The sequence below is a fragment of the Podarcis erhardii genome, assembly GCF_964252035.2.
Source record: "Podarcis erhardii genome assembly, chromosome: 2".
Taxonomy (NCBI): Eukaryota; Metazoa; Chordata; class Lepidosauria; order Squamata; family Lacertidae; genus Podarcis; species Podarcis erhardii.
In genome coordinates, this window is record NC_138498.1 from 96555562 (window position 1) to 96843919 (window position 288358).

Consider the following 288358-nt stretch of genomic DNA (forward strand, 5'->3'; position numbering starts at 1 on the left):
GTTTTCCCCATACTTGCACCATATTTTGAAGCACACCTGAGAAATGAAGCAGGGAGACCCAAACCCATTTCAGTCTTGTAACAAAGAACAAAAATCAGTATTTGCATCTCCTAAGGAACTTGATCTTATTAACTTGAAAATATCAAATTACTTAAGGTTTGTTTTCCAATATTCATTAGAGAGGAGGAATCACAAACCATATTCAACAGTATGTGCAAAATAAAACAAAGTTTCTAATGCTACTTAAAGGAGTGCTTGGAGGAAGGTGTAGAGTATAAATCTGAGATATAACAAATAAATGTCTCTGGTTGATAACTAGATTTCCACACCCTCGGAAAGAGCATAGCAATCATCTTTGCTTCTACTGTAAATGCCTAACTTGTAAGAAAAATGTACAGTGTTCTTCCCAGGGTCTTTGCAAAACTATTATTAGATTAAGCTGTGCAGGAGAAAGAAAAGGAGATAATTGGATTCACATTACCAAAGATATGGAAAAACAAGTTGTGTGACTGTATGGTATATGAAATTTCTCCAAGTCACATTCTGTGACCTGGCAGAAAACAGAAAACAAACTTTGATGCATACTTGGATGTTGAAAGAGTCCCTTCACGGGGAAGAAAATAATGAAGGGGTAAGAAACAGCCATTCACTTTTGCTTGGCTTCCTGGGTCTGGTGCAATGAACTCAGCATTTATCACACAAGAACATTGTGAGGTAGTTTTAGGCTGATAGGTATGACCTGCGTGAACCTAGTGAAGCATGTTTACTCAATGGGAATTTAGAGCTGGGTTTGTAGTAAGTGCGAGTCTGCTCTAAATCTTCAAGAAAAATAAAAGGAATTACAAGGTGACTCAATTAAATTACATTAGAATTTTTGTTTTCTTATTTATTTATTTTTCCAGCCTGTTGTTATGACCTTTTAATACGCCACAGTTCTATACATTCTGCCATCCTGACAGGACTTAGATATGCTGAGAACAAGTATTTAAGAATAGACTTAAAGCAGTTATTTTGTTAATATTTATTTAACACGCTACACTGTAGAGTTAGAGTCTTGGACCAGGACCTGGGAGAGCAGTGTTCAAATCCCCACACAGTCATGAATCGCATTGGGTGACCTTGGGCCTATCACTGTCTCTCAGCCTAACCTACCTCACAGGGTTATTGTATGGATAAAATTGGGAGTGAATGGCGTGTGCTGCCTTGAGCCTCTTGGAGGAGAGGGAGGAAATAAATATTAAAATACAATACCACCATTCCAAGTTCAAGGGGATTGATACAAAAATGCAATAACAATTACAAAGCAATAACAAATTACAAATGCAATAATAATTACAAGAAGAATAAATAATAAAAACACTGTAAAGTGCAGCAGAATTGTCATATTCAGCACAAAGAAAACCTGGCACAATAATGCAGCTAAAGTTTTGAGCTGGACTGTGTGAAACTTAAATGCTTAAATGCAGATATTCTTTTCACTGTCATAACAAAGCTCTCTCCTCTGACCTCCTGAAAGTTTTCTGTTCATCACCGATAGTCTTTAGACCACACTTAGAGAAATGCTTGCATCGACTCTTACCATGAAAGGCCCTGCTGCAATCTAGAAGGATGTGGATCCTAGCTTGGTCCGAAGCCAACCTTCTGAGCGGTGCAGACAGCCTGCCAAGGACACCCAAGTAAAACCAGATGCTGTGTGCTGGAAATGCACAGAAGGGATAGGCAAAGAGAAGGAAAGGAAGGAAGGAAGAAGGACAGAAAGAAAGAACAGATGGAGAAATTTGGAGCATTTAAGAGTTTTGAAAACAGCCTTCTTGGCAAAAGTGATGGGAATTGAATTACATCAATAAAACGGGGGACGGTGCCCAGATAAAGGGATGTTGGCAGAAATAAATAGAAAAGCAGTGAAAAGAATTATGACTAGGATTTCACTGACCCGATAGGTTTCAACTAGGTATAAACTAGGTCTAATACGATTCTCAGAAAATGGTACAGCCATGTCTCTAGAAAACAAGGTTTCTGTGCTGACAGCTTAATAATAACAATAACAATAATAATGGGCCCACAAACTGTTTTATATAATATTTGAAGGAATATATCTCTTTTGCAGGTTGCAGTTTTCCAATGCCCATGACAGAATTCAGTGTATTTCAGAAATAGCTCCTATAAGTCCTGTAATTATAATATTCTACAAAGGAGCTAAACATCAGAATCTTACATTATAATGGCAGCTTGCAAGGGAAAGTAGCTTTGTAATTGCAAAATGATAGCCATGTGGAAATGAAAAGAGACATATTTGAGTTTGTTAGAAAGCAATTTCTCCTGTCCTCATCCAGCGCAATAACCTTTGCCTTTAAAAGAGCTATAATCAGGTAAACGATTCAGCTTTTACGCTGACACTGTTGCCTTTGGCTTCTTCCATCATTTTGACTCCTCTTATTCAGTGACTTTACTCAGTAACAAGGGCTCTCTCACACCTGGCAGTTTTCAAGCCTATTACTTCAAGCTCCCGAAATCTCTGGGAAAATACACGCTTCTACAGGCTCCTGATTTTTCAGTGTCAGTTCATGTAGTCTTTTTCACCCATGGACAGAGGCGGAGGAAGGAGGAAGCATAGCTCTGGTGCACATCAAGAGCAATGATGCCATCTTCCAGAGCAGCATTTGCCAGTGCTACAGGCTTGGGGGGTTGGAGGAAAGGTCTGGCCTGACACATGATCCCTTTTGATTTTGTGCAGACAATAACTGGCCCAAGGTTATACAGTCAGGTTCTCAGCTGACCAGGTATAGGAACTCAGGGCGTGAGAACGGGCCTTCTTAGTGGTGGCTCCCTGCTTGTGGAACACTCTCATAAGAACAAAAGAAGCCTAAAAGCAGGACCCGAGCACAGCAGCACTCACCCCACTTGCGATCCCCAGTGACTGGCATTCAGAGGCATATTGATCATAGCCTAGAGGCCCAGCAAGCTAAACCTGGCTCCATCGTTGTCTGTTTTGAAGTGCCAGGCAGAAATATTTTCATTTTCCCAGGGCTGTGGTACTTAATTGGGAAGGTAACTAGTTAGTAACCCCATTTTTTCACGCATCCTTTTAATTGAGGTGAATATGATTTGTTTGCTTCTTGAATGATTCTTGGACTAAAACAATGAAGGTATTGCTTTATTGCTGTTGTTGCATTTCATTTTAATGGAGGCAATTGTTTTGTTATTTCTCTCTTTACTGCATAAGTTGCATTGAGACACTTGGGTATAAAAAGTGACAAATAAATAGAATAAGTAATCATAGCAGAGAAGCAGAGAATTCTCAATGTGAGCATGGCTAACCTGGTCCAATTGCCCCAATAATGTTTAGCCAATGATTTTGGGGTGGGGAGGGGGTTATATATGGTTCCTGTCTACAGTCCTGTAGCATGAATGGCTCTCTGGGGTATATGGCTCTGTCAAGGCCCTCTCCAGGTCCACTGTACCACTCTGCACTTCTACACTCAATATCCTTTTGTGAGCACCAAAAGATTGCAAGCAGGGTATGGAAAAACCTAGTAATGGGTTGCATAAATGCTCTCTAATGGAAAACGAGTTGAACAGAACATGAACAAAAGCTGTGGAGACCAATCTGATCATATCTATTTTACTTATAGAAGGAGAAGAAGAGCATAAAGAGTCAACCAAGCAGCAATTTCCCCCTAAAGCAGAAAACTACTGCACTGCATGGAGAGAGAGAGAGAGAGAGAGAGAGAGAGAGAGAGAGAGAGAATGAGAATCCGGGAACAAGCATATGGTGCTTATTTGTTGATTCTGCCGGTCTTTGATGCTTAGTAGAAAGTTGTTATATAACCATATAAAGATTAGTTGACCTCCAGGCGCTTTCTTCAGGAGATAACTGGTAAGCCACCACTAGAATCTGGATGGGGAAGAAAAAAGTAGAAACAGACAGATTTTTATAAGAGTTGAAACTCGCCTTGCAGCTTAATCCTAAAAACATTGACATGGATGGAAGTGTCCTACGAATCGGTGAAATTTGCCACGAGCTGCCATCTTGCTTTGTATGTTATGGGCCCAATATCATTCAGTGAGTTTCTGAGTCAATTAGCTCAGTTCTTCCTGGCCCAAGTCCAACATGCTATTCACTACATCAGGGGTGGGAACCGTGTTCAGGTAGCATGGTAGGGTTGCCATATTCCAAAAAGTAGGGGTACTTGTGATTTTTTTGCATAATCCCCGGAACCACCTTAAGCCATCCAAGCCTTGCTCTGGGTCCCTTCTAGGGACTAGGAGCACCTTCCCTGTTACCTTCCCAAAGCCTGCATGATTTTGAGAAGGCATAAGGGTTCTTGCGATGCTGACGCAGCCCTGGCATTGCGTCCTGCACGTGCTTGACTAGTGACGGCAGGAAAGGAGGCAACTGCTTGCTTCCTCTTCCAGGGCACGGCTTTTTGTGCTCTGAAACCTCCAGACATTTTTGTGTTTTTAAACCCACCCACCCCGGATGCTGTTTTTGTAGTTTGAATCCCAGGCATGTCCAGGAAAATCCAAACGTATGGCAACCCTAGGCCTACAGTATCCAGTGTGGTATAGTGGTTAAGAGCAGTGGACTCATAATCTGGTGAACCGGGTTCGATTCCCTGCTCCTCCACATGCAGCTGCTGGGTGACCTTGGGCCAGTCACACTTCTCTGAAGTCTCTCAGCCCCACTCACCTCACAGAGTGTTTGTTGTGGGGGAGGAAGGGAAAGGAGATTGTTAGCCACTTTGAGACTCCTACAGGTAGTGATAAAGTGGGATATCAAATCCAAACTCTTCTTCTCTTCTTCCATTGTTCCTGTTCATTAGCCATGCTGTCTGAGAATGATGAGAGTTCGAATCCAACAACCGGCTCCCCATCCTTGCACTACGCTGTACTTCACCCCCTCCTGGACCTCTCCATCAATTGTTCTAGCAACTACATACCTCCTTCCTGCTAATTGCTTTAGCAACTATGTTACAAACCCCAGCAAATGCTTCACAGAGATACCGTAACTTTTCAGAAGTATAGGAGTGGGCCTATGATTTCAAAAGGGGGTAACTGGTTTTTATTTCGGCTTTTAATCTAGCCTTCTCACTGAAGGCTCCTATCTGCCATTAAAGTAACTTTTGTCATAAACCGAGGAGGAATCTGATGCCCTCCCCTATGAAATATGCATGGTAAATGTTGACGCAGCTAAATAATTGGTAGGCGCACCAGACAATGATGTAAAGTTGGGACGACAAAGGAGCATTTGGATTCATGAGTCCCCACATAAAGTATGCTGTTGGGAACAAGACATCATGGAAGTTGACAGTGGCAAGAAGCCAGAGGTCTCTGCTGGTTCTCCCAGCCTCTCAGCTGTCAAAACCTTCCTTGTAGATATTTTAGCTTGCAATCCCCATGCACATTTTCTTAGCAGGTTTGCACTTGGCTGCAGCTGATGGACCTCAGAGTTCCAGGAAAAGCCAAAGCAGTTTCCACAAGCTCAGAGTATGCCTATTGCTGGTATGGAACACAATAATATAAGCTGAAGTGTGTGAACACTTTCGTTTCACTGAGCTCAATGAGCTTTGGATGTATGAAAATGATTGAAATGAAATAAGTGAAGATGAGTTTCTGAGCACAATTCAAAGTGTTGGTGCTGACCTTTAAAGTCCTAAATGGTCTCGGCCCAGTATACCTGAAGGAGCGTCTCCACACACACACACACACACACACACACACACACACACCATCATTCAGCCCAGACACTGAGGTCCAGCCTTCTGGCAGTTTCCTCCCTGCAAGAAGTGAGATTACAGGAAACCAGGGAGAGGGCCTTCTCGGTAGTGGTGCCTGCCCTGTGGAACGCCCTCCCATCAGATGTCAAGGGAATAAACAACTATCTGACTTTTAGAAGACATCTGAAGGCAGCCCTGTTTAGGTGAAGTTTTTAATGTTTAAGGTTTATCGTGTTTTTAATATTCTATTGGGAGCCACCCAGAGTGGCTGGGGAAACCCAGCCAGATGGGTGGGGTATAAACAAATAAATTATTATTATTATTATTATTATTCATGACATGACATGACATGACATGACATGACATGACATGACATGACATGTTAACCCATAGCCTTCAATCATGATTTCCACCGAGAAGAATCCTTTGTGGATAAATAAAGCTTCAGTTTTGTGTGATCTAGATTTTTGTTGGAAACCTCTGACCCAAATCCACCCCCTATACATATAAACATCAGAATGCTATAAAATGGAATAGCAGTAGACCCCGTGAAATCATACTTTTAAATATCAGTCATTGTGTCACCAATAGAAGAGTCTCTGTGTGAAATTACACGTTAAGCAAAGCTGGGGGGTGGGGTGGGCTAAACGTTTCAAAAACAGAACAAATTCTGATTGTCATCATTCTATATTCTCTAATTATTTTCATCCTAGCTGAACTGCCTTGTCACTTAAGCAAAAAAAAAAAGTAGATTAATTTTGTTTCCAGGACATTTTTAATACTGTACATCTATAGAAAAGAAACGAAAGGAAATATCTTGGACGTGACTAAACCTGGAAAGGAAAAACAAGAACGGAATTGAAACATTAAGAAGTGCCGCAAGGAATGTTTCCAATTAAGGGACTATAGCGATGGATATCAGCATTTAACAACATAATTAAAATAGATCAGTTACAGCATGTTATGCAGAAAGGACAGAAATACAGTACATTGATATATTGATGGGGGGGGGGTTTCAAAATACAGTGAGTTCTGTGAATTGTGTTCCTGAATAATGAATATATGGTTTGCCCATTCTGTTTTCACCTTTACTCCTTTCAAGATATTGTGTAGCTGGCTGCTCATTTATACCTTTGATTTGTGTCCCCTCTTTCATTTCCCAAATTGCTAAGTATTGGTGGTGGTGGTGGTGGTGTTATTACAATTTGTATACTCACAGGTCTCAGGTTCTTTGGGCAAGTGCAACCTAATGGAAAGCCTCAGTCCAAAGATTGCTGTAGAATTGTACATTTAGAATAGGGACAAATGGTCCTGTCTGCAAATATTGGTCTTTGTCTGTAAACGTTTATTCTTATAACTCTCTTGGTGTCTGATAGCTACCGCTTACAATCAATCCATAGTGATTTCCAGCAGTAACAGTCTGCATGGTTGGCATGTGTATGCTGACATGCTAGGTACAACCTTACATGGATCTGATTTTTGTACTCTGGCACACTGATCTACATTGGTGATGCCATGCAAAAAGCTAACCTACATTGAAGTTTACTCCCCTTGCCCTGTAATGTAGTCCATCTAAAAATAAACATTCATAATAACACAGGCAGTTTGTTGTTTTAATGCATCATCTGGATTTCCATTTAATCTGGGGTGGATGATTCTGGAAAGCTTACTCTTTTCAGTTTTGCCTTTTCTTTTTGCCTTTTTTGAAAAGCAATTATCATTACATTTGTGGGCACGGAGACAAGGAAGTGGAGGCAAACACAAAGCCATCTATAGCTCTTTCATTTGAGGAAAACAGCAGCTGAATTTTGCCTTGGGGGTGGGGAGAGAGAGAGATTCTGAGGATTCAAAGAAACATTACATTAGAGCAAGTGCTTTTAAGAGATCCTTATATCTTCCCAGAACAAATCCATATACAGGCAGCCCCCTGTTTGCGCATGTTCAATATGTGCACAACCCTATATACATGCATCTTGCCAAACCCGGAAGTGACATGGAAACGTCATAAATATGTGACTAAAAGGGAGGAACGGGGTCAGGGCGGGACGAGGACAGAATGGGGTATTTGCAGGCTTTTCCAATGTGTTTCAATTATGCACAATTACACTGACGCATGCGGTGTCTCGGAACGTAATCCCTGCGTAAATGGAGGGTTGCCTGTAGATTACATTTTTTGAAAGGAAAAATAAGAAGAAGAGATTGTGGGAAGGAAAGAATCAAACAATGTGGATATTTATTCATCACTGCATGTCAGAACAACTGCAGCACTGCAGCACCTCGTCAGCTTGCTCCGCCTCTGATACAGGTTTATTCAGCCATCAGGTGGAAGGAGACTCCCCCATCCATCGTCAGTTCCATGTGGTTGTCTTTCTTTAATTTCTTCTGTAAGCCCCCTTCCTCTCTATTTCATCGCTGACAATTTTCCATTCACTTGGCCATCTGGTTTTCACTACAGATAGACACAGCTCAACAACTGGAGGCCCTTTCTCTTCATGTGGCAGGAAACCCACCGCAACTGAGCTGTTTCTGAAGACCTGACATCACCTCCAGAGTTCTTAAGGAACCATTTTGTAAGCCGTTTCTGGCAACAAAGCCCTAAAACCAGGTGTATCAATCACTGCACCGTGGCAACAGCCCAAACCATTCCATTATACTGGCAGCAACATGCGAGGTTGAAAGATCCATGGGCTGAGCACACTGCGTTGCACTGCGAAAAGCAGAAAGCACCACAAAAGACACACAGACACACCTGTTCTTGTGACTCAGAGAACAGTGCAAGGGGAATAAGAAGGCATTCTGCTTTCTAAACTTATCAACAAATATAAAAAAATGAATCAAGGGGTTAGGTGGGAGTTCTAGTCTCCTATAGCTACTGTGGTGAAATACACCCCAAAATTTGGATAAAGGTCATTTTATCCTGCCACTGGTGCATTAGACCTGCACATCCACCAAGTTCTTGTACAAGCTTGGAGTCCCTATGAATAGGTCAGGAACTGGTGGGCAACAAATCAGCCTCCCCACCCCTTCATAGTCAGGCCCCTCTTTCCCTTCTGTTCTCAAAATAAATTGGGGTGCTGGTGGATTGCCAAAAGGACATGAGAAAGCAGAAGATCCGTCTTTCATAACTCTGTTCCACCTTCTCCTTTTCTTCATGCACCCTGCCCTTCACTATTCACAGGAAAGAAGAAGCAGTCAGAGATTTGTGGAGGGTGAATAGCTGAGTTTGCCCACAAGCCACATCTTGGGAAAGGGGGAGGGTGCTTGTTCCTCAGTCCCTACTCAAGATGATCTGACTGCCATGAAAGAAGCTTCCAACCAACAATACAGTAGAATTTATAATAAAGATGCAGTGTATTAATGTGCGTGTTAGGGACATTACTACCTAAAATGTCAGTTTCAAATCGCTTTTTTAAAATAAAGATGTTCTTTTAATTGGCACCTGGAAATGAAGAGTGCACCTTCATTTCTAGAGACCTAGTGGGGTTAAGACCAAACCAAGCCAAAGCCAGCACATCTTTCATTTTTAGAAGCAAACGTTTCAGTTTTCCTATACATTTCTGCTCAATAAGCCTCAGTTTCAGAAAGAGGCCTACTTCTGCTCCTATCAATGGCAATAGGAATTATGTCAAGGACTTCAAAGGCAAAGGGGTTGAGCTCAAGGCCTTCAGAGGAAAATAAAAACCTACATTTAATCTGGGGTTTTTGACCTTTAAGGTACTTCCTATGTTTGCAGTGTAAGCAAAGTTCCTTGATAACACTTTCTGAAACAGATGCGCAGAAGGCAGCCCTGAGTGAGCACCACTGCTCTGTCTTCTGGGTTCTGTTCCGTTGCTAGCATATAGCATCCAAAACAAAGGCTTTACTTAAACACTGAGGACCAAAGTTAAGTGCCCTTCAATTTTGCTGATTTAAGGTGGGAGAGGCCCATTAATTCCTTGACCCTTTGATATGAATGGAACTTCAGTGGAACAAACTTCGGCTGGATCATGCCCAGAGTTAACTGTGCTTTGGGTTTGCGGCAGTAAACTTACTTGAAGGTACCATTGACATCAGAGGAAAATGCATCTGAGTAAACATTCTTATATCTGGCCTGATATGAGTCTCTTTTAAACTTTAAAGCAGCTACTTAGGCTGAAGGCAGGGAACAGTTTCCTGATTTCTATTAAAACAAAATAAAAAAATTCCTTCCAGTAGCACCTTAAAGACCAACTAAGTTAGTTCTAGGTATGAGCTTTCGTGTGCATGCACACTTCTTCAGATACACTGAAACAGAAGTCACCAGACCCTTCTATATAGTGAGAAGGTGGGGAGGGGTATTACTCAGAAGGGTGGTGGGAATGGGTGATTGGCAGATAGCTGTGATGAGCCTGTTGAGGACTCTTAACGACTGCAATAGGTCTTACAGGAAAAAGCAAGGGGTGAGAAGGTGAAAAATGGCTTTGTCATGTATAATGAGATAAGAATCCGATGTCTTTGTTCAGACCAGGTCTCTCCATGGTTTTAAGCTTGGTAATAAGTTGCAATTCAGCAGCTTCTCTTTCCAGTCTATTTCTGAAATTCCTTTGTAATAGAACAGCTACTTTGAGATCTTGTATAGAATGTCCTGGGAGATTGAAGTGTTCTCTTACTGGTTTCTCTGTCTTGTGATTCCTGATGTCAGATTTATGTCCGTTTATCCTTTGGCGTAAGGTTTGGCCTGTTTGTCCAATATAGAGAGCTGAAGGACACTGTTGGCATTTGATGGCATACACAATGTTAGACGATGAGCAATTAAATAGTCCCGAGATGGTATGTGTGATGTTGTTGGGGCCAGTAATGGTGTTGTCCGGGTGTATGTGGCAGCAAAGTTGGCATCTGGGTTTATTGCAGGCTCTGGTGCCAGTGTCCGTGTTAAGTCTGGTTGTAGTATTATTGTGGGTTAGGAGTTGTTTAAGATTGGGTGGCTGTCTGTAGGCAATGAAAGGTCTTCCTCCCAGAGCTTGAGAAAGAGAACTGTCATTGTCCAGGAGAGGTCTCTATATTGGACAAACAGGCCAAACCTTACGCCAAAGGATAAACGGACATAAATTTTTTCGTCTTGCGAAGCACGGACTTTGGAAAAGCTTCAAAAATCACCAAAGTCTTCAAAAACCTCAAAAAAGGCTACCACACCACGTGCTATGAGTTGCTCCTCAAAGTGAATGCACGGTTTTAAGAAAAAGGAAACAAACTTGCAAGACAAAGGAAACAAGACAAAGCAAGACCATAGCGAAATCCGTCTTGCAAAGCAACTCAAAATTCTTTCGTTTTGCGAGTTTTTCGTCTTTCGAGGCATTCATCTTGCGAGGTACCACTGTATATGTTTTGTCCACAGCAGTGAAAAGAGAAACTTTGGGGAGACTATTTAGAGAGAGGAGGTGCTGTTGTTGTTAATAGTGATGTTGATTTTTAGAATTCTTACCTGCCCTTCACCACAAGGTCCAGGTTGAATAGTAATTTAAAAATTCAAGGCAGCATTAAAAACAGTTTTAAAAGATTCTAATCAAGTAACTAGGATGGGTCCTAGATATCTTAGGTGCCAAGGCCTGGGTAAAAAGGTGCATCTTCAGCATCCAATGAAAACTACACAATGAAGATTCTAGACATCTTCATTGCCTAGAATTCCACAGCTTAGGGGCTACCACAAAGAATGCCCTCTTCTACCCTTCCCCTTCAAATTCTTGGATTGGTGGAACTACCTAGCAGGCCCCCTCTGATAATCATTAACACCTGATGTGCTTTTTATATCTCCCTGTACCCAGCACCATAGCTCTGAACAAACTCGGAGCTCCCTCTCCCTCTTACTTGAAAGTAACAAATAAATTGTCAGTCAGTTGACCCAGTTATACAGTAGATCTCCTGCATCATATGTGGTTTGACCTTAAGTATGGTTTGTATCCCTTTCTGGGATCTTCCCTCCAACACTCCAGACATCCTTCTTTTTAATGTAGCTGCAGTGAACACCTGCATATTTCTCCACAGTTGCTGCCATCCTGCATTCATTTCAGTGAGCTTGGGGGGGAAACAACATGGAAGGCAGACTCCTCAACTGTTCTGGTAAAACTGGGACATCCTGTTGTTTCTCACAAAACCATGGCAACAATTTTGGGTGCCATGATCTCACACAACTTCACACCACAATTCCACCCTAATAAAGCACTTTCGGGGTGGGCATGATCCTGCATGGTGCTCCAACATGCACATTTTTGGGTGCTGTGCCCCCCAAAGTGCTTTTCCAGGGGGGATCATGGTGCAAAATTGTGCAAGATCCCAGCGCCCAAAATAGGCACTGTGCTCTTGCAAGAAAAACAGGAAGATGTCATTCCGGAAGATGGCATCCTGGTTTTCCCTTCAGTCTGTTGGAGGGTATGATGGAAGGTAGCAGTTATACATGTACAGTGGTACCTCGGGTTAAGTACTTAATTCGTTCTGGAGGTCTGTTCTTAACCTGAAACTGTTCTTAACCTGAAGCACCACTTTAGCTAATGGGGCCTCCTGCTGCTGCCGCGCCGCTAGAGCACGATTTCTGTTCTCATCCTGAAGCACTATTTATGGGTTTCTGTTCTCATCCTGAAGTTCTTAACCTGAAGCACTATTTATGGGTTAGCGGAGTCTGTAACCTGAAGCATTTGTAACCTGAAGCGTATGTAACCCGAAGTACCACTGTATCTTATTCAATCATTCATTATTGCATTTGTATCCTGCTTTTCTTCTATCAAGGAAGCCAGGGTGACAGACAAATGGTCATCCACCCAGGCACTGAACAGACTGAGGCCTGCTGAGCTTCAGGAAGCTGGTGGCCTCATGTGCCATCAAACCATGCTTTGGGACCTTAAAGTACAAATTTTAAAATGCATTTTGATACATTTTTTAAAAGCTAAGAACTGCCTTGCAAAATTCAGAAAAGTTGAAGATCCAAAGGCGCAACCAAAGGGCAACTTTAGGAATAGGGAGATACACATGGATTCACCTTCAGCCACAGTGGACAAAGGCAGAAACAGGAAGCACTAGCCAGTGTTATCTCCTACTCTTGCTTCCTGTTGCATCCAAAAAGTTACACGGTCTTTCCCAATATCCAAGGCCTTCCTGATACTTGTGTCAAGACCATGCAAAGGAGGCATGCAGAGAGAGCCCTTCTTGGAGGTAGCTACACAATTACAGGGCTCCCTTTGTCTAGAGATTCAGCCCAAGCCTTGGCTTAAGTTTATTTGAGGAACATTGTAAGGAGCTGAATGGAGGAAGAGAACACTGGCTTTCAGTCACAGAGGTTAAAATAATAAGCGAACAGTGGTTCTTACCATAAATATTCATGCACAGCCAAGTGCGGAGCAGAGTGGAAATCTGCCTTAACCTTTTCTCCTCTGTTCTGGACCACTATATTCAGATTTTAAATGCTTATTCTGCAAAGAGGGTAATGCTATCTCTGTGTTACGGCTGGGCACTGAGCAATGTATCTCCCACTTCCTTAATGGCTGATGACTCCACAAATGTCCTCCAACACCAGCCCACTTTCTTGAAGTGCCAAGGTCCCTATGTGTTTTGCTCCTTGGGAAGGAGCTCACAGTACATATCTACTAGAAAAGGGTTAAGGCTCATGATTGCTGGATCAAAGAATGCAAGGGTGTGTGTGTGTGAGAGAGAGAGAGAGAGAGAGAGAGAGAGAGAGAGAGAGATCCAAATACTATAGAAGAGAAATTGTTTCCATGGTTGTGTGACTAGTTTTTCCTTAGGTGTCCTTTAACAACGATACAAGGGGGTAAAGAAAGGGAAGTGAAAATCTTGCTTAGATCGCTTTCACCAAAGATGCAGCAATACTTTTGTCTCAGAATTGTGTAGGTGGATATGAAAACTGGGCTGTTGTCCAGGAGTGGAAGGACTGAACAGGATGGCTGAATAGGATTTGCTCTACAGATTTTGCTGCAATAGGAGAGGTTTTTTTGGCTTCGTAGCAGCAGCGGTAGCAGCAGACTAAAACAGAGAGAGAGAGAGAGAGAGAGACCTGAAAGAGACTCAGTGTTAAAAAAAAGTTTCCTGCTGCAAAGAGCAGCAGCAGCAACAACAACAAAAAATCCCTGTGTTGGATTTCTGCCAGCTCTGAGTCTTGGTAGTATGACAAGGCCCCCTCACAGACACACTGCTTGAGGTTGTGACAGGAGATCAGCCTGGAATAAAACAGCCCTAACGGTTAGAAGAGCGACTCCACCCCAGTACGCTACCTCCAGTCAGGAGGGTCATTCAGACTTGATTTAATAGGACTCCTCCCTCTTCTTGGCTGCAGTTGCCCACTGCTGATGGCAATTAACGGAGAAAGCAGGGCTTCTATCCATTTCAAACCTCAGTCTGAAGAAAAACAACCCTGGAAAGGCAGTGTTAGGTGCCTCCTCCCTCCTGGACACCCAAGACCAAATGTTCTGAGAAAAGTTTCTTTCATGGGGTATCCTGCAGCCCCTCCCCCTTGCCGCCCCCAGCCCAGCCTCTATGTAACGGCTTTTCAACATGAGACGTGAGCTATGAGCCAGTAGCAGCTTTCCAAAATAACGCATAAGCTAAATACAAGGCACATAATGAGTGGGTGGCTTGGAAATCAGATTTTTCTCTCTCATTCATCAACAAAAGCCAAAGCCCATGCTGAGCTCATATCCAAAAGTGTATCTCACACACATTTAGCAGCGTCAGCTGCTGGGAGAGAAAAATCCTAATGAAAATACTATTCATAACGGTTGCTCATATTTTTCCAGCCTGGTATTTATGCAGGCTCTCAAATAAGAGACTTTGCTTATTGGGGTTGGATTCATTGCTATGCTTACGACAACTGCGCTGAAGTCTAGAAACTCCAACAGTGGGGATTATCTGGGTGACTTTTCTAGCATGGAATGTGTGTGCCCATATTATTCACTGTATAATTCTTCAGGAGCTCAGAAAGGGATGTTTCTTTCCCCTGTCACAGGGCAAAAAAAAGGAGGCCGATATGCTATGCTATGCATCCAGATAATGAACATTTGTCGGTGTGGCAGAACAGTAGAGCAGCAGAAAGTTAATATTCGGTGTACAGAGGAAATTTCGAAGGTGGTAGAGAGAAGTGTCCCTCTCTCAGACTCGAGGTAGAGAAAAATACACATGTGGAGAAAAATAGCTAGAGAAAAGGTTTTCCTCAGTTTCTTACTATACAGTGGTACCTCAGGTTACATAAGCTTCAGGTTACATACACTTCAGGTTACAGACTCCGCTAACCCATAAATAGTGCTTCAGGTTAAGAACTTTGCTTCAGGATGAGAACAGAAATCGTGCTTCAGCGGCAGCAGGAGGCCCCATTAGCTAAAGTGGTGCTTCAGATTAAGAACAGTTTCAGGTTAAGAACGGACCTCTGGAACGAATTAAGTACTTAATCCGAGATACCACTGTACTAGATCTCTGAGTTATCCAAGAAAGCATTAGGGTGCTGCACTCCTATAGCAAGTCCCACCTGCAAGAACAGCTTAGAACACAGCAGATCTCTGGCTCAGTGTGTGGCTTCCTGGCTTGGCCTCATGTTAAGTCCTCAACTCCAGTTCAGATGAAGATATTTGGCATAACTTGCGCATCCTGGTTCAACCAGAGCTCAGCTGGCTGAGCTGAGGCCGGTGCAAGTCCCCAAAATGGGGCATTGTGAGGATGTGGATGTCAGAGAGGGGAAGGAACATAGGTTGTCTACCAGCTAAGACCCTACCTGCCTACAGACTGTCTCGCCAGTGTGGTGCATGCTCTACAGTAGCTATCTCCCGCTTGGACAACTGCAATGCGCTCTACATAGGGCTACCTTTGAAGGTGACCTGGAAACTACAATTAATCCAGAATGCAGCAGCTAGACTGGTGACTGGGAGCAGCCGCCAAGACCATATAACACCAGTCCTGAAAGACTGACATTGGCTCCCAGTATGTTTCCGAGCAAAATTCAACGTGTTGGTCCTGACCTTTAAAGCTCTAAACAGCCTTGGCTCAGTATACCTGAAGGAGCGTCTCCACCACATTCTGGCGGTTTCCTCCCTGTGAGAAGTGAGGTTACCAGAGGGCCTTCTCGGTTGTGGCGCCCGCCCTGTGGAATGCCCTCCCATCAGATGTCAAGGAAATAAACAACTATCTGACTTTTAGAAGACATCTGAAGGCAGGCCTGTTTTGGAAAGTTTTTAATGTTTGATGTTTTATTGTGTTTTTAATATTCTGTTGGGAGCCGCCCAAAGTGGCTGGGGAAGCCCAGCCATATGGGCGGGGTATTAATAATAATAATAATAATAATAATAATAATAATAATCTGCATCCTAAACCAAATCAGTTCAATAATATGAGCTGGTTACTTGGCAAAGACCATTGCTTTAAAGGCTTGTTCTCCCTCTGCCAGGCTTAGGCAGAGCAGCATCTCTACTGCTGAATGGAGTTTGGATCTGGTTTCTTTTGCCTCCCCACACTGATCTTCCCTCCACTTTGGCTGCTGCCACCCACTGGAGAGGTTTGGAAAGTGTAGCATGGGGCTTCATTAGGGTCTAAGACCGGAGCTGAGCACTCGCCCTCCTTTGAGACAAAGCTGTTGGGTTTTCTTTAATAGCAAAAACATATTGGAATGGATATGTGAACTGCATGCTGCACTTCACCCTCCTCACTTTGGTAGAGGAAAGTATGTCTATTTTCCAGATCTTAGATATCCTTCTGGTGTGGTCTTACATAGCGGCTCTTGATTATACCTTCCGAATGCATGGAGATTATATATGTATGGAAACAGATTTTCCAAGAACCAAGCTTTCCTGGCCTTAACACACGCACATAATTCTCAATGACATTAATGGGACCGTAATAGACCACACAACACAGAAAACATATTTTACTATAAAGAGACGCAAGCTTGCATGAGAAGGCTCCATTACCTCCTTGCGACAGCTCAGAATCCAGCAGGGAAAGCTGAAGCCTTGTGAGTAATGGAAGTGGCTGCCCCATCTCCCTCCATCCAGAAATATATTTGCCTGGATGACTCGCTGATTTCAAGAGATAATATTTATGTGTTGTACTGGTCAACTAAGTGCTGTACAAGATACTCGAAACCAGATAGACTCTGCTTTACAGTGTAAAAGGGCAATTTTGTTATGTTTTATATTTTGTTGCAGATACACTGCATACAAAATATACCTCTTCTCCTGGGTCAATTATTAAGGATGTACACTTTTTTATATATATATAAAGTGCTTTATTTAGCAAGTTGGCTCTCAAGAGGATAAATGCTCTGGACCCAGAAAACAGTACCCCAAATGCCTCTCTCCTAGTGTTCCCCCGGTGTCTCATTCTTCTGTATCAAATATCAAATGCTCTCGGACCATCACTTCATTTGCTATTGTTCACTTAACTAGCAGTTTCCAGATGGAAAGCCTTGCTAGTTGGTTGCAGCAGAAACAACAGTGTGGCAACTTAAGTGCTTATATGTTCACAAAACTTTATAGTGCTATAATTATTATTATTCTTTATTGAATTTGTTAGTCGCTTTATCCTGCCCAAGGCAACCCAAAGTGACTTACCACAAGGCTCTTTGTTGTTAATGAACTCCTCCAAATGACCTATGTATTATTATTGAGCATTCATCCTGATTTGCTTGCACAAAGCTTTGGCGGGGGTTAGATTGTGTTTGATATTTATTCAGCATTTGTTCTCATTTGTTTGTGGAGTGGTTATACTACAAAGAGCATTTATTCTGATTTGCTTGCTGGGTGTTTATATGTCTTCCTGCTAGTCATTCCTATGTCCCCATCACTTTCCTAAGCACAAAAAGTCTATTTCTGGATTAAAGTGCATTTGCTGTGCTAGAGCAATGCAGCACATATTTTTTTGTAACCCACTTTTAATTGTGCAAATCTAAAGTTTTGAAATTGTTGTTATTGTTAATTAATTAATTAATTAAATTTCTATATCACCCTTCATCCAATATAAAAACACAAAACCACATAACATAATAACAAACAAAAAAGCAATTATCCTCCCAACCCGCACACAGTTTAAAAGTCCATGGATTGTTTTATTAGCCAAAGGCCTGGGAGAAAAGGAATGTTTTTGCCTGGCACCTAAAACTATGTAACAAAGACACCAGGCTAGCCTCCCTGGGGAGAGCTGTCCACAAGCAGAGAGCCCCCACCGAAAAGCCCCCTTGTTGTGTTGCTGCCCTCCAAACCTCTCACGGAGGAGGCACACAAAGAAGGGCCTCAGATGATGATTGGTCCAGGTTGGTTTGTATGGAGAGGTGGTCCTAGAGTAGGGGTCGGCAACCTAAAGCCCATGGGCCACAAGCAGCCCATGGGGGGTCGTTTAACCAGCCCATGGACCCCCACCACTCGCTTGAGAACCCCTGTCACCCACTCACTCAGCTCCCATGTGCAGCACTAAACTGGGACAGAGCAGAGTGGGGACCGCCTTCTGTGACGCTGGCTGGCTTCCCATTGGCTGCAGGAAGCTCCTGCAGCCAATGGGAAGCTGTGCACGCCTCCTCTGTGCCAGAAGGAGTGCAGGAAATAGTGTTTGTGTGTGCGTGCGTGCATGCATGTGCACACACACACACACTCCGGCCCACCGCAGCGTCTGTGGGACCGTGAACCGGCCCAAGCCACAAAATCTTTGCCAACCCCTGTCCTAGAGGTATTGCGGCCCTGAGCTAGTTATGTGCTTGAGCCCCTCCTGCAAGATACTGACAGTCTAGGGGTGTCATTTAACTAGCAGTGGCTGTCAATGATGTTAGTCCTTTCTCTGAGCTGATATCGAATATTACTTTCCTTAGAGGACACCAGCAACACATCCTGGTGCCTCCTGCATAGCGGATGTATGGTTGACCACTCTATCTGTACTCTCCACCCCCCTTCGGTGCAAAGCATCTAAAACTTAATGGGAGGAATTCAAGATCATGCTAAGGAACACATTTTGTCAGGACAAGCATTTCAGCTCACTAGACAGAACAATCTACCCTCTCTTCCCTGTGTGTGCTGTTCCAAGGGTTCTTCTGACCTCTGCAAACCAATTTGCAGGGGCACATCAGGGGAGGAGAGGGGGAACGACTGTTGCTTAACTAGAAGTCCTCGAACAGTGCTTTGGCTGACAGGACTTATTAGATGAATCCTGCCCTTCGCTTTCTGAAGCAGAACTGGAAATGGCATGGAAATCCCACAGTAACCTCCCCATCTCCCTGACACTTAAAAATATTAATACTTTGAATCAACTGACAATTTGCTGCCCTTTCTTGACACCCAAAATCAACTGTCTGAGGTGGCCACAGGACACAACCAAAACAATTGCGAGGGTATGTAGGGGAAGAGGCAGAATCTATAGTGTGTAGGGTTCAAGCTTGGTAGGCACTTTATAGGTCAAAGCCAGCCAGTTTCCATATAGGCAGGTAAGGACATTGAATAGCTTATTGGAGTGAAGCATTTTGACATTTTTTAAAAAAGACTTTGAATTTAAGAAAATTGGCATATGCCCTGAGCCCAAAGAGCAGGGCAAGTTGTGTACAAAATATATATTAATTTTGTCCATTTACTCTTGTTCAGTCCCCGCCTCTTTAAGATTCAGGCTGCAGTCCTATATAGTCTTTATTGGATGTTAGTCCCACTGAACTCAATGCTGCTTTGTTCCAAGTAGACATGTATAGAATCACACTGCACAGGAATTGCCCTCCCCAATATATCAGCCTGCATTGCGAATATAAAATATACATTAGTTAGAATGCCCATTCGCTTTTAAACCTGTTTTCTTCTGCTTCCTCTCTTACTGAACTGATGCATGGCACACAGAAAAAGCTAAAAAAAAAAAGTGCCTTTCAGTGTCTTGTGTGACTCTGGTCTGTGCGTCTTAAGAGACAATAGCCCTGTCAACTCAAAGTTTTACATTTGGAGTGATACAGGTAGGGAACAAGATCTGCAGTCCAAGTGGTAGGAGTCTCAGCTAAGTCATAGGAAATTTAGAGACTCCATGCTCATGTGAACCTGAGTTTGAATACAGGCTTAAAGTTCAGCTTGCCTCCAAATGTTTACCTGGGTCTATTCCACCCTTTTGCGAAATCCCGTTTGGCCAACTCTTTCTAAGACCTCATTTCAATACCCTATGGACAACAGTTATTCACATGTTATTCAAGAGGGTACAGGATGAGATACAACATTTATATCTCGCCCAGAGCCCCTTTTACAAAACCTCCTACCCCAGCCTTCATTACCTGTCTCACAAGTCTGCTAAGAACTGTTAAAAAAAATGCTGCAGACATTGTCCTTTGACCCTGTCTGCTGCCTTTCCCCCACCTCCACAGTCTGCTAAGAGTTGGAGAGGGCGAACAAAGACACTTTTGTCACCCTATATAAAACATGAGGGTATAGGATAGGTAGCCAGATGTCCTATATTTTCCAAGAACTGTGTTAGGGGGAAGGGCTGTGGCTCAGTGGCAGAGTACATATGTTGCATTCAGAAGGTCCCAGGTTCGATCCCTGGCAAGTAGGGCTGAGAAAGTCTCCTGCCTGAAACTCTGGAAAGGGATTGTCAGTCAGTGCCGAATAGTGGTTCCCAACATTTCCCCCCACAGACCACTTGAAATTTGCCAAGCAAGGATCTTGGTGGATCCCTTAATGATGTTTCTGACTGTTGCAGAAATTGTAATTCCACGGAATTCAAATTGTAATACAACCAAAGACAATGCATGAAATTAAAGAAGCAGTAAAGATCCAATATATTCGATACAATGGACAGCTTGTCTTGTCTTCAACCACAAACTAAAGGTAGACCCACAGCAGTTTCCTATGTTTAATTAAGCAATCTAATCTACCCCCCCCCCCGTGCAGTGTAGGAAATCCAGCCTCTCTGCCTAGCCTCTGCTTGAAGACCTCCAGCGATGGAGAGTCTACCATCTCCTTAAGCTATTGGTTCCATTGACAAACTGCTCATACCATCAAGAAGTGTCTCCTAGTGTTCCACCTGAATCCACCCCAGTCTGTTAGATCTAGCCCTGCCCTCTGGGATAGCAGAGAACAAGTTCTATGGGAAAGATATTTGAAGAACACTGTCATGTACCTCCCCGGTCTTCTTTTATCCAGGCTAAACATACCCAGTTCTTCCAATCTTTCCCCACAGAGCTTGTTCACCATACAGCAGACCATCTTCATTTTCCTACTCTGTTACAGTTTCCCAATGTCCTTTTTAAGCATGGTGCCTAAAACTGGATCTTGTACTCCATTGGCTGGACTAGTGCAAGATAAGGTAGAGCTATTGCTTCTTGTGAACTGGAAATCACAGTTCCATTTGTGCAGCCTGAAATGGCATTAGTCATTTCTGCAGTCACATCCCATAGGTCACTCGTGACCGGCTTGAGATGGACTTAAGTCCTGAGGTCCTTTTGACATATACTACTACCAAGCCATCCTATAGCAGCGCAGTTCATTTTATTTTCCTAAATGCATTTGTCTGATGAGTTTCATTTTGTTAATTTCAGTTTTCCATTCTGTCAAGGTCATTTTGAATGTTACCTCCATCTTCTGAAGTGTTAGCTATCTCTCCCGGTTCACCTGCAGATTTGACATCTCTAAGCTGGTATGATAAAAATGTTGATGGGTACCAACCTTAGGAAGGAACTTCAACAGAATTTAATTAAGCTCAACAGCCCTGAATAGCTCCACAAAACAGAACCAATCACGGTGCTCCAGAACTCCACAGCTTCCCAGAAACGACATTTCCCAGTTTCATGTATTGCTGAGGACGGAGGATCGAAAAGCATTTTGAGAGCTCCGACCCTCGTCGTGTATGGCAAGGCCTGCGACAAATTACAGGGCAAAATATTAAAAACGAACTGGCTAACAGCAATGCGCACCTGGCTGATCAGCTGAATCAATTCTTCAGTCGTTTTGAGGTGGGAACTGGAACCACCGTCACTACAGCATTGGCTACCAGCACATCATCAGAAACTATTACTGATAAACAACTACTTTTATTACAGACCTCCGACGTACAACGTGCTTTTCGGAGCATTAATATTAGGAAGGCAGCTGGACCGGATGGAATTATGGGACGAGTTATTAGGGACTGTGCTGCAGAATTAGCTGGTGTATTTACGGACATTTTTAATCTATCCCTGTTGCAGGGTTCTGTCCCTACCTGCCAGAAGACATCGATTATAGTGCCAGTCCCTAAACAGTCAGTGGTGGTATCTCTCAATGACTACAGACCAATAGCCCTAACATCTGTCATTATGAAATGCTTTGAGAGATTGGTGCTAGATTATATTAAGGCTGGTCTTCCATCCACTTTAGACCCGTTCCAGTTTGCATACAGAAGAAATAGATCTACTGATGATATTTCCATCGCTGTCCATACTGTACTGAGTCATCTAGAACGACAGGGAACCTACGCAAGGCTGTTGTTTGTGGACTACAGTTCTGCCTTTAATACAATTCTACCAGACAGGTTATTCCTTAAAATGACCAATTTGGGTATACATCAGAAGATCTGTTTGTGGGTAAGGAATTTCCTGACCGATAGGCCGCAGACAGTGAGAATGGGACCTTACTATTCTTCTACTCTAGTATTAAGCACAGGAGCCCCTCAGGGGTGTGTGTTAAGCCCCTTTCTCTATTCCCTGTACACATTTGACTGCACCCCACTGTATAAGTCCAACACAATCATCAAATTTGCGGATGATACAACAGTGGTGGGGCTCATTAGTGAGAATGATGAGGCTGCTTATAGGAAAGAGGTACAGGGGTTAATTCAATGGTGTAAAGAAAATAATCTTATGCTTAACACCAAAAAACCCAAAGAACTCATAATTGATTTTAGGAGAAAGAAAAGTGTATTTTTACCATTGCACATAAATGGCGAGGAGGTGGAGAGGGTTGGTAGTTTTAAATACCTGGGCACTTACATCTCTGAGGACCTCTCATGGACTGCAAATATTAATATGGTTGTGAGGAAGGTGCAGGGGAGGTTGTATTTCCTGAGAATGCTCAGAGGATTGAATCTATCTCAGCACCTACTTCTGTCCTATTATCATAGTACCATTGAGAGTGTCTTAACCTATAGTATATTATCGTGGTATGGGAACAGCTCTGGAATGGATAAAAAAGCTTTACAGAGAATAATTAAAATTGCCCAGAATGTTATTGGGCTCCAACTACCAACCCTGGATGAGATCTTCACGTCTCGCAGCTTGAAGAAGTCACACAATATCCTGAGAGATCCCACCCATCCTGCTCACAACCTCTTTGAACTGTTGCCTTCGGGCAGAAGATACAGGACAGTGAAAACACGAACCACACGCCTTCTGAATAGTTTCTATCCAAGAGCTCTGATTGCACTAAATAATGATCTCAGGGCCAGTTGTAAGAAATAGCAAGCAGTGAGTAGTAAGGAATGAGATAGGTTTTAGGTTATGCTATGCTTCTAATAGGTTGTGTTATATTCTGGATTATGTATGTTTTAATAGATTATGTCTGAATAGGATGAGAGTGTTGGAGATACGTGCAAATGTGTATGTGAATCCGGTCTTGGGTGTTTGATTTTCGTTGTTGTGTATACTGTGTATATACGGACAATGACAATAAATTTATCTAATCTAATCTAATCTGAATCTAATATCCTGCCATTCTGTGAGTGTCACAGAATGATCCCCTCCAATTTAACTGAAAATATGCACTCAGGGCTCCACTGTCACCACCTCCCGGTCCACAAAGAAAAACCCACAACTCTGTAGAACGGAGCACACGAGAACCAAATAAAACTGAAAAAAGACATGCCAGAAGCCAGATAACTCTGCAATAAGAAGGAAAGGCAGCTTGCAGAGAGAGGGAGAGACAAGAGTATGGTATGCCACAAATCCATTGCATAAACACCCCACAGCTCCCCTGAACGTCATAAGACCAGATGCCGCCCCAAGAGCATCTCAGAACACAGCCCCACAACAACTCGAGCAAACAGATGAACGCGCACAACTGTGCAAACAGATTCCCATAGCGCTATAACTAAGACCGCACAACCCCCTCCTTTTTCATATCGCCAGCATGCCTTCGCAGAGATGATTGTGCTCACGAATAAACAGCATTCTTAGCTGCGCTGGACAAAAAAGCGCGCGCGCACACACATGAAATTGAGCCAAAATCGGGGGAGAGAGAGGGCGAGTGCAGGAGGGGTTGGGAAAGGCTGCGTGAAGGAGGGGCGGAAGGAGAAGGGGTGGGATGGGGGGAAAGTGGAAGAAGGCAGTCCTGCGCTTTCACTAGAATCAATGCGGTAGAGGATTCCTCCCCAGCATTTTCGAGGAAGTCTGAGGCAATTAGTTCAGTCAGTAGACAGCCTGCAGCCAGCCAGTCTAGGCTGCTCCCTAGGACTAGCGGAGGAACCAAGAAAGGAGAGCGGCTGCAGTAATTCCCTAGGATCGCTGCAGTTTGGGGACTTCGAAAGAGAGAGAGACAGTTTGGGGGAGGCTGTGTGGTTTGCGGGTGGGCGATTTGAAATTTTGGAGGGAGGGGGAAGATAGTATTGCAACTCCCCCCCCCGCCCCCTCTTTCCCCAAGAGGAGTTTTTGAGCGAGCGCTTGCTTGGGCGCGCGCGTTTTCCTTGGGGGTTTCCGCTTGTTTGCTTGTTCCATATTTTTTTCCCCCCGTCGGTGGAGCGATGGGCTTCGAGCTGGACCGCTTCAGCGGCGAGGTGGACCCGGACCTGAAGTGCAACCTGTGCAACAAAGTGCTGGAGGACCCTCTGACCACCCCTTGCGGCCACGTGTTCTGCGCCGGCTGCGTGCTGCCGTGGGTGGTGCAGCAAGGCAGCTGCCCGGTGAAGTGCCGCCGCGTGTCGGCCAAGGAGCTCAACCACGTCCTGCCCCTGAAGAGCCTCATCCTCAAGCTGGACATCCAGTGCGCCAACCGGGCGCGCGGCTGCGGCGCCGTGGTCAAGCTGCAGCACCTGGCCCAGCACGCCGAGGCCTGCGGCTACTCGGCGGCCCGCTGCCGCCACCGGGGCTGCGGCGAGGTGCTCAACGCGCGCGACCTGGAGGCGCACATGCGCGAGGCCTGCGCGGCCCGCCCGGCCGGCTCCTGCGAGCGCGGCTGCGGCTTGGCGCTCACGCACGGCGAGCGCCAGGCCGGCTCGCACTGCTGCCTGCAGGCGCTCAAGGCGCACGGCGCCGCCCTGCAGGCGCAGCTGGCCGGCCTGGAGAAGGAGCTCAAGAAGGAGGCGCTGCGCGCCGGCAAGCGGGAAAAGGCGCTCCTGGCGCAGCTCTCGGCCGCCCAGCTCGAGCTCCAGGTGACGGCGCTGCGCTACCAGAAGAAGTTCACCGAGTACAGCGCCCGCCTCGACTCCCTCGGCCGCAGCCTCGCCGCCTCGACGCCCAACAAGGTGAATCCGCACGGCGGCCCGCCTTGGCCCCACCATCGCCCTTCCCGCCTGCTCCCCCCCCCCGCCCGCCCGCCATCCTCGCTCAGGCGCAGCAAAGAATCCCGCGGCATCCTGAACAGGCTGCGCCGGTTTCTTGGGGGCAAACCTCCCCCTGCGCTTCGGTGGCTGAAGCGCCCTCTCGCGCCTCTGAGCAAGCAAGTGGCCCAGGCAGGCTCCCCTCTCTCGCACGCAGCCCGGATGGGACAGCTGCATGTTCCTGCATTGCCATTGCAGGGAGTTGCGCTGGATGGTTCTCAGGGTCCCTTACGTGATGCAAATGCGTTAATCTGGAAAGGAGCTGGGATAGTCGTGGCTTCGAGCTCCGCGTTGGGCAAAAAAAAAAAAAGATTATTGCGTCGCGGGGGGGGGGGGATTGGGCTAGATGACCCCCTTTAGTCCCTTCCAACCCAGCCAAAACTTTGGCATCCCACAAAGGGGCAAAACTCAGAAGGGTAAATTACCTGCAACAACAATTAGGGGTCTTGTGACATCTTGATTTTATGTTTTAAGTTGCCACAAGCCCCCTGGTTGCTGCTGTTGTTGGTAGTCATCCTTCTGCCCCCCCCCTCAAATGACACAGTTTTTGGGTCACAGGACCCAGCATTTTCGCAGTAAGGCATGGGATCATCCTTCTAGTTTTGTCCCTTTTAAATACAGTAATTCCATAAACAGAATGCTGCAGGGTGTGTTTGCATCCTCCCTTCTTTACACCTCCCATATTCAGACCCCTGGCAAGGCAGTTCCAGGACCCCTACAGACCTCTGAGAATGTGTCATTCATCACATTCAGGCGAAAGCTAGAGGTTTGGCACTGATGTTTTAGTGAGAGTAAATACCCCTTTGGAACAAGCACAACAAAGGGAGAAGCAGCTCCTGGTCCCAAGTGCCAGACTTTTGGCATCCTGTGGTGAAAGTTGTGTGTGTGTGTAGATAGGTTCCGGGCAGACAGAAGGTAGCGGGGAGGAGACAGGATTTTTGTTGTTTATTTTCTTCTCTTTTCCTCATTAGTAAGGCTTGGGAGTCTGCTAAGTGGTCAAATCTGTCCCCCGCTTTCCCCTTTGAAATATATTTTTTTGCCTGCCTGCCCTCCCCCCATCTCCACCTCCCTCTCTCTCCCTTTGCTTACAGACATGTCTGTCAGCTGCAGCTTCAGCCAGCTGGAAGGCTCAACATGAAGGGCAAATATTTACAGCTAAGCTGCTCACCACTAACTTGGGAGAAACAGGACCTGCCTAGGAAAGGAGGGCTACAGGGAGAGGAGGGGGGAGGAGAGTACTATCAAAACATAAGAGAACTTATACCAAGTTCCCATGTTCACTGCGCTACATTTTAAAAATGAAACAGAATTCTTCTCATAACCGTGGCAACTGGCCTCTTGGGCAGTCTTTCAGGTGCTACATTGCGGAGTTTGTTTACTGCAACATCCGTGTGTGTTTAAACACTTTAGTATTTCCTCTCAAACATTGATGAGTGCTGTTTTTTCCCCTAGAAAGTGTTTTCATACTTTCCCAACACACTCTTCCCACTCATGGCTACATTTGATAGATTTAGTGTTTGAGTCTTGTTTGCATGTTTTGGTCAGAGAGAAAGAAAAACGTTAGAAGTTGTAAAGTGGGAGGCACAGAAAATAAGTCTGTTGAGGAAATCCAGGTCACAGTTTCTTTTCCACTCTCCCTCGCCCCTTAAAAGGGGACTTTTATGAACCCCAAATGGGTGGTTTTTTTCCTGAATTCAACGTTGATTTTGAATCTCTGTTAGTAACCAGGATCATAGAATAAGGATGCTCCCTAACCCAAAAGCTTTCTAAATGTGACCTGCTAAATAACATATTATTTCTAGAAGAGGCCTAGCTTGAGCACAAGGTTGCTAGGATCAGCCATTACAGAATATGCACAGAATTTAAAATCTTTAAAACTTGCTCTGATTTCCCAGAATAATAGAGCTCAATGACAGTGTACTTGCAGGATAGATGCAACACTCTACAGACTGATAGTTTTCCCACCTTTTCTTTAAAAGAAAAAAACCTCTACAGATTTTAGAGAATGGGTTTTTCACCTTTCATGGGCATCTTATGCCAATGGACAGCAGTTCTTTCAGTTAGAAAGTGTTTTCTGGTGTCCAACTTAAATCTCTTCTATCTCACCTTCAGAGAGGGTGGAAGTGGCTATCCACATCCATGGAAACAACCTGGGATAGCTCAGTTGGTAGAGCATGAGACTCTTTAAGTTCATGGTCATGGGTTTGAGCTTGATGTTGGGCAAAAGATTCCTGCATTGCAGGGGGATTGGACCAGATGACCCTAATGGCTCTTTCCAACTCTACGATTCCATGATTATTATTAGCTACTAAGCCCTATGTAGATGTTCCAAAACCAGCTGCAATCATTGTATGGGGAAGGGAGTAGGATTGCCCCCCCCCCAACCCCAATGTATTGATTACCCCTTGAGTACAAGCCTACAAGTTGTATACGCATATCTGTAGAAGTCTTTCTGTCTATCAGTATGTTCCTTCTGCCCTTTGTTCACATTGCTGGCCCTTATCCTATTATGCCTGTGATGCTGATAGGTAACATCACTTCTACACTTCTACAACCTGAGCTGGCCTTTTCTACATATTGTTGCTGACTTCACAGTCATTCAAAGCAGATCCTGAAACGGTTCTCTGCCAAAGTGTTCCTAGTTCCTTCTGCTAGTGCTGAGGTCTGCGCTCAGCCCCTACCACTGGTGCATGAATATTCATTGTTTATCCATCTGCTAATGGCTGTCTTGCAGAGGTGGTATGTCCCTGCCCTTACCCGCTGTGTTACAGCAACCGTTTCAAATGTCTTCCTTGTTTACTTGGAATAAGACTGTGTTTTATTTACATTGGTGCACACCATCACTGTAGATAAAGTTGACTCACATTGGGGTGCTGATTTCCACTGGGTTCCTGCTAGGATGCCCCTTCCTGATGTGAAACCAGTGTCTGGATACCCATGAGAGAGTGTGAAATGCACGCAGCTTCCTTAATTTCCCTGTGCCTTAAGCACTTGAAATTTTTCAAGCCTGATTCTGCAATTCACAGTTGCTAAGGAAGCAAGCTGTGTGCATCTCATAGTATGTTTTTGTGAGTGTCCAGACATGGAGTGATCTCATCACTGGAATATGTAATGTCTGAATCAACTTTTGGTCTTTGTAACTGTTCTGTGGCATTATTAGATTACTCAACTGGGTGTTTTAGTTGCTATTTAAAAAAAAAAAAAGCACATAGCCCCCCAGATAGTGTCTACAGTATGCAGTGCAATGTTTTCATCAGATTTATGGACACAGCTGGTTAACATGACTGTTTGTTTTCAGGCTGTCCACAAAAAGGCTGTTATGCACTTTTCAGAAAAAGGCAGCGTGTAATCTGCAGAAAGCCAAAAGGTGTCATGTCACCACAAAACTGTGGTGTAGTGCTCAATCAATTACATGTCTTTCACAGCCATTCGGGCAACTTTCCAAGATTAACAGTTTCAGCCAGAAGAAGTGCAATTAGAAAATATACATCTTTGTGCGCTGGAGAATTGTGAAGGAAGACCAGCACAGGGATTGTCCTGCCACATGGCTCGCTTCGCTGGCGTGTGTATGGGGAGGGAATGGCTTGCTTCCAGTATTTTGATCCCTGGATTATTTAATCAGACAGCGATGTCAACATAGTTGTGTGCTGCAAAGGGCAAAGGATATAAGCAAGTGGCCAGGCATGCACACTGGGCTCAGGGATTTTGTAGATTCCAAAATATTCAAGCTAGCTGTAGCACCTAATATAAAACAGTGTCATTCAATAGATTCAACCGCTATGGTCTTGTGACATCAAAACCCAACTTGGGAATGCTGCAATTTGTATTGGGAGAATTTTGCGAACATCTTAAGGTCCTTAGGTTCTTATCTCTAATCAGATGCCTAAATCCTGCAGATGATTTGGAGCTTCCACTTCCAGTAACCAGTGGCGTAGCGTGGGGGGTGCCAGGGGTGCCGGCCGCACCGGGCGCAACTTGGGCAGGGGCGCACTCGCACTAGCAGCTCTCTGCCCCTACTAAAATCCACTGGTTAGGGAGCCCGCGCTCGCTCGGCTTGGCGAGGAGGTCGCAGAAGGGGGAGAGCAAAGCCTTCTGCCGCTGGCAAAAAAAGGAGAGGAAGCCGGGCGGGCGGGCGGGCTGGCTGGCTCGCGGGGGTCTGGCTGCGCCTGCTGCTGCCGTTGCCGCTGCTGCCGGGCTTTGACAGCTTGGCGAAGCGGAGGGAGAGGTAATTGCGTCTCTCTTTCCACTGGCCGCCTGGGTAGTGAGCCGAGCGGAGCAGGGAGTCTGGCGAGGGGGCGGGAAGAGACTTTCCCCCCTTTTTCCCACCTCGCCTGGACAAAAAGGAGAGCGGAGTCTCCTCAGGGTGCCCTCAGGCAGGGCAGGGCAAGGCAAGCAGAGCGAGGAGGAGAGAGAGGGGAAGGGGGGGGAGCAGCCAGGAAACGACGCGGTGTGGAGGGGGAATCAATTAAGGAGAGAAGCCTCGCTGCTGCTGCTGCTTGGGAGAGTAAATTACTGTACTTGCCTTGCCCCGGGTTAGGGGGCGCAAATTATTTGCCTTGCCCCGGGTTGGGGGGCGCAAATTACTTGCCTTGCCCCGGGTGCTGATAACCCACGCTACGCCGCTGCCAGTAACTGTGGTTTCCTGCTCAAGACAAGCAGGACAAGACCATTTTACTGCTGCTTTGAAAACCTTTATACAGTGGTGCCCCGCAAGACGAATGCCTCGCAAGACGAAAAACCCGCTAGACGAAAGGGTTTTCCGTTTTTCGAGGTGCTTCGCAAGACGAATTTCCCTATGGGCTTGCTTCGCAAGACGAAAACGTCTTGCGAGTCTTGCGAGTTTTTTCCCTCCCCCCCCTTTTTCTAAGCTGCTAAGACGCTAATAGCCACTTAGCCGCTAAGCCGCTAATCTGCTAAGCCGCTAATAGGGATGCTTCGCAAGACGAAAAAAACGCTAGACGAAGAGACTCGCGGAACGGATTATTTTCGTCTTGCGAGGCACCACTGTACCAAATAGTTAGTTCAAGGCTTACTGAAAAGAGGCACATCTATAGTGCCATGCAATCGTGCTTTCTCGCTTTGTCTAAGACCAACAACTTGTACATTCTGCCATTTAATATCTAGCAGTGAGAAATATTAGTCCTACAATACATGGCTGTCCTGGCATGATTGGCGGTTCCAGTGCCATGCTCTATGCTAAGCCGTTGTGCTGGTACTGCAGTCATGTTGCTCCGTCTTGGGCACAGCATGACTTCTAGGGTTGAGCCACTTAGTTATTTCAGCTTTTAGTCTGTGTTAATGGTTTCTGGTACCATGTTCATGTGTCCCTTTTTTATTATCTAGAAGTATTTCTGCCTGTGCCATCAGTGCAATAAGAAACCCTCGCAAATTGAATTTTAGGGAGATGGTAGAATCAATGATATGAGGTACTTGGAGGAGGGAGTGCTAAGTGGACTTGGCGCGTGACGTGACAAGTGAATTTTAAGGAACAACAGAATCTAGAGGGTTCTTTGATTCATATATCTTTCAGGCACAACATCTAGCCAGGGGAAAAGTCTGATAGCTGAGGTGTTCCAAACTATTCTAAGTCTGCAATTCAATGACATGGAAGCAGTCTCCATTTAACTCAGTGGAGGTTACTTCAGGATTGCATTCTAAGGGCAGTATACTTATATAATCCTCTTCTTCTCTTCATAGTTTACCTAATGATCCCAACCATTTAATTGCAAGCAGAACTTTCCCACTTTCTGGGTACAGTGGGCCCTCTGGATACGAACTTAATTCATTCTGAGGGTCCGTCTGCAACCTGAAAAGTCTGTATCCAGAGGTGCCACTTCTGCACACACACGCGGTGTGATAGAGCGCTTCTGCGCATGCGTGTGTGGTGAAACCCGGAAGTATAAACTTCCAGGTTTGCCGCACTAGCAAGCTGAAGTTTACATATCTGGAAGGATACGTACCGTATTTTTCGCCCTATAGGACGCACCGTCCCATAAGGCGCACCTAGTTTTTTGGGGGGGAAATAAAGGGGAAAAAATTATTCCCCCCCCCCAGGTGCGGGGCTGGGGCAGGGGAAGCCCGAGCTTCCCCCGCCCCAGCCCCCAAACAGGCAGCTCTCTGCAAGCCGTGGGAGCCCAGCGCTGGCTCCCGCTGCTTGCGGAGAGGTCCGCGAAGCCTGGACGCGCTGAGCTCAGCGTGCGCAGGCTTCTGCATGCAGGCAACTCTCCGCAAGCAGCGGGAGCGCTCCCGCTGCTTGCAGAGAGGTCCGCTAAGCCTGGACGCGCTGACCCCTCTCGCTCTCCAGGCTTCAGCGAAAGCCTGCATTCGCCCCATAGGACGCACACACATTTCCCCTTCATTTTTGGAGGGGGAAAAGTGTGTCCTATAGGGCGAAAAATACGGTAAGTAGAGGTACAACTGTAATTAAATGGCACTGCCCCTGCCCCTCCCACTTCCTAAGCAGGTATTACTGGCAACTGGTAAATTACCCAGAAACCTTTTGTGACTCGGTGGTGAAACTGAACCCCTATTGTTTGAGAATCAGTGTGCTAACCTATTCTAATGGGATTGGCTGAGAAATGAGCAAAGTTACGTTTTTACTTAAGAAGTAAGAACACTCCCAGTGTTCAGAATCAAATGTAGAAGGTAGCTTCCTAGCTCCAAAATACTCAGCTGGGATCTGAAGCAATTTCCAGAATTATGTTTAAGAGCTTGACTCAGCTGTGGGTAAGCAGCATGCCAGAACGATCAGATTTGTTGTAGAATCAGATGATCTGAGCTGGGTGGGGTTAAGCATGACCATTTGCAATAAAATGCTTTAAAATAATAATAATAATAATTTAGAGTGATAGTGGTAAGTTGTAAAGGAGGTGACTCTTTTAAGAGCTGTTATTTAAAATGGCATTAATATCAAGATGTGAATTTCAAAAGGGCTGTTGGAGCAAAAAGTTGTTAGTCCTTTGTGTCGTGGTGCTTTAGAAGCACATCTGCTAGAATTATCACCCAGTTTCCTCCCTCGTATTACTGTGCTAAAATGCAAACAGCGGATCAATTATGGATATGCATGGCAAGCTAGCAGGAATCTTTTTAAATGCTTAGAACATTTGTTTGTTTTTAACTGCCAAATATTGTGATGATTTTTATTTTTATTTTTATTTTTTATTTTTATTTTTTTTATATAAATATTTATTAAAATTTTTGAATACAAATGCACAAATAATAAACAACCTTACTTATATCATAACGTGGTTTCATCACTTCTTTGGGCTCCCTCACGTCTCCCGCTCCCATTTACATCGTAAAAAGGTTTTTCCAAGCAAATTATCAACTTGTTTAGGATCTTATATCCACTCATTTAAATATAATCTAGCAGTTCTCCAAAAAATTTATGTTTTCTTTAATCTCACTTATCATCAAATTCAAATCTAATTTAGTGGTGGCCAATTTTTTATAATCTAGCATCCTTCTTAACATTCAACCAAACTGCAATGTTTTTGTAAATACGTCTTAAATTTCTTCCAGTCTTCCTCAATCCTCTCTTTTCCCAGGTCTCGGATTCTGCCAGTCATCTCGGCCAGTTGCATATAGTCCATCAGCTGCATCTGCCACTCTTCCAGTGTGGGTAGATCTTGAGTTTTCCAGTTTTTTGCGATGAGTATCCTTGCTGCCGTTGTTGCATACATAAAAAATGTTCGGTCCTTCTTTAGCACCTTCTGGCCGACAATACCCAGAAGGAAGGCCTCTGGTTTCTTAGTGAAGGTATACTTAAATACCTTTTTCAGCTCATTATATATCATTTCCCAGAAGGCCTTCACCTTAGGGCATGTCCACCAGAGGTGAAAGAATGTTCCTTCATTTTCTTTACATTTCCAACATTTATTATCAGACGAATGGTATATTTTGGCAAGTTTAACTGGGGTCATGTACCATCTATATATCATTTTCATTACATTTTCCTTCAGAGCATTACATGCGGTGAAGTTCAGCCCAGTGGTCCACAACCTTTCCCAGTCCTCAAACATAATGTTATGCCCAATGTCCTGTGCCCACTTTATCATAGCCGATTTAACCATTTCGTCTTGTGTATTCCATTTTAACAGCAAGTTATACATTCTAGATAGTACCTTAGTCTTTGGTTCTAACAATTCTGTTTCTAACTTCGATTTCTCCACCTGGAACCCTAACTTTTTGTCATTTTTAAAGACTTCTTTAATCTGAGCGTAATGTAACCAGTCTCGCATTTTATCCTTCATTTTCTCCAAACTCTGCAATTTCCAATTGTCTCCATCTTTTTCTAATATTTCCCAATATTTTGGCCATTTGGCCTCCATATTGGGTCTTTTTTGGGCCTTAGCTTCCAGAGGCGAAAGCCACCTCGGAGTCTTGTTTTCCAATAAGTCTTTGTATTTTGTCCAGACATTAAAAACTGCTTTCCTAACAATATGGTTCTTAAAGGCCTTATTGATCTTAACCTTGTCGTACCATAAGTATGCATGCCAACCAAAAGCATTGTTAAAACCTTCCAAATCCAGTACGTCAGTGTCTTCGAGAAGTAGCCAGTCTTTTAGCCAGCAGAAAGCTGCGGCTTCATAGTACAACTTTAAGTCTGGCAGGGCAAAGCCCCCTCTTTCTTTCGCGTCAGTTAATATCTTAAACTTAATTCTGGGCTTTTTGCCCTGCCAGACAAATTTAGAAATATCTTTCTGCCACTTCCGGAAGCACTCCGTCTTGTCCACAATCTGTAATGTTTGAAACAAAAATAGCATTTATTTTTATTTTTTAAACTAGCTGGTTGATGCATTGCAGATCTTTCTATTTTTCACTCGTCCCCACGATTCTTCTTTTGCTGAGAAACAATCCAAATCAAGAATAGTAATGGGAACCTTTTTCTTCAAACTTTAATTACAGCTACCATTCTGAGTGCAGTCACAGGGTTTTGTGACAATAACATTCTTATGTTTCCATTTCTGAACTTATTAGACCTTAAAAGTGGCCTCACAGGACTGGAAGTTTTTGCCTTGAAATATTATCTGACGTCTGGGCCAGGGGGTTTCCGGGAAAACAGTTTCACCTCTTATTCCACTGCTCTCCTTTTAGAAGAGTTCAGCATGCTAGAAAGCCAGTTAAAGGCAACAAGAGAAAAGGAAAGAACTGGGTATTTCTTGAGGCTGATTTTTGATGCACAATCCTGTATATGCCCACTCAGAAGTCTTAAGTCTCATTTAGTTCAACTGGGCTTACTACAACGTACAGTAAACTCGAAACTTATGTGGGGTTATGTTCCAGGGATAGAGCATAAAGCCCAAATATTTTATAGTCCAAACTCAGTGGATACAATTGTGGTTGGGATTGCCAAAATCTTATTTCCTGGATGCCTGACCCCTTTCTATTTTGTAAAAAATTAATTTAAAAAATTGCCAAGTTTGTAAAGCTGAATGTGCACAAGTTAAATGTGCATAAGTTGTGTGTCTACTGTCAATGGCTACAGGATTTCAGCTTCAGTGTTACAAATGAGACACAAATCAATCCGTTATGGGGGAAGGAATATGATTGAAATAAGTGAGACTTGCTTCTAAGTAAATAGGATTTGGGGGTAAGAATATGCTGTGCCTTGCTCTACCACTAAACAACATTATAGTCCGAAGTATAAACTGCTGTGCAGTTTTACAAGTTAATTTGGATCTCTAGATTTCTGTAATTTATACCAGCTGATACTAGCTCTGGGCTTTTTTCTTTCATAGGAGTGACAGGAAAATATATGATGGCTCAAGCAACTCAGCAGAATATTTCTCAATGTTAATATAGTTTGACTGACAGCTTCACACTGAAATGCCAAAACGGTGGAGGGGGTGGGGAGCCAAGCTAAAAACATCTGCATTGCGTTATTAGGCAACAATTGTAATTTATGCCATTAATTGGACATGGAAACCAGACATGTAAAATAACTTCCTCAAATTCGTGTGTTTGTTTATAACATTTTCATCTTTATAGAATCATAGAATTGTGGATTCTGAAGGGACCATGAGGGTCATATAGTTCAATCCCCTGCGATGCCAAAACCTTTGGCCCAATGTGGGGCTCAAACCCACAACCCTGAGATTAAGAGCCTCATGCACTGCCAACATGAGCTATGGTGTCTGGGATGATGCAAGGTTCATGTGGCTGCCTTTTTTCTGTTTGTTTTTTTTCCTAGCAGGGAGGTTGCAGAGGCTGCTGATGTGCACCTGATTATCATCACCCCAGATTAAATTTTAAGATGGATCAGACTGAAAATTTAAATAATCAAATTAAATATTTTGAATGGCTTTCGATCATAATTCTTCATTAATAATAATAATAATACAGTGGGTGCTTTACACCAGTGTTTCCCAACCTTTTTTGGGCAAAGGCACACTTGTTTCATGAAAAAAATCTCGAGGCACACCACCATTAGAAAATGTTTAAAAAATTAACTCTGTGCCTATATTGACTATATATAAAGTAACTCTCTTTAATAGGAATCAAATAAACACAAAGAAAGTATTTTATAATTACTTTATTATGAAATAGTAAGTACCGTATTTTTCGTCCCATAGGACGCTCCGTCCCATAGGACGCACCTACTTTTTTGAGGGGGGAAATAAAGGAAAAATTTTTTTCCTTTATTTCCCCCCAAAAAAACCAGGTCGGGGAACAGTGGGATGGCGGTGCTGCGCCTCCCCGCTGTCCCCCGAGCTTGTGGGGCTGGCCCATGTCTGCCTGGCGCGAGGGGCGCTCTGCTTCAGGGCGCCCCGCGCGTCCGGCGGCAGGCTACAGTCCGCAGCATGGGGAACCCTCTGTTTCAGGGCGCCCCATGCGCCCCCCGGGTGCGCAAGGCTTGCCAACACGAGCGCGGAGCACGGGGCGTCCTCCGAAGGGCGCCCCGTGCTCCGCGCTGCCAGCTGACGCCCGCAAGCCTTGCGCTCTCGGGGGGAGGTCCCCCGGGTGCGCAGGGCTGGCCTACAACAGCGCGGAGCACGGGGCGATGGGATGTGGGAGGGAGCTCGCTCCCCGCCCCGTGTGTGCTCGCCGCCGCCGCCCCGCCTCTCGCCACCCGACTCGCCCGCCTCCCTCCCACGGCACACCAGGCAACGTCTCGCGGCACATTAGTGTGCCGCGGAACACCGGTTGGGAAACACTGCTTTACACCACTATATACATAATACTTTACAAAGAACAGATATGGTTGGCTCCTGTGAGACAGCATTTTAAAAAATTAAGACCTTTACAAGTTGTAATATTTATGTTAAAAATGCACACTGCTTTAGTCCAAAACAATGTTTAACTCATGGTGGGATTGGAAATGTCTAAGTTGTAAAGATTCATGGTTGCCACAGTCAACCAGGCAGTTATCTGGTTGTGTGATTGTCTGTAGCAAATGCTAAAGATACTCACTTGCCATCATCTGTACATAATAATAATGTTGGTGGGGAGACAGCCCATTGAGAACTGAGCGTTCATAATGATAATTGAGTATCAGTTACAAAATAATAAAGGAAAACTGGGTTGAGCAGAATGAATTAGCTTTCTTATAGTATAAGTATAATCACTTAGTTTAAAACATAACATGCATTTTCTCTTCGGTATGCAGCAATGAATTGTGCTTTACTTTTTTATTATTTTCATTAAGAAGAGTTTGGATTTGATATCCCACTTTATCACTACCCGAAGGAGTCTCAAGGTGGCTAACAATCTCCTTTTGCCTTCCTCCCTCACAACAAACACTCTGTGAGGTGAGTGAGGCTGAGAGACTTCAGAGAAGTGTGGCTATCCCAAGGTCACCCAGCAGCTGCATGTGGAAGAGCGGGGAATCAAACCTGTTTCACCAGATTATGAGTCCACCGCTCTTAACCACTACACCACACGTGACTCTCACTATTAAATCCCACTATAGGGGCAAAAGCACCCAGGCAATCATGGCGTTTACCGTTGTGGTTAAATAATAACCAGAGAGCTTGCTTTTCCAGTGGCTTGAAGGATGCATGACTTCTTCAAGAACCCAAATAGTTGGAACATACAAACTACACATGGCTTGATTCAAAGCCACTTGAGGGGGACATCAGTGTTCTCCATGGTTCCAAAAAGCTTTATGATCAGGCTGATATGAATAATAGTTGGTGTTTTATTTTTAAAAAATGTATCTCTGGCTGGAGCCTTTGGGCATTGGAGTCCAACATCATTTGAAGGGTAACAGGTCCGCCTGCCCCCCCTATTCAAAGCACAGGTGGACCAGAACTAAAATTTGAGTGGGGGGGATAATGAATGCAGCGAGAATTTACAGTGGGGAAAATAGGATGGGAAGCAGGCTTTGGGGAAGCCATAGAGCCTGACGATATAGTTCGGCTCATTCTAAAAGAAATTTATATTTCATTGTATCAACTTTTTATATTTATGTAAAAACAGAGGTCGAAGTTACTGAGCTGCACCAGTTTACATTACCTTCTCCAGATATACAGGGCTTGGTCCTTTTTCATTTGTTTCTTTTCTTTTCTCTACTTTCTTAGTGTCATTTCATTCAAGTCAGTGAACTTTCTTTGGCACAGAAAGGGGTGGAGGGATACGTCAGTTGTTGTATTCTTTGGTATTATTGGTCAGAGATTAAAAAGTACTAGAAGAATCCTCCAACTCTCCCAGGAAATAAAATGCTGCCACTTAATGAATCAGATCAATTCCCCATCGAGCACAGTAACGCCAACCCTGAGTGGAGTGCGTCTTGAACTCTGCTCTCCAGGATCTCAAGTAGAAGTTGTTCCCAGCCCTGCTACCTGATACTCTATTAAGTGGAGCTGAAAGAGCTCAGACTTGAATCCTCATACATGCGAAGCATGCATTCTCCTTCTGAGCTATGGCCTCTCCCTTTCAGAATTGAGAAAGGGGGATGTTATGCTAGCACATGGCATTCCTATATTTGGGAACAAATTCTGCAGCAGACCAAGGCGACTTGGTCAGGAAACTGCTTCATAGCATGCATGCATGCATGCATTGTTATTTCTGTTATTGAATGTATTAAACATTAATGGAGAGTTTTCCCACAAAGTTTTCCTGTAGGATTCAAAATATTTACTGATGGATGCAGTACTGAGAAGGCATCTGCATACAAATGATTATTAAACTTAACTTTCTTGGTCTAATGGGAGGGGAAGTTGTCATTTACACGACCAACATTCCTACAGATTCTTTGTTAGTAATGCCATTCCACTTCCTGGAACTTTCTTTCATAGGCACACATTATTCAGTTGTAACAACTGAATGCAATCAAACCACTGTGAGTTTTTTGGTGCAGTGGCTAATCTTGTAGACACTGTGGTATGAGGTAGAATATCAAGCACAGCATCTATTTCAAATGGCCTCCAGGATTTGGTGAGGCTAATTGCCAGAATTGTGTAAAAATGGTTGTGTGCATCAGTCTTTGGTATGGAGAATGTCTACACAGTTTTTGTCTGCTATCACACTTGGTGCCTTCTTTATCAATTGCTTCCTAATTTATCTATTATTTTTTTTAATCCCTTCCCACATCCATAGAGATTTAGTGCAGGCATCCCCAACCTTCGGCCCTCCAGATGTTTTGGACTACAATTCCCATCATCCCTGACCACTGGTCCTGTTAGCTAGGGATCATGGTAGTTGTAGGCCAAAACATCTGGAGGGCTGCAGGTTGGGAATGCCTGATTTAGTGCAAATGTCATCTCAATAAATAAAATGCATGCAGTCAGGAAGCAGATGTGGAAGGACGGCAAGAGAGAGAACCATAAGAAGTCCTTGCATTGAGAGTATCTGTGATGGAGAACCCACCTGTATTCACCCAGTTACTGCTGAATGTGAACCTCCATCCATGTTTATCTCAGGGAGGTGAGCTTTGCTAAGAATCACAACCACTAACTTTGGCTTTTGTATCACCAGCATCCCAATCTATTCAGTAAGATTTTCAGGATAATAAAAACTAGCAACAGCTTCACCTTAACATGAGCTGATTTCCTTGATCCAGTACTGAACCTTCAGGAAAACTTGATCCTCAAACGATTTTCACTGGAATCTGTGGAGAAAATACAGCTCTATGTCCTCAAGTGTTTTTATGGGTAGAAGCCCTCATCAAACACCAGCTTTTAATGTCATTTTTATGAAGAAAAGCCTGCCCTAAGCTTGCCAGTGTTCAAAGAGTTAAATTGACTTTCCCTGTTCTTTATAGGGTGAAGAGACTAAAGCGCTGACGCTTGTTCTTCATCGTGATTCTGGGTCTCTTGGATTTAATATAATTGGTGGTCGGCCATGCATGGTATGTTAATCATTGATGTATATATGTGTTTCTTATTAGTATTGAGACCTTTTTTTGCAGTGGAGGGGATGCTGTTAGGCACATATTCTGCTCTAGAAAGTATTATTTACATGGACTATCTTCACTTGAACAAATGCTACCCCTATGGATTGTGGCACATTCGCGCCTCTCATGATGTGTTGCCATAGGCATGTGGTTGGCTGCTGTTGAGAGCAAGGATGCTGGACTAGGTGAGCCTTTGGTCTGTTCCATTAGAGCTTTTACTTTCATCTTAGGTAACAGCATAGGGGTGTTCCATCATACGCACTATGAGGCATGTTCTGTCTCTGCTGAACAAGATAATGTCTGCACATAATGCTAAGCCAAGCAATAGCTTAGTGTGAACACACAGGCTCCCAGAGGGGAGACTGCAGCCACTTTGCTCCTCTTCCAGTCCTGCTGCTGCTGTGAGCTTAGATATAGTTTGTCTTCACTTCCTGTCTGAACCCGAGTTTGACCACATGCTAAGCCAAACTGACTTAGCTCCCAGCTCCCAGAAGGACCAGAGGATGAGCAGAACGGCCTCAATCTTGTCCACGGTTCAAAATTCGCAGGGTGCCAGGCACATTTTGCGACGAATGATTCTCCCATTTACGAGCACCTCAAAAAGTCCGGGTGCCATTTTTTTGTGCCTGGCTGATATTCAAGGATTACTGAAATGTATTTTCTTTGAAGCCTCGAAGTATATGTTAAGGATAGACAATATATTAAGGAGTTTAACAATAAGGAGTAGAGTGTTTTGAAAACTGAAGTATCGTACCAGGATTTTTTTATTGTAAACACCAAATTAAACACGTATTAACAATTTCTGATATTAACAATCTGTCACGTGAATTGCATATTAGTTCATACTTATGAAAATAATAAATAAAAAGTGTTGCTGACACCCCCCCCCCGTGGCACCTAGATGTTCTGTTTTGGCACCCACAGCCCAGGTCCCAGAAGCCATTTGGCTCCTAGCTTTTCTATCCCAGTTTCTAACACTTGTCTCTGGGATACCATGCTTTCATCCTAACCTATGGTTTCTTAAACACTGTGTGCAATCTGTATGATGATATTTAGTTTGGGACTTCATGATTTCACCTCAGCTTTTGCTTGCCCTGGGCTTGGGCTTCTTGTAACTTAAAACAAACTTTTCATATTTATTGGTTGTTGTCATACTGTATGAACAAAATCAACAGACCTCCCAAGTCTGCCTTGTAATGTATGAAAGGAGGGAGGCTTATTTTCTTGTATAAAGGTTTCTTTGAAATAATTTGGCAAGCTTGTTGGCTAATGCACTTTAATTAAACCGTTTCCTTGTATTTAGCAGCATTTTAATGACACTTCTGTGCAATCTCATTGATGCTGCTAAAGATCCCTAAAGATGTTTACCCAATTAACAAAAGTCGCTTGATAGATTTATCGTTCACTGGTATATAGTTATAGATGGGATTGGGCTGGGAATTGTCACATACAGCGGAATCCTGTGTGTGTTTAATCAGAAGTAAGTTATGTTTCGGGCAATAGAGTTTATTCCCAGGTACATATGACTAGAATTGCAGCTTAAACCACATATTATTCTATTATATACTTAGCCGCTGAACTGTTACAGATTAGTCTTTCCATTTTACAGCCCAATGAAAGTATGGACTGTTCAGAATCTTTAGGGAATTGGATCAGCCGTAACGAACAACAATTATGTAACACTCTGCTGCCAGATTCATACTTCTCTCTTTTTTTTGCAGGGGGGAGTGACATTATGAGACCATCTCTCCACCCTGCATTGAAAAAGCTTAAAATATGCAAATATTATACTTATAAAACAACTTTTTTTTGTAAAGTCGCAGGGTTGAGCCAAATGCTCTCCTATTTTGCATTTTGCCATGTGTAGTAAGTTTTTTCCATAACTGTTTGCAGAACATTATTTGCCCTTTCTCTCTACTTCTTCACTGTCATTTCTCCACAAGTAATCCCAGCAAGTTAGGGATCCTGTTCTGGATACAATGATGACAAGCTCCTGCGCAGCCAGTCAGTTTTTACTATATCTGACCTTAGTTGATAAATGAAACCCATTTAGAGTGAAGGCAATATTCATGTATACGTTAGAGCAGTTTTTGCCAATAATTTTTTTGGGCAACAATGAAACACTTTTTCAGTCCTATTATAGAAGGGCGAACCCCTTTTTTCACCTATCAGTATTTCAGCTCAGTTCTACGCGGCAATGTTCTGAAACTACCTTGGAGAGTTCAGCTTACATGAGAAGCTGCCTTCTAATGAACGACACCACTCGTCCATCTGGCTCAGCTTTGTTTATACTAACTGGCAGCACCTGTCCAGGGTTTCAGACAGGAGCTTTTTTCCATACCTACCTGAGACATGCAAGGCAGATGCTCTGTGCATAGATCTGTGAGGTCTTGGAGCAACACAAACTTATTCTAAACTTTATAGTTTCCCTAACAGACAAGAGCTGTGTTACCAATGCTGAAATCTAAATGCTTTTCCTTAATAAGCATTCTTCCAAGCCTTACCTGGGCTGTGTGCCTTCCCCTCCTTTCACCACTATTCTTACGCAGTAGGGTTGGGTTGGGTTGGGTTGGGTTGCCCTGCAGGTCACGATAGAACTGCAAAAGGGGAATGGCCTATAGCTCAGTGGCAGAGACCATGCTTTGGGAGCAGAACATCTCAAGTTCAGCCTCTGGCATCTGTAGGTAGGGCTGGGGTAGATTCACATGGCTGATAAAAAGAACTGTCAGATATTTTTTAAAAAAAAACATCAAGGGAACAGATTACAGCAACAGATTAAACAACAACAACGACCCAGTAGCTGACTATTGGAAACAAAAACTGCAAATCTGTCAATTACAACAGTGGTGGGCAGGGTTCTGGTAGAAAACTACAGTTAAATGCTATAAAGGCATGGGAGAAGAGGACATCCCCTGGCACCCAACAGGAAAGGGAGCTGGTAAACAAGTCTGGAGAGTGAGTTCCACAGGTTAGGTGCTGCCAAAGAAATGGGACTTTCTTCCGGAAGACAGGGATCTTGGATCCAAAGGCAGGGGTACCTGGTGATCGGCCTCCAGTGAGTTTCATGTGGGGAAGAATGGCTCTCTCTTCTCTTCCACCTCTGCCTTTAGGTGAGACCACTGGTGGGCAGAGGAATGGAAGAACCTCACATTCCCTCACTTTCTATTTTATCTGGAAAATCCAAAACGGTGGCACCTTTGAATGATGGCAAGGTAAACACTTACCTGTCTGTGGTTGCGTTTGGCATTTACCCACAGAAAATGTGAGTGTGCTATACTGCTGGGGCACTGGGCAGCAGTGTACTGAAACATCCATATGTCGTGCGGTGCTTAAATGGTGACCGGTGCCATGAATTCAACATGCTTCAGTCTTAACCGGTGTTTACATTCTTCTTTCCTTCCCCTCCCCACCCCAATTTTCTTTCTCCTCAAAGGACAATCAAGACGGCTCATCTAGTGAAGGAATTTTTGTCTCTAAAATAGCAGACAGCGGGCCTGCTGCCAAAGAAGGAGGGCTGCAGATTCACGACAGGATTATTGAAGTAAGAATGCTATGTTGGATCATTCCTGATGGGCAGAATTCCCTCTCTATTCTTTTGTGTATGGGATACCTAAGGATCTCTGGCCTGGGAGAGTTGTGATGTGGGTAGCAGAGGCTAAAAGACCGGGCAGCTCAAATATGCTCAACTTGCTTCAATGTTGACCTTCCTAGCTTTAGGTACAGTTCTTATCTAAATATAGAGGCCAGATTATGGAAGGTATGTGCATGTCCTGGCATTTTGAGGAGCTAGCATGTACTTGGTATGCTGCAGTTATTTCTTTCTGAAGCTGTTGGAGACGTGAAGTTATTTAGTTAAAACCATATGTGAAGGCAAGTATCTGTTGTGAGAACTGTGACTTTATTTAGCTTGGTTTCTAAGGCATTTTTTTTTTCAAGAGGGCCAAAATGTTTTGAACAGATGATAAAGGACAGAAGCCCCTGTTAAGTGAGCTTTTAAAGCACATTGTGATGAGCTTTCCTGAGAAATTCCTTGAAGGGTTATTGAGCACTCTTTTTTTTTTTTTAAGTTCGTAGTCTGGAGTTCTTCCCATTTTCCTAACATTTTGACTGTTTGAAAAAGTTGTTCCTGTTGTCAAGATCATTACTTAAAATGATAGTTTGAGCTTAAGGGGAATGTGTTTGATTTATGGAACGGAAATCGGCTAACTGCAAATCAGATTCCATTGTTGTCTATATTAGAATTTGTTCATTTTCTTTCATTGTTGCAAAAGCGGGGAAGTTGGGGAACTACTTTTATTTTTATTTAAGGAAAAGTGCTGCTTTTGTAGCCAAAGATAGCATGGAACAGCCAGTTTCCCCAAGACATGGAATTCCTTTGCTCTTATGTTCTGCAAATGAGCAATAAACAGCTGTTAAAGATTTTCTGTTGGCAAAGTGTGATATATATATATTTGCTATATTCTGCGTGGATAAAGAAAACTGCATTCAACAGTGTTTTTTTGTAAGAGGAGAAAATATTATGGAGAACATTTTGTGCTAGAAAGCATGTTTAAAGGTGCAAATGGAGCAAGCCAACGCACATATTATTATTTTTAATTCAACTGATTTCAACTTATAATAAATTTTGGAGCAGACTATCTGCAAAAAACACCTAGTTGGTGGGCATTCATGCAATCCTTTCAGTGTAAAATGTTTTGAACTGTAGGACCTGAAAATATTTTTGTTCCCTTCAACCACTCCATTAGCGGTGGATCTTTGTCAACTTTGTAATACTTGGGGACATGCACAAAGAGAGTGCCATCTCTGATTATCTTGTTAATATTGTGCAATATGTAGAAGCAGGATGGAGGCTCAGGTGTGTGGCAAGAGAAGAAAGAGGGTAGAAAGGCTATATATGAAGCAAGGTAAAATGAGCACTAAATACCTCATCTTGCCCAGAATAGGAAGGCTCCTGACATTTGCCTTCTTGAGACTCTTCAAAATAAAGCTGAATGCAAACAATAGTTGAAGGTGGTATGATAAAGGCATTACTGCATGCAGTATAATCTGTGCAAATTTACTTGAAAGTAAGTCCCATCATGTTCATGTAGGAGCAGAGAGATGTTACTCTTCATTTTGAAGAAGTAAACCATACAGACAACCATTCATTGTCTTTGAATGTAGGTGCTTGTGAAAAATAAACTGGCTGTGAAAATAACAGTATAGGTGTGTGTTTCCTTCTACAAAGGAGCAGCTTGTAAACCACTACATAATTTTACATGTACCGATTAGCTTTTGGCTATGCATATCCACATGCACAGTGATGCATCTCACCTTAATAAGTTACTCTCCTGAAACAAAAACGGAATATCTGCAGTTTAAAGGTCGTTCATTTGTGCCATAATATTAACAGTTGATGATTCTCACTCCCCAAAGTGGGTTTGTAGTGACCAAAGAGTAGAATTTGAGTTCTGTACATGTACAGAAAAATGTTAAAAGAATAGTGGTACTAGAGGGGGGGAAATAAGCATGGCATTTTATTAGCATCATCATCAATTTCCTGTGTGTGTCCACTGAACAGAAATCTTCAGGCTTCAAAGGCTCATGATGCCTGCATAAGTTATCTTCAGTGCATTGCGATAGCCTTAGCAGGAAGAGGGAGCTTGTGATGGTTGAACGTTTGAACCATGTTTTATCTCTTTAATGTCCAAACACATTAACGCTATCTGGACTCCCTCACAGAATCCAATCTAATGTCTGAGGGCAAAGATACATTTCAAAGGTGACCTTGTCCAGCTGAATAAAAGAATGTGGAGCTAAGGAATAGTGATGTCACTGTAGTTATTAATCAGTCGACGAAGGTGTCTTCTGCTGAGCAATTGAAACATATTATATTAGATTTATTGATCTGGGTCCTAGTTTTATCATCCTGGCTAACTAGCAGAGTGGAGACAGCAATCCACTCTGTAGAACAGCAAGACGGAGTGCTGTCTTTTAAATAGCAAGTTACAGTGCAATTTACCCCATGCTGCTCTTCAGCAATATCCATTCATCCAGGTTCCACTGAATGAATGGAGCAGTTCTTTGCATGTGGCAATGATAACCTCTGAAGGTGCCTGTGCATATGAAATAAGACAGTTTAAAAATGTGTGGCAATGCCTTTGGCTTGTTTAATACTCTATACAGGCTCAGTTTATTGCCCTATACTGGTTTCCCATGAACATGCTAATCTGGGACACTGTGTTCCTTTTCCACTAGTGTACCTGTTATCTGAAGTGTGGATTGTTCAGGGTGAGCCCTTTAAAAGAGGCCCTGTGGATACAGAGTACACATGTTCCACAGGGCCTCTTTTAAAAGACTCACCCTGTAGTTGGCGTCACTAAAAATAAATAAAAAATCTACCGTCTGGTAACCAAGGGCAAGTCTTGACTATAGGACCTGGTTCATTTGGAATGAAACAGTCTACAAGACAGTTTGGATATAATGCTAAGCCAGGGAGGAGTAAAGTGGTGCCATTATGATTAACCATGATGTGCAAACAAGGCCAATGCCAGGATGATCCTGGAGCAATCTTCAAAATGTGAAAGAAGAAGAAGAATAAAACTTAATAGCAGAATTTGCAAGCTTTAATCTGTTTAATTGGTATGCTCCAGTTAGGGGGGGGGGGTTAGGACAACTAAGAACAAGTTGTGGTATTTGGGAAGATTTCAGAGCCTATGCATAGTGTGGAAATGGCATCCCACCTAGCCCACTTCCAGGCACTTCTAAGTTGCAAGTGCAAAATCTGCAAAATGATGGCTGTAATTTGGAGCTCGCCCTCTTCTAAAGCCATTCAAGTTGGTGGCCACCACTACATCTTGTTGGATTGAATTCCTTAGTTTAACTATGTGCGGGTGGATTCCCTATATCAAAACTCTCATTAATACAGTTTTATTAAGTGAATGACCTTTTCTATCAAGATCAAGTGCTTTCACACATTGCTGAGCCCGTGGAAAACCCTCCACGTCAACACTGATATGATTTGAGGGGTTTTTAGTGATCCGTAACATCAGCTAGGAAACTACACCTTATGGGCACTGTCAAACAGTGTTCATGTATTTGCAGAGATGGTCACTACCTCATAAATCTAAACATATTTTTAAACCCAGAGTAGCTAGCAACCTCTTAACTATTGTTTACATGGTCAAAGGGCAACTGAAGTGAACCAAGTTGAAAGATATAAAAGCAGGCTCTAATGACACAATCAAGCCATAATAAATAACTCTGAAGCCTGCTGATTTCTGTGGCAGAATAAGACACGTGCTTCCATCTTTTGCATTAAAATTAAAGGAGAGTTAAAAGTGCTTACCTTTGCTTGGATTGCACCTTAAATAATTCAGAACCTCACAGTTGTCTCCTGCTTTCAAGTTAAGTGATTAGCGTCTATTGTGGAATGAATCTGTCTTGATAGCCGATTCATAATTACACGTGTGTCTTGTTAACGGATATGTCATAATGATAATTAACAATGCTGTAAGTGAAAACACCCAGAGATTCCCTCCTTGCACAAAGAAAACCCAAGTCTACTGATGCCTAGACCACACGAGCAACTCATAAGGGACATGCTTAAAAATAACTTAAATATACAAGCCCAGAAACGGACGCGGGTGGTGCTGTGGGTAAAACCTCAGTGCCTAAGACTTGCTGATCGTAAGGTCGGCGGTTCGAATCCCCGCGGCAGGGTGAGCTCCCACCGTTCGGTCCCAGCTTCTGCCCACCTAGCAGTTTGAAAGCACCCCTAAGTGCAAGTAGATAAATAGGGACCGCTTACCTAGCGGGAAGGTAAACGGCGTTTCCGTGTGCGGCGCTGGTGCTGGCTCGCCAGCGCAGCTTCGTCACGCTGGCCACGTGACCCGGAAGTGTCTTCGGACAGCGCCGGCTCCCGGCCTCTAGAGCGAGATGAGCACGCAACCCCAGAGTCAGACACGACTGGCCCGTACGGGCAGGGGTACCTTTACCTTTACAAGCCCAGAAAGTACGAAGTTTGAAAATATGATGCACAACATCATTTCTCCCCCTCTATCCTTTATCCATAAGCTCACAAGTTTATCAGAGTTATTATTTTTAAACACTTGAAGGCATAGATTTCTTTTTATGGGAGAACTGGGGGAAGGCAATTTTCATTATTGCAGGTTAGTGAAGTGCTATAGCACTGCTTGAGTGAACAAATATTTTGTCTCTTCTTTCCCCTCCCCCCACCCCCTGTGTACAAAGTAACTATTTTTTGTTATTCTACCGGTACAGTTTCCAGGGAAGATCATTGCATTTCAACTATTAATAGTGTCTGAAAAAAGAATAGCGAATTCATATCTGAATTAAAGGCTGGATGTTGCAAACTGGCAGAAGATGAAACAGAGAAGTAATATATTTATAAAGAGAAAAATCTGTAGGCCAGAGTGAAAACAGGAGGTCCATTTTTTAACCCTAAAAACATTCTCTGGGATAAAGCACTCTTCGATATTGCCTCAGCCTGACTTGAAGAAGGCAGAAAGAAAAACCAAACTGAGCTAGACTTAAGAAAAGAATAGAACAATGGGGATATAATTAATCGCTGTTATTATATTTCCGTTCCTTTCTGATGCAAAAAGGGGGGCAAATCAACTTGAGTGGGGGAGGGAATTGGAAATAGAGATAATAATGTCTTCCATCAAAGCTGGTCATATTAAACATCTATTTTTTAAACGTACAACTAAAGGAGAGTGTCTGACTTGTAAGCCAAGCCTTAGACAAGGACCTTTCACAGATTAGCAGCATTCCATTGCATGCCCAATTTAATAGAAAATTCACAGCGTGTAGACACACTGTGTGCCAGTGGCATTTCATTTCCACCGGGGCCTGGAAATATCTCTTTAATGGATCTTATTTAAATAAGAATAGATGTAATTAGGCATCTACATAACTAAAAGGGGGGGGGGGACACAAGAGATAAACAAAAGGCACTTTAATGACCAGAATGTATAACTTTTTGTAACTTTGTGGGAATGTCCCCTCCTCCCCAAAAACCTGTAGAGCATTATCAATTGGAAATAATGCCATTTGAACAATAATGGTGGAAGATCTGTTATGTAAGAATCAAGTTGGCTTTCAAAACTGAAAGCAAAGTTGGCATTGGCTAGTTTCTCAGTTTTAAAGGTTCCATTTATTTATTATATACTTAGAGTGAAAACCATCTCTGATTGTCTATGATTTTGAAGCCAAGATAGCACCACCAAAGAATGAGAAAGGAGGTACCAGCATGTTTGGGGGAATCTTGAAAGTTGTAGAAAGACCCCTTCTAAAGAAGACCCAACCCCAAGAGGGCAACCCTCTCCAAAGCTCAATGAGGACTGAGCATGGTCAGTGAACATAGAATGGTCCAGGCTTCTTGTGGTGGGAGATTAAAAAGGAATATTCTGGGAGAAGGCACGAGTTCCAGGCTGGAAAACTGAACAGGATGAGTCCACATTGCAGCATTTTATTGCAGATCCCACTTGTTACAGTCAGCTTTTGTAATGAAAATACACAGGACATTTGCAGATGTGCAATTTCTGTGAAAAGAGTGAGTGTGATGTGGCTACCTTTGTATTTTTCTTGGTACTTGTTGGACACCAACAACATCAGTGTGTGGGGGGGGGGTATATGTAATCAGCATTGTGTGATCTTCATAATCAGGAAATAGCTGACTTATGATAAGCATAAGGCTGTCATGGGTAGTTGTCTCTCTAAATTTGTGTTATGCCCTGCTCTGCAAGGAAGCTGTTTTGTGCTGTGCCACACACACACCCTTGGCAGACATTTGATGGCTAGTGTCCCCACGGCTCTCCCAAAATTTGAAATGTACTGACTGGTTCAAAAAGGTTGGCGACCCCTAATGCGTTTAGCCCTTTTGTGCGAAACAGTCTCTTATTTTGTTACAGAGTCCACAATAACCTTTTCATACCAATCACAGTTTAAAATGTGAATATTGACTCTCCAGTTCACATATGTTCTGTTGAATTGATACTGAATATCATGGATTCTAAATATATGCATACAGAAATCCAACTTGGAGTCTAGACTATGGCGGAATGTGACTGCATAGGAAAATGCATGTACGACAGTATCCAAGGCATAGATTGAACTGAACAATGAACAGTCGTAGTTAGTTAATTTCACACCAGCCAACTGATTTTTTTTATAGTGGGAACTGAAATTCATAATAAAAGGAATCCAGTGACGTACAATGGATGTTTCCCATTCTGCTGGTCAGCACATGATAAAATATTTGTGAACAGTGCTAACAAATCACCATCTAAATTGTGCTAAGTGAAGTTGATAAACATATAACTGAGATACTGATGGTATAAAAATGTAAGAATTTGGAGGTTTTTTCACATCTGGATTAGTTCCTTCAGTTTTATGTAATCCCCTGTATAATTTTCCACATTTGAAGCCAAAGCCATCATGATTTAACTGTTGGATTTTAATTGGTGGGCTTGAACATTCTTTTTGAGACTCCACAGAGCAAACACTGCAGAGGTCTTTCCCTATCTGTAGTATTATTTCATGCATATCACAATAATTGGGCAATCAGGCACAATCATCCTTAATTTACTACATGTGCAGTAAATTACCATGTCAATTGTATGAAGTGATATGAATAAAATTGGCACAAATAAGCTAAAAAGCTATTAAATATTCAGAGCGCTGCTCTTCAAAATTATTTAAATATATCCAGTGTGGTTTCATTTTGTTTAAACACTTGGTCTTCAGGAATTGCAGTAAGATCACTATAAGTAGTAAAGATACTCCTGAGTTTTGTACAAACTTACTTAGGTTTCAGCAGAACTGGGTCTATACGAACCTTAAAATTTCAGTAGTTGATTCATAGCTTTTACAACAACAAAACCAAATGCTACTCCTAAGTCCAATACTTGGTTAATGATGTCTGAGAGGTATGTAATTAGGAGGGTCAGAAATAGGTAGATTGCATATTACATATTCAGTAATAATAATAATAATAATAATAATAATAAATTTTATTTATATCCCGCCCTCCCCAGCCGAAGCCGGGCTCAGGGCGGCTAACAATAATCAAATAATCAAATAATCACACATTCAAAATATTCATTATAAAAATTAAAATCAAATTAGTGGCAACCGATTAAGCAATATTCTGTGCAGGTTGCCAGAGGAGGGAGTCAGGCTGCGCCCTGACCAAAGGCCTGGTGGAACAACTCTGTCTTGCAGGCCCTGCGGAAAGATGTCAGGTCCCGCAGGGCCCTAGTCTCTTGTGACAGAGCGTTCCACCAGATTGGAGCCGCAGCCGAGAAGGCCCTGGCTCTAGTTGAGGCCAGCCTAACCTCTCTGAGGCCTGGGACCTTGAGGATGTTATTATTTGCAGACCGTAGGTTTCTCTGTGGGGCATACCAGGAGAGGCGGTCCCGTAGGTACGAGGGTCCTAGGCCGTATAGGGCTTTAAAGGTTAAAACCAGCACCTTAAACCTGATCCTGTACTCCACCGGGAGCCAGTGCAGCTGGTATAGTACTGGATGAATGTGATCTCGCAGCGAAGACCCCATAAGGAGTCTCGCCGCGGCATTCTGCACCCGCTGGAGTTTCTGGGTCAGTCTCAAGGGCAGCCCCACGTAGAGCGAGTTACAATAATCCAGTCTGGAGGTGACCGTCGCATGGATCACGGTGGCTAGGTCAGGGCGACAGAGATAAGGGGCCAACTGCTTAGCTTGGCGGAGATGAAAAAATGCCGCCTTTGTTATAGCTGTAATCTGCGCCTCCATAGAGAGGGAGGTATCGAAGATTACACCCAAACTCTTAACGGACGGTGCTGGCACTAATTGCACCCCCGCAAGAGATGGGAGTTGCCCCCTCAATCCCATATCGTCCCGGCCCAGCCAGAGGACCTCTGTCTTCGAAGGATTTAACTTCAACCGGATTTAACTTGAAGATTAACAGCTTCAAGTTTTTTCAGCTAAAGTTTCCATGCCCACACTTAACTGATGCCATACCAACAGCCCAAGACACATGTTCACATGTGCTGTGTGGATATTCACTAGGAGGCACTGGACATAGTTGTATCTGGGTGGAGTTGAGGAGTATTCAGTTGCTGTTCTTCTCTTGTGTAAGAGAGTTCTTGTCTAGCTTCTTATCTGGTGTGCCTCTCAAGATTTTTAGAAGTCAGATTCTCAGGTCTAAGAGCATTTAGCTTCCTGAGTCAAGATAGGTTAGCCCACACGTTGACACTTGAGGACCCCTAAGCCATTGGTCACCAAAAGGAACTATGATTCCTCTGCCAGTACAGGCTCAGTGTGAACTTAGTGCCGCCAATACAAGGTGGCTGCTCACCAGTTTCCTTCTTCAGAGACTATTTAGTATAAGCCTTCCATAGCTGAGGTTTATATCCACTAATGCCTGTGCCAAATGAAGGCTCTTTGATCCAACCAAATGTGGAGGGAATCTATTTTTGCTGATCCCTTGTTTCCTGTGTTGCTCCATGCACATCCCAGAAATCTGCTCCAGAACTTTGAGGGACCCTTTGGAACAGTGTAGGGGAATGTGGGCTGCAGGGGCTGGGGAATCAGCACAATTTGCCCTCCTTCTCTGCTCTGCTGATCAGAGCCTCCCCCAGACCAAAGAGTGTTCCATCTGCAGAAGAACAACAGTACCCACCTCAGTAACTACAAGGTCTGAACAGCACTTGGGTTTGTCTACATAACACCTATGAGTCTCTGAATTAGCGCTTTGAAAATTTGGAAATGGCAAAGGGCTTCCATGTTTGCACACTTGCCGATCGGAAGATCAGCGGTTCGAATCCCCGCGATGGGGTGAGCTCCCGTTGCTCGGTCCCTGCTCCTGCCAACCTAGCAGTTTGAAAGCATGTCGAAGTGCAAGTAGATAAATAGGTACTGCTCCGGCGGGAAGATAAATGGTGTTTCCATGCGCTGCTCTGGTTTCGCCAGAAGTGGCTTAGTCATGCTGGCCGCATGACCTGGAACATGTCTGCCGACAAATGCCGGCTCCCTCGGCCAGTAAAGCGAGATGAGCGCCACAACCCCAGAGTCGGTCACGACTGGACCTAATGGTCAGGGATCCCTTTACCTTTATCTCAACTGCAGTTTTATGTGCTGTGTTGAAACTGACCCCCAGCTTCAAGGGTGTGTGTGTGTGTGTGTGTTTTCATGGGAACTGCGTGCTGTAGAACAGAGATGGGCCAAATTCTACAGGTTTTCTATTTCTGGTTATCCCTTTTCCATTTGCGTTTGGTTATGACAACCTTAGCAAAACACTTACAAACAAAGAAGGGGAGGAAGCACAGCAGAGTGGTAAATTAATAACGGTCTTCTTCAAAACCATCTTGTTTCATTTTAAAGTATTTCCACACATGGATGGGAGGTTGCCCATTTCTCTGCATCCCCTATTGTTTCCCTGCACATTGGCTTTCCTTCTGCCGCTGAAAGCTTTGAAGGTACAGTCTGCTTTGCAGCAGGGGAGTTACTGGCTCCTTCTGTTGCAAACCTTTTCAATAACTGGAGCCGCCTTCCTTAACTCTTTACTAGTTTTAATGGTCTTGTGGACTATTACATTCGTTTCCCATTTTGTCCACTCTTTGAAGTGTGTTTCTTTGCTGCTATGGGGATGGTGCAGTTAATTGGTAAAGGACATTCTTTATAACACTCCGAAGCAGCAGACTCCAAAAATTGCTGGGGGGGGGGGGGGAGAAATGCATACAAAGATGTCAAAATCAGATAGATAAAATATTAGCCTCCTAGAGAGTCAAATAAATCTCTGGCTTTATAGACTATTAAAGTTGCTTTATCTTAGCTTGTGCATTGTGGTATTGTACATTCAGATTACAGTAGTCCCAGCACGCCGCCTCTTCTTTGCTTAGTTCTTTCTGCCTTTGGCTACATTAGGGCAGCTAACAATATCTTGGTAACTTAACACTCTGATAGCACATTGTTAAAAATCTGTGGATAAGCAAAAGCACTGTAGAAGCTTTTTGTTTAATGTATTTAGAGCGGAGCCTGAAGCTCCAGCCAATGACACTTATGTCCCTTTGATTTTGAATGTTGGTTGTGAGTTTTCCACAAGTCATATGATGTTGTTCTTTATTCCTTTCTGGTGAAGTGCCTTAAACCCTAATGTCCAATGGAACAGATGGAATCTAGAATCCTGTGTATGGGCAGGATTTTCACTGTGACAAGTGGATCCCCACAAGCATTACTATTTTCCCTTATTTCTAACAAGTTCCATGTTAGCAATCACTTCAATGGAGCAAGGCCAGCGGGTGGAAATAAGTAGCATTTATTTGATTGTAGCTTACTTCGACAATTTAATATTGAGATGTTTTTGCAAGCGGTGCCATTTAAAAATAAATACATTATTTACCACTTGGAAGTATAATAGCATCTTTATGTTTGCTGGTTGTGGCCCACTTTCTAGAACTATTTCCTTCGTTTGATTAAAATGAAAACGCTAGGCTTCATTGCTATTGCTGTTAAACCACCATTCCCCTTATAAAAATTTCCCTACTGTCTTCAGGAAGTCTTGCCTTTATCACATATGCTTAATTAAACAGAGCTGTCAATGAGGCGATAAAACATAGCAGAATTCACTTGGGAGCAAAATGCAAATTTGGAGCTATAAACAGAGGTCTTGGGAAAGGTCTTGACTGCTTTTGCCAGTCCAATTATCACCCAAGGTCATTCATATTCTCAGCAAATTAGGTGAGGGAGATCATCTTCCAAGAGTGAAAGTAAACTGTGAAACAAATGCTAACAGGAAACAAAGGCTGTTGTGTTATATTTTTCAGCCCTACTGCTTAAAAATGTACCCCCCCATCAGTATTAACCAGCGCAATTTAAACTTGCAGCCTGCTAAGTTAATGCACATTGAAAATATCCTAGTGGCGTTGTTGTTTTTTAAATTGTGGTTCAAACAGTGAGAAAATACAGAGTAGGCTCCTGAATTATCTTGGGCCACATCATCAGCGTGTGAAATTCTAGGACTTTTAAAAACTTCACACACATACTGTGGCCTGGTTCACACAGTCATGGGTTGTTTCACTAAAGTGTGGCTTGTTTGAACATCCAGAGCAGCAAACTAGCTGTGTTGTGAACCCATGCTTTGTTGTTGGCTTATGAACCAAGTTTTGTTTTAACTATGGTTTGGTGTTATGTCCAAACCGTGCAGCCTTGTTAAGGGATGGTTGCTGTGGCCATCTCATCCTAAATGCTCACAAGTTACAGAGTCATGAGGCAATAGCAGCTTTGCAGATCCAAGATGTGGCTTGCTTACGTCTCTGTAAAAGGAGTCATTGTTTGTTGAGCAGACCCTGCTCAGCATTATGTGTGGAAATGTCACGTAAAATTTTGATTTGGCAGAATATTCCGTAGTTTTTCAGGGCTAAAAATTAGACACACCTGTTCACACAAGCCTTTTTTAAAAAAATATGATGCAGTCAACATGCTGTTTTCCGTGGTTTTGGCATGTCCTATGTATTTTGCAGTATGTGTTCACATTTACGTCACCATCGTGTGCAAAGTCCTGGGAAAGTTAACCAAAACAGAATGTGAGGGGAAGATGAGATGCAGCACTTTAATGGAAGTTCAACATTCACTGGAAAGTTCACTGTGTGAAATATGTTTGTATGAGTGGCTCACCGTCAAGAGCTCTGTCACATATCCATGGAGCTTGGTGTTCACTGTGGCCTTGGGCAAGCCAGGTATCTCTGTGGCTCATTCGAAAAGTATCAGGAGTATCAGGCCTTTTTATCGCTAGCCAGTGGAGGAACCAATGTCTTTCCTAGCACATTTTTTTGGCTCACACCTTAAGAAATGACATAATCCTCTCTGCATAATGGCAATGAACGTGCCTAGCTTTGATTCAGAGGATTCCAGTTGTGTGTAAAACTGTAAAAGATGTTCACATGAGCGTGCAGAAAGGTGATACATGGGTGCATATATGATACATTTAATGCTTATGTTCTCGGCCAGTAGAGCGAGATGAGCGCGCAACCGCAGAGTCGTCTGCGACTGGACCTTACGGTCAGGGATACCTTTACCTTTAATGAATATGTAATAATTCCCACTTTGAGAAACTTATTTTATTTGAAGGCAGACTATTCATGGCCTAAATAATTGTGAATTTAACATGCTATTCAAAATCATTAAGGGTGTCATGATAATTCAAATAGGAGTGCTGCCACCCTTGTTCAAATTCTTGTTGGCAGAATTGAGAGCTGTACCCTCTAGGATTCTGATGGAACCCTTCCTGTGTCTCCTTCCCTTGTCAGTCGCCCAAGAAGTTAACCTTGGGGGCAGGTGAAGTGGCAGAGACAGCAGCTGTCTATCCATATACCCGGTGGTATGTCTTCTTATACCAGTAAGTCCCTAAATCCCTGGAGGGAATGTTGCACAGAGCACCAGTTCCCTGCTGGGGGAGCTAGAACTTGTAGTTCCAGTCTCCTGAGACACTCAGGGGACGGGGAGTGCCTCACACCACTTCCCCCAAGGTATGTTTTGGGGCACTTGGGGCAAAGAAAGGAAAGGCAATATATTATATTATTATTATTATTATTATTATTATTATTATTATTATTATTATATTTTATTTATACCCCGCCCATCTGGCCAGCAAGGGCTTTTTGAAGTGTTTGATTGGAACACTCTTAATGCCTGTTGGGTCAAACAGGGGACTGATTGTCAATCCCTAGTACATATAGGTAGGAAGGGATGAGTAAGAAACCAAGGAATGATATTATGAACACCATCCCCTCCAGTAGATACCTGTGACTTATTACATATATGATCCTTACACTGGATGCATAGACCTGCACTCTAAAATACATTGTTTTACAAAAATAAGCCAGATGGACTATGGCTTTTAGATTGATTGAATATTGGCAGCTGGTGGTGGTGTTTGTAGTTGGGTGGACCTCTCTTGACCAAAGTAGAAGCTGGCCATATAATGTACTTTGATGGTGCGATGTCCTGTGTTTGCTGTTCTAAGAGTATACCCCGTTGAGATCAATTCACTCAAGTCCTTTGATTTCAGTAGGTGTACTCTGAGCATGGCTTAGCTGGATATCACCCAAGGTTTCCTGCTTAAAGCACTTTAAAATGGTGTTGAGTTTTTAGGGATTCATTTCAGTGGTTTGTAAAGGAGGAGTGTTTTGTGAGTTGTGATTCACGAAAGAAAGCTAGTTGCTGTGTAATTTGAACTGCTTGTTTGTTTATCATACATGATTTTTACGTGTGCAGTTTGCCTGTATTTCACTGCTATAAGATTTCAATTTTTATTTCTTCTACGAATATTTCTTAATAGAAGTTGAAATAGTTTATTTACAACCGTACGATCATATTATAATTCTGATCCTCTTAATTAGAAAGGTCTTTCTTTAAAAATGTTCTCTGTTGATCAATGAGGTGACACTGCTTTTATTGATGGATGCTGTTGATTCAGTACCATATATCTGCTCAGACAGAGTTCCAGTTATTGGAAACTGGGAGGTTTTGATCTTTCCTGCTCATGCCTTGTAGAGTTCCTCAAGGAGGTCTATAGCTTGGCATTGTACCTGTGTTCCTTATTTCCCCCTAATCAGTTTCCCCTCTGAATAGTGTAAATGGGTTCCCAAGTTTGGCTTTTTAATTCCATGGGAGTTAATGGCTAAGACCCATAGTTAAACATTTTCTTTTGGTTAGGTGAACAAAGTAGACAGTGTCTAGAGCCAAGGTCAGTAGTAATGCAAGAGTTTGGAGCACAACCTTGGTTTTAAATTTTATGTTGCTTGGCAAGTGTTTGTACCTGTCAATTCATAGTCCTTGCTCGACAATATATTGCCATATGCGTGTTTAACCATTAAAAGCATTGAAGTGCATCCATTAAAAGTGGCAAATGGGGTTGCTTTTTTGCTTTCTTTTATAATTTACAGTGCTAGACAGAGAGGATGCCTTACCCTTGTCAGTGAAAGGAGAACAAATCCTGTCACTAGAAAAGAAGGCATGAAGCTAATTGTTGATGGCTTAATGTTTCAGACCACCTAGTCTGAGAATACCAGGATTTTTTTTATTGTTTGTTTGAAATGCCAGATGACTTTGAAGCTTTTTGGAGAAGAAATTTGTCAAAGAGAAACTCAAAAAGGAAAAAAGAGCAATATACAAAGTTTCTAAAAAAAATACTGTTGGCATTTTTAAAAATAGAAGAGAGAGCTCTGTTTCCTCACCATTGGACTAGCTGATATTAAGGCAAGGCATGTGAATGATGCAGCTGAATCTTTCACGCATTTTATCAGCAGTCTTTGTAGAGCTGGCTCTGATGCATGGAAAACTTAATTCTTTCAACAACACAGAACAAACATTAGTGTGCAGAATTGATGTGGTGTGTTTTGTTAGTAGAGATTTCTTGCATTCATTCTGTGCACAGAAATTCAGCATCTGTGATAAATGTACTGTATTGTTAACATATTTTGTATGCTACACAAAGAGGTTTTTATTTTATATTGACTACATGTCTGGGTAGACGAAAAAATGAACTGTAATTCCAACAAATCCCTTTCTATCAGGCAAGCCATCAAACAGACAATTTATATGCTTTAGGAACTCTACCTGAGGACCCAAATAACCCTGGAAGTAATTAAGAGAAGCAGTGACATAATGACAGTAGTGAAAAGACTATCTCAAACCTTTAACCCACCTTTTTCTCTTACCTTCAGCTGCTTTTGCAAAGTTTTTTGCGGACTTATTTCAATAGATTATGCCCCCCTGTCCAAGTTTGCATCTTTGTAGTCTTTGATTTTTTGTGGTGTGTGCACACAGTGCATATCCACCTCTGATGCTGGGGTCATCCAGTGAAACTGATTGGCAGGAGAATCATGAGAGACAAGAGGATGACCTTCTTCACACAGGTGTATAATTAATTTACATAATGCTCACCGGAAGATACGGGGATGACCACTGGCTTAGATGGCTTTAAAAGGTTATTAGACACATATATGAACTGGTTGTCAGTAGCTGCTTGTTGTGGTGACTATCTGCAGAGTCCAGGGTTTAGGGGGAAGTATGTGTCTCAGTGGCAGTAACAACAGGAGAGGGCTATTGTGTTCATGCGATCTGGTTGGTCATTGCGTGACACGGGATGCTAGACTAGATTAACCTTTGGTCTGATCCACTGAGGCTCTTGCATTCTTATGTGAACCTAATCTACTGAAAAACGACAAAGAACAGTATCCACAACATGTCAGAACTGTTCTGGTTCTACAAGACACAACACCTTATGTGGTTTCATCTTTCTTGCCTCATTGCTGTGCCTTCTGAACGGATCTGATAATAAGTTTTAAGGGCTGCTGGATTCAGCGGAACAGAAGTGATAGTGACAGGTGTGTTAAGAAGCTTTTTAAAAACCTGGCCTCTTCATTTGACAATAACATCTCCATCTGTCTGATTTTCAGAGTCTATCAGTGCCAGGAATGTGTGTGTTTGTTTCACATACAATAGAGGAAGATTTGTCACAGAACTGGACTGTCTGCATATTTAAAAGTGCAGGCCTGTTAGGAAGCTCTGCTATTTCCAGGTGTGGCTGAGATTGTTATTCTATGGAATGCCTTTCCAGGAACCCCTTTATTGGCATCTATGGAAAGACCATTGCACTTATTTGTGATTCCTTGAAGCAGGTGGTAGGAATCAATCTACAGTTCATAAAACTTGCAGACTTTTCAGCGTTTCCCTTTCAGCTGTGCAAAATTTGTTTAATTTAGTTAGGCGGGAATTCTGGAAAGGTAGATGCCTAGTTGCTTATGCATTAACCAGTTGCAGATAATCTTTCCACTTACCTGAATTCCCTCGACAGTGTTTGTTGCCATTTTAGCCATGTAACCAAATATGGTCTTTGTCGTCTTAAGGCTCTGTCCTGTGCTACAATTGCAGGGCTGAGCTGAAATGAATTCCCTGACAGAGTAGTCCTGTTTGTGGTCAGTGAAAAGTGCTCCCTTTGGCAATTCTTGGGTAGGATGCAAATGGCAGCAAAGTCCATCTTACCTCCGGCTTTGATGAGCAAACTCCTTCCTTCCCCAGCATCAATTCAGAGTGAGAGAAACGCTTTCTGCATTTACAGTGCACCAGCTTTGAATTAATGCTGTCCCTCATAGATAAATCTGACTGGCTATATGACATTGTCTTAAAGCTAGTTCAGAATGAGCGCAAGAAATAGTCCTGACTTTGAACAGAAGAGTGGAGCTCAACTGCTCGTGAACATGTATCCAGACAGTTGGGAGGAAGAAGAAAAATAAAGAAACAATTGCAGAGAGAATTGGTGAACCAGAGCAAACGGTTAGATAACCCAAGTCGGTCAGTCAATTTATCCTCAAAACTGAACTGTCAGAGCAATAACACAAAAGTTTTATTTAATACCGTCTTCAAGAAGCAGTAATACAATGCAAAGTCAAGAAAGTGCCAGCTCTTGACTCACAGATTGTGTTTTTTTGCAACACAGTATTTCTTGCTATTTTGTTCACGTGCTTATGTTGTATCCTCTTATGGTTTTGCCACTAGCAGAAGCACCTTTGCTTGTGTGAGGCAGGACACCTGACTTTTGCCAATTACTCCTACCCACTGCAGCTGTATCTCCCCGCCCATGCCCACTCAGAGTTTCTCTAAAAGTTTGGAAGACCCTCTGTTGACTATTATGAATATGACACAGGGGACTGTAACTCATGGAGGGGGCAGGTGAAAGTGGTGTGCTTTACAAGCTTGCAACCTGTGGTCCATGTATGTCCTAGTCATGATTTAGCATAAATAGGTATAGTTGCAAGTGCAGTATTAGAGAGAAAGAAATGGTAGTAGTTAGGGTGGCCATATGTCCGGAATTTCACGGACATAGCTAGGATTCGGCCGTCAAAACAGCATCCAGGCGGAAACTGCTGAAATGTCAGGATGATCTGGACATATGGCAACTCATGTCAGAAGTGTGGATTTTGCCAATTTTTTAAAAAAAATCTCAGAAACTTCAATTCCCCCACAAAAAAAATTCTTTTTTTTTTTTTTAGATTTTGGAAAAAAAAAAACTTTGCCAAAACCAACTTGTGTCCAGAATTTTTTTCCGAAATTTGGCAACCCTATAGTAGTGTCCAAGAGCTTGCCAATGTTTACTTTAAAAATCAGTATTCCAATAAGATCTTAACTGTTAGGCATGAAGAGAAGTGAGTCGGAACAATGTGTGCATAGCAAAGACTGCAGCATCACACAGTAACCAACGCAAACTTTCTCTTGCTTATGTGGGAAGTGTCAAATGTCTGACAGCTCTGCAACTGGCTTGTTATTTCCAGCAACTGTGGCATTAGGATAAATAGCATTTGCTCATTCCATGTTGGGCTGTTTCACACATCCTCCACACCACTCACGGCTAGAGTATGTGCTAACAAAGTAGTGTATTTCCTTATTCGAGAAGTACAGATGTACTCTCTCTGGCACAATTCAAAATGTAAGATCTAGGTAAATTCAGACATCAAGCCAAATCCTGGTGAGGAATGTCTGAACTGGTACCATTCTACCTCTTAGAGAGAGCTCTTTAACATGGAGAGAGAAGTGAACTTGTGAAGCTGAATGCTAAGAGGATGGAAAATGAAAGTTGACTCCAAATTTTGATTGGCCTCTTACATTTCAAAGCTTGAATGTTTTTTGGGTTATGAACTCTGGTTAGCCAAGTCATACTTAGATGTAATATTGGAAAGGAGACACAATATTTGTAGATACTAGAGGATTTCATGAATGTAAAAATGTAAATTTTTAATTATGAAGAAGAAGAAAGTATAGATATGTTCTTGGGGCACAAGCCTCTTTCTAGCAAGGACTTTGTTTCTTTAAACCTCTAATGGGAGTGCTAACTTTTCATTCATACCATAATGTAAATTGGAGCCTTTGTAGTTTAAAGCTGCTAATGAATGCACACTTAATTGATGTTTTCCATGAATATTGTTATCAAGCTTGCAAAAGGACATATGAGTGTGGCCAATACTTCTGCTTGTTTACATGGGCTTTGCACAATCCTCTTTTTTTTTTTTATTACTTCATTTACAGAATTTGGCAGTTGCAAAAGAACAATACCTTAAGCAACATTTCATTAGTTACTCATTTCTTTTATATATGTGTATGTTTTTTAAGTGTCAGATTTAACAAAGAAGAAAAAAACTAATATTTTTACAGAAAAGCATTGTTATTGTTTTGCAGAAAAACTAACAATACGCACTGTAAACTCACATTGAGAATATAATAGCCACCAGTAATTCCATCCAAAATTAAACATATAAGTGGATATAAGCCCTCCAGTTGTCCACATGAATTTCTTGTTTATAAAAAGAAATACGTTCAAATATAGCAAAGGTGCTGAGGTTCTCACACTATTGCATAATGCAGCATTTCCTAACCTCTGGGTCTCAAGTTCCTGCAAGTACAGTGGAACCTCTACTCACGACCACAATCTGTTCCGGAGGGCCATCCTTATGGCAAAACGGGTCACTGGGAGAGGTGCTGTTGTGCACAGGTGTGGGCGGCGATTGCCCTCTTCTGCGCATGCGGCAGTGGTGATTGCCACTTCTGCGCAGGTGCGAACAGCGATCGCCGCTCCTGCTCGTGCGCGAATGGCGGCAAACCCGCCAGTTACTTCCAGGTTTGCCGCGGTCGAAACTTAGAACATCTGCAAGTGGAGGCGGTTGTAAGTAGAGGTTCTACTGTAGTTAATGAAGTCTATGTAGGCAGGTTGTGGGCTTTATAAGGAAGCCCCAAAAAATTATTGCTTGTAGTCCTTCATTGGTACAATGAATGCCATTTAACAACTTTTTGTTTTGTTGGCATAAGACTGTGTTGATATTTGTAATTGAACATCAGAGAGGCTCGAGGCTTACACTGTGAGAGCCAGTGTGGTGTAGTGGTTAAGAGCGGTGGACTCATAATCTGGTGAACCGGGTTCGCTTCCCTGCTCCTCCACATGCAGCTGCTGGGTGACCTTGGGCCAGTCACACTTCTCTGAAGTCTCTCAGCCCCACTCACCTCACAGTGTGTTTGTTGTGGGGGAGGAAGGGAAAGGAGAATGTTAGCCGCTTTGAGACTCCTTAGGGTAGTGATAAAGCGGGATATCAAATCCAAACTCCTCCTCCTCCTCCTCTTCTTCTTCTTCTTCTTCTATAACACTTAAGAATTGTTCTCTGGCAGCGGGTGGCAGCGAAGACCTAAGACCCAAAATTTATGTGACAATAAATGAATAGGTGACCATACCAAGTAAATTTGGATTCGTGGGCCGTTCCAAAAAGGTTGGGATTCACTAGCATAATGCATAGTGGGTATTTATCCTTTTATCTAAGGACAAATTACACCTCCAGCATCTTTCTGTACTAGACAGTGCCTTTCTGTACAAACACTGCAGAGTCCAATAAGTAACAAGTTTTGCTGGATCAGTCTCAGTTCAAATCTAGAGAAATATTCTATATACATTCACAATTTCTATTGCTTAGGTTAAATGGAAAATTCTATTTCACAACTCTCATAAGTTTCGGAACATCTGCCTTACAAAGATCCAATAAGCATTTATAAACAGTTGCAGCAGCTTTTCAGGAAGATCCATTGGGTGTTGCAATTGACAATACTGCCATTCTGCACTCACAAGTAAAATTAATTCATTTCACACATAGCAACCAATATTCACTTACGTTTTCTATTTTTCTGAGCAAAAAGGGGAAAATAATAAATAGAACCTTAGCGCACAATATATTACATATTCTCCAACATAATTTAAAACTCTCTTGCTCTTTATATTGTGTGTGTGAAAAAGTTTTCAGTGTCAGTAAGACAATATAAATATATCATTTCCATCACGAAGCCAGTTGAAATTTGGCCGCTGTTAACAAAAACACATTGTGTACTTGGAATGTTCCCTTTCCCTAAGTAGCACAATGAAACAGTAGATGGGTTCAAGGGGATAGATTGCATACCCTGCAATGGACGCTTTATAGCTAAGGATCCTTGCCCAGTATCAGATGAATTGTCCAATTTGTACTCTATCAGTTAGCTGTTGTGGTTTGTGTGGGTGTTCTAAACAGAAATACTAATGTGCTGGTGGTGATTTAATTAAATAGTGGTTTAATGTTGGTTTCAAATCCTGTTTAAATGAGAATCATGGTTAGCCATTACTGAGGTTATTGACTTTGTGGTAAGAGGGGGAAATTGTTCCCTAGAGGAACCGTGCGATCCTATAGCTCCTGCTTTTGATTAAATGGCAACCAGCATATTTCTATTCTGTCCCAATGATAGTAAGGTAAGGATATATTTCAGAAATAATAAGGAATGTCTTTTAACTGCTGGCCTTCATTTATTTCTGCTCCTGTTTATCCCCAGGAGTACTCAGAATAAGCTTCCTAAAAAGTATTGTTTTATAGCTCCCCTTCATTGCATTAAGGTTGATTAATGTTGAGTCACTTCATTTCTGATGCTTTCTGTAGTGTTTTGAGACTAAGACCTGTCCTCTTTTGAGATAAACCAGGGCATGTAACCATTCAAGCATTCTTGTTCTGGCTATATCAGTCTGGCAGCTGTTGCTTTGATTGAAAAGGTATGCTTGACAGCTCAGGACAAGTTTCATAACAAATGGCTGCAGCTTCTGAAGGGGAAAAATATATTTTCAATAGAATGAGCCCCAATGCTTGTTACACTTTTAAGGATTTGCCCCAGCTAACAAGTGCCTGGAAACAGGAAATTTATCAGTAGGAAGGGAAATAGCTTTCATTTTAACTTTCCAAAGCTGATGCTAAGATTTTAAGGCCTTAAAGATATATCTCATCTACTGGTACCACCTTACATTGCAGTTTGGATTATACGAAGATGGTACAGAGAGATATTGTGGCTTTTAGTCATTTGCACACCAGAGTTTCGCTTCAGTCTTAATCTGTAAACAAGCAACCCATTTTATTAAATCCTAACTTTGGAGTGCTTAAGTCTAGGACTGCATTTACAAAGAGGGCTGCTGGATAGTTTCAGTCCAGACTGGATGTTTAGAAATCTGTAGAGGTAAAGTTAGATCCAAGGTTTTTCTGCACGCTGGTGAATGTATGGCACATATCAGGTTGTCAGTGGTCTAAATAACACAAGGAAGAGTTGGAAAAGGTCATACATTCCATTGATTCATTCAGGTTCCCTGCCTCCAATCTTTTCTCTTTTTTTCCTTTCAAGATGTTGAAACATCTCTCCAGCCATTTCAACATAGTCTGGTGGAGGTAGCCCCCAAAGCCCAGCTAACATTGCATGAGTATCCACATCTTATTCTCAGTCTGTGTTAGTCATAATAGCTATTAAAATAGCTATAATATAACTTTGATAACATTGGGAAGCTTTTGTGCTACAAAGAGCAAAGAAAAGTCACCATGGGTCTTGTTTCAGTGTGCTGGTTTAGACTTAGCTTTGAAGGAGTCTTGTTGAAGGCTTATGTGTTGCCTCCCTTACACAGTATGATTCCCTCCATGATTTGTTGCAAATGAAGAAAGAGGAATCAAGATGTTCAGGATGAGGAGAGACCATGTGGATCCAGCAGGCCTTTGCCCAGGACCCTTGAGAGGAGATATGGAACACACCAAAGGGAGGGACATACAAGCCCCGCCCACCAGATGTCCAACATTCTTCTGATCAAATTAGCCCCCAGTGTTTTTCTTACAGCAACTAGGTTGTGTCATAGATTGAAAGAAGCCATGATTTCAGTCCCTATAGTCTGTTGAGATCTTGGGATGTGTCAAATCATGAGGATGGTCATATTTCCTCCCCACTCCTATTCACACTGTCCCCTCTCAAGCAAGAGATGGTGCTTGATTTTATCGTTGGCTGTGCTGGCCACTGGTGGCTGTTTGAAAATATGCCAGGGAAATGACAGAAACTGGAACGATGGATCTGCGTGACCCTGATGGTTCCAAATTTCACGTTGTAACCCGAGTTTTGGATTTTCACTCTTCTGTTTTCATGGTCCATAAAGGGGTCAGAGAGCAAATAGGTTATTTGATTTTCCAGCCAGGAGCTGACCTATAGCCTTTGCCTTCGTACTAAGCACCTGTTAGAACTAGATGTCCCATCTGGACTATGCAGTATAAATAGCAGGGCCTTGAGTTATGGGAACTCCTAACTATTTTACTTGATGACAGTCAGAACAGCTGAGGACAATAATTGAGAAAGGCACTCATTTCTCAGGATTTGGTTCATTCAGTGAATGGCATATAAGCATGCTAAATATACCTAACCATTTGTTAACCTTTACACCTTCATGGAGAAGGGAAGGATGTATCAATAAAGGCAGATAGGCATGGGTAGCATAGTTTGGCAAGCAAGGCATTAACAGTGTTCAAATTACAGATGAGGCTCTGGCCCCAGTCCAAGACCTCCTCCTGCTGCGCTTTTGGCACTGGTGCTCTGCTGGAGAAAGGAGGAAAGTAAGGTTTTCCTAATGGTTTCCTCATACTGTTGCTCTTGTTCCTGCTCCAGCTGCTGTAATGGCAGCCCAGTGTTGGCGATCCCAGGACTGGAAAACTTAGCTTGTTGATTCCCACACCCCTCATTACTGTGATTGATATCCTGTTGTGTGCAAATGCTTTGTAAGTTAGCATTAGCGTGTGAATTAGGCGCAGCAGTTTATAGGAAACCAGTGCAGGTCTCATAGAACTGATGTTATATGATTTTGATAAGCTGTACCTCTGGCGGCCGCATTCTCCACTAGTTGCAGCTTCTGGGCTTTCTTCAAGGGTAACTTCAGCTATAACTTATTACTGTAATCTAATCTGGAGTTTACCTATAAAAGAACCAAGTTCATATTATGTAGAAATTTTAGCCTACAAATCACTTTTCTATCTTAATTCACTTACCGTGTAATTAAACCCATGTTTAAACTCCCATATGTTTTTTTAAAAATAAAGTAGGATTATTTTACAGTTTTGTTTTGTTTTTGTTTGTTTTTTTGCAGCTTGTATGTTTTATTTTCGAATCTTGTGGACCAGCATCTTTTTTCATAGCGTTTGTCACCTTTTGGTAATTATGACTTGGAGAAAGATCACTGCAGGAGGTTGCTGAAAACGGGACTTGATGGGTTGCCAGCAGATTCCAAGCATACACCACATGTTGCCATATCAAATGATTCAGTCTGAATTTTTCAGTGCCTGAAGTGTGTGGGTGGTGTGAGAAAAAATGGACAGTACAAAAGCATAGACCATATTGTTTGGTTGTTATTGGCTCACTCAGGCGTTCTTTACAAACATTTGTGTGCGCGCACACACTGAGTTCCAAATAAGGCGAGTGGGAAATTTGGAAGCACAATACAGGATCAACTCCTGCAGGTTTTGGATTGAGGCATTCACTGGTTGATGCACAAGAGGGGATCCTGCATTATTCCACTATTATTCTCAATATAGGGCATCTATTCTGTTTTCTTTTAAAAAGGAGAGGGAGAAAGAGAGAGTCCTGTTCTATGTTAACAAAAAGCATTTTACAAGTGTACTGGATCAGGTAGGTACCTCAAAGGCACAGTTTATTCCTGATGTGCTTTGGTGTTATCTCCTTGCATATGCAGTGAAAAAGAGGCAGGCATCATTGGTCAAAAAAGTGAAAGCCACAAGCTCTTTAAGTTTACTCAGGGGGGAAAGAGGTTATGTTAGCAGGATATGAACAAGGAACCAAAAAAAGTGGTTGGCAGAATGGATAAGAAAAAGGTCACTATTGGATTTAGAATAACAACAACAGCAACGATTTACAACCCTCCTTTTTTTTTTTAATTATTATTTTTATTAAATTTTGCATAAGTATATTTCGCAGACATACAAAAGACAAAAGTAAATAAAACAAACATAAAAAAGAAAAAAGAAAAGAAAAAGAAAGACATACAATACATACTACATAAACAACACAACTTAACATTAATTTTACAACAACATTGATCAACAACCCTCCTTTTTACAACCCTCCTTTTTATGACTCAAGGTGGCTTACATATAAAAATAAGAACTGCTAAAAACATAGAAAAAGCAATCATTAAAAAACAATTAAACATTGTTAGAAATAAAACTATGTACATAAATAAAATTTATTAAACCATACAAACAATTACAATAAAGGCAGCCTGTATTACTGCAGTCACATCCACACCCTACATTTAAAGAGCTATGGTACCACTTTAGATAATCATGGCTGTCGTTTGTTAAAGGTGCTAAGAGTTAGGAGACCACTCACAGAACCACATACGTAATATTCCAAAACTGACTTTTGGAGGCACAGGCCATTTAGATATCATAGAGTTGCTTATTTCCATCAGACTTCCTAATGTATACAGGTGAGTCCAGGGTGGGAGGCTGGACATGATGCCCTCCGATCTGCTTGTCATCAGCATGTGGATAAATAGAACCACCATCTTTGCATTCAGCTTTCAGTCTCTCAGGATAATCTTGCACTTTGAAGGGTCTACGTGCTTTATTGCTTTGCTCTCTTGTTATCATGCCCTTTATTTCCTTTGTATTAGGCTAGCACTATGTGGTTTCTGAAGATGTTTAATGGTTTTTGGGGTACTGTGTTGCACTAAGAGTCTGTCTTGCGATCTGTTGATCCATTTGGCTTGATGCACTTAGTCACCTCGTTGCTCAGAAGAGCAGTTTGCTGCTTTTGCACAAGTTTGTGCCAATTAATTGTGAGATATTTTGGGATCATTCTTCCAACCAGCCTCGGTAGGATTATTAGACCATTGACACAATCAACATGCCCATGTAGGTGTCGCGGGTTGTGTGTCTAGAGCAAACTTGGCCCTCCAGCTGTTTTGGGACTACAGTTCCCATCATCCCTGACCACTGGTCCTGTTAGCTAGGGATGATGGGAGTTGTAATCCCAAAACAGCTGGAGGGCCAAGTTTGACCATGCCTGGTCTAGAGGATAATTATGGGGAGAGGATCAAATAAGGGGCTTTCATTCTGGTGGTAACAGACATTAGCCACTAAGACCGTTACGCAGCTGATAGAATTTGGATGTCCATGTCAGTAAGCTCTCTACTCTGGTGGTGCTATTAATAAGTCACAGGGAGCAATTAATGTATTGCTGTGGAAGGGGTTGTGCCACCAGCTTTGATGGAGGTGATGGTGCACCCACTCCTTAAGAGAGCCTCTGTGGACCCTGAAGTACTAGACCAGGCAGAGGCAGACCCGGCCCTCCAGATGTTTTGAGACTACAATTCCCATCATCCCTGACCACTGGTCCTGTTAGCTAGGGATGGTGGGAGTTGTAGTCCTAAAACATCTGGAGGGCCAAGTTTGCAGCCTGTGTTTTGCCTGTGCTAGACAACTATCACTCAGTTGCTTTTGTTCCTTTTTTTAGGCAAAGTTCAGGCATGCTTGGATGAAACTGAATTTCTAGACCAATTTAAATCCAACTTTGGACATAGTTTTGGGACTGAAACCCTGGCCCATGACCTGGGTTGGGAGAGGGACCGTGGGAGTGCAACCCTCCTTGACCTCTTGACTGCTTTTGGTACCATTAATCATGGTATCCTTCTGGACCACCTCAAGGACCTGTGATTGACGGCACCACGTTGCAGTCCCTTCCAACTCTACAATTCATTGTTGTTATGTTAAAGTAGCGGTTGTCAACCTGGTCCCTAGTGGGCGTTTCAGGATTCTAGGTGGGCGGTAGGGGGTTCTACGGCACAAGCTGAATCCTCCTTCCATCAAGCACTGGCGGGCAGTAAGGAAATTTCACCATCAAGAAAGATGCATTAGTGGGCGGCAGGTATAAAAAGATTGACTACCCCTGTATTAAAGTATGTATATCATAATTGTTATAGATATGAAATGTATGCTTAGATTGTTGACCATTAGTAAAAGATTTTTTTGTATCAATAAAAACTTTAATTTATAGGGATTTCACTGTTAAGGTTCAGTCTCATCACCCATGCTGCTTAACATCTGTATGAAGCTGTTGCAGGCTGTTAACAGATGGTTTGGGGGAGGATGTCTTTAATATGCTGATGACACCAAGCTCTACCTCTCTGTACCATTGATTTAAATAGTAAATAAAATAGTGCATGATGCAGGAAATTTGTGGAACCATCCTGTAATAGTTTAATTTCTGCCGTACGAAATTCATATTCAGCAATGATTTTCATCAAACAGATAGTTGGACAAGATGACTCAGAAGACTCTCTCAAACTGTAATTTTACTTTACCATCAGAGGAATTTTTGCTGACTGGCTGAGGACCTGCTGTGCTTTCACTTGCTTCAAAGGATTCTGGGGGCACCTTATAAAATGTGTTATAGTCACAGTGATGTCTAGGCTTACTGGACCAGGGTATTGGCCTGACTAAACTGAAAATACTCCCTCCCCCGTTTTGCATTTGTGGCTGCATGTCTATTGTCTATAGTACAATCTTAAGACTGTTACAACAGCACATAATTGCTCAGGGCAGAGTATATTTATCAACATGTATGCAATATAGCACCACAAGCTTTGGTTTTGTGCCAGTGTTGCAGTAGCACTATGCCAGCGCAAATATTTAGCAGAAGGTGTCACAACTGTTGTTTTCCAGAACTTTGTCGAGTGAAATTGCGGTCTCACAACTGGAGAGTCTCCATGTGACTCTAATATAAACACGATATGCATGACTAATGTACATGCGCATTTGCTTTTAAATACCAGAGTAGTTAACATGCCCCCCCCCCCCGCCTCACGTGCATTTGCAGTGCAAGCAATTATTTCTGTTGTGTTTCATTTTAGGACAAAAAATCACCCTACACCACCAGTTTAAACTTCCTAGCATACAACAAAACGAAGTTGCCCTCTAAATTGTTAGTGCACTTTTTCTCACATGCACAATAAAAAAAAATCTGCTGTAGCAGCAGCTGTCTGGTTTTGTGGATGTAAGCGTACGTTGCAGAATGTGCTTTTGTTTAAGGTTTAAATGGCTTTTGCAGTCAAGTGTTGTAATCCATTAGTGATAAGTAAAGGTATTTGTCTATCGGTTGCGGTTAACTGAATTCCTGCATTAGCAACAATTTAGTCTCTAACGTAAAATGGGCACAGGAAATTGTTTAGAGGGAGTCTGGCTGCAGAGATGGAAAATTGGAGGAGCTGGGGTTCCCCTCCCCCCATCAGTAATGGGATGTATAACGGAATGGTGACAGCTAACATCTTAACCTTTGGAAGTATCTTGCACAGAGTAACACTGCAAGCTTTTTTTCTTTTAGAGAATCAGAAGTTATAAGCAATCAATCTGGATAAGTAAACTAAAGATCCATGGCTTTATAAGTCTTCAGTGGCTGATTTTAGAGAATAGTTTTCTTTCTAGTATTCTCCTTTCTTTCTCTTCTAAAATCTTGCCAAACAGCACAGAGAAACTTACATTCTTTTAAGGCAGCACAGAGAAACTTACTTTCTTTAAGGCGCACTTCCAGATTTTCTGAGCATTGGATAAATTCAGATAAAACAAATATTTCTATTCAAAACTGTTTCCATAATGAAAATACAACTATTAATGCAACCATCTGGCACTGTGACGTGTTTCAAACCGTACAGATATGATGCTGAAGTCCCAGTTGGACATTCTCTGCTTCGACAGCTGATTTTCTAGAGAACCTTTGCAGGAAAAAGTAGTTCTTTATTATTCCCTTTCCCATCTCAGTCATTTCTCATATTGCTGTCCATTCTCCCAGCATGTGGTAGTGAGTTTCAGAGTTCAGCAGTGATTATTGTAGCTGTTGCATGCAGTACTAGTTGACTTTTTGCAAAGCATGTACATGTTTATGACAAATTTGTTTCCGTTCACGATTCTTTGGAAACCATAGTATGATTCTGAGTTTCAAAGAATTGCTGCTGGTAGTGGATAGTAACAGGGCTGGTCCAAGGCATGTTGCTGCCTGAAGCAAAGGGAGATAAATTGTCTCTTCCCAGTTGCATTCCAGGTACAATAGCTCAGCAGACCGTTCAATCTTATTTCAACATCCTCCACTGCACCCCAGGAGCAGTGACAGTGGCTTAGTTTAGTGGGTGATGGACAGGTTGCATACCACACACACAGAGATCCCTCCACTTGTTGCCCTTCAATATTTGCCACCCGAGGCACCTGCCTAACACTGCCTCATGGTAGGGCCGGCCCTGGATAGTAAGATATATGGTCACCCATCAGCCATTCTTTTAAACTTGGGATTATAGAGTTGAAACCAAGAAACAGGGAACGAAAGGAAAGTAGCCACCAGTGTAACTCCATCAATGCTTGCAGGAGAGTTCAAGTAGTGTTATATAAGGGCAATAGCCTAAAGCAGTTCTCAGCCTTAAGGAAGTGGAGGAGCATATTTGGATTTAGCACAAGATGTAAACCAGCTCTACCTTCTGCAATTGTAGCCTTTCCATAAATGGAAGTTTTTCAGGACTTATCACCATTTTTATTGTCTTTTCTTTGTATCTTTCTCTAGTTTTGTTGACTCTACTTTGAAAGTTGAGACTAGAACTGTCAAAAGTCTACTATTAGATGGGTCAGAGGCAAATGGAAAAGCAAATGTGTTGCCTGCAGAAGGTTCAATCCCTGGCATCTCTTGGGTTGTTCTTTTTTTAGGGATGAGGTTTTCTTTTTTTGAAAGGAAACAGAAAGAATGTGGTGAGGAAAATCCATCTGCCTGAGACCCCAGAGAGCTGCTTGAAGTCAGGGTGGACAACACAGGCTAGATACACAAATCTTCTGATTTGCTTTCACCTTGGATATAATGATTCTGTAATGATTCTTCAGTACTAGAGTGGCCAATTCATGGGAATTGTACCTGGGGGAGGTCTAGTTGCAGAGTCTATAAAAGATTTAAAAGTAAACCAAAGAAGGCAGAACCCAGGAATTTGAGGTGGTAGAAGGAGTGCTGCACAGCTGCCGAGAAATGGGTACAGAGGGTGCTGATGTACCAGAGTCACAGCCAGCATGGGGCCCAAACTCTGAGCATTCATTATTTTTTAAAAAAAGTCTCTTCCTCTTCTATTATTTATTTAGATGATTTATATGCAGACCTTTTCACAGTCCACAGGGATGTTTACTATAAAAATAAGTAGATGAGAATGCAAAGAATCTAACATTTCTATCAATCTAACATTTCTACCAAGATGACAGCTCCTGGTCTCTCTTCCTTCTAAAGAACTACTTACTGAAAAAGAAATGCAACCATTTCACAAATAAGGTAGAATAAATATAACTTAAAGAATGCCTTTTAAGCAGCTTAGACTTCATATACCGTGCATTGATTGCTAGAGTTCCTGCAAAAGGAATCCCTGATCCAGACCTTTGGAGAGTAGAAATGACTTGGCTCTCCACCACAAAACAACACAGTCATACCTTGGAAGCCGAACGGAATCCATTCCAGAAGTCCGTTCAACTTCCAAAATGTTCAAAAACCAAATCATGGCTTCTGATCGGCTGCAGGAAGGCCCATTAGACATTCGGGTTCCAAAAGAACGTTCGCAAACCGGAACACTCACTTCCAGGTTTGCGACATTGAGGAGCCAAAACGTCCACGTTCCAGGGCATTCAGTATCCAAGGTACGACTGTACAAAACAACACATTGCTCTTTAACAGCAAGCAATGCTGCCCCATCTCCTTTGAGTCCTGTCTCTGGTCCCAGAGAGAGATCCTATACAAGCAAGTTGCTTGTAGCAACATCGCTGAGCTGACGCGGCATCTCTTGTTTTCTGGGTGAGTCATCATTTAACCTGAACAGAAAGGTCCACCCTTTTCTTTGCTACATACAGCCAGAGACAAACCTCTCTTGCCTAATACAAACGTTTTACAGTGCATCCAAACATAGCATTTTATGCATACATATTAAACCTATGCCATTTTCTTTCTTGTATAACTTATCTATGTTGTCCAACATTATTAGCACAGCTTACTAGATGTCTGCCATATGAATCTTGTCATGTTTAGAAGCATTTGTTGTGAATCTGACTTCCTTTGCTTGATAGCAGGTAGAACCTGGCTACTTAAGTGAAGGAGAACAACTAGGAGGCTACTTAACTGAGGATACTTCACCAACTTGGTTATACGTGTTGTGACGTGGGGTTTGTGATTTCAGCTCTCTTGACATAATATGCTGGAGACAGTTCTCTAGTAACACTTCTTTATTAAAGCAACAAGACTGAGACCTGAGGAGGGGAGAGCTACATTTATAGGGACAGGGAACTAGCTAGAAAGGATACATTGTGGAGGGAACAATATCAGGCAATCACAGTCCTGCCTTTTGGAGGCAACCAATAAGACAGAGGATCCAAATACAGCAGCTTAATTGAACCAATAGTAGCTGTACCCTCTGGAACCAAAAGGCAGTTACTTTACCCTAATGCAAATACAGACAATAATAATACAGATATAAAATCCTTTGACTCAATACACAACAATATGTTTGTCCAGCATTCTGTCATTCTACGCAACATTGATGATGAACCTAAAGCTTGTCTGGTGGTAAGACAAGCTGCCGTGGGCTTCTTTGGGAGGAAGGGCAAGGTATAAATTGAATGAATAAATAAACCAAATAAGAAACTCTCTTGCAGCTAGCTTGGATACTTAATTTTTTTTATCATATCCGACTGCTCAGCAACAGGCTTACACTCTTTGCAAAAGTGTAAAAATAATGTGCAGATTAATTGCACACACATTTTTCTTTCTTGGTATTCTCATTCTACACACTTTCTGTCTGATTCCCTTTTTTCAAGTGTATGATCTTTTAAGAACTGTTCTTTTGTCACTCTTTACAAAAACTTCTCAGAGCAAGAAATGGATTATTGTTTTGGACTGTTTGTGTTTATATCTCTTCTGTGTAGATGTACTGTTGTTTAAAAGGCTAATCAGGGAAATAAATATTCTGCTCAGCATTCACTCAGTGAATGCATAATCCAGAAACCAACCATGAATAGGAAGTCAGATCTGTTGCAGGCCATAAATACAGTTGTATAAAACAGTAGCTATAGGAGGGCAGACTTCGGGCTCCAAATTGTAAACACAATCAGATTCATAAAGTAGTTTCTGGTTTTTATAAATGGTATTAGACTTTTGATATGTGATTACAAGAAGGTTTTTCTTTCTGGGAACCTACCTTTTTCAACCAGCACACTGCTTTCAATTCATGAAGCTCTTTCCCCTCTTTTATAGAAAGTGCAGTTTGGCAAGTTTTAGCATATATTTAACTAACTCTCGCCACATATACTGAAAGCATGGTTTCCATTTATAGCAAAATGAATTAAGCTGGTTTTAGAAATGCAGCATGTTGACAGTACTGGCCAAAAGCACATGTGTGACTTGCTCTTTTTCTGAATATCTTGTGGCAATAAATTGTGACCATGTAATCTCTGCCTATAATGCTTCTCTGAATTTTGCAGTGCAATTCTACTGACAAAAATGATACGTTCCACATTTATGCATATTATGGAAATCGTATAAAGATACATATTTTCTTGATAATAACATGCAAATGTGTGCTATATTAGGGGGAATTGTTTGGATGGGAGAATTGTTTGGATATTAGGCAGATTTGCATGCAAAAATTTGTATAGAGGGGAATGCATATTCAAATTCTCACCTGTGTGACAGTTTTTTAGAAAATAAATAAACAGTAAAAATCACAATTAGAAAGGGAGTGACACTGAAATGGACGGATTCATCCCACCAGGCAGGAGCATTAGAACTTCATGACTGCAGCACTGTTGAAGCACATTGGTTGTTGCCGACTGCTCCAGGTACTTATTTGTTTGCACCGAAATTCTTAGCATAAGAACATTGTGAAGAACACTGCTAAATTATGGTCTGTCCCCATGCTGTTTCCAGCAGTGACTAACTACATGTCTCTTGAAGCCAGCTGTGAAATTCAGTGTACACCTTTTAAGGGCTGAACTCCAGTGTTTTAAACACTTGCAAACACCTTGATTCAGGTTTTCCATTGCTTTTGTACCAGCAGCTCTTTGGGCCAAAAAATGAATCCCGGTCAGTTAGTTTATAGTACATTCACAGGTCTTCAGGTAGGCCTTCAATGAACTGGCATTCCACCTTAGTGTGCTGGAGCATTTTGGTGGTACGTTTACCCTAATTGTATGCATTACTGCAAGTAGTCCTTTGGGTTTATGGTGGATGCTTGTGGAAGAAGCCACTGTTCATCATTAATAAGAAGCCACAAATAAGGCGCTTCATGTCCTGCCATTAAATGAGTAGAGTTGTGCACTGCTGCATTTGTTGTTTATTAGGCTAGCATTGAAAACATACGCTCTTCGGTATTGAAACAAGCTAGATGCTGTTAAAGACTTAAAATCGCATTATTGTTTTGCGCAGAGGGATTTCACCACAAGAGAACTCTTGCTTCATAAACACTCAACCAATACTCTGGCACAAGTACAAAACAAATGATTAGTGGAGAAGCAACGGAAGAAGGTGCTACAGAGATGTGTTTGGAATAGATCCTGGAACTCTGCTGGCTCTACCAAGGGCCTCTTCATTTCAGTCATGACCACACTAGGAATTGTGTAATAAGCTTCACTGCATATTCCAGAGATTGTATTATAATGGTGTAGCAGAGGGGCGAGGAACCTGCAGTCTTCCAGAAGTTTTGGACTATACCTTCCATCACCCTGATTGTTGGCCATGCTGGCTAGAGCTCATGAGAGTAGGGCAGTGGGCAACATCTGGACAACCATAGGTTTCCCTCAACCCTCCGGTGTTGCATTTCAAGTTTAGCCTGCAGCAGTAATACATTTTATGCAAATCTGTGCCTTTTCCCTCTTTTTTGAGTGTGCTACATTTCCTTCTTTTTGTGATGCAGAGGTGCTCACTTTCTTGGAGACTGGTGTTAGAAATTATTCTTGAGTGACAGGAAGCTTCAGTTGCAGCTTCAAAATTATTTATTCTGTTAAAGCATTAAAGGTAAAGGTAAAGGGACAGTTAAGACAGTTAAGACCAGTCGCGAACGACTCTGGGGTTGCGGCGCTCATCTTGCTTTACAGGCCAAGGGAGCCAGCGTACAGCTTCCGGGTCATGTGGCCAGCATGACTAAGTCTCTTCTGGCACAGTGGAACACCGAAACCAGAGCAGCACATGGAAACGCCGTTTACCTTCCCGCCAGAGTGATACCTATTAATCTACTTGCACTTTTTGGCATGCTTTTGAACTGCTAGGTTGGCACGAGCTGGGAAGAGGAGCTCACCCCATCACACTGATTTGAACCACCGACCTTCTGACTGGCAAGCCCAAGAGGCTCAGTGGTTTAGACCACACATTAATACAAAAGCTGCATACAGCAATTAAAAAAATGAAAACAGATAAAAACTATTCTCAAAGAAGCATTAAAAATTCCCCTGAGTAAACTCACCCTTCTGAGAAAGCCTATAAAAATGAAAAAGTCCTTAGCATCTAGGGGAATGTGTTCAGGGTTCGAGCCTGTACAACATCTGTGGCCAGCACGTTCCACAGGGAAGGTGCCACTGTCCTGAAAGACTTAAGTCCGAGCTACTGTGGAACAAACCTCCAGTGAATGCAGAAGCTCAAGAAATTTCACAATATGTAAAATGGGACAATTTGTTTTATTTCTATACTCTTTTCTCCATGGCAGTAATGTATTGCAAACGGTAACAATCACCCTACCTTAATTTTTGTTTACCTCTTTCTAAGCTTCCTTTCCTGTAGCATTTGTAAAGCCTCGGCAGAGGAGTTTGGTTATATGGTTGGGAAGAAAGCGTACATAGTGAAAGAAGAAAGGTTTCCTTCAGATCTGGAACAGCCTGATATTTAAAACCCCCACCCTTGCCTTTCCTGTACAAATCCACCAGATCTATATACTTCTTTATATTTAAAACAAACATAGCTGTGTTCATTACCCTAGCCCGCATGAGATTCTTCTAAATAACTAACAAATGTGCATGCCTTTGGAAACAAAAACAGATTTTGGTTTCGGGCTGCCAGTGTTTATGACAGTAAACTTTAAATTTATAAAAACAACAACAAAAGAAGGAGAAGAAGAAAATGGGATTTTAAAAAACGTGCTTAGTGAAAAATGTCACTTTTTAAATGGCAGATCCTGCTGTAAACTCTTTAGAGTCCTGTGGTCAGACCTCAGAAAATCTGGCCTTCAGTTCCTCAGCAACAGAAGAGTTGCACAAAGATTTTTGCAATGGTCCCTTTTCCTGTTGCTCTCCAGAGGTGTTTAATGTTGATGCATGGTTTATCTTCTGACATGTGACAGTCTGCAGCGGGCATAGGCAAACTCCGGCCCTCCAGATGTTTGGGACTACAATTCCCATCATCCCTAGCTAACAGGACCAGTGGTGAGGGATGATGGGAATTGTAGTCCCAAACATCTGGAGGGCCGGAGTTAGCCTATGCCTGATCTGCAGGGATATTCCAACTTCATTCAGTTGAACACAGCTTGGAATTTTCCCTTTGCTGGGGAACCCTGCTTGTATGGGGTGCCTAACTGAACAGGGTTAAAAGGGGGGCAGGAGAGGGGAGCTGGTGTCTCTGGGGATATGCAGGAGGTGATTGTGAGTATATCCCCTCCACACTCTAAACCAAAGCACATAATTTTTTATTCCTGAAAATATTGGCAAGATTGAAGCAGATGGATAGAGAGTCCCAAATCTCTGTCAAATTAACCAAGTCGTTGAAAGAGTTTTATTTTTCACATAGGCGGCAATACCATTTTTGTACTCGCGTGTTGTACGGAACTGGGGGCGCTGTGTGCCAGTTGGCCACCTGAGGTGAAATGGGAATGTACTGCCCCCTGTATCAAACTGCAGCACTTCCCAGGTTTGCTGCAGAGGTGGTGCCCCACCTTCCCCTTTACCTGTGAAGAAGCAGTGCCGGGTTCCAGTGAGATCTTGTGAGATTTCAGTGAACTCTCGCGAGGTCTTGCTGGAAACCAGTGTTGCTGGTGATGGAGGCAATGTTGCACTGCCTCTTCAGCTTCCACCGCCCAAGGCGGCTGCTTCACCTTGCCTCATGGCTGGGCCAGCCCTGTTCAGAACAGAGAGGCAAAGGGCAAAGGACATCACCAGTTGGAAACGGTTTTGAATGTTCTCTTGGCAAGACTAGCCAAATCACAGAGTTTCCCACAGTATGGATCAAACCCGGAATGATGGTGCTGAAAAAGAGATTCAGGGTGGTAAGGGCCAGATTAGACATTACACTGAGGACATATGTACCATTCTCCTGATGTTTTTGAAAAATAAAAATAATGAAAAACAGCTGTGGAAGATAGCAAAATGGGAAGTGGAGGAAGGGCATCCAGAGGGGTGGGGGAAGGAAGGGGCTGCTTAATCCTTGTAGCTCTCACCATCTTCAGTTAAAAATCAACATACACACCCCCAGCTGTTTGTCCACTGATGGGGGAAAAGCCACATCTTTTCATTGAAAACAGTTTCCCTCCCGCCCATTGAACTTACATGTTTGTACTGTGTACGATCTAGCTTGGCCCCTCATTCTGTATGTAGGTCCATTTACATCAGGCTGCGTCCCACATAATATCTTCAAAGGAAAGATTGGCAGGACAGAAGTTAACAATCAGCTACAATAACAAATAGTAAAGAGATCAGTATTCAGTTATGGGCCTTTTAAGTTCAAAAGAATCTTAGAGGTGTTTACATTATCAAAACTAATTCCCTGGTTGTTGTTTTTCCTGCACCCCTTCAAAAAGCCCCACCCATTTTCTTTTCTTGCTAAGAAAGTAGAACCGGTAAGTTTCTTTCTGTTTTCACTTGATGGAAACCATAAAGTCCATCTGTGTGTGCTTATAGACGAAGATAATGCAGTAACTGGTAATAACTCTGCTGATAGCGAGGACCCTAAATCAGCGATATTGGATTGAGGGGATGGACGTGCCTTGCTTGTTTGGATAACCTTGAAACACAGAGATATCGTTAGCAAGGTCGGGTTTTAGAAACCTTTGGAGCTTCTGTTAGGTCTGCAGGGAATGAAAACTTCATAGGTAGTAACTTTTAAAAATGTGACAGACAGGTCTAGCATCTAACAGTAATGAAAGAAGAGGGAGAGGTGGGTTTGGGTTTTTTAAGACTTCTCAAAATGCTCATTGGGTGCTTGACTTGATGTTTGTAGTGATGTCACTAATTATAATTGGTAAGGAATGCTATTTCTCAGGCACACTAATAGAGGATTAATCTAGTCACCCTGCAGTTATTTTCATCCAACATTGAAAAGAAAGAATTTATGAAGGGGCTCTTGCACTTCACTGCTGTATGGAAAAAACATGAACACGTTTGATATGTGATCCCTCAGCTGCTTCATACATTGAATTTCCATTAGGCTCACAGAGAATCTGGCTCTTTTGAATGCTGTGTTCCAGAAGAATAACTAGATGTGTCTGCTGTAGGGTATAGCAGAAACACTGAAGTGTGCTGCTAAACATTTGGAGACGAGCATGCTTATTGTGCTATGAACTTTCATAGGCAAGTGCCTACTTCATCTGCTGCTTGTAATTGGATAGGGAATCAGCAAAATATGCTAGAGCTTTGGTCTGATTTCTTGATCAAGTTGATAATATCCGGCAATAATCATAGAATTGTAGAGTTGGAAGGGACCCCGGAGATCATCTAACCTTCTGCAATGCTGCACTCTCAACTAAAAGAGATGATCATCCAACCTCTGCTTATAAACCCTCCAGTGAAAGAGGATCCACCATCTTCCAAAATAGTTCATTCAAGCAGCTTTTACTGTCAGAAAGTTCTTCCTGAAGTCTCCTTTCTTATAAGTTTATTTGGGTCCGATCCTCCAGAGCAGGAGAAAAACAAGCTTGCTCCATCTTCCATGTGACAGCCCTTTAGAGATTTGAAAATGGCTATCATATCACCTCTCTGTCTTGTCTTATCCAGGCTGAACATACCCAACTCCCTCAACTGTTCCTCATAAGGCTTGGTTTCCAGATACTTGATCGCCCGCCTCTCCACACGTTCCAGCTTGTCAATATCCTCCTTAAATTGTGGTGCCCAAAACAGTTGTGGTGTGGTCTGACCAAGGCAGAATAGACCAGTACAATTACTTCCCATGATCTGGACACTATCCTTTTGTTGATGTTAATATCTGGGGAGAGAGGAGAAAACTGACGTTTCCTGTCTATATGCTCCTTTGTAGAGCAATATGGTATCATTCACCTTGCATTCCTTATACCTAAACTGTAGAATTTGATGCATTCTGACCTACTGTATTCCCTGATTCTTCAGTAGAAATACTTGTCAGCCAGATACCTATGTACAGGACGAGGAGAAATGAAATTGTGGGGTTTGTCTCTGAAAGACAAACAACTTTGTGTTTGTTCTTTCCATATATTTTCACTCCAGCCAGTCATTACAAGAACTTGGGAAACAAGAAAGAGGGTCTGAGCTTTCTTGTCCGCCTCCTGATACCCAATCTATTTCCCTTTTGAGCCATGTCCATTAAGTCTGGAAAGCTGGGGACAGAGACTGCCTTATCATTGATATTTGCAAATGGCTCAGGAAGGCTTTTTGGCTGAAATAAAACAGAGTAATGATTGGAACAAAAATGCTTCAAATAAGTAATAAAACTAAAGTTGTCTTCAGATTTATCATGTGATTTCGCTTAAACTTTTTGGGGCTGGATGCCGACAGAGTTAATTGCAGTTCCTCTTGAAATCAGTCGGATTTAAATGAGCTGCAGCAAATTCAGTTTGGATTGAACCCTATGTAAACATGCATAAATAAATTATCCTGAAACGTATTGGAGGGGTGTGTGATTTCGCGTTCTTCACAATTTAGCAGTGTAGGGAGATGGCAGTCTTGAATTCCACAGAGATTGCTTTCCTGCTGTGCAATCCTACTGCCCCTGAGTGTTTGTTATGGAGACATTCAAGTCTCCAAGTATATTGAATTTATTGTAATCCAGTTATGCTGAAATATTTTAGGAAGTTTGATTCTGCAAAAGCGGTTTGTTGGACTCTTAAGGAAAGGCTAGAAATGTCAATGGCTCTTGTCCAGCTCCCATTTCCATTAGGTGGAATTAAGTTTAATTTGGTCCAGTTTGACTATTTTACATCCGATAAAACAATTGCTCGTCAGATGTTAAACAAAGGGAGTCATTTATCACTGCAATAGTTAGTTATGTTCAAGTTCTGACCTAAGAAAGATGGATATGTCATTTTATTATGCAAACTCGTAACCATGTCTCCAGAACTAGAAATCTAATTATCAGCCATTGAGCCTTGAATTTTAGCTAATCTCAGGCTGATGTCTTTGAGTATGCTCACATGGCTCTAATTAGAGGGCCAGCCCACTCAGGCCAAGCGTTTCTGCCTGAGCTGATTCCCACCAGCTTCTACAGTTGACATGGATGACTGCAAGACCAGCCTGGGCTCTGCAGGTTGCATTGTTGGTGTCTCACTTCGAACAAGGGAGCCCTAAGGCTTCCTTCTTCGGCATTAAAAACCCTTTCAGTTAATATACAGTACAGGATAGAGGGAGCTTAACATATATTGCAATAGTTGTTTGTTTGCTTGTTTAAAAAATACATTTTATTTCATTGTTTCTGATCCTTAAATACTGCATGCACGGATATATATGATTGAGAGATCTAGTTGAATCTCATTTTGCTGCAATAAAAGTATTCTGTGATGTTTACAGAGATCAATAATTGTTTCCATTTCACATTAACGACATTTGAATGGCTCCACCCTCATGCGAAACAGTGAGTATTAAGGTTGCCACTGAATCACGTAATACATTTAAATGTGTCTTGTGATGTGCTTTGCTTCCTCTGTTCAGAAGTTGAATTCTTATTATTCTGAAAATCTTTATTGCTGAACAAATAGCTTCATTATTACACAAACCCAGAAGTGACTGAAAATGTTACAAAATGTGTCATCACAAGGGTACAACGGGACAGGGTGAACTAATATGCGCACTGCCAACATGCCTGGGGGCTGGGAATGGAACCCCTGTGTGAAATGGCCATCGACTGTAAGCGATCAGAACATGATTTATAATGGACTGGGTCACAGTGTCACAACCTGGAAATTTCTCTTGCACCTCTTTTTCCAGTCCTGAAGTCCCCCACCTGCCTGATTCATAGAATCACAGAATCGTAGAGTTGGAAGGGACCCTGAGGGGCCAGCTAGTCCAGCCCTCTGCAATGCAGGAATCTCAACGACATAGGTCATCCATGACAGATGGGCATCCAACCTCTGCTTAAATATCACCGATGAGGGCAAGTCCACCACCTTCCGAGGGAGTCCGTTCCACTGCCAGAACAGCTCTTAGCCTCACAAAGTTCTTCCTGATGTTTGGTTGGAATCTCCTTTCTTGTAACTTGAATCCATTAGTTTGCATCCTGTGAGCCGACAAAAGAATTCTGCTTGCTTCATAGGTGGGAGCAGAGGGAAGTCTATACAGTCATACCTCATGTTACGTCCGCTTCATGTTACGTTCTTTCAGGATATGTCCCGCAGCGACCCGGAAGTACTGGAAAGGGTTACTTCCAGGTTTCGCCGCATGTGCAGACATGCAAAATGACGGCATGCGCAGAAGCGGTGAATCGCAACCCGTGCGTGTGGAGATGTGCCACTGCGAGTTGCGTTCTTTTCATGTTGCGAATGGGCCTCCAGAATGGATCCCGTTCGCAACCAGAGGTACCACTGTAATGTGAATACTTGTGAGTATTCCTTTGTGTATAAAAGCTTTGATTGGAAGTTTTGGAAAAGTTCCTTTTCTATAGATCACGACGCTCATACCAATAGTTTGTCAAACGTTGTTAAGAGTTAAGTTAACTAGCAGTCTTTGCTTCACAAGTTACGTCAAGCATCCCCAAACTCAGCCTCCAGCTGTTTTGGGACTACAACTCCCATGATCCCTAGCTAACAGGACCAGTGGTCAGGGATGATGGGAATTGTAATCCCAAAACCAGCTGGAGGGCCGAGTTTGGGGATGCCTGATTTACGTGTTCTCTGCTTGTATGAAGCATGCCTGCCTACTAGCAAAGTTTCTTGAATTGTTGTAGATTAGCAGCAAAAGTCTGCTTGGTTCACAACATCTACTGGGAGCTGAAGCATTAAGCCTCCTCCTCCTCCTTGCCTTCAAGCTCAGATGCTTTTTATTAGTCTATATAGTCACTTTTGCCAATAAAGAATAATCTTGGGACCGATGGTCTGGCTCTGTTGCGTGAAACGTTTAAGAAAAACAGGCTCAGTTTCAGCATTCCTGTGGTAGCAGAACAATGCATTCTGAAATTTAGATATAAGAAATACACATTCTAGGACACGCTTATACAGCAAGTCGTATCAGTGCATGTGGTATTCTCAGTGAATACATATACTTAGCATCACATTTAATGAGGTGGTCCTACGAAATTTATTCCCATACTTACCTAAAGTTGTTCATACTGGGTTTGTTGTAAAACTCATTGCTCTGGTTACAGGCAGTGGTTTTAGCGTGCTTAGTTCAGGTTTACTTACTGCACCCAGTAGGTGTCTTGAGTAAAACCATAACGCAAGGGCTGCTCTTCGGTGGGGCATTTTGATGGAATGCCAGGAACTCAAAAATGTAACTCTGCACACAGCAACCTATCTGTATAAGCAGCACTTGAATTTAATCATATGTTTTGCCTTTTAAAATACAGCAAGACAGAAACACCTTACCCTCATGCTAGACTGATTATACTAAGCCTTCAGGATGAGTCATAGAGTCATAGAATTGTAGAGTTGGAAGGGACCCCAAGGGTTATCTAGTCCAACCCCCTGCAATGCAGGAATCTCAACTAAAGCATCCATGACAGGTGGCCATCCAGTGTCTGCTTAAAAACCTCTGAAGGAGTCTGTTCCACTGTAGAACAGCTCTTACCATCCTGATGTTTAGTGGGAATCTCCTTTCTTGTAACTTGAATCCTTTCGTTCAGGTCCTAGCTTCTGGAGCAGGAGAAAACAAGCTTGCTCCATCTTCCATGTGACAGTGCTTTAGATACTGTATTTGAAGGTGGCTATTCTATCTCCTCTCATTCAGCTCTTATCCAGGCTAAACATACCCAATTCCCTCAACTGTTCCTCATAAGGCTTCCAGACTCTTGAATCACCCTCTGCACCCTCTGCACCCTTGATCACCCTCTGCACACATTCCAGATTGTCAATATCCTTCTTAAATTGTGGTGCCTGGAACTGGACATGGTACTTCAGGTGTGGTCTGACCAAGGCAGAATAGAGGGGTACTATTACTTCCAAAGTTGTACTATTTCCTACCCGTGCTTCTGCTTAGACTTTTCTATCTCATATTCAACACATCTTGTTTCTCTTCACACATTGAGTCTTCTAACTCTAGTAACCAAAGATAATTTATTATCTTCCTTATGTTTCATTCATTTATTATAGTAAGTCCTCTGTACAGAGGTCATTCTACTTCTTCCTTTTGTGTGGTACAGTACAGTCATACCTCGGGTTGAAGTAGCTTCGGGATGAGTATTTTCGGGTTGCGCTCCACGGCGACCCGGAAGTAATGGAGCGTGTTACTTCCGGGTTTCGCCACTTGTGCATGCGCAGACGCTCAAAATGACATCACGCGCATGCGCAGAAGCAGCAAATCGCGACCCGTGCACGCGCAGACATGGGTTGCGTTCGCTTCAGGATGCGAACAGGGCTCCGGAACAGTAAAGGGGTGGTGGGAGGTGGGAGGCCAACATCTGGAGTGCTACAGGTTCCACATCCTTATGGTACAGTATGAGGAATTAGTTCCATTGACCAGTCTTTTCTGATTGTTTCTTAAATACTTAAAGGTAGCAAGATTTATAGTTTGAAAATCCTGAAGGTAGCTAGATTTATAGTTTGAAAATCCTGCCTTGATCAAAGGCATAATGGGGAGATTGGGGTTGGTTTGCCCCAAATACCTTAATTTTGTCTTAATTTAATTTTTCATTTGGGAGCTAACAAGCCCTAATATGCTTCTTGCGAATTACTTTTGCTTCCCATTCCTGCTTAAGAGTTTACATCTGGTTCCTTACTAGATTTTGCAAGTCCTCCTCCCCTGACCTGCTACCCCCTCAACACTCAAAAGCTTGTTTGGGGAAATGATGGCAGACTTGCATTCTCAGCATAATGCCTGAATTTTTTATTTATTTTTAGTGAATCTATTGTGAGTAGGTTTTAAATGTGATTGTCAAGGTGTGCACAAACAATCACAGTATAGCAAAGGGAGAGTTTCCCTTTGGATACAGAAGTGAAACAAAACTCTAAAGTACATGTAAAACCCAAACTTTAAGATCTCCCTGCCCCAGAAACTGGAAGGAGCAGTTCAGTCCTAAAACTGCTAGATGGCCTTCCTACTTCTGAGTTTTAAATAAGAATGTGGAAAGGCATTTCCAAACAGCCTCTCTCACGTTGGCTTGTAAAATCCATGCGATATTGTCCAGTTGTGTAATATATTATGGTTACTGTTCTTTACATTGTCTGTCTGTGGAGAACTGGCTGGAGCTTAAGGTTGAAGGCGGGAGGACATTATAAAACGTAATGAAAAGTGGTTAGACAAGCATTAGCTGCATTCCCCTTTTAAGTATAAGATTGGTTGAAATAAAGAATTCCTGTGTGTGTAGGGGTTTTCAAACCCCTTCCAAGACATCTCTCTGTCTTCCCAACCATGATTAGGTTGCTGGATTTTTATAAAGACTACAATTCCAGCCAGCTTTTAGGACCTGAGAGCATGGGGACTGTCTGCAGTGAGGTGCCACTCATTGTTTGAGGATCCTGCCTTCATCGTGCATGGGCTGTGATAAGCCTACATCAATGTGTTTTCCTCTGTTATTCTACTTTCAAAAGAGCTCGGAAGCTTTGGAGTTCTAGTTTAGCGTATCATTCATTCTGTTGTCTTTTCTCTTAACAAAAATAAAATGTGGGTCATTTAATGCAAGCTGTGTAAGTGCTGATCTCAGGAGTGTCTGATACGTATTTTTATTGATACTGTCTAATGGTTCACATAGCTAAAGCTCAACAGTTCCAGAGTAGCTAAATACTGTATTTTTCGCTCTATAAGATGCACTTCTCCCCTCCTAAAAAGTAAGGGGAAATGTGTGTGCGTCTTATGCTGCGAATGCAGGCAGGAGGCTCTGTCAGCGCTCCCTTTAAAGAGCCACGTGGAGCGTGTGGGGGGGCTTTTCCCAAGGAGGGAATATTTCCCAAGGAGGGAAATATTCACAGCAAGAATATTTAGGCAGGTAAAACTGTGATGGGTCAAGGTCTCTCATGAACCATTTTCAGACTGAAAACTCTGGGGAATCATGCAAACAGATTAAAAATTTTCAGCACACAACTACTTTTATGTGGTTACATTAACTGTTCTCTCTGAGGCGGGGGAGGGGCGTGGTGGAGAAGGTGACTTGGAGTTGTCTGTGCTCAAAAACCCTTCTACCATTTCAGGTATTTGCAAGTTGTACCTTGAAGTTTGTCAGCTAAAGTCCTGGTTTCAGTATTCACCTCTGCTAATGGGAATTAAGGCCAAATTGTGACCACATGCTCAATTTTTATTACTGAAGTCAGAATCGGGAAACATGCTGGAGGAAATTGGATCAGAGCTGTGCAGTGAAATTCTTCCAGCTTTCTGATGATCAGGTTCCAAGGAAAGATAATTCAAGTTTCATAAACTCAGGCCAGCTGCATTTCTTTAAAACAGCATAATATTTTCCTTCAGAAACAGGGCAGTCTTCTTAACGTGGTGAAGAATAAGTTCTTGCATATTGTTTTTTGAACAGCTGTTCTTTATCTTCCCATTTCTTAGTTTGAGAAATCACTGGGGTAAAGCCTTCAATCAACTGACTTTACACTGTAAAGTTTCCCCCGAAATTGCTATTGTGCTATGCAATGCTCTTCTTTAACCATGAATATTCAAGGCCTACAAGACATTATGAGGGAGAGGAGAGAAGGAGATTCCTCCTCTTCCCTCTAGTATCAAAATGTCCACCCCCCACAAACCGGTGATATGTTATGCTTGGAACTGCTGCCCAGAACATTGTGCGATGCCAACTCTCTCACTTCGTTCAGCTATCTACCATAAATATAATAAAATTATTACTTATAGTAAATGCAGTTTCTCAAACACACTTCAGCCACAGTACTTGCATGCTCAGGTGCCCCCAGTGCTTTTTTTCCTAAGAAATGTTTAGGGGTACTCTAATTTTCCTACTCATATTGAAATACTGCTGCTCAATGAGGCCAAACTTAGATTCACAAAATGTTTAGGGGTATGCATCCCTCCAGAAAAAAGCACCGGGTGCCCCATAACTCCAGGCCATAGTAGCAGCTTATCTTGCAGTCTGGGAAATGGAGCAGTATGACATTCTCTAAGTGGGGGAATCCAAGGTGATTTGATGGATTTGGAAATAGATGCTGGCTGATAATGCTCAGGTGACCTTTGCTTCCTCCAGACCAGGCATATTACCAGTCAACAAGGTATTCCACATCTCACATTTAGCTCCCTATCTGGAAACCTGCTGGAAATGTGTCTGCATGGCAGAGCTTTCACATATCTGAAAACTGCTTGCCGTGCGGATGGCCCTAGCCATGTATAGGCCCAGTTCTGACATAACAGTAAGCTAGGCTTCCTCAAATTTGGCCCTCCAGATGTTTTGAGACTACAGTTCCCATCATCCCTGACCACTGGTCCTGCTAGCTAGGGATCATGGGAGTTGTAGACCAAAAACATCTGGCCTAGTTTGAGAAAGCCTGCACTAAGCCAAGCGTTGGTATGAACCAAGTAAGCGTGGGGGTTCCTAGAGTGAAAATTGTGATTGTGAAGTTGGGGTGAGGGAATATAAATTTATTTAGTATGGAAAAGCAAGAAGTAGGGAAACTGAGGATGGGTGTGGCCAGATAAGGGGTGAGAGGTGTGAGTAACCTTTGTTGTTGGCCTTTCTGTAACTCACCATCGTTTAGTCAACTTTGCCAGTTGTTGTGATGATGCTACTTGTGGACAGGTGGTACATCAAGAATTCTGAATGTTGGTTGGGAGGTCTGGATTTATCCAAAAGAAACTCGATCTCATCTCCTTTTATTGACTCTGCAAACAGCTGTGTGTACATGTGTCAGGCACTAATAACATCCTGTGCATTTTGCATAACATTATGGCTTCCGTGTACATCTGCGTCCTCGCAATTGAACAGGATAGTCAGCAGACTTTGCATTTTACAGTAACTGCTAGATGCTTGCATATTGGCTAAACATTTGTGTTGCCTGTGTATTTCAGTGCTACATCTCTAAACTCTAAACTGAGAGCCCAAGTCTGCCTAGGGAGTCACAGCACTTGACTCAATTCTGCTCTGATCACAGTTGTATGGTTTGTTGTTGCTCAGTGGTGTTGGAAATGTGCTCTGCACATGTTCAGAGGCACACACAAACATTCTGTTATTTTGCATATTCGTGGAATTCAAAGTAGGTTCTGGGGCTGAGTCCTGGCAAACCTTGGGAGTTCTATACAGTGTACCATGCTGTTATAATATAAATGTATGCTACTAGTACAGAATAAAAAAGGCAGTGAGGTTGGGTCCAAACTTAGTACAGACCAAGGGTTCCCAAACTGTGGTCAGTGGATCACCAGTAGTTCGTGAACTTCATTCAGGTGGTCCACAATGTGTCTGTGAAGAACCCATTGTAATAAAATAAAATAAAATAAAATAAAATAAAATAAAATAAAATAAAATAAAATAAAATAAAATAAAATAAAATACAAGATAAGATAAGAAATAAAAGAAGAAATGAAAGTACAATTAGAAATCATATAGCATCTAGCACAGCTCATTACATTTGCTACAAAGGGAATAATAATAATAATAATAATAATAATAATAATAATTAATAATATGGTCTGCCAAGATCCTCAGCAATTTTAAAGTGGTCTGGTGGGGTCACTGTAATAGACCCATTGAAATAAGTTGGATTTAGGTAAGGGTTTGGATCCAGAGTTAGTTATGCTTAGAATAGGCTAATTGAAATCAGTGAGACTTTAATTAGCCACTCAAGAGTAAGCACAGCTAAGTCTAGAACCAACCCAGTATTTACAAATATGTATATAGAGCAGGCAAAATGGTATGCCTACCCTTTTTGTGTTAATGTGTTAATGTTTTTATTTTGTTGATTTTTTAATAGGTTTTTTTTTGTTCTTTAGTATGGCACTTAGAGTCTGAAATGCAGCCTCTAAACGTTAATATAAATGTTCAGCTTGGGTCAGCAGCAGCATGGCAGGCATGTTTCAGACAATTCTCCAGGGCCTTAGGCAGGAGGCTTCCCAGCCCTGAAATCCGAATTTCTGTAACTGAAGATGCCATGGATTGGACAGAGTGCCATGTGCCTGCACATCATTAGCTCCGCCACTGCAAGTGTGATCTGGGTGATCTTACTGAAAACAACACTGCTGTTGTTTTCCCACCAACTACAGTGGGATGAGATCTCTCAGTTTTTTATCTGGTTAATACAACTGTGCATCTCTGGCTCAGGACCAAAATCCAACCTCTTTCATCAGATTGAAATGTGAAACCTCCCATTCAAGTTCCTGTCCATTACCAGTCCTCCTCTAATGAGCCGGCCCACAAGGCCACAATTAAGTTATGGGCACCGTGCCATAGCACACAAAGATAGTTAGCAAAGGAAAGCAGTACTTGACCCAGTGCAATTAAAAGATGACTTTGATGAGAAAAAGGGAAACACCAGGCAGCAGTAACCTGGGGGCCTTTACATAGCAATACCTGTACTCCTCTTAAGAGTGGGATATGCAGAAAGCAGCTTTGTTGAGTACTCACTTGCAGAATTCTCCGTATATCCACATCACGTACATTCACCATATCTCGTCAGATGAAGGTTCCTCCCAAACAGTAAAAGCACATGATGCAAAAAAGCATTATGCATGATTAAAGGATAGATTTGTATTGTTAATCTCAATGCCTATATTCCTGTTTGTCCAAGCAATTCACACCTTTTGCAGTTGGCTCAATTTCAGCAGCCTGGAGGTAATGTCACTAGCGTCACTAGGAAGTCATGGGCTGGGGGTAATGTCACTAGCATCACTAGGAAGTCATGGATGGAGCGGTGCAGAGATATTGCTGGCAATGTACATGCTAAGAGAACGTGAATTTTAATAGTGTAAGCTAGTGGGGCTATTAGGATGGGCAGGTACAAATGGGAACAGGGCACAATTAATAGTTGTGTAGAAGAGAGAATTGTGGCCACTGGCCTGATCCATCAGGGCTCTTTTTAAATTTCAGCAGGTGCACCTGGCTTGATAATTCCCTGCTTAAGTTCCCTCTTCTACATAACTATGGCAAGTGTAGGAGCTCTGTCCTCTGCATCTGGCTGCCCTAGGTTTCATGGGGCAAATTGTCTCTGTCAAACCAGGTCCCAGACTTTTGAGACTGATGGCACCCGAGGGCTACACGAGACTGATTGTTTTGACATGTATTTAATGATTTATGAAAACACTTCCCAGCCTGCTCTTCAGCCTAAACGAGTTTCCTGTGCTACCTTTCATAAAAATCATACAAGCAGTCCAAACCAATAAGCATTCTGTAAGCCACACTCCTAAGAAATGGGAAAAACTATGCAGATTTGACCAAAGGTTCATGAAGTCTGGTGTTCGGTTTCCAACAGTGGCCACTCCTTGTCCTGTGGAACTCATGAAAGCTACAGTCCAGAGCTGGCCCTGGCAATACTTAGGTGGTGGATTGGGAAGGGAAGTTGAATGAGCAACCCCACAGTCTGCCTGAGTTTGTGCAGCACCGCCTGAGTGCTGCTGTGCTGCAGTGAGTGTACTCCTTGGCATTGTGGAAGGGACGTGGGTGGTGCTGTGGTCTAAACCACTGAGCCTCTAGGGCTTGCTGATCAGAAGGTCGGCAGTTTGAATCCCCATGATGGGGTGAGCTCCCACTGCTCTGCCCCAGCTTCTGCCTACCCTAGTAGTTCGAAAGTATAGCAGTACAAGTAGATAAATATGTACTGCTTTGGCAGGAAGGTAAATGGCATTTCTGTGCTCTCTGGTACTCGTCACAGTGTCCCGTTGCGCCAGAAGCAGTTTAGTCATGTTGGCCACATGACCCGGAAAGCTGTCTGTGGACAAATGCTGGCTCCCTCAGCCTAAAAACGAGATGAGTGCCACACCCCACTGTCGCCTTTGACTGGACTTAACCATCCAGGGGTCATTTACCTTTACCTTTTACTCCTTGGCAGCAGCAGCATCTGAAAGCATCTGCCATACAAAGCCAAAAATAGGATCCATGACTTGGCAGCATGCTGTGAGCCACCACAACCTGTCAAGAGTGCTTCTCACTTGGTTCTACTAGTGGTACTCCAGCAGAGCATGAGCCTGACTGTGGAATGCTTGGTCACACAGCTGCCAGGAGCAGGGCTGTACAAGGCTTTGGGGTTTGTGCTGAGCAGATAGCGGTGCTTGGGATGTAGTGATGAGACTCGGGTGGTGAAATAACTTGGGCCAGCCCTGCAGTGGCCCTTCTTAGTTGCTGAGCCTAGCATCATGGAGCCTCTGATCATGGATGTTCCATTTCATTATCACTGCTAGTTTCCATAAATATCTGCTATGAATTTATCAAATCTTTCTTTAAGACCATCTGGGCTCCTGGCAGCGGCTACATTTTGTGAATTATTTATGTTGATCATGCATTGTGTCACCCAAGCCATCATACCTTCACATCCTAGCTTTCGACCTTGGTCCAGGAAGAAGAAAATGAGCCTGCCCCCTCCGTCACATAAATAATGGTGATTGTTGATTGCTCTTGTGCTGCTGTTGAATGTTATTTTGGGACCCATAGAGCTGGCCTTGAACAAAGGCTGCCCTGCTTCATGCATTTGCTCTCCGTCTACCTGGAGTGTGCCAGTTACTTCAGCATTGTTTAGCCATAATTGCATGCAGGAAGCTCATTACAGCAAACACAGAAAACCCCAGTTAACAGCAATGCAAATGAGATGTTTAAGGCCAGCCAGATACAGAAGCCTGCTATATCCCTGCTGTTCTTCCTGACAGCTGATGCAGAGGCCTTTCAAGGTATATATCAAGACACAAAGCTGCCTATGGCAAAACACCATGCTTGCCTTCGGGGATTATTATTATGCCGTCCTCCACAGAATGTGAGTGTTTGTTAAACCCATGGATTTTAGTGGGACTGAACACTGTAAGGATGTAGGGGTCTTTTAATAGTTAGATAATCGGCTATGTAGTTCCAAACCTACCCACCTTTAGAAAGGCATTATTCTGCAGCAGAAAACACAAGCTCACATGATTTCCCCTACCCAAGAACAGTTGCGGCCTGACTTTGGCCTTGGGTCTGCCTGCGATTTGTGTGAAGCCGCCTTTTAGCCAAAGATAATCAACTACCATCTCTGCCCTTGCTCTGTAATGTCTCCTCTAAAGGTAAAGGTAAAGGTAAAGGACCCCTGACAGTTAAGTCCAGTCACAAATGACTCTGGGGTTGCGGTGCTCATCTCGCTTTGTTGGCCGAGGAAGCCGATGTTTGTCCACAGACATTTTTTCCGGGTCATGTTGCCAGCATGGCTAAGTCGCTTCTGGCGGAACCAGAGCAGCGCACGGAAACGCCGTTTACCTTCCCGCCAGAGCGGTACCTGTTTATCTACTTGCACTTTGACATGCTTTTGAACTGCTAGGTTGGCAGGAAATGTCTCCTCTAGCAGCCGCCATCACAGGAAAGTGCCGCAGCTGCATCTGCGTACGGCCCGGTTCGTGCTAATGTTTCCTCACCCAAGCTGCCTTCTCAAGATGGACTGCAGCTGTTCTTGTGTAAGAGCAATTGACGGCATGAGCCAGCCCAAACAGTGGTGAGCGAAGGAAAGATTTCATAAATATAAACCTCATGGTCTCCCAGTGCATTCATTAAACCTACATCTTCCTTCTCGAGCAGCTGACAAGGGTATTATTGCCAGTAGAGAGTCCCTTTTGGATTTTTAACCATATCCTGCATTTCTGGAGTCTTTCCTTGCAACTTTCCCGATGCCTTGATGCCGTTTTAAAACTTCCCCACTTTTACAGAGTGACTTGTTCTGGGTTTCATTGGGGAGGAAAGAGCAGGTTCTGCCTTCCAGTCCTCGCTCGTGACCCCCGCTGCTTCCTTGTTCAGAACAAGAGCCTGCCCGAAACAGGGCTTTTGTTGCTGTTGAAGTGCATCTAAGAATGAAACTGTGTTAAGAGTACACTGGGCTGTGGTTCTGCTCTGTATCTCTCCTTCCCTCACCCCTCCCGGGGGCAGCAACCAGCATTTCTGGACGTGCTCAGCTGCTGTAATAAGATCCCCCCCCCCTTCTGCTTGCTGCTGTGGTCCATGTTTGTCTTGGCACTCCACTCGCTGAGGCAGTTTAAAACAGAGAGCCAGTCAGAGAACGCTTTGGGTTATTCCTTCGCCTCTTCTCCCTGCATGAAACAGGGTTGGGGTAGGGTGTGGGGTTTGCAAATAAAAAAATGTTGATGTTATCTTTGAGGTGCTTCCATTTACAACAGTGAATTGCGGATTTTGAGTTGAGCTTGTTGCGTTAAGCATGTTGATAGGGAAAGGGCCAGCTTTCACGCCTGGAATAAAAGTCTATTTTCCCTTTAGAAGTCTAAGAACTCTGCCCATTTCCCCTTTGCTGTCCCATATGGTTGGGGCTGCCTCCCAGAACACTTGCATGCTCTTTTGTTTCCTTTAAGTCTTCACCTTTTCTGGTCACCACCCACCCTCAGTACATGCCCATCCATGTCTCCATTTCCCCCCTTCCTCTGTTCTTTCTATGGGTCTGGTTAGGATAGGAGACCTACTACATCTATTCTTTGTAAAGCACTATGTATGTGGTGTTGTGAAGCACCACTGTATAAATTATTTATTTATTTATTTATTTATTTATTTCTGATAGCTATTCCAAATATTTAATTTGATTAGTTGAATTTTCAGTCTGAGCCCTCGTAAAATTTGATTTTGGGTGATGATAAGGAGCTGCATATCACCAGCCCATACAAACATAGCATCTAATGGTATAGCAACAGAAAGAAATAAACGAATCAAAGGTTGAGGAAGCTGTTGGCGTTCTCAAAGCCACTAAGCCACTTTACACAGGTCAATTGGCTGCATGGTTGTCTTGTCCACGTGGGGAAATTGTACATTTCCAAAATGAAGATCACACAAGTGTCTATCTTGGCACACACACATGCTGCAGAATTCACTGTGAAATGGGCACGATGTGTTTGGAAGCAGTAACCTCTGGCTCCTTACTTGACTCCTAGCTTTGTTAACCTGGTTTAAGCTTAGCCTGCTTGACAGTGAAAACAAATAGATGGAGGCTTTGATGGAATAAGTTCTTAACCTATTTTTCCTGGTAAACAGTTGTCTAAACTAAAAGTCTGCTAATACTTTTTAATGTCCCCCCCCCCCTTTTCTCAACATTTGTTCTTTTATTTTTCTTCTTTTCTGTTTCGTAAGCTGATTCAAACAGGTTTTGATCATATTTATTCAGTCAGTAGATTCTGTAGTCCTTGATCAATATACTGTATTTTTCGCTCTATAAGATGCATTTTTCCCCTCATAAAAAGTAAGGGGAAATGTGTGTGCGTCTTATGGAGCGAATGCAGGCTGCGCAGTGATCCCTCTTGCTATTCTGGCTTCTGGGATTCAGAATATTGTTTTTCTTGTTTTCATCCTCCAAAAACTAGATGCGTCTTATGGTCTGGTGTGTCTTACAGAGCGAAGAATACGGCAGTTGCCCTTAGTAGGTATCCTTTTCGTCCTCTTTATTTCTTTGGTGGCTTTCTAAGGTGCAAATTGATGGTGGCCATGCATGTATAGCCCCCGTAAGGCTCTAAGCAAGTACCATATCATAGTGTCTGCTAGGAGCCAAATAGGTTCCTCCCTCCTTAGGCACAGTTCAGCAGTGGCAGCAAGGAAATGCAGCTTTCATTGCTCCAGCCCTGTTGATAAAGAGCCTCATTAACTGGTGCCATCAAAATGAAATATTTTCTCGTAACAGAATTCTTAAGGTGTAAACATGGGGCAGCATCAGCCTAAAGGAGGACTCCACATTGATGAGTGATAATAAGAGTCAGATCAGAATGTTTGCAAATTCTAAGCTGCTGTATGCCAGGGTGAGTTTCAGCTTTACTGTACTGTACTGTTCGTGTGAATTTGGAGCCAGAGGAAGCAATAAATGCACAGATTTGTCTTGAATTATTATTAGACAATAATATTAATATTTTGCATCCCTGTTTAATAGAAAACAGAATGCTTTTGTATGGATGATTGTCATTGTGAAATATCTGTACAGTGGTACCTCAGGTTACGTACGTTTCAGGTTACAGACTTCGCTAACCCAGAAATAGTGCTTCAGGTTAAGAACTTTGCTTCAGGATGAGAACAGAAATCGTGCTCCAGTGGCGCGGCAGCAGCAGGAGGCCCCATTAGCTAAAGTGGTGCTTCAGGTTAAGAACAGTTTCAGGTTAAGTGCGGACCTCCAGAACGAATTAAGTACTTAACTTGAGGTACCACTGTATGTGCAAAGATAAATTAGAATGCCTTTCTGTGGGTTAAGGCCTAAGGTCCAGAGTGTAGTGTTGGTAACACTTACCTGTCTGTAGCAAACAGAATGAAACTGAAGCTACAACAATACATAATAAGTAAAATATAAGAAGAGCCTGCTGGATGAGGCCAGTGGCTCATCTAGTCAAGCATCCTGCTCTCACAGTGGCTGAAGCCAGCAAGCAGAATTTGAGCACAAGAGCACTCTTTCTCCTGTTGTTTCCAACAATTGGTATTCAGAAGTATTGCTGCCTCCAACTGCAAAAAGGGCTTCAACTACTGTGTATTCTAGCACAGCTTTAAAGAAATCATATTGATGGGATCGTATTGGCAGGACCATAGCAAATGTCATGACATGGCATAGTTCCTATTTTGGGCATTCCAGGGGACATATCATAGAAGGGGGCTGCACTTTACAGCTCTACCACCACTCATGTGTGAAAAGAAATATAAACTTTGCCCCTTCCTCCCTTTCTGAAATTTTACAGAATTCATCCTCTCTCCAAAAACGCAGCCGTCATTTGGCTGCCTTATTTATATACCCCATCCTGCCAAAAAGAACGTTCCTAATACTTTGCCCAACATTGCATGTGACTGCATTTGTCCATCAACTTCAGAAATAGCATCAGCCTCAGAAAGTGAGTCCGAGAATTTTGTTGATGAGCAAATGTGTGTGTGGATAGGTGATCACAGTCAATTAGGTCCTGAACAGTTTAGCACAGACAAGTGTTGAAGATGTTGCAATAGCTTTCTCAGTACGACTTGGAATGAGAAGTTGATTTAAAAGGTTAAAAACAGCTATTCAGGGTTGCAGCAGCTTCTGCTAGGTTGGGCCTTTGGCATGTGAAAGGTGAACAAAGCTGCTGTATACTTTTTTCACAGCGCAACAGGGTAGAATTATTGTAGGAAGGAAGTATTCTTTATTTCTTTTTCAGGATTCCTTTCACCTCCCCCACACCCCAAAAATGAGATGCATTGGAGTAGTCTTGTTTTGCTTGAAGTTGCTGAGATATTTCTGAGTTTATCATGCACCCCCACTGCGCAGTTCCAATTTGCGATGCTCCATTTGTGAACAGGGGCAGCCAACATTATCTGTATGTGGTTGCTGGGGGTTGGGGGTTGGGGGGAGAACTGCAGCTTAAGTGTTTATATAAACATGCAACCACGCTTGTGGAATGTTGACATATGCTTGCTCTGGAAGCTGTTAATTTGCACGGAAGACAGCAAGCTAAACTGAATTCCCAAGAAAGAAAAACCAAACTGGGCTTCACATTCCAAATATTCAACTGTGACCATGTCTCTGCTTTGGCCTGGGGATTCAAAATGATCAACAGCCCTTCTCTTGGCAGATGTCAGGGACAAGCCAGATGCTGCTGCTGCTGCAGAAACAGAAATATCCTCCAAAGGGACCTGCCCCAAATGAATGGAACAGCTAGTGGAGAGATGTCAGATTTCACGCTGCAGCTACCGTTTATAGCTCTGGTTACTTAAGGGAGGGAAGACATCGCTGTTAAGCCACACCTTTCCAAATAACATTGCTGTAGATTTGTGGAGCCTACAGGTTAGTTGGGTGAAACCCAATAAGTGGCTTTGAATGACAACATGGCACAAGGGATCGGGACAGGATTCCTCAACCTCAGCCCTCCAGATATTTTTGGCCTACAACTCCCATGATCAATAGCTAGCAGGACCAGTGGTCAGGGTTGATGGGAATTGTAGTCTCAAACCATTTGGAGGGCCGAGGTTGAGGAAGCCTGGACTGGGAGATGATGAAAGGGTGAGATGATGATTAAAGAGGCAGATCCTATAGAAAGCAAAGTGTGCATGTGTGAAACCCTGAAGAACATGGAAAATGCAGTGTGCTGTAGGAAAACGTGGTATAGTGAGTAGCATGTTGGATTTGGATGGGGGATATCCAGGTTCCCTGCTTTTCCAATTTCACCGGCTGGCCTTGAACTCTTATTTCAGCAGCATCTTCCTTATTTGGTTGTTGTGAGGTTGAACTGAGATGAGGACAGGCATCAGCTGAAACTTCTTAAAACAAGAAAGAAAGAAAGAAAGAGAAAGAAACTTCTGTTATTACAGCTTTTAAATAAACCTTTTAAGTAAAGTTGTGTGTTTTCCCTACGAGTACATCATGGCACATGGCGGGGGAAGTCTTAAATATGAGTTCATGTGACATTTGCCAGCAAAGAAAACACTTGAAAACTAGGAACAGGGGGAGAATCAGTATTACAAAGAACAGTAAAAATAGGCAGTCACTTCAGGAATTCATCCATCTGTGCAAAGCAGAGTTTCCCAAATTAGGCCTGTTTGGGAATTAAACAAACAAAAGCTGTCATGTAGACTCACTAATGTTTGGAAATTCTACTGAGCTGCAAAAGCCACCAGGAGAATTTTATGGCATGTTTCCAAGGCCATGGTATTATTCACAGAAGCAGAAGGACCATAACATGTGCTCTGCATACAGAGAGTTGCTGCCAGTCAGAGCAGGCAGTAGTGGACTAGATGGACAAATGAGCTGGTGGTATGGAAGCCTCTATGTTCAGGCAATGGGCTATTCCTTGATGGAACTTTGCAGCCCTTTGCTTCTTTCAGGAGCTGATCTGTTTGTCATCAAAAAGCATCAAAAGCTTTCCAAGAGGTAAAAGTCATGTGACATTCATGACTGCATGAAAAGCAGAAGCTGAAACAGAGAAAGCTTTCTCCCCCATTTATGTCACTGTCTCAGAAAAAGCTTTACCTGCATTTTACTTGTAAATGGAGAAACAAATCTTACGTCAATGATGAAGACATATCATGTCAAACAGGCAGAATACGACCAGCAAACCTCTGTTGTGATTTCTTTCCCTCCTTTTTCCTGTGACCAGAAAGCTCTTGACATTCTAGTCAACAGTGCTGGATTTACAGATTTTTCTCCAGGGGGCAAAGGTCTGCACTGCCACCCTTGCAGTTGCAACAGCCTCACTGTTGGGGGACCAGACTATGGGACAACAAAGGAAATGACATCTTTCTCCCTTTATGTTCCATGTGGCCTTCTGTAGAAAGGCCCACCTTTCTCACTTTCATCATCTTCATCCTGCCACTACTGGGCTGGCAAGGAGGCAGGTCTCTCTATGATCTAACCCTAGCCAGGCACTCTGCATCCATCATTAGGCCCTGTCTCTTCCTTTACGGTCCTGATGGAACCACCCACCCACCCTCTTTTATAATTGAAAACTGGCCGATACATAAGGAGTCACCAAGTGTGTGCTGGGGACACAGTGTGCCTCCCTCCTCCCTCCCATGCTCTTTTGCCGCCACCCCCAACTTGCTGACTGGGACTGTGTCCCGTCCCCCGTCCCTCGTCCCTCCCGCAATCCTGCCTGCCAATCAAAGGAAGAAATAAGAAGATAAAAAGAGCCTTGACTTACAATGTGCTAGTTCTACCTTAGGTCACTAAACCTTAAATCTTGCCAGAAGTGTTCAGCAAAATATAAGCTTAATTAAGACAGATGGGCTGATTGGGGGGTATTGGCCTGCCTTTTATAAATCCTTCATTGTTGCTTCATTTAACTTTGCCAATGAATCTCATCCCTTTGATGTTAACATAACAGGATTAAAATCAACTTGTTACGATGAAGAGTGAGGTCACAGAAAGATTCATTAAGACCAGGGTTTGGTTAACATGTCTGCTTTCCTGGAAAAGTAGCACTATTGCAGAGCTTATTAGTGCAATAAGCCTTCACTTCTTCTTTCATGCTTCACCAGCTTTTACTCAGCTGTACTGAACAGTATTTGCGAAGCCAGAAGACTGTGGATATGACAGTCCATTAATTCGATTTGACCTGAGACAAAGGTACAATTGGGATGGGACGTGCAATTCATTTGTTCATTCGTTTTAATGATTTACGTCCCCCCACCTTTAAAAACAAGTTGTCCCAAAGGCACAGCTTTGCTGGTTCATTATCCCTTCAAATATTATATTATGCCAATAACATAGCCCAACACACCAAAATAAATGTGCATGATGGGAATACTACTACTCTCTATCGCCCGCCCACCCCCCAAGAATGAAATCTAGATACCAGCATTTTTATATTCTATGTTTTTCATAAGTTTAGGGATATGCAGTTCTCTACTGCATTTCATGTAGCACAAATATGAAAGCGTTTTGACTTGCCTATTGGCAACATAACACAAATTTTAGATAAACATGTAAACATTTTGTTTTTGTTTCTCTAGGACATGCTCACTTACGGCTCTCATCTCTATGTCTCCATCCCCTTTCCCTCCATGGCTAAAGCAAGTTGTCTATGCTTTTCCCAACTCTTTGCACTGATCTTTTGCAAACAAAAAAATGTTGTGGGATCAATCAGTTCTTCCTCTGCTCCCCCCACCCCACTTCCTGACCTGTAGCATTAGCGCTGAAACATGTTCTTATACAAAAACATTTGTATTTTACCTGATTATGGCTAAGATGCTCATACTCAGCGTTCATAGTCAAGCTTTGTTCTCTAACCTTGTTCTGCTGGAAAAGGACAGCAAACAATGTAATGGGGGATGAGAGGAGAGAAAACGAAATGCACAATGGTGTGCAGGGTGAGCTAATGCTGATCAGAGGATATCATGTTCTGCATTAGTGCTTTGGAAAGGTTCCCATGCAATAAAATGATCAGAAGACTTTTGACGTAGAATCTGAAAACACTCACTGTAAACCAGTTGCAATCCTACAAACACATAGTTGGCAGTAATAAGCCTCACTGAACTCAATGGAGCTTGCTTCTGATTGCTCAGAATTTATTCATCCAGAAGCTTCATTTTGTAATCCATACCAAGCTGCAAATTTATTACGTCTTCGGGCATCTAACTTGCAATGAAATTTTATATTCAAACTGTTGGCTGCTTGCCTTGAGGTTTGTCTGTTTAATAACCTAATGTGATACGTACTGCTTTATAAGACTTAATCTATAATGGTCTCATTATTTGGGAATGGTCTTAAGTGACCATTTATGTATTTATAGGCATGGGTGCTAAACTGTAAAACCTGTTCTTGCTGTGAAGTATAAGAAGCAATGGGGTATAAGAAGCATGTAGCATTATCGATAATATGTATAATGCTGTGATGTAGTGAATTCTAAACACATTTCTGCATCTTAATAAAAATATTCTCCAAGCACTGCTTCTCACCTTACAATTTCGTGCTCGTGAGATCAGCGCTCCTAAATGATGATGTATCTGTTTTAGTGTGCAACAATAGCCTTGCTAAGCCTGCAAAACGTATCTTAAAACTTTATTTCTGCCTCCAGCATATTTCATCAAGCCAAAAAAGATATCTGTGCAACAATTCTTACATCATTGTTAAGAATCATTGTGTATGTTTGGAGTATGCTCTCACAACATGGCCAAAATAACAGTTGTCATTACAGACCCAAAATAACCAGGTCTGCGTGACCAAGCTGTTGTGCACAAATGGTTGCTTCCCATGTGGAACTGCCTTCCTAGTGCCACATTTTAAGCATCTTATTGCTCTGAAACTTGTCCGTGAGGTGCATCGGACCCTGATCATAGGCATGAGAGGCTTAAATGTAAACATGAAGCCAATACACTGAGTAAGAAAAGGGGTAAAACTTAGAGCTGGAGAGCATGCAACAGCTGTCATAGATCATGGGTGGGCAAACTAAGGCCCGGGGGCCGGATCCAGCCCAATCGCCTTCTAAATCTGGCCCACAGATGGTCCGGGAATCAGCGTGTTTTTACATGAGTAGAATGTGTCCTTTTATTTTAAATGCATCTCTGGGTTATTTGTGGGGCCTGCCTGGTGTTTTTACATTAGTAGAATGTGTCCTTTTATTTAACATGCATCTCTGGGTTATTTGTGGGGCATAGGAATTCGTTCTCCCCTCCCAAAAAAAGGTCTGAGGGACAGTGGACCGGCCCCCTGCTGAAAAAGTTTGCTGACCCCTGTCATGGATAGTCCAGGACCTGACCTCCTTTTGAGTAGTTATTCTTCTCTAAATTCCAGGCCACAAGTCTTTACCATGTGGATTGGCACCATGGGATGTAGATCAAAGTTTTGGGGACTCCTCAGTGCTCATGTAGAGATTGTAACATGAGCTTTGGCTCACAAAGAGAGGGATTTCAAATCGGATCCATTCCTTAGCAAGCTTTTGTGGGATGCTGTGTAACTGAGAGCTGAACTAATCATGTGCAGAAGTCAGCATGCACAGTTTTGTTACGGAAGGGGAAGTTTGAGTACCTTAGTACTGTGGACAGTGTCCTGTGCAGAGGGAGAATTTAACTCTCCATCTCCTCCTTCCACTGTCCCAACAAAAATAATAAAATCATAGAATTGTAGAGTTCAAATGGACCCTGAGGGTTATCTAGTCGACACCCCCTCCCCCGCAATGCAGGAATCTTAACACACAGTCCCCCGTCCATTTTGAAACCAGACCAGACTCTGCTTAACTTTCCAAATGTGCTAGCAGTTTTACTGCTGCACCAGCAGCAGCCTCTCTGAAGCTGCTACTTGCGTCATCTTGCACTGCCAGTTATCGAAACTGCTGGAAAAAGAGAAAGAAAATGCAAGTGGGTCCTGCAACAAAATATTGCAGCATAATTCCCAAGGGGAGTGTTCCTGTTCAGACAACATTATAATACTGTTTAGGCCTCTCTAGGGAGGGGATGTGTTTCAGGAGTGAGGAAGATATAAACAGCACCTTTTCTACCCTGTTCCCAGCCCTTCTTGCACCCCACATTTCCTTAGCTATACTATATAGCGCTAGAGAGGTGGAAACTCCAAACCTGAATATTTTATAGTTGTACATCAAGGGGGTATGGAGTAAAGGGAATGAAAAAAAAGCCATCCTTAACCTTGATCCCCCACCTTTCCCCTAACAAAAATTGTTAGGTGCAGGTCGATCTTTGCTCTTGCTCTGCCTTCCATTTCCCCCTTTTCTTCTTTCAGACTGACACATGAGCATTCTGTGTCTCAAACTGCTCTTAACAATAGACGTGATAGACAGACTCGCACAGTTAGCTTGACCTCTGGTTTCTTTAGCCCATTTCCCTTTATCTCTCTGTAGACTAAACTTTCATCAGCAGTCTGTAAGATCACAGGCTCCTGTCAGGTGGCTTTGGGTTTGTTTGTTTGTTTGTTTGTTTGTTTGTTTGTTTGTTTGTTTGTTAAAATTATATTTCCTTTTAATTCTGAAACATAATGAATTTTATGGGCACGTAGGGCATCTCCTCTAAGTATGTAGACACCACCACTTTATTTTCGGATGGTCATCTTTGCTCCCAAATTCATAGGCACTCAAGACACCCGAGTTTACTATTAAAAGGGAGTAACTGAAGCTTCCCCCCCCCCTTTCTTGCAGCAGTTGCTATTTTGCCAGAAAGTTACAAAACACACGCACATTAAAATCTTCAATTAATGATGATGTGGCAAGTTCTCAGCTGACTCAAGAGCGGTTGTGGGGATTCACACCAGCTGTGGGTGTTTCTGCTGCTTTTATTTATCCTAGCTGTTTGCTTTCTTTCCAACTCAAGAACTTAACAGCTTTGTTGTGGTGCTGTATCCATGCAAATATTAAAAGTGTGCAGTTTGCTTATATTGCTGATTATTTCAGTGCACTGTATACTTCCATCTCTCACACATCCAGAGCCTCTTGGAATGGGCAGAATTCTATGTGACAATTGTATACTATGGGTTCTTTGGTACAATGGACCCTTCAAATACATATAATTTCTCAACTGAAAGGAGATTCAAAAATAGGTGGGGAATAAACAATACTTTGCCCAAAATTTATGGTATTTAACAGTCACATACAATATTAAGCTAGAAGAGTGTGTGTGTGTGTGTGTGCGTGTGTGTGTGTGTCTATGAGAGAGCGAGGTGTCATTTTCCATATTGTAAACCCATACAGTGGTACCTCGGGTTACATACACTTCAGGTTACATACGCTTCAGGTTACAGACTCCGCTAACCCAGAAATAGTACCTCGGGTTAAGAACTTTGCTTCAGGATGAGAACAGAAATTGTGCGGCAGCAGCAGGAGCCCCATTAGCTAAAGTGGTACCTCAGGTTAAGAACAGTTTCAGGTTAAGAAGAGACTTCCAGAACGAATTACGTTCTTAACCCGAGGTACCACTGTATTTCCCTTGTCTGATTGGACAGCAGCTCACATAACCAACCTTTCCTTTCCACTCCTTCCCAGTGGAAAAGCTTCTCCTGAGAGTTGAGAGGACCTACGGAACTCAGAGGAGGAATCTTGCACAGGTCGTATAAAGTTCCCCAATGCCTGGAGATTCCACCCTTTCGCTGTGCTTCAGGTCCTTGCAGGCAGCCATGTTCATTAGGTCCCTGCAAACTTCTAGGGAGAGGTTTCCTTGGGGGAGGATGCAAAGGGAAGCAACAGTAGTGTGGACTGCCTTCTTCTTGTGCAAAACTGGATACAACCCTCTATATATTAGATGAAGCAGATCTGCTGTTCGTACATATGCTTCTACTCTTATCTTCTTATATACCTTTGACTGTGGGTTTGAAGTCCCCTGGAATTTTTGGTTTCAGTTAGAGTATTTTCTTCTTGAAAAAGCAATGCGACTATGTGCCAGATATTCCCTGTTAATCTGGTTAGGCATGCAGCTGCCCTAAAAACGCTTCGCTTAAAGCAGAGAAAGAGGCCTTGATAATCAGGCTACCTTTCTCACCCCTGTTGCAGACTGTAATAGAGATATTATCTATATTGATCTAATACTTTCTATAATCCCTGTTAAATAATCACTTGGTGTTTGCCTGAAACCATAAAAGCTATAAGGTCCCTGTATTTTGTTTCTCTTCAAGTCCCGCAAGCAATTACAGGCTTTGGGGGATAACTAGTTTCATCTGAACTTCAAAAAGAGCGTGAAGCCATTTTAATCTTTGTTCGGGATGGCATGAAAGCAGTAGCTGGGCTGTTTGAAGGATTAGCTGGCGGGCGCTTTAAGCTGGCCACTCCTGCAAGGTAGTGTCCCAAGTCAAGTTTCAGCCAAGCATGAACTGAAGAAGCCAAATTGGTAGCGAGCACGAAGCAAGCACTCCTACGCTGCATGCTTCCTTGGTTTTTAGTGGAAGGCCCTTGACTCAAAAAGGCTTGAACTCTGACCTTGACCCCAGCAATCTTGAATCAGCAAGAGTAATTTGCTAAGGGTTATTGTGTGTGCAGAATCTAGTCTACGGGGCATTAGCCGCTTCAAAAGCAAACAGCAAGGAGTTCTAATGCGCTGTAGCAGGGGACCCTGTCATTTATTTTGTCCGCGTCATTTGTACCGATCTAGTCCTTTTGTTGCATCAATTCCTTTCTTTCTCTTGGGTATTTCAGCGAAAAAATCATATGAAAATTATCCTGCCTCTCTTGTGTGTGCTGGTTACATTGTGCCTTCTGCTAATTTCAGATGCGTGCTGCGTAGTTCCAAGTTGACTGCAACGATATTCCCATAGATTGGCCAATGATTTCGTAGTTGCATATTCTGGTCCTTCAGCAGATGCGTGAATGGTTTTCAAAATGTTAAGACGACCTCCTATGCGGGCAATGGAAGTACAGTGGTACCTCTAGTTACGAACTTAATTCGTTCTGGAGGTCCGTTCTTAACCTGAAACTGTTCTTAACTAGAGGTGTGCTTTCTCTAATGGGGCTTCTTGCTGCCGCTGCACCGCCAGCACACAATTTCCGTTCTCATCCTGGGGCAAAGTTCTCAACTCGAGGTAACTCTTTCAGGTTAGCGGAGTTTGTAACCTGAAGCGTTTGTAATCTAAGGCATTTGTAACTCGAGGTACCACTCTATAAAGGTACAGTATTACTAAGAGGTACAAACTCATCCCTGAACCCTCCCTTCTGTGCATTGGTTATAAAACAGACCTGGTCTCTCACCTTGGCAAATGAGTAGAATAAGGAAAAATATTTACCTCCTTTCTGGCCTTGATGATCACTGGTAGAAGGGAGAGGAAGGAGAGCACAGCAGAGCACACTGATTAACTTTTGTATGTACTTAAGTCCCGTCCCCCTATGGTTAGGGGTGCATTTTTAAAAAACAACCTTGAAAGCCATCTCATGTTTCCTTGGAGCCTACTTGTAAGAAGACAGAGAGCCCAAATGGACACGGTTTAGAAGATCTGTTATTTTATCTCTCAACATCATCATTTTGCATGAAAGCAGTTGTGGGGGTGGGCGGAGGTAGTTGATCAGGGCTGGGAGCTTAACGCTTTCCTTGACATAAATATTCGCTTAAAACATCTATTGCACCTGAAAGCTCATACCAATAACAAACTTAGTTGGTCTCTAAGGTGCTACTGGAAGGAATTTTTTTATATTGTTAAGGCCATATCTTACTTGGCTACGAGTGATTGCTAAAGAGAGAGAAGAGAGACCCCTCAATTTCTACTTTCCAATTGTGAGTCTCATCCCACCAGGTTTCAGCAATGCCTATTAGATCATATTAGCCATCCCATATTAAGAGCTCAAATTCACCTTTGCTCCTAGGACTAGGGTGATTCCCTAAGTTGTGTTCTTCAGGCTACAGTGTTCATAGAAACATTAAAAACCACCCTTATCCATGGTTCCAGGTGTAAAATAGAGGAGGGGGCACTGAAATATGCAGCCAAAATACAGGAGCTTTTTGACAGTAGTGAAAGTGAAACTAAAACGAAATACGTAGTCTTGCCACAACTCTGCTTGGGGAATCCTTGTGGTTTTCTAATCTGTTTAATGTTGAAATAACAGTTGCTGCTCCCCACCAAAAAATTATTCATTCCAATTTGTTTTCCCAGTTGAGCATAGTACTGCTGAGAACTCTTACTTTTAGGCTGAATTAATTAAATTATGGAATGCCAATCAAAGCAACGCCTTTCGAAATAAAAGCTAGCTTGGTGGGTCTTACCCTTAGAAATCTATTTTAGGGGAAATACTGATCTTACATCAAAGCAGCCAGCGAGGACCAACTGCTCTTTCATTTTTTAATAAGAGATTTTCTGATCTTAAAGGAGCACACCTGACATTGTTTGCATCCATAGCAAGTGGTCTGTAATAAGTGGCCCTATGGAAGCTTAAGCCAGCTTTCAAGGGTCATTGACTTTCCTGACTGGTGCTTGATCTGTTGATCTGGCTAATTTGCCCATCAGAGGAGGACTTAAATCTTACCATGATTGCCTCCTGAATGCTGTTGCAGCACTATTTTGCATTTTAAAAGAGAATTAAGTATTAAAGTTTTCATACTGCTGACTAAAATTAAAAGTGTGTGGACATACTGTTTGCTTTAATGAATGCACACCTTTGTAAAAGCTATCCTTTGTAATAATTTGCAATATTATTTTTTTTAAGCCAAACACAGCACATCAGTTCACAGTACCGTTTAATTAATGTGGTTTATGCTTTTTATTAAATCAGTCTAGAACATTTCGTGCAGGAAAAAAGGTACTGTGCGTGGGGTGTATTTGAGATGTTTAACCCTGGCGTTTGCTTCAGTCCTCTAAACCATGGACTAGAAAACTGAAAATTGGCTGTGGGTTCACACAACCCCTTTTTCCTCTCTGGAGCGTGGTTTCCTCTCCATAGAAGTGTGCATGAACATGAAGAAGATATCTGAAGAAGTGTGCATGCACATGAAAGCTTATACCAAGAACAAACTTAGTTGGTCTCTAAGGTGCTACTGGAAGGAATTTTTTTATTTTGTTTTCATGAACATTTAGCAGACTATCAGATGGCACAGAACTAGTTAGGATTTTATATGTTTTGACTGTGTCGGACGAACACGGCTACATACCTGAGTCTAGAACCATGGAAGGCATCACTTTTTACAGGGAGCTCAGATCCCAGTGGTCCAACCCAGTGACATACTACTGTTTTTCCAGTTTGCTCCAGTTAGTGGGTCTTCAGCACTTCTTTGTCTTTCTTGAGACTCTTCCTGCTTCTGTCTAATTTATTATTTCCTCTTTCCTTCCCGCTGAGGCAAGTGACCAGTCATCCTTGCTCAGGTTGTGTGTATCCACATTTTAGAAATTGAGTGGCTGGAAGGTTGGTAACCAGGAATGCTTTGGACAATCTGATACGTCCTTTCTGCCTGGAGTTGCTACAAACTCACTCTCCTCAGCTCCTAGGCAACCGACTACAGAATATGGGAGGAGCCCTGCCACTTGCATTTCACACCCAGTCATGCTGGTACCCACTGACTTCCTTTTCATTGATGAACATTAGTGTACCTGTATAGCTACAGGGCAGTTTAATAGAGAGAGAGATCCTAGTTCACTTCCCCATTACCATTGCATGGGACTTACTCTTACATAAGCTTTCCAAGGCTCTGCCATTGGGATAGGCAATATAGTATGTTCATCATAAGGTCAGCAGTTCGAGTCCGTGCAACAGGGTGAGCTCCCATTGTTCTGTCCCAGCTCCTGCCAACCTAGCAATTTGAAAGCATACCAGTGCAAGTAGATAAATGGGTACCGCTTTGGCGGGAAGGTAAACCGTGTTTCTGTGCACTCGTCATGGTGTCCCTTTTTCACCAGAAGCGGTTTAGTCATGCTGGCCACATGACCCAGAAAGCTGTCTTTGGACAAACACTGGCTCCATCAGCCTGAAGCGAGATGAGCGCCGCACCCCATAGTCAAGTTTGACTGGACTTAACCATCCAGGAGTCATTTACCTCTCTTAAATGCCATGTGGAACCACATTTACATTTGTGCTTTCACTTCACTTGAAAGATCAATGCTTGATCAACAATAAATAGTGTGGAGCCTCTCATTGGCAATCCAAACTATGGAAAGGAGGGGGGGATGAAATGAAAGGAGGGACTGGAGGGAACATGTGACTTCACAGCACATTCCCACTACACCAAACTATGGTGTGGGAACATAACGTCTGAATGAGCCAGCATATATGTTTGGGCGGTAGTCATTTTTAGTTTGGGGAAATTACTATTTTTAGGCTGGAGAGTTACTTTGGAATACTATTTATGACTCCTGTCCAGGCTTGGCTTTTAGAAGAAAACAGCTTGACAAAACATCAGCTATAAAGCAGGATGTTCCAAGCTCGTTTCAAATGGCAGGTATATGTTTTAAGAGGCTCCTGAAAAAATAAAGTGCTATTTTGGAAAGCCTCTTGGAAAGACACTTGACCTCTGCTCAGCAGCATCTGGTTTCCAACTTAGTTTGCACCCCTCTGGGTACAATCCACGAAGCACTGTTCCAGCACAAGCCATATTTATTTCAGTCAGGCTTGCCTGAAACAGCATTTGGTGGATTGCATCCTTTGGTTTATAACTCTGAACCACCATGAATAGTACAGACTTGTCAGTAGCCACCTGTTCACCTGTGGCAAGTAAGTGTCACCCCTTGATGACCATATGGTGAAACCTCTGTAAAATCGTAGCAATTGATTCTTTCCCCTGCCCAGTCTCTGACTACAAGTGTGCTACAAATAGTATATACTTTTGTGGACAGGTGAGAAAAGTATTTTTGGGGTCAGGATTAGTACCTTTTGTGCACAATTGCAAGGCTGGAATAAAGTCTGAGTTCCAGTTCAGATATGGTTGCAAACAAGGTATGGTTGCCACTGAAAACTGCATTTGTACATACCACAATAATGATTTATCTTTTACCATAATCACATGTGATTTGGCCTGAATCACCTGGAAATGATCCACAACAGTGCCACTGGTTCCCAAGCAGAAGCAGAACTGATGTAGGCTCATACCACAACACACACTCTGACCAATACCTCTTTCAGAATACAGTGGTACCTCGGGTTACAGACACTTCAGGTTACAGATGCTTCAGGTTACAGACTCCGCTAACCCAGAAATAGTACCTCGGGTTAAGAACTTTGCTTCAGGATGAGAACAGAAATCGTGCAGTGGCCAAAAGGTTTGGCCCAGGAGAGAAATTATAATGATCCATACCCAATTACAGTGGTACCTTGGGTTACAAACACCTTGGGTTACAAACGCTTTGGGTTACAGACTCCGCTAACCTGGAAGTAGTACCTCAGGTTAAGAACTTTACCTCAGAATGAGAACAGAAATCGCGCAGCGGCAGTAGGAGGCCACATTAGCTAAACAGGTACCTCAGGTTAAGAACAGACCTCCAGAACGAATTAAGTTCTTAACCCGAGGTACCACTGTACTGCATTCCATCACCCCCTTCCTGGGGTTATTTTTATTTTTGGTCTCCTCTCCAGAATAGCTTTGCCTCATTCAGTTTCTTGGAGACCAAATACTGATTCTCAATCATTATCTTTTGAGGTTAGTCTCCACTTGATGAAATGAAGCATACCCCAGGCCATTAGCCTTTAATGGAATTACTACAGTTAAACAGTAACTGTATTTGAGTTCACGCTTCTGGGACCAGTTCAAGTAGCAGACATACAGGGTTATTCTTCTGAAGAACGTTGAGTAAGTAGAAATTAGCACAACAGGAGAAGCCTACTACTGTTGAAACCCAAGAGTCTTGTATGGGGATTGACAAATACCTTCTAGGTGGTAGTCCTCAAATACTCTCAAAGTCTCCTATCTAGAGGAACTTGAGGACACAAGAGAAACACCTCTGTTTGGATGAGACTGTAGTTCTTTAGTTTTTACAGCTCATGATGAGAATTGCATACACATATGGTCTTCTGAATCATGCTCATAGACTGTAAGATTTTACTGAATTTACTTTAAAACCAGGGTTCATTAGGAAAAAAAACACCTGAAATACCTTTGATTGACTCTTAACAAATTCCTGGCTTCAATAAATACATGGAAAAACTTAGCTGGGACATAGTACTCTAAGAAAAGTCTCTGAGGCAGATAATTTTTATGAAACATATAAAAAAAATTAAAAATTGTCCAGTAGCACCTTAGAGACCAACTAAGTTTGTTCTTGGTATGAGCTTTCGTGTTCATGCACACTTCTTCAGGAAAAGTCTTTTATGAAACATGGTATTGCTTTATTGCATATGTTTGTGAAAGAAAGAAAGAAAGAAAGAAAGAAAGAAAGAAAGAAAGATCCCAGTCATCTGGTACACATGGCCAAATGTGGTCAGGATATCTGGAAAACAAACCATTTTTTTTCTTTTTCATCACTCCAGACATAAGCCTTTATCATACCTGCTGAAACCAACTGTACCTCTTTTATTTGTTATTTATTTATTTATTTATTTATTTATTTATTTATTTATTTATTTATTTATTTATTTCTACCCCACCCATTATTTCCTCAGCCACTCTGGGTGGCTCTCAGCATATATCAGAACATACTAAAACACCAAACATTTAAAACCTCCCTAAACAGGGCTGCCTTCATATGTCTTCTAAAAGTTAGATAGTTGTTTATTTCCTTGACATCTGAAGGGAGGGCTTTCCACAGGAAGGTGCCACTACCAAAAAGGCCCTCTGCCTGGTTCCCTATAACCTGGTTCCCTATAAACTCCTTTTGTTGTCATTAGTGCTTTAGTTTTATTGATTGGCATGTGGGCTTTACATGGAGCAAACAAATTACCTTCATGACTGTGAAGATAATTCAAAATAACGGAAAGAAGTGAAAAGTGAGTTGCTGAATGTTCAGGTACCCAAAGGCAAATTCAGTCATCAATTTATCGATTTCTATGGAAGTTCACAGCAACCTGGGATAAGCTGAAAGCATGAATTATGGTCTACAACAGAGGCAAAAAACCCATAATTTATGGTGTTGACTGCTTAGATGCATATTAACAAATGTAGCAACTCAGTTTGGGGATTATTATTTTTTTGTTTACTTGTTTTTTTTAGGGGAGGACTAGATTGTTGTGTATGTGTTGGTTTCTCTATGTTATTTAATAAGTAGATAAGTAATTAACAACCAGCATCCTAATTACAGGAGGGAGAGACTAGGAGCTTGTTTGTGCAAAGCTCCCATTATCCTAAAGATTTTTGTCCTGATATACAACAATGCCTTGCCTAAATTTTAAATACACACCCTTGAATCGTTTGTAGGTTACTGTGTTTCTCTAGGGAACTTGAAAACATAACCTTGAGAATTCCCCTGCCAAAGATAAAAGTCCTATATTGTTTGAATTATCACATACAGAGGATAAGACAGTGAGTCCAACCCCCGTTCTGTATTTATATATTTTATCATTTGTACTTGGCCTTACCGCTTAGAGAATAGGCTGTCCATTCTCTTTCAACTCACTTAAATCCCTGGTAGCCTATCAGTGTAACTGGATGGTAGTGTCATGGCAATCACAAATGATTACCTGGAGGCTTTCTGCAATTATGTGTTGAAGGTCTCTATGGGCACAACCCAAGGAGAAGGCTTTCCACAGGCCAAATCTGTGGAATGCTTATCCCTCAAGACTATAGGCATTTTGCAGGAGTCATTCCATGCCAAACATGATATCCTAGGAGTGGGAGTGGCAGTGGTTTCACCCTGACACCGCATGGGGCTGGGGCTGATTCTGCTTGTTCCTCCTCCGCAGGCTGGGCACTAGCGGCAGAGGGAGTCAGGCACAGGCAAGCCCCCCACACAATATACTGCCAGATGAAGGCACCATCACGCTCTGCCCCTCAAATTGGTCCTGGGCCGATGTATTGATACATCGGCCAGGCATAGCACCAAACCGGGGTTCAAGCCAAATCTTCTGGTCAGTCTACACCCAAACCCAAACTTCCAACTAGTACAGGTATCTGCAACAGATCTTGCCAGTTGCCATGGAGAGCTTGCATTATGAAGAGAACTTAAAGAGTAGGAGGCTGTGGTAATCTTTAGGGGCCACTCCGACCACGCACACTTGTGAAATAAAAAGTATCTATGATGTTGAGTTTTTTCAGTCCTCTGCAACATTTGTGCATGCTTTCCTCAGATGTGCTTGTCAGTGGAGGAAATAATGTTAAATTGGAGCTGCCTTGCATTTTCTCACAGATTTAAATGTGCGCCAAAGGAGACTTTTGCCACGCTTGCTGTGTGCGTAAAGGCACAAGTTCAGGGGCATGGAACATTAGGAGCAGCTCTTTTACTTAGAGTCGGATGATGTTTAAAGATTAACTCACTCGGAAGAGTAGGAAGCAGGGGGCCCCCAACATGATTTGTTTATCATTACCCTTAATGGCAACATTTTATGATTCAGAACACACTCCTTGCTTATAGACTCAGTCGACCCATCACTGCCATTGCACAGGCTACATTAATTTCTGCTGAGCTTGCTCCAGACTGCTGTGCAAGCTCCAGTTACAGGAACTGAAGGGTTGTGAACACAGAGCCATACAAGATCACAGAATCATAAGATCAAAGAGAGGAGAATGTGGTTCCATGAAGGAAAAACATAACTCAAAATGAATGAAACATTTAATCTTTCTCAGGGAAACACCATATGCCTTTCACGGGATTTGCATGTCCAAAGTATTTGGGGGAGAAAGTTTAGTATCGGATTCAGGCTAGTTCACATTGCACACATTTTAGCCCCTATGCAGTTGTGCTTATGAAAACTGTGAAAGGACAAGAACTCGAGCCAATGTGTTCCAGAATGTACCGTGTGCTCACAGTGATGATACTTCATCACATGAGCCCAGGTGTTTCCTGTCTGAAGTTTGGAATGGCCGTTCAGCTTACAGTGGGCTTACTGAGACATGCTTTTTATATGTTGAATATGCAGCAAAGAAACATTTTACTTTGGGTCTACCTCAGCAAAACACAAATGGCTAAAAGGGCTGCACGAAGCCAAGTCATATAACAGTGCAGCTAATAAGCGCCTCAAAAAACTGGGTGTATTGTGCTTTTAACACCTTAAAGATCACTTCCTAGGGAATTGTGTTTTTAAAAAGGAGGCTAAATTGGTTGTGTTAGTGAATATGGGGATGCGGGTGGCACTGTGGTCTAAACTACTGAGCCTCTTGGGCTTGCCAGTCAGAAGGTCGGTGGTTCAAATCAGCATGATGAGGTGAGCTCCCAATGCTCTGTCCCAGCTTCTGCCAACATAGCAGTTCAAAAGCATACCGGTGCGAGTAGATAAATAGGTGCCACTTCGGCAGGAAGATAAATGGCATTTCTGTGCTCTGGCACTCGTCACAGTGTCCCATTGTGCCAGAAGTGGTTTAGTCATGCTGGGCACATGACCCGGAAAGCTGTCTGTGGACAAACTCCAGCTGCCTCAACCTGAAAAGCAAGATGAACACCACACCCCATAGTCGCCTTTGACTGGACTTAACCATCCAGGGGTCCTTTACCTTTACCTTTTTTACTTTAGTGAATATACTTGCTCATTGGAATCTAATCTATTGGTTCTGCACCTAATACCTCAGATTGGTGTCAGGCAAAAATATTAAAATTCCTTCCAGTAGCACCTTAAAGACCAACTGAGTTAGTTAACTCAGTTGGTCTTTAAGGTGCTACTGGAAGGAATTTTTTTATTTTGTTTTGACCATGGCAGACCAACACGGCTACCTATCTGTAACAGGCAAAAATATTAACATGCATAGATTTGCTGCTACAAACAGGTTGCTTTGACTGTCTGCTCCTAGGTTATGTGTTTTGGATTGTGGTACTCAGGATCACTTAGGGAGGAATAATAGCTCCTTGGTACTTGTTATCACTTAAAGCCTTCTTTAGGTGTTCTTAAACCTATTCTGTAAGGGGGTACAGTGGTACCTCGGGTTACATACGCTTCAGGTTAAATACGCTTCAGGTTACAGACCCAGAAATAGTGCTTCAGGTTAAGAACTTTGATTCAGGATGGGAACAGAAATCGTGCTCCGGCAGCGTGGCGGCGGCAGGAGGCCCCATTAGCTAAAGTGGTGCTTCAGGTTAAGAACAGTTTCAGGTTAAGAACGGACCTTCAAAACGAATTAAGTACTTAACCCGAGGTACCACTGTATGTGGCTGTGAACAAAATAATCATCCCTGGCCTTCCTGCATTGAGCAGCCCTCCTTATGTTACAGTCCTACCTGCAGACAGGAACCGTGACTGTTCAGAATTCATGAACGTGAGAGGACTGCCTGCACATTCAGCCAAATGTGCTTGCAGCCCCCTTCAGACCTCCCCACTCACAATTCAGGATGGTTGGAGTTGGAGGGTGCACAGACCCAAAGCAGTTCTTCCGTGGAAGGAGTTTAAGACTGCCCAAGGAGAGCTTTATGTTGTAATCATCATCAGGCTGGTAACAGCATTTATGGGGGTAGAGAGGTTTTGTTCTTAGTCAGTGCTTGTAAATGCAGATTGAGGGGAAGGCAATTGAGATAAATTCATCTTGAATCAACAGGTATGGTTCTATCATATAGCTTACCACAAAGGTATGGTTCTATCATATAGCTTACCTCCTGCATTTTACAGGAGGTACAGGATTTTCTATTCACTGAATGCCTGCTGCATTAGGAAAAAAGAGACTTTTTAATATATCCCTGCCTAGAAAACAACAGACCTCTGGTACACTTCAGATAGTTGGAAGAAGACACATGAAACCCGTGCCTTGAGACAGACTGTGAGGAATTGGGTTGCTATGTATATATGTGCTGAGGAGCTGTGACCAACTGCCTAAGCTGCAGCTGAAAGTGTCCTCCCTTGTTATCTTTTCTCATGACTGTCTACACAAGATTCCACACCTTTTCCTATCCTTGTAGGAAGATTTTCAGCATTGGAAGAGGTATTTAATGCATGGCCTGGTTTGCATGCAAATCTTTCTTCCGGTTCCTGCCAACCTAGCAGTTCGAAAGCACGTCAAAGTGCAAGTAGATAAATAGGTACAGCTCCAGCGGGAAGGTAAACGGTGTTTCCGTGCGCTGCTCTGCTTCGCCAGAAGTGGCTTAGTCAGGCTGGCCACATGACCCGGAAGTTGTATGCCAGCTCTCTCAGCCAGTAAAACGAGATGAGCGCCACAACTCCAGAGTCTTAGGGGTCCCTTTACCTTTACGTTTCTTCCAGTGCAAAGAATAAGCAACAATCGTATGCATTGGGCAGGAGGGTGCCAGGATATGTTTAATATTGTGGGGGAGAAATGATGGGGAAAGATGGCTCAGTAGGAGAGGATGGAGTGGATTTTATAGAGTTCAAATTCTGTGCTTTCTCTCACACAGGGTTTTGTTTTTTTATATGATTCTTCATAGTGCTGCAAATTAACATCCTTTGCCCTTATCGAAGACCGCTGTCTCTTTGTTGGTTTTAGCAACATTGCTTGCCATATTTGATAAGATTGCAAGCCTTTGGCCAAGGACATGGGGTTTTGTTAATCACATTCGTACCATATAATAAATTAAAAATATATTGCTTTAAGCCTAGAACTGGTGGTGTACATTTCCCCCCTTACTGGTTAATGTGGCCTCCCAGACGAGAGAAGCTTTTCTAAGAGTGAAGAATACACCTCCGATACAATAACATAAATTGCTCTTTTATTGTTAGGATAGCATCAGAGCTGAAAGCAGACCCTTACTGCTCCCGGTTCGTGAATCTTTTTTACTGCTCTAAATTCATTATTAGGAAGCCATCTAGTGGACATTTGTTTCCTGGTTTAAGCATTAATCTCAGGCATACGGCATCGGAGTTGAGTTTTGGGACTGAGTCTTGAACTGTATATTACTTCAAGTTCTGTGATTTTTCAAAGAAAAATGGGGAGGAAAGCAGCTTGGGAAGAGTGATATTTGAGGCATTTCCCTCCCCCCTCAAAAAATTTTTATATCCTGTATACTACGGATGCCAAACCTCTGAACCTACAGATGTTACTGGACTTCCATGAGCTTGATGTGGTCCAAAGGCTTGCCACCAGGGCATCTGGTTGATGAGGAAACCTCCCCTTACATACCGGTAATTAAAATTGTCCACACACACACACAGGGCACCATTGGATCCAAGCCCAAGTGTTCTTGGTTAGTGAAGAAATGTATAAGTATTTCAGTGAAATGCTAAAATACCTGTGTGCCTGATGAAATTGTGTAGCTGGTTGTCAATTGGAAGAGTTATGGCTGTGCTGTTAGCTCCCCCCCCCCCCAAATAGTACAGTGGTGCCTCGCAAGACGAAATTAATCCGTTCCGTGAGGCTCTTCGTATAGCGGTTTTTTTGTCTTGCGAAGCAAGCCCATTCACAGCTTAGCGGATTAGTGCTATTAGCGGTTTAGCGGCTTTTAGCAATCAGCTGTTAAGCGGCTTATCAGTGGAACAGCTGATAAGCGGCTTAGCGGCTTAGGAAAAGGGGGGGAAAGGGGGGAGAAACCCGCAGGAACTCGCAAGACATTTTCGTCTTGCGAAGCAAGCCCATAGGGAAATTCGTTTTGCAAAGCGCCTCCAAAATGGAAAACCCTTTCGTCTAGCGGGTTTTCCGTCTTGCGAGGCGTTCGTCTTGCGGGGCACCACTGTACAATATTAAGCGGTTCCAGTTGGCTTGTTCTAGTTAAGCCAATGGAAACAGTCTTGTTAAACTATCAAGTATGGCAAAGACATGAAACTATATTTTTTACTGTGGAGTTTCCCCCTCTGTTGAACGACTACACAAGTTTTGGCTTAATTATATATTGCAATGGCTTTTCAGAGGTTAAAGTCCAACATGACTTTTGTGATTTGAATTATTTGAAAGATAATGTGTTCTGCTTTTGTTTATTCTATTTCCTTTTTGCTTCTTTCCATATAGACCAAAGCAGAAATGTAATCAAATAATCACACAACAGCACACTTAATGAGTAACACATTGTATTTTTCAGGCCCCGGCTGGGAACAACTCCTTGTAAATATGGTGTATTTGCCCTCAGATTAAGAAACCAGTTTTTTTGAATAACATCATTAAATATTGTATGATGTGTATTCGTAATTACTTGCCAAAATATTAAATGCTGTGCAACACTTATATGACCTAAGTTAATATAATGTTATGCTCAATTAAATAAACTTTTATGCCACTTTTAAAACATTTGCTTAGCTTCCCCCTGGTGTCTACAGTGGTTACTCTGAGCCAAAGAACATTACAGCATTTGTTTAAAATGCCAGAAGTATTAGAAAAGGTCTAATAGACGTTAAGATGAAATCTTAAGTCACTAAATGGTCATAACTAGGCAGAAGCCATTATACTAAACAATTGATGGTTAATAAACATATTTTAAACACATTATTAAATCACATGTTAATGTGTTAGAATTAATGAAATGTTCACTGCAAGGGGGGGATGAAATAGTTGGGTTTTGTCCGGTGTGTGTTGCCATGGAAACAAAACCCTTTTCTGGGCAATAAAAAACAACCTTCCTGTCTGCCGAACTAGGCTGGCTCAACTATTTGCACAGGTGGTTTTCTTAACAGAGCACTCAAAGCAAATGCATTCTTCCTCACTGCTTTTGTTATGTATTCCCATAACACCGTGTTTCATTCCAGTGCCATTGTAATTAATGGGCCATTATCAACTAATTAAATTACGTTTATATTTTAGTTGGGTTCACATGTTGCACTGGATTGACTTGCCAAGCCTCTTTGCCTGGACATGTTTAGCTTCGTAACAGTTTTAATTAGCTGTGAGGTTGAGCGTAGCACTGCAGGCCAGCTCACTCCTCTGTACTTTTGTGAGTTGGTTTCTGCAAGATTCACATCCATGTAAAATGTTTGGGATTGAGGTCACAGACAGGTTATGTGTCTAGCAGTGTACGGCCCACTGACTGGAGTCATGCCATAAGCTGCAGAGAGAAACACCACAGCACCCGAATCAAAGATAAGGTGTTTGGGTTAATAAAAGTTGGATGGCTTTAAAAGAGGGTTGGACAATGCTTGCCATGAAGGCTGTGCTTTGCCTCATCAGCTGGAGGAAGTGATGTTTCTGAGTACCAGTTGCTGGAAACCACAGGAGAGAAGAGGGTTCTCATGCTCTGGTTTTGCTTGAGGGTTTCCCACAGGCATCTGGGTGGCTAATGTGGGAATGGGATACTGGAAAAGATTGGCCATTGGCTTGATCTTACTTTAAGTTCCCACTGTCTCCCCCTTATAGAGAATGTATTCACATGGACCCTGTATCTTTTATCTCAGCACTAAGCATCACAGTGCTGGGTGACTGTGTAATAGGGACATGGGGGCGCTGTCTGTTAAACCACAGAGCCTAGGACTTGCTGATCAGAAGGTTGGCGGTTCAAATCCCCGTCACAGTGTGAGCTCCCGTTTCTCGGACCCTGCTCCTGCCAACCTAGCAGTTCAAAAGCACGTCAAAGTGCAAGTAGATAAATAGGTACCGCTCCAGCGGGAAGGTAAACGGCATTTCCATGTTCTGCTCTGGTTTGCCAGAAGTGGCTTAGTCATGCTGGCCACATGGCCCGGAAGCTGTACGCTGGCTCCCTCGGCCAATAAAGCAAGATGAGCGCCGCAACCCCAGAGTCAGTCACGACTGGACCTAATGGTTAGGAGTCCCTTTACCTTTTAAGCATCACAGTGCTGAGCTTGATAAGGGTAAAAGACAGCATTTCTCTCACTCTCACTCTAGCACTGGGATAAGTGTTAGGGGCATGCTACCTTGTAATCTTTGTGCACAATGGTTTCATCCTAAGCTTTTTCTCCTTAGTTGAGGAAATCACTGTATTCCAAGTGATCTGCAGCATGTAAATTAGAAGCTGAAGCACTGGTTTTCTACAACAAGCAGAGATCTAATAGGGGATCTCCCTCTCCAGTGGTGGATCTCTGACTCTGATGTCAGCAGGGGAGATCCTATGGCTCCAAGGACCCCCCAGTCACTGAAAATCATCTTTAAAGTGTACCTAACCAGGCTTATGAAACTTGCTACTTACCTCTGGCCAAATATTCAATCTGCTTGAATTGTCTTACTAAGAGCTAGGTTCATAAGTGCACATACGTGTAAAATTCTGGCTTTTTAAGTATTCAGTGTTCCTTTGAACAATGACACGCAATGAAACAAAATAAAAAGGAGCAGCTGGAAGGTTCTAGAAAAGCACGTGTGCAGAGTGCTGTAGTGGCGTCTCTTTCGTGGATATGCAAAGATGTTTCTAGAAGTGTTGCGTTGTGCTTAATATTTTGCACTGAGCAATTCTATCAACTCTGAACTTCTTCCACATTAATGAACCTGAAATGATGTGTGTGCTGCTAAATGTGGTTGACATAACGAAGGGACCAGCCCTTTCAGGCGTCTGTTTGTACACAATAACTTGTAAAATGAAAGTGGCAGTTTCCGCACCAAGTTCAAAACTCCATCTTTAGCCCTGCACCCATGGCACTGTAATTCAGAATCTCATATAGCATGCCTGTATCTACTCTGACTGGCAACAGCTGTCTCTCAACTAGAGATCTTTCACATAACCTTTTACCTGACTCTCTTTCCTGGAAATATCAGGAGTTCATCTGCATGCAATACATGGGGTTTATGACTGAGATACTGGAATAGAATTTTGTATGTACAGCTGCATCATCATTCTGCACTTAAAGATCAAACACCTGCTCAACCCCTATGCCCGTTTTGGGAGGGAGAAAGATGCAAAAAAGGGTCTTTAGAGCAGTATTTGAAAGTGAAATTTTAAAAAGGAAACTTTTATTATCCCTGTGTGCTTTTTCTTTCCTTTTTTTAATTCACCTCAGCTCGGATTAATTCCTTTGATTGTATACACAAATCAGCAGTTGAATCACATGAATAGTTCCTTCTAAATTGCTTATCATATAAACAAGTCATGTAGTGTTTATATGAGCCAGTGCACTGGGGAACTAGGAAACCCAGGTTCAAATAAATGTTTAAGGATTCCTAGAGGGTTTATATTTTGCTTCTCTTTGGCTTTTTTTTTTTTTTTTTTAAAAAAAAGAATATTCATGAAATGGAAAATTCATACTGTTCAGTTCGCTTTGATAGCACCTATAACACTCATATAACTTTACAACAGGCATTCATTGTGACCATAATCTTTCACTAGATGGCACTAGAATGCCATAAACCTTGGAAGAAATTCTTAATATCTAAACTGCTCATCTATAAAATAAGATGTACCAGATGTCAGAAATTAAGCATTATAAACAGCTAAACAGAATACGGATTCTGGAATCATGTGAAGTTTTTTTCCTTCCCCTCAACTAAAATGTAGAAATAAGGTCTTATTTTTATTACCTTACATGCTTCTAATATTGCAAAGTTGTATGGCAATTTAAGTGAAGCATGGCTGAAGGGTTCAATATATCATAGAAATATGAAATATAGTAATAAAACTTTGTTACACAGGGAGATGCAGGCAAGCCAAGTAAATATAAAAACAAATTTCAGCGGGATAGGGGAAATGTGGGGGGAAATCACTCTAAAGGATGGTTTATCATAACAGACCCACAGAAGCAGGAATGCAAATGAGCCATTGAAAGTCACCCTGGTCTCAAATAACACATTGTAGGCATGAAGACATGCAACCCATTTGATCAGGAGAGACCTCAGTAGTCTTTGGTGCTTGTTGCAGATGTTTACCACAATCTGCATTGTGATGCTCATCAACACAAGAAGTATCTTTTTCTGCAAATGGCACTAAGCAGACCAGTGATTGTGCCAAATGGTGAACTGGAGCATGGTAGTGATTTATAGTACACTGGCGTGAATACCAACTGCTGGAAACCACAGAAGGAGAGAGTGCTCTTGAGCTTGGGTCCTCCTTGAGGGTTTCCCACAAGCGTCTGGTTGGCCTCTGTGAGAACAGGATGCTGGACTAGATGGTCCATTGGCCAGATCCAGCAGATTCTTCTAATGTTCCTGGGAACACGGTATCTTAAGAATTCAAATCAGGATTGACTAACCTTTTCCTCTCTCTTTTGGTCCCAAGGGCCACATGCATGCTTAGCCAACACTGAGCAATTGTCATACGCAGGCACACAGCCCTCTTACCCAGATGATCTGTCCAGGTTAATTGAGGAAGGGGGCTATTTGTGTCCATATCAGGGTTCTGGGTTGCACCCCAGTGCTGTGTCTTCTTTCTGTCTTTTTCTTCCTGCAGCCTAAATAGTTCTGGTTTGGGGAACCCCCAAATTTTTGCATGGTGGGCCACATTAGGCTCCCAGGCTGTGAATTAGCTGCCCCTGCTTTAAGTATTTCACAGCATGCTTTATGATTAGGTTTGGGTTTCCCCCCTTTAAATATATTCTGCAGTTATTAGCTGCTCAGTAACTTACACCTTTAAGCTAATGAAGATTCAGCAGGTTATAAGCTAGCCTCAATATCAGCCAGCAAGTGGTGGGGGGAGCAAATATTCCTTTAGGAAATACAGTGGTAACTCAGGTACCGTTCTTAACCTGAAACTGTTCTTAACTTGAAGCACCACTTTATCTAATGGGGCCTCCTGCTGCTGCCGCGCCGCCAGAGCACGATTTCTGTTCTCATCCTGAAGCAAAGTTCTTAACCCGAGGTACTATTCCTGGGTTAGCGGAGTCTGTAACCTGAAGCGTATGTAACCCGAGGTACCACTGTACATGCTGGTTACTGTCTACCAGACACTGACTGGCAGGAAAGAGGAAGTGGGAAACACAGTATTCCTTATTTATTTTTATTACAGTGGTACCTCTGGTTATGAACTTAATTCGTTCTGGAGGTCCATTCTTAACCTGAAACCATTCTTAACCTGAGGTACCACTTTAGCTAATGGAGCCTCCCACTGCCGCTGCCACACGATTTCTGTTCTCATCCTGGGGCAAAGTTCTTAACCTGAGGTACTACTTCCAGGTTAGCAGAGTCAGTAACCCAAAGCGTTTGTAACCCGAGGTGTTTGTAACCCGAGGTACCACTGTAATTGGGTATGGATCATTATAATTTCTCTCCTGGACCAAACCTTTTGGCTTCCATTTAATTTGAGGGGCTAGAACATGCTTGTTCATGATAGCAGAGTTACTGAAATGGAAACTCAACCCTTCTTAGTTTTGTTTTAATATTTAAATTTTGCTGTGAGCCACCTTCTTAACTAAGAGGCAGAGTATCAATAATTTCAATAAATAAACAAGTCTTACATAAACAGATGGGCCTTAAACTCCAATCCTAGATGCACACTCGACTGCTCAAAATTCCATTCTCTCAATGGGATGAACTTCTGAGTAGACTTGCAAAGGATTGAATCGTCTGTCGTGTGTTTGAGTCCTGAGGATTCCACCATGTTAAAAACAGCATTGTGGCCTACATAGTCTCAGTGCTGAGTTTCTTAAAGGGCATCACTGTACAAATGTTCACAGGATGGCACTATGCAGTCAACCTTTACTAAAAGTTGTGCCCGCCTTTTGAAAATGCATCTTGCTCCCCCTAATTTTTATATTGATTTTACCCGATAATCTCATTAAAAGCCGTGCAGTGAACACAAAACCATAATTTACCTGGTGTTACAGATTCGTTAAACATCAAAACGGAACTTGATGGAGTAGAATAATCCTATTTTGCACCCTTCATTGAACATCTTTTCAAAATAATTTTATTCATTTAATTTGAAGGTTTCTCTAAGTGGAGATTGCCCTGGCTTTTCCAGCCTAACAGAATTTGCATTTGTCATCCAAAGCATTCACTGTTTATCTCCACTTTAGTGTGAGAGATCACATACTGGAAAATATCTGAGCAAATTGGTACTTATTTTCAAAGTGATGTTACTTAATACTCATTCAAAAGTGAAGAACTGGAGAAGGTCCCATTAGGGCTTCCTATGTGGAATTTCCTCTTCAGTACCACGGATTAGTCATGGCAAACAATGACATTTACTCAACATTAAATGGGATTATTCAATATCTTTTTCACACTGGAAAGTCTCATACATAATACTTTGTATCAAGTAGCCAAGGACCGCAAATTAGTTCCATTTTTTCCTCTCTTTAAGCAATGACTTAATACCAAAGACATAGCTGCAGTCCTTAGAAGTGTCTAGATCAGCTCAGTATGAAGGTGACATTTTTCTGTGGCCACAAGTTGCAGTTCACACTCACAGTGTTGCCCATAAACATAGTGAACTGATGTGTTATAATTCTCTTTATGTATCTTGTATTTATAGAACTTTGTATATATACCCTGCACTTACACTGGGGAAGAATGTTGCAGTTTGTTGCTTTACTGTCCAAGTCATTATGAGAAACATTAAGAACGAACCAGAGTTCTTAGCTTCATTTTCAGAATGAATTCACAATAGGGCAGAGGAAAAGACTAACCTATCTTTCCCAAGCTGCCTTACTTCCTTTTGACTACCCGTTGGTTATTCTGGATCACTTTGGAGAATTCAGTCCTGTTCACAGATAGAAGGAAGGAAAGAAGCAAGATAAAACTAGGGTTCGGGGGCAGCATGGAAAAGTAGGAAGCAACAGAGTAGGTTAATAGCAGGGGAGCTTGAGCCCAGAGAGCAATAAGACAAAAGTTAAATAGGAAAGAGGCAAATGGCTGTGGGCAGGGAACTGAAAAATGGCCAACATGGCCTCTTTCCAAAAGATTTGTTCTTTTCTCAACCCTTTTCTCAACCACGTTGTGCTGCTGCTTTCTATACAGCAGTCATCTGTAATGTGGAGGGCAGAATTAAGAGCAGTAACAGTAATGGTGGCTTTATAGGAAAGAACATACCAAGCAGATTAGAAGGTATGATTAGTATATGATTAGTATGTTGGTAGTTGATTAGTATATGCACTGGGGGGTGGAGAGAGAGAGAGCAAATCAGGGGTGCACAAAAGGGATGGCAGAGTAAGATTGGTGCAAGCAGTTGGGTGGGGCAATGGATCGGTAGGCTGGCTCGGTAAATAGGGTATGGGGAGCTTGTACACCTTTTATTAGTGGTAAGGAAGGTATACCTGATGAAATCAACTCTCAGGTATACCTTCAGCTTGTTTTTGTTTTTATTTTGATTATGTATTTTGTGTTTTTATATTGTGATTTTATCCTATGAACCACCATGAGACCTGTGGGTATAGGGTGGTATATTTACTTACTTACTTAATAAGGATGGAAGGTGCAGAAACCCTCTCCTCTTTTTCATCTTGCCAGCCTAAGTCAGTCCTGTCATATATGAAATGGCAAATTAATTTACTTTAGACTTCATTTCCATTTACAGTCTGATCTACGAAACTTTTCAACTAGTGTTCAACAACAACTTTTAAAAAATATTCTGGTATACAGTTTAAATTAATCATGAAGTTTTATTGAAGAAGTAAAATGCAAGCATCCCACTGAGATTTGGGGAATATAATGTTTGGGAAATTAGGCCCAGTGTGTCTATTAGCCATGTCGTAACAACACAGGGTCTACATTAGTTTGCTTTTTATTCGCAAAGATGCACATGTGGATCTTAAAGCCCTGTCAATTGTATTATTTATTGACAATTTTGTTCAATGACATAAAAAAGTGAAATAATTGGACTTTGCTTGTGATGCCAGCATAGGCTTTAATGAGAGATTATTTCACATTTGAAACATGGTTTGACATAATTGGCAGCTCAACACATGACAGTGAGCTTGTACTTGTCACCTTCAGAAGCTGTACAAAAACATAACAGATAAATTGCAGGATTTTAGCCTGCTCTCCAAAGTTGTTTTACTTGCTATAATGCCATCCTTTCTCTAATACCTTTATCAGCACTAGCCATGATACATTAATATCCTGTCACAAACACTAGCCTTAATCAGTTGATTTTTTAATTAGGACTTGAGACGTGCAAACATCTGCATATTTTACATGGCTTTATTTAGAACAATCCGAGGTTGGGAGGAGGGGCAGTTGTGATTAAGTTGTGTTACTTATGAAAAGATTAAGCTTTTTTGTAGAATGGTTTATATATTAATATTCAGTTACAATTTCTTTTATTTCCCTTTGTTTCTTGTATTGACTTCAGATCAACCTGTTTTCTTTTTAACGGCATACTAGCAACAGAAAGGTATCCAGAGTGTGCTTTGTTACCTCATTGGCTGCAATAGGCCAGGGTGACTTGGTGCAGGCCAGGTCAGTGGGTAGCTTACATGGTACCCACCAGAAGTTGTAGACTAAAATTCCCATAAGCCCCAGCTACCATGGCAGTGGCCTCGGGTGATGGGTGTGTCCAAAACATCTGGAGAGTACCATGTTGTCTTCAGTGAAGGAGAAAATCCTTTGTACTATGTGAATTGTCTTAGAGTAGCGGGTGAGGGCCTGTGCAGGGCATGATGAAGAAATTTGGCTATCATTTCTGCTCTAGCCCATGTTTTAATATATTGAAACAATATGATCTTCTTCTGTCCAACTTGAGTAGCTGATAATGTAGTCATTACCAACACAAGCTAGTTTGTTTGGACTGATTTGTGTGTAAATAACTCAGAAATACAACTTTCAAGACTGTATTACCTCCTGATTGACATTTGAACTGGGTTGTATCTAGTTTCTGCTTTCCTGTCCAAGCAGAAAGATCAATTCCCTGTCTAGTATTGGATAGTGTGATACAAATAAGAGCTCTTGTAGGCTTTATGGTAATCAAATAGGAAAGATTGACGGAGTTGTGTTTCCAGTAATTAACACACATACAGCAATTGCAATAGCACAAGTTTGCAGCCTGAAGAAAGTTGTCCCATGTCCCTCTGGGCATGAGTGAATTAGAAGCCTGGTTATTATTAGGCACCACCATGGTCATATTTAGAACTGATTGAAAAATCTGATTGAAAAATCAAAAGATGTTATTCATCAAACATTCAGCTAAAGAATTGTTCTGTCGCACAACAGCTTTTAAACTTCTTTTCAATTCCACTAAATATAAGCCATGCTCATTTTGGCATAAAACTATATTATTTACCTCCACCCATCCCAAAATACTATTTCATAGGTTATAAATATTTCCTGCAATAAATGTTATATGAGGTGCTTTAGCATCTTTAATGGTGTTCTGTAGGAGAGCTAATGACCTTGCATGCTGCAGGCATAAATAATTTCTCTGCACCTTCCCCTGAGTAGCTTTATGTAAATACATATGGTGACTACTGCTCTGCAGTGAGCTATTCACTTAATGGAGAAAAAAACAAGATCCCATTTCATATAGTTGCCCTGTACAGTATTTGAGTTGATCCTATTCCACCAAATGAAATTGTATCCTAAGTATCATATGTAAGAAATATAGTAGATCTATATTCAGTTAATTTCATGTAACTATTTTGTGCTTTTGACATTGAAAACAACAACAATTTTATCATTTATACCCTTCCCATCTGGCTAACGTACTATAGATGAACATTTGAATCCTGCACATTTGCATCGGTATATTTATTTGTGTTCCTTACCAAATTATAATCAGCATCTTATATTGTTGGCGTATTGAGGGGCAATGGAGTGCACCTCTAGGTGTGAAGTCAAACTGCTGCATTTGCAGCACCAAAGTGCCTCAGGGCACAAGCCTGGGCAGTGTGTATAGCGGTCCTGGGCTGCCCAGATGAGTAGACCCTGCTCTCACCTTGCTGATGTCCAAAGGTAGAAGCTTTGGCATCAGCTTGGCTGCAGGAGTTGCTGAAAGGAAGAATACAAGGTCCCATCCAACCATCTTAGGGACTTCACTCCAGATTTGTGTAGGGTTTATTCCTTAGCCTTTTCTTACTGTGTCAGAAAGGTGTTTGACAGCACAAGGCGAAGCACTGGTTGCTTAATAGTCCTGCAAAATATCTCTTGATTTACATGAATACGTGCTTCTGTAAGGTAATCATTATGACGTCAACAGAATACCTAAGCTCTAACACAGGCAAAGAGAATCTGTGGCCCTCAGATGTTGTTGGACTCCAACTCCATTCAGTCCTAACCAACACAATCCAATGTTCAGAGATGATGGGGCCTAGTGTCCAACAATATCAGAAAGGTCACATGTTTGTTCCAACCAGTCAATATAGGAAGCCAAAACTTAAATTTATTGTTCATCTACAAGTAAATATAGCATAGTAGTGAAAAGATTGAGTTACAAATCTGGACTTTGAATTTCACTTTTGACATAAACTCATTAGGTAGCCTTAGGCAAGGCATTCTCTCAGCTTCACTCCCCATTTCCCCCTTTGCCTGCAAAATGGAGATAATAAATGCTAATCTACCTTACAGGATTACAATGAAATACATAAGGTACTTTGGGCATTCTAAAATGCTGTGTAAAAACTAAGTATTATTATTCCATTTTAAGACAGACAAATTAACTATCCACTCTAAAAACAATGGTTTTGGTTCCCAGTCTAGCATTATTACAGTAGAGACTCAATAATGAGTTTTAAGCCACTGAGTGTGCTAAAATTATTTTGTTTTCATTGGCTGTGGCTCTGGGTGGCTGTAGTGCAGGTGTGGCAGCTATAGATAAATTGGAAGCTTTTTCTATAGCCAGTCACTTGACTGAACAGGGAAACCTGTTTTATACTGAAATGTAGCTTGTTCTCACCAGGTGATTGGCTGCAATAAAAGCTACATGTTCTGGCTACATGCATATTTATGCCTTGGCTGTCTAGGATTGCAGCCAAGTCTTTCTGGAAAGTTGTATAGTATACATATAAAAAGTAATAAACTCAAAATAATGAATGTGGAAATTTCTATTTATTAATGGCATTTCATGGAACTTCTCATGCTGTTTTGTTTTTCGAATCTCCACGAATATAAATTTTGGAGAACCATGCTCCCTGCTATTTGAAAAAGTCATTATTTTCAATAGTTGAGGGCTTCCAGCACCATAGATTGGAATATGAAATAATGAGTTTTCAATTTCTTAAAACTGGGCATGTTTGAGGGTAGGGAAAACATTACTGCTTTAAAAATCCCAAATATTTAACCATATTTTCAGTAAAACTAATTTCAAAAGTAAGCAAAACTTCTTGCCCATGGTCTTCTATATTCCATTAAATAAGAAAAAAATGTACAATATTGATAAGTGTGTTTTCATGATTTCCCATCTTAAAAAGAGGCGGGGTGAAAATAAGAGGAACCTGCAGTTTTATCTTTTTAGTTTCTTTGTTTCAAAGGGTTTCATCCATTCTTCGTAATCAGGTGTTCACTCAAATTTTGTTGTGCTAAAATCTAATGCTTTGTTTTTTGCTACAAGGCACATCATATTGATGCATACAGATTATATTTCTAAGAATGCACATTGTTCTGCAAATCAGCGTAAAGATAAGAAATGTTTTGTGCATATGTGCTTACCAAGGTTCTCATTAAAGTAATGCTTCTTTGACCTATGCCATTATAAACCAGACTCAAAGGCAAGAAAGCTTGTACTAATGAGTAGCAAGCATATCTTTCCCTCTCACAATTAGGTTACAGTCAGTTCCAAAACCAGATGGGGCATCTATGTGATGCTTATGCAGAAGAGTCTGGGATCAGCAACAGTAGTTTTAAAAAAACAACCCTGGATCATTTTATGATGGTCTTTGTAGTTTTGTCTCATTTTTAAATCTGTGTGTGTGTGTGTGTGTGTGCGCGCGCGCGCACACACACACACACACACACACACACACACACACACACACATACAGGGGGGATACAAATTTAGATATTCATAATGTCCAGTTTCAAGATCTCTGGGCAGATAACAAAAAAAATTTAAATGCACATGAAATAACCAAATTCAGTGGTGCAATGAGGTGATTTTTACATATTGGACTTAATGGTCTTAGCCGGGTAGGGAATAGCTCTTTAGATTGTGATACACCATTTTATCCAGTATTACAGGATCGATTTCATCTACTGTGGTCTGAGTATGTGGGCAAGTGCTTACAGTGATTTTGCCAACTTTTAAGTCCCCCTGACTTTCTCCCATCATGGGAGTTAGCTAAGGAGTATTTGGTTGGGTGGATCCAGGGTGTGGTTAAGGAATATTTATACAAGGAGCAGTCCTTCTCTCTGTCACTCTGTTCAGATAAGGTTCCAATAAATTTGATCCTACCTCTCTTTGCTACCACAATGTCAAGGATAGCAAGTTCCCTCACCCTCACTTATATAAACACGTGAGAGGGACACCAGAACTAGAGACAAGATGAAGATAAGATTGCTGATTTATTAAAGGGATACATAGCTGTCAACCTTTCCCTTTTTTTAAGGGAAATTCCCTTATTCCGAATAGGATCCCTCACAAGAAAAGGGAAAAGTTGACAGCTTTAGGGATACTAAATGTATAATGGGAATACTAATAATTATACCGAGGTCTTAAGAGTGCTTGTTGACAGCTTCCAAAGACGCAAGAGACGCTGTTTCTGACACTAGCCTCTAAGTTGCCAAATTCCCTTAACCTCCACCCTAGCCAATTATCCTTACGGTGCAGTCTAGCTACTGGGGACAATCTGTCTCTGTAGTGCAAAGCTCCTCTGATTGCACCCTTTCTGCTTGGATAGTTTAGTCAATCTAATATCCTACTTCCTCTGGTAAGATATTTACATAGGGCAGCCTCTCCATCATCAACTCTTTCGTTCCTTGATCTTCACCAGAGAGGTATTAAAAACACAATAGATAAAAATATTCAGGCCCAACTTTTGCCTCAGCCTATATTTCTGGTCTTTCCCCTCACACTTCCCTCATCAATTCCCTTCTCCCTCCAACAGCCCAATTGTTCAGTTCCCAAATGTCAGTCCCTGACAGTTAAGTCCCAGCTGACTGGAACCTCCAGCCAATCAGAGTCTGCTGTCACACAGACCCATCAGCCTGAACATAACTGGATCCAGGCCCCATCTAATGAAAACTTAAAGTGATTGTCTCGCTCCTCCTCTGTCAGAACCTGTCACCAAGAACCGCTGCTACACAGGCTTGTAGCATCATAACTGCACACAGCCTCAAATCTTTAAAGCCACGGCCACAGAACAGTTTTTCTTCAAACCTGAACATAAACAGACATAGATATATCACTGCCCCACAATCATTGTCATGGACAACCTTTATCAGGAGAGGAACAGAAGCAGTTACTTTTCCTCAGTCTCCCAATGGCTTTTGATACCAACAACTCCTGGACCAACACCGTAGGATGGGAGTTGGGGCACCATATTGCTGTGGTTCTGCTTCTTCCTGTGGAACTGGTTGGGTTACTGCACCTCATAAATACCCCAGTGCCATTTAACATCTGCTTGAAGCTGTCAGGAGCAGTTGTAAGAAGATTTGAGGCAAGATGTCGTCAGTACGCTGATGTTCATTTCTACTTCTCTGCTACACCCGAGTCAGGGCTTGCTGTGCCTGACTTGGACTAGTGCTTCAATGCAGTAGTGAGCTGGATGAAGACCAATCAGCTGAAACTGAGTAAAACAGAGGCCCCATTGGTTAGCAGGTTCGTCCCTGTGTTTAGGAATTAGGAATTCACCAGTTCTTAATGGGATTGCACACTGACTGGAAGAATAGGTACACCGATCCATCGCTGTCATTGCAGACTCAAGTAACCACCATGGTAAAGGGACTCCTGACCATTAGGTCCAGTCGTGACCGACTCTGGGGTTGCGGCGCTCATCTCGCTTTATTGGCCGAGGGAGCCGGCGTACAGCTTCCGAGTCATGTGGCCAACATGACGAAGCCGCTTCTCGCGAACCAGAGCAGCGCACAGAAACGCTGTTTACCTTCCCGCTGGAGTGCTACCTATTTATCTACTTGATGTGCTTTCGAACTGCTAGGTTGGCAGGAGCAGGGACCGAGCAATGGGAGCTCACCCCGTCGCGGGGATTCGAACCGCCAACCTTCCAATCAGCAAGTCCTAGGCTCTGTGGTTTAACCCACAGCACCACCCGCGTCCCGTGTCTTTCATAGAATTACGGAGTTGAAAAGGGCCACAAGGCTCATCTAGTCCAACCCCCCATTCAAAGAAGGAATATTTTGCCCAGTGTGGGGCTTGAACCTACAGCCCTGAAATTAAGAGTCTCGTGCTCTACCAACTGAGCTATCCCAGCTGAGGAGTGCCTACTGCCATCTGACTGGTACACCCATTCCTAGACAAGGGTAGTCGGTCAGTGTGACCCATTTACTGATAATTTGACTATGCAGGGCTCTGCAAACAGCAACTAGTTTAAAACGCAGCTTCTTGGCATCTTACTCTGGCAGTGTATCATGTACATATTATACCACTACAGGCTGTTTGTAAACTAGTAGATGAGGTTTAAAGGTTTGGTATTGTCTTACAAAGCCCTAAACAACTTGGGGCAAAATTACCTGAAAGAGCACCTTTTCCACTATTGCCTAACAGAACCATTATCTTCAGCTAAGGAGGCCCTCCTGGTGGTGCCACAGCCTATTGAAGTCTAGTTAGCAGCCACTAGGAGGAGGTTTTTCTGTGGTGGCACCTGTACTGTGGAACCACCTTCCCTCAGAACTTAGGCTAGAGCCCAAAACAATAAAAATCAGGTGTCTTTTAAAAGCACATTTGTGCTCCCAGCAAAAAGTCCCTCCTAGATTTTCAGTTGCATTTTTGCCTTCTATTTCAGTGTTTTGATATGTGTTTTAATATTATTGTGCACTACTGTTGTACACCACCTCAAGACTTGCCATGGGAGGCACATGAAAATGCTCCTAGTAAATAAGTAAATAAATTATGTGCATCCAGCTAAGCCATTGAGCGAATGGAACAGCTATTGCTGATGTAAGAACATCCCCTACCTCTTCTCCCAACATGTGCTCCCCAAACCCCACACCCCAATCTGCTCTGAATTCCCCTCAACCCTCTGGAGCAGAGTTGGGGGTGGGAATGTTCCATTGTGTGAATAGAAGTCATTACACTCACTCCAAAATGTGGTGTGGTAGCCCTGCTGTGCTTGGGAGCTATGGTTGTCCATTTTGCTGAGTTGGGGTGCTGAACGTCTGCCCCAGACATGCACCATTGGCCATATTAAAAGTAAATACATATAAAACAATCCAGCAGCTACAAGCATTAACTTCCTCAGAAAATGCCAGCTCATATAAGAATATTTTATAGCTTATTTTAAAACATAGATTGGAAGCAGGTCTTGGGGTTGTACCAGTCAGATGGCAGTAGGCACATCTGAACCAAGAGACTCAATCATGCTTGTTTGTTTCAGTGTTAAGTTTCTTTTGGCACTGGATGTTGAATGCACTTTCCCACTTAGGAAGCACTCATGTTCAGTCTGACGCTTAGGCCCAGTGCCCATGTCAATGCACAGAGGTGAAAGAGGAGGCAAAACTTAACTCCTTAGCAACTACGAATGGAATACAAAGAGGAGACATTATTCTGGTTTATGAGTGTAGTCCTGTGAAAGTGACATTTTGTTCTGTTCTGTTCTGTTTGTAAATAATAATACTAGGAATAACTGTGAAGCATAATTGCAATAACCATTTTAATGCCACATAAAAGGTAAGTTTCATATCCCACTTAGAACTATTCCTTGATAAGCATGCTTTCATTTTTGCTCATCCACTTCTCTTATGAACTGTCTGAATCCCACTAATGAAGATAAAAAGTAGTGGGTAAGAACTGCTCATTGTAACCATTCTACCAGATTTGAAGTTAATTTCAGAAAATGCGAGAAATGAATCATACGTAATTATTTCTAAATATGTCAGCAGTTATTTAATAAAGGTCCTACACATTGCTGTGTCCAGCCCTCTTTGTTCTTGTTGCATCTTGGTGGGACTGCTCTTGCTTATCTCAGCTTGCCTTTCAGACCGTCTCGGCCTTTTACTATGAAATGTATGTAAATATTCCAGATTGAGATTGATAAATGTTGGTTTAACAAGGCTGTTGCTTTATTGGATTATAGGCTGGTCTATATTAGATATATTTGATTATATTGTGTTACAGCAGCATTATTTGCACCCAATGTAATTACAGTTGTGTCAGAACCTACATTGCAAAGTCCACCTTCCATGACTGTTGATATTCATTCTTGCCGGTGATGTGCCATGCCGTAGCGCTTTGCCAGGAAATGGTTCTTAAAAAAAGGAAATTGGTTTGGTGGATGTTAAAAGCAGCGCACAATGGATTTGCTTCATTGCTTTCTGTTCTCATTGGTGTTCTGTTAATTTGCTTTATTGAGAAAGGAGTAAACTAGCTTCAAATAATATGAAAAATAGAACTAATAGAAGCAAATGTATTAACTATTTCCTTTCCTCGGTAGTAATGTACTCTGCTGTAATCCTGGCACATTTATTTGAGGCTTGTACCACTGAACCTTGTGGAATTTAGTTCTGAATGAACGTTCAGAGACAGTAAGGCTATAGTCTTAAACTCACTCATTAGAGCTGCCTTCCACAACCTGGCATGGAGGCACCTGCTAGATATTATTGGACTACAACTCCCATCATCCATGTCCATTGGCCATTCTGATGGGAGTTGTAGTCTAACAGCTGCTGAAGTACACCAGGTTGATAAAGGCTGCACTTGAGAGTAGGACCCATTGGACTGTAATAGAGTTTACGTCTGAGCAAACATGGTTAGATGATGCTGCAGAGCTTCAATCCTAAATCTGATTACAGTTGTACCTCGGGTTACAGACGCTTCAGGTTACAGACTCCACTAACCCAGAAATAGTACCTCAGGTTAAGAACTTTGCTTCAGGATGAGAACAGAAACCGTGCTCGAGCGGCGCAGTGGCAGCGGGAGGCCCCATTAGCTAAAGTGGTGCTTCAGGTTAAGAACAGTTTCAGGTTAAGAATGGACCTCCGGAACAAATTAAGTTCTTAACCCAAGGTACCACTGTACTTGAAAATACATGACACTTTTTATAATAAGTTTACACATAAACCAACTGAAATAAATTGCAAATATTGCATGATTGTGATCTCAGCCTGGATGGACTCCGCTATAATATTACACATGCTTATCAACCAAGCACTAAAAACATTTGAGCCTTTGATGATTGGTGCAGTTCTGTGGGCATGAATTTTGGTTGCAGGCTTAGCTGAGGATCAGTATACAGAGCATTTTATTCCCCCCCCCCCCCGCCCAGTGAATGAATAGAGATGTATGCTGCCCCCTTATATTTGCATGATGGGCATAAGTAAGCAAGTACATTCTCTTGCAAAGGTAGAAACTCTGATGGGCAGTCATTATAGACAATTTGATGCTAGCTCACACCATTATAATCCCTGTATTCTGGTGTGCCCAAATGATTAACTGCTACCTTACTTACAACCCACCAGCAACAAATATCCAGAAGAAAGGGGTGGGGGTGGGGGCTTGAAATAGAATAGTGATAACTTGCTCAGTAGCATCTGGAGAACTATAGGAATAAATTTATCCGTGCTCCATAAACACTTAGACATTTATGGGCACAGAATGCATTTATTCCCTGATAACCTCTCTCTGGCATTGGGTGTATCACTTCACTATCTGCTTGCCAAACTACATCTTGCAGAAACATTTCATGTGAATCTTTACTGGAGCCCACATCTACCAAGTTTTTAAAACCTCATAAAATTAATTGCAAGGTGGCCACGATAGGGAACAGTGGAAAGCTGATCTTCAAATATCTCCATTGTCCTTTAAAGTTGAGCTGATGAGCCAAATGACTGCTGGTTTTTTCCCATAGAACGGTAAAATTACTTTTAGCATGAATGATACTGCTCTTGTAAAGCATCTGCTATCTTGCACACTGATAAAAGCCATGGTTCTTGCATTATTAGCCTGCATCTGGTCTCAATTATTATGTAGTTAATTGAGAAGCAGAACAAGTGGGGTTTACATCATTGTAAAGTCTTAAAACTATTCATGACAACTAACCAAGCTCATTGAAAGGTCTGCGAAGATGCACTGTTCCTTTCAGTGACACATTGGCAGGGGCTGTTGATTCAGGACTGCATGATTGTGAAATCCTCTGCGGTTGCTCCCATTCATCTCCAGCTATGTGACAGCCATGCCGATAAAAAGTACATGTAAAGTGGGGAGGTGGGCTCGGTTGTATTTTTTTTTAAGGGCTTGATTAAGATGATTCATGGAAATTCAGAATCATCTGTGGACCTTTCATGCTCAGGGATGTTATAACCTTTGAGTACCAGAGGCTGGGTATAAAGCAGAGGTCAGACCAGGGATCGGCAAACTAAGGCCCAGGGGCTGGATCTGGCCCAATTGCCTTCTGGATCCAGCCCACAGACGGTCCATGAATCGCCGCGTGAATTGGCATGGGGATTCTGATCATTCAGGCTGCACCATTCCCCCCCCCCCCATTCACACACACCATAGCGGGCCTCCTCCCTCCCTCCCTCCCTCCTCCTGGCTTCTCCCCGCCCTGCCTAGAGGAGGAAGGGGGCTGGGCTTTGTTGAGCCACAGTTGGCTGAGTGCCATTTTAAGCAGCCCCTCTCCGGAGCCAGCCCTTTCGCACCGCTCAATGTCCTACCGCCGCCGCCAGCCCCTGCCGCTTGCAAGGCACAGGTAAGCAGCCACCGGGGCTCATCCAGTGCTGTGGAGAAAGGAGGGGAGAGTCGTGGGGAGGGATATTTCCCCAAAATATTGTCTGGCCCCCCACAAGGTCTGAGGGACAGTGGACTGGCCCCCTGTAGAAAAAGTTTGCTGACCCCTGGGTTAGACTGTCATCATCATTTGGTATCCAAAGATAGCTTATCAAATACTGCTGGAAAGAAAATGTTGGAATGGGGTGGGCCTTTTGATCGAGTCCAGTAGCATCCGTTAATAAGGACAAGCAATTTGTAATGTTTGAAACATAAACTTTTCAAAAAGAAGGCTGCAATGTAGGGGGAAAAGACCTAGGGGTCAACTCCCATGATCCCTAGATAGCAGGACCAGTGGTCAGGGAAGCTGGGAATTGTAGTCTCAAAACATCTGGAGGGCCAAGGTTGAGGAAGCCTGGCTTAGTCTCTCCACACCTGTATCCATATGTTTCTGTATCACATATCAAGGCAATAAACACATGAAGCTCAGTTATAATGGGCCATTTTGTTTGTTTCTACCCATGAGCTTCAGCAGCTCTCCAAATCTCAGGTAAAGGTTTTTCCCAGCTCTGCTACCTGAGATCATAGCTGTCAACTTTTCCCTTTTCTTGCAAGGAATCCTATTCGAAATAAGGGAATTTACCTTTAAAAAGGGGAAAGTTGACAGCTATGCCTAAGATCCCTTTTTAGGTGGATATACCAGGTATTAAACCTGATACATTCAATATGTAAAACAATTGTTCTTCCACCAAGCTATGGGCCTTTCACTCTTCTACAGAGCTACAGGGAAGTCCAAAGAAGGACATGAGCACAAAAGAAGTCTTTCCCCAAACAGAGGAGTGTCTGGTGGTGTGCATGCTAGCTGCAATCCAAAACACAGTAAAGTGTATTTAAGTCCACAGAAATCAATGGGCATAAACTCATCTATCTTTGAATTGGATTGTGGCTTCCAGGCTCAGGGTGTTGTCTTTTTCATCAGACTTAGTAGCAAGTGTTTTACCTTCCACTTAACTAGACCATCTCTGAGTTGGGATAAATGTTTTGGTAGTTTGTTGCTCTGTGTATACTTTAGGTTTCAGCTTTTGCATTTCTCTATTACCAGCTCACTGATAAGCCTACAGTATCTATTTGTTACAATTTAATGATTTCTCCCAGCCCCCCCATATGTATTTATGTCAAAAATGTTGCCAAGTCCTGTTAATTTATTTTACACAGCCATGATGTAATCGTTAAGGGGCCATAATGAAGATTGAAGGTTTAATAATGCCAAGTGTTACAAATTTCTATTTAATCATTCCTAAATTGATTAGTTACTCTTTGCCCAAATGCCTAGCCATTGAAAGGCAGGGAGCTAAAGATACAAACTCCTGTGGTCGAGGTTTGATGAATGTGGCTTTGGTGCAGTGGTAATTGAGTTATTGAATTTACTCATCTTCCAAATGATGTTTGCATTGTCTCAGCCATATGTGTTTAGGGCCAAGGGAAGGTCATTAGGAGCTTCAGTCCGGGGGCATGTTTAGGTTAAAGTGATTTTGAACAGCCAGCATTGAGGTTAGTCAATTAAAAGAAATAGCACAGCAAGATGCTATGGGCAGTTGGGGGGAGTGTGGGGTGGGCATGTCACACACTGGTCAGTTCCCAGATCCCAAAGGTCTATTTAAAATAGTCTGAAGGTCCTTTAAGTAAATGTCTACTTCTAGCCTCAGGCTATTTAGCCATTGATAAATTGCTGCTGTAACTGAGAGGCAATTTTATGTGAAGGACACCTATAAACAAATCCCTCTGTTTTATAGCTAAAGATAGGGTGTACAGAGCCAAGGTAAAACATTAAGTAATAAGACCTACTGGATTTCGTGAAAGAGAAATGCTTCAAGAATGGGCCTGTTTTGATAACAATAATTTAGGGATATCCTTGTTGCCTTTGTTGAGATACACCCCATCAGAAGTGAATTGAAAATGGCATAACAATAAAGGTGAGCTCTACTGTTTTTAGTTATGTCTAAGGATAATTTAGGGCGGCTTTAGCCACAGTTATTTGGAAGAAAGTCATGACTGTTTTCACTAGAATTTGTACCTGGGATTTCAGCCTTAACAATAGCAAGACTATAGATATGAGTTCCTGGAATTGGAGACAGATAGGTTATCACAAATATTTAGGATAATAAGCCCAGTTCTAACATCTCCATATGCAAGGAGGCTGGATAATTCAGTTAAAACAGTATCTTGAAAATAGTCCAAGTGAGATTGAGGATTGATTTTAATTTGTAGGACTGTTGGGGGCTGAAACTCTGCAACTAGATTCTCAACACAACAGGCCCAACTCCTTAAATATGGTTACAGATAGGTAGCCGTGTTGGTCTGCCATAGTCAAAACAAAACAAATTCCTTCCAGTAGCACCTTAAAGACCAACTAAGTCAGTTCTTGGTATGAGCTTTCGTGTGCATGCACACGAAAGCTCATACCAAGAACTGACTTAGTTGGTCTTTAAGGTGCTACTGGAAGGAATTTGTTTCCTTAAATATGCTTCTTGAGAAATTTCATATGGTTCAGCTAATGCGATGGGTTGATCAGATGCAAATGAGGACAGAAGCTGACTCTGTCCTTCCATACTTGTTTAGAAAAGATAATGTGAAAACCTTGCTGAATTTGTCACTATTGTTCTACCCAATCTGTTAAAAGGTGCAGGAAAATTGCCTTCTATTGTTCATGTATTTATTCATTGTATGATGATGCTTATGATGTGGGGGGACACGCACTTTGCAGTGGTACCTTGGTTCCCGAACTCAATCCATTCTGGAAGTCCATTCGACTTCCAAAACATTCACAAACCAAGGCATGGCCTCTGCTTGGCTGATTGGCCCCGGAAACAATGCTGACAGCTGAAACAGACGTTCAGCTTCCAAAAAAAGTTTGCAAACCAGAACACTTACTTCCAGGTTTGGGAGCCAAGCTGTTCGGGAACCTGTGTGTGTGTGTGTGTGTGTGTGTGTGTGTGTGTGTGTGTGTGTATATTTCTCAGTGTGCTTGCGGTAGCTTATAACAATTGTATTTTTAAAGTAAACAGTTACAATTCCAAAAACACAAAGACACCTAAACAGGCTAGTAACATCTGGATTTTAAAAAGGGCTTTCAATCAGCATTAGCCACATTTGCTAATAAAGGGCAACCTAACACACCAAAAGGCTCTCAGAACAAGCAGGCCTTGAATTTCCCCCACCAGAAGGTAGGGTAAGAGACATAGATGCATACCTCTGGACTATCCTGCCATAAGGATAGTTATAAAGCCGCTTTCCCCAACCCTGCCCCCTCAGTCTTGGACTGCAACTTCCATTAGTCCCAGCCAGTATGGCCAGAGGTCAGGGATGATGGCAGTTCTAGTTGAACAATAACCAGAGGGTGCTAGGTTGGAGAAGCCTTTTGTAAAGGCTCTCCTCTTTACTATAGATGTTCTATAATTCTCCATGGAAGGAATTTGGAGCAGGGCCCTATCAGGGCTGTAGCTGGCAGGGGAGAAATTCCACCTGGTCACATCATTGCAGTTTTGTTTCTTTTCTTTCCTTTTAAGTATTTGGGTAATGCTGCTGAGGATTTTTCAGAGGCAGTGACAAACTTAGTGGCAGGATGTGTGCTCTGTTGCAGAGTGGGCAGAATATATGCTATATCACAGTGTGGGCATTCTTTCTGGATTGCTGCTTTACCTCTTAAGTATGATATACACCGAAAGATTTCAGGAAAGCCTCCTCCATTCCTGCTGTTTTACTCCGGCCACTCTTGAAAAAAAACTGATACTGCATAAATACTGCTTTGTATTTGATTTCTGTCTTCTAAATACTATTTAAATCACAAGTAATATTTCCCAGTCCTTTAGAGGAGTTTAAACCCAGCCTTTAATCAATAAACATTTGATGAATGCATAGCTCGGGGATACTGCACTGACTGATGGGTGATAATTGTGGGACAATATTGGTACTTCTGCAGTGAAATCTTTCCCACATGTTAGACACATTCATTGTTAGTGGCAATTGTATGTTCAATGTGCACGGTTAGTAGAGCTTGTCATGAGCAAGTGAAACAAAGAACCATGTCCCCGGTTTTAACATGGAAGCCTGATTAACAGCTAACATGTCTGTATCCTGAGTAAAGGATGGGGTGGGAAGATATCACCTAGCAGAACTTTGGCCCATCGCTGATCGTAACAAAAACTGTAACTTAAGTTAGTTGAAGAGGGATTTCCTATATATTACAACAGATGGAAATTGTACATCTGCAGTGTTCAAATAACTGCACTCCCTATGATTTGTGCATTCATATTTAAGAGTCATCATGTGAATGGGGACTGCATGCCAACTATTTACAATGGGAGGTAAACCCCACTCTTGATTTGGAATGTGACCACAGCAGCTGCAAAGGGTTAAAACCCCTCCTTCTCCATGCCATAGGCCCAGTCCGGATCAGCCCTTCCCAGGCTGGGTATTAAAAAACAAACAAACCATGAAAGGACTAAAGTCATGAAAATCATCTTTCTTTTTTTTACTTTATCTTATTTAACAAAAATAGTATACCGCTCAGCTGAAAAAATAATGAATAAACGTGCGCACAAACCTCTAAGCAGCTTACAAATATGAGGTCTAGTTTGGCCCATAGAATGATATCATCTGGCAAGTTGAATGTTTGTGGCCTACAGATGCTATAAATAGGTAAAAGGCCTTCCTTCCCTGGGTATCTTAGATAAAAAGCTATTTTGATCTTCCAGTTATTTATACAGTCCAATACAGTGGCATAGCGTGGGGGGTGCAGGGGGGGCCGGGCGCAACATCTGGGGGTTAGGGAAATCCACGGGTTAGGGGGCGCAAATCCATGGGTTAGGGGGCGCAAATTACTTGCCTTGCCCCGGGTGCTGATAACCCACGCTACGCCACTGGTCCAATACTATGGGTGTAATTGTCAATCGTTGATGGCATACAGTGGTACCTCGGTTTAAGAAAAGTCCTGTTTATGAACGATTCGGTTTACGAATGCCACAAAACCGGAAGTAGTGTCCCACTTTGCAAACTTTACTTCGGTCTAAGAATGGAATCTGAACGGTGGAAGGGCACCGGCGGCAGGAGGCCTCATTAGGGAAAGTGCACCTTGGTTTAAGAACAGTTTCGGTTTAAGAATGGACTTACAGAACGGATTAAGTTCATAAACCGAGGTGCCAGTGTATATGGAACCCATTGTCTTAACCTTTTGAAGCCCACTTAGCTGACTTGCTAAACCGACACTTTTCGTGTTTGTTTTGTTTAACGTGTTACAACAAACTTAGTATGAGTAACTTCTCTCTCCTCTTCGTAAAGCTTACTACATGTGTTTTAGTGAACTTTTATTCTCTGTTCCTCGTGTTTTATGATGCATCATTTTACTTGTTACTTTTATTGTTATGGTTATTGAATTCTTAATTTAGTTTGTGATCTAATCTGCCCCAAGAACGTTCTGTTTCAGGACAGCCTATTAATGCCATAAATAAATAAATAAAAACGATCAGGACAGTGCAACCTCTTGCCCTAAGAGATTGTCCTGGAACAGCCCATGAATGCCCCTTACTCATTTTGTAAGAAAAGCCACATTCATTAGAACAAATCATTCTTACCAGCCTCTTCGACGATTGCCAGAAAAAATTGCTTATGCCGCATGATATTTGTTAGATCCATCCTGCATAATTTTTTACTTGGCTTCTTCACACTTTGCTTAGGTTACCATATGCCATATTTGTTGAATCTTGTTAACAATGCATTTTTATGTCCCATTATGAAAGAATTTTAGCCCTTGCATGGAGAGGGGGGAAAGATCAGAAGGGTCCATTATATCACACCCTGCTGTGGGGAAAAAACACACCAGATCCTGCATTTGCCACAGTGAGGCTTTATAGTGTAACTTAGGAATTATCTCTAGCCATGACTCCCTTTGTAGGTACAGTATTACAAACTGTGGCATGGCCGCAGTTAGAAAGAAACAGAACAAAAAGAGAAATTAAACATTCAAGTGATCTTGCTTCTTTTCATTATTTCATACATGCGTTCTGTCATCAAATAATGGCCACTATTCAGCTGGTGATGAAAGAGACAAAGATTAATTGTTTGGATTCTTAACGAAGAGCGCCCCAAATATAGGTAACGTTTTGGGATTTTAATATATCGTATTCAGTAGATCCATTTTCTTTGTTGCTTCAGCTATAGAGGCACCCAGGGCTGTATCTGAGATGACAACTAGGCAATTAAGGAAAAATGTGTCCAGGCTATGCCCCTGTCAGACTGAATCATGACCCTCCTTTTGGCAGTCACACGCATGAATCCCTCCCGGGGGGTGGGGTGGGTTGGAGGAGTTGCTCTAGACAATAGCCAACTTGTCAGATGACATGATACGTACTTTTTCGTGCATGCATGTCATGTTAGTGATATTATGCTTCCATTGGAAGCAGAGCACGCCATGCCTGAGTAATAGGGTATTTTAATTAGCTCTTACTGGTCTGATTGTCTCATGAATCGTTAAAACCAAAAAACATGCATAGTGGGTGGTATGGACTTTTCCTTTGTAACTTGTATATATTCATAAGGGATGGTATCTAACCAAGTCATACTCAAGGCGAAACCTTTGAAATCCAGAACTTGCCACAGGTTGGCCATCTGCGTTCTAAATCATGTCAAAGTGTGTATGTCTTGCCACTTAACATTGCCATTCTTAACTTGTTCAAGAATCAAGACAGAAGGAAAATGTGCCTTCTGCTTTGAAGACAGGTAGGATACAAATGTTCAGAATAAATCAATAAATGTTACACATGCAGTTACTTTTAAGCAAAACATTGCCAATTTGCTTATAATTTTACCCCCAGGCACAGATTTTTCATATCAAGGGTCCTTCAGATATTTTTAGCTGGAGATTGAACCCAGGATCTTGAACATTCAAAGCTATGATTCCTCCCCTAAGGAGGCTTGAATGTATATGGGGATCCCCCTCCCCAATTTAGGACAATTTAAGGATCCCCTGGATATGGCTTGTACATATTTGCTGCAATTCTGCCTGTTGTTGGTTTGCTTGAATTCCCTTGAAGTCAGTGAGATTTAAGCAACCAGACTGAGATTGCGGCACTTAAGTTACAGGCCACTGATTGTCACTTCTTCCACAAATATGTGAGATTCAAGTTATACTGTTGCGCAATTCTGTCTCCGGCGGCCTTGATTTCTTCAGGAAAACTGGATCCCCTGAAAGTGAAAACATTCGAATGCTGACATGATTAGCAATGAATGAAACTTTCCCCAAAACGTCTAGCTATATATACATTATTTACACAATGGGTGTGATTGGCTAATTCCGGGCTGCTCCTATAGGCCAATCAGGTTGTGGATTCACCTCCTCCAGAAGCCTGATTGGCTGCCCCTGCAGGCCAATCAGGTTGCTGATTCACTTCTACCTGTAGCTGGATTGGGTGGCTTCTGCAGACCAATCAGACTGCTGCATTCTGGATCCTATTGTTCTAGGATTCAACTCAGTACATAACAGTCATTTAGACATTAAGACACAATGAGATGTTCATGGACTATAGTTGTCCTCTAGAAAGTGCAGAATTAGTTGGTAGCACTTTTTTTAGTACAGTCTGCGCACGTACACACACACACACACACACACACACACACAATTTAGTGATAGCATAGATTCATTATGAGTTGCATTATTTAGTAATTACATATAAAAAGAGTCAGGGAAATTTAACGCATTGGCTAAATATATGTATGTAACTCCTAGTTTTCACACGTTTGTGTGCCACAGCAGTCTTCCTGCTACCAAAGGCAGCTTATAATTTCATTGTCTTAATGACAACAACAGTCACTTTGCAACTTTCCTTCATTTCCAAAAATGAACAAATGGGCACTTTGTGGCAAGCAAGGTAAAATTACTTTCTTCCCCCTTCCCCTAGTCTTGAGAAAGTGTTAGTTTACAAGGCAAAGGTGGAAAGAACTTTGCCTCGCATTTCAAAGAGGTATACTGCAACTTAATTCTGCTAATGACAATTAACACAGATGGCTAAAAAAAGTAATTATCTCTTTTCGTTTTCTGCCACCTGTCACAAGTGAACTGTTTTCTTTAATTGCTCCAAATTACTCTTAATCACACAAAACAGCTATTTAAATCGGAGTTGCATCTTGAAGCCCAGGAGGAAGATTTAACACCTGAGTTGCGAGACTTTAAGAAACCACCATGGCGGCATAAGCTGAAATCCTTGAGACCAATCCCGGTTACACCAAAGTATAGCTTGAGCTGAGTAATTACAAAGTCAACCAGAAGGTTATCTCTATGTGCCAAGGATTTTATCTCCCTTCACTAAATTACAGCCACATCCTTAGGCGTGTGTAAATGCTTACATGACTATCGTTGTGAGGCAATGTTTTAGCCCTGGCATATGCGATCTAAAATGGGTTTGTCACATCACCTGTGCAGTTTGCTGAACTAAAACAGTTTATTTTTTTTAAAAAAAAAGAATCTGAACTCCTTTCACTGTATCTTGGAATTCTGACATAGAATCATAGAATCATAGAATCATAGAGTTGGAAGAGACCACAAGGGCCATCGAGTCCAACCCCCTGCCAAGCAGGAAACACCATCAGAGCACTCCTGACATATGGTTGTCAAGCCTCTGCTTAAAGACCTCCAAAGAAGGAGACTCCACCACACTCCTTGGCAGCAAATTCCACTGTCGAACAGCTCTTACTGTCAGGAAGTTCTTCCTAATGTTTAGGTGGAATCTTCTTTCTTGTAGTTTGGATCCATTGCTCCGTGTCCGCTTCTCTGGAGCAGCAGAAAACAACCTTTCTCCCTCCTCTATGTGACATCCTTTTATATATTTGAACATGGCTATCATATCACCCCTTAACCTCCTCTTCTCCAGGCTAAACATGCCCAGCTCCCTTAGCCGTTCCTCATAAGGCATCGTTTCCAGGCCTTTGACCATTTTGGTTGCCCTCCTCTGGACACGTTCCAGTTTGTCAGTGTCCTTCTTGAACTGTGGTGCCCAGAACTGGACACAGTACTCCAGGTGAGGTCTGACCAGAGCAGAATACAGTGGCACTATTACTTCCCTTGATCTAGATGCAATACTCCTATTGATGCAGCCCAGAATTGCATTGGCTTTTTTAGCTGCCACGTCACACTGTTGTGGTCAACCAAGTTTGTGGTCAACCAAGACTCTAGATCCTTTGACATGTACTGCTCTCAAGCCAGGTGTCACCCATCTTGTATTTGTGCCTCTCATTTTTTTTGCCCAAGTGCAATACTTTACATTTCTCCCTATTAAAATTCATCTTGTTTGTTTTTGCCCAGTTCTCTAATCTGTCAAGGTCGTTTTGAAGTGTGATCCTGTCCTCTGGGGTGTTAGCCACCCCTCCCAGTTTGGTGTCATCTGCAAATTTGATCAGGATGCCCTTGAGTCCATCATCCAAGTCGTTGATAAAGATGTTGAATAAGACGGGGCCCAAGACAGAACCCTGTGGCACCCCACTAGTCACTCTTCTCCAGGATGAAGAGGAACCATTGATGAGCACCCTTTGGGTGTGGTCAGACAGCCAGTTACAAATCCACTGAGTGGTAGCATAGTCAAGTCCGCATTTTACCAGCTTCTTTACAAGAATATCATGGGGACCTTGTCAAATGCCTTGCTGAAATCAAGGTAGGCTACATCCACTGCGTTCCCTTCATCTACCAGGCTTGTAATTCTGTCAAAAAACGAGATCAGGTTAGTCTGACATGACTTATTTTTCAGAAATCCATGCTGACATGGAACTCAGGGTGGGTCGATGAGTAGGGAGGAAGGATAGATTGGTTGCGGTAATGTGCAATTCTCCAAGCTAGCTTGTGCAAGGAGTTGAAAGTTACAGGGAATGTGAAATTCAGTATCCACCTCTTGCTACAAGCTTAGTACAGGGTCATCACTTAGAAGAAGTAGTAACAAATATAATTTATATAGTGCTTTAAATTGTTCAATGTGATGCCACATATATTATCTTGTTATCCCTACAGCAGCAGCACTTTAAGATAGGTCAGCAATATTATCTTTCTGTTGTGGAAGCTGAAGGAGAATGACACAGACAACACCACCTTATGAGTGCATATCAGAGCCAAGATTCAAACCAGCTCCTTGCTGATTCGTAGCTCAGTCTCTTCACCACTGTGCTACACGAGCTTTTGATATGTTGCCTAGGTATTTTACATTACCTTTTCCAAGTACAAACATAGTGCAATGTGGGGAAGAAGAAATACCACTGAAAATTCTACTATAACTGGAAATGTGAGCTACCCAAACCATCATAGAAATCCTATTGATCTAGAATCTAGGTGCTTCCATAACTCACGAATAAATAAAAAACAAACAAACACACCAGCTGATCTTGCCTCAGTTCTGATGTAATGAACAAGCACCATAGAATGTACTTTTTCTTTCCAGCTGATTTTCCATTGGCATTTGTTTTCCATTTATTCAATTCCTTAGTGAGACTATTGGGAAGCATCTTCCTGCCATGACCCAAAGTGACAGACTTTTCTCTCTGTAGGTTTAATCAGTGTGTCTTCTGACCCATAACGTATGCTCCCAGAAGACATTTGCAGTCAAAGTATTCAACATTTGTAGACTGACAGTTCATTATCTATTGTTAACCTAGTTGATAGATACATTATCCTTTTGATTTTTTTCAAAACACACATAAAACTTAAATTATTAAGTATGCCTGTATATAATAGAATAAGGTTTGTGGCTAAATACTGTTAAATTTTCACACAAGCCTTAAGTACAAATGAACAATGGACAAGGCCTTTTCTGAGCTTATCCCCCACTGCCCCCCAAAAAACCACTTCAAAGTACACAGTACACTTCCAGGCTGACTTCAGACATTGCTTATTAGGAAACACAAGGCTGCTTTGTCATTAACTCCAGTTATTCACTTTGGTGAAATATGTGTCTACCATTGTGACTATGGAAATATTTCGTGGTCACAACATTTCAGGTTTACAGTCTAGCACATGGGTGGCCAATGTGGTACCCTCCATGTGTTGTTGGACTACAGCTCCCATCTTCCTATTAGTCAAGGTGACTGAAACTAATGGGAGTTGTAGTCCAATTATATCTCAATGGCACCATGTGGTTATTCCTAGTCTTATACAATGCAGAAGTAAACTCTTGAAAGAAATAGCAAGGGCCAGGTTGGGAACCTTAACTGGTAGCAGAGGATTGCAGGCATTGTGGAGAATAGAGTGATACAGGAGAATTTCAGGGAAGTGAATGTGTCAGAAAGAGGAGAGCTGTTTAAGTGGTTTGAGAAGCAAAATATGGTGTTCTTTTGTAAAAACAGGTTTTCTGCCCTATGTAATTTTTGTAACAATTGATATTACAAATCTTTGAAATTTCTCGACTGTACTATCTGCTGCAGAGCACAATGCAATGTGGAGCTTTAAAGTGCAAGTGTGAAATGAGATTGACTTGCCTCATACACTGGGGGGTGGATGTTAAGCTCTTGCTGCGACTGAAGAGAAGATGGGAAAATCCCATTGGACAGTGTATGATCACTGACTGAGCACGTGCATCACTGCCATTCTGTGAATGATACGTAGTGACATAACAGGACCCGTATGCTACAAAAATGAAAGAGTAGGGAATTCATTTATGTATATATTCTTTCATATTTATGTAAATTCATATTTATGTAAATAGTAATGTGTCAGCAGTAACTTCAGAGGGCTTTTCCTTAAAAACAAAAACCCAAATCCAACATCTTACAAATGTTATCTGTTGATCTCAGTGACTATCAGATAAAAGAAATTTGTCTAGATCCCTGAAAAGGCCCAACAGTCTCAAATGTGAGGAGATAATTATATTATTGATCCTTAAAGATTATTGTTCTTGTGGGAATGACAATTTTGCAAAGACTGCCCTTGGATCGCAACTGATGAGGTAGAACAAATTCATCTCAACCTACTCATGACAGGGTTTTATTAAATTGCATATTCATCTCTTGTGTGAAATTAAAAGCAGGGGGATTGTGTTACAGAGAGTTACACACATCTTTTCCTAATTTAACATTGTAAGTCTTTGCACGATTAACAGTGTGGCAAGAAGAAAAATAATTGTGTGGGGTTTTTTCCATATGCAATCCCTCATAATAATTCAAAAATCAATATGCACCCTTTGAGAATTACACCCCACTCCTTCTTCATCCTAACAGTAAATTATGCAATTCAGGGTGGCCTTCTCTCATTTCCCTATGAATGGGAGAGGGGTAAACCAGGCATTATGTGTGTGTTTTTTTAAAGAAAATGTTTAACTATAACCACTGGGACTAGAATCATTGCTTCCAATGCCCTAATGTGAATATCAATAAGACACCGGTCCGTGGAGCTCCTTGCTTGATTTGACAGTTTAAAGGATCACTTAGTTAATTAGTTGCCTCTGCATCCTTTAGCTGCTCCCTGCCTTCTGCCTCCTCTTCTCATTTTCCTTTTTTTGACATGCTAGATTACATCATTACTGGTGGTTTCACTTGTTAACCACAACCGAAACTGAGAATATTTTAAGCGTTAATTATCTATGGTTTCTCATAAGACTTGTCTTTCACTCGGGTTCAAAAGGAAAACACCAGCTCCCATGTTTCAAGAGTGTCCTAGCACGTAATGCTACCTAGCCTTCATCTGGATGGTTTTGAAGAGTGTGTTATTGAAAAGAAACATTGAAGCCTTTGTAGACTGTACTAATGGCCTGTGACCTTAACTAAGAATCTGCCTTCTTTTTTCATTCTTGCACTTCAATACATTTCCTGATTATTTTCTTCTGTAATGTATACAAACAAGACTTCCTCTTGACAGATACATCTGTGATATGGTACATTTGCTGCACTGTACAATGTTCGTGCTACTGAAGCCCATCTTTGTAGGGCTTGTTGAAAAGCATTTGAGCTCATCACCATATGCCCTACAACAGCCTAATTGGTTTGTGGTTCAGTATCTTATACAGTGATACCTCGGCTTACAGATGCTTCAAGTTACAGACGCCTCAGGTTACAGACTCCGCTAACCCAACTCCGCTAACAACACTGTATTTATGGTTAACAGGTAGATAGCCGTGTTGGTCTGTCGTAGTCAAAACAAAATTTAAAAATTCCTTCCTTAGAGACCAACTAAGTTTGTTATTGGTATGAGCTTTCATGTGCATGCACACTTCTTCAGATACTGTGTATTTATGCACAGTACAAAAGCCATCTGAAGACGAATCATTTGTAATCTAGTATCCTGTGACATTGGGTTTTGTTTGCAATCCCTAAAGGCAGTTCACCTTAAAGACACTAAGGTCAAACACCAGAAGGATTTAGATATACTAAACAGATTGATAGCCCCATTGTATCTCCACAATATTACTGTTTTACTTCAGCAAACTAGCAAATATTAGATGCTTCTGTGGGTATCATGGTAAATCACCACAATTTCCCTTGCCTCTGAGCTATAGCCCTATAACTGTGATCTCAGATTACTAGATGTAATCTAGTTCCTTTGATGAGATTGAACAATTAGTTTTTGATAACATGCCTATTGGTATGAAAGACTGAAAATTATGTCAGTTGATCTCTACAACATTCATATTGATTAAACAGCTGCCTTAAAATTTTGCTTTAAAAACAACAACATTCATTCACCACATCACTGTATGAAGCATTATTTTAGATTAATAGGCTACAGAGCTAGAGTGTTGGCTTTTGTGTGTGTTCAAACCTTGTTCAGGTTAGTTTTTTTTCTTTTTCTAATAAGGCTGCTTCCCATACTATTTGATACCATTGGTCCATGCTTACTTCTGACAGGTCTCTCAACGAAAACAAAGTTCACTACAGCCAATCACAAACAAACAACCACACCCCTAGACCAAACATCTCTCACCACCAAAGGAATACAAGCAAATAGTAAAGAGAACCCGCACAAGCAATGCTGACACAAAACCCCACACATACACTAGGTAGAATAGAAGCATTGCCACCCCACCCCACCCCCACTCACCATAGCCCCCTCCAGCTCTTTCCCCTTTTTCCTCCTAATGTAACACTAATGTCTCAACATAGGAAACTGATCTGTAGAAAATGTAACTTGGGAAAAAGAGACATTGCACATACTTTTGCAAACCAAGAAATCCTTCAAAAATAATATGTTTTTAAAAATCCTTGTTCAGCTATCGTATAAAATTCACTGGGCTTGGAACTCTAAACCAGGGGTAGTCAACCTTTTTATACCTACCGCCCACTAATGCATCTTTCTTGATGGTAGAATTTCCTTACCGCCCATCGGATTTTACCTGGGCATATACCTGTTCAGTTCACTGGCTCAAGAATCAGAGTAAGGACTTCCAGCCAAACTTCCTCTCCCAGATGATTTCAGGGAAACCTGGGAGGGGGAGGATCAAGCAGTTGCTCTGTGACCTTGGATTGGGTGGTCCCGGGTGACATTTGAGAAGCCTTAGGATGAGAGCATCTATGCCCGCTTACTGCCAGGCAGCTGCTGGAAGTGAACGGATTCCTCTTGCCTCAGAAGCTAAGAGAGCCAAAGTATGCATGCTTTATTTGTTTATTTATAAATTTCTTCCTGCACTTCAGGACCATGCTATAGATGAGGCTCTGTAGAGAGTGCTGTGATAATAAATAAGTTGTAATGATCGCACTGCCAAATATTTCTGTTCGCTGTGGCCTAGCAACTCATGGCCTAATTCTTTCCAATAAAGGGCAGTGGTGTCATTTTAGCCTGTAATGGGAGCTGACAGACTTATTCCACTCACAACAGGAGTAGCTTGATTTTTTTGATTTTTTTTTAAAGGTAGTTTACTTCGTTCAACCTGGGAAATCACAGTATAACTGGCAGGGTTCATTTAAGCTAAATTGCACAAAGGCGGTTTGCTAGGTGTGGCCATATCACCAAATGCTGCTTTGTTCTCAACATTTGACGTTAGTAAACTAGTCCAAACCCATTGTGTTGCTACAAAATCGCACAAATAATTTCTAGTGTTTCTGTTCAAAATATCAAAGAAAAAAACTTTAATTAATAATTTCTAAATCATTTTTAGAATGCAGAGGCCTTCAGTGGTATTTCATCTTATTAGTCATCATAAGAGCCCGGTTAGCTCATTTATTTCTCACATATTGGGGAAACCAAGGCAAAGGCTTTCAAGAGCTTACCATTTAATTAACAGATGTGGAAGGATTTGAGCATGTACTGGAACAGCAAAAGCTGCCTCATACAGAATCGAGGTGATGGTCCATCGTGGTCTATTGACCAGCAGCAGCTTTGTGGGGTTTTAGACAGGAGCCTTTTCCAGCACTAACATGTTGCATTTACTGTACTACTATTTGACCCCTTTGGCTAGCTACAGCGCTTCTCCATTCTGAAAACTGTATCTGTATGATGTCACCAGTAATGCATTATCTTGCATGGCCATACAAGATTTTAACATGCAGTTCTGAGCTAGAATGATCACCACAAAATAATCTCTTTTAAAAATTCTTCTTTGTAACGTGGTATTATAAAAGCGGTCGCAAGACATGAAAACCTGGGGAGAAAGCTAATTTTCTAATACTTTTCTAGATATGGCAAATCACAGCTGTGCAATGCTGGTAAGTGTTCTTAGATTCACCATGTGATAAGATCTTTCAATCTTCATACTGTAAGTGTTGCATGATGGGAAGGAGTTACAGCCACAGTAGCTGCAAAAGGCATGAAAGCAGTGGATGAGCATAGAGGACAGCTATTGCTGGCAGCAGATATGGAAGAGGGACAGAGCTATTTATTTTAATCACAGAATTTAGGGTAATTCGCACTTTGTTTTGTTCATTTTGCGAACTTTATCATAGTGACAGGGTAAATAACCGACAGGAAAATCTGTCCTGCAAATTCATGGTAAAAAGATCTAATAGTGTTGGCTGGTCCTTGAACAACTAATATTAAAATGGCAGGAACAATGTGGTAAGTACAAAAGAACAAGGCAAAGGAAAGACCTGGAGGCAATGGCTGTTGGGACAAGGGAGGCACTTGGTAGGTGATTTGTGGCTAGGATATAAAATCACAGTCAACAGTGGAGGGCACCAAGGCCATGTCCTGGAAACGGATAAATGGGAATTAGAAATATATTAATAGAGTTTGTTCTTAAGAGACATTTTTCTTTTATTTTGGCACTGGCTCCAAGTATTCATAAGGTAAAAGCTCAGCCTGCACAAAACAACAAAGTCTGTAAGTCTCTAATTATTGAGAGCCAAAAACTTTTCATGGCCATAAGAGCTTTATGATATTGGGAAAGCCCTTATAAATAGCCCTATTGATAGTCGGATACATTCTCCGCATAGTCACTAAAAGGGCTGATTAAGCTGACCCAATTTTTGTACTTGGTTTTTTTCATATAAAATAAAATCTGAACACATACAGAAACAAACACCCCAGATTTCTTTTCTTCTGTAAAGTGCTAATGTTCCAAACAAATACCTCCCTTCCTTTCACCCTCTTTCCTACAATGGTCATCACCATCATCATAAACTCAGCTTACATGAAGTTATTACAAAGGAACAGCTGCTCTCTCTCTCTTTCCTCTTGCCCTCCTTCCGTATGAGAAAAACGTTGAAAATGAAAGAAAGTTAATTAGGCTATTGGTACGTTAAGCAAAATATTATTTCATTGCACCCAGCCTATACAAAGACAGTTTGCTTAAACAGTTGCTGATAAGAACACACAACTCAACCCAGGTCAATTTGAGACATTGAAATGTGTCAAAATTCAGAATTGGACTTACACACAAAAAGAAAAGCATCCTCAATTTAGAAAAGGCTCTTTGCTTGATAGTCACACTGACTCCACTTCCATCACACCACATGGATACCACAGGGGTTGTTGAATATTTGTCAACAAGAACATGGGAAGCCAACCCTCTTGGTTTATTCTTCCATTTGAGATTACAGAATATTTTAAAGGTATGTGGTGATATTCTTGTGTAGCTGTGTATTAACAGGGACTGCTTCTGAATTGCATCAGGGACCTGTCCTGTTATTTTGTTTCATTTAACTCGTACTGATGAAATAAACTACTGATTTATTTCACTTGCAGCTGAAGAGCTGTTATCCCAATCTTCCTGATTCTTATATTAGCTTAGCAGATGTTCCAGTTCCTGGTGCACCAAAGAACACACTGTACACATTATACGTACCATGCTGTTGATGTCACAAATGCAGAATGTGGCCAGTGGAGAGTCAGATTCCATTCACTCTTCATAAAGGACAATGGGATATGCTGGGAGAAGCTGGGGAGACAGAACCTCCAGATACAGGGAAATTTGAGACGTGAAACTCAAACCTATCTCCCACTGAGTACAATGTGGTTAACTTCCAAGTAAGCAAGCATAAGATTGCAGCCTGGGAATGTGAAACTCCAAGCAACTTCAGGGAACATTCAGTCTTCCCAAAGTTGTCTCCTGAATCATTTGCCCCAGAGATCCTGTGGTCTGTTCAGATTTTCTTTTCACTTCACTCTGTGTAAGGTTCTCCCACATTCAAACCCTTAGAGAAATACTTTTTCATGTTAACATATGGGCTGACCAAGACAAGGCATTGCAAATCCTCCCAAAGCTTTCAAAAAACCAATGCAGACTGTTTTGGTAAGAAGGGCAAAGGCAACAGAAGTTGTCATTAAGGGTAGACATGTTACAGAAAGAACCTGCCACCATATTTCCTTTCGTTCTTCAGCAGAGTCCTTACACTGTTATTGATCTTTCTTGTCCATTCCACAGCCATCTGATGAGGAACCTGTCTCTGCTGAGTGAACAGTGGTGTGGGTTGATGGCTGATTTATGCTTTCTTTGGCAATGTTTATACTTCACTTGAGAGGCTAACATCACACTTTGATAATCAAAATAATGTTCCTTGGTTTGAGGCAATACAGTTACTGTACATCCACCACACTGTGTCCAGTTGTGGGATAAGAAAAGAATTACTTCCAGAAATGAATAACAGGCTTCATCTGTTCACAGGACACTTTTTTGACTCTCAGACTGCACACATACTGCCAATGGGTGAGTTTAGCCAACAATCAGTGGATTCTACTGTGAACAAGTGCCTCCTAAGGCTCAGTCCACTGTTACCCATTGAGGCACAGTGGCTAAGAATGTTGTAATAGAACTCAGTTCTGATCTCCACTCAGCTACAAAGCCAGTCACCGCCTCCAAGCCTAACCTACTTCAAAAGGGACTCCTCCAGATAGCCTCTTTCTTGAGCATTCATTCTGATTTGCTTGTAGGGAGGTTATATGGTTATCCCACACTTTGTTGTGTATTTCCCATTACTTTCCTAACTGCAAGAAGCCAGGTAGCGGTGTGTTTTTTTTTTTTAGTGAATTTCTTGCACCAGAGTGACAGAGCACTTTAATGCACTTTAGTTGTACAAACCTCAATTTCCAGTAAGCAACTGAATTCCTCTGCAAAGCGGTATGCAACAACGGCAGCAAGGATACTCATCGCTAAGAACTGGAAAACTCAAGATCTACCCACACTGGAAGAGTGGCAGATGCAGCTGATGGACTATATGCAACTGGCCGAGATGACTGGCAGAATCCGAGACCTGGGAGAAGAGAGGGTTGAGGAAGACTGGAAGAAATTTAAGATTTATCTACAAAAATATTGTAATTTGGTTGAATGTTAAGAAGGATGCTAGATCATAAATAATTGTCCACCACTGAATTAGATTTGAATTTGACGATAAGTGAGATTAAGGAAAATAAAATTTTTTTGGAGAACTGCTAGATTTTATTTAAATGAGCGGATATAAGGTTCTAAACAAGATGATAATTTGCTTGAAAAAAATTTATACCGATGTAAGTGGGAGCGGGAGACGTGAGGGAGTCCAAAGAAGCGATGAAACTATGTTATGATATAAGTAATGTTGTTTATTATTTATGTATTGTATTCAAAAACTTTAATAAATATTTATTTAAAAAAAATATGAATTCCTCTGCAAAGTATTGAGTGTTTGGAGGTGACCAGAGGTGTTCCAGGGATAAAGGGGAGGGGGACAGTGTATGCTAGCTTGATTACATTGGCAAAAAGTTAGGATCTACATTTTATAAAGGGGGGGGGGCCTTGTTGCTTTCCTATAATGTATTCCCAACTAGAAACAGTGTTTGTGGGATTTCTGAACACAAAGAGACACCTGACCCTTCATATGCGTGTTACAATGGATGAAGCCAAAACTTGCAAATCATCACTAGGTAATGATTTCATTTGGTGAATGGGGAATAATTTCACTTAGAATTTACCAGCTGAAGGAAGTAAATATACAGAGGGTTTTTTAAATACACATCATAAAGCAACTATAGCAGTCACATTACCATGGAATGCACATGCTATATGGTATTTAGAGGACCTTGAAGTGTGCTCAGCTGATTATATAGCTCCTGTTTAGCATATGCATAAGCACAGAATCATCACATAAATACTATTAATGGGTGCTGTGATAATGTGTAACCATTCTGATGTCAGGTGGAATTTATAAAGAACTATATTATCGTGAGGTTTGCTGGCAATATTGTACTTTAATGAAAATAAGTTGCAGAATTTGTCCCATTCCTAGTTGCATCAGCTCCTTGAGCTGTTCCATTCTTCATTTTTCTTCCTTTCTTCTTTTTTGCTAAATGCATGCTTGTTCACTACAGACTTCCATTTAGTTGTGACCACGTTCTCTTAAATATTTTAAGGAGTGTTTTATTTAACTTTGCTGAACTGTTTAATGTTGCTTGTAATAGTTCTGTATCAGCAGCAGATTCGTTTTGGTTATGACTTACATTTAAAATGTATTTGTAAACTGCTTAAATATGCTAAGAATTATCCTTAGGGACCACAGTAAAATGCAGTCATGTTTATTTGTAATTGCTACAAAATGGTTTACAGAATTGTTAGTGTCTTTTATTATGCCCTGCTACTGAAGTGCTTGCTTGTTAATTAGAGAAATTTCAGCTGTCATAGGCAGCAATTATAGCTTCTGTATCACTGTCTGTTATGAATAGTCAATGAGAGCTGATTAATATGCATGAGCAGCAGTATATAGTGTGTGCATTGGACTAAAGCAGTAGAGGGAGTGTTGTGTACTGTGAGTGGAGGAGGGAGAGCATTAAGGAAGAAGGCAGAGTTGCTTGCCAGTGATCAGAGCATCACCAACGTAAATCGTTTCAGTTTCATCTGACTCTCTTAGTGTGCCAAAGGGATATCTACATGCATGCTCGCTAACAACAACTTCCCGGGCTCTTGCGGTGAATAAGAAAGACAGTTTTCTTAAACATGGGATGCAGCTTGTGCTCTCTGCAGAAGCAAGAGGAACAGTACAAATTGCTGTATGAAGTTTGCCAGGTAAAGCTGTTTGCTTTGAATTCTAAGGACGTATATATGTTACTTTAGCCGCATGACAATTGCTGTTATTTTTATTGTCAGAGCAAGAAGAAGGAATAGGCAAGGAATGTTATTCCATTGTAGCAAGTAAGCTATTACCTTATTTGACATGGGCTTTGGGATTTATTTATTTTTTATGGTGATGTGCCTTATGACACAAGTGCAGAGGTTTAAATATTCATTGAAATGCACCATATATGTAATAAACAGGCATCTATAGTTACAAGGCAGTAGACCCTGAGACCCTGTGCCCAGCATGAGTTAAGGAAAACATCTCAGCCAGGGTCAGATCTTGGTCATGCTCTCTTTCAACAAGTTTGGAAAGACACAAGTGATGATTGATGTGGCGGAGGGGTTGGTCTCTGTTTACCAATAGTTCTATGGTACTTCTTTCTGGAGGACAAATGCACTAACTTATTCACCACAGACAGTGAACCACTACCTCTACCAATACTTTGACTCAAGTTTAATTCCTGTAGATTCTGTGTTTCTGTCAGTTGTAAAAATTCCTTTTGCTACCCAGGGGAGATCCCATCTAAAATTCTTTCTTTATCTATATACAGTATTTTCTCTTTTCCAACTTCTCTGGCTACAAAGCACAGTGAGAATAAACGAACACTTGAAAAATCATTCTGTTCTATATAGTCCATGCCATTATTTAAATATTTGTTTGGGCTCCAGCCATTTGCCTCTTCAGTTGATTCTGAAAGATCATCTCATCCCAAAGTACAGGTTTGTAAAGAAATACTATAATAGTAGCTCCAGTAAAGTTAGACATAGCGTCAAAAGGAAATGCAGAATTTGACAAGACTTGTTTTACCTTCTCTTTACCAATAAATAAATAAATCTTTATGCTATATATGTTATTTGACTCTAGAAGGAGATCTAAACAATAATTTTAAAATATAACTATCTGTGAACATACAAACTGCATGTGAGGTGATTCCGTCTTTACAAAGTACTTTAAGGAAATGAAAAACAGAGCACATAGCAACAATTATTGCTAAATGCAAAAAGTGTTTTGTTTTCACATTTGCCAGCAGAGGGTGTTGCAAATCACAGAGAAAGGTGAGGTAGTCTTTGTTGTGGAACTACTCATGTCACTCACGACACAGTAAGTAAAATGGGCCTTGTGTTCTGTACTAGCAGGAACACAGTTAAATTTTAAGCACCATTTTCCATATATATGTCTCTGACACCTCCCAGAGAACACAATGGCTAAGTAGAAAACTTTGTAACTACAAACAGAAAGGCATGCTCACTGTCGTGACTGTTTTATATCAGCTCCCTTGATAAACAGTTTTCCTGTGTATTAGGAGAGCAAATGTTTTAGAAAGCAAGGGAACAAGACTTCTTGGGCATCATCACCACAAACTTTACAACATTGTTCTTGTAAATTTTATCCTAAGGATTAGATACTTTGTCATAAGAGTTAACCCGTAACGCTTCCTTGTTTTTTATTATATAAAGATCATGAATACTATTAGGCTTTAGTCCTATGACCACTTAAGGAAGGATTTGCGATTATAGTTAATTTGCATTGCAGATAGGAACTTTGCAAAATGTTTGTAAAGTATTGGTGGGGAGAGGGTCTTCATAAAAAAATTGATAGCAGTAATGGACCTCAGTGCTGGAAATAATTAGACATGGGTTTACTGAGGGCCAATTGGATTATTAGAAGAGTTGTAAAGGGGGGGCTAATGTACATTAAATCTCAATTACTTCCATTTTCAGTGTACTAAGTATCAACACAGCAATCTCGATTTCAGAGAAAGAAACCCTGCTTATATTTTGATTAGGAGATGCTATGCAAATCATTAATTTCAAAGTGCAGAATCATATCTAAGAAATGGGCAGTTATTTTTTGCATAAGGTGTGTGCATCCATAACTTGACACACACATTATCCTGTTCATTGAATTTTACCCCTTATTTTAGGTCATGAGCAGCCTGATCCATGACCTAGTTAAATCGAAGTACTTGAACTTCAGCCAGTTTACAGCTTGAACTCCAAGCCAGCTAAGTTGGAATAGTAGGATTTAGCCAATGGTCAGCTCGGTCCTATTGATCAGCTTTACCGGCACAAACAGCACTTTTGAGCAGTGAGAGCTGAAGCGATGTACTGCACTACCGCATTTGCCCAGCCTCCCTTTGCTATTAGAGATCAGCAGTAGAGGGCTGCTCTACTGCTCCTGATTCCAAGGCTGTTTCTCAGTCTTCGGCATGGTAACAGAGGGCTCACCCCATGGCCCAGCCAATCCATGCATGAAACAGCTGTGCTGGAAAAGGAAGAATGCTGATACAGCAACATTAATGGCCATTGCTTTGGCAGTGCTTGGGATCACACTGGCACTGTACTTTCTCGCATGCACGGTTGATCTTTATGGTTTGCTTCTGCTCTACTAACACAACAGGCTTGGGCTTTGTTGTTGTTGTTAAGCTGAATATTATCAGTGGTTTAGAGACTGGTGCATGTTGGAAGGGCTGTTGTGCCAACTTCACTTATTTTTGCATGTGTTGGGGGTGAGCAAATATTAAATGTGAATCCTGCGTATAATAGATACCACTGGGTATTGGTTACCAGATGTTCAGGAGGTATTATTACTGGGCCATATTCCAGACAGTGCAGAATATGAAGATCATAGATGTTGATTCAACATATGCTTGAAGCAGCATAGAGTAATGTTGCTCAATTACAGAAGCACCTTAATGTGTCACAGTGAAGAGCTGGTTCAGTAAGTTGTGGGATATAATGATGATATGGCGGGGGGGGGATGACAAGTTGTGTAAAACTGAGAGATGACAATAATCACATAATTGTATTTCCAACTATCATATGTCATACTGTATCTTCTTCTTATTGTATTTGTATTAAAGAACCTGAAAATACAAAACAAATGTAAAAGGTTTGCATAGCACATTGTTAAATTCTCACAATGTGAATAAATGAGACATGCTTTCACACACACCTGCAGCAGGATGAGAGCTGATTCCACTTGATGCAGTCCTGTGTAGCTACTGGATGCAAGTGCATATGAGACCGAAGGCCATGTGTCTGTCAGGCATCAAGTGCTTGACCCCATCCACATAGTTTCAATATTCAGATCAATACAGTGGTACCTCTGGTTATGAACTTAATTTGTTCCTGAGGTCCGTTCTTAACCTGAAACCATTCTTAACTGAGGAACCACTTTAGCTAACGGGGCCTCCCACTACCACTGCATGATTTCTGTTCTCATTCTGAGGTAAAGTTCTTAACCTGAGGTACTGATTCCAGGTTAGTGGAGTCTGTAGCCCAAAGTGTTTGTAACCTGAGGTGTTTGTAACCCGAAATACCACTGTATTCAGATGTATACCATGATCACATAGGATCACAGCACAAAAAGAGACACCTGGAAGTCAAAAGTGATCATGCCTGCCAAATCTCTGCTGGGAAAGTGTTGGGCAATTGACACCACATGGCTGACTTACAGTTGAGCCCAGTCAGGCCTCTGTAGCACAGGGGACAACTAACAGCAACCTTCCAGATTATCTCAGTGAACAAGCTAGCATGTAAGCACTCATAAGGTCCTTTGGCCTAATCCAGAACATAAGATTTCTCTTATGTTCTTCCCCAGACAGACTCTTTACAGAATTTTGCAAAAGTTTAGCAGTTTTGCATCATTGTTGGCAAGCCGGAGACTTAATACTAGCTGCTGAGGATGAGTCTCAAGCTTACAAAATAGTTATATTTTAAGGTTTTGATTAGGTTTGCAAATTAGTGCTTAACAGCACCAAAAGTTATTCCAGATTCTACAAAGTCTTGCTCAGCATTAATCTTTAAATGTCATTCTGTTTGTTTGTTTGTTTGTTTGTTTGTTTGTTTGTTTGTTAATATCATTGTCATTCCTCCAAGGAGGGAAGGGCAGCTGTGAGCTACATGGCTGAGACCTTCCTGGCTGAAGAGGGTTTTTCAGGTAGCTAAACAAGATGTGCTTAAGTTCCATGATCATGAATTAAGTTCCTTCTGTCTCCATATAATAACTCTCATTTCTTATTCTCTGTTTTTGAATTGTAAAAATCATATATGGTGCTACGTCAGGACTGTCATTCATTCTGTCATTCAAGCCATTTTCAAGACTGTAGCCCTCTCAATACAGCTCATGTCAATGCCATTAAAAACAAACATAAAACATATTCAAAGCAGTTTTAAATATGCTCAATAGAATAAAATTCAGTAAATGTTGACAAGGACTCGACAGCAGCATATATGACAAAAACTTACATTGAAAAGTCAAGGGAAACTAGGGAAGCTTTTGAAACTTTCTTAAAAACCAGGACTGAAGGAACCAATCATACAATTATTAGAGATGCACTCTCTGCACTGAGAATATAGCAGAAGGAAAGGAAAGACAAATTCTGCATTTTTAGAGCAATACTATCTGTATGTTTGTCTATCCACGTCTGTATTGTAATTGGATGAATCATGAGCTTTTCCTATGCGCTTTTGACTTACAGTGAAAAAACTCCAGTAGAAGAAATGGGGGAAATGGTACTTGAATGAAAACACATGCTCTGGTTGCCAAAGGTTTATAGTCCAGGCTTCCTCAACCTCGGCCCTCCAGATGTTTTTGGCCTATACTCCCATGATCCCTAGCTAGCAGGACCAGTGGTCAGGGATGCTGGGAATTGTAGTCTCAAAACAAGGTTGAGGAAGCCTGATTTATGCAGATCAACAGGGAAATGAATTTACTCTTCTCACCCCAGTCCCTATGTTCAGCTTGTGTTAAAATGGTAACATCTGATACCAGTTTTTGCCAGAAAGAGCTTTTCTGCTTCTCTTTGGTCCACGCTTAAACTTGAGTACTGGGAGCAAATAACCTCTACACCTGTGCAAGTTTGATAATCAAGCTTGGGTGGAAGGAGCTACCAGTTGAACAAACAGAGGAAAGCAATGGATGCCAGTAGCCTGAAGGCATAGGCATAAATGTATGTAGATTGGGCATAAATGTTGAATAATTTGAATATAGGATAGAGCACACTTTTCAAAAGTTTGGCATATTTGCTTCATTGACACTAAATAAGTGATAGACAACCTGTGGCCCTCCAACTGTTGTTTGGACTCCAACTTCCATGAACCCCACTCAGCATGGTTCACGGTCAGGGAAAATGGAAGTTAATAGTCCAGCAACATCTGCAGGACCACATTTCCCCATCCCTGCACTAATGCACTAAAGGTAAAGGACCCCTGACTGTTAAGTCCAGTCGCAGACGACTCTGGGGTTGCGCCGCTCATCTCGCTTTACAGGCCGAGGGAGCCGACGTTTGTCTGCAGACAGTTTTTCCGGGTCATGTGGCCACCATGACTAAGCCGCTTCTGGCGCAACGGAACACCAAAACCAGAGCAGCACACGGAAACACCGTTTACCTTCCCGGCGGAGCGGTACCTATTTATTACTTGCATTTTGACGTGCTTTCGAACTGCTAGGTTGGCAGGAGCTGGAACCGAGCAACGGGAGCTCACCCCATCATGGGGATTCGAACAGCTTACCTTCTGATCAGCAAGCCCTAGAGGCTCAGTGGTTTACACCAGTGTTTCCCAACCTTGGGCCTCCAGCTGTTTTTGAACTACAATTCCCATCATCCCTGACCACTGGTCTTGCTAGCTAGGGATGATGGGAGTTGTAGTCCAAAAACAGCTGGAGGCCCAAGGTTGGGAAACACTGGTTTAGACCACAGTGCCACCCACGTCCCTTGCACTAATGCACTAGCCATGCATTTATTTTATTTTATTTTTTAGGCCGTAGAACAGCATCCATTTGAGAGTAACCCCATCAAACCCAGTGGGGCTTACAGTACTTCTGAGTAGAGCAGCATAGGATTGGGAATTCTTATTTGAAGTGGCCATGGAAAAAATTGAGGAAGGGAGGTCTGTATTCTGGACCAATTAATCCAGAACACTTTTGTCTCTAGCTCCACCATCACTTGTTCCACCAGCATACAGTAATACTTCCCAAGGGAATGCAGCCCATGACAGAGTAAAAAAAATATGGTTCTCCCTTACCTTATAGGAATACTTCAGCTAGGAAGTCTGAAGGGAGGGAGGTTCTGATTTTAAAGTGACATAGCGTAGACCCTTCATTGCATACACACATTTGCGTAATCTGAAGACTTTTGTCCTGGGCTGGGTTTTCTGCTGCTTAATTAGTTCAGCATTCTCGTTGATAGACTGGAGACCTGTAATCTGCTGGAAAATGGCCTTTAATGATTGTGGCGCCTGTCCATGGCTCAGAATCTCCCTTTCTTAATTAGACCATTTACTAGAAACTGGCAATTGAAATTTTCCTCTTCATTTGATGATGAATAATGCAACACCTCCATTGGATCCTCTATAGAAAATACAGTTTCTTCATGGTAGAAGGGGTTTTTTGTTTTAAAAAAAACTAGTCATGGTTTGAAAGTTTTGTTTCTTTTTTTATAAAAAAAAAGCCTACTTGTTATGAGTGATGCACTAAAATAGCTTCAAGTACCTTTTTGCATTACAGCCTTCAAAATATTAATATAGTAATTCACCCAAACATGTAAAATTTGGAGTAGGGGGTGCCTTTGGAGTATTTTTCTCTCCTTAAAATGATAAATGATTGGGTGAACAGGTTTGTAATGGTTTACATATATACATCTGTTCAATGCTATGAAGCAGGTGGCAAGAATTCACAGGGGGGAAAGCACTAGGGACATTTGCTCTGAGCTTTACTGTCACATGTCAAATACTGGAAGGGAAAACAGGCATATGGAGCAGAGGGAAAAGTGCAGGTTTAATAAATGGGCTGTGCTATGTTCATTAATAATGAAAGGGAAGGTCATGACTCATTTTCAGGGGCACCAAAAGAGCACTAAAATTGTGTATATTGGAATTGAGACAACTGAATAGTGGTGCAATAAGTGTTAATAAAGCATCCATTCACATTTTTCTGACTTGGTTATGTGGTCTGAATCTAATTGCCGGGGCAGGTGGGAAGACTCATTGCTAAAAGGCAAATATGGGTATGAGCAGCCACCAGAACATACTGCTCCGCAAAGAACTTTAAAAAAAACCTATTTTACCTAATACAGAAAAACAACTAGGACATAAGGTTTTAGCAAAGAGACCAGCTGAATTTGGGGGGCTGGGTTATCTGATAATGCATAACTGTGAGGGAAACTTGGTTCTTGGCCATTGAAAAAGTCAAAGAGCCTAGTCCGTAACACACTGTATAATGGTACAGTTTATTCCACACCCTCTGCCCCAGACATGCCCCATTTAACTCCAGAGTATCAGTTCAGCAATACTTTGGCCTAGCCCAGCTTTTAACAAAATTGCACGTGTATCCACCTGTTCACCAACCCAGTAATTCAAAAGCCAGGTTCTAAACAGGAGGTGAGAAAGTATGAGTACAAGGAAGGAACATGCACTATGCTGAATAGAAAGTGGATGGAAACTATTTCCTTCCTTGCCCTGATGTAACTAGGCCTGTTGCTCCAAATACCTGCATAATTGCGTATTGTTTTCCCATTTAGCCCAGCCTCCACTTCCATCCAGTTTTATTCTGTTTCTTCCATGCCAAACTTTAGATTGTAAAGCCCTTGGAGCAGGGACCTGTCCTCTTCTACTCTGCAAAGTGTGGATGGCACTATATAGATGTGATGATGATGAAACAGCTGGCGGCAATGATACGTGCCAGCTGTTAATGTGTGTGGTGGTTGTTTTTAATAAGTAAAGTCTGAAGAGTGAGAACAAGCCTCTTGAATGGAGCCTTGAACTACTGCTGCAATTCTGCTCCCCCCTCTCCAGGTCCAGTCCAAAAGGCACAATATAAAAAGTAGAGTCATGGCATATGTTTAGGTGTACCGTGAGTCTGGTTTTCTGATGGATGCAGTAATAGCACAAGCAGGTCAAACAATGGTTCAAGCCACCAGTCTTGTCCTCTCTTGCATCAGCCTCCAAGAAACACAGGAGCATGACTCCTAGCAGGTCAGACTATTTGTCCATGTATTTGGCAGCAGCTCTCCAAAATCTCAAATGTTTGCCTTTCCCATCGCCTGCACATGACCCTCTTAGTGGGAGATGTTGTGGATTGAATCTAAGACCTTCTGTTTGTGAAGTCTGTGCTCTTCTCCTGAGACATGATTCCTCCCCAAGGCCTATGATCTCCTGTTGTAGCTAGATATACTGTATTTAACAAAGCTCCTCTCAGACATCATAAGCTTTGCAGCCTCATCAGGAACCTGGCTGTGGAGTGCTGCCTTGACGTTCTGAAACTGGAGGGGGGCAACCAGCGAAAGTGACTCTTCCCTGAAGCCTTGAAACAGCACTTGGCTTTCTGATAATGAACATCTGACAGTTTGCTTGTGGGACCAGGGAGAATCTGCTGTCATTTTATGAGTCTTCACTCTTAGTGTTTTATCATAGATAGTAGACTTCTTTAGATGTTCTGTCTTACCAGCACTGTTGCAGTAGCTTCTGTCATCTAAAAATTCCACTACTCTGACACCTATGAATGAATGTCTTCATCAGCAGCCATGCAAGCAACACACCTCCCAAAGGTTGAGACCTGCTGCCTGCTTTGTCAGAGGCAGAATTCTCCAACTGCTGCAGTTATCCTGATAAAGAGGGCATACTAGGAGTCACAATTACCATTCCTATCCCATCACCCAGTCTAGATCTCTTAAGCCTATTGGATTCTTCTCATTCATCATGGCTACCCTGAAACAAGGCTCTCAGTGTGTCACCTCACAATTTCCATTATTGTCCCCTGGGCTCTGCTTGACTGTTCCCTTGGGTGCTTCTAATGAAAAGGCTACATGGAAATCAGGTTTTAACTCAGTATCAGTAAGTTTTGGTTCAAAGCAAATAGATTAAAATCTATCTTTTCGGTTTAGGCCAGCCCCACTATATATATATATATATATTTGAACTGTTACTTTCTATATGCCAGAGAAACACCAAAATAAATCAGTCATGCAAGGTTCATTCTAATTAACCTGTCTCAGTGTTGTTTTCTTTAGGGCTGAGGTTTCCCACTCAGAATTTTTTCCTTGGAGAGCTAAATATTTCAGAGAGGACAAGTGGATTTTGTTTTATTCAAACAAGAATTTTCTTTTTAGTCTTTTTCTTTATACCATCAATAGCTTACGAGAGAAAAGGGAAGTGCACACACTTCAAAACAGTCTGTTGCTAAATAATACAGTTCTGCATCTATAAAAAAAAAAATTGTCTTTTCTAGTGAAATAAAAGAAGGATTAGATGAAGCTGTAAAAAGAATTAACCTGTACTTTGAACCTCTTTTCTCTAGACTCTGACGGAGAAGAAGAGATTTAGAAAATAGGTTTTTTTGCTGTTGCATTTGCCATAAAATTGTACTGCTCCCCCTCCCTAAAATGCAGACTTCTTAAAAGCTGGCTAAATAAGTGTATCAGACCATAAAGTGTGCTCTAAATGAGACACAAGACATCTGTAGTCTGTCAGAATGGTAAATTTTGTAGTACAAATCCCAAGGATTGGCATGCTTTTCTGTAAAGGAAAACTTCTTATTCTTTATTAAGCACAAATGTTTTCTTAGACGCATTTGTCAGTGGCATAATGGACAGTGCAGACATAATAGATGATGCAAAAAAAAAAAAAAAAAGTTTGCTGTTCATGAAGTCAGTAGAAAGCCTGCCTTGTCTGACAGGCAGTTCAGTACAGTATGTGATTTTATCTCAAAACATGAAGATTACTGTAAGTGGTCTTTCTTTGAGTATCTCTTTCTTTCTAATCAAGTCTGAGAAGGTGGCATCTCAAGACATGTCCTGAAAAGCAGATTCACAAGTGCAGGGGTGGCTTCCATTTTCACTTCCTGTTGCCATGTCCAAAATAGGAACCCCTCCCCCATAAGAGTTCAAATATTTGTTCTCCTTACATTAAAAAATACAGCAGCATCCAGTAGAAAACATATGTCTACTTTGTGTTGCATGCTTTTATCACAAAACCTGACCCACAGGGTCCCTTCCAACTCTACAGTGCTATGCTATGCTATGCTATGCTATGCTATGCTATGCTATGCTATGCTATGCTATGCTATGCTATGCTATGCTATGCTATGATTCACACATAGATTTCTCTTCAGGTGTTAGGGCAATCAGGAAATCTAGCATGTGAGGGGTGTTTCTCTTCCCCAAATTGGAAGGTGACAATCTAAAGCAGGCAGCCTCCTTGTATTCATTGAGACAGCCTGAGTTGTGGAATTAGCTCAGTTTGTTGTGTTAACCTCTCTGTTTCTGAGGTCCAGACACCTTTAAGAACCCGAATATGTTTTTTAGCTCGCATGCAAAAGGCCTCCTGTGGTGGGTTTTCAGCATCTCAGTTATAACTTTTGGTTCTGCTTACTTAGTGGGTGTTTCATATTGTGTGTGGAGTTTTCTGTGCCAACACCTTCTGCCTTTTGACTTTCCGGTATTGGACTGGAAACTCTTCACATTGTTAGGAAGGATCCGTTTGGCAGAACCCTTTGGACATCATAAGTGGAATGTGGAGTAGTCACCACTTGGAAGCAAGCAGACTCCTCACCAGCCCTAGGAACAAGGCTCAGGGGAGCTTACAAACTCAGCTCCTCCCACTGCCTTACATAGACTTAACCTGCTGACCATTTCTCTTGTTGTGAACCTTTATTTCCTTTTGCCCTTAAAAAACAAAAGAGCCCCCACCCTTTCACCAAATCCACATGATTGATGTGACTGTTTCAGATGTCCTTAGCATTCTCTTGCTTGGAAGATTTTCCATTTGGATTTGTGCCTGGGCCTCCCACTTTTCACGTTATGGTGCCATCTATTCTTGATTAGGAACATACATCATGTGTTGCCTTAATGCTCTGTTGTATCATTCTATTTCTCTCCAGTGTCCATGTCCATTGTGTACAGATGGATCACACTGTCCTTTTACATCCTTTGCTACTCTGTTTGCATGATAAGCTGACCAACTCATCTCAGAGCCAGATCCACCAAAATTCATTCTCTGCAATACCCTTTTCAGATTGAGCTCATAGTTTAAACACTTGACCATAGCATGCCAAAATTCTTCATTGCTCAAACTCAGAAATTACTGTTATTTATAGCACCTTGTACATTGCTACTTATTTTGCTATGTATATTTTAATCATGCTGATACAACATCGACTATGCAACACCTGCATGTTGTTTGTGAAATTCTTTAAAGAAGTTGAGAATTCTTTAAAGTAACATATTCTGACATCAGTATCATACCCCTTAAAAATAACCAGATGGGCCACAAATAAAGGTGAAGGCTGCTATGATATAAAAGAGGAGTCATAGCTAGCGTGTAGAGCCAGTGTGGTGTGATTGTTAGAGTGTTGGACTATGAGCAGGGTTCGAATCCATACTTAGCCATGAAGCTCACAGAGTGACCTTGGGCCAGTCACTATCTCTTAGTCTAACCTAACTCATAGGGTTGTTGTGAGGATGGGGGACGGGGAGAACCATGTATATGACCCTGAGCTCCTTGAAAGAGAAAAGTGGTATATAAATGTAATAAATTAATACATATAAATGAAACCGTTAAGTAGCTGCACTGTAAGCCTGGTTTCGCAATGGAATTAATATGTGAGCATACCAGCAAATTGAGTGTTCCTTGCAAATTGAGTGTTCAGATTTGTTGTTCCATGGTCTCTTTATAGCAGGTCAGACTATTTACCCTTCTAGGTCTGTATTACCTAACCTGACTGGCAGTGACTCTCCAGAATTTCAGCCTTTGCCTTTTCCATCACCAGCTACAATATCATTTGAAGTGGCGTCTGAACCTGGAAGCTTCTAAGCCATGAGTAGGGAAACTAAGGCCCGGGGGCCAGATCCAGCCCAGTCACCTTCTAAATCCGGCCCACGGATGGTCCGGGAATCAGCGTGTTTTACATGAGTAGAATGTGTCATTTTATTTAAAATGTACCTCTGTGTTATTTGTGGGGCCTGTCTGGTGTTTTTACATGAGTAGAATGTGTGCTTTTATTTAAAATGCATCTCTGGGTTATTTGTGGGGCATAGGAATTCGTTCTTTTTTCCCCTCCAAAATATAGTCTGGCCCCCCACAAGGTCTGAGGGACAGTGGACCGGCCCCCTGCTGAAAAGGTTTCCTGACCCCTGTTCTAAGCATTCAAAACATGTGATCTACCACTTAATTACTGCATACATATTAGAGGTACATTTTCAGTTTTATCTTCTTCGTAAACTGCTTTGAGCTTTTTTCTACACTCAAGCGGTATATAAATTTTATTTTTAAAAAATTACGGGTCAGTTGACACTCATACAAGGAAGCAGGTTGTGTCCCCAGGTTTAGCTCTCTGTGGTTCCGCACTGACAAAAGTAAAGTATTGCACTTGGAGAGAATTTTGTTGTACGGACCGTCAGGGGGCATTGACATTTGTCCCCACTGTTAGGAATCCCAGAGCTGGAGAAGCAGAACATTTTTCTGTGCAGAGGGTAGAGATACACTGTGCATGTGCACACATGCGCATGAGTAGAATATGCCTTCTTGCACACAAACACTGCCCATCATAATGAGTGAGCCCAAGAACATCAAAAATAGCTTCTGTAAATCACGTAGTAGATCACCCCATATACAGGGTGCCAGTTGACAGAAGTTACTCTATAAATCATATAAGTGACTGGTTTCTTATTAAAATATTCCTCTTCCAAAGAATTATTGGGCTGGATGTGCTTTGCCATTGATCTTCTTCACACACTATGAGATCGTTATAATTGGATTCCCGGGGCAAGATAGACATCTTGCTGGAATACCTCATTCTTCATTAACAATGTTCAAAGTTGTCTCGCTAGTAGGATATGGGATGAGGTTTCAACCATTCTGACACTAATATAAATCTAAACAACTCCCAGGAAAGCAGTAGTGTTATGTTGGATTCACATGGCTGATCTTCTTCCATATCCTGGTGACTTTTCCAGTCACCCCAGATAGCCCCATGTGAAAGATCTAATATGCAATCAGCATACCAAACATCAAGCATGCTCTTCTCATGGGTAAGAACTTTTCATAACACCAAGTTCCCATTTAAATCTCACTAAGGAGTGAGTGGAAAGTAGCTAGATGAATTTACAGTTCAGGCCTCAAGCAAACCATGGCTGCCATGAGTGCAAAAGTGGTTGTGCAATGGTGGGCAATGGTATCCACACATCTCTGGGCACCTTGAGCTTTAGCAAGCAAATGGCTGGAATTGTGGGTTTGCAAGGCCTTCCAAAAACCAGCCCTCTTTCTCCACACACACTAGTTCTCCCATCCAAGTACTAACCAGGCCCAACCTGGTCAGGCAGGACTGAGTGCTTTCAGGGTACTGTGGCTATAGGAAACACACACATGTTCTGCCTGTAGTACTATTTACCCCAGCTCCAGGGGGTTTTGTGGATTTCAGTATATGAATTAAGAGCAAGAGCAGAGTCCAAGCTTCAGAAATTTCAGTTCGGACATTAGAATGATCTAGGTGATCATAATGTTTGTACAACCATTCAGAGAAACAATAACAATCTGTCATCCGTTCCTTCCTCCCAGCATGACTCTTATGAGTCAGGGGTTATTTTAACGAACTCATAATACTGGAGAACATGCTCTGTTGCTAATCCACGGTAAAATGATGACAAGACCTCTTGACAGTTGTGAGACATAAAAGCCAGCCCCCCGGCTCCCATCCATTATTGTCAATACAGCCTTTTCAGTAACACTGCACCCTTCTGAGGAACAAACTGAGTCTCTCTCTGTGTGTATTCCTTCCTTCCTCCCTCTCTCTTTCTCTCTTACACACACACAAACACTAACCACAGTGAGACAAAGAGAAGTCGAGGCAACACTGTTTTACTTTATCCCACAGTAGCAAGTATCTCCCAGTGAGTTAGAAGAGTCAAAATAAAGGAGCTGCGATCAAGAAGCCTGTTTAAAATGGGAGTGAAACATTCACCTACCCATTCCTGATACTGAGTTTGCTAATGCACTGAACAGACAGCAGCTTCCTCTCCACGCCCTCCCCACCACCTCCGAACCACAAGCAACAACAGAAGCCCTTTCACTTTTCCACATATCTGTCAATGGCTCCCATTGACTTCTGTGGAACAAAATTAATACAGCTCATGATAATACTGACAGGCAGTTCATTAGTTTCATCATAAACAAAGGAAGCCCGTGTGAGAGGGGGAAGGCGTGAACCTTGCCATCCACTACAAGAAAGGAAATGAAAACAGGAAGATTAAATGTTTTGCAGATGAGCGGCTAAGGAAGCAACTAAATAAATAAAATTATCTGTGGAGCACTACTGCCAGTTGTGTTCTTTTCCTGTCTTTCTACAGAGCGTATTAGCCAGCTCTTCAGCAGGTTATATGGGAAAAGAGTAAGAAGTGTTTTCCATAGAGCACAAGTTCAAACATGGCCCCTTCCCCCGTAGGTTGGCCACTTGTGCACTCACATCTTGCACATGGTGTAATCCTGCAGCAGGGGTGGGGAAACTCTTTTAGCACAAGGGTGGCCTTCCCTCACGGGCAGTCTTCTAGTAGCAACTTACTAGTGATAGCCAAGACTCTGTGCAAAAGTGGACAGGGCAGTAGATGTGACTCTTCCAACAGGTTATGTTCCAGCCATGCCAAAGTCTGAGGTTGCTACACACAGCGCAGCCATCTTCTCCACCCTCCTTTTAGGCAAGCAAAAGGCATTAGCACAGTTCAAGCACACGTTCCAGCTATGCAAAAGCATTCAGGGAGAGGGTGTGATCACTGGGAAAGGTGTGGTCAGGGAAAGGTCCCAGCGGCCAAACAGTGAAGTATTTGGCCCCCTGGCCTGAGTATCTTCACTCCTGCCGTATGAGCACCAAAATAATAATAATAATAATAATAAATTTTATTTATATCCCGCCCTCCCCAGCCGAAGCCGGGCTCAGGGCGGCTAACAACAATCAAACCATCAGATATTCACACATTCTAAAAATATTACATTATAAAAATCAATTAAAATCAAATTAATGGCAACTAATTAAGCAAGATTCTAAGCAGGTTGCCAGAGGAGGGAGTCAGGCTGCGCCCTGACCAAAGGCCTGGTGGAACAACTCTGTCTTGCAGGCCCTGCGGAAGGATGTCAGGTCCCGCAGGGCCCTAGTCTCTTGTGACAGAGCGTTCCACCAGATTGGAGCCGCAGCCGAGAAGGCCCTGGCTCTAGTTGAGGCCAGCCTAACCTCTCTGAGGCCTGGGACCTTGAGGATGTTATTATTTGCAGACCGTAGGTTTCTCTGTGGGGCATACCAGGAGAGGCGGTCCCGTAGGTACGAGGGTCCTAGGCCATATAGGGCTTTAAAGGTTAAAACCAGCACCTTAAACCTGATCCTGTACTCCACCGGGAGCCAGTGCAGCTGGTATAGTACCGGTTGAATGTGATCTCGCAGCGAAGACCCCATAAGGAGTCTCGCCGCGGCATTCTGCACCCGCTGGAGTTTCTGGGTCAGTCTTAAGGGCAGCCCCACGTAGAGCGAGTTACAATAATCCAGTCTAGAGGTGACCGTCGCATGGATCACAGTGGCTAGGTCAGGGCGAGAGAGATAAGGGGCCAACTGCTTAGCTTGGCGGAGATGAAAAAATGCCGCCTTGTGGGATAAGTATGAGACATATCCTAATGTTTATACTGTGGATCCCATGTATTCCAAAAAAGTTAGCCCTGACCAGTTACTGTGACGATTCACCTTTCAGCATGGCCAGACAATGCTTTCTAAAGTTTACAATCACTTTAGAGGCTGTGTTACTTAAGTGCTTTTTCTGCTTAACAGCGAACAGCTATCTTTAGCAATGTTACACTCGATATAACATGGGTTGTTTTGATATGCTTTAACTCTGATTGCTTTGTCACCCTAATTGCTTAGTCTTGTAAAGAAAAGATCAGTACTAAACCTCGGGCATTGGAATTTGCACATTTCGTTTATTGTAAATAATAAAACTTTGGACACAATCAGCATTTCTCTTACTAACAGAAAACATTAAATTGGGCTTAATTTTACAGCTGTACAAATTGTAATGTGCTCCAGAGGGCGAGTTAATGGTATTTAATTTGACCAGGCCAAAATTGAGTGTGCCTTGTCTTACATTTTTGCAGCTGCAGTCAGCACCAAGTGCTTACGCAATGTGTGGGGTAAAACAGAAATACTTTCCTCTCAGGTTGAATGCACACACTAGATTAGGGATGCACAGCTTAGAGTACTCTGAAAGCCTCTTTTACATTCATGTTAATTTAAGAAGGCTGTACTGCTTTGTCAGCTGCAGGGATGCATTTTTGACACATTTTTAGCCCAGCCTTTTCTTTTTAGCTCCTGTTAACTCTCTCTTTCCCTCTCATTCTAGAGCTCCCCTTTTCCCTCTACACTTCAAAGCATCTGGTCTCTGGACCACCACAGATTTCTCTTCAGCGTCATCTCATCTGTATTCACTATTTCCTCCACGCTTATCTGCGTCCCACCTCTATTAGCCTATTTTGCACTCTCAACCCCATACCACTATGTGCCTGTCTCCTCCTTGCAGGACAGCTCAACGCCTCTCTGTATTTAATCTTTTCTTTTTCTCTGGAGGGTGTAGTGGGGGCAGCCTATAGGTCTGCCTTATGGTCATCAGAGGCAAAGGGGGTTGCACCAGGCTGGGAAGTCTGAACACTGTCTGGTGATGTGCAATGGATCATGTCTGCTAGAAAAGAAGCGTTTCAGAGAGGCAGCTGTGGTAGTCAGTTGCGACAAAAACAGCAGCCTTGTGGCACTGTAGAGAATAAATTTATTGTGGCAGAGGCCTTTTGAAAGCCACAACACCACAAAACATGACACAATAAATCTGTTAGTCCTTAAGGTGCCACAAGACTCTTTGTTGTTCACCTTTAATTTAGAACTGACAAATCATTAAGTGCTTATTTATTGTATGTATTCTGCCCTTCTTCCAAGGAGATCAGAGCTGTATTTTTACTTTACAGCAGCCTTGTGAGCAAGCTTAGGCTGGGATATTATTACTGTGTCTATCTTGTTAAAGCAGATTCCATGGACATCTCAGAAGGGTGCAAATTGTTCAGTACTGGCGGGAAGCAGAGTGGCAGGATCACAGCTAAAATGAGGGGTTCCTGGAAAGAAGGGAGGTCAGTGGTAGACCTTTCAGAACCCTGGACAGAGCACACAAAGCAGACTATTTGTTCCAAGGAACATAAGGCACAACTGAGCCATTTGATGGTCCTGGACCCCTCAGCTGAGCCCTTTTGTGCTTCCCTTGCTGCCTAGTGGAGAACCTTAAAGGGGCAACTGTCTGGCCTGGAGCCTAAAAATCTGTTGTCTGTCCATCAGCTTGCATCAGGCACATTGCCTGGGTTGATGTATCAGCTCTGTGGAGGCAAGTAGGTCAGCCCCTTGATAGTGCTGAGATGGGGGGTTGTTTGTTTGTTTGTTTGTTTGTTTGTTTGTTTGTTTGTTTGTTTGTTTGTTTGTTTAATATATTTATATCCTGTCTTTCTCCCAAGTTGGGACTCAAGGCTGCATACAACTTTTAAAAAACATAGTCATAAAATCTAAAGTAATAAAAATAAAAGCCTAGTTAAAAACAACAGTCAAATTACTTTAAATCACATTTAGAATGAGCATTTAAATAATGCTGTAGTAACTGGAGGCCCAGATTCATGGATCTCATGTGCCACAGCCTGCAGCATCTACATCTCTGTGTCTCTGTCTGAGTCACTGCTGGACAAAGGCCACACATGAGAGTCACATCTGAGCAGAGATTTGGGACAAGGCTTTCCAGATCTATAACCAATACTGTGGCTACTGTGGTGTACTGGTTCTTAAAGCTGAAATATTAATTATACTGGCATGGAAATGAATTCCCTCGGTATCATTGGAATTCATGTTTTGAATAGATGTGCTTGGAATAATCCAGTCTATTCTAATTAGCATTACAGAGCAATTGGATGACTTTATACACACACTCCAGTGAAATGCCAATTGCTGATCACAAGCAGAAGAGGGCTCTTGCGCACATATTCTGCTTGTGGGCTTCTCCTAGGTATCTGGCTGGCCAGTGTGTGGACAGAAGAGCAGAACTCTTATAATGCTTTTCTTATCCTCCTTTCTTACTCAAAAGGCATCTACCAACAAAATCCATTCTTTGTTCAAGAACCACTTCCAATCCCAACTCCTTGTTCTGATTTTTACCTCTCCCACTCCTCTTCTCTCAACTTCTGCTGTCACCAGACTCCATTTTCACAGTGAGACAACTACGGATGCCTAGCCATAAAAGTACCAAAAAGTGGGTAATAGTAAAGTGATAAGTACTTTCTGATTTGTGAATGGAGCTGTCATGTATTTCAAATCAGGAACTTCAGTCTCCCTCTATTGGGTTCTGGGGTTGTTGAATAAGAGAGCTAGCCTTTTAAAATGAGAATTTCTACTCATATTGAAAGATGTTCAGCAATTCTTCTCACTTACAGAGTCCTACCATCTACTAATGACTTTCACTTACTGTAGTCCGATTTGGGCATTGTTGCTGCCGGGTTCATCAACACTGGAGGAGGGATGATGCCAAGTATCCCTGCCCTACTAGCCTTTGTGCAAAGAGCATGACTGTCTTCATGCACAAATGCTGTATTGCTGCAGACAGTTGAAGGCTAAGGGCAGATGGATGCTTCCCCTCACCTGTGCAGACAAGCACAGGAGCAAGAACTGCCAAATAGAGAACGGACATATAATTTTCACTTCTTATTATTTCTCCTTGCCATCATTCATTAAAAAAAAAAATTTGAAAAGGCTAGCGAGGAGATGGAGTCCTTACTTTTGCAGATGGGGTGCAAACAGCCCTCTGCAAAGTCTAGAGAATAAATGCTTTGCCCTGTATAGATGCAGAGGCCCAGACCAAGTGGAGAACAGATTGTGTTTAAGGTCATTTTGAGCATTTTAATTGCAGCAGGCAGGAAAACAGAAAGACTTATGTTGGGTAAAGGTACCCCTGACCGTCAGGTCCAGTCGCGGACACCTCTGGGGTTGCGCACTCATCTCGCTCTATAGGCCGAGGGAGCCAGCATTCGTCCACAGACAGCGTCCGGGTCATGTGGCCAGCATGACTAAACCACTTCTGGCGAACCAGAGCAGCGCATGGAAACACTGTTTACCTTCCCGCCGGAGCGGTACCTATTTATATACTTGCACTTGACGTGCTTTCAGGTGGGCAGGAGCTGGGATCAAACAACGGGAGCTCACCCTGTCATGGGGATTCAAACTGCCAACCTTCTGATCGGCAAGGCCTAGACTCTGTGGTTTAGACCACAGCGCCACCTGCGTCCCTTTATTTTAGATATGTGAATGTAAATCCTGAAACTGATCAGAAGCACTAGTTAATTTCTGAGCGGAAAAGGAGCCTGAAACCCATGTTATCCCTTTTCGTCAGGAACATCTGTTCTCAAATTTGTTGTATAAGGTGTGTTGATTCTTAGTGGTTTGCAGCCATTTTACTTCAGATATGCACCTTCAATAAGGCTTCCTCCTTGCAGTGTGATTTTTAGTAATTCCCCTGGCTAGAAACGGCCGTAGTCGTAATGTTTACAATGCTAGCTGATATAAATTAATTCATCTCCACTGAAGTAACTGATAGGCGTTCAGGATCTGGCCAATGAAGTGTGGCAAAAAGGATGATTCATCAATCTCTGATTAATAATGCTTGTAACATTTATTGGAGTGAGATCTGGCATACACTCGACATTAGACAGGAATATTACAAGCCCCCTTCTTCCTTAATTGATGTCGGCACTGCAATAATGCCAAATATGTTACAAAGGTACTATAGATCATCATGTTGCTTCCAACTGTCCAAGAATAAATAAGGCATTTGGACAGTGAAACATCTTTAGTCTGCAAAATAGATAATTGCCACGCATTTTAATTAAAAGTACTGTGTTAAGCCTGGTTTGAGTGATATCATTCATTGAGCTAGGGAAAAAATTCACTAGTAGTAGCAGCTTGAGCACTTTAGATACTCCTTTGTCAAGGTGTAGGTGTGCAGACTCCTATCTTAAGATGGCACCCATTCAACTTGAAAGCAGGCTTACCATTTTCCACATGTGCCAATTTCACAGTGAAGTTAACTTCTAATGCCAGGCCTTACCAAGATTCTGAAGCAGGTAGTTTTTCCTACGTGGAGTTGTGTGAATCTTGAAACAGAGGTGTGAACATAGATGTCTTAAAAATTAATGCCAGAAGCAAAATTTGTGATGCCTGCTTTGATCTCAAGTTACTTTTCTGCATAAATCTGCTCTCTTGTAGCTGTCTTGCACTCGGTCCCTTTCAGATCTATTGTGCTACACGTTCTCTATAAATAAACTCTTGTTTATAAAAGAGAACAGAAGAATGTATTTCCTCCCCAAGCACACCACCCATGCTTTGAGTAGCTAACAGATTAAGGCTTTTGATGTACCGCACAGCTTCAGATACATAGCCTGCTTCAGCCTGATGCAAATTCACTTCTCTGTGGGCATCCATTCCATATATGGAAGCTTTATGATCAATTTGGGTTGACTGTAAAACTGAAGGAACCAGGTGTTTCTTCATACAAAGCCATTACAGTGGTGCCTCGCAAAACGAAATTAATCCATTCCGTGAGGCTCTTCGTATAGCGTTTTTTTCGTCTTGCGAAGCAAGCCCATTGACAGCTTAGCGGATTAGCGCTATTAGCGGTTTAGCGGCTTTTAGCGGATCAGCTGATAAGCGGCTTAGGGCTTAGGAAAAGGGGGGGGAGGGGAAAAACCCTGCAGGAACTCGCAAGACATTTTCATCTTGCGAAGCAAGCCCATAGGGAAATTCGTTTTGCAAAGTGCCTCCAAAACGGAAAACCCTTTCGTCTAGCGGGTTTTCCGTCTTGCGAGGCGTTCGTCTTGCGGGGCACCACTGTATTTGATTTTATATGGCCATATTGACTTGAGAAGATCCAGCTTTTTTCTTTCTTTTAAAATAACAGAAGTGATCCTAAAGGTCTGATCCACAAAACCACTTACTACAGGGCACTCTTGTCAGATATCATACAAGTTTAGAACAAAAATCTGCCATGAAACCTTTGGCTTAACTCATTTATTTACTTATAAAACTGTTCATAAGCTGTTTTGGGGAGTGTAGACTATCCAAGGCAGCTTATGTATCATTAAGAAAAATGCTAACTTTTAAAAAGTGACAGTTTAAAAGAGGCCAGTTAAAAAATAAAACAGCAGAATAGAAATGGAATAGGTCTTTTTAATCACAGGCTTAATTAAGAAAAGGCGGCTTGAAACTAATGGGGTTTTAAGCCCCATTTAAACATTTGAAAAGTTGGGGCCATTCTCTATCCACTCACCCAAACCTTGCATAGTTCTATACACCTCTATCATGTGTCTTCTTACTCACCTTTTCTCAAAACTAAAGAGGTACAAATGTTGTAAACTTTCCTCTTAGGGAAGTTGCTACACCCCCTTGCTCATTTGGGTTTCTTTTTTCTGAACCTTTCCTAACTCTGTAGTGAGAAGATGCATACAATATACAGGTGCACGCTAGATTTGCATAATAGCTTTAGGATAGTGGAAGTTTTGTTTTAAATTCCTTTCTGTTATGAGTGGATGCTTCAAGTTCAGGAATGAGGACCCTGTGACCCTCCAGACAGTGTTGGGACTCCAACTCCCACCTTCCCCAGACAGCGCTGCCCCCAATGGCCAAGGACAATGACATTTGTTGACCAACAACATCTTTGGGGGGGGGCACAGGTTTCCCTATCACTGCTCTTGTGCTTACCATACCATCAATATAATAAATCCCCCTTACCCCAAATTGAAAAATAAGGCAATGGTAGTTAAGAGTGGACAACAGTTCTTGTAAGTTTATTTATATAGAGAACTTTGGGTCTGTAGATACACGCTTATCAACCTGACCATGTGATCCCGTGAGGTCATTAGTGACAGCTTCCACTTGAATGACCAGAACAAAGTTGGATATGATGTAGGAAGCCTGTGCTTTGAACCAGATGCAGCGAGCTTGTGAATCGCCTGGCACTACGATCGTGGTTAACATCCCAGGATGGCTGCGACAGGTTGTTAAATTATAATATGCAGTCACTGTGCATGGCATTCTACAGAATTGCAGCAGAAAGGCAGGTCCTAGACCCAAGGGCCTTATAAGCCAAAGTTCAACAGGAAGGAAGGAAGACAGAAGGAGGATCTGGTTTCAGTTGAGTTGCACACATGAAGGCTTAGTTTCCATAGGGGAAAAGGACTACGGCATTGTGCCAAAGATGAGTTTGGGAAGGGAGTTGACAGAAGGGAGAAAGGTGGATTTCTTTTTTTCCTTTCTTTTTAGAAACATAAAGCCATAAGGGACAGCAAGGGAGAAAGGTCGTTTGAGAAAGCATAAGGCTTTTGGGCAGCCGAGGGTGGTTTATTTATTTGCATTCAGACATAGGCCAGCAGTGGTCAAGCATTGCAGTGGTCAGATACTGGAGGTATAGCAATGGCTTAAAAAAACAAACAACTTGGGGCAGGTTCCCATTGGTGCAAGCACTGTGCAAGGGATCCCACTTGTGCAATGGGGATTTCTACCCTTTCCCAACCCCTGAAATTGCCTCTTGGGGTGTCAGGAGAGCCCTCAGAACAGCTAGGGGAAATCATTTCCCCCAGCACATTCACCATAGCACAATGTTATATTCTACCCTAGACAATCCCTGCAAGTGGGGGCAGGGTGAGAAGTGGGGAGTTTCCAGTGGTAATTTGGTTTCACAAATGGAAGGGCCTTTTCTACACTAATATTGGTGCAGGTGTTTCTCTTGTTTCAGAGATGGGGGATACAAATTAATTTTTATCAAGTATGACAGATTGCCTGAGGCTACCTATAAGTTGTAGTGAAAATGACACAGTGGATTTCAGTTTATCCCAAAGAAGGGGGGAAACCCATGTAATGCATGCTGGACAAAAAGCATATGGAAATAATTTGGGGAAAGGAGCCTTAGATCCTTTCAAAATCAATTGGGAAAGGCTGTAGAGCCAAGAGTGTTGTGTTGACATCACTTTATCCAGATGGCTGAGCCACGTCTGAGGGTACTTAGCAGATTGTGATACTTAGCTGCTCCAGGTGAATATCTCTTCAGTGCATTTTCACTAAAGATTAAGTGTGTGTGTAGCATCTGCAAAACAAACTGCTTTGTTATACAAAATGGACTTGAGAGACATGATAGGTATAGAAGAACGTTTTAGAAAATAAACTGAATATAGGATAAGATTATATTTAAAATAAAGGAAACAGTATTTCAGTAGTTTAAACAGGCTGCTCACAAAAGATGTCAATATATTATTACAGAATATTATTAAATGATGTAGGAATAATATTATTATTCTTTCTACATCATTTCTCAATCCTGTGTGTCCCAGAGGCCAAACAGTACATTGGATCTATCCCTCCAGCATCAGAGACACAGCAGAGATCCAGTGCTGGAGTCAACCAGGGCCAGTCCAGCCATTGGGTGGGATGAGGCCACTGCCTCAGGCAGCTGGAAGCCCCCAAGGTGGCACCCTCGTGATGGAGAAGCAGCTCCATGTCGGCAGTGGCAGGACAAGGCAGTACTTATTGTTTTGTCTCAAGTGGCGAAATGAGACGTGCCACCCCTGGAACCAACCTCTCTGACACACCTAGCTCTTCCAAAGCTCTGGCCCAATTGACATTGCTGCTCTTATACTGGAGGTGCCAGGTGGGAGCATGTCATGGTTCCCAAGGCTTCCCAGTCATCTTGACATGCCTTCACACTTGGGTTGGGGGATTCTGAGCAGGTCTAAACCTCTCCCTCCCTTTTTTCTCTCGTTGTTTCCAGGAGGAGGGAAAGCATCAAAACTATAATTTTTTTAACAGGCAAGCAGACAGAAGAATGCAAGATCATTCCCTCTTCCTCACTTGAACCTCACCAGCTGAAATCTAGCAGAGCATAGGATAAGGCAGCTAAATCACCTTTGCATTTTGCTTTACCCCAGCCTCCGTACAACTGCAGCCTTAGGAAACATTCATGCCAAGATGAAGGCCCTGCAGAAGGCCTAAAGTTATGGCAGAGATTACTGTCTTGTCCGGATACCATCAGCTTACTTTCAGCAGTAGGACTACACCTTATGGTTCTCTGCTCCATGGAAACTGTTTTTTATATAGTCAGTATTACAAGTAGCAGCTCAGAGGATGGGAATAACTTTAAACATTTAAAAAGCCTGTGTTCAGCAGTCAGGAAATGCATTCCCAAGGTTGCAAAGGGAGTTGAAGAGTTTATTAGTGGATTCATGGATGTAGCCACTTTTGCTTCCTGTATCATGTTCTTCTTCTGTAGATCAGAGCTATAACAAAGCCCCTGTGATAATACAGTTTAAAACTATGAGCCTTTGATGATGTGCCCAACAGTGCAATAAGAGCTTAGTCCAATATCCTGAACTTTTTCTTTTTCTTTTATGCCCACACTCTCCCTGAACTGATTTCAAATGGAAGTGAATCAGGCTGTGACTTTCTGAAGTTGCCAAAAGGTGGTCGCTTGTTCCGCAGAAATTTAACCACCCACTATGAACTACTTGCTGTTCTTTCTCATTGGTAATGCACAACAGGTTAGAGTTAGGTGATCCAGAGCTCCAGCCTTACTTTCAAGTAGCACTTACAAAAACGAAGCTCATGTCATGAATGGTTTTACATGAAGGGAATGCTAGATAAATGAGACTCACCTTTCTTCCTCTTCCCTCACAGGTAAATGGAAAAGATTTATCTAAAGCAACCCATGACCAAGCAGTAGAAGCCTTCAAAACAGCTAAAGATCCCATCGTGGTTCAGGTTCTAAGGAGAGCGCCGCGCAGCAAAATCTTCAGCCCCTCTCATGAATGTCTCCTGGTGGATATGGGCACCCAGACTGACATCACCTTTGAACACATCATGGCTCTTACCAAGATGAGCTCACCTACCCCACCAGTTTCAGTACTGGATCCATATCTCTTACCTGAGGAGTAAGTACATCGCTACATTAAAAGGCAGTAAACACTGAAGCAATGAAGCACTGGGGCTAGATTTCATACACTTGGGATGAAAATACACAACGACCATACATCATTATGAAGATCTAAACTGCCATTTTCAGGAGCAAAAACATTAGGACTGAAATATCTGCAAGATTTTATGCAACCATCCACTCTAATTCTGATGTTCAGTCTGTGAGTGCTATTGCCAAAGTGACATTGCCCAGACACAAGAAGCGGGTATCAGCAGACATGGGGGAACCAAGTACAAAAAAAAAAAATGTTTAGGCAGGGGCACTCTAAGGAAGAAGGGAGGGACCTCAGTAGGACTGAGCATGCTCAATGGCCACAGAATGCTGACTGCTGGAAGGAAAAATGGAAAACTGGGATTAGGCAAATCTAGTGGCAGGGAACACTCAGCACTGCAATTTTTTCGTCTATGTCCCACATGTTCAACCAGTTTCACGAAATGGTGGAATCAGTGCAGTAACTTTGACTGTTGAGAAATTGCAGGCCCATTGGCATTGTGAATGAGAAACCAAATGAACAAGACAATTAAAAATAAAATGCTATGAGGCTACCTGCTCACTTCTAAGTTTGCATACGCAATTATGCCAAGTCTCTATATGCCTTTAGATGAGGAGGAAAAGGCTGAGTGAACCCACAGATAATAAAGAGTTTCTTAGAACTCTGGCCCGCAGCAATGGCTTTTCAGGGTCTCCAGCAGAGAAATTTCCCAGGCCTGATGCCTTGGGTCTCCCAACTAGAAAAACCAAGGATTGGACCTGGGACCTTTTGGGCTGTAGGTCTTCCCCCTAAAATCTGGACTATGGCGTATGTGTCTGGCAGTGCTCTTTACTACCTGTTTACAGTGCTGCTGTTCAATCTTATCCATTTTTTAATGGTGGCCATAAATTGCAGATTGCTAGGAGCCACTACATTCTCTTTCAGTGTATTAATTACCTTTTATTATAATCCCGTGGCAATGTTACACAAATAAGGCGTTCTGTAGGGCTGATCTTTCTTTAAAATGTTGTCAAGGAATTTTTAAAATCAATTTTTAATTACTGTTAATGGGAGTCTGAAACTTCTATACTAGCAAGTTACACACACACACACACACACACACACACACGCTTTATGTATTTGCAAGTCCACCTATACTGATAGTACAGGAATCATTTTCTCCCGCAACAAATGTGGAGTGCCGTTTGTGATGGAACTCTTCCCATCTTGTTCACAGAAACTGGCAATGACATTGCTGATAGGATGGTGCATGAGTGGTAAAAAGCAACGTCCACTTTTGTGCATGCACTGGCAATGAAATAAAAGAAGGACCTTCCAATGGAGCTTTGGATAGTGTTCTTGCTTCAACATGGCTTCAACCTAAGAATGTGGCCACTCCCCCTTGGACTCCTTCCACAGTGCTGGGAAGTGGCTGCTGGGAGCTGTAGTCGAAAATATCTGTAGGGCACCCAGTTGGGGGAGGCTGATAGCAGAGTTAAGTGTCAGTAATTGTAGAGTACTGGGTAGCTTAGGCCCCCATCACATGCAGAGACAGATCCCAACTGCTTGAGACTTCTGTGAATAAATCACCCATGCAGATAGAACAGTCACATGGGACCTTCAAATCTAGTCAGTACCCTCCCACAGCATGGGATCCCACTACATGGAAGGAGAGAGAGAGAGGAGTCCCAACTCTCCCATCAATATATAAACAAGAGTCCTGGCTTCTTACGACATCACACATCAAGATGTCATGTTGGAGCCCCTCAATCTACTTGAGAAGATGGTCCTCAACGTCTGGTATTCAGAAAGATAGAATCCTTGAACATAGAGACTCGTTTTCTTTTGTTATGGTGCCTAATGAATTTACCTAGTTCTTTTTAACGTCATCTATAGCCGTCTCCATATCCCAACGAAGTGAATTCCAGATGTTAACTATATTGCTTCTTTTTGACAACTGTGGACCTGTTGACAGTCAATTTCACTGAGTTATCATCCCAAATTCTCATATTTTGAAAGCGGAATTAAAACCTGGTTGCCCACTTCCTCTGCGTATAAATATATATCCATTTTTTTAAAAAAAAACTTACATCATTATTAAAGACAAAACATTATTTTCACAATCAGAAATCAGGCAAATGAGCATGTGCTACAAAGCTCGGGATTGGTAAGGTGATATATTGGTGCAATTTCTGTCAGAGATTAGGCACCGGGGGTCATGTTCTCATGCTATTATTGTGCAGTATCCATATTGCTTTTCTGAGGACAGCTTTAAAAAAGAAAAGAAAAAAGAATAATTATTAATTAAGTTACCATTCTTTTCTCACATGCTCACTGTGGTTCCCCTCCACCTCCGAGGCAGAGGGAATTGGAGGATGGATGTTGGCATATTTTCCTGTTCCTGAGGTGATAAGAGGGCGCGTGGAAAGGTGGTTGCTAGGAAACCAGCCTGTATGTTTCCCCCCTGAGTTTTCTCAGTGGAAGTAGTAGAAGTGTGGAGCCTGTGCTCAGGTGTAACATGGGAACCTATGACCACTACCCTGAATAATAAAATGTGTGTGCTAATACTTATTCTGCCATCCCTCTTTTTCTGGCCCTCATTTTTTCCCCTTCATGGGTCCATCATGCCACCCCCAAGCTTTACCTCCACAGCATTTTTTCATACCATCACCTGTCTTTGACAAATGTTCCCCTCTGTCTCTCTAGTGGGCAGCTCTGCTTGGTTGGCCAATATGTTAAGGCAGTGAGTTTTTTTAAAAAAATAAATATTTGTTTTCTCTGTTGTTTAATGAGCTTACATCCTCAACACCATTGATCACCTGCAGCGCATCATTCTTGATGTATGTGTGACATGTTAGTGATGATCTGCCATGAGGCTGGGGGAGGATTAATATGTTAATTAGAATAGGGAGTGATAACCTAAACTGTGCTTTATTTTCCCAGGCATTCATCAGGGCATGAATACTATGACCCAAATGATTATATGGGAGGCATTCATCAAGAAATGGACAGAGAGGAGCTAGAATTAGAGGTATGAGTAATAACTAGAAGCAACCATTAAACATACAAAATATTTTTATTATATTTTCATGTGCCAAGGACTGAGCAACTAGTGCTGCGATCAAATTATGAACTTATGCTACCAAAATATATTGGAAAATCTTTTTACCCTGCAATTGGCTGTACAGACAGCAGGAAATTAGTGCTTACTAATTTTAATATGTAGTTAATTATATGTTGTGTAATTAAAGGATTAGAGGTCATGTCCTCAGCTCATAATACAAGCAGCCATAGGTTTCTCCTTATCTGTTCTAGTTATACTTATGAGGGGGTGAATGGGAGATAAGGTTTTTATTTATACACTTTTTTACAGTTTTGCATACATGGATTTTCATGTGGGAACACAGTATCAAAAGCATAGTTTTATACTTGTGGTAGATTTCAAAGAGAAGCTTGTAGGGTTTTGTGTGTTTTTAATTCTTGTAGAAATGTTTACATCTGAAAGAAGCATGTCTTGCCTCCATTTGTTTACAGCAAAGTGCTTCTTTGTCCTCCATGGCTTGTTATTGTTCTCTCAAAGTCCCTAGTCAAGATGCTTCCCCTGCTATCCTAGACAACATAAATTCAAATCATAAGTTTAGTAAAAAGTACAAAAGTAGAGCAATGAAATATATTTTAAAAGGACAAATAAAGAAATATCATGTGTCTCATTTAGTTTGAGCAAAATCATGGGGCTGGTCACACTCCAGAGGTCACACTTTCGCCTCATGGAATTCAAGCTTTGACTAACTTGCTGCATGGGTTTTAATGAAATTTAAGAATGACTAGCTTAATCTGTCTCCAGCTTCATGGTTTTGCTCAAACTGCCACCCACTAAAAGACCTCTAGCTCCCACCCTGTACACATACAGATAAACAAGGGGGGGGGATACCGGTACAAAGTCGCTTGGGCTCATCATTCTAGAAGATAATGCTGAGGTAAATGCCACTCCAAACCACTTTGAAAATCCCAAAGCAGGGGTCCAGATTAACTTCCCATTCCTGCTGAATTCTTATCGCCAGCAAACCCTTACACACAGAAGGTGGTTTTCTGAAAAGCAACAACTGCAATCCAAAAAAGTGTTTCCTTTGCCCTCCTCGCTACAGAACAGGGAACTCAACTCAGGCAGTCTGCCACCATTGCTGAAATGGTATGGGCCTAGTAGGAGCTGGGCAACAAACTGTTGCTGCTATCACTGCTCATAGTGTCAGACAGGTTAAGCTGGCAGGTGTTTCCACATGTGCTCTTGCCAGCCAGTAACTATAGCACATGCGACTCAAATCATTTCACGGCATTTTATAATTTTGACATTAAGAGAGCACTTAGATTGTTAAAATAATAAAACTGTGTAACAGTACCGGCTAAACATTTAGGAAATGCTTGCAGCTTAAATAGCCTTTCTCTGAAAGCCTTTAAGAATCGTTTCAAACCTGGGAGACTGAGATCAATGGAAAGGGTCAAAGTGTAACAAACACTCGGGCAGCTTCTAGCTGTATTGTTTGCTTATTGACAGATTTTTTTTAAACAGACTGCAGACGCACTTTTTCATTGACTCGAGTCAGAATGCTGAAAAGGATGTAAAATATCAAACCACACCACCTGGACTACTCTCTCCATAAAATACACTGTGAATTCCAGTCCATCATCTAGGCTTTTATGGCCATCCTAACTCACAATTAATGACTTAACAGATATAGTCAACAAGTCCCCTGTGTAAATGACTATAGTTCTTGCTAGAATTCAATGAAACGCAGTAGAATTGCCTAGCAATCTGTACAGGCTGATATTAGTCACAAGAATTGAGTATCTGCCAAGAACAGGCCATTGAAGGCCTTTAAGTTCAGTATCTGAAACTGGCATCTGGTGTTACAAGGAATGCAGCCCCCAGCATATTACACAGCCTCTCTTAAAGCTCAAACCAAGAAATAATAAAAGAACAATGTCATGGTAGCATATCAACGGTTTTCTAAATTGCAACTCTTACTCTGAAGCTTTAATTGGGCCCATATCTTATGTATACATGTTGGTACATATATGAGCCATAAAGCCGTTTAAAAATGATCAAGGAAAGAAATAAATAACATTACCTCTACATACTTTCTAAAGCAGCCACCACAAATACAAGTAGATTTCCATGTTGTTTCAACATACAGGGTAGGGTTGTTAAAGGGTTCACTTACAGACAGATTAGTAATCTCCTAACAGATACCATGATAACAAAAAGCAGTTAAAGTGACTGATTCTTCTGAGAGGTAGGATATCATTAAATGCATTACTACAGATGAACCTTAGAACATGTACCTTGTCTAGAGCACCAAACACACACAAAAATGTGAGAGCAGTAAAAGTACAGGTCAATCCATCCTTACCAGCCTGATTTTGGGAATGATTTCTCAAAACTAAATTTAGCTGAATTCAGTGGGATTTATTTGCAAAAAGTGTGACCTGATTGTGGTTTAGCTTCATTTCAAGAAGAGTGGTGACTGATAAGCTTTTTCAGATAGCTCAGTTGGTAGAGCATGAACCTCTTCCATCTCAGAGTTTGAGTCCCACGTTGGGCAAAACAATCCTGTATCCAAGTCTATGAGTCTATGTAAAATGCTCAACAAAACTGAACATAGCTGACTTTCTAGGATCCCGGTTTTTACAGTTAAATTTCTGCTGACTGTAGGGAAGCCCATTGGACAGATTTGATGTCTGTCATTAGGATTTGCTTTCTGACAAAACTGAGGGAAGCATCCAAGCTCCTTATCTTATAGCCCCACTTACTCCAGATAATTTTATTCCCAATACAAGTACGTATTTTGAAAAGACTGGCTCTGTGTTTCTAAAGTTTTAACCTGCCCCTATAACAGAAGATTGTCTGCAACACAATATAATAATCTGTTGGGCACAAATTTCCGTTTGCGTATACAGAGGCTAATTTACTATTATCTTTTATTTTGAAACCTTAGTGTTATGAATGGCCAGAGGCATATAATATCATAGCACATTATGGTATTCTTGTCTCACTGTAAATGGCACTTATATTTCAGCATTCAGGTTGTTTAGCTTTCTTTATCTGCCACCAGTTGGCGTAGGGCCTGAATAATTTTATGTAATTGTCTTGCATCCATTTCAGTTTCAGAGATTTCATATCTGCACATGCTTTGGTTTTATCGGAGCTCTATATAAGAAAAGGGTAATCTACATCTCAAAAAGTTATGCTAATGCTTACTCATGACGCTTATAATATGTATCCTCTTTAGATCATCCCTGACTTCTAAGACAATTAGGGTACAATCATCCTTCACAGTGGCTGCACATCCTCCTTTCGCTTCAGTGGGCCTACAGCGGATCTCTGTGCATATTCTAAATTATAATTGCATAATGCACAACATTACTCTGGCACTGTTGGTTGCTGCTGTCACATGTATTGATGTGAAGAGATGTTCAGGATCCAGATGTGAGACATCTAACTATATCTGCAGTGACTGTTCACTCAAGTCCTATTTGTGCTCCTATTAGAAGCCCACTTCTACTTGTGGCCTTTGTGCCGGTCACTATTTGTTCAAGTAGAAGTTATTATAGTAGTTATATAATTTCTTGGTCCATAATACATGGAATATCTGCACACCTTACCATGTTAACCAAAATACGTTATTACTTTTTGAGAAGCAAGTAGAGGTCCGTGAATTATACTGTGTCATGGGAATGAACATCCTAGTACTTGTAGGGCGTGCTATTGTTTTTTGCTTAAGCAAAGTACTCTGCTCCAAAAAGTACTCTGAAAATTAAAAATGTTCTTTGCTTTGATGCTTTTAAATTTTATAGAGTTGATGTCCATAAAATCTTTTGAAGCTTTATGATTACATAAAAACTTTATTGAGGCATAGGCAGCTAGGAAACAGCTGTTCTTCTTTCTGTGTACACAAAATTACCATATCTAGGGTAGCATCAAATCCCAGTTATTTCTACTTCTAACCAGGGCTGGGGGGATAGAACCCAAGGGTAAGTCTACATCTAATTACTCATAAAAATTCAGGTACCAAACACCTGCTCTGAGGCTATTCTGAAGGGAATTTTTTACAAAGACCATTTGCCTGAGCACAGTTTCCTCAGATGTGTGTGTGTATTTCGGATATTTCTCAAGTGGCTTACCCGCATACAATATATCCCAAACAGGAGATGTGGAATGAAGCGTTCTGGCTTTGAAGCATATTGAAAAGCTCAAGCTCTCTGTTGAAATACTAGAGAATGAAAAGCAAAAGCATGAAATATTAAAGCTTCTTTGAAACATAAAACATAGAACATCTTTGAAACATAAAACTTGATCTCAGTCCTAAAACATATTTCTTGATTGATCCACATGATTATGATTAGATCTAATGATTAGATTAGATTAGATTCAGATTGTGTTTATCGTATACTGACGTTGCTCAGAATTCAAAAAAGTCAGTGCAGGATTGAATTCAGTTGTTAAAATCAGTGCAATCCGTTTCAGTTATGCAAACCTAAATTTACGGTATGCACTTGAACCCCTCTCACAAAATAATGGCAGTCTGGAGGCACCCAGTGTGTTGGTAGAGTGCGGGCCTCTCTTTGGGTGAAAGACAATGGGGGAGAGTGGGCTGCTCCAGGACTAAGAGGAGCAGGAACTATTGGTAAGGCCACTTGCTTGTCTTAGTCTTCACCCAGGTATTTTGGTAAATCAGATTTTTTTTTCATTTCATGTTCATCTAATTCTGCTCCAAATTCAAAGATTATGAATTTTTCCTTAAGAAAAAAAAAGCCCAAACTTTAAAGATATCAGATACAAAAGCCTCTGCTGGACCTATTTGTCTGCTCTGCAGGGGCTGTTATGTCTGCAAATTTCATCTATTCTGTCAAAAGTAAAAAAGTTATAGCCACTTTTTAAAGTTTCCCTGTAGTGAATGGGGGACAAAAGAAGTTGACTGGTGGGTGTTGAGCTGAATCATGGAGCCCCAAGGGCTGCTTTGTCTCACGTTCACAATTCCTTGCTTTCGTGGGAGTTCCAGACTTAAAGCTCCCCCATTCATTTATAAACATAGAATTGCAGAGATGGAAGGGACCCTGAGGGTCATCTATCCAGACCTCCTTCAATTCAGGAGTTCAGCGGAGGGAGTACCTATGAATACACAGAATACATGAATTCTCCATTGTACTGTGCACAAGGAGTTATTCTGCAAAGTCATGTTGGTGCCAAAGCCCTTGCCTAAAGTAACTTGAAAATAGCTTTTTGAAGCAAGACTTCTGCTCCTTAAAATATGTCCTTGCATATTGTGAAAGCAAAGTGAGAAACTGACTGTGCCACGTGGCTTCTATGGCATCCAGATTGCGCAGTCGCCTGCGGTTCCTGCGCAATGTTTGCCATCTTGCCAAAGGTTGCAGGCAGCTTTACCTGCAGCAATTGCATGTTGATTGCCCTCTTAGAAGACAAAGTCCAGCAACTGGAGGAACGTGTAGCTACGCTCCAAAGAATTAGAGAGCTGGAGCTCTTCTTGGAAGCAACAGAGCACACCGTCTCCACCAATGAGGAGACAGGGGACTCCCCTGAGAAGGAGGCTAGTTCACCAACACAGGTGCCAGATATATGGAGAAACGTGACTCAAAGAAGTAGGAGGCCCAGGGTTCGCTCTGATTGTTTAGAAATACACAATCACTTTGAGGTCCTCTCCCCTAGCATGGAAGACGAAGAGCAGACTCCATTTGAGGATCTCTCCCTCATTACAGTCGATCAGGTATATGAAGACAGGCAGCAAAGTCAGTCCTCAGGGAATGTGCAGGCGACCTTGGAACGGATAGCTCACGGAAGAACCCCGACCAAACCTAAGAGGAGGCATGTAGTGGTGATAGGGGATTCCCTACTGAGGGGAACAGAAGCAGTGATCTGTGGGCCTGACAAGATGTCTCAGGAAGTGTCCTGTCTCCCCGGGGCTAAGATCCAAGATGTAACTGAACGACTGCATAAAACCCACTGACAAATACCCCTTCCTCTTGGTTCATGTGGGAACCAATGACACTGCAAGCAATAGTCTCCAGAAGATCAAAAGAGACTACGAGGCTCTGGGCAGGAAATTGAAGCAATTAAATGCACAAATTGTCATCTCATCTGTCCTCCCAGTTGAATGACGTGGCCCAGGGAGAGAGGGGAAAATAGTGGAAGTGAACAGCTGGCTTCGCAAATGGTGTAAACAGGAACGGTTTGGATTCTTAGATCACGGACTGCAGTTTCTTGAAGATGGACTTCTGGCAAGTGATGGGCTGCACCTCACAACGGTTGGGAGGAATGTTTTTGCCAACAATCTCAGAAACCTCATCAGGAGGGCTTTAAACTAACTAATGTGGGGGAGGGAGACAGTGCTTCTGAAGGTAGGAGTCTATCAATTGATGAAGATGATCATCCAAATGTCATAGACCAAATGAAGCAAACAGCACGCAGACCTAGTGGTGGGAAAAATCCTTAAATAAGAGACACGGGGGAATGATTAATGGACTTCAATGTCTGTACACTAATGCGCAAAGCATGGGAAATAAACAAGATGAGCTTGAGCTCTTGGTACAGCAAACTAAATATGACATAATAGGCATCACTGAAACCTGGTGGGATAAGTCCCACGATTGGAATGTAATAATGGAGGGATACAATCTATTTCAGAGAAACAGACCAGACAAGAAAGGAGGAGGAGTGGTGTTATATGTCAGGGATGTATATACCTGTGAAGAGATCCAGGATTTAGAACCTCAAAGCCAAAGTGAGAGCATTTGGGTCAAAATTAAGGGAGAAAAGAATAACAGGGACCTCATTGTGGGAGTTTACTATAGATCCCCAAGCCAAACGGAGGACATAGATGATGCCTTCCTGGAACAGATGGCCAAGCATGCAAAAGGAAGGGAGATAGTAGTAATGGGGGACTTCAATTACCCGGATATTTGTTGGATGTCAAACTCAGCCAAGAGCATAAGGTCAAACAGATTCCTCACTGGCCTTGCAGACAACTTCATTGTCCAGAAAGTGGGAGAAGCAACAAGAGGAACAGCCATTTTAGATCTGGTCCTAACCAATGTTGATGACCTGGTTAGTGGGGTAGAAGTGGAAGGATCATTAGGCGCGAGTGATCATGCTCTTCTGAAGTTTACTATACAGCGGAAAGGAGCAGCCAAGCATACTAGGACTCAATTTCTTGACTTTAAGAAAGCCGACTTCATAAAACTTAGGGAAGTGCTGGGTGAGATCCCATGGACAGTAATACTAAAAGGAAAGGGAGTTCATGATGGCTGGGAGTTTGTTAAGAGGGAGATAGTAAAAGCACAACTTCAGGCAATACCAATGAGACGGAAACATGGAAGGTGCCTAAAGAAGCCAGGGTGGCTATCTAAAGAACTTTTAACTGAGTTAAGATTAAAAAAGGATGTGTACAAAAAATGGAAAAGGGGGGAACCACCAAAGAGGAATTCAAACAAATAGCCAGCAAGTGTAGACACAAAGTCAGAAAAGCTAAAGCACAGAATGAACTCAGGCTTGCTAGAGAGGTTAAAAGCAAGAAAAAAGGCTTTTATGGGTATGTTCGTAGCAAAAGGAAGAACAAAGAAACAGTGGGGTCACTCAGAGGAGAAGATGGTGAAATGCAAACAGGGAACACAGAAAGGGCTGAACTCCTCAATGCCTTCTTTGCCTCAGTCTTCTCCGATAAAGAAAACAATGCCCGACCTGAAGAATTTGGAGCAAATGATTCAGCAGAGGAAACACAGCCCAGAATAACTAAGGAGATAGTACAAGAATACTTGGCTAGTTTAGATGTATTCAAGTCTCCAGGGCCAGATGAACTGCATCCAAGATTATTAAAAAAAAACTGGCAGATGTGATCTCAGAACCACTGGCAGTCATCTTTGAGAATTCCTGGAGAACAGGCGAAGTCCCGGCAGACTGGAGGAGGGCAAATGTTGTCCCTATTTTCAAAAAGGGGGAAAGAGAGGACCCAAATAATTACCGCCCAGTCAGTCTGACATCAATACCAGGGAAGATTCTGGAGCAGATCATTAAGCAAACCGTCTGTGAGCACCTAGAAAGGAATGCTGTGATCACCAATAGTCAGCATGGATTTCTAAAAAATAAGTCATGTCAGACTAACCTGATCTCGGTTTTGACAGAATTAGAAGCCTGGTAGATGAAGGGAACGCAGTGGATGTAGCCTACCTTGATTTCAGCAAGGCATTTGACAAGGTGCCCCATGATTTTCTTGTAAAGAAGCTGGTAAAATGCGGTCTTGACTATGCTACCACTCAGTGGATTTGTAACTGGCTGGCTGACCGAACCCAAAGGGTGCTCATCAATGGTTCCTCTTCATCCTGGAGAAGAGTGACTAGTGGGGTGCCACAGGGTTCTGTCTTGGGCCCGGTCTTATTCAACATCTTTATCAACGACTTGGATGATGGACTCAAGGGCATCCTGATCAAATTTGCAGATGACACCAAACTGGGAGGTGTGGCTAACACCCCAGAGGACAGGATCTCACTTCAAAATGACCTTGACAGATTAGAGAACTGGGCCAAAACAAACAAGATGAATTTTAACAGGGAGAAATGTAAAGTATTGCACTTGGGCAAAAAAAATGAGAGGCACAAATACAAGATGGGTGACACCTGGCTTGAGAGCAGTACATGTGAAAAGGATCTAGGAGTCTTGGTTGACCACAAACTTGACATGAGCCAACAGTGTGACGCGGCAGCTAAAAAAGCCAATGCAATTCTGGGCTGCATCAATAGGAGTATAGCATCTAGATCAAGGGAAGTAATAGTGCCACTGTATTCTGCTCTGGTCAGACCTCACCTGGAGTACTGTGTCCAGTTCTGGGCACCACAGTTCAAGAAGGACACTGACAAACTGGAACGTGTCCAGAGGAGGGCAACCAAAATGGTCAAAGGCCTGGAAACGATGCCTTATGAGGAACAGCTAAGGGAGCTGGGCATGTTTAGCCTGGAGAAGAGGAGGTTAAGGGATGATATGATAGCCATGTTCAAATATATAAAAGGATGTCACATAGCGGAGGGAGAAAGGTTGTTTTCTGCTGCTCCAGAGAAGCGGACACAGAGCAATGGATCCAAACTACAAGAAAGAAGATTCCACCTAAACATTAGGAAGAACTTCCTGACAGTAAGAGCTGTTTGACAGTGGAATTTGCTGCCAAGGAGTGTGGTGGAGTCTCCTTCTTTGGAGGTCTTTAAGCAGAGGCTTGACAACCATATGTCAGGAGTGCTCTGATGGTGTTTCCTGCTTGGCAGGGGGTTGGACTCGATGGCCCTTGTGGTCTCTTCCAACTCTATGATTCTGTGATTCTATGATTCAGAGTGGCTTGCAACAATATCATATACATATACAGTGGTACCTCTGGTTAAGAACTTAATTCGTTCCGGAGGTCTGTTCTTAATCTGAAACCATTCTTAACCTGAGGTACCACTTTAGCTAATGGGCCTCCCACTGCCACCGCGCTGCCGGCTCACGATTTCTGTTCTCATCCTGAGGTAAAGTTCTTAACCCAAGGTACTACTTCTGGGTTAGCGGAGTCTGTAACCCGAGGTGTTTGTAACCTGAGGTACCACTGTAATAGAGGAATCACTGACTTACAGGACATTTAGAGGGCAAGATTTAATGAAACCCAGAAGTGCCAACTCCTGACTTTGCCCCACCATTTATCTAATTCTTTAATTGCATTTATATTAGGGTTGCCATATTTCAAAATGTAAAAACCTGCTGAGTAGGGATTTGAACCCTGCTCTCCTAGTCTGACACTCTGTGGCCAAATCATGCCCCCCCCCCCAGTCTTCTACAAGCAAAAGCTAAAGAGCCCCTGCCTCCCTCCCTCCAAGTAATGTTAGCTGCTTATTAAGAAGGGGTAAAAGATTTATCCTGTCCATGCTGCAGACAAGATGGTGAGTGGTGCCATTTACCAGGCACATATCGCATCCATGATCAGGGATCTGTAATTTGTTTTTGTTTTGTTTTTTAAAGGAAAAGGCAGTAACTTTCCTAAACATAAATTAGAGCCAGAGTTTACTGACTTCATTTCCATTTGCTTGATGAAACCTAAAGTACTGACCCCAGCAACTGTACTTGGCTGACATTATCTAATCTTCCTTATTGATCAGCTTCAATCCTCTTTTTTAAAAATAATAATGGCAGAGCCTTAGAAATATGGAAAACTTCTGCCATTATACTGATGCGTTCAACCTTTCTGTAACAAAAGAAAGCACGACGAGAGAGTGTGGAGCCATTCACAATAGTGCCTATTGATTGAAAATCATTTAAATACCATCTGAAATGTCACTGACATTTACTGCTCTGTTTTTTTCAAAACAAATTACACATGTTGACAAGTAAATAACAAGAGATTGCTTATCGTGGCAGCTGTCATCTAGACATGCCAATAAATTATTCATATTGGTGAGTTTTATTGTCTTCCCCCGGTGAATGGCACCGCGGGTTGAAATTGAGAGATGCTCAGAGGCAAGACTATTATGTTATTAGGACTTTTAATGCATTAATACCAGGAGGAAGAAGCCAGCAATCTCTCTTTCAATCGGAACACAGGATGTGTTTTTCCCCTTTGCCTCACAAATGTGGGAATTTTTAAATGGCTTCCAAGCTCATTATTACAGCACTGTCTGTGTACTGCCAGCTTAGTCGAATACTTAAAGCAGTTCTAAGCAGTGAGTAACCAAAGACTGGGGGTAGTAGGTATCCTGCAAAGTATTAAGCTGTCATTTTAGTCTAGTTTATCCAGAGATCCAAAGGACTATGTAAAAAAAATGTTGGTTGTTAAATGTCGCAAATTAGTAATACTGTTTTGGAAACCATGATTTCCCTTTCAATTTCCTTATTCCGAATTCCCTCATTTGGAGGAAGTTCCGGCTTTTGAAGTCAAATGTGACTGTGCAGTTGCCCACTTACATATATGTTGAATTTGATAGTGCTGTGGCCACTGTCCCCAGTTCTTTAAGCAACGCCTCTCACACCAAGATCAAGGCTGGAATCATAGCCATGTTTACCCAGGCTGTTGATGATTTGGGGAGGTGGGGAAGGGTTAGAGGGATTTTTAGGGGATAGGCATTGCTCACCCCACTTAACTATTTGCATGGTACAAGCAGCATGGGAGTTAGGAGGTTTGAAACTGTGGTCCCCACTTGGAGAGGGAGATTGCAGCATTTCTTTTTCAAAGATGAGGGATGAGATGCAAATTTCACATGATATGATGGGTGATACTTTTAAAGCATACAGTCGTATCTTAGTTCGCAAACACCTTGCGAGTCTAACGTTTTGGCTCCTGAACTCTGAAAACCCGGAAGCGAATGTTTGCAAACGTTCTTTGGAATCCGAACGCCTTCCAGGGCTTCCGATTGAGTGCAGGAAGCTCCTGCAGCTAATGGGAAGCCACACCTTGATTTTCGAACGTTTTCGGAAGTCAAACGGACTTCCGGAATGGATTCCGTTTGAGAACCAAGGTACGACTGTATTTACATTTGATTGTAGAGGTTTGGAAAACTCTTCAAAGTAGGTTTAAACCCCACCCCACCTCCCAGAAAAGTATATAAAAGAGCATCCTGAGGTCTACCAAAGTACTAAACCAGTCTTCCCCAACTTGATCCTCTCCAGATGTTTTAGACTACAATTCCCATCATCCCTGACCCATAGGTCATGCTGGCAGGGGCTAATGAGAATTACAGTCCATATGTAGGGTACTAGGAAAACCACAGGCATGTCAGAATTCAGCTCATCAGTATTTGGATAGCACAATACTCATTATCTGCATTGGGTACAGAATTTCACCACTGTGCTGAATTTTGACAATACAAAGGTATGACATTTAAATGGCAAAGCACGCTCAAGCTGTAGAAAGCCATTAAGCCATTTTTTATGATACTGCTGACTTTGTTACTTATGTAATTCATGAGACTAAAATTTAAGGTTGTATCCAATATTAATCCTACTTAAAGTAGACCTCCTGGAATTAATAATTGTAAATTAGTCATTCAGTTGATACGATGAATTTTGTTTGATAACACCTTATAAATTGCTCTGCTATCATTTTTGGTGAAAGGTGGTCTAGAAATCAATAATAATAATGTGTGTAGTTTATAAATTAATCTCCCCATTTCATTCAACTAAGATTAGAAAGAAACAGCTTTCGACTTCCTCACTACCTTGCTGCAGGCCACTTTTTCACAGACCATGAAACAACTTCCATCTCAAGAACAATGAAAGGTTGTAATCTGTGCCAACCTTCTTTTCTCAGTGCAACACTAACACTAATGTTTTTCACTTGCCCCGCCTTTATGTGCCTTTATGGGGATGTAGTCATGGCTAAACTTTGCCTTGAAGTATTTGGATTAGAGACTATTCCAGTACTGCATTGCACTAGTCTAGAGAATGCTAAAATGTGATTAGAGAACAAACAACATCTCCAGTTACAGAAATGCATAGATTTAGTATTTATATCTCAATCTTTATCTCTTTGCGCTAATGATGTTACTGTTCCTAGGGTGTTGGAAATGTAGGAAGACTAAAAATGTAGGCACTAAAAATGGGGGGGGGGGTGCCACATCATAAGAGATGGACCATTTTTCTTCTATAGGATCAATAAGAGAGTCTTATTTCCAAAACGACTGCATATTGATAGAAGAGCCAGAATTGCCCTCTGTATTGATCATGTGTCCATAATCACTTCTAGCACAGTAAATTAACATAGTGCAATCTTTTAAAAACAGAAACTATAATGTAAGCAAAATATTTCCACATATTTAAAAAGAAACAGACATTCACCAGCATCTCATTCCTTTGCCCTAGGAAGTAGATTTGCATCGAGTGAACAGCCAGGACAAGTTTGGGCTTACAGTGTGCTACAGAACTGATGATGAAGATGATATTGGCATTTATATCAGTGAGGTGAGACCAAATATAATACCTGCCTTTTGACTGTAGTTGTGAAAAAGTCATTTCCCCCCTGTCAGTTACATTTCACGTTACTTGCAAAAGCAAGTTTTGATGTAATATCGATTTTCCTACATTTCAGGCACCTATTTCTGTTCTTTTAAGATCAACATTAGAAGACCTATTCCAGATGTACCCACTTTCAGATGAGTGGCGACCAGAGAGGTGGTGGTTCCAGTTGTGAACACAGGGAACATAAGATGCTGCCTTGTATTAAATCTGACCATTGATTGCCCCATCTAGACCAGTATTGTTTACATTGACCTTTCTTAGACTGGTAACCTCCAGATGTTGTTGGATTGTCATTGCCATAATCCCTGACTGTCTGGGGCTGGGGGACTTGTACAAAACATCTGGAGGGCACCAGGTCTACATTGACTGGCAGCTGCACTTTCGGGTTTCTTCCCCACCTGTACCTAGAGATGCCGGAGATGGGACCTAGGACCTCTTGCAAATCACATGTTTCCTAATAAAATAGTGCAGTGTTTCTTTCTCAGGTTGGGGAACCTTCTTCAGCCCAAGTGTAACTTTCCCTTCAGGGCAAATTTATGGGGGTGACATGCCTATGTGGGCAGGGCCACAGGCAAATAATGTGGGCAAAGCAATAAATGTAAATTGTATGTTTGTGCAGTAGGCTAGTTTCTTCACACTCACACAAACCTCTCTATCCTCTACCCAGGCAAGCAAGAATTATTATTAGAGGACTCATTCCACCCAGGCAAAAGCACTCAATGAGAGTCCAATGCTGGGTGGAGGGGCATGGTTCAAGAGGGTGTGGGGCTTGGGGGCAGGTAGAAAGGCCTAGGGGCAGCATTTGAGCCCCAGGTCTGAGGTTCCCCATCCATGTCTAAGAGAAACAAGGATTGTGAACTATGTGTATAGGCAATCTCAGGTAACATGCCAGTGGTTGGAAGTACGCAGGGAAGAAATGCTGCAAAAAGTAGCCAACTTTCTGCTCTTTTGTAGATTGATCCCAACAGCATTGCTGCGAAAGATGGTCGCATCAGAGAGGGCGATCGTATAATTCAAGTGAGTTTATGTTATATGAAATCCTATTACAGTTTCTTCAGTTATCCTATTATGTGACATTTCCGACCGATGAGCCAATGTGGCGTAGTAGTTGGAGTGTCAGACTAGAACCTGAGAGACCACGGTTTAAATACCCACTCTGCCATGAAACTCGCTGGGTGACCTTGGGCCAGTCACTGCCTCTCACCCTAACATGCCTCACAGGATTGTTGTGCAGATTAAATGAGGAGCAGGGAGAAGCATGCCAGGCACCTTGAAGTCCTTGCGGGGGGGGGGGGGAGGTGGGCTAGAAATGCAGTAAGTAGAATAAAATATATAAGAAAATGTATTTCAAAAGTCCCCAGTATAAATATTCCCCCAAATAAGTCTTTTGATGAAATACCTGAAGGCCAGATGCTCGCAGTTTAGGGCAAATGCAGTCGTGTTTACTTTCATAGATCAGCCATGAAAGCCAAAGTGTTGCCTGACAGCATTATGTTCGTGAGAAACTACCAATGGGGACAGTTCAACAGTCTCTGAACACCGGCGTAATGTTATTGAATTTGCCATCATATAGCGCTTTTAGCAGGCAAAGAGATATATCATCTTTATTTTATTCAGCCTCAAAACAGCCCTGTGAATCCCAGTTGTCACATTACTTTCTGATGCTGTAAAGTTTATGTGGCAGGAGCAGGTATTTATCTTGCCAGGGCAAAGTTTTAAATACTAGAGCCTGTCCTGCCTTGGAAAAAAGCAGCACTCTCTATGCGATGAGGCACTTAAAACGAGTTGCCAGTCAAAACTGTTGATTTAAAGTTACATGTTGTGCCAAATCCCTACCATGCCCCCAGCCCATTTCATGAAAACCTTTACCCTCAGAGAAAGCAGTCTTATGTTTTTCAGCTTCATCTAACATTTTTTTTTGGGGGGGGGGCGTTAGGGAATCTATTTAAAGGAAATCAAACCCTCCAGAGCAGTTCAGTGCTGCTCAGGAAAAATCCTGCCAAGCCACACTTCTTCAAAAGCCTAATGGAGGCAATACTGATTTAGAGTTGTATCCAACAAAGTTGTCCTGTTCGCACCTCTATCTCCCCACATCCCAGCCAAATCTGCATTGGAGGGTTGGGGGAACCTCCAGAACAGATTTGGGGTACACACAGGGAGAAGGACTTCCATTGCACAAGGAGAAGTTCTTGCATGAACAGGATGACTTCATTGGATACAACCCCAAACATTCTCATAATAGGCATTTCAGGAAGCATGAGATGTTGAGAAGCTGGTATGAATGAATGAAGCTTTAAATTAAGACCACACACCATTTGTCCACTTCATAATGGCCACTGTACTTCCTTCCCCCACCCCAAAATAACAAGTGATCTCTTTTCTAAGGTCATTTCTTTGGAAATAACTGGGCAAAAATAACTGCCACAGCATTAGTTAGAGTAGGTGCTTGGTGACCTTTTTACATAAAAAGTATCTCTGAGAGTTGGGTGTGAATCATTTCCAGTGAGTCTGAAGGGCACTGACCTTGGTCAAGGCAGGCCAGTGGCTTTATGGGTAAACTTAGAATTGAAGTCATGACTCTGACATGAGGCTTTCATTCATTTCAGTGCAGCTGGTTCTGAGGAATACTCCATATGAGGCAAATGTGTCCAAACCCAGACTAAAATTCTCTGCATAGAGTTGCATGGTTTTTAAAAATATAAGTGTACTTCACATATAATTTCTGAGTTCTTTCTTTTGGATTTCTATATAATGGGATTTGAATTTCTTTCTCCAGATTAATGGCATAGAGATTCAGAATCGCGAAGAAGCTGTGGCACTCCTTACCAGTGAAGAAAGCAAGAACGTTTCCTTGCTCATAGCAAGGCCAGAAATTCTCCAGGTGCTGCATCTGATTATTATTAGTTATTGTTTATACAGCACCATCAATGGGCATTGTGCTTTATAGAGCACAATGCTTCCAACAGTTGAGGGTGGTAGAGCTGAGTGAGTGAAGGTACCGGTAGAGATGCATCAACATATGAGAGCAGAGAAGCTAGGAAGGGTGAGGCTACTGAGGGCAAGGACATGGTGCTAGAGTTGCAAGCAAACAGCACCTTCAGATAGTGTGTCCCCAGCCTTGTCTGACATGTTACTACACAGGATTCAGAATAAACTGTCTGGCATAGTGCTGATTATTGTTCAAAACTGCACCCATGTGGCCTCACTCTGTCCCAATCTCACTCATCCAGCATTAGTTAGCTATATGCTGCAATAGTCCAGCTGTGGACTTGACCAGTGTGGATGGGGGATTGGCATTGACCTCCCCGCAGTGAAGTTGCTGCAGCTTACTGGAAGGGAGAGTGGGAGGGGCAAGGCAGTGAGGAGGTTGGCACTGTGCAACTGGCCAGCAGGGCCAATGCATTTGCATAGCGCTAACCTCCCCACCGTTTCCCCTCCCAGTAAGCGGCCAGGAGCTCAGGTAAGCATCACCACCCCACCATCTGCTACTGGCGACAGCGCCCATGCCTTGTGCATCATGCTGTTCTTAGTAAGCCAAAATTATTGCCTCTTTTATGGTAGTGCTGCATTACTATTGCATGCATGCAGTTCCCAGCGCATCTGGATTCTCTAACTCACCGACAGATCTCTTTCTAGGAATTAACGAGGGTGGAGGAAATTATTTTCCCATCACATAAAACTTCATAATGCATTGTGCTTTCTGTCAAGAACTGGAATATCCTTCCGCACTTCAGATTCACATCAGGCAAGGAAGGAAGCACAACTCGTATGCTGAGGTTGTTACAAGTTGTGCATGAAATAAGTCAGATTCCCAGAAAAGCAGTTCTTAAGTTCCCTTTATTTATTGAGTCACATCCGCATAGCAATATTCAGTGCATTTGTTTTGTATTTCTTCTCCTTGTAGCTGGATGAAGGATGGATGGATGATGACAGAAATGATTTTCTGGATGATTTACACATGGACATGTTGGAGGAACAGCACCATCAGGCAATGCAGTTTACTGCCAGCATGCTTCAGCAGGTAAATGTCATTGTACTTTGTTAGGTGAAATACCTTATTGTCAAACCAAAGTCATGCTGGCTCTTATTTAAGCATTGCATTAAACATTTCTTACATATGCTGTGAGCCCTTCCTCGGATGGAAAAGAACAGCTGTCTCTGAATAAGAATAACTGACAAGAGAGCATCCTACAATTGTAGAATTTTTTCACTGCACCCTCATTACTTAAAGGACTGCCCACACCTGCACTCAGTTTCTTTTTGAGCACTGTCCATTTTATGTATGTGGTTAAGATTCTGCTTTTCCACCTGTCCCAAACATCTTACAATGTACCATTAATCCCTTTGGTTTTCCAACCCAACCGCTTATCCTGAGTCACGGGGAAACTGTATAAGGGCATCCACTAAACACCATAGGACAGTGCTGTCCACTGAGTCAGACCACTGGTCAATTTAGTTCATGACTGTCTGCACTCACCAGTAGCAGCATTTCAGCCAAGGGACATTCCCAGCCCTCAATGGAGCCCTCTTCTGCATGCCAAGCAGGTGATCTTACACTGAGCTATAGCTTTCCACATTTCTTCCCAGGGATTTGAATTAAGGTCTTCTGATCCAACATTCCTCAAATGCAGAAAAAAATAACAATATCCAAATGTTATAAATTTGTTTTATTTTATGCGTTGAATAGTGTTTCGGGTTTTTTTGAAAATCTGGTCCGAATACTAGATTCTTAAAAATTGGGGGGGGGGGGGGGGAGAGAATACACCCGAGATCGATCCAAAAAAGTATATCACCATCTGAACTATGCATTTCCTTGGTGAAAAATGAAATTTCCACTCCTAAGTAAAACTAAAAGAAGCACCTTTCCTGCAAAAACTCATTATGAGTGTTCCTCGTGAGATGTTCCATGTGGACCATACCTATTTCATCTATTAGGATTAGGAGTGTGTGCGTGTGTGTGTGTGTGCAATTTATAGAAGAAAATCTGTAGAAGAAAATTATGCAAATAGGGAGAAGAAAATTAGTCTGCCTATTACATTTATTTGCATTTTTTTCTTAACGAATGTACTTTTTCTTGATGACTTTAGAAGAAGAAAAATGAAGAGGATGGAGGCACCACAGATACTGCCACCATTTTATCAAACCAACACGAGAAAGACAGTGGCGTAGGGCGCACCGATGAAAGCACTCGGAACGACGAAAGCTCGGAGCAGGAGAACAATGCCGACGATCACACAACTTCCTCAAACACCCTGGGGAGCCAGAAGAAGCTGACCTACAGCCACGACACGCTGGGCAGCGGGGACATGCAGTTCAGCAACGAGTCGTTCATTTCCGCCGACTGCGCCGACGCCGACTTCCTCGGCATCCCGGTGGACGAGTGCGAGAGGTTCCGCGAGCTGCTGGAACTGAAGTGCCAGGTGAAATCCACCAACCCGTACGGCCTGTACTACCACAACAGCACTCTGGATATGAGCAAGAGTGACCACGAGAGCGTGGACCGGGAGCTGGAGATGCTGAACGAGGAGCTGCGCAACATTGAACTGGAGTGCCTCAACATCGTGAGGGCCCACAAGATGCAGCAGCTGAAGGAGCAGTACCGAGAGCCGTGGATGCTGCACAACAGCGGCTTCCGCAACTACAACACAAGCATTGACGTCCGCCGGCATGAGCTCTCGGACATCACCGAACTCCCAGAGAAATCGGACAAGGACAGCTCCAGCGCTTACAATACAGGGGAAAGTTGCCGGAGCACGCCTCTCACCTTGGAGATCTCCCCCAACAACTCTCTGTGCAGGACAGCAGAAGATCTCAATTTGCAAGTCAGCGAAGGAGCAGAAGGGTCTCAGAAAAATTTGCTGTCTAGCCCAGAAAGTCATGAATATGGCACAGCTAAAGCTCACCCCAAAGATGCTGAGCAGCTGGAAATCAAAGAGAGGAAAGAGAGCGATGGAAGCAAAAGCCCAGCTCAGCCCCCCAAACCAGGCACCTCCTACTTATCTCCCTATCACCACTCTCCATATAAACATGCGCACATCCCTGCCCATGCCCAGCACTACCAGAGCTACATGCAGTTGATACAGCAGAAGTCGGCAGTGGAGTATGCGCAGAGCCAAATGAGCTTAGTGAGCATGTGCAAAGACTTGAACTCTTCCAACCAGAGCGAGCCCAGGATGGAATGGAAAGTCAAAGTCAGGAGCGACGGGACCCGTTACATCACCAAGAGACCCGTGCGGGACAGGTTGCTGAGAGAGCGTGCCATAAAGATCAAGGAAGAGCGCAGTGGCATGACGACGGACGACGATGCCATCAGCGAAATGAAGATGGGCCGTTACTGGAGCAAGGAGGAGCGGAAGCAGCATGTCGTGAAAGCCAAGGAGCAGAGGAAAAGGCGCGAGTTTATGATGCAGAGCAGGTTAGAGTGTTTAAAGGAACAGCAGGGGGCCGAAGAGAAGAAGGAAATGAATATCATAGAACTGAGCCACAAAAAAATGATGAAGAAAAGGAATAAAAAGATATTTGACAATTGGATGACAATCCAAGAACTGCTGACCCATGGCACAAAGTCACCCGACGGGACAAAAGTTTACAACTCCTTCCTGTCGGTGACTACTGTATAATCGCCCGGTGCCAAAGTTGTGTACATAAAACCCTACTGATGGGGTAGAGATTCCTGCCTCGTTAAATGTGGCAACGCTCCCTCTCTTTTATTGTAAATAAAAGACACGTTCATTGGCTTTATACTTCAAATACTGAACTCTGGGTGCAAAAGAGGAGAGAAAGAGTCATCCACCCAAAATCTCTTTTAAGGCAATACGGAACAGACAGACCTTATTTGGAATACCAATAGTACCTTTTTTTGTAACGTCTTACACTTTTACATAAGATGTTTTAAATAACAGGAAAAGCATATTAATCATACTTACACAGGTAATATCTTTTTAAACTATATTCATATTTTAAAAAGGTTACACATGCAGAAACTCAAAAGACAACTTCAAATATGTATTTTTAACAAAGCAGTATTTTGCAATATATCTTTGCTATTGTGCCCTTTTTCTGCACAAGTTTCTGTTTTATCAATATTTTAGCTGAACTACCAAACTCTTGATAGAATCATTTTGCAGTAATGTACACGATTTCTCAAACCAGTTGTGTCTTTGGGGTTGTGCACTCATACTGCTTCGCTTTATGGCACAGCATGCATGCCCACTTTGTGACCTACCAAGCCCGGTGCAGACCACTAGCCAGATATTGAGACCTGTCCTGTGCTCAGTAATGCACTCTGGGTGGGCTGTTTGGCAAGTCGCAAGTTGTAACGGTCTCTGTGTTGTGACTGCTGTGAATGTCTGGGTAGCTGCAGCCTTCTTGCAGGGGGGTGAAGAGTGGTGGTAAACAGCAGAGGCAGCCGACTACCGCAGCAGTTTGGGGACCGAGGACAACTAGGCACTACACTGAGCGTATTATGCACACAACCTCTTAAGAGTCCTGGCTAAGAGCTACACACTTTTATTTTCTTTCTTTGCGGTTTCTGAAGGAAGTATGTAGGTATCACTTGAAAGAGCAGAAGCAAACTGCTGCATGGTGCAGCCCTGAAACACTTTGAAGCAAGTTTGCCAAGGCTGTGGGCCTGTTGGAAGAATGTGCATGTGTGTCCAATGTTTTTACAAGGCCGTTTTGTGTAATTTGAAATGCCCATTGTAGTAGCTGTCTGCTTTGTAGATTTGAATGTATTGAAATTGAAAGCAGTTTTCATGAAATCATGACTAGTTATAAACATTAACAAGTAAATGAAGTTAAAAAAATAAATTATTGTTTTATATTTCATATCCTTTGGCTTTTTTTTTAACTTTGACCAACTTTTTACCACAATGCCTTGTGTAAGCTGCATTATTAGAAATTAGATTTATCTGGCTGAATGGAATGATGTACATTATTTGCTGGGATTACTGAAACTGAGTTTAAAAATAGGACAGGTATGGATAGCAAGCAGGCTGATGGCAGAAATTCAGCTCCTGAGGCCCCCATGCTTGGAATCACCCTTGTGGATTGGTCGGAAGAAAGGTATTCTAATCTACATAATTGCAAAGAATGAAGCAGCCTTTTTCAGAGAACAAAACTTCATTGCTTGTCTTCTTTTCATATTTTTTCAGTCCTCACACAAAGAAAGATTTTTTTAAAAGGTTGATTCACAGTTGCTGCTTTTCAGATTTCAGCACACTAAATTCCAAATGAGCCTTGCGAAAGCTTGAACAAATTAAACAATCCTATTTGCATGCTGTGCTTAAAAAACAAAAACAACCATCAGCTGCTGTTCACTTCTTCATGTGTCAAATGTCAATGAAGGATTCTGGGTTACGTCTCTGACCAACCTTTTGTGGGAAGTCAATTCCAAGCTGAGAACCATACTAGATGTGATGTTATTTGTGTAATTAGCTATTCTGCGGCTGCTTTTTTACCATAAATAATCAGGACAGTGAGCCAGATTTTGGGTGGGGAGTGTTTGCCCATGCAGCAGTCCTGCTACAAATTCGGCAACCCCACACCTGCTATATAAAAATAATAATCAGCCACATAAGGACTAAAGATGTGAATAATATCACTTCTAGTTTGGCTCGGAGAACACTTCCTTTAATTCCCTTGTCGTTTATGCTTTCTGCAAGAATATTTGTGCTGACCCCAGTGGCTGTATTTTCCATTCGGAGGGCCCAAGCCCTCCCGATTCTGTAAGGGAGCCTTAGCCAGCCCGGTGTTTTTGTACTACAGCTCCCAAGGCCGTACTGGCTGGGGCTGATCAGAGTTGTAGTCCAGAACACCTATCAGACACCAGACCAGCATTTTGCACTGGGCCGCAAAGATCATTAAGTGGTAGAGAAAGTTGGAGCAGCACTGGCAGAATCTTCTTGTGTGTGGCTTCACTCTAGTCAGCTCCATTTTCCAACCACATGAGAGGGCAGCATGCAGAGTGCCTGCGTTTCAGGGAAAGCTGGGACAGCGAAAGAGGAAGAAGTGTGAAGGGGTGTGCATATGTGTGTGTTCACACATGCACGTTCACATTCCTCGGCTTGAGAGGCAATGTGAATTAGTAGAAGGGTAAAAAGCTTTACTATTTAAGAGTGTATAGTCAGGTATCTGTGTCTTGAATCTATGTGATTAGTACTTGAAAATAGGTATTCGTCCCCATACATTACTGTTCCAGGTACTAGCTCTCATCTCTGTCTAAAGGTGCAATCCTAAAGACATATATGTCTGAGAGTAAATTGGCACACTATAAATTGCAGGAAACTATCTTATCCAGAAATAAGCAGCGTGCTGTGCAATTAGGCATGTTTACTGATGCAATATTTATACCCAGCATGCCATCACCCTGCCAAATTGTGACGTGAAGTGAGAAAACCCTCAGCCAGACTTAAAAACACAATCTTCCAGTTGGTTTTTGGCTTGCTCAACCACCACAGCCCACCCGCTTCAAATAAAAATGTGAGTTCTCACACATTAGGGATCACAAACAAGAGGTAGGCAGACCTATGTATTGCCTAGGGACTAGTGGTTGGAGAACTAATTAGGATTATAAACTAGAAGTATGTAAATTAAACCAAATATAATTATCTGCCAGTGGCCTTTGGAAATAGGTTACAGGATACTTGTTAGCAAAATTGCTCAAATGCCTGGAAGCCACACAAAAGCAGACCATCAGCAGTTTAAACTCCCTCTTTTATTTTGTTTTCGGCAGAGTCCTTCTTGTAGGGAACTGCATGGAACACAAACTAATTAAGAAAAGACACCATTAACCGAAAGGTGATGTACAGAGATTGGAAGAGTGTAATTCTTCCCTTTCCCTATCCTAATCCTACAGATTTGATTACATTTAAATTCCTTGCCACACAAACGACAAAAGACTGAACCTTGGATGCTGTCACTTCCCCCTAGGATCTGTGTTTTTCTTGCATCCCTTAGAGGAAAGAAGCTAATCCTGATGAGCAGGCTGTTTTGCTGCTGAAACAAACATTCCTGTGATGCAAACTTTTTTAAATAGCCTCACCACACTTTATTCTGAAAGGGCATTTACAGAACCAAGTAAAAGGAAACACACATGATGCATGATCCTTAAAAACAAGGAATTCCCCCCGCCGCCACCCCAGCACGGCAAAAAAAGAAAAACATTTTTTCTTCCCTAAGGATAGAACTACACACTGCATGTACCTTTGCTTAATGAAACCCAATGGCGCTGCTTGTAGGGAAAACATAGCTCACAGGTGTAGAAGGGGGCACTTTGGGAACAGAGGGTGGGCAGGGGGCTTAGCCCTCCCCTTCTACCACCTGCCAGGTTCACATTCAAAATAAACCACAAATTGCTTTTCTTCCACAGAATTCCAGGTGCATATTTATATTGGTAAATATATGTATGGAATCCTGCGGCTATCAAGATTTTGTTAGCAAATGATTTTGTTACGTGTTGTTCTATCTAAAGGGGTTGTCTGCACAATCATTTTTGAGGCTGAAAAGTCACATTATCAGCAACTGTTTAGCTTTCGGTAGCTTGCAGTTGGACCATGTGGGAATTGTTTAACAAGACCACTCTTTTTGTGTTTATTCGTTTATAACCTGCTTTTCTATTTCCGAGCTGCTCAAAATTAAAATATTAAAGACAGCCATATACAACATATTAAAAAACATAGAGCCAGTCTCAAGAAAGGAAAAACAATGAGATGAAACGATTCTACTTTTCAAAGCGTTGCATTTCAGACTGGTAGGTTTACACACAGACATGCTTTGCAGTAATAGCCCAACAGAGATGCGTTTCCAGACATGGGCCTTCTCCAATAAGCCAGAAGCAAATTCCATCTCTCTGACATATGTCTGCCATGTGGCCTCCAAATGTTGGGAACACACATTTTCCCTCCACACTTAATACCTGTGTACCCACGTTGCTAAAGTAAAATGTAATTTGTGCCTTAGTGGCCTGTGGACTCAAGTCATCCTTCAGTAGCAAACACTCTTGCATCAGGGCAATACAGGCGTGGCAGCACCTAGACTTTTGAACTCTCTGCCCAACAACATTTGATGGGAACCTTTCTTACACTGTTATAGACACCTGCCTATCCAGACTTTCGATTTCGTTAGGAATACTTGTTTTTATTTTATTTTATTTTTCTGATTTTATCTCTTTATTATTGATACTTGCCACTTTCATGCATTTGATCAAGTAGTTTATAAAATTTCTTGCATAAATAAATATTCCAGTCGAACGTTTCATCAGCCTTGAGAAGTATTCCGATGGGCTCACATCAGATTGCTCAGAATGTATGTCAATGTAAAGTTGGCTGTCATCCACATCTTGGCACCTCAGTCCACACCCCTGACTGACCCGCCCTCCCAGGAGTTTCACATCGATGTTAAATAGAATGGGGAACAAAATAAGAGCCCCACAAATCTCCATAACCACCAATGGGCTGAGTAATCCCTGCAACACCATAGTTTCAAGTCTCCACTCAGACCAGAAGGATATCATGGTAGATGGGAACATCTCAGAAAGACAAGAACATGAGTAAGACCTTCCTTATAGCTGCAAGTACAAATCCCGAAAATATTTCTTTATTAGCCCCAAAGAACAAGTTTTACCAGCACCTCTAGATATGGCTGGAGGCATCTGAGATTAGTCTTTTTAAATATATATATATATATATATACAAACTACATTTGTCCTTAACCCTACATGTTGGTGCTGCTGAATGAATGTCAACAACATTGTGTCATTCTGTGGTTCCTGTGCCATAATATCCTAGCCTATGCACAAGAAGAAAAAGTATTCCCTTCTCCAAAGAAGGGCCTTGACTGGATCAACCTATTCATTGTAGTTTGGGTGTGAGGTTGTTAGGATCAATTCCTGAAGCAATTCCTGGAAGCGAATTGGAAAACGGAATATGGCACAAGTCCTGTGATAAATATGATATCTGAATGGTTGAAAATGAGACATTTTCTCTTCTGGATTTCCCAGACATCGGAAAGTATAAAAATCCCACTTTTTCTTTTTATTCAAATGATCAGAAGTTGTGCATGAGAAGAGAAACTGGGCCCAGTTACTTAGGTAGAAAAGAAAGCCAGGAGAGTCGTGACTCTCTCGTCATCTGTCACCTGCAGGATGCAAATAGGCAGCGAAAATCTGCAGATAGATATACTGTACATAGACAAATATATTTAAGGAGCTCCCCTGAGAAACCAAGGGTATTTCAAATCCAACACTCAGGAGCTGGGGACATTTTTCACCCTGAGGGACACACTCCCTTCTGGGCAACCTTCCAAAGGTCAGGTGTCTGGGGTGGTTGGGACAAAAGTAGGTGGAGCAATGAATGGCAATTTTATGTTTGCACAGTGGGCGACCACCTGCATGCACTCACAAACACCTCTCCTATCTTCCACTGAGACAAGCAAGAGTCATCAACAGAGCCCAAGGACATGATCCAGACAGACACAAGTACTCGAAATTGTGAATCAGGCTCAGTGTGGAAGGTCTGGGGTCAGGGTGTGCACCCTGGGGAGCTTTTCAAGGGCCACATTCAGCTATTGAGATACAAGTGATTGAAGCAGCCATATCACACCTGCAAAGCAGTTCCTGAGAGGGGGACCTTTTCCCCTCTTCCCAGCGCCCTCCTTTAGCAAATACTTCAGCACATCCCATAAAGTGTTGCACTACTGCACGCCAAGGAAGCATCTTCCAACCAACTACAACGTGAACTGACAGCTGACGTAGCAACAGCTTCCTGATTCTTATGGTAAATAGGAATGAGGCAATTCCTGGTGTCAGCACCACTTGGTGACAAATTTGGCTTCTTGACAGCAGCTCTCGCCATGCTTTTAGATGAATAATCAGCTGGAGGACTTTCCAAATAACCCCTTTGACAATTCAGCCTCTTTATGTACTAAGCCACTGCAGGACCTTACAACGGGGAGCCCCATTAAGAGCAAGGAAAGAGTGCCTCTGTCAAATTGAACTCTCGGTGACCTCGCCTCCGAATAAATGCTTGATCATATTGGAAAGTGGGGGCCCCCAGGTGTCACAGCAAGCCGTGTGACATGGGAAGGCCTCTATTGTCTCCATTAGGAGAACTGGCTTTGGCAGGGAGTTTGATGAACCATTCTTCAGCTCAGTAAGCCTTTGTTATTATGGGAGGTCCCGAACAAAGGCCTCACAAAAGGCAAACCCAACTGAAATTGCTTAATAAATGTGAAGTGGGGGAGCAAGTTCTAGACAAGATCAAACTACCTTTTTTAAAAAAGAAAGCAGCAGTAGCTGCACATTGAGATCTGCAGATCAGATTCTACAAATCTGACATTAACAGATAAAATAGTAAATCAGTTCTGGCAGAAGCATTCACCTATAATCATCTCTGATTGACTATATTTCTATATTCTTGTCAAAGGAACGCAAGCTACTCTTTTAAGCAAAATGTGCATAACTTACATAAATGTGCCCAAAAAATCAACACATTTCTCCCAGCATTCCACTTCAAATATTATGCATGCTCTAATTTATTTGTAAGCAGAAAAGCCCTGTTTATGATATGGTGTCTCCCTTCCTGCTGTGTATCTAAAGTTGGATTAATAAGAAGAAGGTTTTAACACATCCTTTAGCCCATCTCTTTAGAGCATGGGTAGGCAAACTAAGGACCGGGTGCCGGATCCGGCCAAATCGCCTTCTCAGTCTGGCCCGCGGACGGTCTGGGAATCAGCGGGTTTTTACATGAGCAGAATGTGTCCTTTTATTTAAAATGCATCTCTGGGTTGTTTGTGGGGCATAGGAATTCGTTCTCCTCCCCCCCCAAAAAAAAATATAGTCCGACCCCCAACAAGGTCTGAGGGACAGTGGAACAGCCCCCTGCTGGAAAAGTTTGCTGACCCCTGCTTTAGAGTATATACACATGGCAGCTCAAAAGAAATCCCCAGTCCTTCCCACACAGCCATTTGCAATCTAGACACCCCAATGCCACCTGTTCACATGGCAGATGGGTTATTGCCAAGCCGGATCATGCTGTGCAGACTGCATGGCTTAATTTTGGGTGACAGTGAATGAGTGTCCACAGAAAAGTTGGGATTGTTGTCAAAATGTGGGCCAGTCCAACTTTAGGCAGTGGGTGTGGGGTTTCATACTAGATTCCAGATCTAATCTGATCTTCAGCAGCTCCATATTATGAAATCCTGACCTACCGAACTCTTACAGGAGCAGAACTCCTATAAAGAGAGGGTGCGGACTCCATGAAGCTCAAATACTGACCCAAGAATATAGGAACCTTCTGCATGGACCTAGAGTAAACATTAGGTTTCCTCCTTGCCACACTCCATGTTGTTGTAATTGTTTAGTCATTTAGTCGTGTCCGACTCTTCGTGACCCCATGGACCAGAGCACGCCAGGCACTTCTGCCCTCCACTGCCTCCCGCAGTTTGGTCAAACTCATGCTGGTAGCTTCGAGAACACTGTCCAACCATCTCGTCCTCTGTTGTCCCCTTCTCCTTGTGCCCTCCATCTTTCCCAACATCAGGGTCTTTTCCAGGGAGTCTTCTCTTCTCATGAGGTGGCCAAAGTATTGGAGCCTCAGCTTCACGATCTCTTCTTCCAGTGAGCACTCAGGGCTCATTCACACTCCATAGAGCAACTCTAATCATAAATCATAAGTGGTTGATCTTATGGTTGCATGCCTTGTTTCAGAATGAGACAGAAGCTTCTGCCTTCTTATGCAAACATCTCTCCGGTTCTAATGTGCATGGGAAATATGCAGAAGCATGGAAAAGACAAGGAGATTTCTGTCCCAATATTAAATTCTGCCACTAGAACTGTGGCTGTAGAAAACGGCACATATAAACCAGGATTTATAGTCTCAACATGCAAGAAACCATTTGGCATCATATAAACCTATAGTAGAGCAATGTGAATTATTTTTATAATCAGATGTTCTTTAAACCTAGGTCAAACCATCTTTGATCATATCCAGTTTCTACCTGGTGTTAACACAATAGCTGAGGAGCTAGGCAGTGTTTTTCACGGTTGCGATTTCATTTGTTTTGTAAAGCGTAGACATGCAACAGGAGTCCTACAAGAGTCACAGGATCCTGCGTTGCCCTTGTCTGTCACATGTCATAGCATATGGTGCCTTGTTCCCTAGTAAAGTTTCCATCTGTCTAGGAAATTGTTTGGTTGTTATGTACTGAAGTTCTCACCCTGGGCCAGCAGGGGGATACTGTAGATAGTTCAGGTCCACATATGCAAATAAGGTATCGAAAGTGACGTTCAGTGATTGGATAGTTACAGAAAATGGTTACTGTTGCATTGTAGTGGAGCTCTATATAAGCAGGCTGGCTGAACCCTTCAGTTCAGTTCTGTTCTGGCCTGTGAATAAACAAGAGCTGTTTGAAGAATCGCTGTGTCGTCTGATATGTTCACCCACAACTTAACATTGGTAAAGAATGTAGAGTCTTTGAATGGGGTGAAAGATAAGGATCTACCAGCCATTCATCAGCCTGTGCTAACTTCCTGCTGTATCAGCTTGTGCAAGGAAGCAGTACATTTATCCCACCAAGGGCTGAAGTCAGCCTGGGTTAGCTTTAGGCATGCAACTGAACTAACTAGATTTGCAACAGCATCCCACCAGCTGATTGCTGTAAACCATTCCTGGCTGAAGTGTATGCAGTTAGTCCCTCAGATATCTCCTGGGCTTTGCCATGCAGTAGAAAGCCAAGGAAATAAAAGTTTGGTGGCCTCATTCCCATTCTAATGAACGTGTACAGCTCATTCTAAATGATTGATCCTGCTGGCCCAGCTCTGGCTATTTCCAGTCTATATATCTGAGATGAAAGTAGGCTGAAGTAACAGATTGCCCCACACAATTCCACCAGTAGACCTCTGGGGTGTGCTCTGCTGGTTAAGACTTCCCATATATCTATCATCCAGTCCTTGCAAGTCTGTATGCCTAAAATCCTACAGTTACCACCAGTGTGCAATTTGCAAATCACTGGAATGCAGACGTAATTGGGGTTGGAACCAATTGCTGAAGGCACTTCAGTCTCCATGGCCTCTCGTGGGTTCCCACAATCGCAATGGCACACAAGAGATAACAAATAACTATTGAGTTAATGGGGCAAGTGAAACAGGGAAAGAACTGGGTTGAAAAATGCAAGAACCCAGGCTTCTGAAGTCATCAATTCAACAGTTGGCCTGCACAGCTTCAGCCAGTGGAAGCTGGTCCATGAGGGTGACTGAGCCATTGCCCCAACAACTTCAGCAGGTTGCCTGCCTTCTTACCAAGGGGTATAATGAGCAGATAGGCGTGGTATAAATAAACTACTATTATTATTATTATTATTATTATTATTATTATTATTATTATTATTATTGAATAGCATATTTGTCCCAGAGGAAGATGCCCAGTCTCTCCATATTCTGCTAGCAAGATAGAAAAATCAAATAGATCATATTCCTATGCAGCCTGGTATACAAAACATCCACACAGGATGCTTGGAGTTGTAGCTTATTGAAGAAGATCCAGCACATGCCTATCAAACAAAGGTACAACTTGAAATCTTAAAAACAAAAAACCTACCTATAAATGGTTTGCTCGTTCTGTTTGAAAGAACAAGTGAGCAGATATGCTAAATATCTATCAGCCATGCTACTGGCAAAACAGTTTTCTGCACTCGCAAAGCTAAATGTTATTGTAACTCATGTATGGGGATGGTATCATGAGGGAGGAGATAGATATACACACACACAATCACAAAATGGTAGTTGCTATTATGCCAATGGTAAGAAAATGACCAATAGCAACTAATAGCTGTTTCTCAATCTGAGAGAGCTTTTGCTTTTATGACCTTGTCAAAGGATGTTTGATACTAATGAGGCCTACAAGCCGAAAACCTGATGGCTTCCTCAAAGACTTATGATAATCTTAGCGTGGTGGATGATGAGCAAATAACAGTGCACACATAATGAATTGTATGTATTTATGTCCTGGCTGTGAACGTTCAAGCTATAAACACTGACTGCACTAAGGGCAACGGTGTCTATTGCCATTGATTAATACACTGTGGTGGAGAACGATAGGGAGGTCAGCATGAAAAATAAACAAAGGCCCATTCCCTCTCGTCTCCACCTTCCAGCAATTCTGCCGCTTCTCAATCAGCTCTATGCGCCTAAGACAATTGCAAAAAAGTACCAATCTGCTTAATGCTACTATAGAAGGGATTGCAGCACAAAATAAGCAAATGATCACTGCAATCTTGGGCGGAAAAACAAGATTTCCTCATTAAAGGTAAAGGTAAAGGTACCCCTGCCCGTACGGGCCAGTCGTGTCCGACTCTGGGGTTGCGTGCTCATCTCGCTTAAGAGGCCGGGAGCCAGCGCTGTCCGAAGACACTTCCGGGTCACGTGGCCAGCGTGACGAAGCTGCTCTGGCGAGCCAGCACCAGCGCAGCGCACGGAAACACTGTTACCTTCCCGCTGTTTCCTCATTATTAATCCTTAAAACAATCTTGCTGCATCAGTCGCTATTACAAACAGGATACCGGAATGCAAAGAAAATGACTTCCACAAGCCTAAGTCGAAGTGCACTTTTGCTCCCAAAACAGATTGGCTTCGACCTGAATTGAGAAAGGGAACAAGCTAGCTGCATTTTAAGCCAATAATAAGTACCCAGCCCAAAGAGTTCAGCCACACTCCCATTTGCCCCGCTGTTTTCCCCTGGGGAAACTCATTCTTTACTGCTGAATCGGAGCAAATGTCAGCCAGGTTTTCCGCAAAATGACATTTGCTCTGATTCAGCTGTAAAGAGTGGGTTTTCCCAGGGAATGCTGTGGGCAAATGGGGAACTGATTGGACCCATACCTAGAAAGCATAGGACCAGCGGAGCAAGCTCAGACTCTTACTTTCTAGACATGGACAAGCAGAATTGTGGAAGAGCCCCAAGTGGGGGGTATTAGTCACCCACTTATGCAATATGCAGTTGGAATGCCTCCTTGACTGTATTCTTTACTTCAAAATCTCCCTGAGAATTTTAGCAGAGGAAGAAATTACACACCAAGCACCTAACTACATATGTTTTGATCCTGGGATGATCACCCACTGTAATGAAAGAGAGAACTAGTGAGATACGATCCTCTCTGGATCCAAAATCTAAGTGAAGCACAGGAAAGGGTCTGCAAGGGGTGGTGGTGTTCTGTATAGAGCCACACAAAACTTGTTTCCCTATGAGGAATATTCAAATTCATTATAATTGCTGATAGTATGCCCACACACATATTTATATTTGTAAACAGATTCAGAACAGTTCCCTTTCATGTGAACATTCGAATGAGCAGACATCCCATGCAGAGGAGAGCAAGTGATATACAGTGGTACCTCGGGTTACATACACTTCAGGTTACATACGCTTCAGGTTACAGACTCCGCTAGCCCAGAAATATTACCTCGGGTTAAGAACTTTGCTTCAGGATGAGAACAGAAATCGTGCTCCGGCGTCGCGGCAGCAGCAGGAGGCCCCATTAGCTAAAGTGGTGCTTCAGGTTAAGAACAGTTTCAGGTTAAGTACGGACCTCCAGAAGAAATTAAGTACTTAACCCGAGGTACCACTGTAGAGGGAAATGACAACGGACAGTTATCAAAATCCCGAAGCAATTATGCACAATGAAGAGTCTCCTCCAAATGCATCATATCAACAGGAATGCTGTTTTAAGCTGGCTCAAAACCCTTAGCAAATCTATAGGCATGTGAATTAGGCTTGCGATAAATGAAGCGAACAGGAAGCCTGGCCATAAAAACAATCAAGTGAAGTACTATGGATAATAGAAGCTGGACACAAATCTCTGCAAACCTTTGGAAAGAGATTGCAACTCTTGAAATATTTATAAAAGACAGAGAACTAATCAACCATTTAATGGGCAATCCTATAAAATGAGGAAGGGTAGAAGGCTGCTGCTATCTGGAGATAAATGGGTTTTATTTCCTCATAGCGTTTGTGAATTTTAAAAGGACACAGCAGGGTTTGGTTTGGTTTTTAAAAAAAAAATATTTGGGGAGGTATTTTAAGGAATAATCCTGTCCTTCAACTGGAATAGAATAAAGCTGAGGAATAAAGATAACCATTGGAACTGACAATAATATGTTATTTATATAGAAATGTTAACCACAAAGTAATATTAGGTTAGTGTTGTCTTAGAAGTTCATTCGGCAGGAAAAAGAGTAGCTGCTATACAGTATTTTGAGCTCTCAAAAAAGGCCAGGACCACATACAATTTGGCCAATTTCACACACAGCCCTGGAAACCTTGGTGTCTAGGAAGGTTAACAGAGTCCAGGCATATCCCAGAATGCTGTTGAGCAACCCATGCGGCCCTCACCCTCACTGTATGTGGCCCCTTCCCCTCCCACTACTACTCACCTACTCACCCCTTTTTCAATGGGGGTGGGATGAGAGGGAAGCTACTGGGGAAAGAAGAGCAGCGGGGGGGACGACAAACAAAAGAGGACGCCTTCACCCTGGCGCAACAAGACAACAACAGGACCACCGACAGCATATGAATCGAGATGGCTAAGCTGACCCAACATCCCTTCCCCACTCTCACAAACAAAACTCACTACAGTCAACTGTAGGCAACCAACCCCCACAATCTCTCTCACTGCCAACAAAAACCAATAAATGAATAAAATTCCCATCATCCGTGACCTTTGGTCCTGCTAGCTAGGGATCATGGGAGCTGTAGGCCAAAAACATCTGGAGGGCCGAGGTTGAGGAAGCCTGGTCTGTAACATTAGTGTCTTGCATTGGATAGGAATTGATCTGTAGAAAGAACTCTATGAACTGAAAGCAGAGACACTGTATGTACCTTTGTAACCCAAGAAAATCTTTAATAAAAACATTTTTTTTAAAAAGGGGGGGAAGGGAAGCGAATCTCTTGCACACAAATGAATGCTGAATGAGATTTCAGTACACACAAAGGAACAACCTAGCCTGAAATTTCACTTCCTGGCCCGAAACTCTTCGTTTTCCTTTATGAGCAGTGGTTGCTACAGCTAGAGTTACAGGATGCTGCCCAGCCTCGCATCCAAGCAACAACTACCAATCCTGCTGCAGCTACTCAACGCCATGACATATACCCTAAGTTGGGCCAAAACTGGTAATAGGACTCAGTGGGGCTTCACTGGCAACTTGCTCTTTGACTTTGCAAGGCAGCATCAGCAGTTGTCACACAGCATTTGAGTTATGTGGTATGGCAGTCTGGTTGGCCACTGTGAAAACAGGACACTGGAGGACTAGACGGACCTTTGGCGTGATCCAGCAGAACCTTTCCTTAGGTACTTATATAATTCCCAAGTACACCTGGGGGTTGCTGGCAACCGACAGCCTGCTCTGACAATGGAATATGCTTGTGTTTGTGTACATGGGCCCCAACATCTGCCTCGCCATATTACAGAACATTACCTCAGGTTGTGGGAGTTGTGCTCACTGCATTCATCACAAAAGTCAAAGTCAGTCATTGGGCTTCCATCAGTAGAGTGGAGCAGGGCCAGCCCAAGACATTTTAACACCCGAGGCAAACCCCAAAATGGTGCCTTCCTTCCCACCAGGGAAGAAGAACTGAGTGAAGATCTACATCAGGAACAAGGGGGTAACAAAGATCGACATTGGGATCTTTTGTCTTTGTGGATCCTGCAGCTTGAGGCAGTTGCCTCACCTGGCCTCGTGGACTGGACACACACAAAAAGAAAAACGAACAGCCAACTAGAACCACATTTTAGTTTTTAGCTGTTGCTTTCCCACACCTGCAGTTGTGCATGATTTGAAGGGAATCTCATACAAATTTTAGCAGGGAAGAGGGAATCCAGTCTGAACTGACAAATGTGCAACCATTTCCTTATCTGCTGGACAAAGAACAAACAAGTATTTTGTGTACTTTACCATACAGATGAAATATAAGGAGAGGGGGGGACCAGTTTACACAGTGATAAATTCTGAACGAGGCACAACTACCTTCCTCACAATCCTGGCTGAGACAGAGGTGCCTGAGGTTTGCAATGGCTCCTTATGGCTGTCAAAAGCTCCTCTTACTATTGCTAGCAGCTGGAGCCTACTGAGTCTCCACTGCCGTTGGGTATTACAGGAATTATTTTCAATGTTTCGTTATTGACAGCTGTTATGATTTACTTTTGAAAGTGCAGTTCAGAAAACAATACTTCTAAAGCCACTGGCGTTACACTATAATTTGCGAAATGACTTGAGAAGTGTGCCGTTTGAGGCTCCGCAGACACTCCCTGCAGATGGCACCTCTTAGCGTAAATTGATCCTCTCCCATTGTCCAGTGTTCATTCAAAGCACAAACATACAAAGAAAATAATAAGTTTCCACAAACATGGAATTAGAGTGCATCAGACTCCTGGAAGGAGTGGGGGCTGGCCTGCCTGTGCGCTGACGAACGGCTTCTATCTGTGTACACTAAAATGCTCATTTTCTAGATTTTAACTCTGCCTGAGAAAGAGACGGATAGACACTAATACAGCTTTCTAAAGAGCTGTATTGAAGCTACCTTTCTGCTGCAGTGGCTGCTCAATATTCTTAACCGCCAGCATTGCCAAAGAGGAAGAAAGAACAAAACACGCTTCTCCACAATAAACACTCTTTATAATACCAATAAGGCCCACTCCAGGGAGTGTTGTTATCATGCAATAATCATTTCCCTTTGGGACGTGAGCGCACTTGATTGTGCTTTGTAACACTTGCAGGGCTGTGATTATATCGGAATCACTCCATCCCCTGCTGAGCCTTTTTGCCTAGGCATCCACATGCCCCAATGGGCTGAAGCTCTTGGCACGTCTGCTGGGAACACGTGCATAAAAGAATGACAAGGGATCAAACAGCTGTGTCGGACGTACAGCTAGCGACAGCTGCGTATTTTAAAGAGATTCATTTGCTTGCCACCGCGGCGAATTTGGTTCCAAAACTGTGCGACAGGACACACCAACGTGCTGTGTGCCATGAGAAATAAAGCTAACAATTTGAAAGCTTGTTTGAACTAAGGCTGCCCGTTGCATCTCTGGATGAGTTGACTGCCCTGGCCCTGGCTCCTTTTGAAACAGCATCCATTTTCAACATGGGAAATTTCTCCCCATCTCTGCAGCAAATAGGACTGAAGCATTCCATAGCTCCCAGTGTAAAGAGGTGATTAGATAGCCTACCTTTGGAAGTGATTTTGCACCTTAGTGTGAGTTGGACCCTCCTTACAATGAGAAGCAGTGGAGTTTAAACTGCGCTAGCTCCCTCCTTGTTGTCCTTCCTCCAGCTGGTGAAAATGTTTTTCTTCTGGGAACTGATTGCCTTTAAGGAAAGGGCTCATAATAGTGGGTGTAATTTGCAGGCATGGCCCCCTCTTCTGAGAGGCTGAAGACTGACAAAATTCAGCGGCTCTCCTGCAAGAGCAGACTTTACCATTTGGAGTTGGGTACAATACAGGGGCTGGGACAGAAAATAAGAAAAGACTGGGGTGAGCAAAATGTCGCCCCTCCAGCAATGATGCTTCTATCCCAATAGTTGGTGGTGGGGTGCCCTTCTGCTCCTATGACCCGTTAGATTTGGGGAAACACAATGAAGAGCTCTTCACTTATTTGCATAGGGGGAAACAAAGATCCATGTGAATAACCAACACAACTTTCAATCCTTCCCCCAAATCACTATGATTGGAGTGGTCTGGGAAAATACTTCGCTGTGACTAAAAATTAGACATGTCTGCCAAAATGAAAGATTCTTCCCTCCCTGCTGCACTCCATCTCAAGCTTTGGGCATGTCCTCAGTCACGTTGGTATTGTTTCTAAGGGGGAAGAAAATTGCAGGAGTCCCCAATCCACCACTGTTGAGTTGCTTTGTCAATGGCATGTTCCAATTCAGAAGCATGAGATCCTTCCCCAAATCACTCACCATTAGGTGTTCAGGCAGAGCCCATGTATATGCCTTTATACCAGCACATGTCACAGAAAGTAAAATCAGCCTAAAAACTAATGCAGGTTTAAAAGCCTAGGAAAATGGAAAGATCTTCACTTGGCACCAAAATGACAACAGTTGGGCCCCAAAGGAGCATCGCTGGGGAGGGCATTTGACAGCCGAGGAACCACCATTGAAAAGATCCGTCCTTCCATAGCCAACCATTACATGTGTTTGGCTAGCATTGTATTTCCCAGATCTCCCTTTGGAACCATGAATGTGGGAATCCTGCTTTTAAACATCAGGTACTGCAAATGGTAGGATTCTAATACAGTACACCCATTAATAAAGATACAACCAATGCAGTCAACACAGAATTTTGATTGATTGATTGATTGAACCCTGCTCATATGACTGGGTTGCCCCAGTCACTCCAGGTCGTTTCCAACAAAAAGTCTTTGTTAACAGAATTGCAGATTGCCAGGTTCAAGACTGCTTAGCATAGAAAAGTTACCTGGGGACAAGAACCTGCAAAAAACAATTGGTCAATTTGCAGTATTTGCCATCTCTGAATTAGAATAGCTACCTGTAGCACTTGATAACCTGTGTTGCTTCACATACCTAAAGAAATGCATAGGTAGTCACGGGTTTCCTATTGGAAGAGCAAAACTCTCAGGATGATGCACCAAGATATGCTTGCTTATGTAATATGAGATACATGTTTGTGGGTCATTGGCTGCAATAGCCAATGGAGCCAATAGATCATTTTGTTCCACCTGGTGGGATGGAAGAGTTGGCTGTTTGCTTGGGGGAGGCTGAGCACCAGCCAGTGTGATTAATAGGGGAAAGAAAGTCTGGTGAGGTACGGTTACTAAAAAAAAGAAAATGAAAATGGCACGGCATGAAATCAAACTAAAAACAGCTATAAATATTTTAGGCACCTTAATAAAAGATTGGAGAATATTTATTTCTCACATAAATCCTGTTGCAACATCCACAAAGGCGGGGAAAGGATGCTTATTTCTTTTGGCTTGACCCCTTATTTGTATAGAACACAAAGCCCACTATTCATTAAATGTGAAAATTCCCCCGGAAACACACTTTGCCCTAAAATTTGATTTGCCAGTTTGCAGCCCCATCTCAGAACTCCCTCTTTGTGCCTCCACACCTGTCGTGACCTATCCAAACGTTGCCCCTTATACTTTGGGACAGTTGCATGTCCTAGGCATCCCAGCCAAGGAAGGCACATGTGGAGTCTTTAGTGACAAAATAACACACGTCCAGCAACTTCTCGCCTCTAGGTGGCTGTCCCCAGGTCTGTACTCTGCAGGGCAAGGGCCAAACCACTCGGACTTGGACTTAGAAAGCAGGGGAGAAACAGAAAACTGCACAGACCTGCACTGTCTACACACAGGGAAAGCAGAAATATAGACAAGCCCTAAGTTGGCCATCAGTATTGGGTCATGGCATAAGAGTGTCAAGATTTGGGCCCAAGGACCTGATCAGATGTTTCATTAATGGTGGGGCTTTCCTAAAAAAGGGCTTCTTCCAAATTATCTCCTCCCAGCAAGCATCTCCATCTTCCTTCAAAATCCATCTCTATCCAGCAAGTGTTTTAACCTTCTTCCACTGTCTTAAAGGTACTTCGTTTTGGCAGCATCATACCCAGTCTAGAGGTTGGTCATGCCCTTATTTTAGCAACGAGGGGCAAGTCAAAGGCTGACCCCTACACACAATTTCATCCTACTTACACCTTTTGCTGAATTCAGACGACACATTTGCAGTATTGCCTTAAGCTGAAAGATTTGGCTTGAGAGAAGAGAAAGGGGAGCCTGGGAACTTTTGCCCTTCTGATTGCAGCAAATGCCATGGAAATTTAAAATTAATAGCAACCATTATAAAAGGGGGGGGGAGGGAAATAAAAGAAACATTTACAGCCTTAGAAACAGCTCAGTAACTCTGACATTTCCATATCAGTGTAACATCCTCCTGCTTTTAGCACCAGGAAAGCATAAAACACGTTCTTACTGCAAACACCATGAATTTTTCTGTCCTTTTAAACTTTAGCTTGGTAAGGTTGCATATACTATAAAAACAGAGGAAGAGAATGGAAGGACTTTTATTCTACATAAAGCAATTACCACTGCTGTCAGCAGCAGCAAAATTTACTGCTGAAGGGAAAGGGTAAAGAGAAGGGAATCAGCAAAGGAGACCAGAGAAAAGGAGGGCCAAGCTAAACACTCAGTGGACCAAGTAAGCAATGGGACATTGTTCTAGGTTCCAGGGTCTAAATATCCTTAATTCATCTCAGTCCACTGGCGATGCCAAGACATTAATGGTTTTACACTCAGTCGTTTCATTTTGACTTCTTATAGTATTTACTGGTTGTCCTAAATTTGGCATGGGGAACCTTCAACTCTCCAAATGTTGCTGAACTACAGCTCCCATGATCCTCAGCCATTGGCTATGCTTCCTGGGGATGATGGGAGTTGTGGTTCAGCAAAATCTGGAGGGCCAAAAGTTCCTTACGTGTGTCCTAAGTCTAGGAAAGGAGTGGGGAACCTTTGCTCCATTGAGGGCCACTCAAGAGTGGGTGGGGCCAGAGCCAAAGTGAGTGGAAACAGAACAAGAACTGGTCAGGGCATTCTTCTCTCTCTCTCTTTCTCTTTCTCTCTCTCTCTCTCTCTCTCTCTCTCTCTCTCTCTCTCTCCCTCTCCCCCCTTCTTCTTCTTCAACTGCTTCCCTCCCACCCAGCCCATTCCTACCCCCTTTTAATTAGGCCAAGAATTCCATATGACCCTCAGGCTGTGATTTGACCACTCCTGTTCCAGGAGGTACCAGTAAGACTGTATCCACACAAGCATTCCTTATTTCAATCTTTCTTGAGATTTTATCCGTCCTCATTTGTTCTGACAATACCCTAGACTTCCCTACATTTGTGCAAGGACCACATTGGCTACCCCCAGCTCTACAGAGCTAGCCAAACCTCTCTGCCAAACTACTGTGAAGTTAATGGTAAATTCCAGAACCAGAAAAAGTGGGGACTTTTTGCCATGCAAGACTCACTCAAAGCAAATGGAGATTTGCACCCTAGTGCAAGTTCTGCAAGCTTGCTGCATCTCAATATACAGAACCTGAACTGTTTCACATGGTTCCACTACAACAGCTGAAGTTATTATAAGAGTTCATCATTGACTGACATTACAATTATATGATGGCCATTTCCAGGGAAAGAAAATCTAGAATTAGTCTCAGTGGATAGTGCGAGGACCCAGTGTGTTAAATCCACAGCAAATAATAGCCTGCTAATTAAGCCAACATCAGTATTTGCCTGGCAATCGCCTGTTCAGTACCCAACAAGCTTTAGTTAGAAAGTACCCTTTAGTTAGAAGAGGGATTACTGAGTAAGTAATCAGCACATGTCTCTCTACAGGAAGTCTATTACCAGTTCCACTGGCAATTCCCGGATGGACTTGAGCTCTGCCAGATTAAGGAGCTTCTTTTAATTATGATCTCTGTGCTTTTCATGTAATGTTTTCCAAAGTTCTTTTGTCCCTGTTGGGAAAAGTGATTTGCTAATATTAGGACATTCCAAGATACCTTTTTGTTTTGGGATTTAAAAAAGCAAAATACTTTGGCAAACAGCCAGGTGTTGATGGAAAACGTTGGCAAAGCAGTAGAACAAAAAATAGTTTTACCTGTGTAATGGCAGGTGAAAAAACCCTAACCCTAACCTTTTCTGTTTTGAGTTTGGCACACACACACACACACACACACACACACACACACACGCCTGTCTATCACTCATTCTGGATAATGACCAATTCTTTCCATAGTCACTTGTATAATTTTGTTTGTTTGTTTGTTTGTTTGTTTGTTTGTTTGTTTCAGACACCAAACCAAAATAAAATGAAATAAAGGGAACATTCAAGTTGTCTGTTCTAAACATTAGTATTTAAAGTACTGACCTAAGCTACTACAAAAATGGAGCATTGGTTGTGGGGTGTACATTGATTTAGTTTGCTTCTTCTGCAATGGTTTGTAACCAGAGAAAAAGCAAGAGTCATTCAGTTGTCTAGCCAGGGAGACAACTTCTCCCTATCTCCCTGAACAAATAACACAAAAAATGGCCAGTCTGGCTGTGTCTTTAGGATAGATGTTTTCCGCCCAGGTTTTTGATTGAAACCTGTGAGTTCCATGTAGCTTCCCTTTTCTTTTCTCTTTTAGTTCACTTTCTGGACCGCTTGTTTGAAAAGATCACATTGTGTGTGAGAGGACAAATATTTCAAAGTTTTGTTGATCTGATAAGTTGGTTTCTCCTGTTCTGGAACAACACTCCCCCCCCCCATATATTACTATGAAGCATTATGAACTCAGGGTACTTGATTCAAAAAATGAAGCAACCCAGATGAAGCAATGCCCCTCTAAAGGAAGGTTGCAACGTTTGGGAATTTTTAGCTCAGGGGTGAGAAAGGTGAATAAGGAGGGTGATATGACAGAGACATGTAAGACGCTGCATGGTGTGGCGAAAGTGAATAGGGCTGTGATTCCCAACGCCCCACAGGGGGACATTTAGATTTTTAAGGGGGGGCAATTTGAGAATGAGTTATTAACAGTTAATGGCCTTTTAGGCTTCTTTCATGTGAATAGGAGTTCACTTTTTGAATAATAAGAATTATATGTCACAGGGGGTTGGGCACCAGGATTTTAGAGATGGCCAAAAAAAAGATTAGGAACCACTGGAATAGGGGGGTGCTTTTCTACATCTCACATCATGTTGGAAGATTCAGGACAAGCAAAAGAAAGTACTTCTTCACACAGCGCTCAGTCAAGCTATGGTATCTGTTCCCTCAAATAGCTGTGATGGCCACACACCTGGATCTCTGGGTGACCCTTCTATGATTATATGCTTCGTGGAAGGTAAGCTATCAGTACTAGGCCTGGGCAATGTATTGATACATCACCCAGATGGCTGAGGGACTCAGGAGCGAAAGCTGTTTCACCTGTGACAAACGCTGGGTGAAGCCACCAGTGCGCTCTGGCCCTCAAGCCACAGAGGAACCACACAAATGGGCAGCTTCTTTAAACTGCTCCGCTGCCTGCACTTCAGCGAGCAGTTGAACGAAGACCCCACTCCAGTCTGTGAGCTGGAGGCCAGGGCTTGATCAACTGAGAAGAAGGCTTCCTTAAACCTCAGCTCAGGATAAAGGAGGAGCCCGCCAGCCTCCCCTCCCCACGCCAAGGCGGTGGCAGCAGATAAGGCAGGCCCCATGAACGGAAGAGGCAGAAGCTGCACACAGTGACGCTAATTGTCTCCATGGCCGGCAACTGCCTTCTTCCTCCCCACATCCTCTCCAGCACCATAATATACCACCATATCACAATGTTTAGCTTATGATGTTGGAAAGCAGATATCTCCCAGCTCCAAATCAGTACTTAGGTTCTGCCTCTGATGGCTGGTTGGTGGGGAACACAGAGACGAAGAGTGCTGCTGCGCTCAGGTCCGAGTTTTGGGTTCCCCTTAGGCATCTGGTTGGTCACTGTGAGAACTGGACGCTGGATCAGATGAGACCTTTGTGCAGGACCTTTGGTAAGTTTATATAAAGACACTTCGCTTGTAGAGGAACAGAAGCCTTGGACCAATGTCTGCAGCATAAGCACATAAAATCAAGATGCATTTTTTCTGCCAACTCCTTGCTGGAATACAGAAAGCACATAGAAAGCAATGATTTGGGGAGTCAGAACAGAGCAGCTTGCTGGTTATTCTTGACTGACACAGTCTCTTTGCAGCCATACACAGGGTGGGTTTCCTCCACTGGTTTCGTCAGCAAGTATAAACAGAAATTACATCTGCTCTAGACAGAAGATGTTAACTTGCTAGTGCCACACTTTCTTATTGTGCCTCCTCTGTTCAGGCAGGGAGGCAAGCTGTAATAACTTTCTAAGTGACAAGCAGTAGTTTTGACTGGGGAACAGGGGTTGGGTGGAGAGAGGAGGAGAAATATGAACATAAATATTAACTTCCACAAGAATCTCTTGTATTTCATATTCCAGCTTTGAGCACCTTTTTATTGCCAAGCTGTAAATGCCTGAAATTAACGCGCTTTTCTCCCTCTGAAATGCTGACAGATCGTTTGTTTTAATGGTGCTGGTGGGCACAAAGGCCCAGCCAAAACACGAACACTGGTCTATTTAAGACGCAACAGCAAAACCAAAATAGAGCTCGTGGGGTTTCTGCCAGCCTTACAGCAGCCTGGCTGGTTTTACAGATCTTTCTACAAGCTTCTCGAGGGAGACCTGGTCAGTTGCCAGAAGGGAAGAACAAAGATCATTCCCACTGCCTCAAATTGGGCAGGGGGCAGGGAGAGATTGTTCCCCTCATGTCTTGGCATTGCCATGTTATCATACCTGTCTGCTCAAAGGCCTCTGAGGGTAAAGGCCTGTACGGTGTCAAATCTGGGAATCAACTGCAGATCCCAGAAGGACTGAAAACACTTCAGTACTGCCTTGATTTGAACTTGGTTCACCAAGAAGGGTATTTGTAAAGTAAAACCATGAGGTTAGCTTGACAATTTGATGGTGTATGTTTGATCAGACTCAGAAGACCAGGACGTCAAAGTTCCTTCTAAGAATGTGAGGCAGGCAGGTCTCCATGACACCCTCATTTCCTTCCTGGGAAAGACCTTTGCTTTTTGTTTGTTTCTTGTGATGAAAAACAAAGCTCTGGCTTAAAAAAACAACAACAATGAAAGCAAAGACTAACAATGCACATAGACACCACATTTTGCTTGAATCCACACAGTGATGTTCCCCACCCTTGCGTAGCCTAGTCTGATGAGACACAATGAGATATCTTCCCCAATTTATGTCTCTCCTTCCCCAATTCCATTAATGAATGACAAGTGGGAAGCATCCATCTCCGCAAGATTTTGACTACATGCCGGCACCCCACAACTCTGCCACCTTTTGATCCCCTCAGGATTGGGGGGGTAGGATTCACATTTTAATGTGAGCCTATCAAATCCTCACTTCCCAAACCAATATGTGAACTCTGATGCAGCTATCCTAATTCACACTTCTCTGATTCAGTTCTCTGTCCAAAAAAAATTGCATGCAAGGTGCATATATTACAGGAATGTTTGCACAAAGCAATATTTCCCTAGCAATTCATGTACATGAGACAGAGATGGTCTTTGTCGTTTTTGGATCTCCATGAACATATTTCCATCTTCTGGTTTATTAGGGTCAGTTGTATGGACAATCCTATAGCTCCCTGCTTCAGGGAAATGTTCATAACACTGGTCAACAACAAATTTGTTGTCTGCGTTTTTTCAGTTGATTTAGGACGAATCTGATGCGCTGAATCCAAAAATCACATTGGTTTTGCTCAATCAGGTGAAGTTTTTGAGCTATGGCCACATGTCTTTTTTTACGTTTTTGTTCACATGTATGCTTGTGTGGAGCATTTTAGAAGAAGTTGGTGGGGGTAAAATGCCATGTCGAATAATTGTTTTGATTGGAAATGATTATTTTAATGACAAGAAGTATTCAGGGCCGATAGTTCTGGGTGATTATGTTGAAAAGGGATCAGTTTGAAGTCATAAAACCTCGAAATCTTCCATAAATTGGTGTGGCAAAGCATAAAGTTGGGGGATCAAAACTAAGTTAATGGGGCAGCCGCCCCATGAAGTATCCTGATCTTCAATCAGCACGTCGTCCTGTAGCTCATTGTGATGAAATTCCAGTGCCTATCTTCGGAGAACTTCCTGACATTAGTGATGAAGATGCCTCCAGTGTTGAAGGATATGAAGAAGAAGAAGTGGTTCTTGAAGATGATGCTCCACCCATTTTCCCACAAGGAGTTGAATGATCTAGTTCGCAACCTCAGCTTGTCAAAGGACTCTGCCGAACTGTTGGCATCCAGATTGAAGGAAAAAAACCTCCTCTCTGACAGTGCTCGCATCAGCTTCTTCCGCAACAGGCATCAAGAGTACCTCCATTTTTTCTCGGAAGAGAAGGACTTGGTGTACTGTGCAGATATTGCGCAGCTTCTGCTCAAGCTTGGAGTGCCACAGTACGAACCCAAAGATTGGAGACTGTTCATTGACAGCAGCAAGCGATCACTGAAATGTGTTCTGCTACACAACGGCAACCAGCTTGCCTGGCTCACTTGAGTACACTGAAGGAGAACTATGAAGCGGTGAAGTATGTGCTGGAGAAAATTGGTTATGATCAGCATAAGTGGTTTATTTGTGTTGACCTGAAGATGGTGAACTTTTTGTTGGGACAACAGTCTGGCTTCACCAAGTACCCATGTTTTCTGTGCATGTGGGATAGTAGGGACCGTGCTCAGCATTACACGAAGAAGGACTGGCCTGTGCGGGAGGAATTGGTACCTTGCAAAAAAAGGAACGTCATCACCGACCCTCTGGTGGACAGAGACAGAATACTCTTCCCACTGCTGCACATCAAGCTCGGCTTAATCAAGCAGTTCACCAAGGCTCTGGACAAGGATGGTGACTGCTTCACTTACTTGTGCCAGGCTTTTCCAGGATTGACCATGGAGAAGTTGAAAGCCGGCATCTTTGATGGTCCTCAGATCCATCAGCTCATCAGAGATCCAGAGTTCGGAAACTCAATGAACGAAGTGGAACTGGAAGCATGGAAGGCATTTGTTCTGATAGTGAAGAACTTTCTTGGCAACAATAAGGCCAGAAACTATGCAGAACTTGTCAACAACATGCTGACTGCTTTCAGAAACCTGGGCTGCAACATGAGCGTCAAGATGCACTACCTATTTTCACATATGGACCGGTTTCCTGAGAACCTGGGTTCAATGAGTGACGAGCAGGGGGAGAGATTTCATCAGGACATGAAAGAGATGGAGACCAGGTATCAGGGTCACTGGGACGCAGTCATGATGGCTGACTACTGTTGGACTCTGAAGAGAGACCTCCCTGCCGCTGAGCATTCCAGGAGTTCCAAGAAACAGAAGTTCAAGCCCTGAAGTTTGAAAAATGGTGAAGCAACATGCAATTTACGTGTACTTACCTTTATCAATGCCCACCATTCAGTTTATAGTAAACCTGACCTGATGGAGAGAAACGGATGCCTGATTCAGCAGTGCAAAAATAGCCTAAATCAGTTGTAGAAATCTAGACAACATTCAAAAAGTAAAAAATTGTTGCCCAGTGTAATAATTCACTGGAATGCTCTGGTTTCTCTTCCGATTGTATAATAACTCCCAATGCAGAACACTGCTGACAAAGTCCATGGCATCTCCAGTTTGAAGGATCAGGAAGTTACCACAAGAACAACCGGAATCACGCCAGTCAAAAGAGAAGCAGATTGGTGTTCGGTCTCGCTAAGAGAGCCTTACTGGAATCCCAAAAAGTTTACCCAAATCAGGATCAGAAAAAACCCTTTTTGTAGCTAATGAAAGGAAAGATATAAATATTAGCCAATCCCAGAATAGGCAAATTCATACAAATTAATCAGTGATGAACAATTCACTTGACCGAGTAAAGGTATAGAAATACACCATACATCCAAAGGGGGGGTTGGCACAGTGGAGGAAATTATCTAAAGCAACCATAGGATACTTAAAACTGAGTTAACCTAATATAAATAACAGGAAGAAGGACAGCAGGGATCTATGGCTTCTGCTGTCCAGTGGAGGCCAGTGATCCAAATAGGAAACCAAACTTTCACACTGGCTCAGCCATGTTTGGCAAAGGTGCTTCAATTCCATGCCAACTTACTTGGGAGTAAGCCCCACTGAATCCGCTTATGAGTAGATGTGCCTAGGGTCATCTGTAAGGCTGCAATCCTAGGAAGTAAACCCCACTGAACACAGTGAGCATTACTTCTGAGTAAACATGCATAGGGTTGCGCTGTAAATTGGCCATATCTAGAAACTTTTCATGCTTCCCATATTAATTTTTCCCTGGTACTGGAAATGAAATGAATGATTGGGGTTTGTTTGTTTTTTAAGTGAAGTGTGAATCAGCAAGTGCGTACAGTGCATCATTTATATTCTTCAGGGAATAAACAACACGGAAATAAGTAAAAACCTACACACACATTACATTACTCTGCACAGCATCCTGTTATTTCAGCCTAAAATTCTACATCAGCCGGCTTGTGTTCATCGCCCCTTGTGGCTTAATTTGGCCAAAAGGTATGAGCCTTAAAAAGAACACACTGAATTTGGTTCGATATGTAGAGGGTGGGGGTTGGGGGTTGGGGGGAACGTTATTTCCCCTACTTCTGAAAGAAAGGCAGGGGGGAGAGCCCCTCTTAACTGCAATGAAACATGATAATCCATCCTCTGCCAGTCTCCTCCTGATTCACAGTAGGTTCACCACCTGTTTTCCTTTTCTCACAGGCAGCCCAAACTCAGCAGGAGGTCAGCCCCCTGCTGTCGGGATTTCAATGCAATCAGAAAAAAAGGCAAGGCGACAGCTCAATTCAATTCCTAACCTCAATGGGAAGTATTATGAGCAAACATTTCGGTGAGGCAGGCTTTGCAGCCATCGGTGGGTTTTGCCTGAGCACACGTCCGTGTGCTTGAACGCACTGTGTGATGTGCCAGGGTCCTTGTGGTTAAATTATAAACCAGAGTGGGATAAAGAACAACAAAAAATGTGTGGTGGGGGTGGGGGGGAGGGAAGAAGGCTGTGCAGTCATCAGATGCAAAGTATTCAACCTGTCTTCTTGAAAGAGTTCTTTCTGCCCGAGTCAGTATGGCCAAGTTGAACTTGAATGAGCCTGTTCAACTTTCAGAGCCATAAAGCTCTGATGGCTATGATCTTTTTGTACAGCCCAGTGATTCCTCAAAGAGGCTAGGACACAGCTCTTGCACCAACAAGATTATATTCTGCAGTAAATTAAACTGACAAAGTTGCAGCTAAAAGGCGCCTAAAGCACCTGCAAATTTTCTGAGGGCTTCTTTATTCACGCTTATATCTCCTTCTCTTTTCCTTTAAATCTTTCATTGAGTTTGTCTTGACTGTGCTCTGTTTATTTGAAATGGCTCGAGCAATACTTGTCCGATTTCATGGAAAGCGTTCCAACTGCCATTGGGAAGGGAAAGGGTGATATATAGCTGGAAGTTATTAATATGCAATGCACCAGTTGTTCTGGTCCCTGGAGTGCAAGTTTGAGAGTGGACGTAGAAAGAAAGCAAAATAAATGATTCAAGCTTAGGGTCCTTAAGCTAAGGTAGGAGGCATTTTCTTACTGCCTTGAAAATCACTAACAAAGCAAACCCCCCCCCCATCCCCTTGCACTGGGCTGGTGGGGTTGGGATCAGCAGAGGTGTCCTTTTGCCCGGCTCTCCTGACATAGCACCGGCTGTCACTGGAAGGCCCAGAAATGGCCAGGAAGGCCAATCACTTTCCTTGCTGTTGTGCAATATGCTTGCCCCCCACCTCTGCTTCAGCCACTGTGCACAAATGTGGCAGTGGCCCTTCCATTCCACACAGCCTCACCAGCAATGGAGGGGGGTGCCCTAAGACTGCAATGTGAACCAACCCAGACCTTGTCATCATCATTTGAGGCCCTTATTTGTGTGCTCCTTCCACAAGACGTTTGGAGGGTGGCAACACAAGAATGAGCTTTTTTCTGCAGAGGCTCCCTGCTTGTGGAATGTTCTCCCTGGCGAGGCTGCCAGAGCATTTTTTTCAGCTGGAACTTAGTTCTGGCACCATTGCCATTCTAATAGAATGAGGGAGGTGTTCATGGTAATTGTGGCACCTCTTTTTCTAGAAAAATAGCACTGATGGCTGCCATATTGAAAGGAATAAAACATGGGTAGGCAAACTAAGGCCCAGGGACCGAATCCGGCCCAATCGCCTTCTCAATCTGGCCTGTGGATGGTCCAGGAATCAGCGTGTTTTTACATGAGTAGAATGTGCCCTTATATTAAAAATGCATCTCTGGGTTATTTGTGGGGCATAGGAATTCGTTCATTTCCCCCAAAAAATATAGTCCATCCCCCAACAAGGTCTGAGGGACAGTGGACCAGCCCCCTGTTGAAAAAGTTTGCTGACCCCTGGAATAAAACCATGCTCTAAAGCAGTGTTTCCCAACCTTGGGTCTTCAACTGGTTTTGGACTACAATTCCCATCACCCCTGACCACTGATCTTGCTAGCTAGGGATGATGGGAGTTGGAGTCCAAAAATACATGGAGACCCAAGGTTGGGAAACACTGCTCTAAAGGCTGCTTACTTCTCCAAAATCCTACATATTATGTTTCTCCAGTGTCAGAAAGGAAAGGAACTTTGATTGTGGCATGTTAGCCTTCGCCAATCAGACAACGTTTTAATGTTCTGGACCACAGCTCACTATGCTATGTACAAGAGAAGCAATTCTACAGTCCGCAAGGGAAAACATTTCTCTTTCCACCACTCCCCACTCCCTCTCTCGGTTTCCTACAATGCCTACTGCTCACCACTTCCATGGCCCAATCACCGCCACCTATTTCATTTCACTGAAGTCAGTGTCTCTACAAGAAGAAGTCAAATAAAATTCCATTAGTTTAGAAGTTGTTTTTCCTCCTTTTCCTGTGGCATATATTGACTTGATATTAAGGGTGGGTGACACTGCCTCAGTGCCTGGCGTTTGGATACCATTCTAATGAAAAACAGTGTAATCAGAAAGATGACAATAGTTATCCACAAGGATCTGGAAAGCCATTACTTAGGCCAAGAACAGCTTGGCAAATATTGACCTTCTCACCTATTCTTTACTAACCCAATAGCAGACAACCAGCACTGTAGTTATTAACAAAGACAATCCTATAAGCCTGATATGAGCAAATGATTTAGCACCTGCAGGTAAAACTTTTATGCAGTCTTAATTTACTACCCACTAGTGACCCTTTTTTTATAAGTCAGAACAGGATAGATTAGATCTTGCATGTAAATTTTATGTTTTGTCATTCGGGAGATTTATGATTTTAGTTACACCTAGCGCATGCAATGAAGTAAAGCCATGTAATAGCTGAACATGTCATCTTAAACTCCATGAAACTGCAGAGCTTCGGAGGGTATTACACTCCTCCTAAAAGCCACAAGAAGTGGAGAGCATTTCAATCAGAATGCAGCTCGGGTTTGTTAAATTTTACAATGTGGAGAGAAAGAGAGGATTATTATCGCAAAGTCTCTGAAAGTATTAGTGGTCTTATTGGGAAATTGTGATGTCATAAAAACAGATCCCTCGTTGTTAACGAAACAATGAAGTTATCCAACAACAGATCTTCTGAAACAGTTTTCACTAGCTCATATTTTACACTTTTCCCATGTCGACTATTCTGTAGTAAACACACTGCCAACTTAAACTCCCAGAAACAACTTCTGCAACATGGAAAGCCTTTCTCCACATCTGTGCTGAGTTTCCCACAACCTAGAAATGCCATGAAGCAAAACTTGCCCATAATGCAGTGTTTTCCCCCCCACACACACCTATAATCCATGTCAACAGCTGGTTCATGATTGGCCGGGTTCATATGGTGTATCCTACATCCCAATATGGCTAGGAAATGGGAAACTTACTGTGGGGATACCAATCATATCTGGTTTACTTTCCTAGTTTGTTAAATGACATTAAGCCAGAAGTCTCCAACTCCCATGTAACAAGGAACTCCAGCTTAGTACTAGAAGGGATCTGAAAATGGCACCTGATAGGACAAGGGAGGAGGTGGGCATGTCCAATAACATCTGGAGGGACACATCCTTTGTTTATGAAGCTATGAATGAATCAGAACAATAAATTCGGAGGGGGGAGTATATAGTGGCTTGCCTTATAACACCTGCCCCCAACATTGTGGGTGTAGAAAGCTGTTCGCCATTTTAGGACTTCCGGGTTAGCGCCATCGCCTAATGGCGGATTCCCTCCGAGCTCCGGAGGGAATCGGCTCAGTAGGAGACGGGTCCTGCCGCGGCGGCAACGCGGGGACCCTCAGAAACCACAGGCGCAGAAGCCTGTGGACCTGGTGACTCGGCAGGCACCATTTGCGCCCCCCCCCCGACCCGAGAGGGAGCCTTTTTAAAGGCTTCGGAATGGGGGACGGGGAGAGGCGCGGTGCTGAGAGTCGACTGCTACTCCTACTGAGGGAAGCCGCATGCCATGGTCGGAAAGCGCTGACTTCTTCTTCTGAACATTTGGACCTAAAGTAAAAAGCCCGTGAGTAATACGGAAATTGGATCTATAAAAGAAAGATTTTTTCTGTCTGAATCTGGTACAATCGGGGAAGGCGCAAAGAGGAAGTCCGTCTCCCCGTCTTGTAAACAATTTGAAGCAAGGACTAAATAATTAAGATTGAGAGAATATCTCCTTTTTATTGGATAAAGTTATTAATTGCACAGATTGATAGTATAAGTAATTGTGCTGGAGGGTAAGAGCTAACTTCGAGAACTAAAGTGCCCCCCCCCGGGACCCGGGAGTGATCCGCGAGAGGAGCCTGCTGAGGAGACACAGAAGATTTTGACAGCTGTCAAACTAGCTGTCAAAGTTGGAAAAAATAGAGAACTTTGTTTCTGATGTTTTTGCTGGTTACATTAGTTACAATATAGTGATAAATTGTTGAAAATAAAGAAGAACTGAAACAAGTTAACTTGATTTTTGGACTGGAAGTGTAAGGAATACTCAATAACCAGAATCCCTCTAGAGGGGGTTCAGGGACATTACAAGAATGGATATAGGTCGGAAAATACTAGCTGATCTGGACGAGGTTGCTTTTCTCGTGAGAAAATTGCTAGAGCAAAGTCATGTTTTGTCTACAGTCCAGGCAGCTGAACAAGAAAAGAAACTTGAGAAATTTGAGGAAGTGGAGAAAGAGACATTTGCTGAACAGGAGGAACAGGAAGGAGGGGCTGAAATGTTGCAGAAGGCAAAGGAGAGCCGGAGGCCTGTCAAGATGGATAAAAAAGAAAAAAAGGACTGGATGATGAAAATTTGGTTTGAATTGAAGAAGGAGGAATGGAAAGATCTCCTTTTGTGGAGATCTGAAGATCTATGGATTATCAACATGATTAAGGTGGAAGTTGGAGCTTCTGGGACATTTGGACTTAAAGGGATTAAGAAACAAGTTTTAAATATGGAGGCCCGACTAAAAGGAACATGGACATTTTTGGGATAGAGCCCCTCCGAGACTTGGTGGCAAATACAAAGGACTATCAAAAAAACCGGCAGAGAGGAACTGAGAGAGAATTAAGAGCCTCAGACGTGAGGAATCCAGGCTGATAGCAGATGGACTAATGGACAATGGTTAAGGGATCGAAACCAGGAAAGGGAGGGTGGGGTCTGGGAACCCAAAGGGTGTACAAATATATTCTGATTCTTTCTATTGTTTTTTTTCCCCGCTTTGTTATTAGTATAAAAATGGGGAATTCGTGGAAGGGAAATTGGGCCGATCTTAGAAAAAGTCTTTAAGTATTATGATCAATGTATATAAGTTAAAATTTGATATATAAATTGAATTAAATACAATAACAAAATAAGGTTAAAAATTAGGGATAAGAACTTGTTGAACAAATATTTGGACATGGAATACAAGAAGGGAAGGCGAGGGGAAGTCGTGGAAAAAAGTTATTGAAAATAAGGACTGTAAATGTTGAATGTCTTTTAATTCTGTCTTTTTTCTCTTTTTCTTTATTTTCTTTTTTTACTTTTTCTGGATTATTTGAAACTCTAATAAATATCATTTAAAAAAAGGGGGGGGGGAAAGCTGTTCACCATTTTGGTCCTGGCAAACAAGCAATCTAAAAGAGGCAGGGGTGACCCAATATCTTATACTGGATCAACAGTTTGGGATTTAAGTAGTTGGTATTTGATCTGTGCGGGGAGAAAACCTTGGTGTTTTTAAGGCTCTTTCCAGTTGCTTTCTAAACTAGTTTTCAAAAAGATGTTTGAAGATCCTCTCACATCAAGGATACCTGTCAATGTGCACATGGGGAAGGATTGATTGGATTAGAGCAAAAGGTTTCACTCCATTTCTTCCTTTAAAATTTGTTTGCAATAAAGCAGAATTCCGTTTTCAAGCTTAGTTCTCCTGCTGGGACTGCCACTGCCCCACCTATGCAGTCGGTCCAGATATAAACTTTAGAAGGAGATTAAAATTATTGATGCTATAAAAGTCAAGACCAGCTATGCACGGAGCGAAGGTTTCACTAAGTCTCGGTTACAAAGGACCAAAACAACCTGCACATTTTTTTTTATTATCTTCTGCAGAGCTCTACTCTATGTACAACTTTCACATATGCTGGGTTTATACAAAGTTATTTTCATTGCCCATAACCTTAGCTCTATATGCAGTTATCAACACCTGAAGCTTTATTCTAACAAGTAGGTACCTGAGAGAAAAATCACTTAGTGAGTTAGATGTTGTTTTGATTTGAAATTACCACTTTGCATACAAGAGTTATGCTTTAATTATGTAGTAGCAACTAAATGATCTCAGCAAAGAGCTCTGTCTCATTCTTCTAAGCCAAATCGCTAAAATACAACTATTTTCTAATAATGTGACCATCTAAACAATGAAATAAGTAACTATGTGGATTGTCAAATTAGTATATTAAACTCACATTCACTCATATTTCTATAAGTTCTAACCTTTAGTATTACTTCCACAAAAGCGGAATAAATGAAGAAGGGGGTCATTATCCTATGATAATTAATAATGCAAGCATACCCATAAGGCCTTGAGTACAGACTAAGGTTGATTTTAGCATATTGTTGTCAGAATATTTTCCTCCCTACAGGTTTTCTTCTTCCTGTTCTAGCCCAGGAAAGATCAATTAAGGCTGGCATAACCTGCGAATATGAACTACAACTTGACCAAGGGTGGCTAATATTTTTTCAGTCAAGGGTTGCCTTAACCCATGGTCAACACAACTTCAGGTCACAGTAGATGTGGCTGAAGTGTAAAAGTGAGTGTAACCAAAGTGTGAATGTGTCATCCTTTTTTAAAAAAAATATTTATTTTAATTAGACACAGGGGAATGTCTCTTGGGAGGATCAGGAAAATCTATTGGCACAACAAAATTACAGCAGAGTATCTGTAAGAATGGTCAGGAGATGATAGATACTTGGTGTAAATCCCTTCACTGGCACTTAGTAAATGACTGCAGCAGACAATCATGCATAGATATGATGATAAAGTTCATCTCCATATAATCATACTAGCATTTCATGAGGAATAGGCCCTTTGCGTAGACAAAGGGGACATCTACCAGCCATTGCAGCTGTGCAAGTATCATCCATTTTGGTGGTGACTCCTATGAAAGGCCCACTGGCACTGCAGCAATGTTTATTGGGCTGCCTCTCATTGCAGGTCTCAACATTCTCTCTGAAGCATCGGCTGACAGACCAAAGTACTTCCGTATGCATATGCATGCATGGATGTGTGTTCTTGCTTGGTGGGTGCCAACGTTTCCCCTTCCTTAGAAGGAATGACATATGTGACAACCGACAGTTGCAAATGGCAAGAACAGGTGTCTGATTACACACAGTATCATCAGTGTTTACTAAGCCACATCTGAGCTTTCTACGGATCAGGGAGAAAAGAAAGAAAGAAAGAAAGAAAGAAAGAAAGAAAGAAAGGAAGGAAGGAAGGAAGGAAGGAAGGAAGGAAGGAAGGAAGGAAGGAAATGCAACAACAAAGATATAGCAGGCTGTAGTAGGTGACCCAGACACAGAGTTGTATGAAAATAGATGCTGCCTTAACAATTGTGACAAGGCAACACAGCATGTTAAGTAACATCACATTACACCCACATCCATCTTTATTCACTTAGCAGCTTATTTTTGACACCATTCTACCATCACATTTATATATGTGTGTATTTTTATATATCGTTTATATATGTGTGTCTGCCAACCTAGCAGTTTGAAAGCACATCAAAGTGCAAGTAGATAAATAGGTACTGCACTGGTGGGAAGGTAAACGATGTTTCCGTGCGCTGCTCTGGTTCACCAGAAGCGGCTTAGTCATGCTGGCCACATGACCCAGAAGCTGTCTGCTAACAGATGCCAGCTCCCTTGGCCAGTAAAGCAAGATGAGTGCTGCAACCCCAGAGTCGTCCAAGACTGGACCTAACAGTCAGGGATCCCTTTACCTTTTAAATGTGTGTCTAAGATGCACAAAGTTTTCTTCAGTGAATACACAGCAAAGAAAGGTTGTAGGTACAAGACTTCTAGTCTTATTGGCAGTGTGTTCTGAAAACAAGCTAATTTGCCAGCGCTGCTCAGACAGTACGCCAGCCTTTAAACCAGGTCTTTTTCCACCTGCAAAACTTGTTTGATCAGAGACAGTGAGAGGGCGAGTATACCACCACAGCTCAAGGGCTGCAAAGCACAAAAGGCTCCCAGTGTCTGTGCCATTGGCACTGCTGAACTGGAAAGAAAAACAGTGGGGAGGGACCACCGCAAAACCACAGAGCAGCACTTTGAGGATAAAGGACTTTCCATGTCCCCTAGCACTGCATTCTGGGAAACCCATCCAATTAGGAATGGTGCTATCTTGCAATAGTGGCAGTCGGTTTACATGGGGAGTTGGGGGGGGGAGTGGGCCAGAGATGTCCAGTTCCACTCCACTTATCAACACAAATGTTTCTTTAACAGTTCGAGCCTAACTCGTGTTTACCTAAAAGCAAGTGCTGTATTCACTGGGGCTTTCTCCCCCAAAAGTATGAATAGGATTATGGCATAAACATTGCAACTGAGGGCGACTAGTTTGCAAATCAACTTCACGCCAAGTATTTCAGACTCAGCTAGTTTGTGGATCTGCTGTATCTAAGCAAGAATCTGAACTGGGGTTTCTGTACTATGGAGCGATCCCTCCCACTGAGAAAGTCAACAGTGGGATAAGGCATGCTGTTTGCAGAGTGGGGTTTCCCTCTGGGAACTTCATTTAGATTATTTACTGGCATATCAGGTTTGTGCCAAGCATTTGCTCAAGCCAATTACTGGAGCCCCTCATCTGGATTTGATTTTTTTTAATGTTACTAATCATCCCATCTTGCTGAAAGAAGAAAGAGAAATTATGAATTAATTTATTGACTGCCACAGAAAAGCTGCATAGAGACAATGCACATTGGACTTTATTTATCATGAATTTCCAGTTATGGGGGTAGAGATCTTCAAGTCTCTTAACCAACTGACTGAGACAACAAGTCTGTTTTTTTCCTTCTTCTTCATAAACACCTTTGGCGTTATTTACTTTCTAGCAGTGGGGGGAGGGGGGGAATTCCCCTTACAGCATGTTCAGGATATTAGGAAAGTAAAAAGGCAATCTATACAAGCAAAAGGTAAGATATTGAACTAGATTCCCTGCAGCAGAAGTCTTCCACATGGAGGTAATATTTTAGGATGACGGAATTGATTTCCAAGCCTGTGTAGCCGTGTGTTGCATTCATAAGATCAGATATTTAATGGGAAAAGCCAACATGAAAGGCAATATCAGATTTCATAGGCTATGAAGTCTACAGAAGACTAATAGTGAATAAATCCCCCATGACAATGAATGAGAAGTTGAGGAAAATTTGTGTGCAAAGCCTATTTTTCCATTCTTCTCTTGAGATAAGCCATTTTATTCTTATGGTATGTTTTGTTCCTCTCAAGTTATTCTTTCCTTCAAGCTGAATGGATGTAGCCATTTCTTTCCAGTTCCTTTTTATTTGCCATATATATTTCCTGAGCACCTGCAGCTGCATGTGGTAGATGTTGGCTGATATCTGGAGGATCCTCCATCAAAAGACTGGGTTGAACTAGATGATCTGTGGCACTCCTTCCCATCCCGTGCTTCTATTATCCCCTTGATTCCTCTCACTAGTACATCTACTGATGCAAGACCCACACTAACTTTTTCAGTGACCCAGTGGAAAAGAGTGTGGACCTTTCATGAAAAGCGGCAGAACTCTCGTCCTGTCAGCTGGTCCTGTCATCTCATCTCACTGGGGTTTAATTTAAGCCATGACCTTACTCTTGGAATCTCTTTTCAATTCAGTAATAATAATAAAAGATGCCATATGCAGAGTGTGCTTTAATGCCCAACTACAAACTATTGTGAATTGTGGTAAGGGCCTTCAGATTATAAACTCTCAACCCTTAGTATTGTCAATAATTGCATCCTTGCACAATGCATGAGAGAAAATATCCTTGAAGGGAATCCCAACTGAGATAATTTGGATAGATTTACATGACTTCCTTATCTCCCATGTATATTCCCTGCCCCCCACCCCCCAGTTTTATCATGGCATGTTCAGATTGAGGATGTTTTAAACTATTAAGCTAGAAAACAATACCAGTTAAGGAATTCCATGTCAGCTATTTACAGCCACGGGGCTATCCCAGGGTATAATAGGCTCAACACACCTAGCAGGACACACAATGAGGTCGTGTTTTTTCACTAGCTTGGATTTGATGTTTGATAGGATGAATTGTTTTAACTGAATATCCTGCAATGATTAATTTTATTTGTTTTATATTGTGAGATTTGTATATTCTCAACTGCTTTGGATGCTGTGTGCATGTTTGGAGGGGGCAGAATGTGAATTTTCAAATAAAATAAAATACTCTGGATTGAACCTAATCACCATCCGACCTACTCTCACTTATCCAAGAAGACTTCTTCCAGTAAGAAAAGTATTTTATATGGATTTTCTTTCCCCTCCCTTTAAAAAATAATCAGCCAACTTCTATTCCTGTATCTAACTAGATGCACCCTATCTAAATACAACATTTATATTAATTTCCTCATAAAGTCCAAATCCAAAAGTTTGCTTATAGCCGAATGGTAAAATGCAGCTTTGGTTTACACATAAAGAGATGCGAGATCATCTCTGAAGACTAAAAAGAAAGATTGCCAGGTTCTGTCAAATTAAAATATGAGACAAATTAACCCTCATTAAAAACAAGCACCTGCATCACAGCCTACCAACTGTGAAAATAGCAAGTGTCCAAAAGCCACAGACAATATTTTCTTCACCCTTCATTAAACAAAACCACCAGATTTTGCTGAGCAATCACTTATGGTGATTGTTGCACTTATGTTGCAACAACAGGCACCTCTTTGGAAAAGGTAATCATAATCATAAGACTGGGCTTATAAATGCAAAGGGTTTTAAAGCGCGCAATAGGCTGCGTGCTTGTCCAGCACACAAGGTCACACAATACATGACATAGGAGGGACATTGTTCCCCTTTTGCATGCATAATTATCCCAGCTCATTTTAACTGAAAAGAAGGCAAGGTTACCGGTTCAGATTAAGGGTTGGCTATTATATGACTTAGCCACTTCCCCTTGAATTGCCACAGCTATGACACGGTCTGTTGTACAATTATGTGATTAGCTAAGGATGTCTAGAGTCCTCTACGTGAGAGAGGTTGGCTGTAGCGAACCCCAATGGTCAGAGAAGGAGTTAACAGCCATGGAGGAGAGGGAACTGGCACACTACTCTGGAGTACAAAAAGGCCAGTGTAGTCAGTGTTTCCAGCATAATCAGTTGCACTTGGGCAGATGTTTACTCAATCTCAGCTCTTCCACAGACTCACTTTCCCAATCCAACATAACTCTCTGTTTTGAGATCAGCAGGCTTAGAAGTGCCTTTTATGTTGGATTGTGGCCTCTACTCGGCTTAGCTATGGAACCCACTTAGGGTTGTTTACTTGGAAGTCCCACGTAAGTACGTCTTCCTCAAATCTCAGCCTCAGGCTCAGTTCTCCTTCATTAGACAGAGGCAGCAACAGTTCTTGCTGTACTGCTCTGATAAAGATGGCAAAGCAACTGAAACCCTAAACATGTAATATAATATACAATAATTCTGCATTTTAAACTGGGCTATTCACTCTTTAACACAGAGGAAATATAAAGACATCTCTTTGGCTGTTGGGGCTGCCTTGAAGCTGACTGTACGGTGTTTTGCCACACAGCTGCCCAGTCTGCCTAAGCAGCCTCCCGATTTCCAATTCCACACATATTGTTGTCTTTCCCCCCAGTGAGATTTCATGGCCCAGCTCACTGCCAAAGGCTACTCTGATATGACAGGGTTCAGCCTCCGCCGAATCACACATAATGAGAAAGGGAAACTCGCAGCCAACAAAATTGACCACGGGTCTTCCTCTGGGACCTTCTCTGAGTAGAATCAAATGAGGGAATGTGCTGGGAGGGCAGGGACTGTTTGGGCTTTGTGTTTTGCTTTTGCTCTAAACAAGACAACCAGTGTATTTTCAGCAGCCCTTCTGGGTCACACTGGAACACTGACCGTTCTCATCTGAGTTTACCAGGCCATGCATGGTAGAATACCGTAGAATACCAGCAATATGCTGTTGTTTGGCAGAACTAGGACAGCAGTGGCGGACCTGTCCGCATATAACGCAGGAGAGTCTGGTCAATTTTGACAAATGGGGCTCTGCCCCACCAGCCTCAATCTGCCCTCAATCAATGCTCACCTGCTTGCTTTCTTATTTACAGTCAGTTCACAGGGTGGCCCTGGCTCTCCGTTTCCTCAGTCTCAGTGTTACCTCTTGTAGAACTCAGCAGGGAGGAGAATGTGGAGGAAAATGTTCTGTTGGCTCTACCTGTCACTGGCCATGTCTCTACCTCTTGTTAATCTCCCAGCTTTCTGCCAATGGACAACAGCCGCCACTGATGCAACATCAGCAATAAATAGGGAGTTCAAATAGGAATGGATTTTGTTGCAATCTCATATACAGTGGAAACTCGGTTTTCGAACGTAATCCATTACGGAAGACCATTCAACTTCCGAAACGTTTGAAAACCGAAGATCAAAGGGCAGTTGGCAAAATCCATTGAAAAAATGGGGAAACTTCCAAGGCACATTTGAAAACAGAAGCAATTACTTCCAGGTTGTTGGCATTCGAGTTCTGAATTGTTCGTCAACGGAGACGTTCGAGAACCAAGGTTTAACTGTACAGTGGTACCTCGAGTTAAGTACTTAATTCATTCTGGAGGTCCCTTCTTAACCTGAAACTGTTCTTAACCTGAAGCACCACTTTAGCTAATGGGGCCGCCTGCTGCCGCACCACCGGAGCACAATTTCTGTTCTTATCCTGAAGCAAAGTTCTTAACCTGAAGCACTATTTCTGGGTTAGCGGAGTCTGTAACTTGAAGCATATGTAACCTGAAGCGTATGTAACCCAAGGTACCACTGTATATGTTTCGTTTTAAAATATATATTGCAGAGCATAGACCACTATACCTATTTACTTATTTTAACAAAAAGTCCTGTGGCAGCTTAAAGCTTACCAAATGTTATCATGTCCTTTCATGGACGCATCTGTTTAGATGCATCTGATGACGTCGGCTGTAGTCCCCAAAAGCTTATCCCATAATGAAATCTGTTGGTCTATTTTTAGGGTGCCACCAGATTCTTTGATGCTTTTGCTGCAACGCAATTGCATGCCTGAAAACCCTCAGGCATTTGTTATGAAGAACCCCAGTAGTAAATTATACTAAAAGCATTGGCAGCAGGGCTCTTTCTAGGAGTCACCAACAGTAAAAGTGATATGTGCACCACCCCCACCATCTAAACGGTTTGGGTACATTTGATAACTGTCACACATACCTCAAGTAGAACAGGGTTCTGTCCCAACAGCCACCACTCCATTCTCCTATAACACTTCTACTCTGTGTGACAGACAAGCCTGACAAATCTCATCTGAGTTGTCTTGAGTTGTATTGGATTTGATTTTCAAATTCTTAATCTAATTACATAGTGTACATGGATCATTGTGGCAGGGTCATTGGTCTTTTGAATTCCAACTTATTCAACAAACTCTGCTCCCTTAAAGTTCACCATCCGTCAGCTCAATGGTTCTATTTAATATTATCAAGGACAGCCAGAAAAGAAAAGAAAAAAATCTTGTGCAATTTCTCTATCAGGAAGTAATGTGCTGCAGCTTTGAAATATAGCACTCCTATGTGCATCTCATATTGTCGGGTGGAGAAAAACGTATCAGAACTTATATATATGTGTGTGTGTGTGTGTGTGTGTGTGTGACTCCATGCATGAAAACATTACTATTCGAGGCCATTGTTTACTACTTTCTGCTGAAGTGTTATATTGCAAAACAGATATATATTTCTTTTTTAAAGGTACTGTACTGTTAAAGAGTATCATCATCATCAGGGTATATTGCAAAACAGATATATATTTCTTTTTTAAAGGTGCTGTACTGTTAAGATGATCATCATCATCAGGGTGTGAAAACAAAATGGCCCATCATAATGACTTGGGCTAAGTTAAAGCAGACCATAAAATTTCAACCAGTCATTCTCATCCTGTAACTCTTCATCTTTTGATATTTACTCAAAAGTAAGTCCCACTGTGTTATTCCCAGTAAGTATGCATTACAGCTATAGCATAACTCACAAGTGCCACGTAAAAATGGGACAGCCCATTTTTCCACACAAGATTGTGGCAGTTATTTGGGGTGCCATAATCTTGTGTGCTCTCATGCTGCACTTTTGCCCTGTAAAAGCACTTTGGGGGGGGGGTTTATCTCATGAGAGAACGAGTCGCCTGTCACATGACTCACCTGGGAGCACGCCCTGGAAGATGCATGTCCTGGTTTGGTGCTTGAAAAAGTTGGACGGTGTGCTATAGTGACAGAAAAGCTGAGCTAACACAACTCTTCATTCCAGGCATCTCAAGTGATCTAGCATCCATATGTGAAGCCCCTAATTTATTTTTTCGTGGAAGTCAATCTAAATGAGTTTATGAGGTCAGCTGACCTGATCACGGTCTTCCCTTCTGTGGTGAGATGCATTTCACTAGCCCGGGAGCTAGGTTCAAGGAGCTGGTTTTGGTGGACAAAGCACTATACAACTTGGGGCCTGGCTACCTAAGAGATTTCCTCACCCCTACATCCCCAACCAATCGCTGTATTCTGCAGGAGAATACATCCTGCAGATGCCATCCCACCAGGCAGGATGGGTGAATCTGTCATGTTTGGTTTCTCTCATTTTCTCATTCTACCAATCTTAAGTCCATCTCTCCACATTTCCACATTAGTTTGTGATTTTTCAAAAAATTCATATGCATGAAAATTCATAAGCATGCTGTGAATTTCTCCCAGTATACAGGAGTTCATATACAATTTTGCCTAATGTATAAAAGGTAAAGGGACCCCTGATCATTATGTCCAGTTGCAAAGGACTCTGGGGTTGCGGCGCTCATCTCACTTTACTGGCCGAGGGAGCAGTTTTGTAAAGCAATTTCCCCTACAGGCATTTTTGTGCCTTATATTCAACAATATATGTATTTCTACGGACACTTTACACTCTTGTATGCCTTTTTATACACATTACATGGCTGGGAAGCAATATGGCAAATCTCAGAGAAGTGCAAATATTGGAGGCTGCCTGCATTTTGGAAAATGCTAATGAGTCCTTCAAAAGTGAATTGGATTTCCCCCATCCCTATCCATCAGTGGGTCCATTCTGTGTTATGCCAGAATTAGGCCTATAGTCCACCCTTCCTTTATATATAAGACAGGAATCTTCTCTGTTGTCTTTGGCAGCAACTGCTAAAAGACATATTAGCACTCCTGATAGTGGAGGCAGTCCTTAGACTTTTTGGGGTGGGGGAGAAAAATAAAGACACACAGAGAGCTAATTGTACTCTTCTTAGAAAAGCAGCGTCCCCCCCCCCCCAATTCCATTCCATACAGCTAATCACCTCCCACATACCATTCCATACTATTCACCACATTGCAATCAAGGCTGATTTCTTATCTTTTATGCTTTGCATATTTATTAGAAGATGCAGCAAGCACTGCAAGCTCCCCAAGGGACCATCTGCATTAAGCAAATATGGTGCTGCAGGCAAAGGGGGGTGGGCAGGCATTTAATTTTGTGCAGGAGGTGGGTGTGAGGCTGAGAGGAAGACGTCTCTCTCCCAATGAATGAATGTTTGGTGGCTCAGAAGTGGCAGGAGAATGGCATCAATAAGCCCAAGAAACACAATGCAAGGGAGACCATGCCCTTTTCTTTTGGTCCAATAACTATGATCATCTCCCTTGTTCTGTAATTATTGCCTTCAGCCCCAAGTCAGAATCAGAAGCCGGATGCTTTCTCTTCCTAAGCAAAGCCCACCCACCCCGCACTTCAGCAGGTCCAGCCTGCTCTCTCTCTTAGATGTTCTACAGTTAGTTTGCAAGGACCATAGAGATAATGGGCCCATCAGCACTAGATATTAAATCACCACTTTAGTAGTCATGACTTCCCCCAAGGAATTCTGGGGATGTAGTGCTGATTGTTTTTAGGAGACCCCCTATTCCCTTCCCGGCCTCGGTCCTGTATACCTGAAGGAGCGTCTCCACCCCCATCATTCAGCCCGGACACTGAGATCCAGCGCCGAGGGCCTTCTGGCGGTTCCCTCATTGCAAGAAGTGAGGTCACAGGGAACCAGACAGAGGGCCTTCTCGGTAGTGGCGCCCATCCTGTGGAACACCCTCCCTTCAGATGTGAAGGAAATAAGCAGCTATCCTATCTTTAAAAGACATCTGAAGGCAGCCCTGTTTAGGGAAGTTTTTCATATTTAATACTGTACTGTTTTTAACACTTGATTGGGAGCTGCCCAGAGTGGCTGGGGAGACTCAGCCAGATGGACGGGGTATAATAATAATAATAATAATAATAATAATAATAATAATAATATAATTATTTCCCTGAGCTACAATTCTCAGAGTTCCCAAGAAAGACGGGTTGATTGTTAGACCACTCTGGATAAAAGAAAAGAAAAATTGGTGATTAAAAAAACACACCTGCATAAATTCAAGAGAGCCAAAATCTTACTGTTATCGGGGCATAAATTTCTCAGCTTCAGGATCTTGGGCTTTACAGTGAACTGAAAGCATTTGCTTGTGTGTGGTCTTTAAAGAGACTGCTGAATTTTAGATACCCAGGATCAATACGCCCAAGTTTTAAGTATTTTCAAAGCAAATGTTATATCAATGTTAATTTTTTGTGCTACTAAAATCGGAAGAGTTCAAAAGCAAATTTCTGCATATAATTTTAGGGGTTTAAAAAAATCTACCCCGTGTTATTTAATTAGAGTGGAGTTTGTCATAAATTTATTTCTGGTTTAATATATGTTAGGATGGCTACTTATTGCTGCAAAATAAATCAGATGAAGGAAGATAGGCAACCTGAGCTCTGCCAAGAGGAACAGAGGGTACTTGTTCAAGAAAAATTCTGGTTTTTCAAATTTTTAAAACTACTTCCAAATTTTGGATCTTCTATAAATGCACTGAATCCAAGGGGAAATATGCTAGAAATGCCTTTGAATAAAAGAGCTTTGGATGAAGGAACACAAATTGATGTGAATGCCCTCATATCCTCAATAACAGCAAAATGGTAAGCAGGCACAAGACATCAACATCAATATGAAAAATATCAGCTATACTCCATGATGATGGAACATCGGAAACCTTTTACTGGATTAATTCTAAAATAGGTGATTTGGTATTACCACTTGTACGGGTCTTTGTTTTGTCTTGGTTGAGAGAATTTAACTGGCCAAGGAGCTCTTACAAGAAGCTCTGTTTTTAATCAAGTAGTTCAGCCATTGCAAGCCTTATCTTCTTATGGTTTGTGACACGTTAGAGGGCATTCGGCAAAGCAAGCATAAAACATAATGTGGTAAATTAAGATTCAAAAACTGTAGAGCTAGACGGTAGACCTTATATGGGTACTTTAGCTGCAAAGAAGGTAATTGAGTTTAGAACTTCATTGGTGACTAAATAATCAGCTTTTCTCTCTGCAGTAGGAATGGCAATGCTACAGTTGTCTAATGTACCATATTGGCCTGAATATAAGCCTTACCTTTTTTTTCAAATTCCAACCGTAAAAAGTTAAAGTGCTGTTTAAATTCACGGTCTTACAAAAATTGGCTTTTGTAAAAACAGACATACGGTAAAATGGAACAAAAAATGTTTTCTTGCTGATTTGCGAGCTTGGGACGGTTCATTTGCCATTTACCGGTGTGAGTGCCTGCGGAATTGTAGCAATTCAATAGCCTTTTTTGCAATTTTAGCGATTGTACGGTAACTTTTGCGGGCTTGCAAGATCAAAGGCTTAAATTGGCTCGGAGTTACAATTCTATCAACCGCAGCGATTTTCAGCCTGTAACCCAATTTTAAGGGAGCGCCTTACATTCGGTTATTGTCTTTTCAAATTTATTTTCCCCCATGAATTTTAAAGGTGCAGCTTATTTGCGGGTGTGGCTTATATTCAGGCCAATACGGTATTTTCTAAATTTCAGTCAATACGCAGAGTGGGGGCTTCTCCTTCATGTATGTTGGCACTAAAGCCACAGATGTTGCCAAATTGCTGCTCAATCTGCCAAAATTTGGGGGCAGGCCATGGGAAGAGGGAAATGGCAGGATAGAACAGGTGGCCATAGAAACACTATCATGAATAAACACATTTGAATATCTCTAGCGGCAGCATCCTCAAAGGGGTAATCAGGGAGTTTAACAAAATCAGTTTCCAACCACTGCCACTCATGACTGTGAAAGAAGGATAGCTAACAACAATGTGAGCCATGCAATTGTTCCAAAAAATTGTGAGTGCAGCTACACTGCAGTTAAGAATGTGGCCTAATAGACATATCTTGCAAAAATTGACTGGGATCACTGTCTCCCTAAATATCTCGTCCGTTATTTGGCATACTCTTAAAACATTATCACTTACTAGCAAAGCGAAACTGATTTGAGTGATATTTAAATCAATATATTCTTCTAGAGATTAAGAACATACTTAATGGGAAGTAAATCCCACTGTAATCAATGTGACTCTTTTGCTAGTAAAGTTGGGAAAGAGGAGAATGATAGCCATCTTCAAATATGTTATGTACTGAAGTTCTCACCCTGGGCCAGCAGGGGGATATTGTAGATAGTTCAGTCCCACATATGCAAATAAGGGATCGAAAGTGACGTTCAGTGATTGGATAGTTACAGAAAATGGTTACTGTTGCGTTGTAGTGGAGCTCTATATAAGCAGGCTGACTGAACCCTTCAGTTCAGTTCTGTTCTGGCCTGTGAATAAACAAGAGCTGTTTGAAGAATCGCTGTGTCGTCTGATATGTTCACCCACAACTTAACAATATATCTAAAGGGTTGTTACATGGAAGATGGACCAAGCTTGTTTTCTCCTGCTCCAGAGGGTATGACCTGTGCCAATGGATTTAAGTTGCAAGAAAGGAGATTCCAACTTAACATCAGGAAGAACTTTCTGTCAGTGGTGGACTCTCCTTCCTTGGAGGGCTTTAAGCAGAGGTTAGATGGTCATCTGCCATGGATGCTTCAGTTGATATTCCTGAAGCAGGGCGTTGGACTAGACAGCCCTCACAGTCTCTTCCAACTCTACAATTCTATGGCTCTATGATTCCATGCCAAAGAACTTTCCTTTTGCATTTTTGTTCACAGGCACTTTAAACCGGCAGAAAAATGTGTACTGATAACAAATGGGGTCTTCCTCACAACCGGAAATTACTGAGAGAATTAAACTATAGTAGATAGAAGTGACCTGGACCTAATAACCTGCCCATACTCATAATCTGAGACCCTTCTCTATTTCCCTCTACCATGTGAAGTTAGAGGGGGAACTAGGGAAGGGGCTTTATTAGTGGTGGTGCCAAAAGCTATGGAATGCCCCATCCTGAAAGCCTTGCCTATCACTAATCTTGGGGCCATGTCAGTGCCTGGCAAATACTTTTTTTATTTCCAGGGGTGTTTCAACATGTAAAGTATGTTTCCTTGGCCATGGATTTATTGGCCCGCATCCTGAATATTATGACTTTCTTCAGCTCTTTTATTCTTGCAGTGTTTCATATGTATCTTGTTGCACAGAAGTCTTCAAAATAAACTAAAACGCTCTATAACAGGTAGAAATCAGCTTTTCTCCACCAGTGCTTCCCCACCCCACAGGTGACATAGGATGCTACTAAAACAGTCAAGTCTAACGTTTGAAAAATAGTTCAATAGGACAAAAGGACCCATTCGTAAGGAAAAGTAAGGAAAAGAGTGGTTCATGCCAAATCTGAAACTGGCAAGTTGAAGTCAAACATCTGTACGCTGCTATTCTTTTTTAAAAAAACTATTCAACCGTATTTTTTAAATAAATAAATAAATCCTGATATATTATTAATCATTTTACCACATCCTGCAGTATTGAAACTGACTCCGCTGTGTGGAAGAAACATTCCTTTTGTTCATTTGAAACTCTCTGCATGTTGTTTTCATTACGGTATCCCTTTAGTTTTGGGTATTAATACAGAAGAAACAATTCCCTTTTCACTTTCATATGTGGTTTTAGATAGCTCTCATCATACATTGTTTTTTAAAAAGTTGCCGCTTTCTTCTATTGAAAGGTCTTAAACATTTTGAGTTTCTCCTCATGTGGAACCCAGTTTGTATACAGGATAATTTTCTCTCTCTCTCTCTCTCTCTCTCTCTCTCTCTCTCTCTCTCTCTTCAAGTCATATTTATGCTTAAGGGTGGGAAAGTAATAGTCATATATTTCATTTCATTTTATTGTTCCCCTTTTGTAGTAATCTCTGTAATCTGCAATGATTCCAGCCGCAGAAAATAGAATGTAAGCAAAATTAAGAGTTATTTCCCATCCCAATTCACATACAGCAATAAATCAGTTAAGGGTTTATCACATGGGTCACCTCCTAGGCGCCACAGTCCCTAGGCCACCCCTCATTAGATATGACAAAAAGACTCTATTATAAACAACAGAACAGGGTGTGGGCTGTGAGGTATAGTTCGTTATAGTTTTTCCAGTTTGTACATGTGCCTATGGGCCCTAAAAGATGGGCAACTCCTCATTTACCATGAATGTGCCAATCTGGGCTGTTTTGCTCTTCCCTGCTAGCGTGTGGCATAAATCAGCTATAATCCCTGTCTTAAGTTTAGGGAATCATGGTTTGTATCGTTCCAAGAAACCATGGTCAATAAGCTATGAACAAACCTTGGATCCAGCTTGTGATTTGTATGGAGTGAAGGAAACCATGGCTTTTGGTGTGGGCATCAAACTATGTCAGGGATTGTGGTTTGTTTCTCCTGAGCAATAGCAGGGTGCAGCAAAACTCCCCAGACTGTAGTGTTCATAGTAAACCATTAGCTATGGTTTACTGTGACAACCAGGCCACTGAATTTTGTCCCATAATCTGTGTGATTGTTCAAAACAAAACTGTAACCACTGTGAAAGTTGAAGCATTTAGAACAGGCACAGGCAAACTTAGCTCTCCAGAGGTTTTGGAACTACAGTTCCCATCATCCCTGACCACTGGTCCTGTTAGCTAGGGATGATGAGAGTTGTAGTCCCAAAATATCTGGAGGGCCGAGTTTGCCTATGCCTGATTTAGAATATAACATTTCCAATAAAATAAGGAAAGGTTATAGCTTTTGTTATATATAAAAAATGGACCAGTAAATTCTGGAACAATTATTATGAAGGAGGATAGAAAAGGTACAAGGGCAGATGTCTACTCACTATCTCATCCCTTAGCTGAGGACATGCTCTGCCTCTGATCCACAATCCATTCTAGGCTGATTCTCACAAGCTACATTTTTAAATTAGACGATATGCTGACTTTTAGCAGTGTCTGAACTCATTGATCCAGTCATATGAATGCCAACACCATGCACAGAAATCAGTGCAGATCAACCTCTTTGCTTAACAAGCTGAGATATGAACGTGCCTTTTGCCTGAGTATATTGAGCCCTTCACTCTTTCCCAATGGAATGAGCAATCAAATGGGAAAGTTTCTAACTACAGTTTCCTGAACTAGGAAAGTTTGCTTACCAGCCTTGGTACAAGCCCAGGTTTTAAACCAAATCATTGTTTACTATCTTGGCTTGTTCTGAAGCTGCTAATCATAGTTTCCTTTATCAGAGAAAATGGGAAACTGTGGTCAGGTTTTAACCTTTGATTACTCATGCCACTAAGGGAGGAGGGAAGGGGCTGCATGTGAAGGTAAAAGGCTTGCCATAATACACAAACATCTAAGATGGCTTAGTTACAATAATAAAATTAGAATTCCATGTTATCATGCATTTGGTGACCGTGCTCCAAAGAGTGAAATATTCCATTTCAGATGTTGGAGTATGTCCTTTTCATAAGGCTTTTAGTAAAAAAAATAAAAATTCTTGCAGTGAAAAGGGAATTTAAAAATCCTGCATGTTTGTGTATATATTTCATCATAGTTAATTTCCTGTTTCTTTTCAGCAAAGAATACCACATTTTCCAATAAATTGTTAATTCAGATGATGGTGTTGGAGCTCAGCCAGCTTTGCAATGTGTGAATTGGATAGGAAGGAAGAGAACACCAATTTCAATGCATGACTGGAAAGCTGCTAAATTTAAAGCTACGCAAATAATCCTAGGTGCAGAGTTTGTCCAGACCTACATAAACTCAATAGCCCAAACTGGTGCTTATCAGACAACAAATCAAGGACAGGGAACAGAAGTTCTTCTGCCTGCATTACCATCCTTCATGGCCAAACCAGAAAATTTCAGCCATTCTCTAACTGTTAAAATTATCTCTAGTCATTGGTGTTATTCCTGGATTTCCGTGCAACCTGAATGAACATTCAGCACCGTAGAATTTTCCTCTTCCATCTCAGCTCATTGGCTGATCTACAAAAGCCAAAGTTCGGATCCAACCTGCTTTGTGTGAGAATCTTCCAAAGACCTCGACTTGATTCTATCCAATTGATTCTGATCTCCAGATGCATTTATGTTGGCTTGCTATCCGTAAAACAAATATGTACTCAAGTCTGTAGTTGCTCATATCAGGACCAACACTTAATATTTCCATGAGGAAGGCAGAAGTGTTTTGAAAGCTAAAAAATTCACAGCAGGTTTCAAGGATGTGCTTTTTAAGATGCAGGCTAATTTTAAGAGCATTTGCTGTGATTACTTTTTTAAGTATCTTAATCAGAGAGGTTCGTGCTGCTGAAAAAACACTGCCGCTCTCCCTGTATGGTAGGGGTAGGAAAACTCAGGCTTGGGAGCTGGATGTGGCCTCCCATCTGGCCTTTGGGACCATCCTAAGCCTTGCCCCTCCATAGGCCACACCCACTCGATCACACCCATCACAGACCTGCTCTGTGTTCTCCTTGAGTGCTTTTGTTTGCATAGAATGTTAAGTATAATTTACTGAAATTGGGAATGCTTAAATGCATTACTGCACGTTTAATTCTGGAACATTCCCCAGTAACTCAGTTGTGATTGGTTAATTTTGATCACATGGGAGGTGTCGTATTATAGTCTCCATTTTGTTTTGTGTGTGAGTGACTTGAGTGTACTGGCTGCATCTCCATGAACACTTAAGAAGAGACAGTATTCCAGGGGTTGGCAAGGCTTACCGGCCATGGGCCAGATCACTCCCACGGAAATCATTCATGAGCCAGGCCAGCGCAATGCAATGCCGAAATTGCGCCTGCGCAGAAGCAATTTTCAGTGTCTGGGCATGCGCAGAAGCGATTTCTGGTATCTGCGCGTGCACAGACGCAATTTTCGGTGCCGCTCAGCAAGTCCCCACACCTTGCGCAGCGTTCGGGGGACTCACCAAGCGGGCGGCTCAGTTCAGGGGTGGCTTGTGGACTGGTAAAACGGTCTTCGTGGGCTACATCCGGCCTATGGTTCGCATGTTGCCAACCCCTGCAGTATTCCATAACTCTCTGTCTAAACGCAATACAGGACAGGAGTACTCATGTTTCTGTGTGAATGTCTGTGACAAATGAGGGGGGAAGCCATACCAGTGAAGAATTAAAATGCCTATGTTGTCTCTCTTTGTTTGCTACTACATTTTGAGGTTTCGTAAAGCTGCATTTCCCCCCCACAATCTCACTAAATTATTAGAGATTTTCTCTTCAATGGAAAAAAAGGAGTTCATTTAATAAGCCTAACCTAACTTTGAGGATAAGAAACCTACGTTAGCATTTAAGACCACACCAGTAAGACATATCCTAGATTATAAGGTCACTGCAAAATGGTACAGCATCAACAAACATTCTGCCCAAGAAACATTAGACTTAGGCTGCAATCCTAACCTTACTTACCTGAGAGTAAGTGCAAGTGAATGCAACAGGACTTACTTCTAAGTAGACCTGGTTAGGCTTGAGCTATTGGGTAGTACTCAGTATGATGCTCGTGAGAAGGTAGTTGATTGCAACATTTATAAACTACTGTACAGGAAGTGATAAGATATAACTTGTTTGCTACCCATCATTATTGCTGGCTACCCACCAGTATCCAGATGGCCATCTCACATTTTGGGTAACTTAAAGGGAGTGGTAAGAAGTCTTGCTCAAATGCCCTTCCTGAATATAATTAATTGGCATTACTCTATAAACCCTTCCCATAAAATATATATAATTATTGATTTCTGTCACTACAAACACTCCTGATTTCTCTAAGGAGCAGTATCATAAATACTTCCTGTCACTTAAATCACTTCCATCATTCCGTGCCTTCCATATAAAAGTCAGTTGGTGGTTCATTTTTCTCCAGTCTTACAAAAGGAGCTACTTCGTACTTTGAGGAATGTTTCTGCACAAGAGAAGCACAGAAACATGTGATAACAGTTCCAAGTTGCAGCTTGAGCAAAGTCAACCAAAAGAAAATATGTACACTCAGCAGAACTAATTTTAGCACCCATCCATCTATCTCAAATGTGTCCAATTTGGTGCCCTAGTTTTTATTATTACTATTATTATTATTATTATTATTATTATTATTATTATTATTATTTAGAGAATTTTAGGCATGGGAGTCACAAGTGGGTAGTTTCTCCCTTGCCACATCAACAAAATGTAGGAATTTGCCATCCAATGAGAGATGCATTCAAATGCAATGAAATATTTTGCCCATAAGTGCAATTGCAGTCAGTCTAGGTTGTTTCCAAAAAAGAATGGATTTGTAGGTCAGAAAGGAAAAGGGTGAAAGGTTCAAGCTAGCAGACAGTACACTGCAATTAAAATGCCTGTCATTCCAGGCCTTAAAAAGGCCTTGGCTCTGCTCTTTTCCTAATTGCACCACTATTGGAGATACAGGCATCTGTGGTACTAAATGCTCCTAGCCAATTTCTAACAACAATTTGGAGGCATAATTGCATATGGAGCAAGTTGCTGGTGAACAGAAAATTAAATAAAGTGTGCTAATATGAAGCCTCTTGGAGGGAGTAGAGAATTCCAGGGCATTAAAATAAGAGCAGTGAACTGTGGCTTTGCTATCCTGTGCAAATGGAGAAGCTCAACTCCAGATCTAGTTCTGGATGTGCAATTATGCAGCAGTCAACATGCTGACTGCAGCATTTAAATCCTACTGAGATTGCATAGCACAAGCTTACAGTAAAAGAAGCCATATGTAATGGCTCTTATTTCCAAAACTAGTTAAAAGGATGGATAAGTCCTGTCCCATAAACTGCGAACAAGGGTATCTTACCTGCTCCCTACCTGTTTCCTGAGGCTATTACGGCAGTCATCCCAGCCCCCCAAGAAACTACAGTGGTACCTCAGGTTAAGTACTTAATTCGTTCTGGAGGTCCGTTCTTAACCTGAAACTGTTCTTAACCTAAAGCACCACTTTAGCTAATGGGGCCTCCCACTGCCGCCGTGCCGCCGGAGCACGATTTCTGTTCTCATCCTGAAGCAAAGTTCTTAACCCAAGGTACTATTTCTGGGTTAGCGGAGTCTGTAACCTGAAGCGTCTGCAACCTGAAGCGTATGTAACCCAAAGCACGACTGTATTCTATGTTTTAAAAGCAACTCCTCTTATACAAATTTAAAGACATGTCATGGGATGATCCAAAAAAGCAGTTCAACTTATAGTCTGCTGTAGCACATATGACAAAAAGCACCACAATTCCATAATCACTTAACATGTTCACCAAAATGGCTTGTACCACTTCACAAAGCAGGTCTGGAATCAGCTGGTTGAACGTTCTTCTGTACAAATTATATATTATATGTTGGTGCCAAGGAAAAAAATAGGTATAAAACAAGAATTCTGTGGATGTCAAGGTACGGGTTTGGGGCAATTCCTCTTTGGTGAGAGAAGCCCAGCAGAGATTTAAAATCACAAAATATGCTGCAAGGTAAAGTGTGGAAATATAGGCTGTTAGAACTTTAAACTATGCCTTTCCAGGTGAGTTCCAAAATGTCCCTCCTTCCTCGGGCATACGAAAAGGCCACATGTTTGGTAAGTTTAAAATGGTTTACTTACAAACTCCCCATAGGTGAGATTTGTGTGCTTTTCAATAAAGCATTCATTCAGAAAACATTGCACAGACAGTAAAAGTTGACTTAGTCACAGTGGTGAAAGTTCCTAAATTACTGGTACAGGAACACAAGAATGGATTGTTAAAGCCATGCAGCCTGACCTTGGAGCTTCTCCAGTAGACCAGAGAATCAATAGGTTTGATTACCTTCCTCTCTGGCTAAGCCTGGCAGGATAGCTTACTCTATGGCATTAACCCCTTCATGCATTAATTAGACTTAAGCATGTTGGTTATATGAAGCTGGTTATCCCACATCCATGTACATCCATGTACATAGAAACAAGCATTCAAGCTATGGTACTATAACCCCTCTCTTTGTCATCTATTTTATATGTAGGGTGGAACAATCAGTCAAGTGAGACTGCACCTACAATATGAGGCAGATGACCCACACAGTGAGAACTAAACTTTTCTTTGTCTTGGCCTGCCTACAGAAGTTCGCTTTCATGCTGGTGGGATTCAGTCACCTAATGGCAGATTTGTGTTGCAAAATTAAAGTGGATTTGATGCTATTGTGCAATTACACCACCCCACCCCCACCCAATAGGATTTTTTGCTAAAAGAAAAGTAACAGAAAAATGCACTCGGGATGAGGGGCAACAATTGCTTGACATGATGTCATATGAACCTCCTCCCCACTGCTGCCCGAAACAAATTAGAATGAATCCCCAATAAACAGTGGAAGTCTTATAACCTCACTTCCTGCAATCGTTGGGCAAGCAAATCAGGATGAAGGCTCATTAAACAGGTTGTTTATTTTTTTAAAAGGCTCATTACAGAATACATTTTGTTGCCACACTATCTCATTTAGATTTCAATAGTATCATTATGTCAAATTATGATAAAACACAGAGCTTGGGTGGTGGGCAGAGGGAGGCTATCTTGTTGAGCCCCTAACGTAGAGGTCCTTGAACTTTTTCAGCAGGGGGCCGGCCCACTGTCCTTCAGTCCTTGTGGGGGCGCCAGACTGTGTTTTTTTGGGGGGGTGAACAAGGGACAATGAGCGGCGCTTGAAAGGGCTCTGAAGAGGGGTTGCTTTAAATGGCGGCCGCTCGAGAGGGGCGCTCAGCCAACCGCGGCTCCTGTGTCCTGCAAGTGACAGGGGCTGGCGGCAGCAGAGGGACAATGAGCGGTGCGCGAAAGAGTTCCGGAGAGGGGCTGGCACCAAGAAAGTGCAGCCCCCTTCCTCCTCTAGGCAGGACAGGGCGAAACCAGGAGGATGGAGGAGGCACCAGTGGCGCCACTATGTGAGATAGAGGGAGGGAGAGGGAAAGAATGTGCGTGCTGGCGATCCACGCACTGGCGATCCACACGGCGATTCCTGGACCGTCCGCGGACCGGATTTAGAAGGCTATTTGACCTGATCCAGCCCGCGGACCCTAGTTTGCCGACCCACGCCCTAACCAGACACTGGCTTTTTGACTGATACATTCTCACAATCTTCATCACAAGGAACCTTATTTAGGAAGCAACACAGTCCACAATATGCCTCCATCTTAGCTGGCTGCCTCCCCTCCCTACCCCCCACCCCACCCAATAAGATGTCCTCCCCTCGCAGTATACTGGTGTGAAAAGTGCAGAGAGAATCACATCAATTTATTCAGAGTCCCCCAAGAATTACAATAATTTCAGCAAATACTTGATGCTGTGTTCTGCAGCATTATGACTCCCACTGGGTGCTGGCGCATTATTTGCTCTGTTAATTCACAATCCAAGTGGTGGTGATTATGTGATTAAATAAGTAAGAAGATCAAGCATTCAATTCAGTTCACTGATGCTTACAGCAGGTTTATTAATTTTTTTTCATATAATTTAATGTTGCTACAAATCTGCATCCACTTTGCCCAATTTTTAAAACAGTTTGGCTTTATTGGATTATTTTTCAACCTCACACACAAACGCCGTGGCATATACAAGGCATTTCCAGCAAAGATTTAACTCTTCCTTTAAGGAATTACAGATTCATAGCACTTCATAAATTATTTTAACAGCAGATTAATATATGTTTAGAAAAATAGGCTTGCTAGAGTCCATAAGCAGAAACGGATTCAGGAAATATTCCAAGGAAATATGGCAGGCAAATGGCTATAGGACTGCAACTTCAGGTTTTTGTTTAAAAAATAATAATTTAGTTTTAAAAGGTAAAGGGACCCCTGACCATTAGGTCCAGTCGTGACCGACGCTGTGGTTGCGCCGCTCATCTCACTTTATTGGCCGAGGGAGCCGGCGTACAGCTTCCAGGTCATGTGGCCAGCATGACTAAGCCACTTCTGGCGAACCAGAGCAGTGCACAGAAACGCCGTTTACCTTCCCGCCGGAGTGGTACCTATTTATCTACTTGCACTTTGACGTGCTTTCGAACTGCTAGGTTGGCAGGAGCAGGGACTGAACAATGGGAGCTCACCCTGTCGTGGGGATTCGAACAGCCAAACTTCTGATCGGCAAGTCCTAGGCTCTGTGGTTTAACCCACTGCGCCACCTGTGTCAGTTCTAGACCTTACCAAAAAGCACAGATTAAGTCAGTATTTATTTTCCAGAACAACTAGGAGGGGAACTACAAGACCCATGAATCTTTTCTTCCTTGTGGGCTTCTCTAAAACAGCTGTAGCTAACTTGAGGTTGCAAAGAACTGAAAGAGACTCTTTAATGGTTGACCTCATTGCAACTTTGGGGGATTGACAAGTGGGCAGCCCTGCTTACCTGTCAGACTTGGTCCATGGAATGTGGAGGAGATAAGGATCGACCCTACTGATCAGATGCAGTTTCCCATCCTTGATTCAACCCTTCCCTACCATTTATCCATTCAAAACTACCCCCTTGATCTGCTTTTTTAAACAACATAGGCCCCATATCATTCCCTCTCAGGATGAAAAACAGATGCAGACCCTCCAAGTGTCCCTATTTTCTAGGGACAGTCCTGGATTTACAGAAGCCGTCCTGGTTTCTGATTTGATCCCGGAATATCCTGCTATTCCTTAGGGCGTCCCTATTTTCATCAGAGAAATGTTGGATGGTACAGAGTTATGCAATCCCTGAGCCAAGGAAATAAGTAGCTATACAACCTTTAGAAGGCATCTGAAGGCAGCCCTGTAAAGATTTATTATGTTTTTTTAATATATGTTGGAAGCTACCCAGAGTGGCTGGAGCAACCCAGTCAGATGGGCAGGGTATAAGTAATAAAATTATTATTATTATTATTATTATTATTATTATTATTATTATTATTAAATAGGACATCCCTATTTTCATTGAATAAGTGTTGGTGGGTAGAAAGATGGGGAAAACTTTCAATGGGCATACAGATGGAAATGACTTTAAACAGCTCCTCACAGAGGCTCACAGCACACTTCTTTGCTTTGTGGTAGAACAAAAGAATCAAAGAACCACGTTTAATTCTATCCTAAGTGGTGACCATTCTGGTTTATGTATTCACTGAACGTCTATTTGGACTTTTAACATGTAATCTTCAAAACAGTTAACACAGATGAATTCAGTACGTCCCAAGAGTTGTTGAGCTTCTTTTCCCCATAAAAATGGCAAAAAAAAAATTGATTGACTCCCCCCCCCCCGTCAATTTCTAAATTCAGTGGTGAGACTACTCAAGCCACAGCTTTAGGGATGATTCAGTGAGCATGCTGGATGCCGGCTTACTCTTTCCAGCTGTTGGAATGCAATCCTGTTGAGATGCCTTAGTTGGATGCATGTAACATGGAGACACTCTCAGGAATTTTGAAAAGGGTGAAGGATGTAAACACAGAGCTCTGATCTATCAATAGAAGAAGGGTAGAAAGCTTCCTCTTTAGATGCCTCCAAGAAAATCCTTCCCTGTCACCAAGAAGAAAGCATAGCTTCAGTGCAAAACGCCATGTGAGAAACTTTGCTAAAATCTCACATGGGAAGGCTAACTAGACATATAAAGTACTCTTGTCATCTCAGGCTGATAGAATTGTCAAGCAGATTAAGTTACTGAAAACAGGAAGAGCAAAAAAACAACCTCTCTCTCTCCCTTTAGTATGCTACTTTCTTTAAAGTATTGACAGATGAATTTCTGTTGAGGAAAACATTATTGAGCTTTTATACTACAGAAGTGATATTCTGGGCCAACCTAGATAATGTTGGATGGGAGGCAGGGACCCTACCCCTTAACAAAAGTTGTCTTAGTGAATTTTAGCTTTTGGAGGATCGTTAAGTAAACACACTTATGTCATGTTGCATTGGCTAGCACAATATTTTTTTAAAATGGAAAGACTTAGAGCACCCTTGGCAAATTCTATACAAAAGACTCTAAAAATACTTTGCTGGGTTTGAGATTTATTTCACCACACTCAATAAAAATAAGCACCCCCACCAGAAAGAAAAAAGAATGAAAAGAAGTAAAATTGTGTCTAGAGAGCTATTCCCTCTACGGCAAGGCTGGGGAATGTTTGGCCCTTTGGATGTTGTTGGATTCCCAGCTTCCATCAGTCCCAGCCTATCAAGTGTAAAATCTGCGGCACATTCATATACAAACAGCAGGGGGAAGAGATCTAACATGATTTAGTACAATATGCTAAATTTGCACCTAGGACCCAAACCCCATTCTGCCTTTAACTCATTGGCTAATGCTGGGGGAGGAACCCAATCTTCCACTTTCCGTTTCATACCTTTAAAAATGGGACAGACTGTGATCTACTAGTAGTAATTTTTTTTTAAATGATATAGTGTTTTGTTGTGTACTGAAATAACAATAAATGTAAAAGACAGCAGTATAATAGCTATTCCAATAATACACCCATTAACTTAATTTCTGTTTCCTGCACATAAATGAATTATTATATAATCCCCAGGAGAAGAATCAACGGCAGTGGTCATGTTGGGGGGCGGGGGCGGGGAACAACCACTCCCTTGGTTCACATGACAGAACAATGTATGTTGACTTGTCAGTCATTCTCTCCAGTGGCTTTAAAAAAAATGACAGAATTAATATCCTTACGCAATGTGACAAGTTCCTATGAACCTGCTTCCATTCTCTCTGGTGCTACCCTTTTGTCTCTTCACGACAGGCAATTCTGATGCGTGACTTTGCTGCCACTTCCAATCAAGTTAACAAAGAGACTCCTCACCTTTAACAAACCAACAAGGACAGCCCAAACCATTTATGCCAAAACCATCTCTTTGAATTATGCACAGGGAGCAAGGAGCGGTGCAGCTGGTGGGGTAATGGCATAATGTGATCCACCTCTGGCAAAAGGCAAACTGTCGTATTCCATGCATCTCAGAAGCCCCGAGTAAGCACGAAGTGGACATGATCCTGTTGCCATGCGTAGGCTCTGCACAGTTACATAAGCGCACTTTTCTCTCTGACAATAACCCTGTAAGGTAAGCTACACTGACAGATATTCCTTTGCTTGAAACCTTTAGGGCTGAGTTAGAAAATTAACCTGAGCCTGCACCCAATAAATAGTTTGCCCATTGTATCATGTTGGGGGGAAAACTGTTGTTATTAGGCTTTGGGCCAGATTTCTGGACTGGATCCTAATTTTGACACTCATCAGATTATTATTAATGCATCGCAATAACCACTGAGGTAGCAGATGGAGGATGCTACACCAGGGCATATTAGATGAAGACCTTTACGTCTCCAGAGACTTTTTCACCAGTAGACAGACACATCCGAATTAGTAGGTTTTGAGTACATGTGCACCACAGCATGATCCTTCGTCTTTGTAATGGATCTGTGGAGAGCTGACACTTGGCACCAGAGCCCTCCCCAAGGACTGCTGCATCTTCTGTCACATTTAAAAAAACACACAGAAAGAGAGACCACAGATTTTTTCTAGCAGATGAGAGGAAACGTGAAATAGCTGCATTTCCACAGAGTTTTGAGGAAAAATACAACCAATGACAGGCTCTCAAAAAGATGGTTTAGAATTGTGATTATAAAAACGTCAGTGCCACAGTGGGGTATTCAGGGAGAATTGCCTTGGATAAATTTGCATGCATTTGCTTAACGTATTCCAGCCTTGCAAATCATTCTTTAGGAGAGGTAGGTATGCTTCTGTCTTCTGGAGAGAGGGGACACATGGAGCTGGCGCAAGGCTGCCAAGCACATCTCTAATTTGCCTGTCTCTCTGTCCCTTTCTGCCTTTAAACTCATAAGTGTAGAAGGAAGAATCATGGTCAATATAGGACACTGCTAAGCTTTCCTGTGCAGCTTTCCTCCTTATGCAACTTTTTGCAGCACAAAATGCATGCATGATGCAGCAATGGCATTGTTATGAGTTGTTGGGGGGCAGGGGAGGGTAGACTGTATACCCAAGTCCCTTCTAATTCCTGAATCCAAAAAGGATTCAATTGCTGGAAGAGCCAGAGAAGTTTATTGGTGATGGCCCCTGGGTATGGGTCGTTAGAAAGACCAAGGCCAGAGTTGTGTAAGAGAGCTAGAAGCCAGAAGCAGGCTGCAGGCTGGGCAACTGAGAGACAGAGACATGCCTGATTTCTGCTTGAATCCAAGGCTGTGACTATGGGAGAAACGAGACCTTCTAGGGGTGTTAATGCTGTGAGCTTCTCTACTGTAGGCTCAGGTTGTATACATGTGTAAATAAACCATAGAGCCTAAAGACACCACTCATATCCTAAAGCTGTCCTTCATTCCAAGGAAACCGAACCCTGTGTGAGCACCTGGAACCAACGGAATCTTGCACCACTCGGAGATTGGGATGGCATGCAACAGTATGTAGCAAGTGCATGTATTATACATCATTCATTTCTTTACAATATCGGGAAGTGATGAATCTTAAAAGACTGACCTCATGCTCTCTGTATCCTAGAACAGAAGTGTTAAATGATAAGCACACTGCCCTTCAGAACTGACACAATATCTGCACATTTTGCACTCAGACAGTGAGAAATTGTTCTAGCTTTGCTCCTCACCTAGCAGGAGCAGGAGCAACAAACCACAATCTTGATGTTGCATCCAAACTAGGAATCATGGTTTGTTTCATGCAAATGGACCACAAATTTGTCTTTACCCTTTGGTTTGTTTAGAGCAAAATAAATGATGATCCTCAGTTTGTATGCAATTCCAAAGCATGGCTTGCTGCTTCTGCTCACACTAGGGGAGGAGTAAAGCAAGAACCATCTTCACATTCACAGTAAACCACTAAATATTGCTGATACCATGATATGCAAATGCAGCCATTGTGTGAGAAGCCATTAAGACAAGGGAGAACCTATGAGTGACGTTCTCAAAAAGGGAAGAAAGAATAGTACCAGTTTGGTGGCACATTCTGCTCCAATTCTCTCTCCTTGAAAGAATACTATATGGAATGTCACAATATTATATTGCAATACTATATTTTAAGACTGGGGTGATATTGGTGTTTGTGAAGGCCACTCTAAAGCACTCAACAAATGCTAAGTACTATTCTTCTTATTATTAGCTCTTTAACACTGCAATCCTATGCATGTTTATTCAGAAGCACCACTGTGTTCAATGGGACGTACTATTAAAGAGGCTTAGAATTACAGCCGTGCAGTTTAATGTTTATACATGTTTATTCATTAGCAGCCCTCCCACTGCGTGTGATGTGGCTTATTCTTCACTAAGTATGTTTAGGATTGGAATCTTAATGCCAGCACAGAGAAAGAGCATGCCACTCAAACAACTGAAATTGGGTTGCCCTTTGTTTGACACAGAGAACCGACTGACTCTAGTTCTCCCTCTGCTAGTACCAAAGGGAGTCAAGGAAAGAAGAGAGAAGTACATGTATGCAGCTGTCGTAGAGCTGAGTTCAAGTGGTGCAGCACTGGAGAGGCTGCATCATCATTTAAAATTTTATTTATTTATTACATTTATGTTCCACCTTTATTACGGGGTGCGGGTGGCACTGTGGTCTAAACCACTGAGCCTTGGGCTTGCCGATCAAAAGGTCGGCGGTTCGAATCCCCGCAATGGGGTGAGCTCCCGTTGCTCGGTCCCCGCTCCTGCCAACCTAGCAGTTTGAAAGCATGTCAAAGTGCAAGTAGATAAAAAGGTATCGCTCCGGCGGGAAGGTAAACGGCATTTCCATGCGCTGCTCTGGTGTCAGTGTTCTGCTGTGCTAGAAGCGGCTTAGTCATGCTGGCCACATGACCTGGAAAAACTGTCTGTGGAGCGGACAAACGCCAGCTCCCTCGGCCTATAAAGCAAGATGAGCGCCACAATCCCAGAGTTGTTCGTGACTGGACTTAACTGTCAGGGATCCCTTTACCTTTACCTATTGTCCAAGGAGCTCAAGGAAGTGTACACGGTTCTCCTCCTCCCCATTTCATCCTCAAAACAAACCTGTGAGTTAGGTTAGGCTAAGAGATGGTGACGGGCCCAAAGTCATGCAGTGAGCTTTGTGGCTGAGCTGGGATTTGAACCCTTCTCTCCCAGGTCATTGTCCAACACTCTAACCATTATGCCACACTGGCTCTCATTGAAAAGAGCATTGCATATGCACCCAGTGCACATAACTTGTAAACCTTTAATCCTCAAAGTCTGCATAAGCCCAACAACTTCATACTGTACTACACTAGCTCCCTATCCATCTCTACCAGGCAACTTTAATTGTGGGGGACTAGCAAAGGCATTCTGTGAAATGTGTCAGATTTGCATACATTGCCTAACAATAATTTCATTTCCTTACCAGCCAAAGTTAAACAATATGCAAACTTTAAAAGTTTAAAAAAGTCTATAATTTTATTCATGGTTTCTGCCTGCTTTTAAATAGAAACCTCCCACGCTAAAAAAAACATACATAGTTTTAATAGTAATGGTGACGACAACAGCAATATCCATTCACTGCCAATCACTGTCATTTCAAAGAAGCTGAGGGGCTGACATGATCCCAATCTTACATTACTTCAAGAATCAAATAGTGCAAGGCTCAAGAACAAGACAGTAGCGTGCAGTAATACATTATCCCTCTCCCCGCCCCCTTTTGCTGGAAGCAGGGCTTGGAAAAGTTTGGAATATTAGGTTGAGAACTCTGAAATAAACCTCCCCTGGACTTACGGTAGATTGTTTCCTCTTTGCTGCAAAAATGGAAAATGGAAGCCAGATTTTCCGAAGCATATGGGGATATTTCCATAAATCTCAGCCAAATTTTAAGAGAGCCTGGAGATTGATTTTTCATATTTTGGGGGGTGGGAGTGTAGTTTATATGTTGGAGATAGTTGAAAGCATTGCACCCCCTTAGGAACTGTGGCTAGTGAAGCTTTGACTTGGCAGTTTCAGTGGTAAATCCTTTGGTTCTCTTAATGTTGACAAAATTATGGGTGGAGGCCTATATCAGCTTCCACTATGGGCCAATCCACACATCTAAGTTTTCTAGATGCAGGATAAGTGTTGGGACAATGTCTGCTTATGCCTAGCCATGTTTCCTATAACTCTTCTCATGAACCAGTGAACCAGTATCCTGTATGAAAAGCTGGTGCTGAGACTGTGTGCTGAATTCACCCAATGAAGCTTTCAGGATTTCCTGAACCAAGAGTCCAAGTCTTTGAATGGGAGCCTAGACAGATACCCTTCCTCAAAAGTTGTTTTATGCAAATACTACACAATAATTAAGTATTTCCCTCCACCAATGGCAATTTCAAAATGTGATAACTTTGCAAAGAAGCTTTGCAAAAATTTCACTGTATAATTAACTTTAATTAACTTTACAGTACAATGACTCAGACCTCTCTTTGGGTTAACCGGGCTTACTCCCAAGAAAGTGCGTGGAGGATGAAAGCCTAGGCCAGGCTTCCTCAACCTCAGCCCTCCAGATGTTTTGAGACTACAGTTCCCATTATCCCTGACCATTGGTCCTGCTAGCTAGGGATCATGGGAGTTGTAGGCCAAAAACATCTGGAGGGCCGAGGTTGAGGAAGCCTCGCCTAGGCTTTGGTTTAAAAGGTGGCATTGCAAAAGACTGGGTTCTTGTGCCTTTAACAGTAGTAACTCCACAAGTGGGGCTAGGAAGACTTCCCCGTGGTACACATGGTATTGTTGGGGTGTGAGTGTGAGGAGAAGCAGCAATGACATACCTCCAACATTTCTTTGATGAAAATAGGGACATCCTACCATACCCTCCAATATTTCTCCGATAAAAATAGAGATGTCTCCTCCAATATTTCTCCGATGAAAATAGGGATGTCTTATTCTATACCCTTCATCATTTCTCCAATGAAAATAGAGACATACATCCTAAGGAAAAGCGGGACATTCCAGGATCAAATCAGAAACCGGGAAGGCTTCCGTAAATCCAGGACTGTCCCTGGAAAATAGGGACACTTGGAGGGTCTGCAATGGCTACACTCTCTCTAATTTTGTGTTATGCCCCCAACACTGGCAACAATATTGTGTTATGTCATGACTCCCATAGAAGCCTTTTTCTGTTCTACCACGCCCCCATGGCAGCCATTTTGTGACTGGCAGCCACAACACTCTCTCAAATTTCAAAATGTGGCCACTGGTCTAGAAAGACTGGTGACCACTGCTTTAGAGTTAGGCAGAGTACCTGTCAATGTTTCCATGGGAAATATTCTGTGTGTGTGTGTTTATTAAAAGGTGTGTGATTGTGTGGGGATCTGGCCAACTACTGGAACGCAGTAGCTGACAGCTTTCCACTGGAGTAGTGCAATTCTCAAGCTGAAAAATGTTCCCTACCCACCTCTGATGTATGGGCATCTGTTTCTGAAGTGCAAATGCTCTCAAGCTTTACCAATGAAAGTAGATTTTGTTTAAATCAGCCTAATTCAGGGGCAATATTTACATAAAAATCACAACAAGAGGAAGGAAGAGGAAGGAAGGGAGTCTAATGATCACTATCCAGCCCTTCTTTAATTCATCCGACTTCTTTGTGTTTATGCGCCTCCCCCGGGAATGAGAACCAATAACTCCTCTGCAGGAGGGGAAAGACAAGCTAAGGAATTGGCCAAATATTGTATAATGCGTTAACACAGACCATTGGGAAAGAAGTTAATTAAAGACCACAACTATCCTTTGGGGAAATTCATGTATTAGCTTTACCAGATAAAAGTGTGCCATAATGGAAACACTCCATACTGGAAATTGCAGGTGTGCCGGCCATTTGGAAATCAGTTGGGACCATTTGACCACAAATATAAATACGATCTGCAAGTTTCTTTTCAGAAAAATCATTCCATGTGGACAGATGAATAACAGTCGCTTGCTTTGGGCTGCCAAAATGGAGTCTCCCTTTGGTTTCAGAAAGCAGACGGTTCCATTCTGGTGCTATTAAATTGATGGAAGGGCGCAGAGGGATGCATCAGTCACTTGGCGTTAACAAAACTAGCAAAGTGAGGTCCTCTGAGTTCAAACTTTGTTAGATGCATAATATCACGTGGATAGTTGGGCTACACCTGACCATAGAATCATAGAATCATAGAATCATAGAATTGGAAGAGACCACAAGGGCCATCGAGTCCAACCCCCTGCCAAGCAGGAAACACCATCAGAGCACTCCTGACATATGACCGTTTCACATCCTCTGACCGTTTCACATCCTCTGCTTCTTCATATGAAATGAAGAGAAAAAGGGCTGTAGCTCAGTTGTAGAGCAGCTGCTTTGTATCCAGAAGGTCCGATCAGATAAGGCTGGAAATGCCACCTCTCTGTAACCCTGGAAAGTCACTGCCAGTCAGTGCAGACAACATTGAATTCAATGAACCAGTGTTCCTAATGTGATTTCTTCCCTGAGCATTCCACTATCACAATGGAACACAGTGTGTATGTTTACAGCCTAATTCTCCAATTGAAATTAGAACCCTAGCCTGGCAATTCTATCCATTTTAAGCATAGCTGTCAACTTACAGATTTGAAAATAAGGGACCAGCAGCCTTGAAAATAAGGGATCAGCAGCCAAAATAAGGGACCTGCAGCCTCACCTGTTCCAGGCACTCCAGTCTTCCTGTCCTCCTGCAGTCTGGTCAAACTCATGCTGGTAGCTTCGAGAACACTGTCCAACCAACTTTGTAACCAGAGGTTCAACTGACTAGAATTTGAGTCACATGCACCACAGGCCTATGCAGCCTCAGCTTAAGATGGCTCCCCGGCCTGGCTTTGCACTGCAAAGTTTGCAGCAGCACATGCAACAAAATGGCGTCCAGCATTCAAAAACCTCCTCAGCTTGCATTAACTAGCCACACACAAGGCATGCAAGCTCCACCCCCCAGTCATTCTTAGACTTCTAATTGGGTGAGCAACACAGCCAAGCAACACAGTTGGAGCCTCCCTCCTCCCTGACCGGCAGGGAGGGAGGGAGAGGAGCTGCTTCCTTTAAAATTTAAGGGACATCATTTAAGGGACATCCATCAATAAGGGTCAGCAGCGGGACATGGCGCTGGAATAAGGGACTGTCCCTTCAAATAAGGGACACTTGACAGCTATGCATTTTAAGGGGATGGGAATATTCAAAATGCAGTGTAACACAATATCTAAAGCAGGGCTCCCAAACGCTGTGATTTACTAGCATAAATTGGTTTTCAAAAGAAGGTGTGGTTCTCTCCGAACGAGTGCTGCTAAGGTGACTAACAGAGTTAAGTGACTCAGTTTCACTGAAGCATGGCTTAGCAGTATGTACAAGCCAGCGATTGTGGTTTAAAATGGTGGTTTAAAAGGTGCTTTAAGCTGTAGTTGGGTTCTAGTTGGGGAAGGAATTTGGGAGAGAGGAATGCACAGGCATTCTGTAACCTGTAGTAAAATAATGAAAAATAATTAAAGGAAGAAAAAGTAGAAACTGACATTTTGATTAGGACAAAGTTATGTGGACACTGCAAAAATCTTCTGAGTCAGAGCAGCACAAAACACACACACAATAAACTGTGGTGTGGAAGCACCCCAAGCTGTAGATTGAGTGTTTTAATTAATTGGTTAATTTTAAGGATTTTTTAAATATATGGTCTGCAATTCCCACTATATGGGACGGCATATGTTTGCATATCAAAGACCTTCTGAGAGTTATTCCAATATATTTCTCTGCTCTCACTTTTTTTAAAAAAAAGAAGCTTACAGTAAACGGGCCAAAGAGGAACGTCTCTTTGATTTGGAAATGTCAGCTACCAGTATGGGGACTCACACTTGAGGTGGGAAGCCCCAGGAGGCTTGCAAAAGGTGAATATTGCAGCCACATATGGAAGGTTTTGAAAAATGGGGGGGGGGGGGGATGATATCTGAAGCAGCCTTAAAAAGATAAATAAAGATGTGCTAGGCATGTTGAGCTCAGCTGCACAACAACTACCCACGAAAAGGTGCAGAAAGAACTATCACTGTTAAATGGCAGCTAGAAATTCCATGAAGTTGGAGGGACATCCGTTCTGCCAGATCTCAGCAACACACTGCAAATCCGGGTTTGGGATCCCCAGAAAATACCTATACAGACATTGCTATGTGCTAACAGGACCCCTCTCCAAGCTGAGCACAGTTCATTCCCACTGATTTAGCATGCCCTTGTGACTCTCTCATAGAAATCAGCAAGATTTAAACAGATGTCTGAATGTTTTGATCATCAGAATGCTGCATGTGGCAGAGTGGTGCTCATATGCCATATTTAGAACACGATACAATTCCCACGTATGCTCCTTTGTGTTTAGTTGTCATTTGATTAAGGACCAAAAAAAGTGTACGTTTTTTGGCATGGCCCACCCACATTTCACTGTAAAGGGGCCCTTGTTAACCAAGTTTTCTTGGAGGTTAATAATATGGCACGGCCCATTTGTTAAAAATAAAACCAGTGTAAATTCATTCTCGGCAATGTTTCGGAGCAAATCTCTGTCTAGGAATACACTACTGCTATTGTATCTGCTCCTTTCTGTCCTGCTATTGCAATATGCTTCCATAATTACAAACACCCCTTTCCAACAACGCTCGGTTCTCAGAAAATAGTTTCACATGAAAGAACTGCTAAGCCCAAAATGATGTTTCATTAAACCCGCCGCGGGTTTCTTTATGAGCAGTTCCCTCAAAATTAAAGTCGCTTCTTTATTTTCCTTCTAAATTATGTCAGAGGTTTTTTCCTCGGCCTTTGATGGATGTTTTCACTCTCGGAGACCATTATTATTACTTTTCTTATATAACAATACAGACAACAGGGACCTGTAGTTTATTAGAACCGATGCTACATCTGCCACAATAGCCTCGGGCCAAAATATGGGTGTCCACGCCAAAACTTATTCTTTTCATTTCTGCTCCATGCCACTAACTAGCTCTGCACTCGCACAATGTGGTTTAGTAATGTGCTAAGTAATGTCTCAGGGGCAGACCTGGCTCTCGGCAGTAGCACATGAGGGATAAACTCTGCTGCTCCATACCTTTATGCTCCTAAACCTCCTCACCCCAATCCCCTGCCTTCGCTCCCTCTACAAATCCATCCTGCCCACTCCCCCGCCATGCAGCTGATATTGTTAACCTTCTTACATGAAGCCGAACAGCCCTCCCCACTCATTTTTGGTGTGGGGTGGGGGAGAAGAAGGAGAAGAAACAGAAGCGCACAGAAACTCACAACCCCTTGCCTGGGAAACAAATATGCCAGTGTTGAAAGGATATTTTGTCCCTTCCCATGGGGAGAGTAAAGGAAGAGGCAAGACTTAAGATGGTGCTTGAACATAACAATTTATTATTTGAAGACTCCCCAGCGCATTTTGCCCATAGGTCTTCCTCAGAGGAAAAGGGTTTTCATGCGTCTTATTCTGGAGCACCAGTTAAAACTCATCCAGAAAAGTCGTATTTATTAAAATTCTTACTGTCCATTAGCTTGAGATTCAGGTAGGTAGCCGTGTTGGTCTGACACAGTTGAAATATATTAAAAAATAAATAAAAGTCCAGTAGCACCTTAGAGACCAACTAAGTTTGTTCTGGGTATCAGCTTTCGTGTGCATGCACACTTCTTCAGTTTATACCAAGCTTATACCAATAACAAACTTAGTTGGTCTCTAAGGTGCTACTGGACAATTTTTTTATATATTTCGACTGTGTCAGACCAACATGGCTACCCGGAAGGCACCACATTGAGCTGCATGAAATGGAAGTCCATCAACCAGTATCTGAAGAAGTGTGCATGCACACGTAAGCTTATACCAAGAACAAACTTAGTTGGTCTCTAAGGTGCTACTAGACAATTTTTTTATTTTTTCATTAGCTTGAGCTTTGCCTATTCCATTGTTCTTCCATTTTTTGGTGCTACCTCTCCCCGCAGTCCAGTTTATTTGCATCCAACACACAGCAGCGGACAACAGCAATGTTTCAAAGAGCACTTATAAAAATGTAAGGGTGCACTGTCACATTTGGTGCATAAGTTTGTAAAAGCAAACCACTTGGATCTCCATCTTAGCTCCCATTTGTTGAACTCACATGCCACAGGATAAGCATCTAGTTAGCTCTGCGTTGGTGATCTCCATGACAGGTTAGAATTTTGAAGCACTGTTTACTTTTCAAAAGTGCTTTAGAAATAAAAATGTCATAATTATACGGTGTCAATTTGGCAGACACACAATGAATCATTTTGGCATTTACGGGAGCAATGCAGGAAGCATGCCACTAAACAAGCATGGCATCATTTTTCACAGTGCTCTCCACCAGAAGGTACTGTACCAGTGACTTATATACCCTATAAATGCAATCTGAGATAAATATGTTTGCTGATTACTCCACCTTGGGCAAAGCCATACATAGCACAGCAGTTCACACACATAACACCATAGGTTCAACCCTTGGCATCTCTCCATTGAAAGTTGTTTATTATTATTATTATTATTATTATTATTATTATTAAGATTTTATCATTTACAAAAGTACACACACTGTCTCTTTTTCAGGTTTTAGAGTCTTCTCTACAGATCAGTTATATCTGATGTGAGACATTAGTGTTGTATACAGTATAATGGCAGAAAACTTGTTTATTTTCTCACACAAAAAGCCAAAAATTAGTTGTGCCTCTCCTCCTCAGAAGAAGGATAGGGAATCTCCAACATAGAATGATACTACATTGCCAACCAAGTGTACCACATGATCCCATACATTCTAGAAGACAAGAGAAAACAATGGGTACACCTGGAGACATACTCAAAAACATCCCCACCACAGCATACCCATTCCTCCAAAACAAACTTAGGAATACTGAAGAGGTGCACACAGTCCAGAAAAGTAGGCAAACTGTCCCCAACCCCATCCCCACCAATCCCTCTGGAACGTCACCTGTTTTTCCATCACGCAGCACAAAATTTCCAGATGAAAACCTGGCAAGCCAAAGGCCTATACCGCCTAGCATACAAGACAAATACAAGACAAACTAGGGGACACCCAAATACTCTGGCTAACACACCACCAACTACATGCCTTCTCCATTGGATGTTTTGAGTTGGTCAGCTCATAACCATATTTTTGCACATGCAAAATTCCAGGTTCAGTCCCTCTCATCACCAATCTAAAATAATCAGACAGTGGATGATAGGAAAGACCCCTGCCTGGGATTCTGGAACATAGTCAGAATAGTACTGAACTGGAAAAAGCAAGGATCTCACTCAGTGAGCTGTTTCAGGTGCTCTTATTAAGCTGAGACATGCATGGGCCTCAGTTAAACAAGGAAGCCTCTAATTAACCACCAGTGTCCATTTTGTCCAAACTAGGAAACTATGGTTACCCCCTTGGAAAAGGGTTGCAAGTCAGGAAGCTGGTCTTCCAGGACTCACAGCCAAGATATGCCTTTCCAAGTGAGTTCCAAAATTGTCCCCTTTAAAAGTTCCTTCCAAAGTTCCCCTCTTCTCCCAAGCATAAGAAATGAACACGGTTGGTAAATTGAAAAATGACTTACTTACAAACTCTCCAGACGCCAGAGTCATGTGCTTTTCCATAAATCAGTCAGGAGAAGTTGCACAGGCGGTAAAACATCGCTTAGTTACAAAGTGGTAAAAGTTCCTAAATTATTGGTATAGGAACACAAGAGAGCCATGCAGCTGAGCTGGAGCCACCAGCTGAGACCTCCTCATAGACTGAAATCACAGGTAGACAAGGTGGGGAACAAAGGCTTGATTACCTATTTCCTCCCAAGGTAAGGGGAAGTGACATAGCTAAGCCTGGAAGGACAGCTTACTCTATGGTATTAACCCCTTCATGCATTAATTAGACTTAAGCGTGTTGGTTATGTGAGGCTGGTTATCCTACAGTCCCATCACACAGACCTTTGCAGAATGAAGAGAATGCTTTTGTTGACCTGCTAATCAATCCAACCTGCAATGGAACAACACTTCTGTGAAGCTAACTTTGTAAGTAGACATTTACATTGTCTGTCGGTGCAATTTCTCAGAGCTACTTAAATGGCAGGTTGTTCTAACCAGGGCACAGAGCCAAATCATTGGAAGGCATTGTCTAAAATAAACCTATGCATGTATCAAATGATGCCATCAAAAGAAATGCTCATTGACCAATGTCATTTAAATTCAAACAATATTGTTCTTGGAGGTGATCCATGTTATGCATTCACCACCCATTAGTCAAACTAGCTTTTCAGAACAAGCCAAGTGGATTGGCTTTCTCAGTTGAAATGAACGAGAAAGGCATTCTGGGCAGAGATTTCTGGATAAGAACACGAATGCATTATTTAATGAATTTCCTTACAATACAAAGGGTGATTATGAAGATTAACCAGTATGTAGCTTTACTTGAAAATAAGCACTACATAGAATTTAATCCACTTGCAATAATATTTTTTAATTCTAACTAAAAAGAGCAAATTATGGGGGGGGGTGTTTTTTAAGTACCTGCCCACTTAAAAGCATGTAAACTATAGAAATAAACATGAGGACAAGAACAAAGTCAAAGTGGTGAGGATATTGAAGTTTTCGGAAGCTTGTTGGTTAATAATATTAATAATTTAATTACACAATTTAAATGAAGCTAAATGGCCATGTGGCTTAGGACAGTACAATATAGATAGATAGATAGACGGAAAGACTTGCTACATAAATCATGTTTACAGTCCATACAAGCTTTGACCCTGGCATAAGCTGCAAAGTTCAAAGGTGATGTTGCATTCTGTATTCATGGCTTTTGTGAGCCATTACTCACCCTGCTTCATGTATAAGATATATACAGGTAACATGTTTATATGGAAAGGTCCTGGTGGCAACAACTTGGGCTATGGAATAATGTAACCTGATACCTCCTTTTTACTATTAAAGTTTAGTTCATTTGTCACTTGCTTGGCCTTCTGGATTTAGAATAATGCAGAAGTTTATGTCCCAAATATGCAGACAAGTATGAACTTCAGACCATTCAAACGGTGTGTGCGCACTGTGTCATACGATCAGTTATGCAGGGTGGGGCTTACCTGCCACCCCACCCACCCCCCGCAATACTTTATTCAAGTTGGCACCCCTGGAAGGGAGAGTGCTGTTGTGCTTGGGCCCTGCTCACATGGTTCCTATAAGCAACTGGTTGGCCACTGGGATAACAGGATGCTGAACTAGGTGGGCCATTGGCCTGATCCAACAGGCTTTTCTTCTGTTTTTTATTATATGTATATGTTTTGGGTCCTGTTCAGATGAGTGGTAACAAGCTATATGGTAGTGAACACATGGAGGGTAAATCGGATTGCCGTGACAGGTCCCACCGCTGACCTTTACACATCGATGGTGGTTTGCGCACAGACCATACAGGTCTACCCTGTTATTGTTCTTTAGTTGTTTAGTCGTGTCCGACTCTTCGTGACCCCATGGACCAGAGCACACCAGGCACTCCTGTCTTCCACTGCCTCCCGCGGTTTGGTCAAACTCATGCTGGTAGCTTTGAGAACACTATCCAACCATCTCGTCCTCTGTCGTCCCCTTCTCCTTCTGCCCTCAATCTTTCCCAACATCAGGGTTTTCCAGGGAGTCTTCTCTTCTCATGAGGTGGCCAAAGTATTGGAGCCTCAGCTTCAGGATCTGTCCTTCCACTCAGGGCTGATTTCCTTAAGAATGGATAGGTTTGATCTTCTTGCAGTCCATGGGACTCTCAAGAGTCTCCTCCAGCACCATAATTCAAAAGCATCAATTCTTCGGCGATCAGCCTTCTTTATGGTCCAGCTCTCACTTCCATGTACATACAGGCTTTATATGCACAGTCGAGAACCAGGGTCACATTGTTCCTTTGCTATGTGAATTGGGCACTGGACTTGGGAAACATATAAGCCTAGGTTTGAAGTGTGCTGCTGAGACAGGTTCATACAGAATATGTACACTTTGGTGTGTCGTGGCATCTGCCCCAGCCATTTTATCATCCATGGTGAAAGGTCATTAATAATTTGCATAAATTATTTTAAATTAATGCAAATTTCAAATTGCCTGCTTGCTAATCTTGGAGCAAAAGGGGACAATCAATAAGCCAAAGACAAAACAAACCACTGGCCTGTCATCAACCTATTTGAAGGATACAATGCAAAATAAGAAATAAAGCACAGAAGCAGCTTATTTGTATTTCTTTATCTGCCCTGGAATAATTTTACCAGCCGGATACTTCTAGACAAAAGCTTTCCATTTCTACTTGGAAAGGAATATCCATTAAATCCTACACCAAGGCAATAATAGATGCTAAGAGATATAATATCCCACTCAAAAATTGCTACTATTTTTTAAATGAGAAAACACACTCTATTGGTTTTCATTAAGAAAAGCCCCTTGGGGACATCAGTATGTTTTTGTCTAATTTTTCATTTATCAAACTTATGGTTCATTTATTCTTTAATGGTAAGTAGGGGCTTACTCCAAGCTTGTAATTCCTGGTGACTAGCATAAAAATAATATGATAGATCACCTTGCTTACTAGAATCACATTTGTCTTTTTCCTTCCCCAGAAATATTGTAAGCGATTATGCTTGACTTCAGCGAATCAAGATGAGAAATTAGTTTTTGCTCCTCAGTCTTAAAACACATTTACTTGGTGCTAAATCTCTTTTCACATCAGCAAGGCTTGCTTCCAAAGCAAGAGCACTAGGATTGCCATCCTAAGCTTCCGTCTGTTCTAGGGAAAACCGCTGTATATTAATAGGTGAAGGGATATATAAAAGCAGGCGGTCTCCCCTTCTCCACTTCCCAAGTACATCAACCCAAGCCACCTTTTGTGGCCACCCTTCCTACATTTATCACATGTAAGGGGATTGCTGTGATAGCTGGACCCAGCCCTGACTCTGAGAAAGCCCCTGGGCACGCATGTATTTGTCTGGAGGAGGGATCCTACATGTGACCAGGTCTGATCTCTCCAGAAGGCTTTTGACAATATTTCTTGGGAATTTATGTTAAAAAAATTTGAAATGATGGGAGTGGGTCCAATGTTTCTAAACGGTATTAAGGCTATATATATGGATCAAAGAGCTAAAGTGATAGTTAACAATGTGACAACGGAAAACATAAAGATAACTAAGGGTACAAGACAAGGATGTCCTTTGTCTCCATTGCTGTTCATCGCAGTTTTAGAAGTGTTTTTGAGGGCATTTAGGAGTAATGATCAAATCAAAGGGGTAAGGGTGGGTAGAAAAGAATATAAGGTTAAAGTCTTTGCAGACGATTTGGTATTAACTTTAGAAGATCTAATGAATACAGTCTTAGAAGTATTGAAAGAAATTGATAAGTTTGGACAATTGGCAGGATTTATGCTGAATAAGAAAAAAACTAAAGCAATTACTAAAAATATAGATCAGGAGACAGTTGATAGATTACAGCAGCAAACTGAGATAGAAGTGGTTAAGAAAGTTAAATACTTAGGAGTATGGTTAACCCCTAGGAGTACTGACTTGTTTCAGAACAATTATGTTCCAACATGGAATAAGATTAAAAGTGACCTTGAGGTGTGGGGAAGAATGAAACTGTCTTTTGGGGGAAGAATTACAACGATAAAAATGAATGTGCTACCGAAGATGTATTCTTATTTCAAATAGTTCCAGTAATCAAGGGGGCAGCAATTTTCAAAAATTGGCAAAGAGAAATTTCAAGGTACATCTGGCAGGGTAAGAAGCCGAGGATAAAATTTAAGATATTAACAGATGCAAAAAAAAGAGGAGGCTTCGCCCTGCCAGACCTGAAATTATATTACGAAGCATCCTGCCTCTGTTGGTTGAAGGAATGGATGAAATTAGAAGATACTGACGTGTTAGACTTAGAAGGTTTCGATAATAGATTTGGGTGGCATGCGTATCTGTGGTATGATAAGAAACAGGTGCATAAAGGTTTTGAAAATCATATTATAAGAAGGTCCTTGATGGAAGTATGGGAAAGATATAAAAATTTGTTGGAACAAAAAACTCCATATTGGTTATCACCGCTGGAAGCGATGAGTGTGAAGAAAGTCAATATGACAGGGGGCTGGGTGACATATGAGAAATCAATATATAAAAGCGAAGGAAAATGGAAAATGAGACCATTTGAGGATGTTAAGAATTTTGTGAACGATTGGCTGCATTTTTTTCAAATTAATGAGATGCTTAAAAAAGACTCAAACCAAAGGGGCTTTGCCGACAAGGAATCCAAATTTCAACCAGACATATTAAATAATGACTTTAAGCTTTTAGCAAAAATGTATAAGTTATTGCTGGAATGGTATACAAAGGATGAGGAGGTAAAATCAGTGATGATTGATTGGGCCAAAGATATAGGACATAACATACAAATGGAGGATTGGGAAAGACTTTGGAAAGAAGGTTTAAGATTCACTGCATGTACTGTTATAAAAGAAAATGTTATGAAAATGATGTATCGATGGTATATAACTCCCGTAAAGTTAGCAAAAATGTATAAGACAAGTAACAAATGTTGGAAATGTAAAGAAAAGGAAGGTACCTTTTTTCATATGTGGTGGGAGTGTAAGAAGGTAAAATGCTTCTGGGAAATGATTTATAATGAATTGAAAAAAATGTTGAAATATACATTTATTAAGAAACCAGAAGCATTCTTACTAGGTATTACAGGGAATGAGATAAATAAGAAAGAGAAGAAGCTATTTTTATATGCAGTGACAGCAGAAAGAATATTGATGGCCCAAAAATGGAAACAAGAGGAGCTGCCTACGATAGAAGAATGGAGAGCTAAAATGATGGACTATGCAGAGTTGGACAGAATGTCAGGAAGGATCCGGAATCGACGTGATCAAAGATTCACAGAAGATTGGGAGAAGTTTACTCAATATTTGCAAAAACTAAGTGATAACCAGATTACGTTTGTAAGTTTTAAGAAAGCTCTGTGATGTGAAATGTAACAATAAGTAAAAACAATGAATTGAAGCTAACATCATTAATAACCATAGGTAGGAATGTGTTAAAAGTAATAGAATGAAGGAAGTTCAGACAAATTGAGGGAAGTCAAAAGGGGAAATAAGATGTAATTAAGTAATTGGAATGTATAATTCTGTTTTTTTGTATTTGTAAACTAATAAAAAAAAATTTTTAAAAAAGAACAAAGTGTTGGTGCTGACCTTTAAAGCCCTAAACAGCCTTGGCCCAGTATGCCTGAAGGAGCGTCTCCACCCCCATCATTCAGCCCGGACACTGAGATCCAGCACTGAGGATGGCGGTTCCCTCATTGCGAGAAGTGAGGTTACAGGGAACCAGACAGAGGGCCTTCTCGATAGTGGTGCCCGCCCTGTGGAATGCCCTCCCTTCAGATGTGAAGGGAATAAACAACTATTTTACTTTTAAAAGACAACTGAAGGCGTCCCTGTTTAGGGAAGTTTTTAATGTCTGGTGCTTATTTGTTTTTAATATTCAGTTGGAAGCCCCCCAGAGTGGCTGCGGAGGCCCAGCCAGATGGGCGGGGTATAAATAATAAATTGTTGTTGTTGTTGTTATACATTTAAAGCACACCCCTTCCCCCCTGTTGTGTATTGAGTCAAAGGATTTTATGTCTGCATTATTATTGTCTGTAATTGAATTAGGGTAAAGTAACTGCCTTTTGGTTCCAGAGGGTACAGCTACTATTGGTTCATTTAAGCTGCTGTATTTGGATCCTCTGACTTATTGGTTGCCTCCAAAAGGCAGGACTGTGATTGCCTGATATTGTTCCCTCCAAAATGTATCCCTTCTAGCTTGTTCCCTGTCCCTATAAATGTAGCTCTCCCCTCCTCAGGTCTCAGTCTTGTTGCGTTAATAAAGAAGTGTTACTAGAGAACTGTCTCCAGCATATTATGTCAAGAGAGCTGAAATCACAAACCCCACGTCACAACAACTGACGACGAAGGTGGGATCCGGAATGCTGAGGAGCGGTTAAACGCAGCCCTGCCTCAGAGTCCGGATTGTAGCTAAGAACAAGACTCACTGGCCGGCTGAGAAGACGACCCTGCCCACAGGACAATGGAGAGTCCAAGGGTATTGGAGCCCTTCCAGCCATCAGAGCCCCACACATGGGAAGACTACGTCGAACGCTTCGAGTTCTTCGCAGTGGCTCAAGGGATCACCGATGCCAGCAAAAGAAGGGCCACATTCCTGAGCTACTGTGGGCCTGAGACCTTCAAGCTGGCCAAGGCATTGCTTGCCCCAGCGAAGCTAAGTGAGACATCTCTCAAAGATATTCTTGCCTGCCTAACAAGCCATTTAGCGCCTACTGAGACCAAGATGGCCCGGCGGATGGAGTTTCATAAGAGGCAGCAGCGTGCTGGGGAGTCTGTATCTGCATTTCTAGCTGAACTGCGGAAGCTCGCTCAGCACTGCGACTTCCAAGATCTGGAAGAGACTCTCCTGGATCGGTTTGTTGGTGGTCTGAGCAGCAAGAAAGCCAGAAGACGCATCGTGGCTAAAGAAGAGGTTACCCTTGCTTCAGCCTTGAAGGAGGCCACTGCCATGGAGAATTATGAAAGAGAGGAGCTTGATGCCAGTTGCAGGGCCCCTAAGCCACAGATAGAAGTTGCGCATGCCATGGACGAGCTAGAGGCTACTCCGAGTCAGAGCCCAGTCCGTGGGGTCGAGTCAGTGCGTCAGGCCTGCACAGTGCACAAAGATCACCGAGGCAGGTGCCCTGGTTGTGGCGGAAACCATGAGCGGAAGAGTTGTCGTTTCCGGGATGCTATGTGCCGGACGTGCGGAAAGACAGGTCACATCGCCAGGGTCTGTAGATCGGCGGCGTTGGGAGCGACAGGAGCACCTAGACTGGAGCATCGCAGATCGCCCACAGCAAACCATGTTCTAAAGGACTGCCACTACGTAACGGAGATCAACGGGAGGGTCGTGCAGTTTCCAGTGCAAGGCAAGGCACACGTCAAGGTGAAGATTGAGGGTCAGCTGTGCGACATGGAGGTGGACTCCGGATCTGGATTCACTATCGTGTCGGACCAGACCGCGAGGACATTCTTCCCCAGGGGTAAGTTGCCCCCTCTGGAGCCCTTCCCGGCAACTTTGCAGTCATACTCAGCGGGCCGCATCCATGTCATGGGAATGTGTGCCGTGAGAGTACAGTTCCGGGACAAACAGGCGGTACTGAAACTGGTGATTGCGAAGGGCACTCGCCCCAGTCTCCTGGGCACTGACTGGTTCCCCGCCCTGGGACTGAGTATATCAGGGCTTAATTCAATCCAAACCTGCCCTGAGATGAGCGAGGCATTATGCAAAGAATTTGCTGGTCTCTTTAATGGAAAACTGGGTTGTTATAAAGAGCCCCCAGTTGACTTCGAATTGGACCCTGGGGTGGCCCCAATCCGACTCAAACCAAGGCGAGTGCCATTTGCACTGCAACCCAAGATTGAAGCAGAGCTGGATAAATTGGTCAAGCAGGGAGTTCTCTCACCCGTGGACTCCGCTAAGTGGGAGACTCCAATCGTCACGCCCCTTAAAGCAAATGGGGAAGTCAGGATCTGTGCTGATTACAAATGTACTATCAATAAGGCACTCAGGGGAAACTCATACCCCATTCCAGTCGTATCACATCTGTTGGCTAAACTGGCTGGGGGCAAGGTGTTCGCCAAAATTGACCTGGCACAAGCTTACCAACAGCTGCCAGTAACCCCACAATCAGCGGAAGCACAGACTATTGTCACACATAAAGGGGCGTTCAGAGTTAACAGATTACAATTTGGAGTTTGTGTGGCCCCAGGGATTTTTCAAGGGCTCATGGAACGCCTGTTAAGAGGTCTGCCGGGGGTCTTGCCATTTTTTGATGACATTTTGATTGCTGGAAAAGACCCACAGGAACTGGTTGCGCGTGTCCGTGCAGTGTTGCTCAAGTTCAAGGAGGCGGGGTTGCAACTAAAAAAGGAAAAATGCAGTTTTGGGGTGCCAACTGTGGAATTCTTGGGGTTTAAAATTGATGCATCAGGCATCCACCCCACAGATGCTAAGGTTAAGGCCATCATCGAGGCACCACGACCACAGAACAAGACGGAGTTGCAGTCATTCCTGGGACTTATTAACTTTTATCATTCGTTCTTACCCCAGAAAGCTTCGGTAGCTGAACCATTACATAGACTGTTGCAGAAAAAGAATGTGTGGCGATGGGGGCAGGAGCAGCAGAAGGCTTTTGACTCCTTGCGAGGAATGCTGAGTAGCAAGAGCGTCCTTGCTCATTATGATGAATCGAAGCCGCTGGTCCTGGCATGTGATGCCTCTCAATACGGCCTGGGGGCGGTGCTGAGTCATAGGGAACCGGATGGGTCGGAAAAGCCCATCTCTTTCTATTCCCGTACGTTGTCGCCCACGGAGCGCAACTATGCTCAAATTGACAAAGAGGCGCTTGCAATTGTGGCAGGAATCAAAAAGTTCCATGATTATGTGTACGGTCGCCATTTCTCCATTGAAACGGACCACAAACCACTGTTGGGGTTGTTCAACCCGAACAAACAAACGCCACAAATTCTCTCCCCCAGAATGTTGCGTTGGTCTATATTCCTGAACGGGTTCCAGTACACCTTGACCCATGTGCCGGGGAAACGGTTGTGCCACGCTGATGCGCTGAGTCGATTGCCCCTTCCTGGCGGGAGCAATGAGGATCCTGCTCCAGCGGAGCACATAATGATGCTGGAAACACTTCCAGGGGCTCCTGTAACGGCTACTGATATTGCTGAGAAAACGAAGAAAGATGCTGTTCTCTCCCGTGTGCTCACTTGGGTGGGGAGGGGGTGGCCAGGTGGTCCGCATGAAGACAAATTCAGGCCTTATGCGACAAGGCAGCACGAGTTATCCATGCATAAGGGTTGTCTCCTGTGGGGAGATAGGGTGATCATCCCAGCACCACTGAGAAACAGGGTTCTTGAGACGCTTCACATGGGGCACCGGGGAATGGTCATGATGAAGTCACTAGCCCGATGTTATGTGTGGTGGCCTGGAATGGACCAGAACATAGAACAATGGGTACGAACATGCAAGGCATGCCAAGAGGTGCGGCCAGAAGTGGCCAGAGCACCAGTTCACTGGTGGGAGCAGTCCAGATCTCCCTGGAACCGGCAACACCTGTTGTCAGGAGATCAAGTAGAAGTTGTAGGACCCCACAGTACCTGAGAGATTACGTCTGCTGTGCTCACTGGGGGGGGGAGGGGTGTTGTGTATTGAGTCAAAGGATTTTATATCTGTATTATTATTGTCTGTAATTGAATTAGGGTAAAGTAACTGCCTTTTGGTTCCAGAGGGTACAGCTACTATTGGTTCATTTAAGCTGCTGTATTTGGATCCTCTGTCTTATTGGTTGCCTCCAAAAGGCAGGACTGTGATTGCCTGATATTGTTCCCTCCAAAATGTATCCCTTCTAGCTTGTTCCCTGTCCCTATAAATGTAGCTCTCCCCTCCTCAGGTTTTAGTCTTGTTGCTTTTAATAAAGAAGTGTTACTAGAGAACTGTCTCCAGCATATTATGTCAAGAGAGCTGAAATCACAAACCCCACATCACAACACCCCCCCCCCAAGGAACCTGAGGATTATAGTTTGTTACTATAGCCTGGTGAAGGGTAAAGATCCCAGGATTCCTTGGGGGAAGTCATGTGCTTTAAATGTATGTTGCATCTGCATGTGATTTAGCACCCCACTTCCTTTAAGAAACCATATTCGGTGTTTTGTGCTGAACTATTTCAGTTTTTAATAGAGAAAAAGCTAAAAGAATACTGATGGGCCATTAAGGTTATTTCTAAGCTAGGAAGCGTCCATGGAAAAACAGTAAAAAACACAACCATGCCGCTCCGTTTATCAAAAGGAAAGAACAGAGCAAGGAAGGCATTGGGCTGAGAGAAGAAAAAGTTCACCCAGCAACACTTGCCCTAAGCGTTAATTGCCTTCATTCGCCACGGGAGGACAAGAGTCTGCTCCACCAATATGCCTGTTTTTCTAAAGTATTGATCCACACGTTCCCTGTAGGGCTGTTTGCACTTTCTACCAGACAAGTGTCAGCTAAATATGGAAGAGCGAACACCTAGGGCCCGCAATGAAACGAAATGCTGCTTAGAAGGGAAATATCAGAAGCAGCTAAGAAAAGCTACATAGCGAGTTAAGTGGGTTTCTGAAAGGCTGAGAAGAAGCAGAGGAGGTAGAGAAAGGGACACTTAAAAAGAACACAACTGTCGTTTGAAAAATCAATATGTGTCACCACCACACACAGAGCCTTCGTCCGCCTACCAGGGATGCGGCGGCGGCCTTTGACAGAGCTGGGAAAGAGGCAGGCAGGGAGGCGAGGTGAGTGGGTACACCTAGGCAGTTATCACAAAGGCTAATCTTCTCTGTACTAACTTCCAACTACGACCTTAGCAGAGCCCCCGTGGAAATATAGGCTTGCCTTCCCAAACAGAAGCCTCACTTGCTTCTTAAAGAACTGTCCAATGCGTCGTTCAGCCTATACAGCTTGCTCCTGTGTAAGATGCACTTTCTATATTGTTACAAAAATCATACAAATCAGCCATTAGCAGAAGTGGGGATTAGGTCTGCAACCCAGTACATGGGGTAAACCCAGGGAGGTGAGGAGTGCAGATCTCTATGCATTTCTGTTTGGCCCTTGTGACTGTCCCCTTTGCCTCTGACTGTTTCTGCCTGGCTGGAATTTGTCCTTGAAGAAGAAGAAGAAGAGTTTGGATTTGATACCCCGCCTTTCACTCCCTTTAAGGAGTCTCCTTTCCCTTCCTCCCCCACAACAAACACTCTGTGAGGTGAGTGGGGCTGAGAGACTTCAGAGAAGTGTGACTGGCCCAAGGTCACCCAGCAGCTGCATGTGGAGGAGCGGGGAATCAAACCCGGTTCCCCAGATTATGAGACTACCGCTCTTAACCACTACACCACACTGGCACTTGAACTCTGATAATGCTCCTTGACAGAGGGCAGAGAGGGCTGTGTGACCACATGTGGACACCAGCCTACTGCACAGAACTAGAATTCACATTCATGGCCCCGCCCACCATTGACACGTGGCTCTCAGACGGTTGCCTAGAAGGGAATTTGGCCCTCTGCCTGAAAAAGGGTTCCCCGCCCTTGCAAACTGGACAGAACAACATAGACACCGCAGGTAGCCCTGTTCTTAAAAGGAGAAAAGGCGGCTTTATTTGCTTTTATGCAACTGCTGCGTTCAGTCTTGTCTTTCCATTCACAGAAGGGCTTTTGATCCAGAGGAGGCTTCCATGAATGGAAGTGAGGTGACAGTTTGCATGGAGACCCCCTTTTCCTCTGTAACCTCCTGTGTTCTAGAGGACATGGGGAGTCTCCAGAGCAAATGGGGGAACCAGTAATTTCCTCAGAAACATGTATTTCTGTGAATAGAAGTGGGCTTCTGCCTTTTTCATATGGTACACACAGACAACAGAAAGAACAGTCTCCATGAGAGAAAAATATTATCTATTCTCTATGGTTCCTGGTGCAGTTATCAAACCTCCCCTCAGGCATTTGCTTGTAGTATTTACATTTTTTACTAAATTATCAAGTGAAAATCCAATTGTTCTTAATGACATTCACTCTGTGTGTCTCCCATTCTCATATATGAGAAAGGGTTTATTATCCATTTGGAGTAATTAAAGTGCTGATGTTATATGGATCCATAAAAACAACTTCATTGAAGCTACCAAAGTGTCTTTTATCAAAACTGCAGCTGGAAATATATATATATATGCGCCAAATTCAAAGGAGGAGTTAAAGGTGGTTTAAAATAGCAATGTATGGATCCAAAACGTTCTTGAGCTTGACTGATGTGTTATTAAACTACACAAAGTACTGTGCAGGGCGGGGGGGGGGGACTTGTTATCTGCCAGATGTTGTTGGACTTCCAGTGCCCATCAGCCCCAGCCAGCACATCTAATGGGGATGCAAGCAGTTGACTTCTAGCAACATCTGGAGCATAGCTGTCAACTTTTCCCGTGAGGAATCCTATTCGGAATAAGGGAATTTCCCTTTAAAAAAGGAAAACGCTGACAGCTATGATTTGGAGGTCCCCAACCTTGTCGCCAACCAGGTGTACAATTAAAGCTGCTGTACATAGCTACCGTATTTTTTGCTCTATAAGACTCACTTTTTCCCTCCTAAAAAGTAAGGGGAAATGGGTGTGTGTCTTATGGAGCAAATGCAGGCTGCACAGCTATCCCAGAAGCCAGAACATCAAGAGGGATCGCTGTTTTCACTGCACAGCGATCCCTCTTGCTGTTCTGGCTTCTGAGATTCAGAATATTTTTTTTCTTGTTTTCCTTCTCCAAAAACTAGGTGCGTCTTGTGGTCTGTCTGGTGCGTCTTATAGAGCGAAAAATACGGTATTCCTTTTTCTCTACCAAATAACAATGCGGAAACACTATAGAATGAAAATGCAAATTAAGATGTAAGAGTGAGTCTTTCTCCAAGAGAGAAACTTAAAACTAGATGACTGTGGTTTGGATGCTATGCAGGCCCGTTTTGTGACCTTTGTCTTTCTCTCACCTGCATCGCAGAAGCCCTTTTCAGATCTTCAGGTTCCATGTAGAATCAGTGTGTAGAAAGAGGCAGCATTGCACCAGCTGTTCCTGGCCTCAGTCTCTGCACCCAGCCAGAAAAATCAAGATCACCCAGAGTCTTGTACGCACGGGGCGTGTGTGCCACCATCCCACCCCATTTCTGTGAGTTTATTCCACATGGAACTTTATTTTAAATGATCTGTAAATCGCTTTGCATTAAAAATACCCTAGTGGCATGCAAAAAGTGAAAACAACAGTGGATAGCTCAGTCGGTAGAGCATGAGACTCTTAATCTCATGGTCATGGGTTTGAGCCCCATGTTGGGCAAGAGATTCCTGCATTGCAGGGGGTTGGACTAGATGATCCTTGTGGTCCTTTCCAACTCTACAATCCTGTGATTCTATAATATCATAAAAATCAAATCAAATGTCAAAATAACAAAACAAAAAAACACTTTTGTATATTCATAGTGACAAGCAGTGACGAACAACAGCAATGAAAACTAAGCCTGGATGGGGAAAAACATTTTTAGCATGCACCAGAAACACTGTGGGTGCATGCCTTATTGTCCGGGGAAGAGTCTTCCAAAAAGCAAGTGCCACCACACATAAGGCCCTGCTCTGGGAAGCCACAAGATGAAAGAAAGGCAAGACTGTGGCGACACCAGGAGGAGGTCATTAGATGTGCACAGGCCAGAATGTGGGAGGAGAGGAACAAATATTGTTGGCCAAAGTTGGTAAAACCTTAAAGGTGTGAATGTAGCTAGGGCTGCTGTGAGGGAATTATCATTGAAAACATGGGCAGGGTCTTCTTCCTCTTCTTCAAATGTGCAATCTGATCCTATTAATAAATAGAAGTCAGCTTCAGACAAATGCCACTAAAATAATGTATATGAAGATTTGCAATTCCAGCACACCTATGTGCAATGCTACCTGACATGTTCAGTGAGCATGGGAAAGGGTCCAGCTCATTCACATGAAGTAAGATCCTGGGTCAATCTGGAATCCCCCCCCCCCACTCTTGTGTGAACTCCCTTAGAGAAAGAGTGCTATAGAGCGGATAAAGAAAAAGAGGGAAAGTTAATAAATAGAGGGATTCAAACACCCTCAGGTTGCAGAGAGGGAGAGGAGAGAGAGACCACTCAGGGACACCAAGAGAAAAGACTGAAGTAAACACGTCAAGCATAAATTTTTGTTTGAATTGCAACAAAAATGCTTCCCTGTAGTTGATGTCACAGTGTGGTTTGAGTTAATAAAAATAGTAAAGTGGACCTCAGAGTCATTTGAATTTTGAACTCCTGATTCAAATCATGATCTGTCAAAATCAGCAACTCAACTATTTCTTCATTGACTTACAGTGTGACACTTACGGCACAATTATGTATGTATAAAAAACCCTGAGAAACAGATAGATCTCATCAGAGCCAGCTTGTAAACCCTAATGCTGTATTAATTTGGTATGTTTATAGATCGTATATAAATTCTAAATTAAGGAG

The 288358-nt window shown here is 42.3% G+C and overlaps 1 protein-coding gene across 3 annotated transcripts; it reads left to right on the forward strand.

Annotated features, from left to right (window-relative positions):
• The first annotated feature begins 23970 nt into the window (after nt 1–23970).
• On the forward strand, nt 23971–205583 carry PDZRN3 (PDZ domain containing ring finger 3). Of its 3 annotated transcripts, XM_081852409.1 has the most exons (10): nt 23971–25097; nt 39376–39462; nt 42941–43048; nt 181450–181703; nt 184662–184749; nt 197599–197697; nt 198709–198771; nt 200531–200635; nt 201659–201775; nt 202842–205583. In XM_081852409.1, the coding sequence occupies exons 1-10, from the start codon at nt 24378–24380 to the stop codon at nt 204372–204374; spliced, it is 3174 nt and encodes a 1057-aa protein (XP_081708535.1). In that variant the 5' UTR covers nt 23971–24377; the 3' UTR covers nt 204375–205583. The 3 variants fall into 3 exon arrangements, with proteins under 3 accessions (XP_081708535.1, XP_081708536.1, XP_081708537.1); XM_081852410.1 differs by lacking the exon at nt 39376–39462; XM_081852411.1 differs by lacking the exons at nt 23971–25097; nt 39376–39462; nt 42941–43048 and adding an exon at nt 156383–156638.
• The last annotated feature ends 82775 nt before the right edge of the window (nt 205584–288358 follow it).

What these genes read in the sequence shown, in the direction of transcription:
- PDZRN3 (XM_081852409.1), top strand. Translation starts at nt 24,378, where the DNA reads ATGGGCTTCGAGCTGGACCGCTTCAGCGGCGAGGTGGACCCGGACCTG. An exon ending in CCGCCTCGACGCCCAACAAG is followed by an intron (nt 25,098 to 39,375) that starts GTGAATCCGCAC and finishes TGTTCTTTATAG; the next exon opens with GGTGAAGAGACTAAAGCGCT. An exon ending in CTGCCAGCATGCTTCAGCAG is followed by an intron (nt 201,776 to 202,841) that starts GTAAATGTCATT and finishes TGATGACTTTAG; the next exon opens with AAGAAGAAAAATGAAGAGGA.